General features: G+C 39.3%; 24 protein-coding genes, 5 long non-coding RNA genes, 1 other non-coding gene and 1 pseudogene across 62 annotated transcripts; 11 read left to right on the forward strand and 20 right to left on the reverse strand.

Annotated features, from left to right (window-relative positions):
• Positions 1-6,730: 6,730 nt before the first annotated feature.
• On the forward strand, positions 6,731-7,156 carry LOC135613805 (uncharacterized). Its single transcript, XR_010487380.1, has 3 exons — positions 6,731-6,843; positions 6,918-6,970; positions 7,048-7,156. It is a non-coding gene; the product is annotated as an uncharacterized LOC135613805 (long non-coding RNA).
• A 15,617-nt stretch (positions 7,157-22,773) lies between these two features.
• Positions 22,774-24,248, forward strand: LOC135613515 (uncharacterized). 4 transcript variants are annotated; one of them, XR_010487328.1, is made up of 3 exons: positions 22,774-23,487; positions 23,628-23,694; positions 23,772-24,248. It is a non-coding gene; the product is annotated as an uncharacterized LOC135613515 (long non-coding RNA). The 4 variants fall into 4 exon arrangements; XR_010487326.1 differs by having other exon boundaries at positions 22,774-23,473; XR_010487327.1 differs by having other exon boundaries at positions 23,628-24,248.
• Positions 24,249-24,313: 65 nt separating this feature from the next.
• On the reverse strand, positions 24,314-25,155 carry LOC103988066 (uncharacterized). The gene is made up of 3 exons (XM_009406576.3): positions 24,957-25,155; positions 24,807-24,869; positions 24,314-24,711 (listed from the first exon to the last, which is right to left on the reverse strand). The coding sequence occupies exons 1-3, from the start codon at positions 25,038-25,040 to the stop codon at positions 24,535-24,537; spliced, it is 324 nt and encodes a 107-aa protein (XP_009404851.1). The 5' UTR covers positions 25,041-25,155; the 3' UTR covers positions 24,314-24,534.
• Positions 25,156-26,245: 1,090 nt separating this feature from the next.
• LOC135584144 (mitogen-activated protein kinase kinase kinase 3-like) lies at positions 26,246-32,672 on the forward strand. Of its 2 annotated transcripts, none has more exons than XM_018827051.2 (11): positions 26,246-26,790; positions 26,965-27,453; positions 27,688-27,775; positions 27,891-27,953; positions 28,966-29,126; positions 29,219-29,294; positions 30,676-30,735; positions 30,838-30,945; positions 31,050-31,286; positions 31,702-31,817; positions 31,900-32,672. In XM_018827051.2, exons 1-11 carry the CDS (start codon positions 26,381-26,383, stop codon positions 32,165-32,167), a joined length of 2,076 nt encoding a protein of 691 aa, XP_018682596.2. In that variant the 5' UTR covers positions 26,246-26,380; the 3' UTR covers positions 32,168-32,672. The 2 variants fall into 2 exon arrangements, with proteins under 2 accessions (XP_018682596.2, XP_064969035.1); XM_065112963.1 differs by having other exon boundaries at positions 31,705-31,817.
• A 24-nt stretch (positions 32,673-32,696) lies between these two features.
• LOC135615013 (uncharacterized) lies at positions 32,697-33,928 on the reverse strand. The gene is made up of 2 exons (XR_010487804.1): positions 33,499-33,928; positions 32,697-32,941 (listed from the first exon to the last, which is right to left on the reverse strand). It is a non-coding gene; the product is annotated as an uncharacterized LOC135615013 (long non-coding RNA).
• A 1,987-nt stretch (positions 33,929-35,915) lies between these two features.
• LOC135613516 (transcription factor CSA-like) lies at positions 35,916-38,009 on the forward strand. Its single transcript, XM_065110548.1, has 2 exons — positions 35,916-36,672; positions 36,925-38,009. The coding sequence occupies exons 1-2, from the start codon at positions 36,516-36,518 to the stop codon at positions 37,557-37,559; spliced, it is 792 nt and encodes a 263-aa protein (XP_064966620.1). The 5' UTR covers positions 35,916-36,515; the 3' UTR covers positions 37,560-38,009.
• Positions 38,010-38,773: 764 nt separating this feature from the next.
• Positions 38,774-40,164, reverse strand: LOC135613872 (probable indole-3-pyruvate monooxygenase YUCCA10; annotated as a pseudogene).
• A 2,521-nt stretch (positions 40,165-42,685) lies between these two features.
• On the reverse strand, positions 42,686-43,895 carry LOC135613517 (NAC domain-containing protein 104-like). 2 transcript variants are annotated; one of them, XM_065110550.1, is made up of 3 exons: positions 43,370-43,895; positions 43,014-43,282; positions 42,686-42,944 (listed from the first exon to the last, which is right to left on the reverse strand). In XM_065110550.1, the coding sequence occupies exons 1-3, from the start codon at positions 43,530-43,532 to the stop codon at positions 42,795-42,797; spliced, it is 582 nt and encodes a 193-aa protein (XP_064966622.1). In that variant the 5' UTR covers positions 43,533-43,895; the 3' UTR covers positions 42,686-42,794. The 2 variants fall into 2 exon arrangements, with proteins under 2 accessions (XP_064966622.1, XP_064966621.1); XM_065110549.1 differs by having other exon boundaries at positions 42,686-43,282; positions 43,370-43,889.
• Positions 43,896-44,953: 1,058 nt separating this feature from the next.
• Positions 44,954-46,061, reverse strand: LOC135613572 (uncharacterized). The gene is made up of 2 exons (XR_010487339.1): positions 45,867-46,061; positions 44,954-45,792 (listed from the first exon to the last, which is right to left on the reverse strand). It is a non-coding gene; the product is annotated as an uncharacterized LOC135613572 (long non-coding RNA).
• A 741-nt stretch (positions 46,062-46,802) lies between these two features.
• On the forward strand, positions 46,803-56,522 carry LOC103988071 (TOM1-like protein 4). Its single transcript, XM_009406582.3, has 10 exons — positions 46,803-47,146; positions 47,348-47,465; positions 49,049-49,127; positions 49,801-49,899; positions 50,003-50,116; positions 50,778-50,929; positions 51,992-52,073; positions 53,340-53,425; positions 53,522-53,713; positions 55,652-56,522. The coding sequence occupies exons 2-10, from the start codon at positions 47,359-47,361 to the stop codon at positions 56,283-56,285; spliced, it is 1,545 nt and encodes a 514-aa protein (XP_009404857.2). The 5' UTR covers positions 46,803-47,146; positions 47,348-47,358; the 3' UTR covers positions 56,286-56,522.
• A 408-nt stretch (positions 56,523-56,930) lies between these two features.
• LOC103988072 (ultraviolet-B receptor UVR8) lies at positions 56,931-66,397 on the reverse strand. The gene is made up of 12 exons (XM_009406583.3): positions 65,983-66,397; positions 65,316-65,502; positions 64,045-64,191; positions 61,976-62,057; positions 60,998-61,153; positions 59,360-59,533; positions 59,040-59,111; positions 58,101-58,172; positions 57,764-57,882; positions 57,417-57,502; positions 57,251-57,303; positions 56,931-57,164 (listed from the first exon to the last, which is right to left on the reverse strand). The coding sequence occupies exons 1-12, from the start codon at positions 66,074-66,076 to the stop codon at positions 57,087-57,089; spliced, it is 1,320 nt and encodes a 439-aa protein (XP_009404858.2). The 5' UTR covers positions 66,077-66,397; the 3' UTR covers positions 56,931-57,086.
• An 18,659-nt stretch (positions 66,398-85,056) lies between these two features.
• Positions 85,057-90,220, reverse strand: LOC103988073 (aldehyde dehydrogenase family 3 member H1). Of its 2 annotated transcripts, none has more exons than XM_009406584.3 (10): positions 89,948-90,220; positions 88,980-89,048; positions 88,783-88,879; positions 87,733-87,939; positions 87,448-87,563; positions 87,249-87,353; positions 87,001-87,173; positions 86,841-86,931; positions 86,387-86,536; positions 85,057-85,477 (listed from the first exon to the last, which is right to left on the reverse strand). In XM_009406584.3, exons 1-10 carry the CDS (start codon positions 90,152-90,154, stop codon positions 85,229-85,231), a joined length of 1,464 nt encoding a protein of 487 aa, XP_009404859.2. In that variant the 5' UTR covers positions 90,155-90,220; the 3' UTR covers positions 85,057-85,228. The 2 variants fall into 2 exon arrangements, 1 of the variants encoding a protein (XP_009404859.2); XR_010487805.1 differs by having other exon boundaries at positions 85,338-85,477; positions 86,387-86,478.
• Positions 90,221-95,934: 5,714 nt separating this feature from the next.
• On the reverse strand, positions 95,935-102,785 carry LOC135586085 (uncharacterized). Of its 8 annotated transcripts, XR_010487807.1 has the most exons (9): positions 102,649-102,785; positions 102,427-102,559; positions 100,914-100,982; positions 100,244-100,300; positions 100,078-100,166; positions 99,097-99,539; positions 96,556-99,037; positions 96,315-96,411; positions 95,935-96,217 (listed from the first exon to the last, which is right to left on the reverse strand). XR_010487807.1 is itself a non-coding variant. In XM_065112970.1 (8 exons), the coding sequence occupies exons 5-8, from the start codon at positions 100,083-100,085 to the stop codon at positions 96,134-96,136; spliced, it is 297 nt and encodes a 98-aa protein (XP_064969042.1). In that variant the 5' UTR covers positions 100,086-100,166; positions 100,244-100,300; positions 100,914-100,982; positions 102,427-102,559; positions 102,649-102,785; the 3' UTR covers positions 95,935-96,133. The 8 variants fall into 8 exon arrangements, 5 of the variants coding, with proteins under 5 accessions (XP_064969042.1, XP_064969040.1, XP_064969039.1 ...); XM_065112970.1 differs by lacking the exon at positions 99,097-99,539 and having other exon boundaries at positions 95,935-96,255; positions 96,556-96,625; XM_065112968.1 differs by having other exon boundaries at positions 95,935-96,411; positions 96,556-96,625; positions 102,427-102,548; positions 102,649-102,770.
• On the forward strand, positions 98,481-99,733 carry LOC135615014 (NAC transcription factor 32-like). 2 transcript variants are annotated; one of them, XM_065112965.1, is made up of 3 exons: positions 98,481-98,643; positions 98,747-99,021; positions 99,132-99,733. In XM_065112965.1, exons 1-3 carry the CDS (start codon positions 98,481-98,483, stop codon positions 99,564-99,566), a joined length of 873 nt encoding a protein of 290 aa, XP_064969037.1. In that variant the 3' UTR covers positions 99,567-99,733. The 2 variants fall into 2 exon arrangements, with proteins under 2 accessions (XP_064969037.1, XP_064969038.1); XM_065112966.1 differs by having other exon boundaries at positions 98,487-98,620; positions 98,713-99,021.
• Positions 102,786-103,119: 334 nt separating the features above from the next.
• On the reverse strand, positions 103,120-105,656 carry LOC135615015 (aspartic proteinase Asp1-like). Its single transcript, XM_065112972.1, has 9 exons — positions 105,261-105,656; positions 105,074-105,191; positions 104,736-104,959; positions 104,420-104,653; positions 104,211-104,349; positions 103,924-104,118; positions 103,748-103,820; positions 103,573-103,660; positions 103,120-103,461 (listed from the first exon to the last, which is right to left on the reverse strand). The coding sequence occupies exons 1-9, from the start codon at positions 105,479-105,481 to the stop codon at positions 103,395-103,397; spliced, it is 1,359 nt and encodes a 452-aa protein (XP_064969044.1). The 5' UTR covers positions 105,482-105,656; the 3' UTR covers positions 103,120-103,394.
• A 695-nt stretch (positions 105,657-106,351) lies between these two features.
• On the reverse strand, positions 106,352-106,424 carry TRNAR-UCU (transfer RNA arginine (anticodon UCU)). The gene has a single exon. It is a non-coding gene; the product is annotated as a tRNA-Arg (tRNA).
• Positions 106,425-106,991: 567 nt separating this feature from the next.
• Positions 106,992-113,111, reverse strand: LOC135615016 (serine hydroxymethyltransferase 7-like). Its single transcript, XM_065112973.1, has 4 exons — positions 111,802-113,111; positions 110,697-111,102; positions 107,543-107,644; positions 106,992-107,443 (listed from the first exon to the last, which is right to left on the reverse strand). The coding sequence occupies exons 1-4, from the start codon at positions 112,858-112,860 to the stop codon at positions 107,220-107,222; spliced, it is 1,791 nt and encodes a 596-aa protein (XP_064969045.1). The 5' UTR covers positions 112,861-113,111; the 3' UTR covers positions 106,992-107,219.
• Positions 113,112-114,504: 1,393 nt separating this feature from the next.
• Positions 114,505-118,373, reverse strand: LOC103988079 (nifU-like protein 2, chloroplastic). The gene is made up of 4 exons (XM_009406589.3): positions 118,191-118,373; positions 117,990-118,092; positions 116,364-116,674; positions 114,505-114,840 (listed from the first exon to the last, which is right to left on the reverse strand). Exons 1-4 carry the CDS (start codon positions 118,290-118,292, stop codon positions 114,649-114,651), a joined length of 708 nt encoding a protein of 235 aa, XP_009404864.1. The 5' UTR covers positions 118,293-118,373; the 3' UTR covers positions 114,505-114,648.
• Positions 118,374-119,353: 980 nt separating this feature from the next.
• On the reverse strand, positions 119,354-127,305 carry LOC135615017 (MLO-like protein 4). Of its 3 annotated transcripts, XM_065112974.1 has the most exons (15): positions 126,927-127,296; positions 126,757-126,814; positions 126,410-126,642; positions 126,227-126,343; positions 126,082-126,142; positions 125,334-125,425; positions 124,075-124,149; positions 123,780-123,865; positions 122,791-122,840; positions 122,652-122,692; positions 122,392-122,562; positions 122,261-122,296; positions 121,889-121,956; positions 121,116-121,176; positions 119,354-119,979 (listed from the first exon to the last, which is right to left on the reverse strand). In XM_065112974.1, exons 1-15 carry the CDS (start codon positions 127,038-127,040, stop codon positions 119,698-119,700), a joined length of 1,545 nt encoding a protein of 514 aa, XP_064969046.1. In that variant the 5' UTR covers positions 127,041-127,296; the 3' UTR covers positions 119,354-119,697. The 3 variants fall into 3 exon arrangements, with proteins under 3 accessions (XP_064969046.1, XP_064969047.1, XP_064969048.1); XM_065112975.1 differs by lacking the exons at positions 119,354-119,979; positions 121,116-121,176 and having other exon boundaries at positions 121,885-121,956; positions 126,927-127,302; XM_065112976.1 differs by lacking the exons at positions 119,354-119,979; positions 121,116-121,176; positions 121,889-121,956; positions 122,392-122,562 and having other exon boundaries at positions 122,261-122,391; positions 126,927-127,305.
• Positions 127,306-127,917: 612 nt separating this feature from the next.
• Positions 127,918-141,749, forward strand: LOC103988081 (ATP-dependent DNA helicase Q-like 4A). Of its 3 annotated transcripts, none has more exons than XM_018828173.2 (26): positions 127,918-128,055; positions 130,560-130,755; positions 131,366-131,423; positions 131,711-131,870; positions 132,003-132,151; positions 132,254-132,427; positions 132,505-132,635; positions 132,717-133,083; positions 133,159-133,290; positions 133,681-133,767; positions 133,856-133,983; positions 135,104-135,224; positions 135,304-135,455; positions 135,520-135,655; positions 137,466-137,589; positions 137,678-137,748; positions 137,830-137,898; positions 137,991-138,119; positions 138,202-138,360; positions 138,446-138,526; positions 138,607-138,768; positions 138,929-138,984; positions 140,367-140,490; positions 140,578-140,672; positions 140,777-140,854; positions 140,926-141,749. In XM_018828173.2, exons 2-26 carry the CDS (start codon positions 130,568-130,570, stop codon positions 141,359-141,361), a joined length of 3,567 nt encoding a protein of 1,188 aa, XP_018683718.2. In that variant the 5' UTR covers positions 127,918-128,055; positions 130,560-130,567; the 3' UTR covers positions 141,362-141,749. The 3 variants fall into 3 exon arrangements, with proteins under 3 accessions (XP_018683718.2, XP_064969050.1, XP_064969049.1); XM_065112978.1 differs by having other exon boundaries at positions 132,009-132,151; XM_065112977.1 differs by having other exon boundaries at positions 127,928-128,055; positions 130,568-130,755.
• A 93-nt stretch (positions 141,750-141,842) lies between these two features.
• On the reverse strand, positions 141,843-142,676 carry LOC135615018 (dirigent protein 22-like). The gene has a single exon (XM_065112979.1). The coding sequence runs from the start codon at positions 142,669-142,671 to the stop codon at positions 142,066-142,068; it is 606 nt and encodes a 201-aa protein (XP_064969051.1). The 5' UTR covers positions 142,672-142,676; the 3' UTR covers positions 141,843-142,065.
• Positions 142,677-143,268: 592 nt separating this feature from the next.
• On the reverse strand, positions 143,269-144,510 carry LOC135613873 (pentatricopeptide repeat-containing protein At5g39710-like). The gene has a single exon (XM_065110886.1). It carries the CDS (start codon positions 144,508-144,510, stop codon positions 143,269-143,271), a length of 1,242 nt encoding a protein of 413 aa, XP_064966958.1.
• A 1,253-nt stretch (positions 144,511-145,763) lies between these two features.
• Positions 145,764-146,824, reverse strand: LOC135615019 (uncharacterized). The gene has a single exon (XM_065112980.1). The coding sequence runs from the start codon at positions 146,733-146,735 to the stop codon at positions 146,115-146,117; it is 621 nt and encodes a 206-aa protein (XP_064969052.1). The 5' UTR covers positions 146,736-146,824; the 3' UTR covers positions 145,764-146,114.
• Positions 146,825-155,674: 8,850 nt separating this feature from the next.
• On the forward strand, positions 155,675-158,422 carry LOC103988085 (uncharacterized). The gene is made up of 2 exons (XM_009406598.3): positions 155,675-155,835; positions 158,011-158,422. Exons 1-2 carry the CDS (start codon positions 155,763-155,765, stop codon positions 158,223-158,225), a joined length of 288 nt encoding a protein of 95 aa, XP_009404873.2. The 5' UTR covers positions 155,675-155,762; the 3' UTR covers positions 158,226-158,422.
• Positions 158,423-158,968: 546 nt separating this feature from the next.
• Positions 158,969-171,391, reverse strand: LOC103988086 (cleavage stimulating factor 64). Of its 4 annotated transcripts, XM_009406602.3 has the most exons (11): positions 171,034-171,391; positions 170,716-170,794; positions 165,032-165,206; positions 164,403-164,436; positions 164,051-164,289; positions 163,892-163,969; positions 162,179-162,214; positions 161,612-162,088; positions 160,556-160,709; positions 160,362-160,423; positions 158,969-159,349 (listed from the first exon to the last, which is right to left on the reverse strand). In XM_009406602.3, exons 1-11 carry the CDS (start codon positions 171,071-171,073, stop codon positions 159,212-159,214), a joined length of 1,512 nt encoding a protein of 503 aa, XP_009404877.2. In that variant the 5' UTR covers positions 171,074-171,391; the 3' UTR covers positions 158,969-159,211. The 4 variants fall into 4 exon arrangements, with proteins under 4 accessions (XP_009404877.2, XP_009404874.2, XP_009404875.2 ...); XM_009406599.3 differs by having other exon boundaries at positions 160,362-160,709; XM_009406600.3 differs by lacking the exon at positions 162,179-162,214 and having other exon boundaries at positions 160,362-160,709.
• Positions 171,392-172,044: 653 nt separating this feature from the next.
• LOC135584183 (protein TPLATE-like) lies at positions 172,045-183,706 on the reverse strand. Of its 3 annotated transcripts, none has more exons than XM_065112984.1 (7): positions 182,356-183,703; positions 180,652-181,248; positions 179,565-179,926; positions 176,571-176,874; positions 175,088-175,210; positions 173,452-173,907; positions 172,045-172,752 (listed from the first exon to the last, which is right to left on the reverse strand). In XM_065112984.1, exons 1-7 carry the CDS (start codon positions 183,493-183,495, stop codon positions 172,252-172,254), a joined length of 3,483 nt encoding a protein of 1,160 aa, XP_064969056.1. In that variant the 5' UTR covers positions 183,496-183,703; the 3' UTR covers positions 172,045-172,251. The 3 variants fall into 3 exon arrangements, 1 of the variants encoding a protein (XP_064969056.1); XR_010487809.1 differs by lacking the exon at positions 172,045-172,752 and adding an exon at positions 174,710-174,781 and having other exon boundaries at positions 173,768-173,907; positions 182,356-183,706; XR_010487810.1 differs by lacking the exon at positions 172,045-172,752 and adding an exon at positions 174,661-174,781 and having other exon boundaries at positions 173,792-173,907; positions 182,356-183,706.
• A 9,847-nt stretch (positions 183,707-193,553) lies between these two features.
• On the reverse strand, positions 193,554-201,084 carry LOC135615024 (uncharacterized). Its single transcript, XR_010487817.1, has 6 exons — positions 200,670-201,084; positions 200,313-200,575; positions 200,150-200,235; positions 199,406-199,957; positions 198,732-199,259; positions 193,554-195,831 (listed from the first exon to the last, which is right to left on the reverse strand). It is a non-coding gene; the product is annotated as an uncharacterized LOC135615024 (long non-coding RNA).
• Positions 196,104-198,529, forward strand: LOC103988088 (transcription factor TCP8-like). Its single transcript, XM_009406604.3, has one exon. The coding sequence runs from the start codon at positions 196,662-196,664 to the stop codon at positions 198,246-198,248; it is 1,587 nt and encodes a 528-aa protein (XP_009404879.2). The 5' UTR covers positions 196,104-196,661; the 3' UTR covers positions 198,249-198,529.
• A 264-nt stretch (positions 201,085-201,348) lies between the features above and the next one.
• LOC135615023 (tRNA nucleotidyltransferase cca2-like) lies at positions 201,349-213,926 on the reverse strand. The gene is made up of 15 exons (XM_065112989.1): positions 213,573-213,926; positions 210,478-210,608; positions 209,901-210,018; positions 208,114-208,166; positions 207,323-207,372; positions 207,127-207,225; positions 206,141-206,250; positions 205,696-205,823; positions 204,398-204,464; positions 203,733-203,816; positions 203,472-203,534; positions 203,190-203,334; positions 202,171-202,332; positions 201,839-201,936; positions 201,349-201,763 (listed from the first exon to the last, which is right to left on the reverse strand). Exons 1-15 carry the CDS (start codon positions 213,879-213,881, stop codon positions 201,650-201,652), a joined length of 1,731 nt encoding a protein of 576 aa, XP_064969061.1. The 5' UTR covers positions 213,882-213,926; the 3' UTR covers positions 201,349-201,649.
• A 167-nt stretch (positions 213,927-214,093) lies between these two features.
• LOC135615021 (DExH-box ATP-dependent RNA helicase DExH7, chloroplastic-like) lies at positions 214,094-251,316 on the forward strand. Of its 10 annotated transcripts, XR_010487811.1 has the most exons (35): positions 214,094-214,406; positions 215,521-215,626; positions 215,851-216,035; positions 217,233-217,323; positions 217,441-217,841; positions 218,084-218,302; positions 218,791-218,902; positions 218,997-219,197; positions 220,335-220,414; positions 220,731-220,853; positions 222,406-222,492; positions 223,418-223,518; positions 226,116-226,173; positions 227,257-227,322; positions 229,672-229,754; positions 229,848-230,031; positions 230,799-230,951; positions 231,033-231,134; positions 231,241-231,393; positions 233,302-233,406; positions 235,383-235,523; positions 237,418-237,507; positions 237,601-237,657; positions 237,829-237,912; positions 239,472-239,570; positions 239,664-239,804; positions 239,998-240,068; positions 240,379-240,448; positions 241,965-242,057; positions 242,768-242,983; positions 244,262-244,354; positions 245,675-245,797; positions 246,425-246,516; positions 248,230-248,402; positions 250,839-251,316. XR_010487811.1 is itself a non-coding variant. In XM_065112986.1 (34 exons), the coding sequence occupies exons 1-33, from the start codon at positions 214,110-214,112 to the stop codon at positions 246,503-246,505; spliced, it is 4,266 nt and encodes a 1,421-aa protein (XP_064969058.1). In that variant the 5' UTR covers positions 214,094-214,109; the 3' UTR covers positions 246,506-246,516; positions 250,839-251,316. The 10 variants fall into 10 exon arrangements, 4 of the variants coding, with proteins under 4 accessions (XP_064969058.1, XP_064969057.1, XP_064969059.1 ...); XM_065112986.1 differs by lacking the exon at positions 248,230-248,402; XM_065112985.1 differs by lacking the exon at positions 248,230-248,402 and having other exon boundaries at positions 246,425-246,512.
• Positions 251,317-252,018: 702 nt separating this feature from the next.
• Positions 252,019-254,342, forward strand: LOC135615025 (GRAS family protein RAM1-like). Its single transcript, XM_065112991.1, has 2 exons — positions 252,019-252,232; positions 252,317-254,342. Exon 2 carries the CDS (start codon positions 252,795-252,797, stop codon positions 254,133-254,135), a length of 1,341 nt encoding a protein of 446 aa, XP_064969063.1. The 5' UTR covers positions 252,019-252,232; positions 252,317-252,794; the 3' UTR covers positions 254,136-254,342.
• Positions 254,343-255,104: the final 762 nt, after the last annotated feature.

Consider the following 255,104-nt stretch of genomic DNA (forward strand, 5'->3'; position numbering starts at 1 on the left):
AAGCATCACACTCGTATGCGATCTAAATGGACAAATAAACATCCGATGTATCTAAATGTCTCTATCGTGCGTATGATAAATCAAAGTAGGATAAAAAAGTATTAAAGTAAATTGACATAGCCAAAGTATCCTCTTCTTACATATGATACATATAACATGGACTAGAGAAGTATCCAAATCACATGACATATCAAAAGTATGCACTTGCACGTCATACATCTATCCAAAATGATATGATTGACATGTCCCCTTATACATAATGTGTTCATCTAAGATAAAAAAATATTTGAAACATGTTATATGCCTAGAGCATCCTCTTAAGCATGATGTGTTTGCCTAAGAAAAAGTATACGAAACATCCAACATGATCAAAACGTCCTTTTGTGTGTAATATGCCAACCTAGTAAAAAAAAAAAGCATATATAACATTCAACGCATCCAAAACTTTCCTTACGTGTGATGTATCTATTTATAATGAAAAAGTATTTGAAGTATCCGACATGATCAAATCATTCCTTTATATATATTATATCAATCTAGAATAAAAAATATTCGTAACAATTAGTCCTTTATATACATTATAACAATCATTTCTTTATATAAAAAAAAAAATTGAAATCTCGTGCACTCAAGCCTAAGATGAAAAAATATCATGTATGCAATATCTATTGAAGTTCCAAGATAGAAATTATGCTTCAAAATAAATAAGCCCTTCAAAATTATGCAATATCTTTCGAGGTATATTTTTATTTTAAATTCACTTAACTAAACTTGAGCTATTATGAAAATGATTACAATATATTTTTAATCATTGAAGTGGTCTTACCAAATGTACTCTTAGTGTAATCTTTTACAAGAATGAGAGAAATTTTTATTTGATCAATCATGACTCCTCGAATGTGGAAACACTACAAAATGTCTTAGAGATTGATGAAATAATAATTATTTCATTAGAGGTCTTGCAAGTATTTGCAAATCTCAAAGAAAACTACACAAATAACAAGTGGTACCAAACATCATTTTTGATAGGGATTCTCTAATTTCCAGGAATAGTTAAAAGCAAATGGTTACTTTTAATTTTTTTCCTTAATTTTATTTATATCATTTTATTTTTTATTCGGCTCATTACACAAAATCGAATTAACGATAAAAAAATTAATTATATTTTATTCATAATGGGTTAATTTTGTCATTGTAATAGGAAAAAAGAAAAAAAAAAAAAGTTTTGCTTTACACAAAACCTTACAAAAACCATTTTGCTTTACACGTCTTGCTTTACACCAAACCTTTCAAAAACCGTTTTGCTTTACACGAATCACGTCTCCTCCACGCTTTACGCTTTATACCAAACCTTTCAAAAACCGTATGCTCTCTTTAACGTTTCCTCCACGCTTTACACCTTTCAAAAACCATTTGCTCTCCTCCACGCTTTACACCTTTTGCTTTCTCACCGTTTCACACACAAATAGTCAAATGGTGGGATGAATAGTGATAAGAGGGCTCGACGGGCTGTTGGGCATTGTCGCTATGGAACTTGACGCCCGACAAGGCTGTGCCATGAAGATGGCTGCCAAACCGGTGGCAAGTCATCCACGACAAAGGGGTGTCGGTCAAGGATTATTGACCATGAGATTGCATTGGTCACGTGCAATGGAAAAGTTGCAATGAGAGGAAATTGAGAGAAGGGGTATTTGGGGTGTTTGGGTGATAGGGATTTTGACTTTGGTCAAAATTAATTTTGATTAAACTTTATCCTTAATTAAATTATGATTATAGCCTATTTTTAGTTTTAATTTTTGTTGAATATCTAATTTTAATGATGAAATCAATTGATAAGTTTATGAGACTAATATGCTCTTGAGATAAGTGACATAAAAAAAAAAAAAAAACTTTGATTACATAATCAAGAAAACCATATTAGGTCGAAATAAAGCTCACATATCAAGAAAACCATTGGGTATGAAGTTGGGTTAATTGGACCCGTTAAAAGGCCAAACTAGTAACCTAAACCAGGCTTGGGTGGTGGTATCGTTAGGCTCAAGTGGTAGTACCGCTTACGTTAGTCAATAAATATAGTTTGTGCTTTGTTAACCTTTTCAGCGATGGTACTACCTATGGCAGTAATAGCTGTGCCAAGGGCAGCGATAGTACCACTCAAAATTTAAATTTTATGATGCTAGTACTATAAAAGTCTAGATTTGTGACATCAAAAGTTACGACAGTAGTGTCGCCTAGTGTTAGTGGTAGTATTGCTTGTATCTCAAAATTTTTAGGGATTTAATTTTTTTCGCTTCATTCTTGATACTTTTTAGGGCCTATAAATACCCAACTTAAGTTTGGTTGATGAAGGATATATTACTGAGCTACTAAAGTATTTTAAGCTCTCATTTTGAGTATAGTTTGAGTCTTCTATTCTTGAATTAAGTTGAAATTTTAAATTGTAAGAGGTTAGAGATCTTTTGTAGAAAGAGAGTTTAAAGGTTATCTTCTAAGCTTGAAAAAGAAAAAAGTTATAATAGGGATAGTTGATCTTCGTTCATTAGAAAGAAGATCGATAATGAAAACTGGTGGTCTCGATGGAAGAGGAATTGAGAGTGGACATAGGTCAAAAAGACCGAATCACTATAAATTGATTTGCTTCTCTTTACTTTTTCTTTACTTGTGACTTAATTTTATTATCTTTACTTACGACTTTAACTTAATCAATCGAGTTTCTAAAACATGTTGATTATCGAATAAAATTTAAAATCAATTAAAAATATTTTTACATAATTCACTCCCTCGACCCCCCTCTCTTAGTGACATGATGAAATTTGACCACTCTATTCTAATTTGGATTTTGATCTAATTATTATCTTAGGTCAATTGGATCTTAATTACAAATTGATTCGGGTGGTTGTTGGGTTCAATTTGAGCGGTTGGCTACTAAATCGTTATAGCTCAATTTTTGAATTGCCTAATTAAATAGAATTAATTAGCCTATTTATGTCCTTTACAGAATTATAAGTTATGAATTTTTATTATAGTTTCTCATATGACATATTAATGAAATTTTTTATTTCTTGTGGTATTTAAATTCTAATTATTATTATTGGATAATTAAATAATTATTCATATATATTAAATTATAAAATTATGTTTATTTTCACATAAAAATATATATTTTATCATGATTATTATCATCATATGAGTTTTTGTTTTGATTAAAAATTTAATTAATTATTATTATAATTATTTTTTATTGAGTAGCATTTCATAATTAGATTAAAAAATATTTAGTGAATATTATTTGTAACTTATATCTCTAAGTTTTATGTGATTAATAGTCTAAGATGATAGGCTTATAAAGTATAAATTATAATTAATAAATTTATATGATAATTAAAATATATTTTAGTTATTGTATTAGTTTTGTAGTTGCTAAAGTGGCATGGACTAATATATTTATAAAATTATAATAAAGATTAGTCTTAAATGATATTAAGAAAAATAATATTCATAATGATAAATATAATTAGAAAATTTAGATAATTTTAAAGAAAAATCTATTTCGAATAGTTATGTGATATGATTGGATAATACTATTTTAGATATCCTTATAGATAATACTATTCCATAAGAATAGTATGGTTGCCATCAAGGTTGCCAAAGTCGAGCCATAACTCAAACTCAGCCATCCCAATCTTTGTGAGCTACGTATTCTTCCTAGCTTAATTATCCTTGTGGTGCCTCTTGCGTGAAGGGTTAGTCATTACTCTGAATGCCAATCTCAGATGCTCGCTTTTTTGAGCGACTCATTTTCCCTACATCTCCATGCATGTTTCCCCCAAACAGTCGTGTGTGTTAGCTGCCCTCAACACAACCCTACTAGGTCCCCTACATTTACATGCCAAGTGTTTATTTGTATGCTTGTCCTACTCTGATACCATAATGTGACACACTTAGCTAGTTTTGCTTAAGACCCTTGTGTGTCCATCCATAAAAGCCAGTCTCCCCGAAACCTCCTAGGGTTCCTTATGACCTACAAAAGAGAAAACTAGTTAGAGAAAACATTTCACTAGGGATCCATAAGCAATCATTTCAGTAAACACAAAGAGAAAATGAACCTTAATCCTATCCAAAGGTGTGCACCTTTTGTTTTTGATCTTCGATACTTGATTTTAATACTAGCATAAAATTTAGCTAATTATAAAGATGTGCTACAATACCTTTGGTGTTGTGATTTTATTTTATTTTTCACAAAAGATAAATAACAAAAGTGGGATTTGAGCCTAGAACCTTGTGGTAAACCGTCAAAGTTGTTGCCGGCTAAACTAGCTAACACCTTATTGAATTAGACCTAACTGAATTAGACCTAACTCAATTGTCGATATAACTTGTGATTCATCTAACATCTTTGCGTAGACTTATAGAATAGGACCAATTCATCTTCTTCCTCTGCACATGTCTAAATAACTAAGATGAAGTGTGATGTATACTTCAAAGTTCATAATATATCTCTCTCGCGTTCCAACCGGAACACATACACACTCAAGAACTTAACCAAGCAATTGAAAGAACAAACACGGTGAAAGTTATTGGTCCTTGAAACGAATTGGATCTAAAAATATAAAGTTATAAAAAGGGTAAACGGAACCAACAAAAACCATACAAATGGACAAATAGTTTGTCGTGCAAGTTCTAAGAAACTGCGCATTGATCTCCAAACTAATCCATGGTTGTCATTGTCCATGCCAAATATAGGAAAAGAGGACAACAATTGTTTACTACCTTTCTCCTCTCCTCTACACTGACAAAAAAAAAAAAGGGTCCAAAGTGAATCAAGTATTACTGCAACCCTTTTTAGAAGAAATACTATGATGAGGGTAAGATTTTAAGAATTGTGGACTTTTACTACATTAGCTAAATGTCCATCATACATAAATTTGATGCATCACCTGAATCAGGTGCGTCTCAATGCAACGATGCATACGTTCGTGAGGTTACTCGTGTGGCAATCAACTATTGCATTCAGGTCTTTTTGATTGGGTTGAATCGGCTGAGATATGTTAGACCGGACTCGGGTGTCTGACCATATTTGCATGGCCTTATAAACGGGGCCAAATCATCTTCTTCCTCCGCACACAGACTAGCGAGGCGAAAGAGGAGAGATGTGGAGTCGAGCTTGCAGTTGCTTCGGAGGCCTGGTACCGGAGGGGAATTCGCCCGGAGGTGATGATAAAGGGCCTGATCGCAAAGGGAAGGTCATCTCACTCCCCTCAACTGATTATGCTGTGATTCTTGGCTCTTCATTACATGGATCTCGTGGAAGCTCTCTTGTTTTCTAGCCACTGTTCTTTGTGTTTGGATCATCTCATGAGTTGTGTCCCTTGAACTCACAACACTTGTTATTGCCTTTCTTTGAGTTCTTCCTCCAGTAAACTTGGAATCACAATTTCCAATCTGAGATTGGTGTGTAATTTCTTCTCTAACTTGTTTGATTTCTTTCTTGCACGTTGACTCTGCTCTTCTATGAAATGATGAGGTGGTTCTCAAATTCGTTTGTGGTGTTTACTCATATTGAATGGCCTGAATGAACGAATATTTTGAGTCTTAAATGCTACAATACCTTTTCTTTTGTTAACTTTCTTGAAGGCCAAGGTGGAGGAGACCGATGAGGAAGATCTGAAGATCGAACAAAAGGTTAGGAGCAGCATCCTCTCTTCGATTCTTGACATCCTTTGGGTTCTTCAAGTAGTTCTTAAATGATAGGCTTATTGTGATTTGCATTCATAATGTGTTTTCAACTTTCTTGCCTGCACACTGTTCTTTATGTTGGTTTGATCTCAACTCTTCCACTCCATCTCATGAGACTCGTTACTTGATTACATCGACATGGCTTATGTTTTCTGCCTGTGGCTTGTATATATAGTTCTCTTTCTGAGTTCTTTCTTGCACATGACCTTTGTCTTTCTTTAAAACCATCCAGTGGTTCTTGCTCAAATGCAATGAAACATCTGAGCTCTTCTTTTCTTATACTTCTTGAAGGCGGAGGTTGAGGAGAAGAATGAGGAGAAGCTGGCGTTCGGAGAAAAGGTAAGCAGCTCTCTTCAACTAGTTCTTGAACATGCATGCATCATGTTTCTGTTCTTTCAGTTACTTGGTTAAATTCTGGCAAGTGTATTTGTGTTACGGTTGTAATGAATGAAAGAGAGATTATTCTTAGAAGATATCCATATGTGAGAGAAGATTAAAAAAGAGAATTATCTCCTATTGGTAGTGAAAGATTGACGGAGACAATTGAATGACACATGAATTGGAGGAAACTTGTAGTGAAAGATACCACAACAAGGCCATATACCTTAAGCACTCTGTTGATTCTCTAATTGTACTGCAGGAAACTTTTCGCTCAATGGTAGCAGAATACTGCAGAAGTGAAAAAGTCCTGCGAAAAAAGATCCAGGTTTCATCTTCTGTTGCTCATCACCGTCTCTTCCTCTTTCTTCTCGTCGACTTTACCGTCGCATATAAGATGGGAAAGTTAGGATTAGCATGTTTTCCGACTTTCAGCTGCTTCATCGACTGTATGCTTTCTTTCGGAGGATACGAAACGATGGTGCTTCGTTATACCGAAGCTTTCTATTTGCCTATGTGGTAACCCATCACAACATCTTGAGAACTTGATGCAACTTAGTGGTTCTGCATCTTCTTATATGGTGTTTCTGTTTCTGCCGGAGTTAGTAGCACATTTGGGTTACACGAGACAACACCGAGGTCGATCATATCGGACAAAGTCTTACACTATGTCAGTGGACAAATGACATCCGCGGCAATATCTGTGCCAACTTTGAAGAGCTGAGAGAGGTAAGAATGCTTTCCAACTCTATCTGCTTGCGTATAAGTTCTCCTTTGGTCCTTATAAGTGAAATTGCCTTCAGATGTTCCTCCAGCTGCTGTACGAGCACATCAGAGAAGAATCGAGACCACGAAGGTGATTGCTTGAACTATAGTCTCTTCAAGAACTCTTCTACATAGCGATTGAAGTATTCTGTTGCTTTGCGAGCTCAGTCACAAGGAGTTTCTGTCGAGGAGCCTGAGACAGTGGGATTCAGCTTCAAGTGGGACGCTTTGCTCACCATTAAATTTCTTGTGTCTTCTCTTCGTTCAGTGTTCTCTAGTGTGTTTGCTCGGTCAGTCATTTCACTCTTAGGCTATGCTGCTTCAAATGAAATAGCCAGGCAAGCTGCTGAAATCCTGTTTGATCCAGACACAGACTACGACGAGGTAGGACGCTTTAATTGGCCATCATGCGTGCAGGCGCTGAAGATTCACGTACTTTTGCAGGTTCACAGCATTCTTGGCGATGGAGAAAACATCCCCTACCATAGGCAGCTCGCTGCTCTATCGGATGCAATGGGTGTGGCGGTGCGTGTTGTGTTCCTTGACACGAGACTGGATCAATTAGGGCGGCAGTCTCCGTTCCACCGTGACTTCAGCCCTACAACCCAATGGAAAATACCAAGATGGAGCAGAAAGACTTTCCCTCCTGACTCCATCTCGCTGGACGAGGTCCGATATACTCTGCATGCAGCCCGGCGTGTTGCAACGTCAAGCTCGTCCAGCCGCCGACTGCCCTTCGTAACCTTGTTGTATAGGCTCGGTGGCGCTGCAGAAGCCGATCACTATGACATCCTCTACCCGAAGCTGAACGCCATCACGGAAGCTCGCTAGGGCATGCAGACGTACGTTGATTCTTTTGTATGTTAATACGAGGACGTGAATAGTGGATTGTGAAGCCTGGAAGAACATTTTTTGTGATTTTCTGCTGGATTCTGTGGTCCTATCGCTTGTTTACATGGATCTTTGCTACTCCAGTTCTTGTCTCTTTTACCGGAAGGTAACAACACGACAGTGTTTGTGCGAATGCCTCTTCTTTTTCACTTACAATAGGATCACACTTTCTACAAGTTCTGAGTGCTGTGAACTGCTTGCACCGAAGTCTCCTTAATTAAATGTTAGTCTAGTTGGTTTAATAATTAGGTGGGGTCAAGTTGGGCTAACTAATACCGGACTCAACCGTCAAAACCTACAAGGAGGCTAGCTCGACTTTTTCCCACCCACGGGGGAGGAGCTAACGGGGAATCGCCTTTGTCTGCTGCTTGAGACCCAAAACCACAGAGGAGACTGGGCAGGGGCCTGATCTCAGAGGGAAGGTAAATCCTGAATCAGTTCCAAGTCCTTGCTTCTTGAAGAGTTGTCGATGATCACCTCCAAAATAAGTGCTTGGCCCTAGCATCACGTTGGTTTCTGTTAGAGTTAGTCCCAGGAAATTTACCAAAGGATAATTTTGACAACACAACAAAGACAATAAAGCGAAAAGAATAAAAGCGACAAGAACACCAGATTTACATGGTTCGATCAATTGACTTTGATCTATATTCACGGACGAAAGAGGAGCAAATCACTATTATAAAAAGAGGGACTATTACAAATGCCTTAGAAAGATGTTCCTAGGCCATAAAACACCCGAAATTACTGAACAAGAAAAGCTTAAAGCAACCAATTAAGTTTTCTTGTGGTGCCACTTGTGGTGTATCTGACTTCAAAGCACATGCCCTTATTTATAGTTCCAATAGGAGATAACAAGTCTGATTTTCCCGATGTGGGACTATGGGACTTGTCAAACTAACAAAGCTCCACCTTGGCATGTCCCAACAAAACTTGCTCCACCTTCTTCATAAAAGCCCCAACGAGCAATCACCAACAATGAACACCAACCAAGTCCAAGCACTGCTTGAACTTGTAAATCGGAAAAGACTTCGTAAGCATATCAGCTGGATTATCCTTCGTATGAATTTTCTGAACAAAGACCTTTCCCTCAGCAATAGTGTCCCATCTACATCCAACAATTTTCTTACTCGAAGGCGGCTTCACAAGATCCCAAGTTCTATTCCGATGGAGAGACTCAATTTCTTCATTCATCGCAATCAACCACTTAGCGGAATTATCACAAGAAACTGCATCTGAGTAGGAAGTAGGCTCACCAACTTCACTTGTCTCTTCTGCAATAGACAAAGCATATGCAACCAAATTTGCATATCTTTGTGGTGGTCGAATATCTCTCCGTGTTCTATCCTTGGCTATGGAATATTGTTCTTCCTCTGGATCATCTGCGTCAGTAGACTCGGGACCACCTACTGGCATTTTTTGAGTAAAAGAGTTCGACTTAAAAGAATCTAAACTATCAATCTCAAGCTCCACCTGCTTCTGCGCACTATCATTTGTACAACTAGTAGAATCCTCTTTGGAAGATAACATAAATAATTAATCAAAAGTAACATCTCTAATGATTATAAATTTTGGGGATTTGGGATCAGAACACCATAATCTGTATCCTTTCACCCCAGAAGCATACCTAAGGAAAATGTATTTTTTAGCTCGAGGCTTTAATTTTCCTTCATTTACATGCATGTATGTTGGACACCCAAAAAATTTTAAATCAGAGTAATCAGCAGGAGTACCTGACCAAACTTCCTCCGGAGTTTTAAAGTTAAGTGCTGCAGAAGGAGCACGGTTGACAACGTAACAGGCCATATTAATCGCCTCTGCCATAAAGTCCTTTGTCAACCTTGTATTTGAGATCATACACCTTGCTCTCTCCAAGAGTGTTCTGTTCATACGTTCCACTACACCATTTTGCTGAGGCGTCATCTTAACAGTGCGATGCCGAACGATTCCTTCATTTTTGTAGAATTCTTCAAAGTCACTTTCACAAAATTTCATGCCATTATCCGTTCGAAGCCGCTTAATCTGTTTACATGTTTGCTTCTCAATCAAAGCCTTCCATTGTTTAAATGTTAGAAAAATATCATTTTTATGCTTCAAAAAATAAACCCAAACTTTCTTGGAATAATCATCAATGAAAGTCAACATATACCTAGCACCACCCTTAGACTGAATATGAGCTGGACCCCAAAGGTCTGAATGAATATAATCAAGAGTACCTTTCGTTTTTTTAAACTACCGGAGAAGTGAAGCTGACTCTTTTCTACTTTCCAAAAATGTAGTGTTCACAAAAAAATCAAGTGGCCCAGTACTCTGTCCGCAAAGTAGACCCCTTTTGCTCAATATGCTCAAACCTTTTTCGCTCATATGACCCAAACGCATATGCCATAATTTGGTGATGTCAGAATCAGACAATGATAATGACGAAACTGCAACTGAACCTGTGACAGTAGTTCCCTGCAGAATATACAAGCTACTAGACCTACAAGCTTTCATAACAACAAGAGCACTTCTAGAAACTTTCATAACTCCACCTTCAGCTGTGTATTTACACCCAAGAGCCTCTAGGGTGCCTAAAGAGATGAGATTCTTTTTTAAATCAGGAACATGTCTAACATTAGTGAGCGTCCTCACAATATCATTATGCATTTTAATTTGGATTGTGCCTCTACCAACAACATCACATGCGGCATTATTGCCCATCAAAACAATTCCACTATTACAAGATTCATATGTGGAAAATAAATCCCTATTGGGACACATGTGATAAGAACAACCCGAATCTAAAATCCATTCATTTTTAGACATCGTCCTGTCATCAGTAGCAAAGAAAATATTTTCAACATTCTCATCAGATGCTACACTAGCTTCAGCGGACTCAGTAGTTTTCTCAATAAGTTTTCCCTTTTGCTTTAATTTATTTTTCAATTTAAAGCAATCAGTCTTAATGTGCCCTATTTTATGACAATATCTGCATTCCAAATTTCTATGTTTGGATTTAGATCTAGATTTAGATCTACTACTATCAAATTCTCTTTTATCCATTCTACCCCTGACAACCAGACCCTCAACCTGATTCTCTCTACTTTCCCCAGTGATATTCCTGTCTATCTGCTCCTTAGATTTCAGTGTAGATTTAATTTCTTGATACGAAACTGTTTCTTTTCCATAAATCAAAGTATCACGGAAATGCTTAAAAGATTGGGGAAGAGAACACAAGAGTAACAAAGCCTTATCCTCATCATCAATTTTTTCATCTATATTCTCCAAATCCATAACCAAAGAATCAAACTTATCAAGATATGAGAGTATAGATGTACCTTTAGTCATCCGAAGCATATATAGACTCTGCTTCAAGTAGAGACGATTCTCCACTGTCCTCTTCATGTACAAGGCTTTAAGCTTGTCCCACATGCTTGTAGTCACCATAGCTACCTCCCGTAAAACCTCGTTAAAGAGATTTAGAATGATGCTTGATCGAGCCTTCTTATCGATACCCGCAAGCTCTTCTTTTGACATATCATCTGGAATGCTTTCAGCTCCCTATAGTACCAAATCAACTCCGTCTTGAACCAGAATGGCCTCCATTTTGAGTTGTCACAAGCCGAAGTTGACATTTCTATCGAATTTCTCGACAACAATCTTTGTTATTGTCATCGTTGCCAAAAGATCCCAGAACCAGGCTCTGATACTAGTTTGTTAGAGCTAGCCCCAGGAAATTTACCAAAGGATAATTTTGGCAACACAACAAAGACAATAAAGCGAAAAGAATAAAAGCGACAAGAACACCAGATTTACGTGGTTCGGTCAATTGGCTTTGACATACATCCACGGACGAAACAGAAGCAAATCACTACTATAAAAAAAGGGACTATTACAAATGCCTTAGGAAGATGTTCATAGGCCATAAAACACCCAAAATTACTGAACAAGAAAAGCCTAAAGTAACCAATTAGGTTTTCTTGTGGTGCCACTTGTGGTGTATCTGGCTTCAAAGCCCAGGCCCTTATTTATAGTTCCAATAGGAGATAACAAACCTGATTTTCCCGATGTGGGACTATGGGACTTGCCAAACTAAGATGTCTGTATGCGTAGTTGTTCTACCCATTCTCAGAATATGTGGTCCTTTTATAATTGAATAAGATATATAATAGAATAACTAATTGGGTTCCGTTCTCCCAAAACCATCACTATCTGTGGGTCCTGTGAAAGGATAGGAAGAGAGGAGAAAGGATCTACTCCTTCTTGCACTCCTTGCAGACAGCGACGATGCCTGCAACTTTAGATCGGTGGCTGGCTGCCTGTAGCAATCTTGGATTAAAGACGGTGCTTAGCAGATTAACCGAGATCTCTGAAGAGATGACATCAAAAGGTAACGCATCGTAATTTGGTCTATACGGTGCTTAGCATATAAGTTATTTTCATATTTTAGATATAAATAATTATAGACTTTATGCTTACACCCATCACTGTGATTCTGTCTACGGATACACTCATAATCTGTTGTTACCTTATTTCTTTCTTTCTCGAGAAGGTTCAATCTCTTCAAGTGATTATTTGAATTATTTTTCTTGTGTGGAACAGAAAGCAGATTTCTGATGAAGGCATTATGCTGTTGTACTTGGTTTTGACATTGACCTGGGATGTGTTCTTGTTGCCTGGTACACTCTTCTTTTAGGATTGTTTGATCTCGGTGGTTACTCTGATCTCATGAAGGCATTATGCTGTTACACTTGTTGCTTCTCAACTCATGTGACATCCTTCTTTGTGTCGTCTCTTTGAACATCACTGTGTCTTTCTTAGAGATTAGTGAGCTTGCAGTGATCATCAAATACTATTTTGTTGTTCTGCTTAAAGCCAGTGACCTGATTGCATTATTGTTTTAGTATTAGCTGTTGCAATTAGCTATTATTTTTGCTGATTCTCCTTGAAGGGCGAGATGAACAAGAGGGATAGGATGAGGAATTCAGAATTGTTAAAAGTGGTAGAACCCTTCTAACACAAATTGATCGCTTGATAATTTTGTGATTAGTAAGACCTCAATCATCATAAACTTTGGGTTTGAAAATGATGTACCAACTGAAGTTTTGTATGGTTGGAAGAAGGGTGGGAGTTCCAAATAAGTTTCATGCTAAATGCATTATATGATTTAGAATTGAATCTGATATATTACAGTTGAACAATAGATAAGTAGAAATAGAGTTGAGAATTGTTTAATCGGTCTCATTTTTTTGGTTAAAAAAAATGAAGAGAAATGCCCTAAAGAAGGTACCTCATAGAATGCTTGATGGAAGGGGTGGAATGCTTTGAGAAGTATGGTTTGGATTTTTGGAGGTTAAAGTATAAAAAATGTTAAGTGCCTTGAGGACATTGGTGTAGGATTTTTTATTAGCACGAAAGGCTAGAAGTAGATCGTTGGTAAACATTAGGTGAGAAATGTTTACCCCTTTAAAGTTGAAAGGAGTGATCTGCATTCAGTCAACCATTTTAGAGGTTAGAGTTGATAAGACTTGTTAGGCAAGAATAAAGAGGTGTGGTGACAAGGGGGTCTTCTTACCTGATACTTTAGCTTTGAAACTATTAGAACATAAACCATAGGTTACACAAGAGAAGATCAAAGAAAATGTGCATGAATGGGTCCAATTGATGTCAATATCGTTAGCAAGAAAATTCATAGCTAAAAGAACCGGGTCCAATCGATGTCAATATAGATGGCAATCACGATGTTATCATTGTTAAGACTATATCGCCGTTCATAAACATAATGAATAAGTAAATCAATTTGTAATAGGAATGAAAAGCATAAAATAAATGTAAATCAGATTTATAGTGATTTAGTCATCGTGATCTATATCTACTCTCAATTCTTCTTCACTCGAGGCCATCGACTTCCACCACCAATCTTCTTTCAACGGGTAAAGATCAACTACCCTTATAACTCTTTCTCCTTTTCACAGGCCCAGGAGAGAACATTTTACACCTCATTTATCCCTTAGAAAACTTCTAACTCCAGGAGGAAGAGACTCTAAATCGTAAGAGAGTTTTTAATTTTTTTCTCAAGTATTCTTTCCCCCTTTTCTACTTAATTTTATAAACCTCAAATGACTTTAAAAATAGAGCTAAAAAAGGTCTTAAGTTTCTCGGGTCTTGGCGATACCATCGCTTGTAGCACTGATACTAGACGGTACCACTGCCCAGACTGGTAGTACCACCGCCTGACACAATTTAAGAGACTGTGTCTAGGTGGTACCATTGGTTGATATAGTCTAGGAGACTGTGTCCGGGGGATACTATTGCCTAGTCTAACGGTGCCATCGCTTGGGCCAATTATGGGTCACTAAACGAGCCTTCCACTTGGCCCAAAATAGTCCCAGGCTCAATTGGCCCCTAATTGAGTTGACATTATTTCACCTCAATACCAACTAAATTAGACCTAAACTAACTTGATCTAGACATAATTGATTACAAGCATGAATCCTATGTTATCCAGCATGTTATTGGTTCATCCGGTGTATCGTCCTCTTCTTCGACATATTGCCCAATCAGCATGTTGACTCCCGCAACTTCCGATCTCCTTGGCACAATGTCAGATCCTTCGACCTGATGTCCGAACTTATAGCACGAATGCCTTCTAGCGGTACATCGACTGATCTTTCAGCTTAATATCCAATCTCGAGACATGTTTCACTTCGGCCCAACGTATGATTCCTCCTGCTTTAATCGATTTGTATTTTCTGATTGAAGTTAGTCCTACGTTACTCAAAACATAGATTAGATCGTAAACTTATCAATTGATTTCATCATCAAAATATGAGATTCAACAAATATCGATATTTTTTCTGTCATCAAAGTTAACTATTAGCATGGACCACATTAAATAGAGCAATAGAGCAAGAGTCTAACAATATAAGGGTTCTTTTTTTTTTTCATAATAATGATTAGGTGGTCCTACCCCAACTAAGGGGCGAAGGTTAAGAATCTTAAAAAGAGAAGTTAAGAATAGGATTAAGTACTAAACAGAAAGCCCTAAGGAATTCTTTATTGAAACCATCGAGACCTGCGCTCATGCCCGGTCTCATTTGGTGAAGAGCAACTTCATCCTCTACCGGAAAGAAAGGTCTACAAAGGTTGTGATGAACCTCCAAAGGTATGGAAGGAAGAGGAGGGCACTGGGATCAATCAAGAGGATCTATGGTGTCTGAATTGTCCTATATCTGAGAAAACTAAAGGAAAAATGAGCTGAGGATCTGATTGGAATAATCAGACACAGAGCCATTCTCATTCATAATATAAAGAATTCTATTTTTGGAGTGCTTAAAGGAAGCTATTCTGTGAAAAAAAATTACGTTTATGTCCCCATGTTCAAGTCATTGAATCTTGGCCCTCGACTACTATTTTAAATGAAGTTGTCTATTGAGGGTTATGACTCTATTGTAGAGGGACTAAAGATCAGTAGACTCCTTATCTGAGAGATTACCATTGGCATCCTTTAGCTCAGGAACATAGAGCTCGACCATGCTATGTTAATAGAGTTCTCAAAATTCAATCCAATAGATTTCCTCCATTTGGATAGGGAGAAACTAAGAGTAGCAAGGCTCTATTGGAAAGCAACCATGGGATTTAGGAGTCTTAGATCAAATTGAGCAAAGGATTTGTTGGTTATATCATGGACCTGAGCATGTTCTAGCCAAAAGGTCTCAAAGCAAAAGGGTTAGAGAGTATTGTAAGAGATTGGGTAGTCATCTTAGCTAAAATGAGGGAGTAGTCTGAGTGAATTTTAGGAAAGTGGAGAATTGAAAACTCATGAAATAAAAAAAAAAAAAACCCAATGATAATTTGTGAGAAACCTATCCAATTGAGCAACAATCCCATCGTTAACAGAATGATTATTGATCATGTAAAACAAGTGCTAGGGAATCTAAGATTGATTAAAGTGGAGTGAAAGAGAAAATCCTTCGAATCCAGGACAGATTTAAAAAGTGAGAGGGGACGGCCTCTCACTTTGCACTTCGAAGATGAGATAGTATTTAGATTGCCACCTAAAGACAGGGAATATTCAATAAAAATTCAATGCGAAAGGAATTCGTCCCATAAAAGTTTACATAAAGATAGAAGAGTATTAGCATAAATGGTTGATAAGAGCCAAGAAGACGTACTTTCAACTGAACAACGAGATTAATGGTTTGAGGATTCTTACTAAGCAATTTTAAGTTTGCTTGATTTTCATAGAACTAGGATAACCCTTGATATTAAGATATAGTCATTCTAATATTTGTCATATTTCTTATAGACATACTTTCTTGACTGTTGAATATCGGATTCTCATAATGAAATCAATTAATTAATTAATAATTTAATTCATATATTGAGATAAGTGATACAAGATTAACTACGATCGTGAGATAGACAAAACGATTAAAGAAGAATTCAATGTTCGACCGAAGTCAATGATCGGGAATCGGACCGGATGAATCGGGTGATATATCAAAGGATCGGATGATGTAGTGAAAGCTCACTGAAAGTTCACTAGGAGTTCACCAAAAGCTCGCTGGAAATTCACTCGGAGTTCGTCGAAAGCTCATCGGAAGATCGCCAAGAGTTCGCCGAAGTTTACCAAGAGTTCGGTTGAACAATTGATATGCTAGAAAACTTAGATTTCTTGTATCGTAATTGTTTTAGTCTTAACTATCATAGTTAGGACTTTAATTTGAGTTAGTTTTAGGAGAAATCCTACTAACTCAATTAGGAGCCAATTAAGTCATAAACAAGACTGAATTGGTCTAGTTGGATGGCTCATTCAGTTACTTGGAGCCATATCAGGTGGTGGCACCGCTCAGATTGGGCGGTGAAACCACTTGAGGCTTAGCCTCTTAGATGGTCTAGGCGATGGTATTGTCGGCATTTAATACTACTATACGATGGTACCACCTAATTAGGTGGTGGTACCGTCAGAGCCCAATCTTCAAGGCTTTGTTAAGCGATCGTACCGCCCAAACTGGGTAGTGGTACCACCTAAAGTTAGTCTGCAAGCGGTGGTACCACCCAGTACTAGCGGTGGTACCGCTAGTATCCCGAAAACCCAAGATGAGATATTTTTTTGCTCTATTTTTGAAGTCATTGGAACCTATAAATACCTTACTCTTTCCTGCATGAAAAAGTACAAAAAGTATGAACAATACCTATCTAAGAGAGGTGTGAGGCTGGTAAAAGGTTGTCTCCTAAACCTGTAAAAAGGAGAAAGATGTTGAATCTCGGATTTTGATGATGAAGTCAATTATCATTTGTTATCTAATCTATATGTTGAGATAAGTGTGCATGATTAACTACGATGAAAGTAAGACATGTAGCAGGAGTTGCGCCGGAGTCAAGACTATGATCACGTTGGGGATTCGAGAGTTCGACGGAAGTCCGGACGGTCGTCGGAGGTTCTAAGGAAACAAATCCGAGAAGTCCAGGAGCTTGCCAAAGAAGCTCGTTGGAACTCGCCAAGTGGATCATCGCAAGTCCAGGAGTTTGCTGGAAGTCCACCGGAGCATCGTCGAGGGATCGTCGGATGGTCGCCGGAAGCTCGCCGGAAGAAGCGATTGATGAACGGAGCAAGCTATAGTATAATGTCTTAAAATATCGTAGTTAGCATGATGATTAAGTTAGAAATGAGAGGTGATCCCATTAACTTAATCTTAGGGCAATTTAGCCCTTGATAGATCCAAATTGGGCCGAATGGATAAGCCCATTCGGACCCAGATTTCTTGGCCGGCTGTGGCACTGCCTGGGTTGGCGGTGGCACTGCCTGGGTCGGCGGTGGCACCGCCTAGGGGCTCAGTCTCCGAGCGAGGCTGGGTGGTGGAACCGCCCCTGTCAAGCGGTGGTATCGCTTGAGCTTGGTCTCCGAGCTCTGCCAGGCAGTGGTACCGCCCATGTCAGGCGGTGGTATGGCCAGAGCTCGGTCTCCGAGCTTTGTCAGGCGGTGGTACCGCCCAATCTGACGGTAGTACCGCCAGGACCCCAGAAATCCGGGAGATGACATTTTTTAGCTCCAAATTCAAACCAGTTTGGGGCCTATATAAACCCCACCCTTTCCTGCATGAAAGGGCACTGAAATCTTGATCTTATTCTGTGATTTTTAGAGCTCAAAAGTATTGTAAAGGCCAAAAGTTCTTCTCCCTCTTTTCTTCCAAGTTTTGATCATTCAAGAGATGAGTGAAAAATCTATAAGGGTTGTCTCCTAAGCCCGTCAAAAGGAGTGAAACTGTAAAAGGGTAGTTGGCCTTCGTCTATTGAAGGAAGGCCTCTAGTGGACGTCGGTGACCTTGTCGGTGGAGGAAGCCAAAAGTAGATGTAGGTCAAGATTGACCGAACCACTCTAAATCTCGATTTGCATTTACATTCTGCTCTTTATCTTCACTACAAACTGCCTCCATTACTTTACGTCAACTATACTTCTATTTACTCTTAAGTTGAAGAACTTTTCAAAACGGTTTTTCATCGAAAACGCTTTTATCGTACGAACGTCGTTTTTAACCGACGAAAGTTTTCCGCTATACTAATTCAACCCCCCCCCCCCCTCTTAGTGCTCTTGATCCTAACAAAAGAGTTGTAAGAGGATAGTTGGTCTTTGCCTATTGAAGGAAGACCGATATTAGATGATGGTGGCCTCAATGAAGGAGGAATCAAGAGTGGATATAGGTCATGACGACCGAACCACTATAAAATTGGTGTGCACTTTCTTGTAGTTAAGCAGATACGTTTTTATCAAGTTGAAAGTTTCAAAATATTTTTTCGATAGCATTAATTCACACCCCCCCCCGCTTAGTGTCATTCACGATCCTAACAATTGGTATCAAAGCAAAGTTACTCTCTATTTGGTTTCAAACCCAAGAGAGATCGCCAACAATCAAGCGGGTCTTTCTATCACTCGTCCTCCTATGTTCAATAGGACGGATTATACGTATTGAAAAACTAGAATGAGAATTTTCTTGCTTTCTATGGATTTCGAATTGTGGGACATAGTTGAAAGTGGTTTTGAGAAGTCTTCCAAATCAATGAACAAATGAAATTATTTGAAAAAGAAAACTTTTTCTTTGAATGCTAAAGCGATGAACACTTTGTTTTGTGCCTTTGATAAAAATGAATTTAATCGGGTTTTCATATGCGAAACTGCACATGAGATTTGCCACACACTTGAAGTCACACACGAAGGCACAAGTAGGATTAAATAGTCAAAAATTAATCTTTTGGTTCATAGCTATAAGTTGTTTCGCATAAAACCAAGCAAGATCGTTGGAAACATGTACACTCATTTTACAGATGTCGTCAATGGTCTAAAAGCACTTGGTAAAAATTTTTTAAATTTTGAACTTGTTAATAAGATATTAAGATCTCTTTCAAAAAGTTGGGATCCTAAAGTAATAGCAATATAAGAAGCAAAAGACCTAAATAACTTTTCGCTTAAAGAATTTATCAGGTCCTTAATGACCTACGAACTGATGTGTATAACACATGATGAACTTGAGAACAATCTTCGAAAGAATAGGAAGAACATGACACTTAGAACCAAAGAAGGTCGCTTGGGTGAAAACTCTGGTGATGATGATGATGATTTAGCACTCCTTATAAGAAAGTTTAAAAAATTCATAAAAAGGAACAAAACAAAATAAGGCTTTAAGAATAAAAGTGAACTAAAAAAGGACCAAATAATTTGCATGAATGCAAGAAGTCGGGACACTTCAAAAATGAATGTCCCCAAGTGAAAAAGAAGCTACCAAAGAAAAAGAAGGCGCTCAAAGTAACTTAGGACGATTTGAGTACATCCGAAGATGAGGAGCCAATCAACAAAGACGAAGTTACAAATTATGCTCTAATGGCTCTCAATGATGAGGTAAGTGACTCAATCAAATCTTATTTAGCTTATGATGATTTATTTATTGTTTTCAATGATCTATACGATGAATGTAAGCTAGTTAGTAAAAAAATATAAGTTGTTAAAAAAGGAACATGCTTCTCTTGTTAGTATATTTGATAAATTAAAAAATGAGCATAGTGATAGTATGTTAGCTTCTTGCACTAAAGTATGATGAGACAGATTCACTTAAAAAAGAAAATATCTTATTACAAGAAATATTAAAAAATTTTAAAATAGGTAATAAATCTCTAAACATGATCCTTACTAATAAGGGCCATGTTCATAGAAAGGAAGGAATTAGCCTTATGAGTAACACTCAATAAAGGCCAACTATCTTCGTTAAAGAACCTACATTACATGTCTCACCTAAGAAAAATATATTTTTTGTGAAAAATATGGTCATTTTGCCTATAAATGTCTATTTAAAAGGTATAGTCCATACAAATTAGTTTCAGTTGCTAAAGGAACCATAAATCACTTAATGATAGGTAGATCTATTTATGAGGGACCCAAGGTTAAATTGGTACCTAAAAGAAAACCCCCTTTCTTATAGATATGTCTATAATCACAAGCTAGAAGCAAGAGATGATACCTTGATAGTAGATGCTCAAGGCACATGACTAGAGATCCAATACACTTGTCTAAGCTCACTAGCCAAGACGAAGGATTTGCCACATTCGGAGACAACAACAAAGGAAAAATTATTGGCAAAGGAAATATAGATAACAAATCAAACCTTTTGATTGAAAATATTTTATTAATAGATGGTTTAAAACATAACTTGCTAAGCATTAGTCAATTGTGTGATAAAGGTTATAACATCAAATTTGAATCTAATGCTTGCATTATATAAATACCACATATAAATAGATCTTTGATTACCTTAAAGATCAACAATGTCTATACTATTGATCTTGATAAGTTTTGTGATGAGACTTACTTTTCAGTTTTAAATGATGATGTATGGCTTTGGCATAAAAGATTAGGTCATGCAAATATGAAACTAATTTCATAAATTTCAACTAAAGAATTAGTAAGAGATATGCATGCGAACTAGGAAAATAAATAAATAAAATTTAAAATCAAAAAATCAAATAAGCACCTCTAGACCACTACAATTGATCCATATGGATTTATTTGGACCAATTGATATAACAAGGAGGTGGTAAATATGTCTTTGTAATTGTTAATAATTATAATGGATACACTTGGACATATTTCTTGGTACATAAAAGTGATTACTTTAAATATTTTTTAAAATTTTATAAAATTAGTTCAAAATAAAAAGGATTTTATGATTGCCTCTATTGGAAGTGATTATGGTTGTGAATTTCAAAACCATGATTTAAAAACATTTGTGATTTCAATAGGTATAACCATAACTTCTCCGCTCCAAGAAACCCTCAACAAAATGAAGTTGTTGAGAGAAAAAATATGAGTTTATAAGAAATGGCAAGAACCATTATTAATGAACATAGTGTATCTAAATATTTTTGGGCTGAAGCCGTTAACACAATATGTTATGTCATGAACATGGTTTTTGTAAGACTATTACTTTCCAAAACTCCCTATGAATTGTGGAACAATAAAAGATCTAATATTTTATATTTTAAAGTTTTCGGTTGTAAATATTTTATTTTAAATGAAAAAGATACCTTAGAAAAATTTGATGCAAAATCTGATGAAGATATTTTTCTTGGTTTCTCCTCTTTGTCTAAAGCTTTTCGTATATTTAATTAAAGAACTTTGGTTATACATAATGTGTTCATCTAAGATAAAAAAAATATTTGAAACATGTTATATGCCTGTAGCATCCTCTTAAGCATGATGTGTTTGCCTAAGAAAAAGTATATGAAGCATCCAACATGATCAAAGTATCCTTTTGTATGTAATATGCCAACCTAGTAAAAAAAACATGCATATATAACATTCGACGCATCCAAAACTTTCCTTACACGTGATGTATCTATTTATGATGAAAAAGTATTTGAAGTATCCGACATCATCAAATTATTTCTTTATATATATTATATCAATCCAGAACAAAAAATATTCGTAACAATTAGTCCTTTATATACATTATAACAATCATTTCTTTATATACATTTTATCCATCTGTTACACGTGTCTTTCTAAGTAAAAAAATATTTGATCAAAATAATCTCGTGCACTCAAGCCTAAGATGAAAAAACATCACGTATGCTCTATAGAAGTTCGAAGATAGAAATTATGCTTGGAAATAAATAAGCCCTTCAAAATTATGTAATATCTTTCGAGGTATATTTTTATTTTAAATTCACTTAACTAAACTTGAGCTATTATGAAAATGATTACAATATATTTTTAATCATTGAAGTGGTCTTACCAAATGTACTCTTAGTGTAAGCTTTTACAAGAATGAGATATGGGTAGCTTTTACCTAGACAGAAATTTTTATTTGATCAATCATGACTCCTCGAATGTGGAAACACTAAAAAATGTCTTAGAGATTGATGCTCAATGGAAATAATAATTATTTCATTAGAAGGCCTTGCAAGTATTTGCAAATCTCAAAGAAAACTACACAATAACAAGTGGTACCAAACATCATTTTTGATAGGGATTCTCTAATTTCTAGGAATAGTTAAAAGCAAATGGTTACTGCATCATCTACTATCAAACCTAAACATTCAATGATCCCTTTCACATATGGCAGCAGAAAGCTCTCTGAGGAGAGCTAACCTTTAGTGTCTTTGAGATACACAAATACACAAAATATTATTGGGGCGAATTTTCGGAAAAATCCTTTGATTTTTTTATTTTTTCCAAACAAATTCAATTTTATTTTTTTCTATAGACACCCCTGTTTTTCAATATTCTAATATTGTCCTTTTTTTCTTATTTTTATTTATATCATTTTATTTTTTATTCGGCTCATTACACAAAATCGAATTAAAGATAAAAAAAATAATTATATTTTATTCATAATGGGTTAATTTTCTCATTGTAATAAACAATAAAGAATACAAAAGAAAAGGCCAAATAAAATTATGCAGCTAATAGTAGTAGGGGAATAAAGGGCCCCACCATTTACCACCCACGTGTCCCTCTGTGGCTGCGACGAACCTTTCTCGAGGCGCAGCGAGAGCGATCGAGGTGGGTGTGAAGGAGAAGAAGAAGAAGAAGAAGAAGCGCCAGAGTTGGCCGATCGCGGGTTGTAGCATTGGGACGTGCCGGTGGGAATCCCACCGCCTCTGCCTCGTCTTGGACAAGGAGCGCAGCCCCGCCCCGCACGGTGGTCGCGGTGCCCTCCCCTCCGCCGGCGGCAGCCCCTCCGACATCCTCTTCCTCACCGGAGACGGCTGCTCCTCTCTTGCCTCCCTATCTTATCTTATCTTAGATTAGCCTTTTCCCCCTTCTTTGACTGGTTCACCTGAAAGGACAGATAGACAGAAAGAGATAAAGATGGTGACCATCAGGAGGGTTCCCACCGTGCTCTCTACCTGCCAGGAGGATTCCGGCCAGCCCGGGGGCTGCGGCCGAAACTGCCTCGGCAACTGCTGCTTGCCTGGTGACGCACAAAATCGCATCTTGATTTGTATTATTCCTCCAAGATTCTGTTTGTTTCTTGCTGTAGAATTGTTTACAGTATCCAAACTTCCCCTTTATGCCTTCGGCAGCGACGCAAGTCCGAAAGTTTCTCCCCCCGGTGTCGACGAACCACCGTCCGATTTCTTTCTCAAGACCCTTTTGCAGGGGCAGGTATTACCGTTCTTGCTGGCTCTTCATATGGCAGCAGAAGCAGCAAGGCCCTTACTTCAAGCTCGGGTACAATAGCTTAGGTGCCTTTGCCTCCATTAATCACCTGCACTTCCTCAGCCTCGCTGATTAATCTCTGTTTACGCCTACTGTTGGTTCACACAAGCCAATAGTCGGAGAATTAGTGACAAAAAAGCTTTAATTTTTAACATGCCCTTTCCAGTTGAGAGATCTCCCATGGAGAGGGTTCCAATTTGCTGAAGGAAGGTCTGTCCCAGAGCAGAGTGAAGGTCTCACAATTGCTTAATTAAAGACAATTCCATGGCATTATGCATGTTTTGCTGATTCCTAATAATTGGTTCTGAAGCAAAAAGAAAGTCTCTTTCTGAGGCAAGGTTTGAAGAAGTGAAAGCTTCAATCTTTTGAGGCCACAGGTGTAATGGAGTCCGAGGAGACTAAAGGAACACCATTGAAGTCCTCATCTTCCAGGGGGGTGTTGCTTAGTCCTACAATGAGCAAGATGGCCTGAGCTGTGCTTGTTGCTGCTGCTATTTGCTGCATTTGCTTAGTTGTTTCCGAGGGGAATAAGAAGCAGATACTCTTGTCTCTCCTCGACACTATCCGAACTATCTTCAGAATACTTTGCCTAAATTTGCAGGTTATTTGAATAAAGCAGATTGTCGATTTCATTGTAGGATTTTGTACCCATTGATAATTTAAGCTTCCATTATTAGCTGGGTTTCTCTTTGTGACGAACAGCAATGGCAGCTTTAATTCTGTCCTTACATTTGTATTCCGACTCTGTTATCTCTGAATGTTTGTGCTTTCTAGCTTCTCTCTTGCATCATCAGAGTATTAAATTGCAGCATTGGCAACACAGAATAATAATGATTCTCCAAAATTCTGGATGGAAACACCATTAACAATGATGTTAAATACAGTAGGAAAGATTACCAATCTATTAGGAAGACCAGATGCATGTTCGATACAATAAAGAATTGGACACTGTACATCATATACTCAGCAGAAATCATCTCTCTTCCTATCAGCATGTTCACACCTCTCGATAACTTTTAGCTCACCATGCCTCCAATATATGAAAAGGAACCCCGTGAAGCAAAAGTAAACAGCTAAAAGGAGGCATTCGCGACGTCGATTTGCAGACAGGTATGATACGATTGCTCCAATTCTACCCAATCCCTCATCTCATCTCCTTCTTCCTCCTCCTCCTCCGCCTCCTCCTCATACTCATCATCACAATCCTCGAAAAGGTCGTAGTCTCTTATGCTCGGCACTGGTTTTAGACCCTGGTGAGAAAACGGCAAGCAAACCACCATTACCGACTGAAGATTACAAAGTCTCAACTTATAGCATGAAAACTCACATCCGTAGGGTTTCTTACCTCGGTGAAGATCTTCCTGGCCTCCTCCATAAGATTGTTGTTCAGTATAAACATAGCGGCCTCCTGAAACAGCAAAGTTAAAAGAGAAACGACGTATCAGGAATCCACCAACACCTCCAAGCACAAAGAATAAAGGAGAATATTACATACCCTCGCGACCTGGAGCTCGGCCACTGTGAGTGTCCGAGGCTCTGCCTCTATGGAAGATTTCCTCTCCAGTCCGATGATCGCCATCTCTCCTCTCTCCCTCTCTCTCTTGGTAAGCTGCCACCACAAGAAGAAGCAGAAGAAACACGTAAATGGATTCACCTCGTGTGTGGTTTCTTATACAAGGGAGGGAGGCGGGAGAACGGAACACGTGCACGGCAAAGCATGACGGAGCGGGCGCACACCTGTGCATATATTTGTCGCGCATGATCGCAGGTGGCACGAGGTGGCCACCATGGCGGTGGCCGTCACATGATGCGTCGGAGGAGGACACGTTTTGCCCGCCGTGTCGGCTGCGCCCGCCGACTTCGCCCTCCTCGCCACCTTCTACGCGCACCCACAACATTCTAGATCAGAACACACAATTCCAGTACGCTTCACCGTAGCCATGCAGTCGTAGTAATCTGATCAGAGTCCACCAAGCAATAAACATGCACACAAATTACTCGTTCATGCACGACAGTCTCAACCCAAATGTGGGGCTTAGGCCCGTCAATTTCCCACGCTTGAACTGTTCGAACACGAAACAAGTCAAAGTCCCCAGGATTGACCGATTCATGTTGGTCAAATCTTCATCACACTTATCTTGACTCGTTAGCTCAACCACATCCATCCCATTTCTTGATATCCCGACACGAATTAGGTAGCTACGGACGGTGCGGTGTGCAACACGCAGAGCGCTGCCCCCTAACGTACGTGTCAATAAAACACATTTTATTATTTGATATATGTCGTCAGATGGATTTTAATGTCTTTGGATCCGCCGACATCGCGTGTGATAAATGCATCTAGAAACTGTAAATGAACAAATGGGGGCCACGACGTATCAAACCATCCCGGAGTTCGAATGGGTTGACCTGTCGAGTTGACTCGGATTTCTGTCCCTCGTTGAAGGAGAAGAGAACAGTGTTCTCTGGTACATGTCTTGCTCTCCGGGAAATGTTTGGTTTTGACGGCTTCTTCAACGGTTCCCTCCTCTCCTTCCGCTCACTTTCGTATTGCATTAGGATTCGTGTTTGTCCGGATCTCAAGCAGATCGAACGGACCATTACGTTTAACGCATCGTGTTTATTATGGGTCAATCCGTAGGTGAAAGCTCGCTCGTTGGCGCAGCGTTCTCCTCGTGGGACACGCAGAGAGAGTGCGCTTTAGGATGTGCGAATTATAGATCAGACGGTGGTAAGGGTTTCCCCGCATTGTATTAAGGTGGGGGTATTTGTTCCATTGTTTCTTCACGAATAGCCGCCGGCCTCCTGTTGTTTCCTTTGTAGCCCCTCGCTACCTCGCTTTTGGGGTCGATTCTGGTTGCTCTTTTTGAGCTCCAATCTCTTCCGTATTCTTTCACGATTCTCGCTCGGGTTTATGCCATGAAGATGCCAGCTTGGTGGGAGGGGAAGTCCAAGTCCAAGCCGAAGCCCAGTTCCAGTCGTCGGTCTGCGGCGGAGCAGGAGCAGTCGCACCCGGTGGCCAATGAGGACGTGACGCCGAAGCGCGGCAGCGGGCGCGGGAAGGTGAAAGGTAACATCTTTGACGGGATTCTTGGCTTCAGACGGAGCAAAGTTCCTTCCCCCATTTCCACCGGCGGCGGCTGTGGAGGTGGTGGCGGGAATGTTTCGGTGTTCGGTCAACCGCTTCCGCTGCCGAAGTCGGTCTCGTCGCCACTGCCGTCTTTGGCGTCTCACGAGCACCCGGCGGTCGCGGGGTCGGCGTCGGCGTCGACCTCCAGCGGCAGCTCCTCGGCGTCGTCGGATGAGACTCCTGATCTCGGGTTCTACAGGTATTTTCTTTTGGCTTCCCTTCCAATCGAGTCTTTTGGGGATGGTTATCATCACGTTTATTCGATCAGGACTAAATTCCAGTTCATGATGCGTCGACGTGAATCTGGCTCGAGGGTTCTCGGTCCAGATGCAAAATATGATCTTTAATCTCTCGATGTTGTTGGATCGATTAGGTATCCGGATACGATCAGCATGCCAAGGGGAAGAAATGTAGCACCTGACCTGCAATCGCCTCAGTATACAACTGAAGACCGGCAGCTCTTCTCCCGCATTGCAGCTTTGGAACATCCGAAATACTTTGAAAGCTCTGATACTCCAAGAAAAGAGTCACAATCACACGGATTCGATCCTTCCTCTAATGGTAGGACTGCCTACTCTCGTGTCCAATCTTCGGCTGAGACTTTATATGGTAGAAGAACTGCAATTTCTTCCCCTGGGCATCCTTTTCCTACCTCCCCTGTGCATTCCAAAGCATTTGGTTTATGTCCAGTCTCCCCAAGCCAACGACAGGATAATTTTAGGAGCCCACCTCATCCCTTACCTCTTCCTCCAAGCTCCCCTAGCTCTTCATCCTCTTCTTCACGTTCTCCAAGGCTGCAGTGGAAGAGGGGAAAATTGATAGGCAGGGGAACCTTTGGCCATGTCTATCTTGGATTCAACAGGTGCTTATTCCCTGCTCTCTTTCTGCATTGGTGTATGATGCACATTATCTTTGGAATTTTATAAGCATATAATATGATCCATGAAGATCAATCAAAGTGGTCTTGTGACGGGGTTTTGCATTTTCAATTGGAGATATCTGTTATTTATTTTCATTGATATGCACTATGGGCTACAGCTTTTTGGATTCCCATCTACTAAAATATACTAAATCTGACTTTTTATTCATCCTCCAGTGAGAGTGGGCAGATGTGTGCAATCAAAGAGGTCAAAGACATATTTGATGACAAAAATTCAAAAGAGTGTCTCAAGCAACTAAGCCAGGCAATTTCTAATTTTCTTTGACTTGGAGAACATCTATTCCTATATATGAGTTTCCTTTTTGTGCAATCTTCATCATATCGAGAAAGTTAATGTGAAATATGCTCTCTTCTGTCAGGAAATTGCTTTGCTCAGTCAGCTGTCCCATCTAAATATTGTGCAGTACTATGGCAGTGAGCTGGTAATCTGAAAACATTCAAGTAGTTCTTTTTTTTCATCTTTGCAAGAACCTCATCGCATATGCATCTTTCTAATTTGTAAATTAAAATATTTCCATTGTTAGGATGCTTGACAAGTTTTGGTTGTGCATTATGGACAAAATTAATGACATACGTGAAAGAGAGACATAAAAGTAAAGAAAATGAGCCACAGTTGTCTGACAAAAAAGTGCTTTAAGTTTGAGCAACCTAGTTATTAACAAACCAGGCCAGCCTAGATCATGGACATGACATATCTTGACACTTATGCACTCCCTGAACCCAACAAACTCAATCATTGCAGTTTGGTCTTATCAAATCAATTTAAAACTTAAAAGAAATATGAGCCAAAAATATCCTTTTTTCAACTGGTCTTCCAATGTGATATATGTTCTTCATGTTAGTCATGTAAGATTAATCCTATCCTATGTATGATAATAAGATTAAGCTAGTACTTTTTGTGCATATTCAGTGGTAATAATGATTCATGATGGCTATTTGAGTTTTCACTTAACTCGATGATGGAGTGGATAAGTCCAATAGTGTATTTGCCTTCGTCTTCCCTTCTTCTCATCCTGCTTGCAGGTCTCTGTATATCTGTGCAAATGCATGAACACACACATCTAACCTAATTCTTGCACAGTATCAACTGAGTAGACCAAGAATTCCCCATCCAACAGTGACCCTTAAAATGAGAGCAAAGTAGAATTCAGAGCTCTGCAGACTAATTGGGTTTCTGAATGCATTCGGCAAGAAGTTAGTTAGGTTTGTACATAGAAAATGAAGAAATTACTACTAGAGATATTCATTATTAACCTTGTGTTGATATTTGATAACTATATACATGTTTTACAAGAAAGGATAATAACTATTCTTTTCAAAAGTACTCTGACTTGATTTCCATTTGAAAATTACTCCCGAGAGTTCTTTTTTTGAAAAGTTGATTTGGTTATAAACATATTTCAGTAACTGATTAATTCAGAATTCCTTGTACAGGCTGAAGATACACTCTCAGTCTATCTGGAGTATATCTCTGGGGGTTCTATTCACAAGCTACTTCAGGAGTATGGTCCTTTTAGTGAACCTCTAATCCGGAACTATACTGCACAGATCCTTTCTGGGCTTTCATACTTGCATGAGAGGAATACTGTGCACAGGTACTGGCTGGTGCCTTTCCAAGTTATATATCCTTGCATTGGAAAAATTTTGTAACCAATGTGGTTATTGAAAGTGGATAGCTATTTTGCAGGGATATCAAAGGAGCAAATATACTTGTAGATCCTAATGGTAAAATCAAACTGGCTGATTTTGGAATGGCTAAACATGTAAGCTTCTTAAGTTTTTAAGCTTAAAATATTGTTAGCTGAATAATCTGGAAAAATGAAAGTTTCTAGCTGAGATCATAAGTCAGACAAACATTATTCGTGCTTGTGGACTTCTGCTGTATATGTATATATGTAGACATTATTTACATATTATGTATATATACATGTATATTGTTATGTATATATCTAAAAAGAGGGTACAACCTAAACAAAAGTAGTTAAGCTTTTTATATTGGTTCACCAAACAAACAATATTTCTGAGCACAACACTCTTAGCATTGATTAATAAAAAAAAAAAGAGCTTATTAGGTTATTGTCTAGTTTTTTTGTCAGAGTGACATTTAAAAAAAAAAATGTTAATGCAAACATCCATCATTTTCATTCCCAAGCTTATTAGGTTACATAGACTTATAAAGATCCAATGAGTGTACTAATATCAGTCTCAGCTTAAGCATTTTGACCAGTGATTTAAGTCATATGAAGTTGATGAGTTAGTTATAATGGCCACTATTTTCACTCCATAAGATGAACTAAATTGATAATCTCTAGTCAATTATTCATTATCATAGGCCTATGATTATCCAAAAAATCTCTTATTAAGTGTGTAAAAAATTTTCAGTCAACTTTTCAAGAAGGGTACCATATATCTTATGACTGTTTAAAAGACTCATTACAAGTTTTCATTAAAAATTTTTACATTTCTAGAAGTTTTACATATGTCGAGTGGTATATAATTTATAATACATCTTAAAAATATATGAAAGACATAATTAAGGTAAAAAAAATACAATAAAAAAAATGATCGCACTAGTTTGGTTGGCACTGGTAGGTATCATATGGTTGTACCAAAGACTAAAACTATAATATGATGATAATATAAAATAGGGTTACTTCTCTGTGTGATGTTATTTAATTCCATGAGTGTAGTGCTATTGACGGTGAGACAGATGGTAATATGGTAAAACTGGTTGCTTTTCTCCTTATGTAGGTACTTTCCACTTGATTTGAAAGTGGCATTTTCACTCAGATTTGGCTTATTGGATCTGGCATTCTGCATTCAATTACTGTAGCATGTAACTCAAGACAACTGTGGTGGGATATAGCATCATATTTAATCGCTGTATTAGAAGTCACATCTACAGGAATCATCATAAATTTATCAGTCAATTCCAAAAATACAAATTAGAGTTCACACTATCTATATGTGCTGAAAACAAGCATCACTTTTAGTGACTTTCTAATTTTCAGTAATCAGTTGCTTAGACATCCTACATGTGTCTGTTACCTGATGAAACATTTTGTACTTTACTAAACATAAGATTTTTCAGAAAATTGATTTCTCTGTATTGCCACTTATTTTTAACAACTCATCATGAAACAGATATCATCTTGCACTTCAATACGTTCATTTAAAGGAAGCCCTTACTGGATGGCTCCTGAGGTTTGTTAAATCTATAACAAATGTTGTAGTCTTAAGTCAACAAATTTACAATCTTAGATCAGTTTCCACTCTAAACTTTTGCGCAATTTGAACATTCTGCAGATTATCATGAATGGAAGTGGCTATAACCTCTCTGTAGATATATGGAGCCTGGGATGTACAGTTCTTGAGATGGCGTCTTCAAAGCCACCCTGGAGCCAGTATGAAGGGGTGCTGTATCCATCTTTTCCTGTTTTCTTTGAGAAACATAAACATCTCTGACATTGAGTGTCATTACTTGTGTAATTATAATTGTACTTTTTTTGAATTACTAGGTAGCTGCGATATTCAAAATTGGGAATAGCAAAGATATACCAGAAATCCCAGACCATCTTTCTTCTGAAGGAAAGGATTTTCTAAAGTTATGTTTGCAGCGTGATCCAATGGCTCGCCCTTCAGCTGCTCAACTGATGGAGCACCCTTTTGTTCGAGACCAAATAACAACAAATGCAGCAAAATTTAATGAAATCAGAGATACTCTGCCTTCTTCCGCTAATAGAAGTACTAGAATGGTATGAGTTAAATATTTATATGTGTTTGCATTTTTAGCTCCTAAAAATAGATGATTCTTGGATGTCCTGAAGCTTCTTTATACTTCCTGCCTTTCCTTGATTGCAACCTTCTTATCCCCCAGTAAACTATATAAAATTAGTTGAATTAACTGCTATAGTTTACCTATAAATTATCGGCTTTATTTTACTAAATGTGTACTTTATCTGTAAAACTTAACTTCAATGGTGCTTATTAATTCATGTTCCATAGTTTTTATTTTCTTTCTGAAATTCCTGCCAGACAACATCTCCCACACCTTTCTTTCAAATAATAAAATCAAATTTGTGGCGAAAGTTTATTTCTTTAGTTCTGGTGGTTACTGTAAATTGTTCATTCTTTCATTACCAAACCATTTATCATTTCTGATATATGCAGCAGTTGACTGTCGAGCTCTCTTCAAAAGAAAACACTTCTCTACATGATAGGGAATATGGCATATGTCAAACATCTGGATTTCTCTCAGAACTTCCTTCAGCATATAAGAATTCAAGGTATTGTAACTCCAAACTGGACTGACCAATTGGTTCCCTTTTCCTAAGCTCACAACAATTGCTTTTTTATTATTTTTTGCAGAAACTTAACTAGCTTGAGAGCAAACATGTCCCTACCTGTTTCTCCCTGTTCCAGTCCACTAAGGCAGTTCAGACAATTTAACAGAAGTTGCTTGCCTTCTCCTCCTCATCCATCTTATTCTTCCGGAGCAGATAACTATAGTCCAGTCAACAATATACTCTATCCAGCTAGATTAAGCAATAACATTTCAAATCCTTTCTCTGATATCGGCTTGCTAAAGGCCCGAACACCATCTGACTCTTCGAGAAGATTGAACCTCCGTTTGTAAACATGATAGTCAGAAACTGAATCCGTTCACTGCAATTGATGGTGGAAAGATTGGAATGGGATACTAAAAGTCCATCCTAGTCCGATGCAGTTGATGACTCAATGGGCAGCATTTGCAATTGATGGTGGAAAGTATTGCTTCGTGTGATATCATCTTCCATTCAGGATGGAAGATTTTGGCTAGTTTTGTCGGTTTTGTTCATAAAGTTGTTGAGAGTCAACATGATCAATGTCATGAATATCATATATTTATAGCTTGTACAGAGTATACGTGTTCACAACATATAATTGACCAGTAATTGAGGGTTTTGACCGTGGGAATGAAGACCTTGTTCTGGAGTTGTTTCAAGTTCAGCTTTTTGCTCTGTAGCATAATGATGTTAACAGAGTTGCAAATTCAAACACACACTGTTCAGTGGAAGCTTCAAAAGTCTTCATGATGGACCTTCTTTTTTGTTTGTGCGCGTGCCTTGATAGTCTTGATCTTACCTGAGTGAGTGCTCAAAGGTTTTTTTCAGCAAGCCTTGTGCATGTTTTTTTTTATTGCCTTTGAACATGTTACATATGTAGATCCCAATTATTTAGTTCACAGCTTGTCCATATTTCTACCTTTTATAGTTCATGGGACCTTGGTGGAGATTGGTAGCTTTCCTAGTATCTGCATGCTCCTTCCAAAAGATTAAGAAAACCTGGCTGAGTGCTTCTGCTTCATCATCATCTTCTTTATTTTGGTGCTAAGCTCACCATGCTGTGGGCAACTGGTGGGCTGGTTTGACTGCAAAATAAGCATGTTTAGTCAACCCCATGAGTCCCAGTATACTATTATTATTTGTGACAAACAAAATGAGTATGATTTGATATTGGACATGGATGGTCCTGTCTCTTGTATACCTACTACAACTGGCATCTAATTACCACACAAACAATAGCTTGTATTCATGAGTTTTATCCAGTGAAATGATGACTACTATTCAACTCCAAAACAGAGTTGGCCATCCAAGAATTTAAAGCAGTTTAACTGATCATCTTCAGCATCATGAACAGCAAATTTCATCCGCAAAGTCAACGAATGATCTCACTGAATGAGATGGACAAGTCAGTAAGAGCACAAGAACTGCAGCACAGAAGAGCAAACCCTTATTCTTCATTTGCAACATGTTGCCTCATCAGTGGCCATGTCAAACATGAAATTCCAGTGTTTTTTGTTTGAATTATCTCCAGTCTCATCATCTCTTATCCTCAGCATAGCTTGTGTTAATCAAACTATGCTTGGGAGTTAATGATTTGTGGCAGGGGAGATGAAGATGACAAGAAAAGCAAGGAACCACTCACCACAGGCCCTAGAAAGTTGCACTCAAGCTGCCACATGAAGCCTCCCGCATCAGGTGGCATTTCAAGGAAGATCAATCAATAACAAGAACGCTCCTCAGCTGTCTTCTGTGGAGAAGATGAACTGTCCTTCAGATATGCCAAAATCATAGACAAAGTGAAGCGTTCAACCCTACAACACCCTTTAGCAGCATGGACCATGGCAGAAACAATTTGGGGGAATCCAAAGGACAGCCACAACACAGAGAAAGTACATAAGCTGGCAATTAAAACCACCCATGTTCTGCATCTAATAAATGAAGGAAAAGTTACATGGCTGCTGTTTTCTGTAGTTTCAGTTGTTCATGCACTTGCCACTTTAGCTTGGATGGTTGTTGAGGGCTTTCCCAAGATAAAATTCCCTCCTCAAACTCTTCATGTTGGTTTCCTCTTATTTTCCAACTCTTCTTTAATGTCAAAGCCATGTAAGATGGGAAGAGATTGTCCAGCTTGAGATAGTGGAGCTTAAAGCAGATAAGAAGTCCCATCCTGTGCACAGATGTTAACTTCAAGATGGCCTTTTCTGTGGTTTTCTTAAGCAGCCAAGCTTGAGGACCAAGTGTATTCCTACACAAGTAAACCACAAACCATGTGTATTTGCTTGGTGAAAGCTACTCCCAACCTTTCCCACTTCATGACTTAATGGAGAGGGCAAGGTAGTGCATTGAAGGAAAGATGCAATGTAGATGTCCAAGTACAGGATGACAGAGATGTATACTCTCCTAAAAGCATGCCTCCCTTTTCCTCAAAATAAAATCAAAAAGAAAAAAGTACTTCTTTCAACAACTCTTCCTTCTTTTGTTTGATTAACAAGTGAGCTCTTCAAATATAGTTCATAAACAAGCTACTGATAATCTTTCCATAGAATCATCTGAAGCTAACAAATTAAAGTTTACAAGTGTTTGATCATGTACTCTACCTAATAAATGCTCACATATAACTTGTTGTAAGCATTTATTATGTTACATGTTGGAATGATGATGTCTCCAGAAAAGATATGGTCAGGTGTGATGCTTTTTAATGGCCAAGACAGATTCTGGCTTCTCCTCCTTCATGTAGCCATTAGTTGATGGATCTCATTAAATACTAAGTCAATCTTTGATAGCTTTAGAACCAAAGAGACCAGGCATTTCCTATTCCACAAGCATCCACAAATGCAATGGGGGGGGCCATTCTTCCTTCTTCCATATAAGGAAAACTTGATGCCATGCTTTTTGTGAATCCTTTGATCAGTGAGGTTGTAGGAACCTTTCTTGATGTGGTTTCCATCTTGCTATATTTTATGCATGGCAACAAAATAAATAAAAACTTAAGGATATCAATTCATGTATAGGAGGAGTACACTATATATTAATTGCTTTGAACCACATTAGGTATCTCAATACTATATGATTAATAGTGGTAGTTGCCACAGATACATCATATTACATTGACTAAGAGATTCTTAAACTACCTTGACCAAGAGATTATTAAAAAAACATGTTAGGTAATATTTTCATGTGTATATATAAAATAGTCGATGAAAAATTCAACAAGAAAATGGCTCAAAACATGAGACTCTTATTAATACGAGAACGATAGAGAATCAATTATATAATCTTGTTACGAAAATAGATAAATTTCTTTGTAACGTGGAATATGAAGTTAATCTTATAATAGCATCTAGGATCATCCCTAATAAAGGATTTGATCAAGTATTCAAGGGTTACAACATAACCTAATTGCAATATATATATATATATATATATATATATATATATATATATATATATATATATATATATATATATATATATATATATATTGCATGTTTAAATTAATTGACATGCCTAAGGGCTTTACTAGATGACAAATTGAATTGAGGCACTAAAAACTTGTGGTGATCATATTGCCATGTTAATTAACTCTGCTAATATAACACAGTTTAATTAGCCATATCCCTCTCTGCTACAGTTGACTAGGAAAAATATTATTGGACTTGGTTTTATGCTCCTCAAGAACATAATGTTCACGTAAGCCATAATCTACAGTGCATGTATATTACTGTCAATTGCAGGAATTGAAGATGTTCTTTTACCTGACATGAACAATTTCATGTCAAAATCTCGTTTAATTTTGACTTGCATGTCAAGACAGCTTTTTCCTAGTTTCTACTGAGCATGCTTCACGTAACATCACTGATTGGAGGTGGATATTTATGTGATGAATACTGTGTGCTAGTTGACTCTTGTCACTCCCTTTCCTTGTTTAGATCCGGAGGAACAATCTCTCATCTTAATTAGCTTCTGCAACCGAGGTCATGAAGCTTTCCTCCTCACCCCACCCCACCCCCCACACAGCTCTGCGAACCATGTGGAGGCCTTAAAAGCTTTCCTCCGCACAAAGGCAACCAAATTAGGGTTCTTCATCTTTCTATATTCCCCATCCCCTTATTCTATGTGTGGGTAGTCCAACCGACGGAGAAACCGCTTGCCATCTTTGAGAGGAGTAGATAACAAGTTCTTGAGGGGAGAGATAAGTAGCATCCCTAAGAACACGACATCGCTGATCCCTTCAAAGTCTTTAAATTATTGTCCACCATCTGATCTTTTATGATCATTTGTTGCCACTTATTCCTACCAAACAACGAGAGAGATCATTTCATTCTGCACCGTAGGTATTTCCAAGTCCATGCATTTGAAGCTGCAAGAATCATGATGTGGAAAGAGAGAGAGAGAGTATTGATAAGGAAGTTGTAGAACGGAATGTGTATATATTACTAGTAATAAAGATGGGATTGGTGCAAGTTTAGAGGGAGAAAGTGATGGGGGCAGTGGCCAAACACGCAACTGTAAGGGTGATCGGATAGTTCTTTCTACCTCTCCTTGTCGTGCAAAACGAACAAAAAGGACTTGCCATCCAAACCCTAACCCAACCCATCCCTTTTACTTCTCCTCTTCCTCCTCCTGCGCCCTCTTCTTCTCTTTCAGCAGGTAGGGCTGATGGGATCGACGTCGGCTTCGGCCGGATCTGGTGACGCCAAGGCTTGCCCTCGTGGTCACTGGAGGCCCGGCGAGGATGAGAGACTGCGGCAGCTGGTGCAACAGTTTGGTCCTCAGAACTGGAACTCCATTGCTGAGAAGCTGAAAGGAAGATCAGGTGTGTGTACGTGTGTGTGTGAGAGAGAGAGAGAGAGAGAGAGAAGAAAGATTGTGAGTCACAAATTCTTCTTTCCATGATGTATAGTTCACGAGAGGGAGAAGATTAGTAATCATTACTAGGCTTTTGCTAGTTTAGAGCTTGTTCTTCTTGATGTTGTCATGCTTCTTTCACCACCAGTCAGTTCTCTGTCCATAGATAGAGTCTGTTGCTTCCTAAGAGAAGGGTGCTATTGCTGTCATCTATTTGCAGGTAAGAGCTGTAGGCTGAGGTGGTTTAACCAACTTGACCCACGGATCAACAGAAGGCCATTCACAGAAGAAGAGGAAGAGAGGCTGCTGGCGGCGCAGCAAGTTCAGGGGAACAAGTGGGCGCTGATCGCGCGGCTCTTCCCGGGAAGGACGGACAACGCCGTGAAGAACCATTGGCATGTCATCATGGCCCGGCGGCACCGGGAGAGATCGAAGCTGTTTAGGAAGAGGGCCAGCTTCCCGGATCAGATCCATCCGGTCTCAGCTCCTCAGGAAGGAAGCCATCGACGGCATCTCCGATTTGGTTCTGATAGCGACTTCCGCGTCGTCTCACCCTCAGGCTTCATGCTTTGGCGAGCTTTCTCGGGATCAAGGGACTACCCTAGCACTCCCAAATGTAGTTCCGGTGTTCTCCTCGACAGCTCGCAGCTCCATGGCCGCTCGCTTCGCCCTCATCATCAAGCTTACAGAAGCCTCAGCGTAGATGCCAACTGTTCTGATTATGCAGTGAGTGCACGCGACATGGCTCGAGATGGAAGCGATTCAGCTAATAGTAGAGCTATCAGCGAGCAGATCAATGACAGAAGCAAGAAGGTTGCCTTCATAGATTTCTTGGGAGTTGGAATAGCTTCTTGAATCCAAGAACCTTTCGACTCCTCGGATTTAGGCTACAGATTGGGGTCCAAATTAGGAGAGACAACCGAGTCGGCCGGCCATTATTTTGCTTTGGGGTCTCTGACATATCAAAACATCATCCATTAATCTGACACAAGTCGTGGGAAGAAGTATTACTTCCCCACCATGGATTGCATCTGTTCTCGTTCCTTCCTTCCTCTGTGTTGTGGGCATGAAGATGTGCAGGGTAGACGATCGCATCGGATGGCGGCATATGCATGCATGCATGCATGCATCTCAGTTGTGATTGTTATCATCAGCATGTAATTTATGTAATCAAACTGTGACAGTGCAACCCTAACTATGAATTGCATGAACAGGTTCTGTAATTTGCATTCAGATTTAGCAACTAAGATGTAACCATTATCTCAAGGTGTTCAATGAATGTGCTGAAGGTGTAATGCTTCTTAAGATCTAAGAAATGACTAACCTCATTGCTGGTGGCAGATGTTATACTCTACCTATAACCTCGTTGTGTACTTTTGTGTCCCAACTCTTTCATATATTCTCAGTGCTTCTTATCCCATCATAAATCATCAATTAAGCTTGTATGTTATAATTAAGGATGATTCATTGGCTATAATTTGCAAAAAAACATGTTATGTCGTAATTGAAATATATTGATATTATGTGTTAATTTAGTTAATAATTACATTTATCTGGCTTCTACAGATTGCCAGAAATTTTGTTTATTAAGCTATGTAACGGTCTTCGTATCAACCCGTTATAAGGATTAGCGGCTGATATAACGGAGTTCAAATATCTTGGTGAGTTATAATCTCATCTTCGATCCACGTGTCAGAAAAGCGGACGACTGACCACCCTGCTTAAGTTCCTCCGCGGTTTACCGGAACGGAAATTAGAACTGATGTCACGTGCGCAAGCGACACCACTAAATCACCGTTCATATTCATCCAGATCGTCGTCATCGTGCTTTAAGATTCGCGCGTGGTGACAGGGGAAAGAACTCCCCTCCTCTTCTTTGTTCGCTATGCAGCAGACAGAAATGGCTGCCGTGAACTCCACTGTGTCGGCATGCTAATATGCGTTCCTCCGGTGCATTGTTTAGCAAAGAAGTGTATATACTGAGAGAATTCGTCAGTAGGATATCAGAGATACAAGTCAGAATTGAGGTCTTCTTTTTCTTTGTCAGTGCTAAACAATATCAAAAGCTCTCATTCTTGGTTACAGTTTTCTATCTTCGTATCGATGTCACCTGCAATATTTAGTGCATCCATTTTGATGCCGGGCAAGACCTTCTTGGAGAATCCTGAAAAGTAGTCTCCATTCTTCCCTTTCCAATGCTGAGGAAAACTTTGTCGTGGGAGTCCTTCCTGATTCGTAGCTCACCTTCGCCCTGCATGAACAATATGCTTGAGCTTAGAAACATGAGTGATCGGTCTGAGTTTTATGAAGGGGAAACAAAGGGTTGCACCAAATTCCTTTCCATTACCCAGTTGGTTGCTGAGCTTTTATAGCCCGTGGCAAAGATGATGGCATCAAAACACTGGGATTGACCATCAGCAAACACCACGGTCTTCCCTCTTATGCTTGTGATCGCGGGCACCACCTGTCATTCCAATTCAGTTCGTGAGAAGGAAATAAGACATGGCATCATATGCGAGCATAAACCAATGGCTTCAATATGATCACCTGAATCTGCTTTGACTTGATCTTTTCGATGGTGCCGATGTCGATGACCGGGGATCGTCCTTTTGTTTCCTTGGTGATGAAGGGACCTCTCTTTGGTCGAATGATGCCATGTTTTGATAGATCCCCCAACTTTAGTTTGGACAGGATGAGGATGATGACATCAACCATGAACATTGGAAGATACTTCAGGAGCACCATTCCCACATAAATCATCTCCTTGGTCACTACGTGGAATTGAACATCAGAAGAGACTGTGAAGAACACGTTGAAATGGCTTGACGTAGTTAGGAGATCGTGAGCAGTTCACGTACCGGACTCCGAATTGAGATGGACGCGTATACGCCGAATTCTGAGAGATCGTAAGCGATCTCCATTCGGGAGTTGCCGCAGCCGACGACCAGGACGCACTTCCCCGGGTACGCAGCCCCCGACTTGTAGCTCGACGAGTGGAAGACGTCGCCGGGGAAGCTGTCCAAACCAGGGAGGCGCGGAACGAAGCACTCGCCATTCTCCCCGGTGGCCACCACGAGAAACCTTCCCTTGTACAGCTTTTCCTCGCCGGTTACGGTGTCACGGGCTCCGTAACACCGGCGCGAGCGTCGTACTTGGCCACCTCGACTTGGGTACGTAACTCGGGGTTCAGCCGGAAGCGCGCCGCGTGGCCGTCGAGGTAACGAATGAACTGCTCCTTGGGGATGAACGTCGGCGTGGTCGCGGGGTGGGGCATGTGCGGCAGGGCGCAGTACTGCTTCGCCAGGTGGAGCTTCATCCGGTCGTACGACCGCTTCCGCCACAATGAAGCGACGCAGTCTTCCTTCTCAAGGATGACGAATGGGACGGAGAGAAGGAAGAGGCAAGCGGCGACTGCGAGACCGGATGGCCCTGCTCCCACGGTCACCACAAGGCTCTCCATCACTTCTGCTGCTGCTGTCTATTGCAGCATTTACATAAAAGGAGGCTGCATGCATATGAGCTTATCCAGACACCACAATCTCTTCTTGTCCTATTAGCTTCGGGTAGGAAGCGTTACACCTCTCCGAGCAGCGCGTGGAAAGGGCTTGGAGAGTCCTCACTCTGCTGGCTGTGGGCAGTTCTCAAGCTTCATACAAGCAGCTTGTCGAGTACTTCCGAATGCAGTATATGTTTCCACCTTTTTTAGTGAGAAGAAAGGAGGATTCGAATAGAATATTTGCGAGATTTAATTCGATATTCGAGTATATTGCATACTTCTTTAGATGGTGAATCGTAAACCATGTTTCTTGTTTTTGTCTTGCAGTACTGCAAATATCATGCGATTGGATTTCTGTGCAAGTTGCAAACGTTTGAGAGGTATTGACATCTAACAAAATTTTCGCTCTCAAGTGTTTTCAGACAGGTTTTTCTTGGTTCAATCAGTACCTTATAAAGCAAATGTTGTTGTAAAGCAAGTATTTCTAGAGGCTTGGAGAGCAATTGAAAGTGATAGAAGATAAAAATTATAGAAGAAGCTGTATATGTTCTCCCTATTTATACAGGTTAGGAGGAAGAATTTTTCTCAATACAGTAGCAAGATTTTCTCATACAGTAGGAAAAATCTTATATGCTATCATACCCCCGTAATATGATGCTCCTATCAAGAATGCCGATCTTGGACCGATGCAATATAAATAATTTATAAGCGAGAGACTTTGTGAATGAGTCTACTAGCCGTATGTATATGAGAAACACATAGTTGATGTCAGACAATTTGATCTCGCATGAAGTAGAAGTTAATAGCAATATGTTCATATGAGAGTAGAACACCGGAGTAGTGCATAGATAGATAGCTCCGATATTATCACAATATATTGTAGAAATAGGAGTCGAATTGATGTTGAGTTCCTTTAGCAGATTTGTGACCCAATTGAGTTATGCAGCGGTAAAGGCGATGATATAGTATTTAGTTTTAATTGTAGACTATGTAATTATCTTTTGCTTCTTAAAACTCTAACTGATTGGATTACTGTGCAAGGTATAAACGTTAGAGAGGTATTGACATATAACAAAAGTTTCGCTCTTAACTATTTTCAGACAAGTTTTTCTTGGTTCAATCAGCACCTTAGTATTTTTAGAGGCCTAATAAGAAATAAAATTACTTGGAGAGCAATTGAAAGAACTCCTCGAAATCTATAATTTGATTGTTCTATAAATAGTGTTGATGAGAGGGAGATGTAGTAACAATATATATATATATATATATATATATATATATATATATCTCAATGGTTTTTCTAATAGTAAATAATTCTTTATTTGTAGGGGTAAGATTTGTGATTTTAACAAAAGCAAACTCCCAACGACACATGTCAGTCACTTATTAGCTCAGTGTAGGGCTGATGTGGCAAATTGAGTCTCGTTTCTTAGAGCAACTACATATCAAGGAAAAGAGGTTTGTAACATTATGGGTAAATTAGGTGGGAATCCAAATCCACTTAGGAGTAACCCCCAACCTTTAATGATGAGCCTATCCATAGGATTCTTTTGAAGGAAGCTCATGCCTCCTTAACCCACATCATAAGCATCATCAGTTAGCTAAGCTCCAAAAGAGTAGAAGATGCATTTCTAAGACACTGGAAGAGCCCCACTTTGCTCATTATCAACCAATTGCTCCTCATGCACAATACAAAAAGATCAAAATACATACGTAAACAAACAAAGTGCATCAAGTTAGGACCATGTTTTTGTCGTGGCACAAAGCCTAACCACACCACAACTTAATGGGTTTCCAAGCAAAGTGGAAGATGACCTATCCATCCAACAAAAACAAGTGTTTCTACATGGCCACATGCCCAAATCTTCACATGCATCACTGACTTCTTTAGAGGAAGGTGAAGGTGGTGGTGGGGGGGGGGGAATGAGTGGTAGAGCTCAATTGTTACTCGATAATCAAGCAAAGATGACAGGGGCAGTTCATGAGAATGATATGAGTGCCAAAATTGTGGATCTTGGCACACATCTCTATCATTGAAGTGAACTCTGTGTCACTTTAGACACTATCGTAAACAATAAAATCTTCAAGAAAATATAGACATTATCAATGTATATATTAAGTTTCTTTTGCTTTTTATTCTCTTGATTAGATGTGAATTCTGTTGTAGGATATACTAAGATATATATGTTGAAGGAAGAAACTTTCTGTGAAGTCCTCACTAGAAAATGCAAATGCTTGGCAGGCAATAATTATTGGTTGGCAAGCAATTAAGTTGGCATTAAGGCTCCATCAATATCATATGGTATCAGACAGATGAAAACATCTCAATCATGCAAGCTTGGTGGTCCAAGCACCTAGCTGAGAATTTGAAGAGCTCAAGTAATCTCCACTTCCATCTACTATTTTAGGCTTATCCCATTGACGACACAGATGACCTAATGCTTGTGTATCCTCCACCCATCAAAGAAAGAAAAAGAGAAAGAGAGAACAAAAGCAAGCACCTTGCTTTGTGGCAGAACAAAGCCACTGAGATCATTATATACACGTTAAAGAAGGTGATCAAACAAATAGCTTCATAGAAGTATGACAAGTCCTCAGTTTGGCAAGCTTATCTCATCAATGTCATCCAAGGACAAGAACACCTCGTCCAGGCACGAGAGCTCCGAGTCGCCGTCGTCGTGGAAGCTCGACTGCGAGCCGCCAGTCGACTCGTAGACTCGGCACACGACCCATCTGTTTGATTCCTGCACGGCGATCGTCGTCGTTGAATGAACGAGACGCGGTTCTTGCATTGCCTGAGCTGAATCACTTACTTTCTTCCTTGTGCCGCCGTCGCCGGTGCTGTGAAGAACACCGTCATCCAGTAGATGGTACTCGTGCATCAACCAATTGGTTTTGACGCCCTCAGGTGCTTCGCCCAGGTAGTATCTGAGGGTCTTCTTCACCCCGACATCGACGCAACTGCTAGCTATCGTCTCGTGATCGGTGCCGACGGCGTTCCAGTAGCCAGTAGCCGTCGCTCTGCTCTGGGTTGTGTGGGTGAAGAAGTACCAGTGGCGGTTTCCTCCTTGAAGAGCTTTACCTTCGAAGACACAGTACATACGTCTTATATCGCATGCATGCAACAGCACGAAACGAAGCTAGTAAGTATACGGGCCAGGTTGCTGACTGCCGAGGTCCCACGGATCGCAGTGGTGGAGGTCGATGGTGGGGATGATGTCGGGATGGCACGGGAGCAGCGCGGCTTTGCGGTGGAGGAAGTGGAGGACGAGCTCTTCGTCGGAGGGGAAGAACTGGAAACCAGGTGGTAGGCTGCTGCTTCCTTCTCCCATGCTCTGGTAGAACAACAGCGTCAAGGGAGAAGACTGATCATCCGTGGAGTGGAAGCTCCATGTACATTTATAGTGCGAGAGACAGAGCGGTGGAGAGTGCTTCGAGGTGGCTGCTAATTAATAGATCTTGGTTTTCCTTTAGATAATAGCTATCGATGTGCTACGGAATATACATTAGTGTTCCACGAACGAGATCGCAACATCTTGTCAAATGGACTTTTCCTCTGAGAAAGGCACGCAAAGTGTCACTTGAAAACCATCGAGGGAGAGAGAGAGAGAAAGAGAGGAAAGTGATGTGATTGTGATCGAACAGTTCGTATTAACAAGAAAAAGGTGATGGAACCCAATGGATGATGATTGCAGTATGGGAACAAGAGGGGCTCCATTGATACTACAGTATGCTAAGCAATGATCTTACGTAGCAGTATATATATAGTATCCAATTGTTTAAGAGATATTAAGAAAGAAGACTCAAATAATTAATTTTTCATCAAACAGTCGAATGATATACACTTAAATCTACTTTATAATTTAATAATTTAATTTTGAATTAAATTAATGTCTAATCTGATATATATATATATATTATTAGTTTGACTCCGACTATAAGTGCTACGATTTGTAAGAAAGAAACTAGGGGAGTTAGAAAAAAAAAACTAAGGAGATTAAAATAAAGGATAATTATAAAAAAAATAAAAATAGTTAGTGAGGAGTCGGGCAACGAGCGAGAAGAGAGCTTGCTCAGACAAATGGCTCTGATACCATGTAAATAATTAAACGAAGAAGATAGAAAATAAAAATTATATAAGAAGCTATATTTCTCATTGAGATGTTACAGATTAGGAGGGAGGGGTTTTCCTCAACATAGCAATACCTTAATGAAATATTTTTAGGAGTTAGTAAAAAAATAAAATAAGAATATTGAAATAATAAGAAAAGAGGATAATTATAAAAAGAAAAAAGTTTTGAGTCAAGAAAAGATTAATAACTAAGTTAACAAAATTAATCCTATCAAATAGTCAAACTTATGATTGTGAATAAAGTTAATAGTACTCCTACTAAGCTAAGGTTGCTAATAGGGTTGATTTGACCGGACGAGAGGAAAATTATTGAGCCACACATAAATAAGAAAATATACATGTATAAAGAGAAATTAAAATAGGGGACCAAAAACATAAATCACATGTTAGTAAATATAGAGAAATTTTAAATTAAATTAAGACCTAACCTGATATATGTTATTATAATTAATCTATAATCGCTGAGATATGTTGGACTGCTGAGGCATCTATCTATCTGAGCGTGGTGGAGGCTCCAATCATGCTTTCCGTGTCTCTGAAGTCATCCTTCGGTGCATCGTATCGGAAAATGACGTGTTATGTTCTGAACGGTGGGGATGTCGTGTATATATACACATCTCAGACAACAAGCTGAGGTCGTGTCCCTTTTGTCATTTTCGAGAGCCTGCACGCTAAGAAGAACAGTATATATGTTGGCTCTCGAATGGATCGACGAGCTCACCTTTCTGATACACTGTAGATTTGAAATGCCACCCTATACAAGACCCGATCTGAGAAGATAGAAGACCGACATTGCCAGAGATCCAAGCAAACCGGTCGCTGTGATGCCAACCATAGCCAAGAAAAAGATGAGAGGTCTTTGACGAAGATAGAAGACTTGTTGGTCTTCGTTGGAGACAGAAGATTCTGCAATAATTCCACCCGTATTTGAATTTACTTAGCAGCCTTGACTTTCCAGCCAACCATCAACCCCACCTGACAGTAATCCAGGCAGCATGTGAATCACACACTGTAGCAGATTTTACACAAGCATTTGCTTCTCCACCTCTTCTCGTTCCTTTCCTGTCTCCCACAGTCATGATCACTGGCCAGTTCAGTTTTGATGATGCGAAGCACAGATCATGGCACCCAGAGCTGGGTATGGCGCATGGCATGGTGGAGTCTGCTTACGAACTCACGCCCTGGGACATGGTGGAGTCAGCGAGGCCAGAGATAGAGAAAGACCGGCGGTGGAGGGGAGATGAGCGGTAAGAAGAATAACAAGGCAAGGAGAAGGATGTCGAGGAGTGAGAGCATGCAGAGTGGGGGTTGCCTTCTTAAGATGTTCTTCCTCTTCTCTCCTGGAGATGCTGGCAGATGGAGAGTGGTGGAGAGGAACGAGCAAGCAAACTCCTTTCCCTGCAGCTGCATGACCTTATTGCATACAGAAAAGGGTTGCGGATTCACTGATGTAGAGTAATCTGCATATAACAAGAAAGATTAAGATCTAAAACTATATATAAGCATTCAATCTGTGATCAGCTGCTTCCCATACTCTTTAAACATGTTCCAACTTTTTGCAGGAGACCAACGAGCTGTTTCTTCCTTCAGCCATGGAAACCCATCTCCATCCCTGCTTTGAGTCTGGGATTGCTTGCTATTATTCTATGATCAGAGGATTGTTGCCAAAACATAGCAGCAGAATGCATCTTTGCCTCTGCATTTGTATCATTATCCGGCATGAGAACTGCGGCAGGTGTGCTTACAATTAAGTAGTGTTTAAGAAGAGGCAATTGTATGGGAGAGAGTGTATATATATATATATATATATATATATATATATATATATATATATATATATATATATATATATATATATATATATATATAATCTTTGGAAAAAATTCTTTTTGAAATTTTGCCCCCATTTCTAAAATTCCCTAACAACATTATTTTACTTAATATCTAAAATATTCCTAATTCACACTAGTCATATATGCTTATTTTCTCTATTTTTCTATGGATCGATTCAACTAATCCAATTATAATATTTTTACATTGTGTTATAATATTTTTAACGATACCAAAAACACACGGTAACATAGGACAAAAGCATGATAATAATTTTAATTAATTATAAAAAAATTATAAAACAGTATAAAGATGTTATAAAAAAAAATTAAGAAAGAGAGGAAAATATAGGATTCAAGATGATGACCTGATATATGTTAAAATTTTAATTAGATGATTACGAATCTCTAGAAACCTAAAATAACATGCAAGTGCCGAAATATATGATTTAACACTGACAAGAAAGCATAAGCTTCGCACGAGCCCTCAAATAGGTTTCTAGTTGCTCTAACAACACGCTTTCATGTGGGTAAAGTCAAAGTCAAAGTCAAAGTCATCGAAATTTATTTGGTTCAAAATATTTAAGCTCAAATTAATAATAGCATAATTCCTTAGTATCAAACTAGGGTTTCACGCATGCAATTAAGGTCGAATTGGGTCTTAGCAGTCGATCGCGCAATCAGAATTGGTGGCTTTGACCTTTTGCGCTGTGTGTGGACAGAACGACCACCAAGGCACTGCAGAATCAACAAACACGCAGAAGCTAAGCAATCAATCAAAGTCCGTGTTTGGGATCTTCTCTTCTACCCCGACGACTCCTTCCTTCCACTTCCACTTTATTTTTTTATTGAAGTCGGCTCCTTGATGGTCAAATCCTTCTCTCTCTCTGTTTTGTCTTTATAATTCCTCCCCAAGATAAGAATCCAAAAGACGGACCCTTCTTCGCCCTTCTCTCTTCCGGTCTTCCTCTCCTTCGGCGTCAAGGTAAACCCTTTGCCTCTGGGATCCTGTCTGTCTGTATCATTCTATCGATCCGTGGGTTCTTTAGATTTATGTCGGCTTTGATTGCGTCTATATGTTCTTGAAGGAAAAAAAAAAAGAGGATTTTGAGGGTTCTGGGTGCTCGATTTGGATATGATGGTAAAATTTGTGGTTCTCGGTGTTCATATTGGGTTCGATTTGCAGGCCTTTTCGTGATGGCTTCGTCTGCGGCGTGTGCGGAACGGGCGACGAGCGATATGTTGATCGCCCCGGATTGGGCGATCAACATCGAGTTGTGCGACATTATCAATATGGATCCTGGGTAAGGTTCTTGGCTTGTTCTTTCCCTTTGGTAGAACTAGCTTTTAGGGTGGTTTACATTGGTTGATTCGGCATAAAGTTTCAGTTTTTGTTGGGAGTAACCCAAGCTTTTTGTGATGGAACTGGCATGACCTCACCAGTATTGGGAGTCCGAATGCATTAGTTTATGGTCATATATTTCTCTTACATAAATTGCCTGAGCACACATTGGTTTTATTTGAAATGGACGTTTGACGTTATCTATCTGCTAATTCTGGATTGCTCTTATCTAAGTACCTTGAGTTCCAAGAAAAAAGAAAAAGTTTCACTCCTTATAGATGATGAATAATAAATATATAAGAGCAGATATATGAGCCTAATGGACATGATAATAAATATTAAATGTATACATCCAAATCAATGCCTGAATGCACTAGTTTTTGGACATATATTTCTCTTACATAAATTGCCTGAACGCACATTGGTTTTATTTGAAATGTACGTTTGACTTTTTCTATCTGCTAATTCTGGATTGCCCTTATCCAAGCACCTTGAGTTCTAAGAAAAAAAAAGTTTCACTCCTTATAGATGATAAATCATAAATATATAAAAGAAGATACATGAGCCTAATGGACATGATAATAAATATTAAATGTATACATCCAAATCAATGTCTGGACTTTAGATTGTACTCTATTTTCCCTCTAACATATAATTCCATCACCTCAATGACTTGATGAAGGCGTTGCATCCTGAAGGCTATAGATTTGTCACCATACTTATTGCTTTATCACTGCAAACAATGAGGCAACTGACCATTTCTACGATGCGAGTAACCTTCTTAGAGAGGCAGCCAATTCTGCTTAACCAATTTTTTAGAGAAATATCTTTTTTTAGTGTGCTTTATTTTTGTTGTCACGAGCTCTGGTCAAAATGTTTTAAGTTAAAGTTGATAGTAGTGCACTTATCAAATTTTTATAAGTCAATCTTAGTCTTTTTCACTTATGTGGGACTAATCAGGGTGTTATAATTTTTCCCACTTAGGGGTTTGACATCCTCATTAAGGCCTAGCATAACCCAAATTAAACTCTAGCATGGTGCATGTGAGACATAACTCAACGGTGACCTCATGTCGTGACTAGTCCTTTGACTCCATTCATGGATAGTCGTGTCATACTCGAGCTTCCTCACAATGCCCAAATATTAGGTCTGCTTTGATACCAAATGTTATGACCCGGGCTTGATGGGTTAACTGGCCCATTAACTTTGTTTGATTTAAATCACTGGTCAAAATGCTTAAGCTGAATTTGATAATAGTACACTTATTAGACCTTTATAAGTTAATCTTAGTCTTGTCCACTTCCGATGTGGGATTAATCGAGGTGTTACATTTGTTGTTCTAAAAAATGTTAGGATCATGCTAGTAAGTAACTGATATTTTCCTTTATAAAGATTCTTCTATGAATCTCCCTTCTGATGGTCTGTGGAGGTTTCTGATTTCAATGTGCTATACTTTTGTTGTTCTAAAGAATGTTAGTTGGTTCATACCTGTAAGTTACTGACATTACTAAAGCTTCTTCTATGAATCTGTCTTCTGATGAACAGACAAGCAAAGGATGCACTGAAAGTACTTAAGAAGCGTCTTGGAAGCAAGAACCCAAAAATTCAACTTCTAGCACTTTTTGTAAGTGCATATTCCCCTCCAGTTAGAAATTGTTATTTCTCAAAATGTTTAATATTCAATTGTTGATATTATGTTTAAGTATTTATTGAGTTCTGATTTATAATTATGATGGTTATTTTGATAGAAATATAGTAAAATTTTAATTTTTAACAATTTTCTTTTCTTCCTTAGAAGTAATGCATAAGTATTTTCGTATTCATATTATTTTGTTGCAGTAGCAGGCCTTAAATACTTCTAAGTTTTAAGTATATACACCAGGATGCTGTCAACTTCAACCTACAGAAATTAGTTTAAGTTTAAATGGACACTTGACCATGTGTATGCAATAAATACTCCTAGATCACATGAAGTTCTTTATTGTCCACAAATATGATTTTATACTCTAGTTATGCACTTAACATGCTTTTCTCTAGCAACACTGTGATAATGATGTCTAGTATATGTGTGTAATCTATATAAAGACAGATGGTAAAATGGATTCTGAAGTTTATATAAACAAGTGTTGTTGCTCATTCTACCTTACTGTCACAAATAACAGATTCAACTAAGCTATTTGAGAGATCGTTTTTCTTTTTTTGGTTTAGTTGGCTTTCTCCCAAAAAAGATATATCTATGTTTTAGTTGATATTCTGTCTCCAGTAGTAATCTTATTTTACTAAAAAATGCTAACTAGGTGCTAGAGACTCTAAGCAAAAATTGTGGAGACAATATTCACCATCAGATTGTTGAGCGGGATATTTTACATGAAATGGTTAAAATAGTGAAGAAAAAGGTAAGTACCAAATCTGTAGCACCTCTTATCAATTGTGTTTGACATCTCAATATTTGTTCCTTAACATCATGCATAATACCTGTCTCCTGAATCATGTTTGCAGCCAGATTTGAATGTGAGAGAAAAGATTTTAATTCTGATAGATGCTTGGCAAGATGCTTTTGGGAGAGCAGGAGGAAAACATCCCCAATATTATGCTGCATACCAAGAACTTAGGGTTTGCATCTTTTTGCTGTGCACCTGGTTATTTTTTTGCTTGTCCTAGTTAAAGTGGCAACCATTCCATATGCGGTTGTATGAGTTGTTTGTTATCCTTCGCTTTAATATCTCTTTCATTTGCCAAAGATCATGAGGGAATTAAGCAAAGTGCTAATCAAAACATCCAAATGATTTTTAATAATTCTCTGTTCTTTAACAATAAGATTGATTGCTAGTTCTTATCTTGATGTAATATATTACAATGGGATAAAACGATCATAAGGTTCTAATCCTTTTGTCCGTACCAGTTATCTGACATTTTACTGATGTGTTTTTCACCAACATAAAGAATGCATTTTTTGTGCTAATCTGGGCCACTAGAACTAATATATCGGTAAATGCACATGCTTAGCATGTTTCAGGCTTTCCGTATTATTAGGTCTGTTATTTCCTAGATTTCTTCTGTGTATTGACAACCCATATGTTTTTGCAATAAAAAAAATTACTGTTTCCTTTTATAGGCATCTTATTTATGCGTTTTGTCATCCCATTTGCTAGCAAATATTCATGTTAATCATGATTGGGTTATTTTGTGTTTTCTTCCTTGCATATTTACAGGGGCAGCTAAATCTTTTGGCCTTACAGTTATATTGGAAGAATTTGTTCATTTTGTTTTACAGGCTGCTGGAGTTGAGTTCCCACCCCGAACAGAAAACACTGTGCCACTATTTACCCCTCCACAAACTCATCCTATAGAATATCAGCCTGCCACATCAGCATATGAAGATGCTGCTTTAGAAGCTTCCCTTCAGTCTGATGTTTCTGCTCTCAGGTTACTACTTCAGATTTTTCTGTTATGCAAATATTAATGTTTGATCTGTTTAAATCTTATGCACCTCTTTGTTTTAGTGGTAATGACTTTGCTACGTTCATTTTGTCTTTTTCTTTTTGTCATTAATCTTTTATACCGTTTGGACGTGACAGGGATATTGCTAAACACTATTGACTTTAGAATTCATTGTCTCAAGTCTCAACCAAGGCATACAATACCGCCTGGTACAGTTTGGTACGGGCAATATTCACCACTCTGACAGCGACCGAGACTTAGAGTAGGGTATACCAGTCAATATAGGACCAGTATGCATGGTTGACTGGTACCAGGCGCTGTAGCATGTGGTAACCTTGGAAGTGATGCTACCCAACTAGCTATTTGATAGCTGTTAGAGGGCTTTTGGAAGCTTTATAAATAGACCCCAGAATCTTCAAATCAGCCCTCACTCTCTCACTTCCTCTCTTTCTCGATCTCATTTTGTCTCTGCTCTCTCTCAAATTTTATAAGTGAAGATCATTTATGATGGTTTGTAAATTGTATAAATATGACTTGTAAATGCTGACTAATTGTTCCAAGAGAGCTAGAGGAATATCTAAAAAAAATTGTCAGAAACAATTAAAGAAAGAATTTGAGGAGGCCATGGTTTGACTTATATTATTGTGGTAGAGCTCAATGGCTGGGAGGGAGAGATCCATGTAGTCATTCCCAAATGGTTAGGAATTATAGCTGTGTCGGTTTTGTTGTTGTTGGAATTAGGAGGAGGTAATATTAGTGAGATCTTTTTGTAAAAAGTAAGGTTCAGATTGTTGAATGCAAATACAAGGATATGTATGTGCTGGCTAATTAGATAATGAATTATACCTGCTGAAAATAGCTGAGACTGTGATGTTTTTATTAATTTTTTTTATTCTGCTTGAAACTTTGTGCATGAAGCATAAATAATTATGCATTAACCTTTAATACACAGGTATACTGAATACTTTTGATTACCTACCACATGTTTATAAACATAGAATTTTTGAGAAATTCACATTCTAAGAGCAATATATTGTCTTCATGCAGCTTGCAAGATATTCAGAGTGCTCGAGGGATAGTAGATGTGTTATCTGAGATTCTCAATGCATTGGATCCCAATAACAGAGAGGTAGAAACTTTCCAATATTGTTTTTGATAAAGGGTTTCATTCTCAACCGAACCATTTCCTATTTGTTTGGAACATGAAATGGCATAGACCCCTCCTACTTATGCACTTCTCGTATTGCAGAACTTGGAAGCTTAGTTCTACTTGTTCACTTACAATGCCATTGATCCTCATTTTTCTGCATTTCAGCATGTACGCTGTTAGATCATTCCTTTTTAATAAGAAACTCTGGGTTAAATTTGCATAACTGAGACTAGAAAGCCAAGAGACGGGTGAGTGGTGGATGGTTTGCAGTCATTTATTATGCTGAATGAATTATGGGAACTTTTAGAGTTAGTGAAGTTTCATTAATCTGTCCGGTGAAGAATTAGTGGAAAAGAGAATCTGCTGTGTTCGAGTGTCAGAAAAGTGAGTCCTTTCAAACTTTAATTGGAGCTATAGCAAGAGCATCTCTAATTCTTCTTGTCTGAGGAGTTAAGGCTACAGTTTGCAAATGGTTAAGGGAGCTTAGAATTATGTATGAGTATAGTAATTCAAACAATTCAAACAAAATTTAGAAAAGAACTGAATTTATATTGGATATGCTGTAGGCACTTCCATTTCCTGTCAAGTCTTTTGTAATTTTGGAAAAGGAAAGTGCTATTAGAAACTAGAAAACATGTTTATATTGGTTTGTAGGAATTGTTTATTAATATTTTTGGATGAATAGCTATTTCTGAAATGAGATTTTTATGTAGAATATCATGCATCTTTATTTCTTTTTTTAATGATTTTAATGAAGGTTCATTTCCCATGTTCTTTTCTATTTCAGTAGCAATACAGAATGTTGATTATTGGTTATGGTATATGATTGCCAAAAATGTTTTATCTTCATCACTAATTATCAAATAAGAAATGAAGATCCTCTATTATGTAATCGACCTCTGCACATAACAGACTTTTTGCAGCAAATTTGACAATCATGTTACACCACTTATGTAACTTCCTTGTAACTTAAGTTACAACTTCCTTTTCAAGTAAAATGAGTATTTTTCATCTTTGTTTTGAATTGTTGCATATCAAACATGTATCTGATGCTTCTAACATATAATTAACAGTGTCAGATAAGTTGTAGACTACAAGTGTCTTTCAAATATATCCTGCTTTTGTCATGACATCTTAATTTTTTGCCTCTACTACTAGGAGGTTTTCATACAAGGGCATTATAGATCAATACATCCTTGATTTAGACATTTTTCATATCTTAGCTAATTGTGCCTCACATGACAGGGCTTAAAGCAAGAAATTATTGTTGATCTGGTCGAGCAGTGCCATTCTTATAAAAAACGTGTCATGCATCTTGTAAATAATACTGGGTATGGTCTAGATTTCCAGTGTGCTGTAAAGTAACATGGAGTTGAAATCTTATATGCTGATTCTTTCTTTTTATTTTGCATTTTTCTTTGTAACAGAGATGAAGAGCTTCTTTGTCAGGGTCTAGCTTTGAATGATGACCTTCAGCACATACTGCAACGGCATGATGATATCTTAAAGGGAACTGCTCCAAGTGGTGGAGCCCCACTTGCTTCTGCTGCACCTATTGTTAATAATGTAAACCATGAAGATGATGAGCTTGAGGATGATTTATCCCATTTGTCTCTCAGGTACTTTATTTACATGAGGCTACATTTTCTTTTTATGCCTATTTTTCTGAGTAGTTTTATGCAAGATATGCAATTTCGAATAATACTGTCCGGTACGGACGGTGTGTACCGGTTCATCAGTTGACCGGTACATGGACCACCCGTTACCGGATGGAACGAAATAAAAAATAAAAAAATAAATATATATTTTTATTTATTTATATTTATATATAAATATTTTAAAAAAAGGTGACGTCGCGTTGCCTTTTTCGGCGACGTCGCCTTTTATAAGAATATATATATATATATATATATATATATATATCGAACGAATGTCGAAACTCTGGTACGGTACGATATTGCATACCTTGTTTTTATGTTAATTATGGAAGTAAAGCATAGTGTATGGGTGAGACACCTATGCTAAGAGGATATTATGTTTCTCTGATAGCTGTTAGTACTTAGTATACATGATTTATTTTGTCTCTTCAACTTTAGGAGTTAGTGTGAGAAGTTGGCTGAATATGTTTTTTCTTAATGTATTTTTCACTCATGATCCTTATTAGAAGATTTGTTGGAACTTTCATCTCAAGCCAAAGGACAGTCAAGTTGATCGACATAGACTGACACATGCCCACATCATAGGTCCAAATCTTGCCCTGTGCCAACTAACACAGAGGTGCACCCGCTGGCGTGGCTTTGGAGACTGATTGTGCTACAAAGCTTTGACATATCTCCATATTGCAAAAGCAAATCTTTGCAGGCCTATGATGATACTTGCTTAATTCTTGCATGTTGAGACTCATTCAAACTGTTTTCATGAGCCCAGTGATGGAAATGTAGTTGTTTCTTCAAGCAAATTGGATTAAATTTCTAGCTTGTGCATCTTAGTGTTTGTTGAAGATCTGCAAGGAAGTTCAAATTTTAAAGCAAAGCCAAATTAGCCAATGGTCAAATTCACAAAACTGCAACTTAATATAGACTTGTAAGATCTCACCTTAGTATCCCATTTTTATGTCTGGTCAACAACTTAATATCTCAATAGTAATCAAATTAAACAAACTCGAGGCTATCTGATCGCAAGTCATGAGCTTGAATGTTAATGAGATTATGAATTCATGACTTGTGGTTGGATTAAAATTGTGCCTAAAGAAAATATCTCTAATTGTGAATCACCAAAATTGGGATAAGCACTAGACCTTGTGAGGGCTTGAGACAACTTGTGTTTTACATTCTTTTGTGTTAAATGAACTGTGGCATTGGTGTTGCACCTTATATTATTTATACAAATACACCATGCTTTGCATCTTTGGAGTAAATATAGGTGAACTGGGATCGCTTGAGACAAACTGTTCTCTCCCACATTTTAGCATGAGTCACTTGTCAACTGCTTGTGATTAGGCAATGAGATTATCTACATGTTCCTGCAGTTGAGTTGAGCTATATAATCCTTTTAGGACAGGCATTTTAGTAACATATCTCTTCTGGACCAGATTTTAGTCTTTTCATATTATGTAGCCCATGTTAATGGTATTTGGCTTGTCATTAGTCTTTTAAAGAATGGAAATGCTATGCCAATTGTTCACATTTGTTGCTTTCAGTTTTTGGAAAATCTTCTGCCATAATAAGGAAGACAATTATGTCTTTTTTAAGTAGATGGATAAATGGATTTTGTTTCTCTCACACATGAAATGGATCTCTTAACTGCAATATTCGCTGCATCTAATATTATGGAGTCTTTTGTATTAGCTGCTTCTTAAAATCTCATTGGACAACCTTGGAAACATGTGCAGTTCATAGCATCAAAAATTCCCCAGCATTGCATTCTTTTGGTAGTGTTAGAACATTACTCGTTAGCAGAAGTATGTATAAGTTACCATTCTACGAATGGTAGTGAATTTGCTTCAAATGGGCATGCTTACGTAACTAAGATCATGTCATCTTTGGACATTGCTACAGGACCTCAAGGGATACTGCAACAGGGCAGAGCAGGAAGGCTTCTAATGTCAAAAACCCAAGCCCATTTCTTCCTCCACCCCCACCATCGAGGCCAATCAGTACAGAGGCAAACACAGTCGACTATCTAAGTGGTGATGTTTTCAGATCAGAACAACCACTGGATGCACCACTTGGCGCACCTCTGCCACCCACTCTTGCTCCACGCTCCCTTGGCTCTTCTGAATCAGCTCCAACATTGAAGTCATCTGGACCACCCAGGTACGATGAGCCTATTCAAGCAGCAAAATCCGGCGAAGAGCAGCCTCCAAAGGCTCCTTGGGAACTGCCGCAGCCTTCTGGTGTGATACCACCACCCCCATCAAAATACGGCCAAAGGCAGCAGTTTTTTGAGCAGCAGAAGCATGGTTATTCTGATGGAAACTCGATATCACCTTATGATGGATTTGTAGCTGAAGACCAGCAGGACTTCAATTACCTTCAACAACATGATCAGCAGCATTTGGGTGGTCTAGACTCTTCGCCATCAGCCCAGCAAGCCAAACCTGAGGACATGCTCTTCAAAGACTTGGTCGACTTTGCAAAGGCGAAATCATCTCCATCAACCAAGCTACCCAGCAGTCGAAGAACCCGCTAAGTGGTTTCCCTAGAGCAGGTTTGGCTAAAAGAGACTGGCAGGTGTGGAATAAAGGAAGACATTTATGGATTTGATTATTGTCCAAGCTGGTTATTCTGTGGTGTATATGTTGGAGAGAGTCGCTTTGTTGACAATTATATTCTGCTTACACAACATATCTTCTTAGGTTGTTTCTATGTAAAAAGAAATCATACTTGTTTTACTGATCGATTTCACGTGGACGTCTTTTTGTTGTTATTTTCGTGTGCTAGTAATGTTGCACATTTTCTCTCAACAACACATCAGCTTCCGTGAGCTTTTGCAGTGCGAGACGTCAAGAAAATATTAGAGCTCAGTAAGCTTGTGGATGTACTTTTTCCAATTTCAGTGATATGTCTACATATATTTGGTCTATAAATCTTTTGAGCTCTTTTATCATGTTCATGTCACAACCTACGTATATTCAATTTCATTTGATCTAAATCACTAACTAAAATAGATATAAGTCAATTTAGATACTTATTGGACTAATCATGTGGGTGAAAAAAAATTGAGGGCTGAGCTTCGGATGTTGGGGGGTGAATTATTTTAATTCATATCATAAGTTGAAGTTGGCAATCCAATGGACGAAACTAAACTGCTAAAAATACAAAAAAAGGCAACATATGAGAGAGAGACCGAATAATGCAATCATGTATGTATGGGCACACGATTTACATGTTCCTGAAATGAGAGTTTCATGCAAATAATATCCCAAGGAAAAAAAAAAGGAAGGGTGGTATGTATCGGAATAATAATTCACAGACCGAAAAGCTATGCTAGCTAGACTCGCATCCGCTTGACATCAGTCTCGGGTACACTCGTGTCGTTCCCGTTGCCCCTCGTTGAAGGCTTTGCAGCCTGTAAAGAAATCATAGCATCTTTAACTAACCAAATAAGAGTTTCTGAACAATGGCATATCTTTTAAAGATACGCTCCAAACTTACAGTCTCATCAGGAACAATGGCATATCTTTCAGATGGTGAAACCCAGATTTTGCCTGTGAAACACAAAGAAAGCACCGTGAACTTACTTCTGGCACTAGGATCATCCATACAAATCATCATGTACGAGAAGTGGCACTACATGAAGCCATCTATCTATCTATCTAACCTGATGAAGGTGCCACTTTGGAGGATTCTATCTGCTTGCAACCTAGTCCATCCTTGCTTATTACCTCCATCATCTTGGGAGTATTCCTTGAATAATTAGAACCCAAACTCAGAATGCCAGATTTCGTATGAATTGTGATCCGCTATCTTAGAATAAATAACTTTTTTGTACAATAATAAGTACGCAAATAATAAAAAGAAAATGAGCATCCTAGTCGAGCACATTGGTTGGCAATGCAGCAGAAGGTAAAATATTTTGGTCTGTTAAAGATTGGATATTATTAAGGAAAGACTAGCGATCAGCATTAACAGTTCCAAAATATTGGTGAGTCACAAAAATGCATTTACCGGTCAAGAATATCCCCGTGGCCAAGCTGCCCACTTGTGCCTCTGCCCCAAGAGAAAACATTTCCTCTTTCTGTAAGGGCAAGGGTGTGCCTCCATCCACAGGAGATTTGCTTCACTTTCTGCAAATAAATTGAAAAGAAATATTACATGACATGTTGCATAATTGCCTTCAAGCTGAAATTACAGCTTATGATTCCTATCCTGATTAAAAAGGAGCCAGCATCTTTTCTGCTACCATTTTGTTAAAACGTTGCAAAAGAAGGTGGAAACATATTTCAATAATGCATCAACCGTCAAGGTAAATTTAGCATGTCAAAATTATAAGATAGTGATGTACCTGTTCCTCTGGAAGTTTAACTTGCACAGGAGAGCAGTGATCATCATTATCACCAACACCAAGTTGTCCAAACTACATAAGAACCATTTTGTAAGTACAACAGCCGAAAACAAACAAAAAGGGCAATTTCTAAATGCACGCATCATGCCAGTCAGAACATAATTAAAGATTAGTCTAAGTTACAAGAACAGCTAACTATGGTACTCATCGTGTAGATACAAATTTTCTACAAGGGTTAATCTCACAGTACTTCGTGTCTCATTCTAGGAACCAAGAAACAAAGTCAAGCATTAAACTCCTGAATTTCTGATTGGTTTTATGCCATTCTTCCTAGTGCATGAATTCAAGGTTTGAACATACAGTCTCAATAAGATAAATGCGAAAAGTTTGGTATCAATTTAAGACATGCAGTGTGGCAAATGGCAATGATGCTGCACCTACCTTGATGAAGAGTATAAGCTATTTTAAGTGTTGGCAGCATTCAGTAATAGTGCTATTGATGTTTATGTCTTTCAATTTTGACTTTTCACTTTTATCCTGTGCTTGAGAATTTTATATCTTTGCAACATTTTTCACACTACCTGATATATCAGCATTTAAATGTGGCTCGCTAGTGCGTGCAACCAACCTATTGATTTTGCAGTGCAAAATTCTGGAAAAAGTGGCACAGGAAATTGCAGCTATAAACAGGATATTATATTCTCAAATTTTCAGAGATGGCATGGAAGATAACTCACGGTTATGCTACTGTGGTACTTACATGGAAGTACCAAAATGGAATGTCACGGAAACTTCTCTACTATGAGAGAGAGGGGTTCCAACACTTCGGTTCTAATTAGAGCAGTTGACTAATAAAAGCTAAAAATTAATGGATGACATATGAAGCAGCAGATAGTCAGACATATAGGTGGACTAAAGATTGACAATGAATTTATGAACCTTATTCCATCCCCAACCATATAGTCTTCCATCAGACGTGAGTGCCATAGTATGTCTCCAACCACCTGAAATCTGAAACAAAACAAAAATACATCCAAATTAGTAAGTGTAAGTAAGTTTGATTATCTTTGATTCTTAAAAAACAAATAAAAACTGCAGAAGTAGAAGGTAGAATGCTAAATGGATTGAGATTTCTGTGCAGTAAAACACAGTGTTAACATGCTGTATTTTGTGACAGAAAAGGAGTTACCAAGTTGTCAACTAATTAACAGAACATATGATCAAAGAGAATTGTATGCTGTTAGGAAAGAATTAAGAACCTGAGATATACAGCTATCTTTAAGTGCTTCCAACAAATGTGGACTGAGGTGATCCTCAAAATCTCCATGTCCTAGTTGACCATATTTGCTCCACCCGTAGGTGTACAGATTCCCAGAGGAGGAGACAGCGATAGTGTGACGCCATCCACATGCAACAAGAACCATGTTTTCCCCCTACACAAAGTCATTTAAGTCAATATCCTTTTGTTTGTTTAAACATGAGAGGGGCAAATGAAAGTGCAAATAGAAAGTAAAGAGTACCACAGAAGAAATAAGCTATTATTTATTAAAGACAAAATTATGTTCTGCTTAAGAACAAAATTTAAATTAGTTCTTCTAAAAATTATGCAGTTCACAAATTTAAATTGATTATGGTGAATTGTGTTAAAATATCTGCTTATTCTGCATGATCCAAAGAGAACTAGATGACATTATATGAGATAGGCATTTGGGAATAGGATAGGTAGCCACAGAAGGTGCTTTAAGAGAAGCATACAAATTTCAGAAATGCTTGCTACATAGAGAGGGAGGGCCTGGCATATCTCAAGACAACAAAAAGAGAACTAAAGAAGGAAATAAAGAATGCTGAAAGATTATAAGAAAAAATCAGAATTTACTAAAAATCTCCACTGAACAATTCCAAATCCCTCGCTGTCAGCTACTTGACAGCAACAATGGCTGGCTACTTATCCAAAGTGATGATTGACTATTATAAGAGTTTCTGCTTGCATCCATGGGACACTACGTTATCAGGTCACTCAGAACATCGACTTGTAGAGGACATGACTAGCATATGTATCCTAAATTAGAATGCCAAACTCTTCTCTCACTACAAAGCCACTCTCCAGGAAAGGCTTCTTTCTAAGACCTGAAGATTGTCAAAACCAATTAAATCTCTCAAATTCTGAGATCATTCACAGAAACTCTAAAGACTTGTATAAGGATTTTAGTTACTAACAATAAACCTAACTACTATCAGTTTTTAATCCCAATTAAGAAAAAGTTCAAAGTTGATTAATATTAGTAGGATTAGCAATGACCACCAATAGATTGAATTTGGCATACAAACAAGAACTCTAAATGACATTTAACTGTCTGAATGAATCATGCATGCTCTGCAACCTCTTCTCTTGAATTATTATTTTCAGCAAATAAATTTAATTTCAATCATATCAGTTGATAAAATACCGATCTGACCAAGGAAAGGTCATCACTTGCATATTGATAGTATACCAGTGTACCAGTCTATCCAGTTACTAAATCCAGTATCAAACTGAAATTTAAATACTTGATTTTGGGTGTTTTCGTAATACATTTATGGAGGGTGATGACTGTCTAAGTCATAGAAACAACCACTATACTCCAAATTTTCAATGTTGCTCCTAGTCCTTGAAACAACATCAATCATTCACGATAGCAGAAATTTCAGTCCATGACAACATATTATATTGCTTGCAAGCCTATCAGATTCCAGAATGGCGAAGTCCTAGGTGGCAAGTTCTCATTTGTGAAGTCAAACACTTAGTGCATGCAAGTCAAAGACACTTAGGGAAAGAAATTTTTGCATTAGATTGCAGAGTAATTCAATCAACCATTAAACTTGTACCTTGATGAACTACAAAAGAGCAAAAGTTGTACCTTGATGGAAGTAACCTTTTCTGGAGTAAGGCGATCATTACGGTCACCCAAGCCCAAATTACCATAACGACCCCAGCCCCATCCATAGAGGTCACCATCTTCTGTAACTGCTGCAGTATGTTCAGCACCCGCAGCAATCATTTTGACACAAATTCCCTGACAAGTACCCAAATAAAGTCACTTGAGAACAGAATATCCATAAAGGAACATCATCACCTCCAAGAACTTCGAATAAGAAACCACAATCCAGAAAAGTATTTTAACAATGACAGACAACGTGTGTATAATATAACATAGTGATATAGAAATATGTTGATGGTGGTTAAATTTAACTCCAAGGCACCAGAATGAAGCACAACATGAGGTATATCCACAACATGACAAAAATAATTGGAGGCTTTATCTATCATGCTACAAGAAAATAAAGAATTTGAGAATAGACATCAACCCTCCCTTAAGTTTTACTCAATCACAAAAGATCTAGATAACAAGAGAATTTTCCATGAACTAGCCTTTCAAGAAGACAACCTTATTGCCAACTCAGTTTATCTCCATGCAGCAAGCAAGTAGTTCCCAGGGTATCTAGATAGATGTATTCCAAACAGCAGCTCAATCGAGAACAACTAAAACATTATTCTTGAAAAGCTATCATGCAATGAAAATACATTTTTTAGTGAAAGAGGAAGTACATAATCACTCACATAACCCATAAATCTTCAGTTTTATTCACAGAAAATACATAAAATTGTGTTTCAAGGAAGTGGCTTGATAAAGTTATAATGAAGTTGTTAACAATAATCTTAAAAAGTGTCTAGAACATTTTCTGCCACTCTAACAACTTAAGTTTCAAAGAACATATTAAAGCTTCATGGACTGACTTGTCCCAGGAGAGAAAAGTGAGGCAATTTTTGCAGCTAAGATTCGAGCATGTAAACGTATTTACATCTTAAAATAAGAAGCACATATATCTTAATGTACCTGAAAAGCTTGAATCTTTTGTGGTACAAGAGAGTCATCTGTTGTGCCAAGACCTAGTTGTCCATTTTGATTACGTCCCCAACTGAAACAAAAACAGTTTATTATTCATATAAATAAAAAAAGAACAAAAATTTATCAAAAAGAGAGAGGTTGCCAAGGCATCAAGCAATTTGGTGGATGGGCGATTAAAATCCTGGTTTTCAGGCTTATCTAATTAAGGTTTGCATGGTAATTCTCAAATAGATTGATCATAGGGATGTTATTAGGCTTGATTAGTAACTCATTTATGAAAATATGACTTTGTTAGGAGAGTACACAAGACTGTAAAATTTAACGGTTGGCCAATAGGTATCATGAGATCATGTGACTGTTGATCTCTATGACCTTATAACTTATGCAATTTGGCCATTGCAATCACTTCTATGAATAGATTATTAGAGAAAAACCAAAAGTGTGACGTGTTTATGCTTCACTAGAAGAATCGAGTGTTATCCATTTGTCAATGACATATCGTATTGTGTGATCCAAGGATTAAAATATTATATCATACCGGAGTTTTAACATTCGCTCGATATGGTACAATACTACTGTATACCGAGCGGTATATATATATATAGTAAAAAAAATTCGACGTCGCCTCTCTTCTCCCTATGCGAGGCAACGTTGCCATTTTTTTTTACTTTATATATATATATATATATATATATATATATTTATATATATATATATATATATTTATATATGTTTATATATAAAAGTAAAAAAAATGGTGTGAGGCGACGTCACCTCTATATATATATATATATATATATATATATATATATATATATAGAGGCGACATCACACTTATATATATATAAAATATCGCCTGGTATCGGTAGTGGGCGGTCCGTGTGCCAGTCTCCTGACGAACTGGTATGTACCGCCCGGTACGAGCGATATTATTCAAAATTGAAGACCTTGGTGTGATCATTCCTTGATACCTCTGTAAATTGTTTGATTCAACATGAATTTTGTTGATCATGTAGTAAAAATGGGTTGGACTTTAAACTTTTGGCTTTATCTATCTCATATTTGAAGAAAGGTGTTAGAAACCATAAATACTTATGTCTCACTTTTTTTGCAAGCAATGAAAGCATGACCTATTAATTGTGAAAACTTTTAATGGAACATAAATTTTCATGTATGCAATCTACTAAATTTTTGTCTAATAATCTTGATATTTATTTCAGTTTCACTTCAAGAGAACAATTATTTTAAGAATCAGTTAATGTAGCCTTAATCGAGTCTTTTCTTTTCTTTCTCGAAAGATAAAATGTATAAGTTGAGTATTTTTAGCATGTGTAAAATTAATGTTTTAATCGATGCATGGGGCTAACCTGATATACGAAAGAGATAAAAAGAAGAGTATATTTTTGTGCCTAAAAGTTCTTTTACTTTTTGTGAACTTTATTTAATAAATGATGTGATCAGTTACCCTGTATCTAGTCAATTGGAATAAACCTGAAGACTTATAGTCAAAAGATGTGGCAGTAACAATTTTAACAAGAAAATTAGATGTCAATTTTCATGCACCTCGTAGGTTTCATCTCCATGCTTAGCTGGTTACTTGCATCCTAATATAAATTACATGATTTTAGATGCAACTTTTAACCAGACAATCTAACTCGCATGCATATATTTTGTACAGGCATAATAGATGTATTAGCATTCTGGTAAAAAAAAAAATTGTAAATAAATATATTCATTAGTTAACTACTATGTTGTTGGGGGCTCCTAGTTTAACAAAGGAAAAGTATTGTTGAGGACTGATTTGATTTTCTTATGTCACACTGCCACAGACAAGATAATCGGTTACCTTCCCCCCGTGGTCCTCCGAGATAATTCCAAGAATCTTGAAATTTTGCATAATCATTTTAAAAGAAACCAACAAGACAAAGGATAACAAATAGAATGCCAACAGTCAACATGTTGTAAATAGCCAAAGCTCAAAGAAGAGAAGAAATGATTAGTTTAACGAAACAAAATGCCACGAGACCCTCAAGATCAATTTAGCAACTAAGACTTGCCTTTGCACTTCCCCATTCATAGTCACAGCCAAGCAATGGCTATCCCCACAAGCAATTTGTTTAATCTTCAAGCGCTGCAGCGCCTTGATTGGCTGCGGAGTGAACACATCACTAGAGTTTCCATGGCCTAGCCTTCCAAAGTCACCCCTGTATTGTGAAGTCATTGATAATAATGTCATCATATAAGAATCACTGTTAATGGATCTGCATTGCCTCAAAAGCAGTTGAAATCAGATTGCAAAGCGATTTTCCAAGAACATATCATGACAAAAGCCAATGTTCCCTGGCTATGTTTAATATTGTCAATGAATGGTCTAACGCCAGCATGATGGTAAAAAAAAGCTTCTCTCTTATTCTCTGCTGGCAAATATCCAGTTTTATCTATTCAAGGAATCAGGTTCCAAAATCATTGCTATTTCATTTTTTTGTCATCAAACAACAAAACTTATATCAAAATATAGATTGGATCAAATCACTAGTACAAATTTCCACAACCAATGTAATCATGTTTTCAATTCAATTAAGAATTAGATAGCATCTTGACTTCAGAGCTAAATCTTTTATAACTATACATTGGACCATGGATAAGAATGTTGCTGGCAAAATCACCATAGGATTTTTCCAATACATATCATAAATAAGTTTGCAAAAACAACAAATATGCTCGGGCACACATCTAATAAACAAGGAAGGAACAAAGACATGAATCAAGTTCAGAGTCTTAAAATAAGTATGGTGATTAGCATGGGGAAAAAATAATTCATCAGCCATACAAACTTAAACCATAGCATATCTTTAAGATTGCACGATGCTAATACTTGCAGGATCTTTAGATGATTAGAATCATGCGCTTTGAATTTCTCCAAGGTATTGATCTTTCTTGACAAAAATCCTTGGTTGAAGAATAGCTTTTATAAATATTCGCTCACAAAACTGTTGCTAGAAATGGAATCACTCTTTCACTATCTAAATGCTCACTCAAGACTTTCAAATTTAAAGAAATTCAACGGATGCAGCCAAAATGTCACACCCTTTGGGTGTGGATGAAAATTTAATATTACACCCAGTATAGCATGCATATGGCATATTATGCATTTTCTGCAGATGGCACGCAGCTAACATTGCATTAGACAATTTACTCAAGTGACTATAGTTAGTTTGAGGAATATGGCAAGACTGAATAATTGGCATTGGAACAAAGGATAAAAAGACCCCATTCAGCAAACAAATGAAGAAGTGAAATGGCATAACCAGATGGGGAGAAAACATACCATCCCCAACTATACACTTGCTCGTCTGATTCAGAATAAGCTGTTGTATGGTCAGCTCCACAAGTAACAGAAACAATGCTTCGGCTGTCCAATGCACTTAGTAACGTCGGAAGAAGTCTGTCTTCAGCATCTCCATGGCCCAACTGCCCATCTTCACCCCTTCCCCAGGAGCAGATATCACTGCCAGCTGCAAGAAGCTAGCAAACAGTTAAGAGAGCATTACCGCCACTCTTACATCCAAATTACTGAGACATGGGAACTCCAGAATACTGCAAACTGATTTGTTGTCCAAACTGGCTATCCAACCGAAGCCGTAATGCCTATTGTTGGTATGCACAATGAAAGCTTGCTAGATTTATCAGTCATTTGCCGGAAACATGGAACTTTCAGGGATTTCAGTGGTACAACGGAGTGAATGGAGTAAAAATATTTAGTAATATATGCATAAGTTTCAAGTATTGAGAAAAAAGAAGATGATCAAGAAGAGGGTTTTGCCATCTACGCCAACGATTATAGTCTGCTATCAAAGAAGTGATCAAGAAGAGGGTTTGGCCAATTGAAGCGTCTCACTACATGCATTCGGTGGAGCCAAGCGATTCGATCGATCAAAAGGCAGAGTCTCTGAACGGCCCTTTATCCAGATCGAGAAACGAGATTTCTAACTCACAGAGCAGCGCAACGGAGTGGCTGGCGCCGGCAGAGATGAGGAGGACCTCGCGATCCGGCGCGGCGGCGTCTGCTCCGCTCCCTTCCTCCGCCATCAGCACTCCCTTGTCTCTACGTCGCCCTCTCGTTCTCACACTCCCGCCTTAAAAGAACATCTCGAAAAGATACGATAAAATAAGCTAACAATTTCTCTTTGTGCCGGGATTTGACCTTCCTCCCACCAACGTGTTCTTCAAAACAGGGGTATGGCTAGGATGGGTGAAGTACCACCGCCGCTCTCCTCCATCATCATCATCATAGTGATTGGTTGGCTGCATAGCCCAGCATTTAATATGGTGAGCCGACGGGTCTTTCCTTGCCGCCCACAAGTCCACGGGCGTCCCTCTCCTACACACCTCCGCCCCTCCCTCTCCCTCTCTAGTTGCGGTAAGAAAGTTGATTGGGTGAATGCCATAAACCCATTTCAGTCCACGAACGAATAGGATTTTGATTGATAATGTGACGTATCATGGACCAGTTTGATATCAAACTATGGTGATCCAGATACTAAGGTTTGAGCTGTCCTCTCCGGTCTTGATGACAATAAAGTGGTCGTTTTCATGTGTCTGTGCCATATTTGTCGCATTTAAATGCAGCCTCTAGTTTATTGTGGGTCCGAAGTGTGGTAAGCAGGAACATGTGGTCTCTCATTGATTGACATAATAGCCACCGCAAGTCTGCAATGAATGCCACTTTTAAATGATACGAAAAAAAGGTAAAAAAATCACGTTAATATGGGTAGTAAATTGTTGTGAGAAACAACTTTGAGTCGTGGCCTCGGGGCCGACGTGGCTCGGTTCAGATCCGGACGACGGGGATCTCCTTGGGGCGTTCCTCGAGCCCGCTGAGGCGGTCGGGTGCGGTGTCCGAGGGACGGTGTAGCCGTCTCCTCCGGGCAGGAACTCCTCGCCTGCGCGTCCAGAGGGGACTTTCGGCTGCGCACCTGCACAAAGGTCGGGCCGAGGCGCTCGGCCCGACCCCTCCGACGATCAAGTTAGCAGATGTGGAGGGGGTTTCAGATGAAGAAGTGTTTTTGTGTGTCTGTCCCTCTCCTCCATTTCTAATGAACGAGAGGGTATTTATAGGGAAGCATACTGCTTCCTGAGCTGCTCGTTTGCAGGGGGCAGGCTGGTAGCGTCTGACTTTGTGTTGGCGTGGCGTGAAGAATTGAGCTTTGGCAGGATGTTAATGCGTCTCGGTCGGCGTTCCGATCTGCATTGACTAGGTGCTGTTGCGTGAGGCGTCATCTGACGTCAGCCGAGTCTTATCATAATTATTATCCTCATCATATTTCCCCCCTGAAGGAAGTCATGCCGTAAAAGGGGGGGGTCCGAGGCATGGCTTCGACTTTGAGAAACTGTCCTAGCCGAGCGCCTTGCTGGAGGTGTGAGAATCGTGGAGTTTAGCAACTAAGAAGGGTTGGATGTGCAGCGGTGACCCAGGTAGCGTGCGGCCGACGAGCACACTTAGTAGGGCAGGCCGACGCATTGTAACGGACAAACTTCTAAACAAGATGTTGGATGTAATGCTTATGTCTGTCCGTTGTCTTTAGGCACGTTTATACCTTGTACAGCAGGTAGAGGGGCGGCCGAAGGCTAAATAGTCCCATGTTAGTTGGGTTGGTGGCCTCTTTAGGCTTGTAAATAAAGGTTGTCATGTAGACACGTGCGAGAGCTTTTCGGTATGTAATGGACCATTTTACCCTTTGTTGTGCAACTATTCAGAGCTTGTAAAGTCTGTTTGTAATTTGCATTGTCTATGAAGTGTTTTTCGGACATGTTTGCTTGTGGATCCCGATTAAGGCGTTCTCTTTAACCCGTTCTCTCTTTTGTTGGTCCTAAGGGACAATGGGAGGCTTCGGGGAGGCTGACCTTTGCGGACGGACGCGCGAGGGTGCCGCAAGCCTTAGGCAAAACCAGCTAAGGTCGTGACATTATGGTATCAGAGCGGGACAAGCACTCATAGAAACACTTGATATGCAAACGTGGGGGACCTAGTGGGGCTGCATGGAGGGCAGTCAGCAACGCGCGACCGTTTGAGGGAAAACGGGCATGGAGATGTAGGGAAAAGAGTCGCTCAGAGGAGCGGGCATCTGACATTGGCATTCAGAGGAATGGCCAACCCTTCGCGCGAGAGGCACCACGAGAACAGGCAAGCTTGGAAGAATGCGGAGCGCACAAAGGTTGGGATGGCTGAGTTTGAGCTACGGCTCAACGTTGACAACTTTACTTGATGGTGCTCAAGGCAAGCGAGGCGCTTGGCAAAAGGACGAGACCATGCAAAGTGGAATGAGTTGCTTAGCGACCGAAAGAGTTGTGCAAAGCTCACAGAGGTGAGGGGAATTGCTAACTCGAAGAATTCGGTACTCATGCATGGGCTTGTATGCGGACGATGGAATGTTCGTGGCCATCCCAAGGCAGTCGAGACTCGGCGCCATGGAGCATTGAAACTTTCTCTTCGGCATGCGAAGGATACGTCCGGAGGAGGCTGAAGTGTGCAACGAGTTCAGCATGTTGCTAGGCCTTGAGGGGTGCAGCGGTGGCTGTATTGACGTGGAGGCGCAATCTAGCAAGTGCGTTTGCAAGAGGCAGAACAATGCACAGTTTGTTCAGCAGATCGGAGTAGTCCAAGGGGATGGTGGTCTCCGAAACGAAGAGAGATGTTGCTCCAACGGGACAGTTATCCAGGAGGGATAAGTCTCGGCTCTCCAGAGGGAGAATCATGTGAGACGGACTTCACATGTTGAGGAGGAAGTACCTCATAAACAACAACTCCACGAAGCTCAATGGACCGAGCAAGCAGCGAGGAGTTGTCGCATGATCTCGCTCGAGAGAATGCATTGGTGGATGCATTGCGAGATCAAGTGGGGGAGCGACCCAAAGCAACTCAAGGGAGGGCTGACCCGTGGAATGGTGGGCGCGAGGGCCACCATCGACTCAATGCAAAAACGAGGAGCGGAGCAACTTGGGTGTAACTTGGCGAAGTACCCAAGCCGCATGAAGGGAGCCAGCATAGAAGTTGGAACATGGAGCAGAGGCACAGCGCTTTCCCTAGACAGAGGTCAAGGACATGAACTCTTGCAAAGGCAGGAGTAGAATCATGCTGTTCCCTGGGTCCTTCATTCTGACAGAGCGGACTCATCTTGCATGGTGCCAAAGACGAAGGGAGCTTCGGGGCACATGCACCTTATCTCGGAGGAGCATTCGATGGAGGAACTAAGGCGACTCAATTTGCAGAGGCGAAGTTGGGTACAGAAGGCCTTAGCAAGGGGCAAGAGGACGCAGAGGCAGGTACTCTTGAAGAATATGCCACAGTGTTGCCATTCGAGTTGCTATGAAGGAAGCGGTGTGCAGTGGAGATTGTGCTGGTAGGGGTAGAGGCCCAGGATCCAGACAATGGTGCACAAATTACAGTGAAGTCGGTGGACTTCGGGAGCTACTAGGCGACGGACTGTCCTAGAGCGGTGCTTCATCTAGGTGTGACCCAAGAGTGGGTGGATGAAGGTCGATTGCCAAAGGAGCGAACAAAATCGAAGGTGGAGGAGACCCTGCGATGTATTGGCAGAGGCCACACATGGAGGGTTCACAATTCGAGTTTATTCCACAAGGATCAGAATGCAATGGAGATGTCACCAGGAGGCGACATGGTGCAGCGGATCGTGGTGGAACAGTTCGTGGCAATGCGACACACACGACATAGTCCCGTGAGGAATGAGATCATATGGAGGTATGATCGGGAGCTACTGGGAGCTCCGCTTTGGTGAACAACACGACGGCAAGAAGGGCTATGGATTCAAGGAGTGAAGGCCATGGTACCGCAAAGGCGGGTCTTCCGGGCGTGCACCGAATTTTGCATCGGATGAAAACCTTGGTCATCAGCATATGGGGGCTGTGTTCCACCAAGGGAAAAGTTCGAATGCAAGTACCAGTGAGTTCCATGGGAGGGACTTGATCATACAGAAGTATGATCAAAGCAGCTGGAGAGTTGGACTGCTCCAGAGCTCATATTCGCTTAAGGGAGCCCGACAAGTCAGAGGACAAGGTCGAGTAAGCGAACGTTGCTACCAAGGAAGCTAAGGAGAACAGAATCGGTGCTAACTCTACAACGTGATGGCAGAGGCCATGCTTGGGAGTTGCAGTCTGTCTTTCCATCGACCAAACGGACTGCTTGGAGAACACAGTGGTGTTGAAGCAGGGGGTCGAAAGGGGCGAGGAAGCGACGACGAGTCCAGAGGGACTTAGCTACCCAAAATCAAGCATCAGTCAGAATGGAGGTGGACTCAGAGGAGTGCCACAGAGACATTTCTACTGATCATGCAGAAAAGGGATACAGAGGCGAGGCGACGGATAGTAGGGCCATGGGCATGCCAGCGCCATGGTACCGCAGAGGCGGGACTTCCGTGCAAGTCATTGATCCCTTGCTCTCATGGAGGGAGAGCGCTTGGTCGTGAAAGGGGCCGGGGAGGTGGAGCATGCAGAGGCAATCTCCAAGTACCGAGACAAGGCTGAAGGGCAGAGGCCAAGAAACTTCGTAAGACCGGTGTCAACAAGTTTCTCATCAAGATAGCCATAAGTGAAGGACTTCGGGTCATGCAAGAGTGCACGACCAAGGAACGAAGCAGGCAGTACGCGGTGCTGTACCTTTGCTACTCAGTGGAGTAGGCGGCAGGGTTGATGGAGAAGACGGTACAATCCCAAAGGCGACCTCATCTATCAGAGAATTACTCCAAGTTGGGGTGAAAACTTCCCGCATTCCAGAAGTTCGATGGCATTGAGAAGGTGAATCACAGTAGCCAACTCAACGCAAGGAGTGCAAACACTTCAAGTGCTTCAGAAGTGTGAGCAAAGAGCAGGCGAAGACTAGTAACCAGCTCGATGCATGAAGTACAACCTCGAGGAGGCGGGCGAAGTCAAAGTAACCTTTGCCTTCTCAACTCTTAAGAGAATGGGCGAAACCGAGTACCCCAGTTCTCTTATCTATCCAGCAGAGGAGCTCTGCACAAGTTCAAAGACCCTTCGAAGATAATGGAAGACAATAGTTGTCAAATCCTCACCAACGGTGATCAGTGCTACTGAGAGTAGATCGTCCGCTTCATTTCTCAACGAAATGCCAATCGAAAGCGGAAGTGATGCGAACCTACTTGGATGTGACAACTAACTGAAAGAAGAGTCAATGAGCAGATTTTGTGGAGGAAGGAACCAAAACTTCAGAAGTTTGCGAGGCGATGCTCGTTAAAGCTCCAACAAGCATCCACTCAGTTCAAGCAGCATGTGGAAATTTTGAGAGACTGGCGCAGAAAAGATGGTCTTTTCCTTCATTTGGTGGATCCGCAAGAATCGACAAGGATCAACACAACTCAGCCAACCCCACACCAGAGTCAGAGTCATTGGCGAGTTGAAGCAGCATGGCGGATCAAAGGTTCGACTACTCAGAAATAGCAGCGGAGAGCAGCTGGGAGCCAGGAGGCGCATTGCAGCTGGAGCAGAAGATTGAAGACTCAGCAAAGGAGAAGGGTTGCAGTGTTCACAAAGGCTTCGACGAGGACGTCGAAGGGATAAGTGGGGGAGAATGTAACGGACAAACTTCTAAACAAGATGTTGGATGTAATGCTTATGTCTGTCCGTTGTCTTTAGGCACGTTTATACCTTGTACAGCAGGTAGAGGGGCGGCCGAAGGCTAAATAGTCCCATGTTAGTTGGGTTGGTGGCCTCTTTAGGCTTGTAAATAAAGGTTGTCATGTAGACACGTGCGAGAGCTTTTCGGTCTGTAATGGACTATTTTACCCTTTGTTGTGCAACTATTCAGAGCTTGTAAAGTCTGTTTGTAATTTGCATTGTCTATGAAGTGTTTTTCGGACATGTTTGCTTGTGGATCCCGATTGAGGCGTTCTCTTTAACCCGTTCTCTCTTTTGTTGGTCCTAAGGGACAATGGGAGGCTTCGGGGAGGCTGACCTTTGCGGACGGACGCGCGAGGGTGCCGCATGCCTTAGGCAAAACCAGCTAAGGTCGTGACAGCATGGTGTGACCTCGGGGAGCATGGAGCCGAGGAGGACGACGCAGGCGAATTGGTCGCGCAGGTGTGGTCTCAGGGAGCATGGGGCCGAGGAGGACGACGCAGGCGGGCTGGCCGCGCAGGTGTGTCTCGGGAAGCATGGGGCCGAGGAGCACGACGCAGGCGGGCTGGCCGCGCAGGTGTGTCTCGGGGAGCATGGGGCCAAGGAGCTGAGGAGCCGAGGAGCACGACGCAGGCGGGATGGCCGCGCAGGTGTGTCTCGGGGAGCATGGGGCCGAGGAGCCGAGGAGCACGACGCAAGCGGGCTGGCCGCGTAGGTGTGTCTCGGGGAGCATGGGGCCGAGGAGCCGAGGAGCACGACGCAGGCGGGCTGGCCGCGCAGGTGCGTCTCGGGAAGCATGGGGTCGAGGAGCCGAGGAGCACGACGTAGGCGGGCTGGCCGCGCAGGTGTGTCTCGGGGAGCATGGAGCCGAGGAGCCGAGGAGCATGACGTAGGCAGGCTGGCCGCGCAGGTGTGTCTCGGGAAGCATGGGGCCGAGGAGCACGACGCAGGCTGGCTGGTCGCGCAGGTGTGTCTCGAGGAGCATGGGGCCGAGGAGCCAAGGAGCACGACGCGGGCGGGCTGGCCGCGTAGGTGTGTCTCGGGAAGCATGGGGTCGAGGAGCCGACGAGCACGACGCAAGCGGGTTGACCACGCAAGTGTGTCTCGGGAAGCATGGGGCCGAGGAGCCGAGGAGCATGATGCAGGCGGGCTAGCCGCACAGGTGTGTCTCGGGAAGCATGGGGCCGAGGAGCCGAGGAGCACGACGCAGACGGGCTAGCCGCGTAGGTGTGTCTCGGGAAGCATGGGGCCGAGGAGCACCGACGCAGGCGGGCTGGCCGCGCAGGTGTGTCTCGGGGAGCATGGGGCCGAGGAGCCGAGGAGCCGAGGAGCACGACACAGGCGGGCTGGCCGCGCAGGTGTGTCTCGGGAAGCATGGGGCCGAGGAGCCAAGGAGCACGACGCAGGCGGGCTGGCCGCGCAGGTGTGTCTCGGGAAGCATGGGGCCGAGGAGCCGAGGAGCACGACGTAGGCGGGCTGGCCGCGCAGGTGTGTCTCGGGGAGCATGGGGCCGAGGAGCCGAGGAGCACGATGCAGGCGGGCCGGCCGCGCAGGTGTGTCTCGGGAAGCATGGGGCCGAGGAGCCGAGGAGCACGACGCAGGTGGGCAGTCACCCATTATTCCGGCCCTCCTTCTAGCGCCAATCTGTTGTGGGAAACAACTTTGAGCCGTGGCCTCGGGGCCGACGCGGCTCGGTTCGGGTCCGGACGACGGGGATCTCCCTGGGGCGTTCCTCGAGCCCGCTGAGGCGGTCGGGTGCGGTGTCTGAGGGACGGTGTAGCCATCTCCTCCGGGCATAAACTCCTCGCCTGCGCGTCCGGAGGGGACCTTCGGCTGCGCACCTGCACAAAGGTCGGGCCGAGGCGCTCGGCCCGACCCCTCTGACGATCAAGTTAGCAGATGTGGAGGGGGTTTTAGATGAAGAAGTGTTTTTGTATGCCTGTCCCTCTCCTCCCTTTCTAATGAACGAGAGGGTATTTATAGGGAAGCATATTGCTTCCTGAGCTGCTCGCTTGCAGGGGGCAGGCTGGTAGCGTCTGACTTTGTGTTGGCGTGACGTGAAGAATTGAGCTTTGGCAGGATGTTAATGCGCCTCAGTCGGCGTTTCGGTCTGCATTGACAAGGTGCTGTTGCGTGAGGCGTCATCTGACGTCAACCGAGTCTTATCATAATTATTATCCTCATCATAAATAAATAAATAAAAACTAATTTTGCTGATAGAATGTTGTAGTAAATATTTGCGGATGGGGTCTGTTTCAAACCGTCGTCACATCGAATATTATGCATGCAGGCAGATCGTCCAGAAAGAAATATAGGGCCTACTGGGCCTTGAATCATATCCATGCAGAGAACAAGCACTTCGAGATTTGGAATAAGAGATTTGAATCATCCATGCAGTGAACAATCTACACTGGAAGGAAGAAAACAAGGCCGGAAAATAAAATACAAGGAACAATAGATGAAAGGTAATATAGATCTTGTCTCAAGAGAACGATCGGAAGAAAGGCCCAATAAGTCTCGTGAGATCAGACTTTCAAAGGTGGTGTCAGTGACATAACATGCGGGCATCCAAGCGCCCTAATGCCATCAGGCTTTTCGCTACCAAAGTAATTCAAGATAGAATAACTAATTGGGTTCCGTTGCGATATTTTAGCCAATATAGACTAAGTCCACTACGGAACGATTCCTCGAAGATATTCTTGATGGGAGGAAATCTTCTGAGATCTCATCTCATCGTAGACCCTCTGCTCTCGCCTATTAAAGGACAGGATCTCTAGGGGTTGAGGGTGTGTTAGTGTGTTAGAGCGTCATAACGTTGACACGTATAGACGCACCTCTCCGTTGAGGGATTAAGTTATTCTCCTCAACTCTCCCCCAAAACCCTCTCCCCAAATCCATCAATCTGTGTGATCCTGTGAAAGGATAGGAAGAGAGGAGAAAGGGTCTACTCTTCGCACTCCCTGCAGATTCCGCAACGCGATCGGATTAAAGACGGAGCCTGCAGCAATCTTGGATCACGGTGCTGAGCAAATTCAATACATAGATCTATACGATGCGTACCTTTTGATGCCATCCGTTCAAAGATCTTGTTTGATCTGCTCAGCACCGTGATCCAAGATTGCTGCAGGCTCCGTCTTTAATCCGATCGCGCTGCGGAATCTACAGGGAGTGCGAAGAGTAGACCCTTTCTCCTCTCTTCCTATCCTTTCACAGAATCACACAGATTGATGGATTTGGGGAGAGGGTTTTGGGGGAGAGTTGAGGAGAATAACTGAATCCCTCAACGGAGAGGTGCGTCTATACGTGTCAACGTTATGACGCTCTAACACACTAACACACCCTCAACCCCTAGAGATCCTGTCCTTTAATAGGCGAGAGCAGAGGGTCTACGATGAGATGAGATCTCAGAAGATTTCCTCCCATCAAGAATATCTCCGAGGAATCGTTCCGTAGTGGACTTAGTCTATATTGGCTAAAATATCGCAACAGAACCTAATTAGTTATTCTATCTTATTCAATTATAAAAAGGGCCACATATTCTAACATTCTCCCACTTGGCCCATTAATTGATAAGATATAAAAGAGATACAAAATCAAAACAAACAAAACAAAATTTGTTTGAAAACAATTTTACCTAATTGGATTCCAAAAAAAAAAATTTGAAAAGCATTTTATACATGGCCATGTTTTAAAATAAGCCAATAAGTCCAATAATCACAATAATACTATATTAAGTCCAACTATCAATGCGAGTCATAGCGGTTGTATTTCATCAATGTCATACTCTCTTTTATGTACCACAACATTGTTAGTCTTTCCTAACATAGTCCATAATGACCCCTGTAATTTGTCTTGTCAAGACAATCCTGCTATTACATTCAACCATAATATGCATAAACATAAATGTAAACAGGATAGCAGAAACAGATAACTTTAATTAAGTAAAATGTCAATAATAGCATCCACATAAACATGCATCACCATATCCTTTATGACTTGCTCACAAGCCCCATTCTAAGAACATGTTCTTTGAATATTTTGAACTGTAAGGCTTTTGTCAATGGATCAGCAATCATCATAGTGGTGCTCAAGTTCTCAATTGATACTTGCTGTTTCTGGACTCTTTCTCTAACCACCAAGTACTTTAACTCAATGAGCTTGGAACCACTAGAGTACTTGCCATTCTTAGAGAAGAAAACTGCTGCGGTGTTATCACAAAATATCTTCAGCGGCTTGGCAATTGAGTCGATCACACCAAGTCCTGAGATAAAATTTCGCAACCATAAAGCTTGATTTGTGGCCTCAAAGCATGCCACAAATTCAGCTTCCATTGTTGATGATGCAATAAGCGATTGCTTTGCACTTTTCCAAGAAATTGCCCCACCAGCTAATATAAATACAAATCCTGAAGTGGACTTCCTGCTGTCGAGGCAATTTGCAAAATCAGCATCTGAATATCCAGTTACTTCAAGCTGATCAGATCTCCTATATGTGAGCATATAATCTTTTGTCCCTTGTAGATATCTCATTACTTTCTTTGTAGCTTTCCAATGTTCCATTCTTGGGTTGCTTTGATATCTTCCCAGCATTGCAACTGCAAAACTGATATCTGGTCTTGTACAGGTTTGAGCATATAATAGACTTCCAACTGCGCATCCATAAGGAATATTCTTCATTTGATTCTTTTCTAAGTCATTTCTTGGGCACTGGTTTTGATTGAATTTTTCACCTTTAGTAATAGGCACATCATTGGTTGAGCAAAGCTGCATATTAAATCTCTCCAAGATACGATCAATATATCCTTTCTGAGACAATCCTAATAATCCTTGAGATCTATCTCTGAATATCTCAATGCCAATAACATAGGATGCCTCATTCATATCAACCATCTTAAAGTTCTTGTTGAGAAATATCTTGGTTTCGTGCAATAAACCAAGATCACTACTGGCAAGTAAAATATCATCCACATATAAGACCAATATAATAAACTTGCTCCCACTTACCTTCAGGTATATACACTGATCAACAGTGTTTTCCTTAAATCCGAAGGAAGTAATGGTATTATGAAACTTTATATACCATTGTCTGGAAGCTTATTTAAGGACATAAATGGATTTCTTAAGTTTACAAGCCCAACTTTCTTTTCCCTTTTCTATGAATCCTTCAGGTTGTTCCATATAGATTTCCTCATCTAGATCCCCATTCAAAAATGTCGTTTTCACATCCATCTGATGCAACTCAAGATCATAATGAGCTACTAATGCCATAACGATTCTCAATGAGTCCTTTTTAGAAACAGGAAAAAAAGTCTCATTATAGTCGATGCCTTCCTTCTGAGAAAAACCTTTGGCCACAAGTCTGGCTTTATATCGTTCGATATTGCCCGTTGAGTCACGTTTTGTCTTAAAGACCCATTTACAACCGACTCTTTTACAATCATTGGACAATTCAACGAGATCCCAGCCATCATTCTGTACCATTGATTTTAACTCTTCTTTCATTGCATCATACCATTTTTCAGAATCGTTACTTTCTATGGCTTGTGAAAACGATAAGGAGTCTCTTTTTATTCCTATATCATAATCTGATTCTTGTAGATATACAACATAATCATCAGAAATGGCATGTTTCCTTTTCCTTTGAGATCTTCTCAAATCTGCCAATTGTGATTGTTCTACAAGATCATCAGCGACGACATCAACATCATGTGAGAGTTCTTGGCTGTTATTTTCTTGTTCACCCTCATCAATACTCTCATTGATTTGAGGAACAACAATCTATCGGACAGGAGATGATATGGGAGAATTAACCTGAATCTCCTCAATATCAAAATTAATCCTTCGAGATTTTTCACTCCCACTGATTTCACCATTTTCTAGGAATTTTGCATTACCAGATTCTACTATTCTCATACTATGATTAGGGCAATAAAATCTGTATCCCTTGGATTTTTCTGGATAACCAATAAAATATCCTGAAATAGTTCTTGGATCCAATTTCTTTTCATGTGGATTGAATACTCTTATCTCTGCAGGACACCCCCATATATGTAGATGTCTCAGACTGGGCTTCCTACCAGTCCATAACTCAAATGGAGTCGATGAAACTGACTTGCTAGGAACCCTGTTCAAGATGTACACAGCTGTCCTAAGAGCTTCACCCCACATTGACTCAGGTACAGAGGAATAACTCATCATGCTCCTAACCATATCCATCAGAGTACGATTTCGCCTTTCAGCAATACCGTTCTGCTGTGGCACACTTGGTAATGCATATTGAGCACAAATACCCCGTTGTTCCAGGAATCTAGCAAAAGGACCAATATTCTGACTAGATCCATCATATCTGCCATAAAATTCACCACCTCTGTCAGATCTGACAATTTTAACTTTTCTATATAATTGTCTCTCAACCTTATTTATGTATACTTCAAGAGTATCAATGGCTTGAGACTTTTCATGTATTAGATAAACTTTGCCATATCTAGACAGATCATCTATAAATGTGATGAAATATTTTTCTCCACTAAAACAAGGAATATGGAGTGGTCCGCATATATCAGTATGAATAATCTCAAGGAGTTCTTTGCTTCTTGTGGCATTTTTCTTTATTTGTTTAATTTGCTTTCCCTTAATGCAATCTATACAAATATCAAAATCAGTGAAGTCTAAATGTTCCAAAATATTATCCTTCACTAATCTTTCAATTCTTTCCTTGGAGATATGCCCCAATCGTCTATGCCACAATATGGAAGATCTTTCATTATTGAAACTACGTTTCAATCCAACATTTGATTGCAAGGTCATTAGTGTCTTTGCAAACTCAAGATCCAAATTAATTCTGTACAAACCATCACACAGAATTCCAGAACCAACTTTTATTGAATCATAAAATATGCTGAGTTTGCCACTACCAAAAGAAATACAATATCCCAACTCATCAATTCTAGAAAGAGAAATCAAATTTCTAGAAATTGTAGGGACATAACATGTGTCAACAAGATCCATCAAGTGACCCGTCTCTAAGCGTAGACGATAAGTTTCCATTGATATCACTTTCGCTTTAAGACGATTTCCCATAATGATGAATCTTTCATGTTCTTTTGGTTTCCGAATTGAAAGGAATCCCTGCATGTTATTTGTAACATGAGTTGAAGCACCGGAATCAATCCACCAAATGTTAGAAGGAACTTCTGTAATGTTTGATTCGAAACATACAAAGGTCGAGTTAATACCTTTCTTTTCGAACCAAGTCTTGCATTTAATGCAATCCTTCTTCACATGTCCTTTCTTGCCACAAAAGAATCACTTTACAGTAAAGGCTTTCTTTTCATTAGTCTGTTTAACATTTCCAATATTAGCAAATCTCTTTGATGGATGATGCTTCAACTTTCTTTTCTTGTTACCACCTCCTTGAGTAGTCATCATGACATTATATGAATTTTCCTGCCTTAATCTCAATTCTTCCTGAACAAACATGCTAGTCAACTCATTCAAGTCCCACTTATCTTTATTTGTATTGTAGTGAATCTTGAATGGGCCAAACTGAGAAGGAAGAGAATTGAGAATAAATTGCACAAGGAAGGATTCATCAACATTCATGCCTAATGTTTTAAGTTTTGCAGCTTTGTCAGCCATATTGAGGATATGATCCTGAATTCCTCGAGTACCATCATATTGAGCTGTAGTCAGTTCTTTCATCAATGTGCCAGCCAATGACTTATCAGCAGATTTAAATCTGTCTTCAATAACCTTTAAATATTCCTTTGCGCTAGTTGCAATCGATAATGAAGTCTTTATATTATTTGCAATTGTCATTCTTATGAACATTAAACTAAGCCTATCAGATCTTTCTCAAGCCTTCATTTCATTAACTTGTTTTGCAGTACTTTCATCAGTCAAGTCTGTAGGCTTTTCAACAAGTAAAGCTAGATCAAGATCTAATACACCCAGTGTGAATTGTACATGCTCTAACCATTCTGAATAATTTGATCCAGAAAGTACAGGGACACTTGAAGCATATGAATGTATATGCAGAAGTACCACTGCAAAAAGATATATAACAACATTAATGCTTTGGGTTTGTCAAAAAATTGATGAACTATTGATATCATCTATATTACACCTTTGGGTGAAATATTGACATATCTAGTGTTCACTCAAGAATATTTTGGAGGACTGATACCATCCTTGAGGAATAGGTATTGTTACCTTTGGGTATACAACCCTAAACTGCAAGGATATCTAAAATAGTATCATCCTACCCCATCACATAATTATTTGAATTAGATTCTCCTTTGGGATTATCTAAATCTCATAATTATATGTGTCATTATGAATGTTATTTCTTTAATATCATTTAGGACTAATTCTTTAATATTATTTTATAAGTCATTAGTCCAGGTCACTTTGGTGGCTACAAGACTAATGCCATGATATAAAATAAAATGTCATATAAATGATAAAACTTTTATTGTAATTCATATCACAAAAGTCTATCATCCTAGGCCACTTTGACAGCTACTAGTCCGATAAAACTTAAGGAAATAAATTACAAATAATATTCATCAATATTTTTTAATTTTGCTAAACAGTTCAATAATAAAATAACAATAATAATTATTGAACATTTATGTAAAGCAATTCAATAATAAATAACCATAATAATTACTGAACATTAATGCAAAGCAATTCAATAATAAATAACAATAATAATTATTGAAATTTAATGCAAAACAATTCAATAATAAATAACCATAATAATTATTGAACAATAATGCAAAATAATTCAATAATAAAATAACAACTTTAATTATTGAACATAATGCAAAACCAATTCAATAATAAAATAACCATAATAATTATTGAATATTAATGCAAAACAGTTCAATAATAAATAACCATAATAATTATTGAACAATAATTTAAAACAGTTCAATAATAAAATAACAATAATAATTATTGAACATTAATAAAACTCATATGATAATTTCAAGCATATACATGTGAATAAATAAATAAAAATTCCAAAAAATAATAATTGGATTTTAATTTTATTTACCACATATATAATGAATAATTCATATGAGAAAACCATAAAATAAACCATAATTTATAGTTTTTTTTATCAAAATTAAATCCAATCAAATAATCAAAAAATATAATCATGATTAAAATTAATCATAATTATAATAAATGATATTTATCAATTTTATAATTGAGAATATAACCTAAATTTCTCAATTTCATAATGATAAAAAAAAACGGAAATATTTGATAGGATATAAATCGAAAATATGCGAATGGTAGAACTGTAATTTGGCAGAAATTAGACCCGAGGGTAAAACCGTAAATATGTTGACAGAACTAATTACGATATTTGCAAAGGGTAAAACTGTAATTTTTCAAAACCCTAGCCTCGATGGCAAAAACGTAAATATGCCAAAACCCTAATCTGCCATCGCCGCCGCCGCCGCCTGCGCGAGCGGCGCTGCCGCTGCTGCCTGCGGCCTGGCCGCCTGTACGCGGCTGCGGGCTGCCGCCTGTGCGCGGCTGCCAGCGGTAGTTCTAGCCTGTGCGCGGCCACTGCCGCCACGGCGCTGCCGCCGCGGGGCTGCTACTGCTCACGCACGGCCGCTGCCGCTGCGGCGGTTCCTGCCCGCGGGTGGCTGCTGCCAGCACGCGGCTGCCGCCTGTGCACGGCCAACTCACGCATGGTCGCCACCTGGGCTGTCTGCCTGCGTGCGGCCGACCGTCACATGGACGGATTCTGGCCGTGTGCGACCGGGGTTCTGTGATGCCGTCGCACGGACGGGGTTCGGTGATGCCGTCGCACGGACGGAGTTCTGTGATGTCGTCGCACGGACGGAGTTCTGTGATGTCGTCGCACGGACGGAGTTCTGTGATGTCGTCGCGTGGACGGGGTTCTGTGATGTCCACATATGGGACGAGTTCTGTGATGTCCGCATATGGGACGAGTTCTGTGATGTCCGCATATAGGATGAGTTCTGTAATGTCCGCATATGGGACGAGTTCTGTAATGTCCGCATATGGGACGAGTTCTGTAATGCGTACGCTACTCGGCGTAACCGCAGATTTCCAGCGAGGTCGACGGTGACCATTACTGCTTAGCAGTTCTTGGAAGATAAAGGTAATTATGCATCGTAAATTAATTTACAGATCTAATCCATGATTTCAAAAACCGGGCTCCCTCAACGGAGAGGTGCGTCTATACGTGTCAACGTTATGACGCTCTAACACACTAACACACCCTCAACCCCTAGAGATCCTGTCCTTTAATAGGCGAGAGCAGAGGGTCTACGATGAGATCTCAGAAGATTTCCTCCCATCAAGAATATCTCCGAGGAATCGTTCCGTAGTGGACTTAGTCTATATTGGCTAAAATATCGCAACGGAACCCAATTAGTTATTCTATCTTATTCAATTATAAAAAGGGCCACATATTCTAACAATTGGTACTCAAGAAAAGAACCAAAAAGCAACTGGGACCATCCCAAACTCTATGACCTTACTAATCTGAAATTGTTATAAAAAAAATCACGATCTCGTTATTTGTTGGTGAACCTTTACGTCGTGGCCGAGGTGTCAGCACAGCTCGATCCAATCCCCGATGTAAAAGGTCGTCCACGTGGATGCTCGAGTGGTGAGGGCGAGCATTGGGTCGAGTCGGGTTCGAGCCTCGTCCTCCGAGCACGATCTTCTCTCTTGACGAATGGCCTATTTCTTTGTCATCGGGCTCCTGCACACAGGTTGAGGTCGGGAGAGAGATTTTCCGACTCAACCCATCCGAAGCTCAAGTTAACAGTATGTATGAGAGAGTTAGAGTTTGAAATGTCCCCCTTCCTGATTAGGGAGGGTTAGCTTTTATACGAGAGTCAACTGTGGTCGACTCCTCGGGCAACCGACTTAAGCTTCTGTACGAGAGTCAACCGACCTGCACGGATCAGCACCACGCGACATCGCCCCGAGCTTTCCGGGGTGGTTGTACTGTGATGATGTCATTCATATGTGGCAAGCAGTTGCTTGCCACCTGTGTGTTATGGGCCACATCAAAGCATCCAAAGTTTGGATACCAAAGCGCTGTAATAAACATAAGCAAAGAAACAATGGGGTAGGAGCCCATCTCACCCTCATCACCACCCTAATCTTCATAAATCGTTGCAAAGAATCATGATCTTGGAATCCTTCCTGGACGAACAAGTGTTAGCCAGACAACCTAAATGTTGGTGAATAGATGTGTCGTAGCTAGTGAGTCAGCACGGCCTGGTTCACGAGCCGATGTCGAGAGTCTTCGGCCGATGAGCTGGTTGTCGAAGTCGGCCACGTCCTCAGGTTTGGGTGCTGGCAGTCATGCGCTAGCGTCTCTCGGTCGGGATGACGATGGTAGCCTGGTGACCTCCGCTTTCCTGCACAGAAGACCCTCGTCAGTTGGTTACTGACGTTGGCCCCTCCGACAATCAAGTCAGTGCTTGATGGGGGGTGTTTGTTTTTTGTCTCTTTCCCCTGGCCAGATGCTGACCAAGAGTTTTTATACCACTGCACGAGGGTTGGCTGTACGCAGGCTTGATGTGCCAACCGATCCTCGAGGGGCGCATTGGTACCTTTGTGCGACCGTCGCCTTGGGGCGCGCATGATGACGCCAGGCGACTGTCGCACGCAAGTTTGGCATGCCAGTTGATTCTCGAGGGGCATGTTGAGGAACGCCTTTGTACATATTTCGACTTGGCGCGTGGGAAGGGTATGCGTCGGTGGTGACGTGGTTGATGATGTGGTGATGATGTGGCTGGGACCAGAATATACCTTATCACTTCCCCCCGCCGAGGCGCACCGTGGGGTCCTTGCAAGAGGGCGAGGGGCGTGCCATTGTCGGAGTGTCACGCATGTTGGTTGTGGAGCTACAGGGCGGGCTAGGTTCCGTGCTAGAGAGAGTTGGAGCCGTCGGTCAGGAGGCCGGGCCTAGGCAGGATGGTACTAGCGAGTCGCAAGTCGGGGATCGATCTAGCACGACTCGGATGAAGACTAGGCCTGTGGGCCGAGGGACTGTGCTCGGGCTCAAGCAGGATGGTACTGACGAGTCACAAGTCGGAGACCGATTTAGCGTGACTCGGATGGAAACTAGGCCTGTGGGCCGAGGGACTGTTCTCGAACTCAAGCAGGATGGTACTGACGAGTCGTAAGTCGGGATCAATCTAGCGCGACTCGGATGGAAACTGGGCTTGTGGACCGAGGAATTGTGCTCGGGCTCAGGCATATGGACTGACGAGTCACGAGTTGGGGACCGATCTGGCGCGACTCAGACGAAGACCAAGCCTGTGGGCCGAGGGACTACGCTCGGGCTCAGACATATGGACCGACGAATCGTAAGTCGAGGACCGACCTGGCACGACTCGGACGAAGACCGGGCCTGTGGTGCTTTCGGCATCACAGAAATCAAAGAAATATGCGCCTCAAAGTACAAACCCACTTAAAAACCAGACAAATCACGCATCGACCATCAAGAAATCAAAGAAAGATGCATTCTATAAATTCGACGATAAAAAATAGTAGTTCCTCGAGGAGAAGGATCGAAGGTAAACCAAAGCTTGGAACTCAACACCCAAATCATTTGATCGACAACATGTGCTAACGATTCATGAACGCTTGGATGGGGCAAACGAAGAGCAACGGGAGAGGCGATTACCTCCTCCTCTCCAGGATCAGCCCCTCGCTCATTCTTCCTGCTTTGGCTCGCCACACCATTCCGTCGTCGTCGTCGCCGTCTTCTCTCGAGTTGCGCTATGCAATGCGAGGGAAGAGGAGGAGAGGACTCCTTTTATAGAGGGCAAGAGTCATCGGCCCAGAAACCGACCTAGTTGAACCCGGTTCAGTCCAACTCGACCCAACCGGAGTTATTATTTAGAAATATGGTGGGGTGGATTTATTAGCTTGTTTTAGTTATAAAATACATAAAATGAAGAAAAAAAAAACCCACCTAAAATGGTCTTTGTTTTTTTGCATCATAATAAAGAATTTTAATTTAAATTATAGTTTCAAGTAATAATTAATTTACAGTAGCTATTGAAGATTTCACTATACGCCATTCTTATGGTTTTGGAAGAATAAGTAGAGCCAATGTAGAGAGTAATTCTGCCCATAAAAATCCTATGGAAACTATGGATACCGAAGGCTTAAATATACAACAAATCAACTAAGAAGAAGCTTCTCCAACATAGTTAATAATAATATTCTAACAGAGATCAAATGGTCCTGTTTCGATTTTAAAGAGAGATATATGATGACATGAAGCAGAAAGAAAGAAAAGCTTGATTCGAAGGCATATGGAGAGATATAGAGACCAAACATCATCTCATGGCTTCTATAAAGCCATTAGTTTATCCAACAAGTAAATCAGGACACCCAACATTAATCCAGAACATAGAAGATATTGTATAGCTAAGATCAGGACACACAAATTTCAGTCAGCTTGATGTTCTTAGAAAGTTAAATTACATAAGAGCACAAGTACAATATATTACATCAAATCTAATAAAGACATATATAGTTAGTTCATAGATATATTGCATAATGTAGACAATTAAACTTTTTGATGCCCAGGCCACACAACAAGAGCATGAAGCAGCGGCAGGATGTTACCGGCGATCAGTCCCCTCAAAACCTTCTGCTTCAGTGGTGTATATGGTGGGTACCTCATCGGAATTTCCCCGGAGAAACCTCGGCTTAGTACTGCTTTTTTGTGACTAAATGCATCAAATGAGAATCTTCCATGGTAGGACCCCATTCCACTCTCTCCTACTCCACCAAATGGCAAATGAGGATTTGTAAACTGCAGAAAGTTAAAGACATTGTCACTTCAATTATTCACTTTTCTAATGAAGGTACCATTTCTCTTGAAAGCTTCAATTTTGCAATGAAGATTTAAAGATACAAATGCGCAAATGTGCATTCATTTAGGTTCGAATTGATTTGATGAAAGTGAGAATCTAAGATAGAGTTACTTCAGAAGTGATCTACTTCCATTTCTGACTTTCCATATGGTGTACTGAAATATCTAAAATTGACTTGCTCCAAAGTCAATTTTTGGATGTGGAAAAATGTTTTATAATTATAAATGCTGTATCAATATGGTTTTTAGTCAAATCAAGGTAGTTTGGATAAGTTACTTTAAATTACTCTACAGTAAACCAATACCTTAAATCCATTAATCATTAATGTTTTGCTAGTTTGTTTTCCTATTATTTTACTATTTAATTTGATTATAGTGCAACACTAATCATTAATGAATATTATAATTTTTTCATTAAATATGTTGCTAAACAATATTCTTTCAATAATTTATACATATAAATTCAGCTAAGATATATCTATCTCATGTTATACACATTAAACTTTGTTTACTATATTTATATATGATTATTTTTATAATATTATAGACAAAATCTAAATTACATTTTATAAATATAAACCTTAAGTAAAAAAAAGTATTAATACTAATCTGTCTGGTTGTTACAATTATTACATTATTAATGACATTTTTTTAATAATATGTTACTGTAATTAACTTCACATCTAATATTACACCTATGTAACTTAGGTAAGGTCAAATAAAGAATGCAACTTATTGGAACCTGAGTACTGAGAATTAGGTTTTCACACACAAATACTTGCACAAAACTTGAACTGCAAAAGGTACTCTTAGAGAAGTTACTTCTGCAATTTTAGAAGGAAAAGTTACTTGTAAGATCGCATCATTGATGAGCATTCCTCCGGCTGATACAGTCTTCACGAATTTTTTTTCTAATTTGTGGTCCTTGGTGAACAGATAAGCTGCAAGAGGCTTCGGTTTTGAGTTTATAACATCAAAGCTGTGTTCCAAATCATCAACCTTTGTAAATCAAAATAAGAATTCAAAAGAATTAGAAAGTATGTGCATTGCATGTGATAATATTGTCTATTCAAAAAACATATGCATGTAATGAAAGTGTATGTTATAACGAATATGTATGTGCACATGATAATACCTTGTTAAAAAAAATACTCATGATCTTATCTTAGGCAAGTCAAGAAGTTAATATATTGTAAAGTATGTGTGTGTAATAATAGTCTGTTAAAGAATATAAGTATCTTGATCTTATCCTAGACAATTGAGAAGTTAACATTCCAAATAATCATCGAGAATGATTTCTTACCGTTATAATTGGCAGTAAGGGACCAAATATTTCCTCCTTCATTATGGATGCATCACTGGGAACGTCTAATAAGAGCGTAGGAGCTATTTTTCTGCAATCACATTAAGATAATGTTACAAGAAAAAAAAATGTTACAAAAAAATATTTCCTAGATGCTTACAAATGCTTTTCATCTTCTTGGCCTCCATGGACAATTGTGCCAGAAACCTTTTCTTCATCCAAAAGATTTTTCAAGCGTGTGAAATGACTGGAGTTCACGATACGAGATAGATCTGTTGATCCCAATGGATTCTTCCCGTAAAATTTCTCCAAAGTTATTTTTAGAGCATCCACCTGCAAATGTTATCATCAAAAACACTACAAGAAGCAAGAGTAAGCCCTTCTCAAATTTCACTTCAAGAAGCCTACCAATTTTGGAGCAAATGCTTTTGTTGTAATGATGTAGTCTGGAGCGATACAAGCCTGTCCACTATTACACCCCCACTTGCCTACAACAATTCTCTTTGCCACAACCTTAAAAGAAAATTCTATATTAGCTTCATAATTAAAGTATAATCACTTCCAACAAAGAGAATCCAATATTTCTCTGCATTTGCAAATTGATTACTTTTATATCAACATTTGAATCAACAAGAACAGGACATTTTCCTCCAAGTTCCAGGACTAGCGGTGTCAGATGCTTTACTGCTGCAGCCATCACGACACGGCCTACTCTTGCACTGCCTGTAGATTCCGACAATGCTTTTACAATACCTTTTGCACGTACAAAGAGCAAACACCAGGAAATATGCATGTAGGAGCAAAACTAAGCAAGATGTTGAGTAGGAATGAGACTACAATGCACGTTTGTGTGTGATCATCTTTGGTGTGAGGCATGGATAGTAAGTCAAACCTGTATAGAATATCTTATCCCACTTTTGCTCCAGAAGTGCCGATGCTTCAGGAATAGATCCCTCAACTACTCTTATACAAGAGTTATCTACATACTGTGGTAGATTTTTTGCAAGAAATGATGATGTGGCTGTTGCAACTTCTGATGGCTTCAGAACAACAGTATTCCCAGCTGCAATGGCTCCAATTACTGGATCAATGGATAACACTGGCAAAGGAAGCAAAAAAAAAAGAGAGTCACTACTATCGCGAAGAAAACATGTCATGGATGCAATAGCAAGAATGTAAGCCATTTTCTTTAATATCTTCCCATCATTAAAACGCAGCATAGAGAACAAAGCCATGAGATCGAGCCCTTCTGATTGTATCAATGATATATACCAAGCAACGAGCAGGTGATTCAGGTAGATACCACCTCCAGGTCATCTCCTTCACTCACACAGGACAAAAAAATAATAATGATGTGACTGCAAGTATATATATCATCAGAGCTTGTAGTAATTTATGTGATGAGCATCTGCCAGTAGATTATTCAAAACCTATTATGCCCTTCTTTATCATTTCAAACCATTCATTTTTACTTTTTTTTAATTTCCCTCTCCCAGGGAATAAAGAGGGCCCATTAGAAATAACCATCTATATCCTTCCACAAGAGTTTACAGCAGAATTATGTGATGCAGCTCGCATTAAATAGAATTCAGACTGGTAATGCATTAAATGATGACAACAAATTCTGGGTGTCAAGGCCATTTTAACACTATACACATAAAAGATTATGCATGAAGATTTGATATTACTCCACAAAAATATGAAGTTACTGGTTTAAAATTTCAGCATGATGGTTCTCCACTTGTATCAGGTTGCTTTCATTGTACTAGTAATGCATTTAACAGGTCATCTGCATCTAGATAATAGTGTCTTAAAATTACTTTTGCATCTTCAAGCAATCACAGTAACAAACAGATTTCTACTCCTACAAGTACTTCCCATGTTCATTAAAGAACATCTAGCTTCAAAATGATCATAGTCACTAAATGGATTCTCGACTTACAAAATGGAAAGTTCCATGCCGAAATGACAAGTACAACACCAAAGGGCTCCGGCACAATTCTTGCAGATGATGGAAAAGTTATAATAGAAGTAGGAACCTGCATGGTTGGTGCAGATACTGATATTAGCGGTTAATTTTGAAGGGTTTCTTATTACAGATGTTTTAATATATGTGCATGGAGTTTGTGGTCTTAATACCTTCCGCGGTTTCATCCAGCGTTTCAATTTCTTTAGAGCAAACAGGCATGCTTCCTTTGCCAGTGAAATCTGCAACATAAACTATAGGTCATATATGCAAACAAACTTATTTGGTTCAGCTTAGAAGGAAAAAGGAAAGATAGATGGGAAGAGATATTAAAAGAAGGACACTGAAAATATTCATCCGAACTAAGTAAAGAAGCCAAAAGAAGAGAGTAGATTAATAAAATTGTTGACCACAGATGCTCACCTTTGAGAGTACATAAACATTCACCTTTGGGACAATAGCCTACTTGTCTCCATGGCTATAGAGCCAAGAAGACCATACGAGGAAGCCATTCTAACTATCTACATTGATAACTGGATGATGATCGAGCATGTAAGACTGTGAATTGAAAGAAATGGGAAGAAAACAGGATTATGTGGCAATCCCCTAAATGAAAATTATTCTGGTGATATGAGTTGATAGCTCTTCAAGGAAAGAAAATAATTATCTACAGATAATTGTACCAGCAAGAATAAATCAAGGAAAGACACTCCATCTAAAGAATGACCTTTTACATCATGACATAACTATATCAGTTCAATTAATCTTCAACCTCAATAAAAATGTCATACAAAATTCAATAAAAAAGGGGACGGATTTCTATCATCGAATAGAAATCCAACTTTCGAGTGCTGCTCCTCTTTGACTCTGTGGTCAATGCGAAACATCCAATCAGGCGTTCCACCGCAAGCAAAGCAGCGCAGAGGTTCTCGCGCTACGAATTGGTTAAGTACCAATGGGTTCTCATCAAGCTTCAGCTATAGGAACGAACAATCAGTCCCCAGCACTCAAGCTCCAAACGTTCTTCGAGAAACGAAAGATTGCAGCTACCTAACCTCTCACAGCAAGTACGAGACCATCGAAGAGACGAAAGCAACCAAACCGAGGGCAAAAAGAATTTAAGGGATGGAGCGCCAAGGACCTCGTGAAGGAAAGACTCCGTAGGAGGCTTGGCGAGGTCATGGTAGAGCGCCGCGGCGATGTCCGCCTCGTTCTCATCGATCATCCTGGCGAGGGCCTTCAGCTGCGCTGCCCTCCAACGCAAGCTCCTTGTCCTCCCGGACAGGAAGGTCTCCCTCAGCTCCGCCACCACCTCCGCCGCCCTCGCGCCGTCGAATCCTTTCCCCATAGCCGCCGCCTCTTCCTCCTCCGGAGTGCGATGCTCTTGGAGAGATCATATAAAGCCAAAGACGCAGAAGAGTAACGGCGAGTGAGGGGAAGATTTATAGGCATTGATGTGCGTATGCGTCCGATGATAGGAGCAAACAGTGGTATTTTAGTCTATTCACATTTACTGGAATTCCATTAAATAATATTAATAAAAAACGAATTTTCAAGGCGATATTATGACGTAATTTTTTTCTTCTTTTTTTCAGTAATACTGATAAATTACTATAACGTAATATAAAAATATTATACATATAATTTTCTTTTGTACTTTTTATAATATATATTTTTTATATTACCGAAAACGCTATAACGTAAAAAATTCATTCATTCAAAGATAAAAACATGTTGACTTGAAATTTTGGGCAAAGGAGTTGACTCACATGAAAGAGACCCGACAACGGAATCCCATCCAACTCGCCGTTTGATGCGAACAGGATGACAATAACGGGTCGGGTTTTTTTCATTATTTATCCGACTCATTTATATTATTAATCGTATACACATTTTAACTGAACCTAAAATTACTACTCTTAAACAAAAACAGACTTTATTTTTCGAATGATCGAAACTAAACATATTTATTTGTACCCAATCGAAGTATTATACTCTGGTCGGATTCCAGACATGTTTATACCCGAATTAGATCATACTTTTCATCGTGTACGGGTGAAACGTACGCGTGGTCGCTCCATCGTCAACGCAAGCCGGGAGGCAGCAGTTATGGCCGAGGTTGACGTGACCTCCGCTTGTGGGTCCCACGCCATGGGGGCGGGTGGATGGAAGGGTACCCGCACGGCGGGGGAAGGGAGGAACCATCAATCGCCCATGTCGACATGATGGGCGCTCCGAAGACATCCATCATCGTGAATTAATTAGAGGACGAGCATTTCTCTGTGCCCGCATTGATGACTCTGTACGCACTGCACGTTCTGCGATGACAGAAGGAGAGCAGCTCGGAGTCGATCCAATCCATCTCTCCTCCCATTGATGGTGGCGTTGACCGACACCAAACTCGCAACTATTCCCGCACGAGCGAGCGCACGCCGCCTGATGCTTCGATGCATGCGTCGATCGGCGGGCTTGCACTTATTGACGCTGCGCCATTGGACTGCTGAGCTTTTAATGGCATCGAATCCCAATTGTTCTCTCCCAGTAATCATGATTTAGAGGAACTGGAGATGTGTCATATATGCATTTTATGAAATGGAATGGGCAGAAGAAGAAATTAAATGAAGGGAATAAAGTGATGATGACAGGGAAGCAGTGATGCAGGTGGTGAGCAGTAGAGGAGGGTTTTATGTGTGAGTGAGTGCCGACTAAACATGCATAGTATCGATCTTTATTGAGAGCTGTGCCGGCATTACTCGGTTACAGTACGTCTGATCTCAAATAAATTAGCACATATGGAATGCCAAGAAGAGCTTCAAGGATTATTTTATTGTAATGCTATGCTACTTTGGGTAAGATGAGTACGAGCAAAGCAATAAGAGAGAGTCAAGAGAGAGAGAAGAGAGAGAGAGAGAGAGAGGCATTTAATGCACTTGTTGAACCCTATTAAGCATTATTGTTGTGTACATGGGAGTTTGAATACGAGGCATAATGTGGTTTGCTTAAGCCAAGTCAACTTGGGGTAATCAAAGCCGATTAGTGAAAGAAGCACAGCAATGATGATGTCGACCCCCTCGTAGAACCCCTCACAATTCAGCAATGATGTAAAATATAGTGCCAATTTAGTTTTAATTTAAGAGGGGATGGATGTTTTATGAATTTGGATTGGCAATTCCTTTTTTTTTTTTTTTTATGCAGATGGTGGATGGAGTTCTTGATCTGATATGCATGTCCATTTGTTTTAAATGATTGGGAGCAACATACAAGTAAATAAGTTGACCAAAATCACTTGAAGTATGATGCATCTAGAGAACATAAATTCAATAAAAAAAAGTTACTTGTAAGATTGTCATTGATGAGCATTTCCCCAGCGGATACAGTGATGAGAACCATCTAACAAATTGTAGCAAATCTTTCTGTGAATACAATGATTCTTCTGCCTATATAAAAATCGAATAACCAAGATAATAATTCCCCAATCGTATATATCGAAAGACTAAGAAGATGCTCAATGAATTTAATAAGGCTCGATTAACTTCTCGATCTCAATGGCTCATCGAAAATTTTCTGACATAATGTTAGGTAAACTAAGAAATTTTTTTTGTTTGATATCAAACCTTAATCCGTTAATAAATCTTCGGACGATGATTTGATACTCTTCTATTTCACACTTTAGTAAAAGTTCTTCGAATTGTGTCGTACTAGAATTCAAGATTTTACAATTGTTCAATTAATTGACTTCAAAAGTATGTTGGTAAATATTTTTTTAAAAGTTTTTATCTCATGACTTCCCATTAAGTAACGGGAGGAACTCAGATGGTGTTTTCTACTATGTTGGATATATATTGTCAATATTTCTTAACAGATCCTATCAGTTTCATTTTTGCAAATCATACACATTCAACATCAATCATTTCTTATCACTCAAAATAGTCCTTTATGCTCTCTAACCAATCAACAAACATATTTGGGTTAAACTTATCATCAAAATCTATCACATCCACTTTTACTCTTCGAGCTAGTTCCATTAGATTGTGAATTTCTAGTACATTTCTAAAAATTCATCATTAAGGTCAAAAGCTTGATTATGGTATCAGAACGTGACGAGCCCATAACCCATAGGTCCTAGAATTGGAACCATCAAGATTTATAAAGGATCCGAGGAAAATTTATTCTAGACAAAAAAAAGAAATCATCAATTAATTAGCCTATAAATTATAAAAGTTGTATTCAAAAATGAAAAGTCATCAATTAGTTAGTTGGTCTAGAAATTGAAAAATCTTTTGGTCTTTCTAGGGATTTCATTTCTATTAAGTGCACTTTTATATTAAGTGTGTACTTATTTACTATTTAGATATCTTCCATGTCACATTTTTTATTTTTAAAAGACATATACTAATTTCCAAGTAGATTAGGGTTGGGAATCATTATCTTCATTAATTATACCAAGACTTTTAAACCCCTATAAATAGTGGAGCTTATGAATGAATCAAACACATCAGAATTGAATAAAAAAGAATTACATCTTCTCTCTTTAGTCTCTTTCTATCCTCTAATATCTAATATTTAATCTCGTTCCTTTCTTTTTCTCCTCTTTAATCTCTCATCTCATACATCTTTTTCTTTCTCTTTCCCTCTCTTTTTCTTTACTTTTCCATGCTATTATTCTATATCAGTTTGGTATTAGAGCACATCAAGAAATATATCGCAACCAAAAAACACTTTAATCAATACTCAAGAATCCATGCACCTCCAACGCCAATCCCTTACCTATAGAGTTAGACTTTGGACAAATGTCCTTACAAAATTAATGGACCAATAGCTCTCGATATCGGGTAAATTTTTAAAAATTTTACTAATATTTTTTAGTAAAAAATAATATTTTTTACTAATATTTGGGCAAATATATTTTCATTGCTTTTCTTCTCCCACGTCGCCCCACATTTTCTTCTCTTTTTTTTACTATTTATTATCCTCTCTCTCCCCTTTAGCTACAAGTATAATACTACTAAAATTTAAACCATTAAAAATTATAAAAAAAACAAAAAAAAGGAAAAAATGAGAATCATTTGGAATATTATATTTCTACCTTGTACATTATAACAATTAACAATCTTATTATCAAGGGGTAATTTATTGGTAGCATTATAATCATGACTTGGTGAGGTAAAAATTAAATCCATCATGATGAATCCCCAAACCAATTGAGTGAGATAAAATACCCTTAAGACTAAGTTAGCAAATCATGACACAATGTTGAACCAGTCATGTGATCAAATGACCCAAGTCCTAAAAGCTCTTCAACACCTTCAAAAACAACATATCCATTCTCCACAATCTATAACTTTCTAAATAAAAAAATTTTACCTACTCCCAAGCGCCAATTCGAATAAATTGTAGGTCCATCATAGGGCACCTATTCATAATTATACTCCAATAATTCTTAATGATCAAATTTTCCTTAACGATAAATTCTTAGATACTACTAAAAATCCACAAACCCGAGTAATGGGCGAGCAAGTTCAGTTTGCTGATAATACGAGAAAAATAACTAAAAGAGCCAAAGTAGATATATTGAGCTTTTAATGGTAGGTTTGACCCAATGTGTTTGTTGACTAATTAGATAGCATGAAAGACTACTTTGAGTAGTATAAAATGATTGATATTGAAGAAAATGAAACTAGTAAGATCCACTAAGAAATATTGGTAACATGTCCAACATAGTTTCAAGCATCGTCAAAAGCCACCCATTGAAAGTCATGAAACAAAAATTTAAGAAAAAATATTTATCAACCTACTTTCAAAACCAACTAGTCAAACAATTATAAAACTTTAAATAGTTAAATTCTAGTGTGGTAAAGTATTTAACTCGATTTGAGAAACTTTTAATTAGATGTGAAACATAAAAGGACTAAATCATCAACGTTTGAAGATTTGTTAATGGGTTAAGGTATGATATTCAATGGATAGTCTTTGCTAATTTCCTCAACACCATGGAGGAAGCTTCCTGAGCCATTGAGATCAATAAGGATATCAAATCTTATCCAATTCGTCGACCATCTTCTTAGTCTTTTGATAATAAACTATTTCCCAATCCATCCCAAGTAGTGGTTCTATTAAGTCAAAAATTCTCATTAGTAGCATCAATCTTAGTCCAACCATAAATCGTCTAGATTATTCAATTATTGATTCTCAAACTATTTCGTCTTCAATCCAATATCATTATTGTTATAATAAAAATTACATTATCGCTCATTGTCCTCAATATACTCTTGCCTTAAAATAAGAATTAAATAGTTAAATTGAAGAAGTAGACTAAGTAGTTGAATCTGAGACCTACTTAGTGATGAGAACGAACTAGAATTTGAAGATGCCAATGATAATATTGTCTACATTATTCTCTCTACCATGTATCTTCTCTATTATTAGAAGCAAGAAAAAAACTTGTAAATTGGTTATAAATGAGAATAATAATATGAACATAGTTTTAAAATCTACCATAAAAGGACTAAACCTTGAGGTATAATTGATAGTGGTAATATGATAGTGGTAATAATGATGGGACGTGCGTTGACATCAGCTCTTCCAAGATAATGATCCACGCCTCGGTTTGACTTAATGCGCCTGACCGAGGCAGACCAAGATGATGATCGAGGCACGCCACGTCCTGCGCAAGCCCGGTCCTTCACGCCACACCAACAACGGTGTTAGACGTTACCAAGAGTACGATCCTGCTCCCTGCAAGCGGACACATCATGCAATGGTAACATTCCCTGTAAAAACCCTCGTGCTCAGAAAGAAAAGGGAGGGAGAAAAAGGTAAGAAAAACCCCCTAAGACTATCTACTGACTTGACCGTCAGAAGGGTCGGGTCGAGCCTCTCGACCCGACCTGTGTGCAGGTGCGAAGATGAAGCGCCTCCCACCGCGCGTTCAGGCGAGGAATCCCACCCCGGTGAAAACAACGGCTGTCCAACCGCGATCAGACTACTGCAGTCGGCCACCTCAGCAGTTTCAAGGGTCGTCCCAGGAAGATCCCCAATCATTCGGACCCGAACCCAATCGTGTCGGCCCCGAGGCCACGACTTAAAGTTATTGACACCAACAATAATCACATTTAACCCTACTGGAAGTAGAGGGTCAAAATTTCCTCTTTCATTATCGTGAAACATCCGAAACATCTAATAAGAGGAGCTATTCTTCTGCAATCACATTGGGATGATGTTACAAACATGTAACTTGAACCATCTCATTGAAAATGGTATTGCGTGTGATGCGTACCGGCAATCTTCATTCCGGTGTCCCGCGTAGACAATCGTGCCAGAAACCATTTCACCATCCAAAAGACTCATCGAGCTCGAGAAATGGTTGGAGTTCACAGTGCGAGATAGATCTGCTGATTCCGACGCATTCTTCCTGTATAATTTCTCTAAAGTTGATCTTAGAGCATCCACCTGCAATTATCATGGTCACTAATCGAGCAATAGATAAGCAGGATGAAATCGCTACCCACTTAGCAATTTTGGAGCAAATAATGTTGTTGTAATAATATAATCCGGTGAAATACAAGCTCGTCCAATGTCGCATCCCTTCTGTTTGCTTGCTGCAATCTGAGAAACAAAGACAAATTAGTTTCGCAAGTAAAGAATGAACACTACTATCCAACAAGGAGAATTCAATGTTTCTCCTTTAAGAATGATCAGTACACTTGTATCAACATTGGAATCAACAAGAACAAGAGACTTTACTCCAACCTCCGGAATTGCTTGTGTTGGATGCTTTGCAGCTGCAGTCATCAGGATATATGGCCTACTCTCGCATTGCCTGTAAAGTTTACATAGTAGTTCTGTTATTGTTCAATGTCACAGGTTTAAGTGCACAGAACCATCAGCCACTGCACATTGTTTAAATGGAAGAAATAGCTATATCAAAAAATCTTATATAAGTGGAGCATGTCACGTATAAAGAACACCAAGGCAGTCAATATTAGAAAAGAAAAATATTGAACAGGAGAAACACTTTTAGGTAGCAAGTAAAGACATGGATAGAGTATTTTATCAAACTTTTGTACCAAAAAAGTGCTGTTTTCTCAGGAATAGATCACTCAATCACTCTTATAAAAACCTCTGATGGTTTCAAAACAACAGCATTACCAGCTGCAGTGGCTCCAACTATGGGGTCAATGGATAACAATAACAAAGAGTAAAGATGAGAGTTCTTAACCTTACTATTTAAATGCATCATGGATGTGAAGAGTAAAAAAATGCATTTCATCAGATTCATCCTGTTGTTTTTCTAGAAGACTTAGCTATAAACAACATAAATTCCACAAAGGAGGAAACAGTAAAAACTATACTGAATGCCCTCATACTACCAAAGCCTGACGGATAGAATTTGTGGATCTCCTCCTAGACTCACTGATGCAAACCCACAGTGAAGTGAAGCAGCGAATCCGGAAGTGAAGAGACCAACCTACAGTGATGTCTCCCCATACCCCAACCTTTCGAGCTAGCGAGGGAAAAGGAAGACATATATAATTAACGAATGCTATCTGACTCCGCGTAATTAAACTACTGCAAACCAAGATGTGGTGATCCCAATGCTGATGTTAACGACGACTGCAGCACTGGTTGTTCTTTCTTTTTTTTTTGTGTTAAATAACGAAAAGATCAAATTGGAAGCCACCGCCGCATCTTCTACACGTAATCTGCTCGCCGCGGCGGTCTACCAAGGACCGACCCCACCTTCCTCCGTCCAATTAAAAGGACAACATTACCCATCAACATTGGGTATTAATCCCTTGTTCCTTACCTGCCTCGCGAATAATATAAAACTATTGGCCCAGAAGAAGATGTTGCTGCGGATCTCGTCTGTTGTCATGCCTGCGGGCCATGTCTCTTGTCACGACCGCGATTTAGGTGGACCGAACCATCCTGAAACTTTCCCGGGTGGTATCCTTTCACACACGATCCACCCATGAAAAATAATCCGCGACCCACATGCAGATCCTGAGACCGCACTTGCTCAAAGAATAGAAAACATCCACTTGGGAATCCTACGTGGAACCGTAGACCATCCTCCGATCGTTGACCTACACCAATCATTGTAGCTGCCTGCCACGTATAAATTCAATTTATTACTATCAACTTAACTCTCCGTCCGTTACTCTCAGATCCGGAATCCTGATGGGTGCAAAAACGGGTGGCCTTTTTCAAGTGTGGAATCATGGAATGGACATAACGGATAACATCTTGACCGTACGTTTCGCATCCACCTGGAATACCCGGTGCCACGACGCTGACAGGTAAACACTAATTAAGTGCCCCCTGTCCTAAATTGGAGTCCGACTCCGCCTCCATCTCGCCGCGTCTTCCACCGGTCGCTCCGCCGTCCCCATCTTCCGCCTCGCCCGCTGCCGTCCTCGGGCTGACGCCGTTCCTTCGCCCCCTCACAGGGACAACGCGGGCCCCGCAACCTACTACGTCAGCCGTGACAGAATCCGCGCACCCCAATCCCGTCCACGCTGCTGCTCCCCGCTCGATCTCCGCCACGTTTCGTAAATCCAGGCCACACTCCACGATATAAGTTCCCTACCCTCAACTCTCCCGAATTCCAAAGCGTTCTTCGCCTTCTTACGACAGCCGAGGCGAAGAGAACGACGACGGAAAGGGAGGCGACGATGAACGGCAGCGAATTGGCCCTACCCCCCGGGTTCCGCTTCCATCCGACGGACGAGGAACTGGTGATGCACTACCTATGCCGGCGGTGCGCGGCGATTCCCGTCCCCGTTCCCATCATCGCCGATGTCGACCTGTACAAGTACGACCCCTGGCAGCTCCCAGGTACACGTGCCTGTCCTCCCCCTCTCTCGCCCATTTCTCATCCCGTCCGATCATGATCACGCGGTGCAGATGGATCTTGAAGTCCTGATGATCTCCTCGGCAGGCATGGCACTGTACGGCGAGAAGGAGTGGTACTTCTTCTCGCCGCGGGACCGCAAGTACCCCAACGGGTCGCGGCCGAACCGGGCCGCCGGCTCGGGATACTGGAAGGCCACCGGGGCCGACAAGCCCGTCGGTTCGCCTCGCCCGGTCGCCATAAAAAAGGCGCTCGTGTTCTACTCCGGGAAGCCGCCCAAGGGGGAGAAGACCAACTGGATCATGCACGAGTACCGCCTCGCCGACGTCGATCGCTCCGCCCGCAAGAACCGCAGCCTCCGGGTACGCCAACATTGTCCTACACGTGCCCAACAATTAGATGAGGTTGTACGCTGCAACATACAGACCGCCATGTACCTGATCCGATTTCTCGCTGGCGTTTCGTAATGCAGCTTGATGACTGGGTGCTGTGCCGGATCTACCACAAGAAGGGGGAGGTGGGAAAGCAAGCCACCCCGGGCCGGAAGGCAGCCGGACCCAAGAAGACTCGGCCGGCCCAGCCGGACTCAAAACAGGGTGTCGTCTCGCACGTGCCGGCGCCGAGAAGTGCAATGATCTGCTTCGACTCGCCCGAGTCACTGCCGCCTCTGACGGGGGAGTCGACCGGCTCGGAGCACGTGCTGTCGTCGTCGGAGTTCGCCTGCGAGCGGGAGGTCGAGAGCCACGCCCACGACTACGACGACTGGGACATGGAGCTCGGCGTCGGGCTCATCGACGAGGAGGACGCCACGGGAGTTGGTGGGCTGCCGGCCGTCTCGCCGGCCTTCTTCCACGACCCCTTCCCTGATCTCCTCGTTCACCTGCAAAGGCCCTTTTGGGAGATTTAGCAAATGACTGTAAATGAACGTTCGATAACTTTTGCCCGCTATTGCTGGTTACTGCGGACCTGCAGAACGACACCAGCAATAACCCGGCAAACACGATTGGGTGGGGTGTATGATCACAATGAATCCAACTTGAATCGGCAAACTGTTGCTGATGACTGTTCAGTGGATGGATGATGATGACTCCAGTTCTAGACTTCAGATTACTGCAAGTGCTCATTCATTGGGATGTAATATATTGATATCTAACATGTCCTTTTCACTATAAACGCTTAAAGTCCTACAACAAACCAAGAATTAAATAGTATAAAAGTGAGCCAGGCATAAACCATTGTTTGCTATCTTCTTACAATAATTTTAGTGCAATTTTGCTTACCTTAAAATATGCCAATTGTTCATATTTTATTTTAATAAGAAGTAGCTCCTCATATGGGGGCACTATTAAAAATATAAAATATTTTAAACAGTATGAAGGCCTACATGCAAATATAAAAATGATTCATTGGCACTTTACCTCAGCATCCTCGAGGAGTTGTGCTGCTTTAACCACTCGGATGAAGCTTACTGCATCCTCCTTGCTGTTCCACCCGACCAAACCATTGCCTGCACAGATTGATTTACATTGGACGGGAAGAACGATGAGACTTCCAAATATGATGCAAAAAATTTTAATGTATTACCAGCAGATGTAGGCATGTGCTATGTTATTTGCCAACACCATATTCTGCCAAAATGTCCTGATGATCAAAAACTTCAACCATAACATTCTTGGAAGTATAAAAAAAGAGATAAATCATAAGTTCCAGACAAATAGAGATACCTACAGACTGTTGACCCTGAAACAATTTAACATGTTTCGTATTCCTTCTTAGAAGTTGTAACTTGCAAGTTATTGTTACTATGCAAAGAGTAATGATCCCCTTTTGTGACATCACACCATTACATAGGTATCATTTCAAATAGGCCATCATAAAAAAGATCTCACCAGGCGATCAAACCAAAAAATCTTTCTATATTAGCACAAACCAATTATTAGCCTTACAGCAGAGATTGTCATAAAAAGTGTTTGAGGGAATGTCCACTGCATCAAGAAACCAAGGGGAAAATGGAGACCACCACATTTAAGTGTTCTTTTAGCATATGCCTTCCTAAAAAACTCTTTTACAACAAATGCAAGAAGGATCATCATTCTTGGAAATCCATGGAAGCATAAAAAATCTAATGAAGTGACAGTAACCTTGATGAATCTTACTGTTTTACAAGAAGCTACCATTTGATGTCAAACATCAGAACTCCAAATCACTGACTAAACTTACTTTAAAGAATGCTTTTTTGGGGGTTCAAACTTACGTTGCCGATAACATCACTAGCTTCATCAGACAGAGAGTGGAAGGGAACGTTATGTCAACTTTCATTATCCTGGATCAGAAAAATCTACTCAGCATAATAATGAAGCAAACACAAGGAGCAGTATGGGGGAATTAAATATAAATGTGCCATACTAGTATTCAGCCTTATATGGGGGAACACCAAAAAGGAACTCATAGCAAATAATGCCTAAAGTCCAATTATCAACTGCATAATCATGTTCCTTCTTCTCTACCATTTCTGGTGCTAGACAATCAACAATACCACACAGTGTCTCTTAGCATTTGACTGCACAGCCCATCCAAAATCTGCTATTTTAAGTCATCTCAGCAAAGTAGAAAATCAGACATGTCATTGATCTAAATATGGATTTCATTACATGTACAGAATAGAGTGACTGCCCTAAATTCTCGCTGCTACATGAACAAACTTCATTTAGTTGATGGCAATAAAACCAAAAAAAAAATTGATGCTTTATAAAAGTGGCAATACTTTATGCCAAGTATAGGTTTCTTGGATGGATTTGGTAGCTACAGAGACCTACTGAATTCCTGACTGCCACTGTGTTGGTGGGCTGTTGGGTTTCTTTGGTAGCCTGGGTGATGAAGAATTTTGGAATTCACACAATCCGAAAAAACCTTCAAAAATTTATTGGAGCTTTGGCTTCAGCTTTCCTGTAAAACCAGGATTACATGAATTCTGGATTTCTTTTTCTCTGAATTGGACAGATTTTGGACTTTTCCTCAACCCAGTGTACTACTTTTGGTTTTATGAGCTGTATGAACATGTGCATGCCACTTCCACTGTAACTAGCAGTGTTAACTACATTAAGTTGATGGATAAGAGGGTTTGTTATCTGAAATGGAATGATGCTTATTAAGACCTTGGGGAAAACATAACTTGTACATAAGACATGTTTAGAGAGTCATCAAAAAGACAAAATCAAATCATAATTCAAGACGATTATGTTGAAACCAGAGTCATCATATAGATAACGCCATCTAAGGGCCAGTCCAGCCAAAGTCAAGTACCAAGACTTTGAGAACTCATGTTCTTGAGTTCAGCAACATTTTGGAACAAGGAAGGGATCATTTCCCATCAAACTCCACTCGTAGGTCTTCACTTTCGAGTTTCAACAAAACAAACACACTTCAAATTATTAAAATGAGGTTGAAAAGTTCTAAAACACTTTATGACAAGTGAAAGATATTAACACAGGTTTTTGCCATAGAAATGATGTTATAACATTTTTTGCCACCATTGAATCCCTCATGATGATAATTGACAAGATGAACTACATCAGAAACATGGTAGATCGCACAAATATGCTACAACTGTGATCATGGGCAAAAAGATGGGAGCATCACGACTAAGATCAAGTAATTAGGAATCCCTCAATATCCAGCAACAGGTTCACAAGGTGCTTGATGTCCCTATGGATAACATGATTATGGGCGTCCAGCCAAGCCAAGAATCACAGGCTTGTAAAGCTCACCTGAACCGCGAACTCGAGGTCCAAGTAGACGCCGGTCTCATCATGGAACCAAGCCAAGAAACGGAAGACGTTCGGTTGGCTCCGACAGTGCTGGATCTCGATCTGCAGCCTCGCAGATCACCCTGAACACGCACTTCAACGCGAGAAGCATCACGGTGAGAACGAACAATAGATCATTCACAAGATATAGAGGATTGTACGAGGGTAGAGTAGCACGCCTACTTCTCTCTGGCGGGATAGGCCTTGCCGTACCTCTTCCTTCTTCATCGCATGATCGATCGATCCATCTGTAGAAGAGGCCAGCGAGGGTTTTGGAATCGAGAGGGAGTGGGAAGCGGAGGAGATTTGGGGGCAATTAAGAGGGCGGGGGGGAGAGCGAACGCTTAAAAGACCGCCATCCAGAACGGATCTAGCCAAATCCGGATCCGATCCGAACTCAAGAATAACCGATCCGATCACATTAAAATGGGCAACCATCAGTGAATCTAAATCTCGAGTCATGTTTGGTCTAACCAGACCAAATCGGATCCCATTACGAACCCGTAGTCCACTCCCATGTATGAGTGTTGGACTCATTAACAAACTCAATTCAGATTAAAGTCAAAATTTACACTAAACATGCTGTTTCAGCAGCAGCTGTACTTTCCACCTGCACAGAAGAGAGCTGATCCAAAAAGAATCATGAGAAGATGCTTAAAGGCTACAAACACACTCTGTTTGTACATTCAAAGTAGATGATCCAAAGAGAGACATGATTTTGATCCATGAACTGTCCCAGTGCTGCTGTATATGACTTTTATTTTGTCTTACTATGATTACATCCAAAGAAATAGGAAAATACAACCCCCTATCATCATACATATCTGAGCTGCAACAAAAAGCGTCATACATATCTGAGGGGGCAGGGCATTACTTGTATCAGAAATCACACTGTTTACTGTTTTCCAGTGGTAGTATGAAGGCCTTTCTCATTTTAGGACACCCATGCTGGCATATTGAGACAGATCACCATCCTCAAGGCCATGGTCATCAGCACTGTTTGAAGACACAGAAAAGAGTTGCAGTATGAGAACCCCCGCCCACCCCTTTGCATGCACACCCACGTAAAAGGAAGTAGTAAATCATCAGAGAGAGGAAGTTCCAGACTTGGGGAGCCTATTGCATGCCGCACGAACCCATCCAATGTGCTGCTTCTCATTGTCATAGACAACCATGTGGTCTTGCAGAGATATGTCTGAAAACACCAACAATCCAACCAAAGTTTGATCAACAACAACAACAACGAGGAGCTTTTCCTATTCAGTCTCTACGGGCCGTTTACCTCCAATTACATTGAGGTTTCTGAGTCCAGCTTCACTGCCATTGAGGATTCCCAAGCATGCATTGCCATGTTTCTGCAATCAAAGATCCTTAGTTTTCTTTTCTTTTGTTCAGTAAGATTGACAGCGAGAGAGAGAGAGAGAGAGAGAGAGAGAGAGAGATGTTGTAAATGCTTACTGTGATGACGAGGTAGTTTTCCGGAGATAGTTCAAGCAATGCTCTCTTTCCTTTCACAAAGTCGAGAGCTAAGGTCTTGAAGTACTTCTTGACATCACTCACAGACTTGAATGGCTTCTGCCCCTTCCAGCACACCGGAAGGGCCGAATCATCGAACTCCTCAATCAGCGGTGTCTTCGACAGATCACTCTTCACCTGCAATGTCTCAAGCTCCCATACATCAAATCCCCTGCTTTGAACAAATTCCAGAACAACTGAATCCAAAGAGCGAGCGAGCTCATACTTACAGCTGAGAGGAATGCTTGGTAGGGATGAGACTCAAAGTAACTGAAGGTGCTCCCGGTATCGAGAACCACTTCTATTTGCTTCGCTCCCAGAGACTGTGTCCCCCAGTAGAGTTTTGCTGGCCCAGGCGAGTAGTAGTTCCTGATGCAATTCAAAGTCATCAGGATTCTCACCGCGAACTCGATCAGAGTCGCAGCAAAAGCCACCTCACCGGAATCCAATACGAGACATGGGCGCCCAAGTCATTCGAGAGCTGGGGACCAAATCGTCTCCAAAGAAAAGATAGCCTCCTCCCTTCCCGCTGAGGCAGTGGCCGACGACGTTCTTGGTCACCCCTTGATTGCTCAGCTGCGATAGAACGCTAACCTTCCCAGTGCCAAGCCCGAGAACACCGTCGGTCGGCGCAGAGGCGTCCTGGACCGCGGACTGCTGATCGTACCCACACCTGCACGTACCAACTGCATTGTATATGGGTCGCAAAGATGGAATTTTTGGAGAAGGTGAAGTGCTGGAGATCGGATGCTGACCCAAAGGCGAGGATGGGGCTGGCGCGGGTGCTGTTGGTGAGGCGGAGAGAGAAGGCGTCGTAGAGTAGGACGCCGAGGGAGGAGCCGCGGTCTTCATACTGGATCTCGTAGTCGCATTGACCGCTGTTCTCGCCCTGGGCGATGCCCGAGTGAAGGGCGGCGCAGAGGGGGTCTCCACTGGGCACCAGCTTGCTCTTCTTCGGCCGGTACCACGGGTGAGGCCCCTGAAGTCACCAAATCCAAAGGAAAGGTGCAACTTTTACTTGAATCTTGAGATAATACTTGGAATTATGTTGAAATTTCAATTGGAATGGAAGGGGATGAGGATGAGATCCGACCTTGGAGCAGCTGACGCAGGGGGCGTCGCACTGGAGCCAGGTGAGGTCGCTGCCGGTGTCGACGTCCAAGAAGTAGGGCTTTGACGGATCGCCAATGTTCATCACTACATAGTAAAGCCTGCGAATTCGATCAAGATTCAAATATTTGAGACCATAAATCGACCAAAGCCCAAATCTCGATGCGCACCCGTGGGGGTAGACGTCGCCGTAGATGGGGAAGACAACGGAGGACGGGACCAGGCGACCAGCGTGGACCGGAAGCTCCGACAACAGCTCCGGAGGGCTCGACGCCTTCGCTTTCTTCGGAAGAGTGGTGGCGGCCGCGGAGGAGGCGGGCGGGATCGCCGCGGCGGCGACCAACAAGGCGATTAAGAGCCGCCCTCTTCTGACGGCCTCCCAAGTTCCCATCCTCCTCCGATTGAGATCGAAGAAGCAAGCGGAGGCGGAGCTCTTATCCTCAAAGGAGCCGTCGACCGCGATCTGTATCCGGCACCCGGTCACAGGGCTCGTCCTTCCCCGCCGGCTCGGAAGCGGAAGAAGGAAGACGGAGAGCGGGTGAGATGGACTGGCGACGTCTCAGCTACAGCTTTGGGGCCTTATTTATCCACCAATCTAACCCATTGTTACCCCAAACCATTGGCACCAACGTCCCTACCAAGTCGGGACCGCTTCTTGGGCCCCATAGATTGGTGAGTGACTGAGTGAGTGAGTGACAGTTTCGGGGGACAGCAATGGGGACAAAAATATTTCATGAGAAATTTACATGGGAGGAGGGAGATGAGCCGATAAACTCGGAAAAGAGGATGACGATGATGAAACAATAAGATGATAAGAAAATGAAAGGCTCTATACGCCTCATTATTGTGATTAAACTCCGTGCGATTGAAGGGAATCAAAAGGCAGTGCCTTGGTTTACTCGTCAAGTTGATGCAGCCATTTCAGAAACCAGCATTAATTCCATGCTGAAGCTGTGGAATTTTGGGAGCTAAAGAGGAGTGTATTTGTTGACTTTTCAGTGAGAGAGAGAGAGAGACAGAGAGAGCATTTGGAATGAATCCATGTCACAGTTACAGTGGCAAACTTAGGCAGCAAGTTTCGCTGGAATTTTTTTTTTTTTTTTACGTTGAATTTGTATTTCTCATTTTATTAGTCATGTTTTCAGGAAAAGAAAACAGATGGGGACTCTTCTAACCCACAATAAGAAATATGATTTAGAAAAATAAAATAAAATAAAGATGATTGTTGTGAAAAAACGAAACGGAGAAATAATAAAAAAAACACGCCCGGTGGGACTCGAACCCACAATCGCCTGATTAGAAGTCAGACGCCTTATCCATTAGGCCACGGGCGCTTGTTGTATTCATTGTCAATAAATCTTAATATCTGATGAAACGATATTTATTTCGACGCTTGATTTCCTAAGATCAGTGTTCGTGCGCCGTCCGACCACAGTTTGTCATAATCGGCAAGTACTGCATCCGAACAACTTTAATCGGTATGGAGTAGAGGAGGGCAATCTCCACGAATCCACTGAAGGAAAATCCCTTGTGATTTGCCCTTGAGACTAGAAATGTGGAATGATAGAGCAGCAACGTGTCACACTCCGATTCCATAAATTTATGAAAGGCTCGTATCTCATCGCAACATCAAAGAGTGAGCAGATATTTGCTTTGCCCATCTTGATTCGGAGCGACACAAATTTACTATAGCAATCCCTAGCCTCACTTATCACAACTTTGAACTCCAAAACAAATAAAGCCCATGGATAACAACAAAATGACAAACGAAACAATGTTTCTCTCAATTAACTTACAACTATATATATATATATATATATATATATATAAGGATATTAGAGCTCATAAGCTAGCTGCTCTCAAGTCGAGTATTTGATGTACAAATAGCATGAACATTCCAATTATAGGACCAGAAACAAAAAGGGTGGGTAATATGGCAAGGTTCTGACTTTTACAAAACAATATGCATCTATGTCCAAATCAACTCAAAATGGTACTTTCGTTTTGTACAGTAAGGTAAGCAAACAATGGAAAGCAATTAAAGACTGTCACCATGTTTTTGCAGTATAACATGTATTTAAGACAGTTACCATGTTATGGAGAATAGCAAGATCTCTGGAAGTCCCCCCTTAAACATCATATCCTGGCATTGCATACTGTGAAGCAAAGGACTCCACACGGTTGCGAAGCTCAGCAACATCCCTACTGCTTTCGAGGCCCTTCAGAAACTCCTTTTGTATCTTCCCATGTTCCTTCTGTATGGTACTTGCTATTTGTGCGGCCCTCAGAAGAAACTCGGCAATCATTTCAAAATCTCCCTCTAAACAACCTCTGGTTGTCATAGCAGGAGTTCCTACACATGCAAAACCCGTACAAGTTGCTTAAAATCCTTCCAACATACAGAACCTGCATGTTTGATATTGAAAATATATATGGGCATGAGAGAGGTCACCTATTCTCACACCCCCTGGAGAGATGGCACCATTGTCACCAAAAATTGGGGTTTTGTTCAGAGAAATGTGGCATGCCTCACAGACCTTTTCGAAGTTCTTACCTGTTTCAGGATTACCATCAGTAAAGAGTCATGTCTATAATAAGAAAATTTCTAAAGATTATAATTATAACCTGCACACAAGTTGCATTGATTAAGCACAGCTAAGTTGATAAAAGAAATGTTCTCCAAAAGTGGCTCTTGATAAGTTGCCTATTTTAACATAAATCATATACTTTTGGAAGGTGGTTAATCTTGTATTCATTGACATGCAATGAATATACAGAAATGAAGGGTCCTGTTTTGTAGGAAAGAAATTCTACTTCCTTTAATTAGTTAGCAGACATGAGAAGCATCTCATCTCATTTGCCATCAATATTTTTTACAAGAAAAATTCAAAGAATTTTATGGAGATTTATTACTTACAAGCATATTGAATTGCTTGCCCTATATTGAATCACATATAAGATACCAGACACATGTCAAATGCCTCCTCGAAGTATCCAAAATTTTAAATAATTATAAAAAAGATAGGGTACTTTCAGGATAGTTCTTGGATACTTCACTTTAGTTATCAAAGTTCTTTCTATCTCATCTATATTCTTCATATGGTACGTTCTGAAAATAATATCTTAAAAGATGAATTATAGATGCTTGCATATTACTTGTAAATCTATTATAAATCATTCTAACACCATAGGTGTCAAACTTTATCCTGTAGTATTATATATTTATATACATCTTAAGTTATTAATTGTTTCCCTCATTTGTGTATCCATTCTACAATGCATCTGATTTTTCAAGTTTTGGAGTTTAAATATATCCATGTTCTATTGAAACAGTGTCCTGTATCTGCGTTGATACTTCAAAGATCATAGTCATAATGAAATTTGTTGCTAAAGAGGATATCAACATTACAACAAAATCAGAATACTAAGTATAACTGACCATGCAAGAATGGTCTATGTTTCATAAATATTACCAAGTTTTGATAACTAAGTTTGAAGTTATATCTTAAAAAACTGGTGCCAAAACCAAGCACTTGGGTAATTCTAAAAAACATTGTTATTTATGCGAACATGCACCAACCAAAAGTCCAACCGGAGCTAATAATATCCATATAACATTCATAAAATCACCAAAAACGTCTGATATTAGCTCTCTAAATTGGTGACCAATCACCTAACAAAACTGATTTGATTGAAAAAGTGGCTACCTATAAATTTCTCCTGTAAATTTCTCCTAAACACTAAAGGAACTTAATATACGGGGAAAAGACACTGGATTACTAAGTGAAAGAACATCAATAAGCTAGACATAGATGTAATTTAAACTATAATTATAATTTAAACTATAATTTAAACTATAATTATAAGTCATAAGTCCAATTATAATTTAAACTATATGATCAACCACAAGCAAAGCATCATAACTCAAATTATAATTTAAACTTTGAACGACATATTAGTTTTGATTGCTAAATTTATAAATTTTATAATTAGCGTACAAATTCATGTTTATTTCTTTAAAAAGCAGAAAGATGTCAGCAACCAAATTATCTTGACACTGTATTTCACTTTCTACATTTTTGTCCCTCAGTTCCTGAAGTTTTACATTCCAATTACTCTTTTTTGCATTTTCAAGAAAGCCAAGAATACATATGCCAAGTTTAGTAAATATCTAAAGCATTTTTCTTACATCAACATACTTGTTGGATCTGACTCTTGTCATACTTATAGAGGACACAATAATGAACTAAGCTCCATTATTGCTATCAAGAATTTAAAAAGTTCACTTGTGATCCCCCATGGTTTTCTACAAATTGCATTTCATCCAGCCTAAATATCTAAAGCCAAGTTTAGTAAATATCTAAAGCATTTTTCTTACATCAACATACTTGTTGGATCTGACTCTTGTCGTACTTATAGAGGACACAATAATGAACTAAGCTCCATTATTGCTATCAAGAATTTAAAAAGTTCACCTGTGATCCCCCATGGTTTTCTACAAATTGCATTTCATCCAGCCTAAAGCTCTGCAATCTCAAAACCCTTTTATTTCAATTTCCCTCCCAAAAAATAACAGTTTCAGATGTGATTTGTCTAATCATGTTATCCTTAGTGAAAATTTATTCTCAAGGTTTGACTATATCATGTTTGTTGCATACACACCCTCTCAAACAAGTATCATGTGTACCAAATACCAATAACAAGATGCTACTTCCAATACAAAAGGCCACATATCAGTCCGTCACCATTATTACTTGCAGTTGACACCATGTTTCAACAAATGTAAACTAGTAATCCTGGCCAATAACAATAAGGTTCAAAGAAGCCCATGAAAGTGATTGTATTTCATAAGCAAACCCAACCAGATATATTTGCATGTTAAAACACACGAGTGAAAGAATAGTTCAATAAGAGTTTAAAAGAGCTACATGACAATAACAAAGGGCAGCACATGTTGGAGAAAACCTATATTATCATCATGGCATTTCCATCATAAAAGGCAACAGCAAGATTCATATTTTGAAAACAGATGACGATGCTAAATTGGATGCCACCAGCAAATCTGTAGTATACAAGTCACTTATTTCCTTTTTAAGAACTAATGTTCTTACAACCTTCAATCAACACACACACACACACACACACACACACACACACAATTGTACTAGTAGACCTAAGATCACAAGAGAAGCTACACTGCCAAATCAGTGGACAGCACAAAAAAAAAGAAAGAGTCAAGCCTCAAAGATTTCCCATCCCATTGATTCAAGTTATGTTTATTTGTTAAAAATCATCGTAGCTTTAGTAAATTAACAGTAGTTGTAATTTAATAGACAAGGAGGATGTAATAACCTACAGCCCAGAGGAAAAAACTGAAGATACAGAGCACATGCAAAATAACAGAAAAAGCACATACAGGTAAAAGTAAATTCCTTGCAAATTTAAAGAAGCAACTCTGTTCTTTGTTGTGCAATTTGAGAAGTTAAAGGCTGTTCCCATAAATCATTTCTTAGTTCCATGGACCTTTTCTTTTTTGCAAAGACTGGCATATCTAAGAAACATTTTTCGTGCTTGATAATTTTAAGAATATTGATCTTCATGAGTACCTGTTAAACCGAAGGTTCTGAGATCCCAAAGTAACAAATGGTTGTCTGTGCCCCCAGTGACCAGTCTGCAATTTCTTCTCAGTAAAGCAGATGCCAATGCTTGAGCATTTCTCTTGACCTGTTGAATGTATGCTTTGTATTCAGGTGTAGCCACCTGCTTTAGAGCTATTGCTAAAGCAGCTATATGATTATCATGAGGACCGCCTTGAAGTGATGGGAAAACAGCAAAGTTTATCCTCTCCTCGAAATCATATCTATCATTTTCATCTGTTTGACCAAGGCAAAACCCCTGCCTTTTCTGTTTCTTCCCTTTCCTGAAGAAAATTATACCACCCCTAGGTCCTCGAAGGCTTTTGTGAGTTGTTGAAGTAACAATATCACAATAATCAAAGGGGCTCAGGGATTCCTGCAAATGGTTAAACTGGTAGTGAGTAAAGTCCATTTATTCATCAATAGAAACTAAAGAGAGAAGTTGCATTACATAGCTACCAAGAATTCCATAAACAGTTCTATGAAACATAATTCACTAGCACAAAATCAGACAATAAAGTCGGGTGTCAGAATCAGGAGGGAGTGTTGGTAGCCACTCTCTTAATGTGTGAACTTCAAAAGAAGAACCGCCTTCACTCACTTAAATTTGAGTAACTAAAAGATAATCATTTTTTATTGCAACCATATTGCGTTCCAGCATGACTAGCTCATAGTTAACTCATTTAAGAGTATACAACTGATAACATGATGAAACTTTTTAATATATTGTTATGACTTAAATCAATTAGATTACTGATTTAGCTAAAGGAATGAGAAACATCAATGCCAACAATGAATATCTATGTCAGTACAGCTTTTATAGAACAAAAGACATAAAAGTAAACTTACACTATTAACAAGAGACGAAAAAGAGTCAACTCGTTTTCATTGGTCTGCCTTAAATACATATAATTTTTTCAAGTGGCATTCTTCTTTACTGCAACTAGATAGAAGGATAACAGTGTCCTCACGTAGTCACAGTAGAGACAAATGATGGGTAGTTCATATTCACACTGAGGTAACAGACTAAAAGGTAAGAAAAATCTTTAACCAAAAGAGGATAAGGGAATTCAACCTTGGCAGCCACAAGCCCGCTAATGTGAGCCATATCACACATCAACACTGCTCCACACTTATCTGCAATCTGCCTAACTCGAGCATAATCCCACTCTCGTGGATACGTGCTCCCACCACAGATCAGTATCTTTGGTCGATAATCCATCGCCTTTTCCTCAAGCTTATCATAGTCAATGTAACCTGTGAGCGGATTCACTTTATATGATAAGCTCTCAAAGAAAATGGAAGCTGCAGATATTTTCTTTCCGCTGGGCGTGTAATAACCATGACTAACATGCCCGCCTGAAGGTGAATCCAGCCCCATGATTCGATCCTTTGGGAGCAATAAGCCTGTGTACACCGCGAAATTGGCTGAGGTGCACGAGTAAGGCTGAACGTTCACACCCCAGCACTCAGGATCGAGACCAAACGCTGCAAGGGCACGGTCATGGCATAGCCGCTCGATCTGGTCAATGTACTGGTTCCCACCATAGTATCGGGCACCCGGATATCCCTCAGAATACTTGTTTGTCAAATGGCTACCGAGGGCATCGAGCACGCCACGGCACACAAAGTTCTCCGAAGCGATGAGCTCAATTCCCAGTACCTGCCGCTGCTTCTCCTTGTCCATGATCTCAAAGATCTCAGGGTCGGCTGCAGATAAGGGCTGGTTTCCCCAGGACCGGACAGCGTCCCTCCGCGTCTCGAGATCAGGCTCCACCCTGGCCCTCTTCGAGAGTAGCATGGATGACGACGAGCAAGAGGAGGACGAATCCCCTCTCCTCTGCCTCTTGATGCACATCGAGTACCCTAAAATCCTGACTTCTTCCTCCTTCTGATCCTCCTCATCGGACTCCTCGCCATCGTTCGCCCCCACGGATCCATCGCGGGCGCTGTCCGGCTGTTGGTCGAAAAACTGCAGAGGGATCGGCCGAGGGTTGTGGGACGGGTCCCGAAGGCCCGGATCGATCTGGAGCGAGATCGAGTCGTCCGCGATGGGGGCACGAGACGTCAGCGGAGGTAGAGGAACGGCATGGAACCCCAGGGACAGGTTCGACTGGTGATGAGTGTGATCCATTTCAAATCAAAGACTGGAATCAAACGACGATTCCAAACTCTACAGATGGTAGCAACAGAAACAGCGGCAGCAACAACAAGAACACGAACGGAAACAGCAGCGGTGAAGGGAGGCGGAGGGCGAGGCAGAGAGGCTGCTAGCTTCCATCAAAGGCGAAGAGAGGGAGGCAGATAGAGAGAGAGAGAGAGAGAGAGAGAGAGAGAGAGAACGAAGGAAACCCTAGCCTCAGAAAAGGGCAGAGGAAGACGGTATAAGAGAGAGGGAAGGGACCGGCATTAGCCCGTTTAAGAATGGGAATATCTGGAGGAGTGGGAGCGAACCTGGACGGGATCGCGGGCAAAGACGCGCTTGTCGTCAACTTGAACAGCAGGTCACCATCCCCATCACGACCCCTCGCTTCGGTAAGTCGCGACCACGCACGGGAGTTACTTAGACGTTCACGCGTCTTATCCGATTGATGCCGATTGGACGGTGGATTTAATTCCTCTATTATTCTCGTGGTTTACTGCGGGAGGATCAGCTGCAAGATTCGAATTTGGGTGAATCACAGCCGAACACGTATAAGGGGCATAATCGAGTATATTTTGCGATAAGCTTAATAATTATTTTCATGTATATCATCAAAAGAACACATGATCGAGCAAATTGTGGGATTTTCTTGTTATTAGGAATAGACTATTTCTAGTATGCTAAAAAGGATTAATTTGTTAGAATCAATTAAACTTGGATTCCCTATTACTTGGTTTGATCTTAATTATTGCTTCACTACGTGCACAAATGTTAGAATCAAGATGGAGAAACACTCGATGATATATATGAATATAATTCTTTTTTTTCTTTACTAAATACTTTCATACTAATATATGGAGCATAAAAATTTTATCAACTAAAATAGTTAGCACATTTATGATTTTATCCTGATATATTAATTTTTGATAAGAAAACCTCTTATTTATAGATAAGATTATATACTTTTTTTCCCCTCTAAGATAAGTGATGAAAGCGCACATTTACAATATTAAATATATTATTAAATTTATATAAAAAATTTATATATTAAAATTAAAATCTATTAAAAAAGTATAAATGACATATTTACAATATTAAATAAATTATTAAATTTATATAAAAAATATTTGTATATTAAAATTAAAATCTATTAAAAAATTATAAATGACATATTTACAATGTTAAATATATTATTTAATTTATATAAAAAAATTATATATTAAAATTAAAATCTATTAAAAAATTATAAATGAATACCTACATCAGAGTTTAGGTTAAGTTTTGGAAATCTTGATATTAAGTTTGATTTTTTTTTTTTTTCTAGTGTTGTCCATAGACAAAAATTTATAGTCTCATTCCCTAATTATTGTAGAAGATTTACTTTCTAGAAAAATCATAAAGTCTTCCCCCTGTGAAAAAAAATTGACATTGTATTTACTGGATGCATCATACTTCATACATATTATAGTTTAATAATTCTATTGTAAGAGAAAGAAACCCAAATTTTGCCATGGTTCATGTGGACTATCATGACCATATATATATATCGTGCTGGATGTAAAGTTATAATTTGCACAACATATTCTAGACATTGTTTATCTCTGAAGTTACACAACATGAGAGATGCAATCAAAATCACCTCAAATCAATCACAAAGGCTTCGATTTTGAAAAGATGATGAGTCTCTTGAGCTTTTTGTATCAAGCAAAATTATTGACTATACAACGTCTTACAACATCATAGTGTAAGAATAAGTATAAAAATAAGTCTTCGGCCGACCTACGATAAAAGCTGAACAGCCGCAATGGCAGGTATCTTTTCTCGCAGCTTCTGAGTTACTGCCACTCGAACAGTCATCACACCGGCGGCTTGCCCTGTTAGCCGAACCTTAACAATGGGCTCCTCGATTTTGACTAGCTCAAGCTCACCACCACCAGTTCCTGCAAGGTATGGCCTTATCTCATCAAGTACCTAACATGGAAAAAGAGGCAGAGTATCAGGCTTCTCATTCTGGCATCTGCTTGTTTATGTAATCACACAAAGAAATGGTAATATCAAGGCAGCCAAGATTTCAAAACAATTCAGTACAATGTTGGCAGCAGAAAAACACCACAAGAAAGAAGTTGAACCACAAAGGATAAGTTAAGAATTCTTGCAAAAAAATGTCCTCCTTCCAGTCCAAGAAATATTGCCATCAAGCACGGAAATCAATATCATTCTTAGTGATTCCAAGCTTCAGCTGGAAATAAATCGCTAGAGGGTTTTGGTCACAAACTTCCATTTCTTGAACAGCAATCAAATCCACAAGGACTCCAAAATGAGATCTAACTTAGCTCTTCTCAGCAATAGCACGAGTGAATGGTGCAATATTCAAGCTGGAATCATGAGAATTATAAACAAGTGTTATCAACCAAGGGCATCAAGACATGAAAAAAGTAGTTTACCAAAGTCACCTCACACTGGGAAAATGCTTTATTGAGTTCATATATCAATACAATTTGGTATGAAATTTTTCATTATCATTTTCTCTCATCAAGAGCTACACTTTAGCAATAGCAAGATTTAACTTCTTGTTTTTAACTTCAAAGGAACATAAGGCCTAAATAGATAAAACTCGCTGTTCTGAAAGTGTTCCAGACAGTGTTACATTGGAAGTTGCTCAAATACAATGCAACGAGAGGCTCATGTGTAATTAAACTTACATCTTTAAACCCTGTTAAATATATACTCGTAATAGCCTAAATGGGCGATCAACTGTTCCACAACGAACCATTGAATCACACCACAACATTTTTACAAGCCATGTCAGGATGCAATGCAACAGTCCAGTTAATGGGACATGATAAGTTGGAGACATAGCAAACTTTTGCTAACCGCCAAGATTGAGATCTTATATAACATGCATAAATGTTTCAATTGTAAAAAAATTGACAAAACAAAAAGATATACAAAGGATGTCCAGACAGGTCGCTGTTCAGACCTTATGGAGACTACATTCATAGTTGGGTTTGAGCTCAGTTTGGTAAAGATGATTAAAGAATTAGACGCTTAGCATGAGAGTTGGAACCCACACCGTATTTCATCTGAATTAAAATATACTCACCTAACAGCTAAACAGATGGAACAAAGACAAGGAAAGGTAGAGGTAGCAATGTTTTATGTTTGATCAATTCTGTTTTCATGGTGGCAACTCGTAGATACCTTAACTTTCTATAATCGATAATCCTTGAAGAAACGTACACGAGAAATATGAAATGCACAAACACTAGAACATTTATAATAAAAAAGTAAAAAATAATGTGAACTAGCACCCCTAAAATATGGAAGGTAATTAGTTCAATTTAAAGACTAAAAATCTTCAAAAATCATGGACCTAAAATAACACTTTTGCGGTCACAATCACGACAAAAAAGAACATAGGACACATTCAGCATCCCAAATTTCCAATGGAGAAAACCACATGTTAACATAATTATTAATATGCTATTTGTTACCTTCTCTATATTTTCTTCATTCAGCTGAAGACCAGTCTCCTCATCAGTGATTGGTTCGACAGCAACTATATCTGGAATTTTTTCCATTAAGCGACGCTCGATGCCCATCTTCATCGTCATTACAGAACTTGGACAAGAACCACATGCTCCTTGTAATTTTAATCTTACAATGTTTCCATCTATCTCATGAAGTACTACATTTCCTCCATCTGCTATAAGATATGGTCGCACTTCATCCAACACCGACTCAACATTTTCAGCAGTTAGAGGTAACTCTACTAATGGATCAGGAGTAGCAACTGATTTAACCACTGTAGCAAAAAGAAAGAATGATTAAGCTAACATAGACCCATAAAGACAGAGGAAAGAAGAGGAGCATAGCATCCTATAGTTTTGGTTTTCTAAAAACAAAAAAAACGGTCAACCAAGTTAAAATGGCTTTTATACTGTGCTAAGAAATAGATAACCCTCATGCTAAACACCTTATAGGAAGACAGTGGTGCAACTTCAGACACAATGCATATACTTTGGAAAATATGATTTCAAGAAAATGAGCTTAAGACTAAAAGATACTTATTGTATGTCAATGTAGTCAATTGTATTATGCAATATGAGTATTTTTGGGTTTCAAAAATTATGTGAAAAAACAACTGATAGCACCATTCATCTTGTTCTTTGCAGTCCAACTTCTTTGCCTTTGACGAAGTGAAGTAACTTTGCTGGAGTTCTTACAACTCTACTGTTCTGCTTGTTTTTTTTTTCTTTTATCATTCATGACATCACAATCTTCTCTCCTATCAACTTCCTTAATTCAGTTTCCAACTTAATGTTCCTCATTGTCCATTTGTCTACATTTCTCCAGGCACTAGCTAAAAATTTACATTCAGTTGGTAATCATGAATTGAATTAAAAGCGCAAGTAATGTACTTCGTATCAGGTACTCCAGATAACAGAATCAGAATGAACTCAGATTAGTTGTGTTTTTTTCGCTGCTTATTATTCTTCTCTTATTTAGCATCCTTTGACCTTGGAGTGTAGCATCAGTTACATGACTAGTAATGTGGTATCTTCTTCTGACTAATGTCTCAGATGCACACATTGTTTTCTATAATATGAAGTACAAAAGTTTATCTATTTCATTCTGAGACTTAAATACGGACTTGTGTAAATCATACAAACATTCACGACATTAAATTAGTTTTTCTAATAACTCTTTGATTAATCACTTCCCTGCAGCAACTTTATTCACTTCCGATATCAACAATTAATGTAAAAGACAGCGACAAAATATGCATAAAAATAATACTTATGGAGGATTGAAAGCCTCAATTAGCTTATATTCCCATTCCTTTATGGAGCTTCATAATTATGGCATGAAGAGCAACCCAAGGGACACTGAAAAATCCAAATCTCCTGATAATTCAATCCCTTCTCCTTTTGACAGAGGACCTCTAATTGCCTTAAAACTATATGATCTCATATGGCGGTCATCAAGGGGGCACTTCATCCGGGGAAAAAAACGAACTTTGGTGATTGATTCATCAAGCGTAATATAAATAAAACCAGAATTAACAACGAAAAAGCATCGGCCAAACCAAACGATATTGAGACCATCGAGAGGCTCACCGGCCGGCCTCCTAAATCTGGGAATCGACCGAAGAGCGTAACCCCTATGCGAGCGAAACCCGCGCGTCAAGATCGAAATCCTGGTTCCCCGGACGCCCGAATCCTGTCGTTTACACAGCGATACCTTGTGATCCCCGGGGGACCGGAAACCACCCCAATTCAAACCAAAAAGGAAGGGAGAAAAGAATAGCGGAGACAGACCTTGAAGCGGAGAGGACGGAAAGGCAAGAAGGCTGCGGCGGCTGAAGAGGAGGTGGCTTCGGTACAAGACGAGGGATTCGACACCACCGAAGTTTGCATCATAGCCTCCTCTCTCTCTCTCTCTCTCTCTCGAACAGGATGAACAGGAGGACGCCGGACGCGACGGCTGTCGAAATAGGAAACGACCGCGTGTCCACCACAACCTAACGAGTGGAGCAACGGACCCGAGCCGATGCTAATTGGAGTCATGCTAATTAGCACGGCCAGGCGGCGAGCGGATGGCCAATTTCCACGTGGCAACTATTGTCTTTTTAACATGGTTTGACCAGCCATGCGAGTAAAAATTTTGACCGCCATCGCCAAATCTGTGTGAAGTCGCGACGTGCCTTCTTTCACGTGTATCTCAGTCGCGCTGTCTTGGCATGGTTCGTGGCAAATATAACAGTTGTAACCGAAGCCGGTGGCTATCGGAGTCGGAATCATGTATTCTCTCATGGTCAATTTCCGGGCCAACAAATCATGCTTATTTTAACGATTTTACCCTTATCTTTGTTACTAGAACCTTCGATTCCCAAATTATTACAACATTTGGGGTGAATAAACACAACAAATTTGGATAGCCTATTAATCTCAATTTTTTTTTTTTTGTAGATCTCTTATTTCAACAAACAATTTATGATATACTTATATAAACTTCACTTGGGAATTTGTTTTATCATTGATGAAGCTTAAAATTAAATCATATTAATCAACTAAGTCAATCCATTCCAAACACCAAGTTCACAATTTTTCTTAGTAATTTACATTTATGTTATCCAAAAATATTACAACAATCATATTGTGATATTTTTTGTGTTTTTGTTTGCTTTCTTGTCTATTGCACATGTTTTTGCTTAAGGCATTTACCCTCCCAACCCTTTTAAGTCATTTCTGGAATCTGATTCTTAGGACATGAATATATATATATATATATATATATATATATATATATATATTTGAAGAATTTAAGAAATTTGCATATTGAAGAAATTAATATATATATATATATATATATATATATATATATATATTCATAGGTATTTTACTCATAGTGACAGGTAATTAAGAAATTTGCATATTGAAGAACAAAAATAGAAAGGAAAAGGACAAAAAATAAAACAATAGTAACAAATATAGTCTTTCTTCTGAAAGAAAGATGAAATCTAAATATTAATTCCAAAGGGAACATTTTGTTCATTACAGGCAGTGCTGTGTTCCCTGCAAACAGTACACAACTTCATTTCAAACATGCAATGCATATCACAAGAAACTGAAAATAGTAGACACCCTACAAGAACTGCTGCCATGGTTGCTCGCATCGTTGTTTCTCATCATTTCTCTGCTTTCAGTCGTGTGGAATGCTCGCGATCCTATCAACAATCTGCTTCATGGTTTTCCGTACTGGGAAAATGAAACCTGCTTGGAAGTAGTGATGAATTGGGTGTTATCTTCAATCAATCTGTTCCAACTAAAGATGAGGGGTTTTGTTCTCCTGCACGTCTGAAGTATCAGCAGCAAGTTCTTCCAAAGAGGCTCTTGACGAGCACCGGGACAATGTGCCTGATCCAATTGTGTTCGTCTCATCTGTCTCATCAACAGTTGATTCCAATGAGCAAGTTGATGTAGTAGTAGTTCCAAGTCGTGAAAGAACAGGGTCACGTTTAGATTTCTCTTTGACTCTTCTGCACCAACTATGAAGCGACTCCCTCACGCTCTCAGCTATCAGAGATTTTTTAAATTTGGACCCCATCTACATTTTGTTACAGGAACAAAAGTTAAGACAATGACATTAGGATATTACAAACAATAGATAAATGGCTTCCTAGCAAGCACAAATTTTTTTGTGTGGGTGCCCATAATAGTACAGAGCCTCTTTGACATATGTAGGAAAAATAAAAGGAACCTAACCAAGCTGCAAGCGTAGTTAATGCACATCAATTATTTTGGAGCATTAACTCTGTGCTAAACAAGTACGATCATAGCTACAGAGAGGAATCGACAAGTTACAGACATCCATTTTGAAGAATGGTGATTCAGACTATTGACCAATAGATAGCTAAACCAATGCGACTCCAAGGGCCTGATGAAAAATTGATGGACTCTGGTTGTCGCAAACAAACCGGTGGGCATATGTTTTCCAAGTGAGGAGAACCTTTAATTCTTTCCTTGTGACTTATTGTGGTCTTCTTGAGGCCTCTTCTCGCCAGTGCTTATGTGCGCAAGCATGTTGTTGATCAACTTTGTAGAATTTTAAATGGTTTACAATTTACATAAGAGCCTTTGTGATGTATATAGACCGCATTATAGGGTTCCTCTGGATACTCATTCTACAATGTTTTACATTATTATAAGCCTCATTAAATTAAACAAATGCCTGATATAGTATTAGGGAGGTTTTGATATAATGTAGATTCCTTATCAGCTTGATGACTTAGTGTATGCACTAGTCACAGCACTTGCTCCCCAAGTTTCAGATTCAACCAACAAGTACTGAAGCAAACTGACAATTATGGAATTGCTCAATGAAATTTATTGGAAAAATAGAAGCACCATAAGTGAAATACGGAGGATAAGGTTCACTTCTTTTTTCTCTGAATAGGAAACCTGGACTTATATTGATTAGATGAAACTTGTAGAATATCTCACACACAAAGAAGCTTGAAATAGCATTAAATTGCACTGGTCTAAAATTTTCCAGAAAAGCATATTTTTTATTACATTCTTGCAATTTCCAAGGGGTGCTACTATCAAACACATGCAAATAGAGACTATTATATTCATATACGAAAACATGACTATCTGACCCAGAAGTGTGTATTAAAATGCTAAAGAATGTCATGCTGATTAAAGGAAGAAGAAACAGTTTAATTTGAAGTTTAACCTAACCTGAGAAATTATCACATTCAGGGGTAACGTGCTGTAGCTGCACCAAAACTGAACTAGTAGCCTGCAACATATAAGAAACCAACTCAAGTCTATGAATGACATTTTCTTAAGTGTAGTGTATGAAAATTGCATCAAAATAAATACATGAGATTCAACCTAGACGACTTGAAAGATGCCAGATGCATTCATCTTATTCTAATGGAACACAACATACATACACTTCTTTTTTGTATCTGTAAAGCCACTGATGATTCCCTGTAAAATAATCAAATTGCATCACATAATTGGTAATCATGTTCCACGCTGATGATCACTGCACTATCTTCTTTGTCTTCTGGGTGATGACACTCAGCTCTTTCATTGTACTCGGTCCTAAACTCCTAATTCGTAATCACCCTCCTGAACTATCAACCCAAGCCTACAAATCCGTTAGCTACAATTTGTGTTCCTAAGATTTTAATTATTTAACTCTCCACATGTTTTGTGTAATCTCAAGTCTCTCTACCTCTCGTGGCACCCCAAGTCAGAACTACCTCGATTGGAAAATTTCAAAGTCCAAACTAATTAAATTATTCTAAAGTAACAATGATCTAGACTCTAGAGGATGATAAATTAGCTACACCTTCAAAATAACGGATTTGATTACAAAATAGACCAACATATATCAATAACATGAGCATAACAGGGCATTAGATCAACTGCTAAAAGTCATAGATCTGCAAAATCTATCATTTAAAATTAGAAGCATGTAACACGACTATAGACAAACTTACCCGGAAACCAAGCGAGTGGCAACCATAAAATGATTCTTCATGAAACATGATTGAGAACTTAAATCCCACTGTAAAAAGAGATTATATGTTAAAAATACAATAAAAGAAAAGACATTTAATGTAAAATCAAGAGAGTTTCATGTGTACATTCAACTTATCAGTATAATAAATAAAGTGTTCTCTCTGCACAAATAATTGCTTTCAACAAGTATTTGCAAACACAAAGAACCTACTCATGAGCAAAATTGCTTTAATAAGAGAAATACAGAACCAAGCAGATAGCTTAGCAACAAATTATTCAAGAATGTCTGGAGAAGACCAAATACATTTTTAAGCAAGAGTGCAGAAGAAATATAGTGAATGCCATCTTACCAAGGACCAAATGAATGTTGCCATCTCAAAAGCATTCTGAATGTATAAAAGGAATGTCAGAACACAATAGCAACAAACTATTATGTAATGACAGGTATAGAACTATTATGCAGTAATTTTATCATCATCACCTGAAAGGAAATAAATTGTATCAACCACAATAAGATTTCTGGTTTTCCAAACCAAAACAGATCATCACGTGGCTTTAGTTGTGTCCCAACACATGGATCTGTTGCCCCAACAACTTCTAGAGCTAACTGAGCAATGACATGTTCAAGCTTGGTCCCCACCAGCATGACCAACTTTTTTGTACGTTCATGGAAAATATAAAAAATATGCTTTTGAGGAGAGTAGCCCATATTTTGGAAGAAAAGGTGATGGAAAAGCTTACAATGGCAGGGACAAAGGATAACCAGAAGTATATATTAAGCCCTGCAAAGATGAAGAAGGATAAGATGATTGGATGAAGAAAAGAACTGGCCATGAATCAATTACAGAAAAGAAACAATAGTGAAAGAAAGATGACTTGCCATGAATGTTCACAAATATACACATTATTGCATACACCCAAAGTGGCCAGCTGCAACATCAATGAAGGAAGCATATTGAAACAGCAAATCATTATAAATTTAATCTTGTTAAAATTGGAGGAAAATGCTACTGCTATTCATAGGAACACCAAGCATGACTGGGATCAAAATGTCAAAAGAAGGAATTGGGGAAGCAAGATTCATCAAAATTATATATGAAAGTTAAAATATGATTCCAGATGATACAGTAGGCAAGTAAGAATATCAAAAGAATAATTAAAGATATTTGGTTAGTAAACTGCAAGAAAATAAAGGACTGTAGCTTTAAAGCAGTATATGGCCTACTTATATGAGTGATTAGTAAGTATTAAGTCTGTACTTCCAGTACCAGATATTTATGACAACCCTTGGTTATGGTTCTTCTCTTACGAGATACTATTGTTGGTGAATACAGACTTCTTACAGGTGAGGCTAGAAAAGAACTAGATATACTTGTATCAAAAGATCCAAAGAGTTCATATAATGTACTGAACGAACCAAATACTTCATGGCACTTATTTTAAGAGGCATAATTTTTCTCTTTGTAACTGAAAGATCAAATGAACCCATTATAGTCTACACTCAAACATCTACATTCACTAAATATAGCTGAATAGCTGACCTAGCAATTAATCTGTCCATATAACTAAGAACTATGTTAAGAAACCTAGAATTAAATTATAAATTTAATTCTCTCACTTTACACAATTCCACCCAAAGTGCCCCTATAAATGAACTCTTAAATCTAGTATTTTTAACAGTATATGAATAGAAGAAACATATCAAAATATATTCAGAAAACAAGCATTACAAGTCTAAGTACTGCTAGGACTTAACGTGTCCATGCATCTCAACACTTGTAAGATGGCACATGGAAAAAGCATCACTAAATGATTATGTCCAAAAATAATTAAAGTTTCACCCTTGATCAAATTGCTTATTTTGTGTACCTGATGCCAACACTTCCATGAAACTCATCTTCCATGCTCCGCACCATATATTTGTGAAAATTATAAGAAAGTGGCAATTTGTGATTCTGAAATGAAAGCATAATTCAAGTACACCAACAAAACAACTTAAACACCTAATGCCGCTGCATGACAATCTAAACCTTACGGCCATGGGATGGCTAAGAGTAATTGCCTAGAGAAAGAAAATGTTAATGTAACAATTATGTAAGAAAGCTTCATGAGAAGGGTGTAAAAATCAGGTAGCATTAGAAGCAATTTGAACTGAGATACTCACAGTGATGAAACCTAAACGCAATGCCATATAATCTGACTTGGCTATAGATCCCTTGAATTGGCGGAAGAAACAGAGCTACATAGAGTTTGAGAGCCAATGTCAGAAATCAGAAGCATATTGATACTGATTGATGGCAAGATCATCACTGATATTTTGTCATCTTACCAGATGAATGATTGAATAGTTGCTTAAAAAAAATAGAAAAAGATCATCCCTGGTGCCTAACTGATTAATTGAACAGCATTCAAGATTATTGCTAAGTTTATGAGCAAATAAAATAGTACATATATTCCAATGTCATTCCTAGCAGAATGGAAAAGCTGCTCTGGACATCAAAGGTACTAGTCATGGAATCAACCTTTTTGCTTGCTGGGGTAAGGTTATGTACAGTGACTCCCTGCATTGCAGAGTCTTGTTTACTTGGTCAGCTTTTTTTTTTCTTTCTTTCTCTCTTTTTAGAAGGAACAAGATACAGAAGTAAATTTGATCACTTCAGTAACTGTCACTTGAGAAGCTTTTACCATTTTTCACTCATCTACAAAATCCAAATATGTACATTAAATTTTAGTGAGAAAAATAAAATATGAATGAGTCATAGATGCTGCTTGAGAAAAGCATTCATAATTCAACTTTCAAGACTTCGTTTCCCATAAAATCATATTCTAATATTCTTAAAATTAAAAGGTTGTAGAAGCTTAACCAGCAAAGTTTCAATTTAAGTCTAATTACTTTTTGAGTATATCTTTTGGAAGAGTTAGGAGACACTCAATAAGCATAAAGTAATATTTTGTGAACCTCGCCACAAATATTTTATTATTTCGTCATCGAAACTGCCATAACTTTCCAAAATAAAATTAAGCATGGAAAATAATAGCACATCAAAAATATCCTAACAAATAAAACATCACACCTTAATAACATATTCTTGCAGGATTATAATTTTTATCACGGATATCTATAGAGTCTATACTAGGAATTAACATGACCTCAAGTCAATAGTATCTCAAAACCAAATCACAAAATTCATTATTTAAAAGGAGAGGAAATAATTAAATATTTGATAATTAATCAACACAAGATACCTATAACAAAAGAAAGATTTTCCAAGTTTTTCATTTGTCAAATTCACATTGTCTTTGTTACAACTTCACAGAGGTTCATTTGAGAACATCAAGTAGTAAATTTTTAAAACAAATTGTTCCTATGTATCACAAAACCGTAGGATAAAGCCCGAACTACACATCTTATCTAAATCTCACCATCCAAATAAGAATCTTGTTCTTGCTCCATGGATGAGATGCATGATGAAAAACAAAGGTAGACTGTCTCTTCATCATCCGATTCCTCCTTGCTTCAACAAAAACAAACAACGTCAAGTCATCCGGCTAAACAATCACAGAACTCCAATCAAATGAAAGAAGCATGACAGTGCAATAGCAGAAAGCAATGCTATAAACAAAATTCTTCCAAAAGTCTTCTTAGAGCAAGGAATTTCACATGCTAAAATGTCGTTCCATAATTCTATTGGCTACAACATCATTCTTTCCAAAGATGCTCTTTTAGAAATCATTTTCACCAAGCTTCTCATTGCAGAATTTCCCATAACCGAAACATTTGTAGACTAACTTGAGAGATGTGTGTGTGTGTGTGTATTTTAAGGGAAAGCAGTTATAAATGAAGGTTAATCAAGTTAGCTTTCTGAGCCAATAGAAATAAATCAGCATCTAATTTCCAAGTCAATGCAAAATCCAATCAAGTCTCTCTAAGAAAGAACTTTAGACGGATTCAACCCACCAAATTGCCTTTAGTAGCTTGTTGTCGTTCCATCAGCTGATACTAACAATTCTATTAAAATAAGCAATGAGTTGACATTCACCCAACCAAAGCACCTCTATTCACAAGCCATTCTGGAATATTCCGATGGCTCATGTAACGTGTACTTGTCGATTAAGAAGAATTCCTGAACAAAGATATGGGATATGCTTGGCTCTCCCATCATGATTTTACCTTGCAAGTCCTCACTGGACATTGGATATGCTTGGCTCTCCCATTTCCTCCAGCTGTAAATCTTCGTGGCAATCAAGAAAACAATTTGATGACCAACACAGAAAACCAGCCTCCATATGCCCAAAGGCTACTCAAACCATGTTACCTTAGTCATGGACAGAACGACAGTGACGAAGCTGTACGCCACATGTGTGATCCCAAGAATGAACAGGAAGCGGTGGAGCTGCTCCAATCCTTCGAACGGGACGAAGGGTTCATAGCCCTGAACACGAAGATCCATCAACCAAATTCTCAGCAGCCGAGCAAATTCGATAAGGGAGTCGCCCACCTCTGGACAATGATTCGCAGACAATCCAAGCAGCTCCTTCGCAGTCTCCACAGCCGCCGAACGATTCGAAGCCGACATCGGCCCCGAGTCCCCGCCGGCGAACAGATCCTCGAAGTCGCTCTCGGAGCAGACGTAGAAGCGGCTGCTAAAGAGCGAAGAAGGGACGCAGATCTCGGAGATCCACCTCGCCGTCTGGCTCAGCATCAACGAGATGAGACCCAGCAACATGAGCTCTTTACGTGTCAAAGAAAAACCACCACCGCCACCACCGAGAAAACACCATCAAGATCCGCCGTTTCTTGCAGAAGCAAAAGAAGGGAGCCGAAATGGATCAAGCGAGTCGTCACCTTCGCGAATCTTCTCGAGGGCGGCGAGCATGGCCTTGCGCTTGGTCTTCTTCAGCCACTGCCGCGTTCAAGAACTCGGAAGGAGTGGGTTTGGGGATGAAAGGAGACATTTTTATCTTCTTTTCTCTTCTTGGCGAGTGGAGAGAGAGAGAGAGAGAGAGAAGCTTTACCTTTCCGAAGCGGTAGATGGAACGCTCGACGAGGAAGCAGACGGCGACCATCGCGGTGGTAACGGTGGCGACGGACCACGTCGGCGTCTCCGCAAGAGACCTCCCTTCGCCCATGTTTCCTCCTCCTCCTTCCTCCGGCGCTTTGCTCGCACAGTATCGGCGAGCAAGAGGGACGAGGGAGCAGGTGAGATGAGAGTAGTGTGTGCGCCATAATTTGAGGGCGGGCGTGAGATGCGAGGAGGAACGAGGGTTTCTTTTCCCCTCCCTTTCTTTACTGCGCGCGGAAGGAGAAGCGAAGCCGCCGACGTCCACATGATCGCCGGGTAGACGCAAAAAAGGCGGGCCCCGTGGCACGTTCTCAGACTGACACGGCAGAGAAGAAGTCTTCGGGGATGTTTCATCGGGGTAGCGGACGCGAGCTACGTTTTTAAAGGCCTTCAATGGAGGGAACCGTCGTGGGATGGGAGAAACGTTGGTCCCTGTCTCCGACATGACAGGCGAGCCCCGTCCGAATCATGAAGCGTGAAGTGTCAAGTTCGCAGGGACAAGGTGGGGAAGGACATCTCGTGATGGCACGTGGCGTCGTGCAGCCTCATTTCTCTTCGCTGTTGCTTATTATTGTTTCTTTTTCTATCATTTGTAAAAATTATTATTATATATATTATATATATAATATAATAATTGGTCCAATTGACTGCCAATTGGGTCCGGTGAGAAGTCAAAATTGGACGAGCTTAATAACCGTTTCAGTACCCAAAAATGGGTAAACGAAGTGAAGTGCATTACATACGTCAATCACTGAGTCATTGGTAATCGCAACGACAAGTCAAATCAATCGATCAACATATTTATGATTCTGGATTCTGAGATCTCACGGGCCTAAATAGGTGGGATATTTGGGCCGGATGGACCAATTCGGCCCACATTCCTTTCGTCAGTGAGTTTGTACGGTCGTGATAGAAGCCCTCCCTCGACATCACCCCGCGCTAGTTTTGAAGGGAAAAGGCAAAAAGGAGTGCGAAACCAGTCTCCCTCTCTCTCTCTACGCCAAACAGAAGCCCTTCCCTCACCTTCGCCCTGGAACGATCGAGGCCCCTCGTTCACTCTTTCGAATTTCTGGAGATATCAGGTAATGACTCTTGTTTCCCTCACATTTTTTTGAGTTTTTTTTTTCTTTTGGGTTCAGGTTAGGATTGGTGAAGTTGCGATTGTTAGGGCGTTCGCCGTGTTTTTTGTCGATTGGACTGTTTTTTCGGGTAGATTTGGGTCGGATTTGATCCGAGGGCTCTGTAGATGATTTATGGAAGGCACTTTCGTCAGCAAACGGCTATGATGTAGAAATTTCTGATTTTCTTTTGGTTGAATGGAACGGTAGAACTAGAAATTTGGTCGGGGAAAAGAAAGGGCATCAGTTTTGAGTGAGAACCGGGAATCACTGTTGATTCTAGCGTGTACACGTTGAGGATTGGGGTTTGCTTCTTGAAATTTGGTTGGGGAAAAGAAAGGGCATCAGTTTTGAGTGAGAACCGGGAATCACTGTTGATTCTAGCGTGTACACGTTGAGGATTGTGGTTTGCTTCTTGTTGTTAAGATCACCAAGTTGAGTAGTTCATCGTGTTTTAGGGGGAATCGACTTTTTGGGGGTTTGCTTCTTGTTGTCTCCCGTCTCTTCTAATTCCTTCTCCCCTCTCCTTCTCCCGCGTCTCCTCTTTCTCTCCTGTTCTCTCCTCCCATCCCAAACTGTGGATGCCTGTCTCCAGGGAACTTCGGTATTTGCTGTCACAGCACTGCTCGGACAGCAAGCTTTAAATATTTGTTGGATGATGCACCAAATGAAAAGATGACATGGATGCTATAACTATATATGTTGGTCTTCTGTATAGCACTATAGCTTTTGATGTTAATAATACATCGGCCTATTAATGCTGTTACAGTTTTTGATCTTTTAGTATATGTTGGTTGTGCAGTTAAGCAGATTTTAAAGTAAATATTGCAAGTGTAAATCATCCACTGGTATTTGGAGAGAAAAAAAAAAGTGTACAAGTACCTAGTTAGATGTATCCATCATCTTTGAAATTCTCCAAACAATTTATCGTCAACCTGATTCCTCAACCTCAAGTGCTTATCTTGTTCAGCACACTTTATGCATTCACAAATTCTTGATAGATTAGCACTGGACAGTGATTGAAAATGAGGAACTGAAGTGCTTAATAATGTCTTGCATGTATGTGTAGTTTTGTGTTTGCCTTGACTTTTTTGCAGTAAGCGTTGCTTCTAATGCCAAAGAGTTATTGTATGCCTTTTTCCGGTCATGAAATAGGAAGTGTGCATTTGGGCAAGGTCACAACTCAAAAATTACAATATCTCTGAAACAAAGATAGTAAAAGCAAAGTTTTATCACAATACAAATAACAATAGGAAGTATGCATATATGTTACCAAGGTTGCTTCTTCTGCTAAAATATGAGATGTTGTAGTATTTTGGGTTACTCTGCTCGGTGCACGGCAAGTTCCATTGAACTACTGTGTTATTGTTTCAATGTACAGCTATAGCTAGTCACTGCAATATTCCATCGAGGAAAAGTGACTGCTAGTGCAAGTTTCTGGGATGAACATTCTTCATGTTGCAGCTTTTGCATGCAATAATCAAGACATTGTTGTTTAAGTTCTATTCAAATGTCAACCCAAAGTGATACATCATGTATAATTTATGTTTGGTTTGGAAGACTTCCAAATGGCGGTTTCGGGTATTTATAATTTAATAAAATGATAAACATAAAAAAAGAGCTTGTTATTATCCCAGGATGTTGTTTGTCTTCTGCCTATGTAATTGAATGTTTAACGTTTCACTTCTGCTCTGCAGATTTTACTATGAGGTAATCATAATAACAAAGGCAAGCTGATGTAGGATGAGAGTGGCAGAATATTTTTTTGATAATAGATGAACATAACAGGGAGGAATAGAAGATAGTAACTGAAAGATAATAGGAAAACAAATGGGTAATTACTAGACTCGCTCAGGCTCAAGGCGAACATTCCTAGGATGAAGGCCTCGCACCACCCACAAACAAGGTGGGAAAGAACTCAATTCATCTTTTTTCATTGATCCATTACATGTTCTAGCCCGTTTTATAGGCTCAAGTACAAAGATTAAAAGGAAATTACAGAAATAAGAAAAATTACAATCACATCAAATCAAATATACAATCTATTCTTTCCTTCGAAGAAGATAATATTCTTGAGGGACAACCTTCCATTCTTGATGATATTATTGATTGATAGACTTTCATCTTTGTAGAAATGAATATTTAAGATCTCCAATTAAGATTTGCAATCTTCAATCAATAATGAATTTGATTTCTTCTACTTTTCCTGTATTTATTTCCTTTTTCTTTTCCTTGCATAGATGTTGCCATATGACAATTTATGACAAATGCAAAATATCTCAAAACTAATAAAATTTATTCAAATAACATATAAACCAAATTGCTCCTGCATCACATGCTAACTGATGACTCTTCAACTTCAAGGCATGTCTACTGATAAATAAAATTCTGCTTGATATATTTATTCTAGTTCTTTTCATGTCTACATAATTTGCTTTTGCTTGGTCTTCTACCTAATAAAATTTCAGGCCCTTAGATGCATAACAGAACTAAGTTGAAGTCTGCTAATGAAGACAAATCTCCTAAGGTCAACTGGTGCAATCATGCATCTGCTTTTGAGGATTTTTCCTGTCAAGACAAATTTTTGAGCTCAGGTTTTTTGTTCTCTTTACCGACACAAAAACCTCAAACCCAGAAAAATGTTGATCAGATGTTGTGTACAAGGTATGACTGTTCTAAAAGATTTTGCTGCTTTTCTGTTTGACTTGTCTGCAGAACATATATCTTTTTGCTCAATATCTTAAAGATGCTTGAAAAGACATCATATATGAATGTGTGATGGCAATAACAGATTTTTCAGAAGGTGCCTTTAACCAATGATTTCAGGGTCGAAAAGTCAGAAAAAGGTAAAATAAAAAGAAAATATCCTTTCAATGGCTCATACTAGATTGCTTTCATACTGAAGCAAATAGACTTCTCAGGCTGTCTCTGTAGATCATATTTTGCCTGTCAGAAACAAAAAGATACTGCTATGTATTGAAATTGATGGAAAATTGGATCCTTTCAGGCTCCATGAATCACTTTGATTGCACTGAAAATCTACTCTAGTAAGTGCTAAAAACATGTACTAGTAGTTGTAGGCCAGGTTCTTTCAGTCTATTTAATCGTCTTCTTTCATTTTTCTCGAACTTCTATTAAATTGTTATGATAAAAATCAGAGATAAAAAAATCTATGTAGGCATAGTTTGCTAGATCATTTTATGTGCTTTCTGTTAGCAACACGAAACATGTACTCATTCTGACTGGATTTTTATTCTTAAATATGAACTATCAGGTCTATTGCTTGTGAAGTTCATGGAAGCGAGAGGCTACAATTGTTACAAGTTGAGAAGGTATGCTTGAGTATGATGATTAGAGAGGTTTCTTCTTCTGAGTATGAATAATCAGTTTGAATTGTTGAAGTTGAACCGATTCTTCTGCTTTACACTTAAAATTTGTTACCATTTGAGCTTAAACTAGGACAAAGGATAGATGAATAAATGGTAGTGGTTTGTCCTAGAATTAGCTTGTATGTTCTTTCTTTTATGTTATTCTGATATGTTGGTCAGTTTTCTTATGCTGGAAAGTGTGGCAACTGGATGTACTATTCTTTTGATCTGTGAATTGAATCATTTGTCAGGCCTGGAAAGCTCTTTCGAGCATGCAACTGGCTTGCAGGAATTACTTGATACCTGGTTTAACTGCTCCAGTACAGAACCATAACAAAGATCATCTTCGAGCTCCATTTACTGACTCATCCAACACTGTTAAGAATGTGGATACTTCCCAAGTATTTAAAGGTCCATTCCATGAAAATATGCCTTCTCATGTCAATTACAGTTCACATTCTAGATCATACCCTCAATATGATTCACCACATTATGCAACAGACTCATTGCTAAAAAGTACTTACGATAAGAACAATAATGTAGCTTCAGAAATGGCACAAGAAACTGGAGCACAAATGCAGAGCTCTGCCACTCATCGGGTTATTGATGACCATGAGCTTGTGTGTACTGCTGCTGATAATCTTGCTGATGACAAGTTTTTAGATGCTCTTGATGATGATGAAATATTGGAGGTAGGATTTATGATTGTTGTTGTTCAGGCGGTTCTTGCCTAAAATCAATTTACATATGGTTGTTGGCATGAAACTTACATTTCATTAGATTATGTAACACAGAGTATTGATGTTGACCAAATAGTTATGGAACACTATCAAGTAACTGCCACACCAGAAGGATTTATGTCTAAACAAACACCTTTTACCCCAGTTTCCAGTAGAAGTTGTACGGTAATCCCTGATGAAAACATGTTGCCACCAGAACTACATGAATCATGTATTCATGGCTCCAAGGTATGCTTTTCAATGTTATTTATTTATTTATTTTGCTAGCAATCACCACATTCTTCATGGTATAGCCAAACGTGCAGCTAGCTCTGTGTCCAGAAGCTGCAATTCATCTGCAAGAGATGAAGGATCAGCTCATTGCTGTATCAAATGAACTTCTTGATAATGCTACTGAGCTCAGTCCTCAGGACTGTGAAAATCTTCGTCAAAAGCGGTTTGTCCTTGTATGAGTGTTGTTCTATCACTTTGTTATGTGAGAAGTCTTTTCTCACAAGTCAATAAATTTTTATGTCAGGTTATATCTGAATAAGAAGATCCAGCTGCTTGAGAAGTACCTTTGCAGTCTAAATCAAGATGAAGAAAGACAGAGATCACATTCTATGGCATCATCAACTACTGCAAGGGGTTTTGGACCTGAGAACCCCACAAACAAATATATGATAGATCCTATTAGGTTTAACACCCAGGTTCATCTAAGAAATGAAACAGGGAACTGTATGATGTGGAGCTCACCTGCCCCATCCCACTATACAGATAGGTTTGATGCTGCACCCTTGGAAAGAGAAGTGTTTGCTCCAAAGCTTCAGAACATTAATTACGTTGAAGGATCTGGAGATATAAAGTGGAAAAGTTTAGATTTTCCATGGACCAAGAAACTCGAGGTGATTTCTGTTGCCTGATATGGCCTTTCATCTTCATTTCTTTTTGGTTAATAGTAATTTATTACTTCTTTCCAGGCCAACAACAGAAAAGTTTTTGGAAATCACTCATTTCGTCCTAATCAAAGAGAGGTGATTAATGCAACAATGAGTGGATGTGATGTCTTTGTTTTAATGCCAACTGGTGGTGGGAAGAGCCTGACGTACCAGGTACACGTTCCATTGAGGACTTTATCTACTTCATTTTGAAGGTGGTGTTTCCCCTGTTTAGCATATTCAAACATTCAGTTCATTTTTTTTAACCTTCATCTTTGTGGCAATGATCATTTAAGCAAGCAATACACATTTGCAGTTTTACTGTTTACAGTCCCTTATGTCTTGAACCATCAAACACATAAATGAGTATTATTTTGGCAATTTTATTAGAGGTACTGGATAGTTGAATTTTAGAGACATCCTAAATGTCATTTCCGAAAGAAACATTCTAAATGTCATTTTCCAAAAGAAAGGCAAAACGTCTTTATAGAAGCTCATATATAGCATAGAGAGCAAGAACACTATCAGCTGTTTTGAATATTACTTACAGAAGTTTTCTTGCAGCTTCCTGCTCTCATCAGCCCTGGAATAACATTAGTAGTTTCACCGCTTGTCTCACTCATCCAAGATCAGATTATGCATTTGTTGCAGGTTCTATAAACAATTTGGATTTTTTTTTCTTCTCAAGGAAATACCATAGGGTATCAACTGAGTTGTTCCACATTTCCATTTTGATCAGGCAAACATTCCCGCTACTTATCTTAGTGCCAGTATGGAATGGGTTGAACAACAGGAGATTTTTCGAGAATTGATGTCTGGTTCTTGCAGATACAAGCTGCTGTATGTCACTCCAGAAAAAATTGCTAAGTGAGTCTTTTCTGCGCATGACTAGGATTATCATACAAATATCATATGTTATAATATTATTCAACTGTTGCATGGTCTTTAGTTCAGGTAAGACTACCAATGGCATTTCTACTTGAATGCTTTTATGTCCAGCATCATGGCATCCAACTAAGAAAATTACAAATGATAAGAAGAAATTTGACTTGTGATTTTGTCCTCAATGGAGTTCAAAGGTGGAAAAAATTTCATTCAGCTGACCACAAATATTTGGGACGTTACATCTTGTTGAATGAATGACGAAAATACAGTTGTTCTTGAAGTCATTTGACATCCAAGACTTGTTCTTGAATTTTCATCCCAACAAAAGGCCTGAGGTGAAGCTGGTACTAACCTGTAAGGGCCTGAAAATCAAGATAATGAAAAGACATTCTGATCAAACAAATAAATTCTAGGAGATGCAAATATACAAGTTTGTTTCCAACACGTCAAGCTGCATGTGGACCGTGGATTCAAAGCTCATATGTGATTTGACAATGCAGAATCGAATTGATGTAGCATGAATGTCAATTATTCTTATATTAGGTCTAATCTGAAGCCAGGTCTATTAACATGTATTTTTTTCATTCTTTTAGCATTTTAAAGTTTATTCTGTATGGACAATAGTTTGGAGTGTTTTGAGTTATTTTTCATGTAATCTTTCTTTAACAAAGTTCAGAGGAGGTGCCTATGAATTGCATTTAAGTTAATAGCATGTCCTGTTGTTTTGATACATTTTATTCTTCCTGTTTTTCTTTGTTCTTTCTGCTTTTTTGTCTACCCATGTTCTACCTGCTATCAATGGGGCTTTCCCCCGCGTGCAATATGGTTGTCTTTTGATGCTACAAGGTTTTCTTAAGTTGCATAGATTAAATAGCCTACTAATACTGAAGCTATTTCATCAAGTTCTGTGTTTGTCGAAAACAAAATTTTGCTTATTTGGGTAAGATGCTTTATCTTTAGAAAATCACATGGTAGATGTGAGATATAGTTAGGAGGTGTAAAACTGTAAATAATCCTAGGATTCAATTTGAAACTAATTGACTTGTACTTGCCAGTTCTCTTGGTTAGATAATTTTATGATATGAAATATGTTTAATCTCAGGAGTGATGTTTTATTGAGACACCTGGATTCTCTACATTCTCGGGGTTCACTTGCTAGAATTGTTATTGATGAAGCTCATTGTATAAGCCAGTGGGGGCATGATTTTAGGCCCGATTATCAGGTTGTGCAAAGAATCCTTATTTCAACATCTTTTTAACTCGTTCACTTGGTTTAGTCTGATTTCATTGTTCATTTGCCAGGGTCTTGGAATTTTGAAGCAGAAGTTTCCAAAAGTCCCAGTGCTAGCTTTGACTGCTACAGCAACTGTCAGTGTAAAGGAAGATGTTGTACAAGCTCTTGGGCTTGTGAACTGCATTGTTTTTCGACAGAGTTTCAATCGTCCAAACTTGTGGTCAGTGCCACTGAACTACATATCAATTGTGACTTTGATTTGGCTCATCTGTTTCATTTTGCAGGTACTGTGTAATACCCAAGACAAAGAAGTGTTTGGAGGACATTGACAAATTCATCAAAGAAAATCATTTTGATGATTGTGGCATCATCTACTGTCTCTCAAGAATGGACTGTGAAAAAGTGGCTGAAAAGCTACAGGTTTTTCTTTTGAATTATATGCTATGACATTCTAGAAATTTTGTCATGGGAAAACCAAATCTTCTCTGATTTGTTGACACTTTTGTTCTTTTTTCTATTGTTTGACTACTTTGTGTATTCACACCAACTTCTTTTGTCAAAAATCAAATCACATATATGCAATTTTATTGCTTTTATTTGGGTCCCAATGCTTCTTGAATACCATTGTCTTGGACTTTGTTTTTCTTTTAAAATCCACAAACCAGTTATTCTCCAGCAATGAAACTTTGGAGTTTGGATCACATCTTCTAAATGCAAGTTGCATTTTCAGTCTAATCCTTGTAATATACTTTTCTAATGGGATTTGAGTAGATGTCGGTATCAAAACATTTAAATTGCTATCAGGAAATGGGATATGGTTGTGTACCATATATATCCAACCAGATAGCAAGGAATAGAACTTGTGGGTCTCTTAGAATAATGTCAAGAGATGGAAAAAAATGCTAGTACACATAATGATGTTTAAGGTTATGTGAAAGAAGTTGTCTAAGTTTTGGGCATAGAAGTTCATGCATTTTGTCAGAAAATATGTATGCTATTAATGATGCATTAACCATATAGAGGATGAATTTTATTAAGAGGAGCCTATTTATGAGAACATTCAGTCTCTAGTGGATGCTGCGTGACTAATGTACTAAGCATTGGTCTTCCGTGAATGCCACTATGTTCAAATTTATCCTGGATTTTGCTGAAGACATGAATTTTAAATGTATATTAACTTTTCATTACAAATTTTATTTTCTAAATTCAATCTTATCGGTCCTCATCCTTGTGCACATGTCTGTTTGCAAGTTTTGAAATTACTGCTTTATTGATCAGTGTCAACTTTCACCAATATCTGCACTTGCACAAACTAATACATATGCTTGTAGAATGCAGAAAAATATAAGCATCTCGTGTTTGACATCAACTAGAACAAGCTTATGTCCCAAATATTTGGTTTGGGTTACATGGATGTTCTCCTGTCATTGAGGCCTTTGTAATCTAGAAAATATTTGTCTGACTTAATCCCCTGTATAGTTAATTGATTCATTAATATTAAATTACAACAATAATGCTAAATTGGTGAAACTTCAAAAGCCTCCTTGAATTTTTATAAAATTATAATGGGAAATATTTACCGCTATGATTATGGTTCTCTGTTAACCCTTCTTTGCCGTTAAATGACCCCAAAGTTTGAAAAGATGGAACATTTTTCCTTTATTTTAAAAAAAATTATAAAATTTTATGCTTTCTAAACAAGTTATGAGTTTATACTTGTTTTACCATTTGATTGTGCTTAGTGAACCCTGCCTATCATACAATTTCTTCTGAATATAATTGTTTTTGAACAAGCTTGTCTGTGATGAACTATTTCGTGGTAAACTCAGCAATCTTGTGATAATCTAATCAACCATCTACTATTTTAGAATTTCTGGCAAGTGGCAACTAGATGTTTATCATGTCAGAATGCTGACATTTCCTGATCCAGAAATTTAGGAAGAAGTCTATTTAGTCTTTGTTGAAGTTGCATCAATCTTTCATCATCTGTGATTTGAATATCTTTTTAGTTTCCCCTATTGATATTTTTGGATATTTTAAACATTCTCGTCTTTTTGTGGAGGGAGTACATATTGCATCCATTGGATGTAGTTTTTTCCTTTGTTATTCTTTAATGAGAGGGCCTTGTTAAGAATGTTACTTGGTAGTGCTAATAATTTTGGATATGCTTGTTTTCTGTCTGTCACCATTATGCTAAGAAATTTTTAGTTTCTCATTTAACATTTTCCAGGAATTTGGACATAAAGCAGCATTTTACCATGGGACCATGGACCCTCTTCAAAGATCATATGTGCAGAAGCAGTGGAGTAAAGATGAGATCAACATAATTTGTGCCACTGTGGCATTTGGAATGGGTATTTCTCACTTATATGTATCTGAATTTTGTCTGTAAATAAATTATTGCATTTATTGAAATATATTAATGATACATGAAAATTTTAGGTATCAACAAACCTGACGTTCGTTTTGTTATTCATCATTCTCTTCCAAAATCTATTGAAGGTTATCATCAGGTAACTCCTAATATGCCTCTGTTGAGCCAGAGCAGGTTAGGCTTTGACTGCAAAACATTTTTTTTCTTTTTGACTTTTTAGGAATGTGGACGTGCTGGTAGAGATGGTTTACGATCATCTTGTGTACTGTACTACAACTATAGTGATTATGTAAGTCAATATATGGATGTTTTTCAGCGTACCTCTTTATAACTGTAGGTATTGAGTAACATGAACCCCTTTTCTTTTTATCTTGGGAACAGATTCGTGTCAAGCACATGCTTACCCAAGGCATGATTGAGCAAAGTCCCTTGGCATCTGTATCAAGACGCAATTCGTTTGTCAGCAATGATAGAGTGTTTGAAACAAATATTGAGAACCTTTCACGCATGGTACATCAACTAAGTTGATGCTTTTCATTTTCAGCAATGGTTAGCACATATGTAGAATCTGATAATTTTACTTCTATTGCAGGTTAGCTATTGTGAGAATGAAACAGATTGCAGACGTTTACTACAACTGATTCATTTTGGTGAAAAGTTCAATCCAGACAACTGTAAAAGAACCTGTGATAATTGTTCAAAACTGTTGACTTGGGTTGAGAAGGATGTGACTGATATAGCAAAGCAAATGGTTAGTGTTGATCAATTTCTATGTCATAGTATAATGGCTTCATCTGGCAACTGACACATTTTACTTGCATTATATTTGTTCGTAGGTTGAATTAGTAATATCAACTGGAAAGCAGTATTCAACATCTCATGTTCTGGAAGTATACAGGGGTTCCCTGAGCCAAAATGTACACAAATTCGTGTGTGAAATCCTTCCTCTCTGATGGTAGTAAACTGGGCTTGAGCACTTATGTACTTTTTGCTGCAGGTTAAGAAACATAGACATGACAATTTGGGCCTTCATGGAGCTGGAAAGCATCTGCCAAAAGGTGAAGCATCAAGAGTTATTCGTCATTTAGTTGTTGAAGATATACTTGTGGAAGATGTCAGGAAAAGTGATATTTATGGATCCATTTCTTCTGTTTTAAAGGTATATATATATATCAGAGATATCTTTACCTTCTACTCTGCAAGTGTTTTTTTCTTTGTGATTCTATTAACATGGCTTCCATTTGTTCCATGTGGTGTGCTCTCAGTTCGATCTGAAATTGAATATCAATATCTATGCGAGACTGATTTTGATTCTGCAGGTAAACGAGTCTAAGGTGCAAAAACTTCTCTCTGGAAAACAAAGGATCATATTGAGGTTTCCACCTTTTCCTTGCTCTCTTCAACTAGTCTTGTTTCTTTTTCTTGTTCTTAGACAACTATGACTGGAGGATTCGCCTAAAGAATTTGCAGGAGCCTTCCGTATGATAAACAATTGTTGACTACACTTTTTTCTCTGCTCTAGGAACTTTAGTTGCTAAGTCCTCGGGGAGTTACAACAGGTGGACCATAATGATTTCATACTCAGTTATGGTATTACCTTGATATGGTATGGTTCTTTGGCTTTCCAGACTAAACTACTAGATCAACTAGGTAATGAGGGTATGACACGGAATACTCAATGAAACTACTAGATCAACAGGTGGACCACCACATGAAATGAAGACATTTTATCGGATCTATTCTCAAGGAGGAATATTTGGTTCATTTAAGACTGAGATATAAGTCTAACTTCTATCTGCCTCTGATGATGATTTCTTCAGATGTATTAGCAGAACTAGTTTAGCATGTTGAATCTTAGAGGGCTCTAGGTTGGACTGGATGTTGAACCATGGAATGCTTAATAAAAACTTGTTATGAAAAATATTCTTGTTGAAGGGTGGCAACTGACACATCATAAATACAATTGATTGATATGTAAATGTAGTATGACAATTGGAACTTATCATAGATGTACCATGTCATCTATGACGTAGCTATTAAAAATCCTGTGTGGTCCTGACCGATTGCCATTGAAGGCCCTTGTGATTTTGATCACTGGATGGTAGGTTTTTTACAATGCCAGGTGCAAGCAACTGATTGAGCAGGCAGAAAGGCTCATTTTTAATTTACTTAATCGACAATGTTAAATGTAGAACAGGATACTGTTTCTGAGACACTAGGAAATATATATCACTGGTGTAGAGTCATACAGTGTCGAGATTTCTGCAATGTGGAGGGCATACTGTCAGAAGTCATCTTCTTTGATTTCCCTGCTTCTTAGTTATTAGATCAAGTAGCTTTCTAGTTCAAGATTTATATTTCATAAGTTTTCCCTCTAATCTACTATACATGGGAGATCATGTGAGTTTTGTGATATTGCCTTCGAAGCTATATATTCCCTATGTCACTCACCTATGCAAGTTGGCTTGTATTTATTCGTGGTAATAATTTCTCATAATCCGCATAATACTATGATGTTTTGAGGTAGAGTTTGTATGCATGCCTATGTTAGTGTTCATTGTGTTCTTTATCCTATTACTGGCCGTCTGATTCCAGGTTAACCAAACTTTTTAAAATAATGACAAGGTAGAGGTTGTCTTTTGCTATGATTACAATCTGCAATTGCTGGTGCTATAATATTCAAAATACTATATCAGAATTTCAGATTAATGTTGAAATTTGATAACGTTGATGTCATAAACTTTTGCTGTTATGCAGGTTTCCTGCTCCTGCAAAGGCATCTAAAATGAACAAACCTGAAGGGACACCAGCAAAGGGTTCATTGCCAATGAACACAATGACATTTGACATGGGCGCTCAATCAACAAATGAAATCGACCTGGTAAAATTCATATCCACTGTCTTAATGTGCCTATCATATAGCACCTCCTGGAGAACTATGTTCAAATATTATTCTATCTAATTGCAGAATCTTTCTGTCAAACTTTATGCTGCTTTACGTATGCTGCGAACAGCTCTTGTAAAAGAAGCTGGTGAGGGGGTCATGACATATCACATATTTGGGTAAGCTCTGTTTTTCAAATTCTTCATCACATATGCACAAATTAATGCACTTACCTTTAATTCCTTTCATGCTGATGCTTGATGAATTCCCATTCCTACATCAGAAATGCCACATTGCAGCAGATTAGCAAGAGAATACCAAGAACCAAAGAAGAACTTCTCGAGATCACTGGCATTGGAAAGTAAGAATTTGTTACATCTACACCATTAATCAAGTGCTAAATATGTTGACTAATTTGAGTGCTTAATCTAGGGCAAAGGTCCATAAGTACGGGGATCGTGTGTTGGAAACTATAGAAACTACAATCAGAGAGTACCGTAAAACGAGTAGGAATAGCAGCAGTAGCAGCAATGATAATGCTGATGGAACAAAGAAGCGGAGGGGCTCAGCAGGCAGCGAACCAGGTGCTAATGATGATGACTTTGCCGAAAGCACCGTGCAGTCAAAAAAACGAGTAGCAAAACTAGTAAACAGCCAAAATGGTCCAGCAGACACCACAAGCATGTCAGCTTATAATGGTCGGTGTATAGATATCGATCTTGATGGTTATGAGATGGAGAGTGAGGATTCAGTTCCTCCTACGAGGCAGGGACCCCCTGGTCGAGTTCTGCCTCAATGGTTAACTCCAGCAAACCAAATCAACAGCCGCATAGGTGGCCTTTTTAAGGAATATGCATTCAAGAAATAGTTGGATAAGCGTGATGGTTGCCCTTTCTGGTTCCTCCTGGTGATTTGCTTCCAGTCTACAAGGTCATCCATTCTGTACATCACATCCACTTTGCCGGCTGCTAACTTCAATTCTGCTGCTGGAAAATGTCTTTTGGGTGCAAGGTCGATTTTGATGTCTGGTTAAAAGTCTAGTTAGGGTGGGTGGGAGGTGCAAAGAGTTTGGAGGAAACGTGACCAAATTTTTGAAGCCATGTTAATAGTTATGCAAGGCACAAGTAGTGATGTATACTTAGCTGCGCGATGCAAGTGCAATTTTGATATACTTTTTTGAGAATTTGTAGGGCAATTGCGTTATTGTAAATTCCTGTCTACTACACCAAGCCAAGGTTCAGATTGTCTTTATGGAATGGGAGGGTGCCCAAATTTCTGGTTTTCTGGCCAAAAATCTCTTGATACTTCAGATGATTGAATTGGTGCCATTTTGGTTTCCCTTCGGATGATTGAACAGTCTATTTATGTTTCAGATATATCAATAATTTCTTAGATGACTTGTAGTCACATACAAGAGGCAAATTTAAATGCACTGTTGTGTTGTTGATAATGACTGACACCCACTTTATTTGGTGAATGTGCTGTAGCAGTCGAAATGATAACCGAAGCAGACAGAAGAATCATGACTCGACGATCGCCAACACAAACGAAACATGATGACGCCGTGGTTGCTCAGTAATGCATGACGTAGACGTCGTATTCGACGATGGCGTTCCCGGTGCTCATGTCGAGCCTGTGGGTGCGGGCGACGGCGTAACCGCGGGCGAAGCGGAACAGCCCGCTGCCGCCCACCACCGGCATCTCCCGCACGGCGTGGAACGGCGCGTTGCGGCCGAGGACGGTGAGCACGCTGCCGTCGTACTTGCCGCCCACGAACACCAGGTTCATGGCCTGGAGGAAGCCCGTCTCCTGGAGCCCGGCGGCCGCGTACAGCCCCTGCGCCCGCCCGACCGGCCTCGACGTGGGCTCCGGCCCCTCCGTGAGCAGGTCGTCCATGACCGTGACCACCCCGAATAAGGTCGGCGGCTGCGCATTCGGTGGCCTCGCCACAGCCACCGCCGTCACGTTGCTTCCACTGACGACGTCGTGGAAGTAGAAGTGGAGGTGGCTCACCTTCTCCTTCAGCTTAGCGTGTACTCCTTTGGAGAAGCTGGTGGTCTCAATGCGGCCACAGGAGGAGGGGAGGAGGAAGGACGAGAGGAGGACGACGAGAACCAGGAATGCCTTGCCCACAGCGTCCGCCATTTTGGTACCATGCCATGCTTGTATCGCATCCATACATATAACAGAGCAAAGCAAAGCAAAGCGATCTCCCCCACGCCACCATGGAGTGGCTGCAGAAAGTGAAACGGCTCATGGAAGCATCATCATACCGCACAAATATTAAAGCGATTCAATCAAATCCCTGGCCATAAAAATAAATAATAAAAAAACCAAAAAAAGGCTTCTATTTCTGCATTTAACTTTACTTTGACTTGAAGAGTTCGACAACATCGTAGTAAGATAATAAATACTTTGCTTCATAATGCGTGTCGGTCATCAAGATTCTTTCCTCCTCCCAATCTAGCTTGGATTGGACGCCAAGTAGCGTGACACAATCCTACTCTCCTTTCTTCCTTGGGGTACAACACATGATCTCCATCATTCTTTTGAGATCTTTAAAGCAGCTTGAGTATACCGTGCAGAATGTGCCCCTCGTATGGCAGGAAACATGACAGATTACAAAACATGAGCTCAACGATGGAGTGTTGTATCGCTTACACTCCATCGTTCATCCTCCTCCTTTCCAAAGCATCTACGAGCATCCTTTCCGCTGCATGTGGCACTGCATCTTCCACTAGAGATCCGTGCAGATCACCATCAATTGTACTAAAGCTACAATCCCATCACCTTCTTTTCTATCTTCCATCTCTTTCCTGTCCTCAGTGCCGCCATCGCTTCCTCATTCACTTTGATCCACAGTAGCACTGCAGAGGCATCATCGCTCATGGCGTTGCTTCTGTACACACTCAGTAGAATCTTGTAACAGGCAATGTCCGGTGGAATTCCCAGCCTCACCATCTTTCCCAAGAGAGTGTTGCATTCCCACACCCTCCCTGCCCTTCCCAATCCACCGATGAGCATCGAGAATGTGACCACGTCCGGCGAGACCCCCTTCTCCATCATGCGACGGAAAGCCAAGATGCCATCTTGGACCATCTGACGGTGAGGGATGGCCGAAATGAGGGCATTGTAGGTACCGGCATCGGTGGCCGCCGCCCCGCCGCCCTTGCGCTCCATCTCCGCCACTACCCCCTCTGCCCTGCCCCACTGACCGGCCTTCGCACAACCGTGCACGAGCGTGTTCCATATCACCACGTCCGGCTCCCGCCCGTTTCGCTTCATCTGGTCCACCACCTCGAAAGCGGCATCCACCGCGTCGCTGCCGCCGGCGCGGCAGATGTCGCGGATCAACGATCCGTAGAAGAACACATCGGGGACGGACCCTCTCGTCGCCAGCAGATCCAGAAACTCGATCGCCGACCAGACGGCGCCGCGGTCGCAGTGGGCTCTGACGAGACCGGAGTAGTGCCGGGACTTCAGTGGAAACCCTAGATTAGCGCCGGAGAGGAGGAGAGACCCGGCGATATCGATGTCATCAGAGCGGAGGAGATCTTGGATGAGGGCGGAGAAGAGCCGGTCGCTCAGCGGCGAGGGGCAGGAGCGGAGGAGCGCGTCAGGGGGTCGTCCAGCAGCGGAGTACGCGCGGAGGAGGGGGAGGACCAGGGCGGGACCGGGGCGGAGGCCGTCGCGGGGCATGCGGGCGAGTAGGAGCTCCACGGCGCGAAACCGGCGGCGGAGGGCGAGGGCGTATGTCAGGGCCTGGTAAGTGGGGAGGTCGTGGCGGAAGCCAGGCTGTCGGGCAGCGGCCGAATAGACGGAGAGGATCTGCCGAGGGGTGGCACCTGCGGCCTTGACGGCGCGGAGGACGGCGGCGTTGGACAGGAAATGTGAGGGCTTGTCGGCGGCGCCCGGAGAGCGCGGGTTCCGGCGGGACGAGGTAGGGAGCCACGGGAGATCGATACGCGAGGCGGAGGCGGTGGGCGGGGGTCGGCGAAGGAGTTCGAACGATCGCATGGTGAGCGCTTGGAGACGGACCGCCGTTTGACTTGGACTGGCCGGCCCTCTAAATACTGCATAATGGGCCTTTATACGGCCCTCATTGGCCTAATTAGTAGACCCAACAATTTGATTTGGCTCACGGAAACTAGAAACCATATATATATATATATATATAATAACATATTTTAGTGATGTATCGCCTATAATAACGCCAGCTGACAACACGGAGTCACAGCCGGGTTGTCTTCCCCACCACGAAGACTTCCGCCACCACTGCTTCTTCCCCATCAACCTCTGTCACCGCTTGTTATTATACGTACGAAAAGAAGCATCTCATGGGGGTGAGTCATGGAGGTGTGTCTTCACTGGGAGGCACGCACTGACATCTTCCATATGACTACCCCGCAGCTCGTTCTCTCTCTCTCTCTCTCTCTCTCTCTCTCACACACACACATCTCAGCTCATCCAGCTTGCGTGCGAGTGGTACACCATCATCCAAGATCCAGATGCAAGACTGCAGTCTGAGCTACAGATAGCCTGATAATAATGACTCCTCTTTCTCCTACTCTGTCATCACCTCATCAACCAATCAACCCTAAGCCAAGTTGAAGTTTTCTTTGTTGCATAGATCAGAAATCTACTGTTGACATAAAGGTTGAGCAGCTTATGAACCCTAAGAAATTGGATGGATTTGTCAACCACCTAACTTGTAGGGTGATGCGCACTACACATTATAGTGACACTTCTCCTTGCCTACACATGCACGTCCATCGTTCTCGCACTGTAGTGCTGTCAAACTGGCGCTTCAAGCTTGGAGAATAGAGAAAAAGATCCAACTATTACCCAAACAAAAGAGTCAAAAGCTACAGGGATGAATCTTAATATTGTATCATCTTCGTCAAGGAAACAGCACGAGAATGACAGCAATAATTGACAGACACATCTGGTTGTCTTCTTCGTTACTGTACGCTATCCCATGATAGTGTTGGGACCAGAACTCCTCCTTCCTTTGAGAGCTGAGATGCATTCATTTCGGTATGAAAACTTGCATGACCTACACTGAGGAATCATTTCGATATCAAAGAGCATGGCCAGATGCGTACGTTTTATTATGTCAAGAAAGCTTAATGACATGCTACAGGATCCATTTTTGGTCCTTCCAAATCAACACAGGAAGTCGACTAGAAGAAGAAAAGGAATGCTAGAGTTATCGGCAAGTAGCTCATTTCTCTTCCCGTTTCCTTTTCCCTGATTCATTGAAGTTAGTCTGGGGAAGGAACTGTTAGGAACTTAGATCTGCAAACATGTACATACTTGAAAAGCACAGTTTGACCTCCATCCACCAACTTGCTCCACTTTAGAAGCATGACACCATGTTGAAGGAAGAAAAAGAAAGAGAAGTGGAGCCGACCACTTCCTGCTGTCACAAAGCAGCTGAAGAGGGACTTGAGATGGTGTACATGTAGCGACCACTCAACAAGTACATCATTTAACATGCTTTTAAGGACCTTCGTTCTAATGGAAACCAATACAAGCAACGAGAAAGACGCAGTCTGAGTGATTTAACGTCTAATATGGGAATAGTTTATGTACTTATCAACGACGGGACGAGTGCGGGCTCAGATGTCTCCTGCACCGGGCCGGCGGCTTAGCAAACCCAACGGTCCTGTGCGAGGGAGGCGGACCGTGGCGTCTATGACGGAGCACGTCGCCTTGCAGGAACCGTAGAGGTCGAAGAGCCGGAACCGGTCGGCGATGGTGGTTACCCTCCGTGGAGAGGCATCGGGCACCCCCCAGAGCTCCTCCAGGTCGCCACCGGCGTCGGGGAAGTCCTTGGCGCATAGGGCGAGCGCCGCCGCGAACGGGTCGGCGGCGGCTAACCGCGCCGCGGAGCGCTTCTTTCGCGGGATGGGGAGGTCGGAGTGGGAGCGGACCGGGGGAGGGAGCGGGAGGAGGCGGTGGGCGGCGGCGTCCTCGTCTGCGGCGGCCGGGGAGAGGGCTTTGGGGATGCCGGGCCGCTGCTCCCAGGAGAATGGGACGGCGGAGAAGCGAGGGGAGGTGGAGGCGGAGCTGGAGAAGGAACGGGACCGGGAACTGGTCCGGGCGCGGGGTTCCTCCGGGGATCCAGCCGCGGAGTCGGTGGGGATCTTCGGTGACGGCAGTGTTTCCTCCATCGTCGACTCCCACTCCCCAGAAGATAAGACGGCAGGCGAAGAGAGGAGAGACGAAAGGTTCGTCATCGTGCTCTTCTGCCGCGATCCGACTGCTCTCTCTCTCTCTCTCTCTCTCTCCCTCGTGTGACCGTGTTCTCAACGACGTCTAAATAATGGACTTGGAACGGAGGAACTCAATTCGATTGGCGAGTAGAGAGGACGCATCAGCACCGTCGGATTACGTCAAGATAGAATCATAAAGCGGGAGGGGTATTGGCGCGCGTGGCGAGTGGTGGTATCATTATTTGGAACGCGACATGACAACGGAAGAGAGGGAGTGGAGACTGGCAGCGTGTCACTCTCATTCTTCTATTCATAAGAGACCACTGTTCTCTCTCTACATGTTTGGCAGAAGGACAGCACAATTCATGCTTCAGTCTTTACAAAATACTTGTCTTTCCCCCCAAAAAATTTGTCTATAGATTATATGAATGCATGATTCATATGATTAATCATGTCGGCATGTTTCCCCTTTATTAGAATGTACATGATGTCCACGGTATGATGATTCATATATTCTCCTAGAAATCTATGAATCGTCACATAAGATTGTCAAAAGATACACTCAATCCATGAAATTTAGGCCAAAGATGTTGACAATTTGACATGACACCACATTCTCTCTTTGATCAATACCAACCAAAGGTATCCAAGTGGCAAATCACTTCCTTCTGTGCCACAGCAGACGAATCAAACCCCCGTCGACGATATCAGACGTCAAAAACAGAAGCATGAAGGAACAGACAAAGACATACTGGCTCAAGAACACTCCAATTCACCTTTCTCCTTTGATTCTATGAATACGAAGCCATCTTTGTTGACCACCATTGCATGCATCAGCTACTTGGCAGCCTGAGTTGCACTAGAGTGCAGGAACTCATGATCCTCTTCATGCGTGGGGTTTTACAACAATATCTGCTTCTAGTTTCCTGTGGCTGTGGGAACTTTAAGGTCCACCACCGCAGTCAAGTAATGATTTCTGGCTGCAGGCAGCTCTTGGTTGCTGCAATCGGTAGTGAAGCAGCGGTCACAGGCTTTGAGAGCCCCAGCACGTCTCATGCATGAGAGACGATGGTTTTCTTGCTCTTGCTTGAGCTCTCTCTTCTTATAATTTGACGTATATGAGCATGAAAAGCTCAAAAATCATTTAAAGAAAACAAATAACAGAATATAAGATACAATGCTATACCAAAATTGCTGCAAAGGATCAATCTCCACTTGAACAGTAGAAGGATAAGATGGGCTCACATCTGGAACAGTCATCTAAGCCTCAGTTGAGAAAGGATAAGTGGTCCTTTTAATACTGTTGTTAATGTCATCTATTCATTGCTTGAATTCTCGTATTGCCTAAAGTATGTTCAACCAAATCGATTAGACTCTTAGAGTTTTCTTTTTTTTTATTTGTTAACATTGGAAAGGAAAAAATTAGTCTTAAGCTTCTTAATTGGGATTGCATTACTAGCCCTAAGGTGGAGGGGGGCTGTGGTATCCACAACTCTCATTCTTATCAAAATGATCCTTTTTATCCTTAACAGATCTAATCTTTTATGGGAGAATAATATCATTCAAAGGAATTGATATTGGGAACCCAACATACACTCAGTTATTTTTTGGTCTTGGAAATGTGTTTCTAATATATGGTAACTTTAGAAAATTTATAGTAAATAAGACACAAATAGATACATGACATGATCCCTCCATCTTGATATATCCTTGAGAGATAGTCTACTTTCTTTAACATTCATGAAAGAAGACAGTGTGATAGGGTTTTAAATTTTAATGTATCACCCGACTTTATTGGCTTGGATCTGGACTTTGTTAGTATAAAATAAGAATCATACTATTATGTAAAATAAATTTAACATCAAAATTTGAAATCAACTAACTATATATCAAAATTAGGATACATAAATTTTGATAATATTCAGAATACCTTTATTTGATTCATAAAACACATTCTATAGTTCGATATGTAAAATGCAATAATAATAATTTATAAAAAGAACTAAGCTCTCGTTCTCTTCTCTTTTTATCTTTTATAAGACCATTATGGGTGATGAAATAGGGTCTAAAGAGAGACAAAAATAGATATATGATCTCGTGTCATATTATATTGTATATTGTGTATAGTCCTTAGGAGATTCTAAAGAACTAAACTGTTCAAGACTCAATCAATATATCATTTCTGAGGTACTCATAGCAATTCTTAAGATTAATAGCCAATAACATAAATTGTCTTATTCATATTAACTATCTTAAAATTTATAATAAAAAATATCTTTGCTTTATGCGATAAATCAATATCACTACTAACAACTAAAATATCATCCACGTATGAAACCAATATAATAAACTTGTTCTAACTAATTTTGAAATATACACATTGATTAATAATATTTTTTGAATTTCTAAGAAAGTAATAATATTATAAAATTTTATATATCACTATTTAGAAGCTTGTTTAAGGTTATAAACAGACTTTCTAAGTTTGTAAACCCAACTTTCTTTCTTTTCTCTATGTTATTGAGATATATTATTTGTTCATTCATTTGATCTAATTCAAAATAATAATAAGCTACTAATATTATGATCGATCCCTAATGAGTCCCTTTTAGAAATATAAGAAAATTTCTCATTATAATTGATTATCTTTTAGAATCATTGCTTTACTTATAAAAATGATAAAGGGTCTATTTTGATTTCTATATTATACTTTGGTTTTTATCGATGTACCATATAATCATCACAATTGGTAGGTCTCCTTTCTCTTTAAGATTTTTTTCAGAATTATTGATTATGATTGTTTTATAAGATTATCAATAACAATATCATATAGGGGTTCATCAATACTATTTTGTTATTCAATGATTTGATAAACAATAATCTCTCGAATAAAAAATGATAATGGAGTATCAACTTGTATCACCTTTATATCAATATTAATATTTCAAGATTTTTCATTCCTACTAATTTTGTCATATTCTAATAATCTTTCATTACTATATCTACTATTTATATGCTCGGCAATAAAATTTATATCATTTGGATTTTTCTAGATAACAAATAAAATACCTAGAAGATTCATTTTTTTCATATATATTGAAGACTATTATCTTTGTAAAACAACTTTGTAGATATCTCAAATTAGATTTTATATGAGTTTATAATTCAAATGGAGTTGATGAGACTAACTTATTAGAATCCATGTTTAAGATATATATAATTGTTTAAGAACTTCACCCTACATCAACTCAAATATAGAGAAATAATTCATCATGCTCCTAATCATGTCCATAATGGTATGATCTTATCTTTCAGTAATGTTATTCTTTTGTAGCATATTTGATAAAGTATATTAAGTATAAATACCTCACTTTTCTATGAATCTAACAAATGGATCAGGATTCTTTATCGTACCTACTATAAAATTGATCACTCATGTCAGATCATAATTTTAACTAATCTATCTAATTATGTCTCAACTTTGTTTATGTACACATCGAGTTTTAATAGCTTAAGATTTTTTATATATTAGATACACATACTCATATCTTGATAGATTATTTATAAATATGATAAAATATTTCTTGTCACTAAAACAAGAAATATGAATTGGTTCACAGATATCAATATAAATAATTTAAAGGAGATTCTTATTTTTTGTGATATTTTCCTTTTATATTTAGTTTGATTTCCTTTAATGCAACCTATCCTAGCATCAAAATCAATAAAGTCTAAATTTTCTAAAATATTATTTTTCATTAATATTTCAATTCTTTTATTGGAGATATGTCCCAAACGTTTGTAATATTTCATAAGATAGAAGATTTCTTATTATTAAAAATATATTTCAATCTAACATTTGATTGCAGATATACCATATCTTTGCAAACTCAAGATTTAAATTAATTTTGTATAAACAATTATATAGGATTCCAGAACTAATTTTTTTTGAATCATAAAATATAATGAGATTATCATCACTAAAAGAAAGACAATATCTTAATATATCAATTTTAGAAACTAAATTTCTAGAAATAATAAGAACATAGCATGTATCTGTAAGATCCATTAGATGACTCATCTTTTAGTATATGTGATAAGTTTTCACTATTATAAATTTTATTTTGAGATGATTTTCTATAACGATGAATCTTTCATATTCTTTTATGTTTCAAGTTAAAAAACATCCTTACATATTATTGATAATATAAGTTATAGCATTAGAATTAGAAGGAACTTCTATGTTGGATTGGAAATATACAAAGTTTAAGTTTAGAATTTTAGTTTTGAATTAAGCCTTTGTGTTGAATGTAGTTATTTTTTATGTCCTTTTTTGCTATAAAAAAACATTTCACTATAAAGATTTTTTTTCACTAGTTTGTTTAGTATTTTTAGACTTGACAAATTTATTTAGTAGACGACGGTTCAACTTTTTTTTTTTTACTATCTTATTGAGTAGAAGTTAAAACATTATGAGATCTTTTTTGACTTAATATTAATTCTTTCTAAGGACATATTAGTCAGCTCATTCAAATCTCATCTATCCTTACTTGTATTGTAGTGAATCTTGAATGAGTCAAATTAAGGAAGAGAATTAATAATGAATTATACGAGAAAAAACTCATCTATATTCATGTATAATAGTTTAAGTTTTACAACTTTATTAGTCATATTAAGGATATGATCTTGAATCCCTCGAGTGCCATCATAGTAAACCATAGTCAGTTCTTTCAGTAATGTATCATGACTTATCAGTAGATTTAAATCGATCTTTAATAGCTCTCAAATAATCACAAAGCTTTTTAAATCTTTTCTAACCATTTATTTCATTATTTTTTTTATAGAGTTTTTATCAGTCAAGTCTATAAGTTTTTTGACAAATAAGACTAAGTTAAAATCTAATACATCAGAGAGTATAGGGATACTAAAAGCATGAGAATGTATGGAAAAAAGTATCATTATAAAATATAAAATATCATTAATATTTTAAGTTTTTAAAATATGATGAAGTATTAATACCATCCATATTTCACCTTCGGGTAAACTTTTGATATATCTAATATTTACTAAAAATTATATATGAAAGATTAATATGTAGAATAGTATTGTTATCTTTAGATATATAATTCTTAACCATAAAGATATTCAAAATAGTATTATCCTATCTCATAACATAATTATTTGAAGTAAAATTTTCTTTAAGATTATCTAAATCTCCTAATTATATGTGTCATTATAAATATTATTTTTCTTAATATTATTTAATAATAATATTTTATATAATTTTATAAATCATTAATCCAAATCACTTTGGTAGCTAGACTAATATACTAATATAAAATATATTTTAAAATATTTTATAAATAATAAAATATTTATTATAATTCACAATGCATAAGTCTATCATCTTTAGCCATTTTAGCAACTATTAGTTAGATAAAACTTATAGATATAAATTATAAATAATATTTACTAAATTTTTATTAATATAATTTATATGAAAATAGTTTATTAATAATAAAATAATAAATATAATAATTATTATATTTATCAATATAAAAGAAAACTCATATGATGACTATAATCATGATAAAATATAAATAATTATTTTATATAAAAATAAATATATTTCATAATTTTCTTTCATGGTCATGTATTTAAGAGTCACATAAATATCTAAAACAATAATTAAAATTTCTTAATAGCACAACTAGTTAATCTTAACAATAATAAATTATGTCACATGGATAGAAATAAAATATCTATAATTTATTTTTTTATTTAATTCTGATAAAAATATTTATCAAGTTTTATGACATAATTTTATTATTATTAAATTATGACTACTGAGATAATATTATCAAATCAAAAGGATAAAATGGTAGGCAACGGATATCAATAAAAAATAATCAATTTAATAAGGGTCAAATAGAAATTTTGTGACTAAGTGCATAAGTAAAAAATACTTGATTTTCAAAGAGTAAAAATGTTAGGGATATCGACTAAAATTAATAACTTTCATAAGGCTAAAATTAAGCTTCATTAGGTGAAAATACTAAAACCCTAAAACCCTCTCATAGTGGTCGCCATAGTTATACTATGTTTCCCATAGACATATGACTTAGTTGACCGATGATTCTTCATCCTGACACCCATGTTCATGGTTACTACGCACTAACATAGTGTCACCATTGCATGTCATGCGTTATCATTCGCCATTACACATCTTTCGACCATCGCCAAAACCATAGCCAGTTCATTACCTATAGTGTTGTGTATTGCCATAATACCTTCGTCCATCGCTCACAAGCAGTGGTGCACTCGGGTAGGGCCAATGATCGTTAGAGGTTATCACTTGTCATTAGGCTATTACATACAATAGTCACTGCTGCCACGCTTTTGCTATTGCTGCCATTGCCTATCATCGACCATCGTTACTACACACTAGTTGGGCTAACAACCAGACCTTCACTCGTCGCCAAGCCTACCGCATAGAGCAAATGCCCATAATATGGTTGTTGCCATGCTTTTGTTGTGCTTCTTATGCCATGGTCGGCAATCATAGTAAGCTATCGCCCTCCGTTAGATTATCTCATATGATAGCGATGACTTCACAACACATAGTAGCACCGTCGCATCCTAGTAGGTCGAGCAACCACAATAAACCATCGACCAATCGCCGCACCTCTGATGATAATATGCTATTATCCATGGCAATGTCGATAATATCCCTATCATGGAATGCAAGCTGCCCACGACCGTCAACAAGAAACCTCCATCTTCTGCAAGTAGGTGATTAGAGTAAATATGATAAACAAATAGATTGATGACGTCCTTTTATAAGCGAATGGTACTCACAAACATATCAAAATATAAATTAAATCTATATAATTTTATGATCAAAGGTATTTGATTTCAAACATGGCTTTGATACCAATTATTAGCATAAAATTAAAATGATACTATTATGCATAATAAATTTAATCTCAGAATTTAAAATCAAATAAACATCAATCAAGATTAGGATACATACTTTTCGATGCCTTTCAAATTATCTTTATTTGATTCTTACAATACTCTTTGTAGTTCGATTCGTAAAACACAATAACAACAATATGCAAAGAGAACTAAAGTCTCCTCCTCTCTTCCTATCTTTCATAAGATAACCATGAGTAATGAAATAAGAGCTAAAAAAAGATAATAATATATCTATAAACTTGTCATATTGTATCATATATTTTGTATAGCCCTTAGACAAGACAATATTATATATAGTAAGAGAGAACAGAAGGTCTAACATAAATAATTATGAGAGTTTCTCATATTAAAAGCCTTCTCCTAAATAATCATATTATAAGTGAACTTTTTTCTATTGATCGATAAACATAAACAGAATCTAATTAAAATTATAATATATCTTATCTAATTAAATATAACTATAGGTCAAAAATATCTATACTTTTCATAATTGGGAGAGGAACCATTCCACAGACAATACAGTGCGTTGAAAGGTACTAGAGTTTATGGATGACTCATGGGGTGAAAGTCTTCATTTGGAAGCTCCTATTGGTTAGAGAATCAATATTTGCTTGGATCTGTGGCTTCTCTAAGTTTGCTGTTTCACCATGTCCTGTTTATAACTAAGGACACATTGTGCAAAGCAAAATTTATCTTCGTTTCTCATTCTTCGACTCTTAGAACTTTGGTAATTGATTGTGTGAGGGATAGAATTTTGATAGAACTTAAAGAAAAACTCTTCTTAATATTGATTATTAATTCTCTTTAGATTCTCTGAAACCACCGTACAGTTCTTATTGTGCAAAGCTGTTGTGCGAACACCCATGCTATGTGAGGTGCGGAGGGTGACGAGCAACAATCGATTCTTTGATGCTTTTGCTATTGTTCCTTCGGCTTTCACTTATGTGCTCGAATGCAATGCTTCTTTCTCCTCCTCTGCTGAAGCTATAGGTTTAGGTTTCATCCTCAAAAGACAGGGAAGAAAACATCCTCGAAGTGGCAACTCTTACTCTACTACTGCCCAAAGTATTATGCAAGCTGAATGTAAAGCTATACCAGAAGGAATCAAATACATTACTTCAGAAGGCATTGATTCGGTTCAAATACTAATCACTACTCTGTTTTAATTTATAGCAAGTTAGCAATGATAGCGAATATACAATTAGTCGGTCATTACCTATCATGTAAGCGTTAGACGACCCAACACTCGCTTACCCGCATGGATAGAAGTCCAAGTGGTAACTCGGATCGATTACAAATTACCTCCCTAACGGAATATTCATAGAAATATTTTCATGAGTCCATGAGCAACTCGAGTCAGTTACAAACCGTCTCCTTTATGAAATATTCAAATGAATATTTTCTTGAGCTCAGAGATAACTCGGGTCGGTTACAAACCGTCTTTCTTAGTGAAATTTTTATGTAATATTTGATCTCTTCAAGGTTGAGTATAAAAATCCACCCTCAATTAATCATATACTTTGTATTATTGTGATGAGAACTTCTGTGATTTGAGGGAATTATAGCTGGAAAGTCTCGGCGCAGTATGGAATTGGAGATTAATAACGTGTATTCCTCTTTAGTACGAGTACGGGTTGGGATTTTTCTTATTGGATCGCACCCAAAAGTTTGGGTTCGACTAAATCCGAGTTTGGTCAAATTAGGAGTGTGTCGGATCGGAATCCGATTGCGTTGCGTTGGGTCATAAATACGGTCCAATTAAAATCTATCTCACGTTATCGGATCGGAGTCTTATAGGGTTGTCGCTCCAATTAAATTCTCTCTCACGTTATCGGATCGGATCCGGGTCTGTGTAGAGGATCGGTTTTGCTGGTCCGATTACGCACGGATCTCAAAGCAAATCCAACGATGCTCTGCGTAAGCTCAGCTATGATATGGTATGCATAAATGCATATATACATCCATACATACGGCATACATGTTCTATATGTATAGGTTTGTCATAGGAGAACGAGCGCCGCCGGAAGTCTCCAGGAGAGGAGTCGTCTATCGGGAGTTCCTCGAGAGCCAGACATGGCGTTGAGCCGCGGCATCCGATCCGGGTTGAAGCTTTTGTCGCACTCCGAAGCCGCCCTTCCCAGATCAGGCGGGTCTATTCTCCCCCCTCTGAATCTTCTTGGTTGGTTCGCTTGATTTAGGGCTTAAATTCCATCGATCTGTTCGGAATCCTGATGTGATGTGGGGTTCTCCGCGGTTCAACCTAGTCGTGGTGCCTTATATGTTCCTATCCTTTGATCGGTTGCTTATTATCTTATTATTCTTTTCGATCTACGTTACGGAAAGAATCTGATGATCGAAAGGTGGCCTATTGCTGCTCTTGATCGCCTGCGGTGGCGTGATTGTTTTGATCCCCATTCGTGCCCTTTATTTGGTTACTTTGCGAAAGATAACATAGTTTTGTTGGTTCACAAGTCGAAGGTAGGGAAGAGGCTGGAACTTAGAAACCATGAGTGTGTTATATGCTTTTTGATGTTAATTTTTGGATCTAAATGTTGTAAACTCATTCGATGGTATCATCCAGCTAGGGAAATAATTCAATATTGCTTCATGTTATGCTGAACTGATCACAGAGATTAAAATTGAAGCGAACTCAGTAGCGCTTTTGATGAAATCAATTGTATTTGGGATGTGTTGAACTTGATCTAGATCTCACAGTATTTGAAACGTTCAATCTTCTTCTAGTGATTACTTTTACCATCTTTCTTGAGAGGGTTGATGAACTAGGTTTGTAGTGCCTATACTTATTTTAGTCGTCCGGGACTGGCTTTATGGAGAATTCTTGTGCATGCCTTGATGACGGGCACTTTAGGAATAAGTTATTACTTAGACCTGAACTTGCTCCTTTTTGAGTCATGGAAACGATCTTTCTACATTTAGGGGAGAGGCTGTGTATGTTGATCCTAGTGGTCAATTAAAATAAGTGATGCTTATGGTTGGAAATTGAGAAAACGGAGTCACATATATGTAAAGAAAAGAAAATATTGGAAGCATCAGATTCATCTTCTCTTGGGTACAGACATGTTTATCATCTGATCCTTTGCTAAAAAGTTCTGTCAGTTTTTTTTATTTTTTGTTTTGAATGCATGTATCTTCAAAGGCACTTACTTGGATATGGTTCATATATATTTTGGACAATACGTGAAGGAACACTGCACATTGACTTTCTCTGTGCTTTGTTGCAAGCAATAGTAGAGGAAATAGGAAATTATTGGTAATACGTAGAAACACTGACATAAGAAACTTGCAGCATGCTGTTGTCCTTTTCATTCTTCTCAATTAGCCAGTAGTGATATTGATTTACAACTATATTATCTTTTTATTGTTTCTACTCTGCATGTCAATAGTGTTTTGAGATGGATTGAAATTGCATCTCTGTGCCTTTTTCCCTCTCTTTTCTGTGTTTTAGTCTGTATTTTGTCTTAATGAGTAGTAGGAAAGCTCCATATAAAATGCATTTTTAATATGACATCCTAGTTTAGTTTCACAGTCGAATCGAAAGAAATTTTGAGTTGTTTGTAGAGTTAGATAAGTTTATATTATTAACCTGGACTTGAATTTTTCTTTCCATGTGGTTTCAGTTAATAAACCGGTTTTCATCAGATCGAGTTGTGATAATCGGTACCAGGGTGGACATAGTACTTGGTTTGTTGAGGAGCCCAACTAGAAAAGGGTTATTAGTGGACGGGACAAAAATATGTCACAATGAAAAACCATCAATGGGTTCGACCACCAACCAATTATGTTTTCATCCCAAGTTGGGACTTGGATTTTGACAAGAACATTAAGCCTTAAATGAAGGAAATCATGACACATTCCATATTGGATGTAGGAGGAGAATTGACTTGGTTTATATAACTAAATGGATATAATTGGGTTTAATTATTTTTGGCCTTGTGGTCTCAAACCCATCAAGCTAATGAGTTACACTGTCGGGTCGGACTGTGACATAAAACGTAATGATTTATTAAAAAAAAGATAGAAAATTTATGTTGAGTCTCAACATGTTGAAAATTCATGTTACTCAAATCCCTCCTTTAGAGGGTTTGACATGATGATAGTCTGCTTCAACCAAATGCTGAGTTGCCGAACCCTTTAAATGATATGTTTGTTTGGTAAGTCGTGTTTTCTCATCTATTCTAATTTTGAGTCGTCAAACTGGTTTTTTGCATTGCCTCTTTTTATCTTTTATTGTTTGCATTGCCACTTTTTATCTTTTATTTACTTCTATTTACTGATAAAAAGTTGTTTGACCTGATGGCAGTGACCCATGAATTCCATGCGACGAGCATGAAGAGAATGGGAGGGCATGGCCATGATGAGCCCTTCTACATTCATGCTAAACACATGTATAACCTGGATCGCATGAAGCATCAGAAGCTAAAGGTGACTCTGGGTGTGCTATCTGCATTCAGCATCGGTGTGGTAGTTCCGATTTATGCAGTTATTTTCCAGCAGAAGAAAGCTGCCTCTGGATGAGATTTGCATGCAACCTAGGAAAAATAATGACTTTTGCTTGATTTCCTCTAGTATTTGTTTGCTGGAGACATTTGCCTTTCCATCGATTTCTCTTATGTTCTTCTCTAAAAATTGAAAACAGATTCCCATAGTCTATTGCGACTTGGTGATTGTTTGCTTTTTTCTTCTTTGATAAGGAAGGTTGGGTTTGTCTTTCATCAGTTTGATGCTTGTGATGAATGGAGGCATCTGATGCTTTCATCTTAGCGACGACTTTGTCATTTAGGAGACTTGCAATTGTTATCCCAGTGTTGCTTTACTAAGTATTCAGTTAATTGTGTGTTTTAATGCATAGTTGATGGATTGGTTAATGCTATTGTAGGCAGTCATTGCAGTTTACTGTGCCAGTTATCAAATCCACACAGATTGATACAAGCAAAATACTCTGCGAAAATAACTACTGCTTGTGTGCTTCACTGCAATTGTTATTGATGCTGATTGCAAATTGCCTAATCAGGATTAATGCCTATTGGTGCGTGCACACAAATGCTGACTGCTAATGTTCATTCTCTACCGACAAACATTGACCATTTGCAAAATTCCAACTCAAGAAAATGCAACCTAACGAGTTCATGTTGGCTTGAAGCAATGAAATGGCAAGGTGATGATTGACCAATAAACGAGTCAAAGGTCAAGCAGAGCAACAGAACTCGATTCGAATGACCACACTGTGAATGAGCACAGAAAACAAATTGCAGATGGAATAACATTAATAGTGGCAAACTGCATTTCCCATTGTGAAAGAAGATTATCATTGCACTATTTTTCAAACATCAAATGAATTTTTGACACTTGATTTGAAGCAAAAAAAATCAAAGGCTATAGATTATCGTCTACTGTTACATGGAAAAAGGAAGCGAAATCTCGCATCGTCCGTGGTTGGTGATAGACCCTTATGCTTTTGTCGGCACCATTACCTAAATCAAAGAAAGATCAGCCGAACCAAACTACACTATTTTGCCAGCTGACAACATCTGTTGGAGCCGAAGCACTTGCTGTTGCTGTTCTTGAGGCAATGAGCTCAACTGTTCTGGAGTCAGGCTAAGTACTTGCTGCAATAGAGCTGACTCTACTTCAGGTGAAAGCTGCAGAGAGAAAATAAAATAAACTAAAATATGATTTGCGGTGAAAGATAAAAGCATGAGACTGCACATTAGGCTTACATGATCACAGAGCAAATTAGTATAATACATGATGGGAGTCATATTATGGAAAAATTCAAATGCTCAAATCAACGAACATGGTTGTTACGAACTATCAGTCGATTCCGTGGTAACTCGTGTAAGAAAAGCAAGCAAATTGTGATGTTGGGGTTTCGAATGCTGATTTGCTCAAAACTCGATTCACAACTCAATCAGATCCTAAATGTACATGCAACAACAATACCAAGTTCGTGCGGTTATGGATTGAACTCTTATAAACACCCAACTCTTTTTTGGACACTAGACGGACAGAAAGGATATAAATGTTTGACATAAGACTACCTTAAAATCCTACAAAACACATGTATTGTTTGATCTGTGAAACGTGCTTTATGAGATGATAATATATCAGCATTTTTATATAAGTTAGCTGATCATCGCCTTTCTCTTGCTAAAACATATATTGGAAACATACTTCAAGGTAATTTATCCCAAGTTCCAAAATTTTCTTTCTCGCATTGGACATAATATAAGCTGATTACTATGTTGTCACGGACAGAAGATTTAGTAAGTCAAGGTCAGAAAAAGTTACAACCTTATGGTTACTTTTCATAAGCCTTAACACAAAAGTTCCTTAATCAATATTTACAATATAGTTAATACATGACGAAAGAAACCAGGAAAAAATGAACTTGAAGTGATAACATAACAACAAAGAATTAAGATCATAATTAGTTGGAGGTGTTGCTTGGTTGATAATATGGGCTTTCCAAGACACTGCATACATATTGCAACTATTCAATTTGAAAAGAAATAAGATTTTACCATTAAATATCAGAATTAAAGTATGAAATTCCTATGAGAACATATGAAAACAAGAGGTGAATTACAAATAAAGGTGGTGAGATGACTAAAAATATTATATCTATTTCTAAGACATCCAGGAAAATAGTACCTGAGGCATCTGCTTCTTAGAATGTTGAACTGCATCTCCCACGACCATTTGGCTCCCAGCAACTATGCCAGTGCCAAGTGCTTGAAGTGAGGAATTATTAATGCCAGAATTGCCATTCACTATTTGGGCAACACCACTTCCATCTTCTAATCTTTGTAATTTTGAATGATAATTCGACTGTTCCGATACATTACCTGTTAATCTGGTTTGATCTGCTAATCCCACACCTAAATTTTGTGTCCTAAATCTGGAATGCCAGGTTAAATCTTCAATCGCAGAAGATGTTGAAACTCGTTTTGGAAGTGTCTCCAGTCCAGCTGACAGCAGTGGGTCATTTGATGAGCCAGTCTATCAGGAAAACAGTAATTGTCAGTATAACAGTAGAACAAACCCACACAAACATAGCACATTCCCCTACTGATATATGAAACTTCAAAAGGTTATAATGTTATATGAACAAATGCGTAATCCAAACACACTAAATAAGGAAAGAAGGATACAAATGCATTTTCCTGTTGCTTTTACCCCAGAAAAATCAAACATATGAAAAATTAGATCATCACTATCAAACCATGAGAAACCCAAACATACCAAGTGAAACAAGGATTCAAATGCATTTTCCTGTTGTTTTTAACCCAGTAAAAGTCAAATTCATGAAGAATTGAATCACCGCCCTGAAACTACTATAAGTTTCATTCAGCAACCCTACTCCATAATTAAAACGTCATGTGATTAAAGAGAAATTTTTAATGCTTTCAAAAGGACCAACAACAAATACTGCATATTAACCAAGTGTAGCAAGCATCTGCGTCTTTTCCAAAATAAGGAACCTACAAAATGCCTTGAGGTTAAAATATTCTCCCCAGGATTAACAGACTTTAACAATGTTTTCAACTTAACTTCAAGCCTCCCATGATTTCAATTTCCTGACAAAGCAGTTAGACCAGGAAGGGAGTTTCAGGAAAACCTCAGAATAAATTTTGTCTAAGGTTCTGCAATAAACAAGCGGGCATCCAAATTTCAGCTCACTGTCACAGCAGATTAAAAGCGAAAAAGAGGAAATGAATTAGGAAAAGGTGAGAATTTTCCCTGGCATCATACCTCGACTAACACAGCCATGAGGCTGCATGCAGGAACAGCAAGACAGACCTTCCTAATCTAATAGATAAAATTTGTTGATTCTGCCTGATAGAACTCAAGAGCTGAGAATCTAGATAATAAACATTAAATTACTTAATGAGAAGTCTTACCTGAGAAGTAAGTGAATGCGGCAAAATTGACTGTTGCAGAGCTGTATTTGGAAGGGATAACTGAGGATGATGTGCTAAACTTGCAATAGCAGTTGATAAAGGTTGCTGCGGAAGCGGGGGTTCACTCTCTGATATCAGCCCTTTGGATGTTGATAAAAGAGAAGGCTGATGTGGAACGCCGCCAATTGATTGAGGCCATCTTGATGGTATTGTAGCAACTCCAGATTTCTCCGCCAGAGTTCCTTGTGATACCTGACCTTGTGGAAGTAACGGGAGTTGATATTGTGGTTGAACAAGGACTTGTTGAAGAGGTAATGTCGCCTGGTGTAGGATTCCAAGGCTTTGTGATGTAACTGCAATGTGACTCTCGGGTGGCCGGGGGAACTTTCCACCTAGTGTTTGTGAAGATGTCAGCCCGACATTAGATGAATTCTGAGGGTTTGAAATTGATGATTGGCCACTATTTGCAATCTGCATCTGCAGTCAAGATCAGTTACAAGCATTTGATGTTAGCATAAGCTCCACAAATTGCCATTATGTATTAGACTTCAGATAACCAAGACAGACCACTGGCTGTGCAGCCATGCCAACCATTATCTGCACCTGCACCAGGAACACAGTACAAAATCCAGTTTCAGATTATCTCATCATGTGATACAACAAACCTGTAATGGAAAACAACTTTAACAAGGCAGGAGAATCTCCACAGGAGTGTAGCCATCATTGCTTTACATTCTTATTGAAAATGACTCGTAACAAATAAGGCACCAACGGCAATCCAACAATATCTTGCGAAGTCCAGCCTCCAAAAAGTTTGCTAATAAACTCCTAGCTGATACCAAGACAAGAAAAACTTGACCAAACACCAAAAGACTAGTAGGTTGGCAAAAATCTCTAACTTGGTAGTCGCAGTTTAAACTCATGTACTCAGAACAACACTCAAGATTCTTGAAGATTTGAAGAGATTAAGGAAAATCAATGGGCTTCACTAAAAAAAGAAAATTTCATTCAGCTGGCACAAATAAGCCAATGATTAAACATACCACCTAATTTATGTTAAGTTAAACTTTATAAATATAAATTACAAGCAACATAATGATGTAAAGTGATTACCATTCCATTGTCAACAGATACGATGCTGGCACAACCCTTCTAGGATGGCTGATTAATGATCTAGATTACTTGAGGCATCGCCTTTGAATGGAAAAAAGAGAAATTAAAGGTATTGGTTAGCTGGTAAATGTTTGCAGGAGAAGGATCAAGAAGGTTAATTGCTGTAATTCTACAAGTACTTCCAGAAGACTTGAAAATTAAAGTTAAACAGGGTGACTTCTCCACCAGTTTGGAGAGGCACTCTGATATCAGGTTCTTAAAAGACTCATGGATGTTAGTTTCCTACCTCTTTGGCAATGTTTGTTCATTCGATTATGAAGGTCTCAGTTTTATGGTTAATGAGCATAGAAAATCTGAATGGAAGAGTCAGCCAAGCAACTATTTTACTCCCTAGTTAGTTCCTATGACAGACAAAAGATACAGGAATACACAGTGTTCACATTACCCGATAAAGTTACTTAATAATTAACCTGTTATTAACAATCTTGCTTAAGTGTTACAGTGTTAGGTCAAGAAATGCACAATCACTGTCAATCAGCAGAAGCTGTGTCTGCTAGTTGTCATAAATGTCTGCCAGGGAAAAGAGGTAATCTTGAGATGGATTTGTTAGTATGTTATGTTAATTCTTTTGGAAGGAGAAGAATCGATGAATATCTTTCATTGTTTAGACTTTCGAGATTATATTTAACAAAATTTCCCTTTTGCTGCCCAAAAATTTTATTTGTCAGAGATGCATCCGCCAACATAGTAGGATTTACAATTTGCAAATTCTCTTTTGTTGTCTCATCCCATCATCAAGAGGATTCCACTGTTATTAATTTTATTTTTCTTTCTTCTTGTATTTAATTCATTAACTTATGAAATAAGCTGGCAGTTTTCTGTCTCTGCCTAAAAAGAAAGGACCTTTACAACATCCACTGATCCCCTCCCCCGCTACTGGCAAACAAATACACAAAAAAAAAAAAGAACATAGAAATTCAACACAAGTATACAAAAGAAAGAAACAGATCTTTGCCAAGTCATAAGATCAAAATAGACAAGCTTTAATTGCAACATTTCCTGAAAATTCAAGTTTGTGTTTGGATTTATAAGTACATTCTCTGCAGATAACAAACAAAGATCATCCTATAGATCTAGAAACAGAGTCATCAGCGAGTTTAACATCACCTGAAAGAGGGCTTTTGCCAGCTGTGGACTTGCTTGCATAAGTTGTCTAGCTAGTGCCTTGTTCTGAGTAGCAAGGGCCTATCATCAAATTAAGACAAACTTCATGTCATGCAAAAATTATTAGTAGGAAAAGAAGGGAGCAAAAAGAAAAGAATTGACCTTCATCTCGGATAAAATTTCATGCAATTGGTGTCTAGATATTCTGGACAGATAGTGAGTCAAGGGATCACTTCCTGTTCCTGACTGGCCCGGTAAAACACTTTGTGCATTGGAAATCTGAGCCCCACCCAAGGCTCCAGCCATGACAGATGCAGCTGTTGCAGCTAAGGGGAGACCTACTGGCTGATGAAGAGTGGAGTCACCCAAAACAGGGGCACCACTAAATTGTTTTTGAACATCTGTTATATATGAAAAAGCATGTTAACAAAGACTGTGAATTAATAATGGAAGAAATGGAATAAAAGAAAACATGAAAAACCAAATTTGACGTTGAGAAATTGAGAAAGGGAACCTGCACTTGGTGCCAATCCTGGTCCACCATGGCCCTGTAAAGGTAATACTAATTAGAGTACAAAATATCTACTTCATGAGTTTCATCTTATAGTATAGTTCAATATATTGAATGCACCAACCTTCTAGGAAAAAAGATGACTGATAAAATTTCCAGTCAAATGCACATTAGTGTAGAACTATAAGGCACATATGCAGACAACCGAGAATTCAGATACTTCAGAGAATATATTTATGTGAACATTCATCTTCTGCCTAATTAGTAATGACTTGATCAATAATAACAAATGCATCATCATGGCCTTTAGAAGTTCCTTGTCAAAATATATTCTTTTGCGGATACAAAGATATATTTTCCTGGTTAGGTAAAAAGAAGAGTAAGTTTAGATGATATTAACAAAGAGAGAGGACCTAGTGATGAGGAAAAATATGCCAAAACTGGCTTGCTAATACTTTTATTAAGAACAATTGGCACAATAACATCATCTGACAGCAAGAAACTTTTTGAGTGAGTTATGCCAATATCATTGTTAAGGTAAGAATATTTTATACCCAAGGCCATACAAAAGAAGGGTTACTCCCAGAATAATTAAAACACTCCTATGAAGTCGACAGCTAAAGGATGATGACCTGCTCCCTGTTGCGATCAGAATTTTTATCATTTTCAGCAAAATCAACTCGTAATTGTCGCCCATTTATTTCATAGCCCTGAAGGTTGCGGCGAGCACTCAGAGCAGTCTCTTCATCTTTGTATTCACAAAATCCATAACCTTTGGGCTTTCCAGTTTCTCTATCATAAACCAACCTGCATCAACTTTATGCAGTACCATTAAGAAGAATACACAAAGGAAGATATAAACAGATATTCCCATGTAGAAATGTTCCTAGAGTTCCCTATACATGCCTATAGAAAACCATGCATCATTAAGAGCTTTAGAGATGGAACTTTAAATTTTGTACATTGGTTACTGTCATATATATATACATATATATATATATATATACATATATATATACATATATACATATATGCATATATATATACATATATACATATATATATATATACATATATATATATATACATATACATATACATATATGTATATACACACATACATATACATATATATATAAACACACACACGCACACATATATAATTGTGCTATTTAACATATATTGAGTCTATAAACAATGAATAAAGTTTTAGAGCATACATACCTGTTCTAGATATAACATACCCTTCGGGTAGGGCATATGAAAAGTTTTAGAGCATACATACCTGTTCTAGATATAACATACTCTTCGGGTAGGGCATATGAAAAGTATAGTCAAATGATGTAGGATCACTCATCAACTCATGTTTACGAATAACTAGTAGCTAATAAGTGCTTCACTAGCCGACAGTATAATCATATAAAGAAAGTTGGGGGCCTGAACCATGAGACAATACCTGCAATCAAATGCAAGGCTTGCTTTACAATCATGTTTCAGATTGAAAGATGTGAAAAATGCTTAGGTTGATGAAATGATCTAGGGTTTACACATACGTTTGTTTCTCAATTTTTGTTAGAGTAGAAACTTAGAGATTATAAGGATACAAATATAGGACTTGCCATTTGTTAAGCTATTTCTCGAGAATGAAGAGTAACTAGAAAGTAGATTCTGTATCATAGTTTAAGAAAAAGAAACGAAAAAGGCACAAAATAGAATGTAAAAGAAAAAGGTTCAGGATCACAAGATATACCAATGAAAGAAATTATAAATCAAGTCAAAATCAAAGTGAATTAACTTTATGAGTTGATAACTCAAAACAAGGTAAAGTATCACATGATTGATGGCAAAGATTTAGGTCGTGGATGTCCGTCAGCAAATCTGAGAAACAACTAAAATGTGAAGGTACATATTGTGGATTGCACCACTGTGAAGGTACATAGTGTGGATGTCCCTATGCATTCTCCACCTTCTCGGCACCATGCACGACCAAGCACTTTCCTTTAATGACAGCAAGGGATCGATGACTCTACGGAAGTCCTTCCTCTGCGGTACCATGGCATTGCCATGCCAATGACCCTACTATCCCTCGTCTCACATCTGCGCCCCTTTCTTCGTGATAGGTCGATTCGCCTCTGCGGCACTATAGTACTCTTCCAAGTCCACCTCTATTCTAACCGACGCTTGGTTTTGTGTAACCGAGTCCCTCTGGACTCATCGTCGCTTCCTTGCCCCTTTCGACCATCTGTTTTAACACCTCTGTGTTCTCCAAATAATTCCCTTTGGTCAATGGAAAGACAAACTGCAACTCCCATACGTAGCCTCTGCCATCATGTTGTTGGGCAGCTTGGGCTCATGCCGATTCTATTCTCCTTTGTGTCCTTGATAGCAATGTTCGCTTACTCGGCCTTGTCCTCTGACTTGCGGATCTCCCTTAAATGATTATGAATTCTAGAGTAGTCCAACTCTCTAGTCGTTCCAATCATACCTCTATATAGTGATTTCAATAGGCGCTTGGGCGCTCGCCTAGGCGCTCGGGCGCTCGCCTAGGCGAGGCGAGGCTCGAGCGCCTCGCTTCATGTCCAAGCGCCTCGCTTCAACGAGGCGCCGCCTAGGTGCTCGCCCGAGCCCAGGCGCCGGGCGAGCGCCCGGGTTAAACCAGGCGACCGAACTAGTGTTTTACGTCTGGTTCGGTCTCCGGTGCTTTAGTTGGTTCAATCGAACCAACTAAATCACCGATAGGCTCCCTCTCACAATTTCTCCGACTTCCCCAACCCTAACACTCGCGATTTTGCTGTCGAGATTTCTTCTCCGTTGTCGTTGCTCTCTGCTGCCACTGCCACTGTCGCCACTCGCCACTGCCACAATCGTTGCTCATCATTGTTGTCGCCGCTTGCCGCTCGCAGCTCCCGCTCCCACTTCCACACCCGCTATCGCTCGTAGCTCCCACTCACGCTATCGCTCGTAGCTCCCACTCACGCTATCGCTCGCCGCTCCCGCTCCCGCTGTCGTTGCCTTAGCAACCTCGGTCTTCTCACACTCTTCTCACTATATTGTTAACAGTATATTAACAGTTAACTGTATACTAATAATAGTATTTTTATTTATTAGATTAATAATATATTATTTTGATTTTAATACTATTAATTTTTATTTATTTAAAATTATTGTTAAGTTTCAAAATAAATGGCAAGTGTACAGAGCAACTCAATAGATTTGATGTAAAATTTTATTATTTTAATTTTTGAGACTTTTTATTAATATGACATTGTGATTTTATATTCGATTTTTTAATTTAATAGCATATTTTTTATTTAAATAATTATATTAATTATATTATATATTTTTATATTTTAGCGCCTCGTTTCGCTCGGGCGAGCGCCTAGCGCCTCGGGCGTTTTTGGACCTTGGCACCTAGCGCTTTTTAAATCACCGCCTCTATATGATCAAGTCCCCTCATAGGACTCATTGGTACTTGCACTCGGAATTTTCTCTCGATGGTACACAACCCCCATATGCTGATGACAAAGGTTTTCATCTAATGTAAAATTCGATACATACATGAAAGACTCGCCTCTACGATACCATGGCATTCACTCCTTAAATTCATAGCCCTTCTTGTCATCGTGTTACTCACCAAAGTGGGGCTCCTAGTAGCTCCTAATCATACCTTTGTATGATCAAGAACCTCACGGAACTTCTCCCGTGTGTGTCGCATTGCCTCAAACTGTTCCACCATGATTCGCTGCACTATGTCGCATCCTGATGATGTCTCCATTGCATTTTGATATTTGTGGGATGAACTTAGACTGCAATCTCTCTATGTGTGACCTCTACCAACACATCGCAGGGTCTCCGCCACCTCCGATTGTACTCGCTCCTTTGGCAATCGACCTTCGTCCACCCGCTCTTGGGTCACAATTGGACGAAGCATAGCTCTAGGATAATCCATCGCCTAGCAGTTCTCGAAGTCCACTAACTTCGCTAAAATTGGTGCGTTATTATCTGGATTCTAGGTTTCTACCCCCCAGCACAATTTTTGTCGTGCACCACTTCCTTCGCGACAACTCGAATGACAGCACTGTGACATATTCTTCAAGAGTACCCGCCTTCGCGTTCTCTTGCCCCGTGCCAAGGCCTTATGACCCTAACTTTTCCTCTGCAAGTTAAATCACTTTAGTTCCCCCGTCAAATGCTTCGTTGAGATAAAATGCATGTGTCTCAAAGCTCCCTTTGACTTTGGCACCATATAGGTTGAGTCCACACCATCAGAATAAGGGACCCATAGAACGATATGATCCCGCTCCTGCCTTTGCAAGAGTTCATGTCCTTGACCTCTGTCCAATGAAAGCTTCGTGGCTCCGCTCCATGTTCCGTCTTCTATGTTGACTCCCTTCGTGCGGCTTGGCACTTCACTAAGTTCCACCTAAATTGCTCTGCTCCTTGATTTGCATTGAGTTGATGGTGGCCCTCATGCCTACCATTCCACGGATCAGCCCTTGTTAAGTCTGATCTCCACATCGACTCTAAGTGTACCTTTGTTTAATGTTGCCTTGGGTTGCTCCCCTACTTGATCTTATAATGTGTCCACCAACGCATTAATTTATGCGAGACCATGCGATGACTCCTCACCGCTTGCTCGGTTCGTTAAGCTTTGTGGAGTTGTTGTCTTGAGGTATCCCTCCTCAATATGTGCAATCTATTGCACATGATTTTCCCTTTGGAGAACCGGGACTTATCCCTCTTAGATATTTGTCCCGTTTGAGCAACTTTTCTTTTCACATCATTCCCTCTGAAATTTTCGAAAACCACCATCGCCTTAGACTACTTCGCTTTGTTGAACGAATTGCGCACTGTTCTGCTCCCGCGAACACACTTGCTAGATTATGACTCTTTGCCAATACAACCCCTTTGCGTCCTTCAAGGCCTAGCAATATGTTGAACTTATTACATACTTCTGTCTCCTACGAACGTATCCTTCTCATACCGAAGAGAATGTTTCAATGCTCCATGGCGCCGAGTTTCGGTCGCCTTGGGATGGTCACGGATAGTCCATTATCCGCATACAAACTCTTGCATGAGTACCAAATTCTTCGAGTTAATAATTCCCCTCACCTCTGTGAGCCTTGCATAACTCTTTCGATAGCTAAGCAACCCATCCCACCTTGCACGGTCTCATCTTTTGCCAAGCGACCCAATTGCCTTGAGCACTATCAAATTTGGTAACCAACGTCAAGTCGTAGCTCGAACTCAACCATCACAACCTTTATGCACCACGCGTTCTACCCAGCTCGCTTGTCCTCGTAGTGCCTCTCGCGTGAAGGGTTGGTCATTCATCTGAATGTTAATCTCGGATGCCCGTTAGATCCCTAAATTTACATGCTAAGTGTTTCTAAGTGTGCTTGTCCTGCTCTGATACCATCTGTCACAAACTTAATTGATTTTGCCTAAGTCGTGCGACACCCTTACATATTTGTCCGCAAAGAGTCAACCTACCTCTTACGGTCCCTTAAGAACCTGCAAAAGAGAAGACAGGTTAAAGGAAGCATCTAGCTCGAGATCCAACAAACAACCATTTCAGCAAACACCGAATAGGCAATACAAATTACAAACATAGACTTCTTAAGCTCTGAATGGTCGCACGACAAAGGGTCCAAGGTAATCCACCGCAACCAAAAGTGCTCACATGACACTATTGCGTAATGAGGCAACGAACTAACCCTAGACACTATCCCAAAGGCCCATCCAGTCATGTGTCACCCGAGTAGCTTCTGGGTGTTGTGCTGATTGACACTCCGCACTACTCTGCGGGGTTAGAAAATCCCCAAAATGACTGCCTGAATGGTCTGTTTCTGGGTAGTTTTGTCTCTATATAACGACTGCACACAACTTACATTTACAAGCCTGAAACGATTATAAAAACCAACTAAAATAAGGTTGTTAAGCCTATTGTAAGCTTTCTACGTGCTGTGCAAAGCATGAACAAAACCAAAAGACATAGACATACACAAGCATTACGTCGAACATCCAATTTACACCTTTATCCCTGACACCATATACGACTAGATAAAAGGATGGTGTCACCAAAAGTCCTTTTTTATTTATAATAACTTAAATAAGGTATACCATCAAAGAAAAGATGTTCAATCAGATCCAAGCTGCAACAATTCAAAGACCATCAGTTCTTCATAGTCAGTAAAGTAATCAAATATCCGCATACAAAGTAACAAAAGTAGTACAGAAACCATTACACATTTTCGCTGTAAACTGAAAATCGATTCCAACATATCAAGATTCTAGGGTTCTCAAGAACGCTGACCTGAAGGACACCACAGGGCCAACTTCCTCACATAACTGTTTAAGCTGATCTTCCGTCGCATCGTACGGTATGTTCCCGACTGCCATAAATCACGAAACTTAACATAAGAAAAGCAGTAACACTCGAATAACCCAACTTGCAAGCGAATCGAAGACGAAAAGCAGCTAAAATGGCGATTTTCTTTTTGGAAGAAGCATCAAGGGCACAGAGCAAACGAAAAGAAGCAGCAACAGCAGCCCAGAAAACAAAGTTTGGGGAAGGATGAAGACCACAAACAGGCAAAAGAATCGATGCACAATGAGACGGCAATCAACCGACCAAAGACGCAGCGGTGCTGAGAGCCAGAGGAGGCGGCCATGTCATAGCGAGGAGCCAACGCTTTCTGAATGCGCCGCCGGCGCCTCTCCTCTTCGACCGCCGCCGGAGAGGCGACCGCGATCCATGTACCAATCCAATCGAGGAGAAATGTTGAAAGTCCGGCGCTCGCGAGAGGCGGCACGGGAGATCTCAAGGAGGGTTTGTTCGTTCGACTATTTGGGGACTTAAAAAGGCGGGCGCGAGGTGAGATGGGGAGGCGGCGGCGCGTCAAGGCAGGAGGGAAGGAAAGAAAGGAATCTATCCGAACCGTGGTCGGCGTCGGGCTTGTGGTTTAGGCGACGACGACTTACGCATTGAGCGAGGCTTCAATAACGGCAGCGTCGAATTTTACTTCTAAATACCGAAAAAAGGGAAAACATTTTCCCAATTAATGAAAATAATAGACAAAAAAAAACTACTATGATCAATTTTGATCTTAGATTCATGAAATTGATCTGACACGATGAAAAATACTGTAAGAGACCAAAATCACAATACGACGAGGAAGAATTTTTCTTGGGAGTCAATAAGGATTTATATCTTATTTCACTCAATTCCGTACACACACACACACACAAACACAAAATTACACATTCGATATAGAGAAATCCGTTTTATACCATATGTTATATATGTGCCTTTGCCCCCTTAAACGTCATGCTTAGAGAAGTTCCTTCTATAGCATTTATATGTCCTCTTTACATATCATACTTTCCTAGCATGTCCAATTGACGTATTGCCTATCCGAATTGGCTATAAGATGGACAGGAGGTCAGTCTTCGATATTAAAATTATTAATGTCTAGTAGCAAAAAAAATCTAAAATTGATATCAAATATGACTACAACCCAATTCTTGATCTCTTTTAACTCTAGAGATCAAAAATAACAACAGTTTTCTTTTTTGTTCAAGGTGATGATATGTATGATTGTAAAAGAACAAGTCACTTTATTTTTCATCCCGTACACTCTGATTCAAGGAAACCGGGGAATAACTCCCCTCGGTTTATGTATAAACCGGACAAGACAGAGATCAATCTAGATCACAGATATTAACAAGGCTGACTTGCCATGTGCACGCAGAAAAGAATTTTGCAATCAACAAAAAAATGAATTATCAAAAAACAAAAGAATTATGAGGTAGAATGAATGGCCAAAATTTTGAAGGTGAAAACCAAAACTCACTGAACTTTGACGGCTTTTTCTTTGCATAACATATGCCACTCCTGTAGAACTGCCGACTGAAGAGCACGATGTTCCACTTCCTCTGCTGTCAGAGTCGATAAGGTGGAAGGTTCTTTAGGGTTACCGTTCTCATCCACATTCTCTTTGTTTTTCTCATCTTCCTCCTTTTTCTCTTCAGCCTTTGGACGCTGTGGTGGGGGTTTGGCTGCCTTGAACAGGGCTATCTTTTCCATAGAAATCCTTAGCCTCTCTTTAGCCGCAATCTTAACCTCTTCTTCGGGCATGTACTCCACGCCCCCGTCTGTGATATCATCTAACCAGCCTTGTAGATCTGATCCTATTTCCTTTGTGATTGATGCATCAGAAGCACGGACGACAAACTTACACATCATCGTTGTTGTCTCATCTCCTAGATCAACATTTCTGCTCACCTCACTGGCACCGAAGATCATCATACCCACAAAACCACCAAACCAAGTTTTTGCAGCATAGCACAACTGTCGAGAAGAATCAGAATTTGAGACGTCAGTGATGCACAAGTAACTACTGTTATAATCAGCACAACAATCCAAACATCCACTAACTATGAAAATGCTACAAAACGGTTTTTGGTAAAACAGGATATGTGATCGCAGATCTTAATGTAGTATTTATTATATTACAATTAATTTATAAAACCACTGTAAGATCAGTTATGCCACATGGGTCAAAATGTCAGATATTTAGAGAACACAATTATTGTTGTTTAGATGAAATATTAAGATAGGTGCATACGGTTGATAGAAATAATAAAAAAGAAATGTTTATACTAATTAGTTATAACTCTGACGGAAGATAAAATGTGGAAAATTGTTTAAATGATATCAACATATCCAAAGGAGACTATTAGTGCTCCACAAGGTATGTTAACCAGGATTTTGATGACAGCTGGAGGAAGACCTCAGAAAAAATTTTAGAAACAATGATAAAAAGAGATAAGTGCTCTTGGTTTGGCTAGCAAGTGATACCGCCCTAAAGAGCACCCCATGGTCAGAAAAGATTAATATAGCCACATCCATGGGCCATTATAACTTCTTGTTTTTGTTTTATATTCGAAATTAGAAAGTATAAATCCACATAGAAGAAACAGAATGCAGTTCAGTAGGGATAGCAGTTCGAATTTCGACACTTCTATGCATATATAACTATCCACTTACCTGAAAACCTGCTACCGTGCGGATAAAGTGTGAGCAGACTTGATGGAATGGCTTAGATGAGAGTGATTTCAATCCACTGAGAAATGGAGAAGCCTCATACTGCTGTGCAGCAGTGGCTTTGAAACCACTGCCTTCGTAAGTATATGCACCTGTGTACTCCAATATAGCAGGTAAACTTGGCCACAAGCGAAAATATTCAACGGGAGAACATTTATGTGGTAAGAGAAGCTCGGTTAGTGGGATCTTGTAAGGCTGGCACCTTAAAATCATGGGCTCTCCAAGCTCTGGTTTTAAAACACGCCTTTGTCGCATGACCTGAGAATCCTCTTCTGCATAGTCTCCTTCATAATCTCCAGAAACACCACTTCCATAGAAAGGGTAATACAAAACTTGAACCCAAAAAGCACATCTCTCAAAGTGTGAAACACCAACAGTGACACTGCTGAGGACCGGATCCTAGGATAAACAAATTTAAGTCATGCTACAAAGCTAGTACAGATTCCATCATGAATATTGTAGATAAACCATGGTCTGCAGTACCGGACCATACCGCCCGGTATGGGCGGTACATACCGGTCCGACAGACTTCCGGTACGCGGACCATATGTTACCGGTCCGACGCTGTAGCAACACTGTAGCAGTGCTACAGTGCTTGACACGCCTAAATATACCGAGCGGTACACCTGGGTGTACCACTCGGTATACCGTATCATACCGGTACCGAGCCCAGATCGAAACTCCGGTACGGTACGGTATTGCGGACCTTGAGATAAACGATGTCTTATATATGCAGCAAAAAATATTCCACGTGATTCACATTCTAACAGAAAAAACAGTCAAATTTAAACAACTGCCATATAACATATACCAGTCAATCAAAATAAGCATTGGGACTCCAGACGAGACAAGAAGTTGCTTCAAAATGCCCAAACCTACATGTAGACATTTTTGTGATATGATGCTGGAATTCAACAGCCAAATAATTATTTTGACATATCAAGTAGGTCATTCATCCATTTTGATATCATTGCAGTTCTTTAATGTAATAGCTCTTCACAATTTGATGATGGGAATAAATGAGAAAATTGGAACTTATCATGCAATAATATCTAAAACATAAAAAATTAATTTTATAGCTCAAGAGTTCAAAGGAAATACTGCAGAGTCCAGACTAATGTCTTCCACAAAATGACTTTCCACTTAACGTACTCTGATAATTTGGAAAACTTAAAAGTGCACTCCTGCTCTATAGGCTTACAAGTGCTGATTTGTTCAGGCTGGAAGGAATTTGGAAGATACAATCAACCACCTATAACTGACAAGTCTTCTTCTGTTTAAAGATGAACAAAAGAATTGTTTCAGATTTATCATGCAGCATCCGCTAATGAACATAGATTCATGAATATAGAGAGGCACTTTTTTGTATATATAGCATATGATTGCAGTATGTATGCATGTGCAAGTGCGAACAAATGACAATAAAGTTATTTTCTTAAATGTGTCTGCATGTTATAAACACACATCAATGAGTGATAGCAAGGCAAAAGCAAATTGGAAAGCCAAAAGGCCTACAATCATTAAGTAGCAATTACAGAAGCAAAATCCAAGAAAATTAGCAGAGAATCCTGAAAGAAACCTGTGAGACAAGATTTCTTAGCTGTCGAACTGCTTGAAGTGACCCATCCATAAAGTACAGTGCTCCAGAGAGGCCAACCCGGATATCCACCCTATTAAGCTCTAGTTCAGTCAAGTTTAAGATCTGAAATTATTGATTTGATCAGAATGGTTAATATGTCTTGATGGCATAGTTTAAATAATACTCAACTACAAATGCAGTTAAATAAATCAGTACATATAATGAGTTGAAATCATGACAAACTAAAACAAAAAAGGTATTTTAGCTTGAAAGTGAGAAAGAAATACCAAATTTTTGCATATAAACTAGTGCAAACCAGTGGTACATGGAATCATATTTCCAAACTCACAAGCCTTGACAAATAACTATTTGCTTGCCCTTCACTCGGACACTTGTCTAACTGTAAGTATATTGTTTCATTATCAGTTAATATAGTAATAATAAGAAGTGATTTTTGTGATTCTAATTTGATGATACTAGGCTTTCTAAATTATATAAAGTCAACATCCAATACTTCACTTAACAAGCCTAAGAGATAAATGTCACTTTTTCCTTTTAAGTTATACTTCAACTTTCCTGTAACTCTATTTTTTTATCCATGACAAACAAAAAAATTAAATACACATTAGTAAGATATGTCAGACCAGCTTAGATGACTTGTCATGTTATTCTTAATTTTTCTACCTACAACGTATGAGGAACAAAATTATCATACAAGAGATTGTCAAGAAACCTAATAAAGGCATTGGTCGGAGGAAATGCACCCAACCAACAGGATATGCTAGAATTCTTGTCAGTTTCCTTTTCAGAAAAGATAACCTCCAGCTCTACGTTAAAAAAACTAGCTAGCTATATCTCAGGCTCAAACAATCTTGATCTTTGACTTGAGTGGTACACACCAAAATAAACAACGCAAAGTGAGTCATGCCACACTTAAGCTGCAGATGAAAAAAAATCTGCTGAACCAGGTCATTTTTGTAAGTGATTCAAATTTAAACGACAATGAACAAGACTATCCTCAATAAGTGCAATCATCTGCATTTCCTTTTTTATCTTTCTCTTTAGACGCAAACATCCATTCCAACATTTTCATAGCTGCAACACAAAATTTCCATATGCATTGATTCCAGATTATCAAATATTCTCACCATGAACATGCTTTTTGTCATTGCTTTCTCATAAGTTTGCCTCTTGCACATGAGAGTTATACAACAACTGAATAAGCTCCATACAATCATCATGCTATACAACTTGATTTCCTATCTGATTTCCCCTTCTTGTTTTAGTACCAAAATCTCCTACATTCTGCTAATTCTTGGAAATACTTCTAAAATGTTTATGTTCCTTCACTTCTTAATTTGAAATATTAAGACAATACAAAAATTATAGATGCTAATATATGCAAAAGTTGGTTGCAAGCAGAAATAACCATCTGAAATCAAGAAACATACACAAATATCAACAAAGTATATAAGTGTGATACCTTCAAGTGAAGGGTGATCCTCCCATCCATCGAATCTGCCAGATGATATGCTTCAACATAGCAAGGATCACTACTACCTGTTAGAGAATGTGCTTTTGGAGGTACTTTATGCTTACTAGAGTCGACACCTTTGGTTAACAAAAGTCTCAATTCACTGGGGTCAGGCCTCCAGAGCTCTTGAATGGCCTTATGAACCAATCCTTCCAATTTTCTGTCTTGGGCTGCAGATGTCTCAAAGAACTGAACTGTGAGTTTATGGTGGCTAAAAGGATAATCTCCCATAGTGTCACTAATTCCTACCCATCTGAAAATTATTACATGTCAGTCATTCTTCAAAGCATCAAATAGTTTACAGCATTCGTTGCTACAAAGATCAAAAAAGAAGTCCAAGCTTCAAACAACACAGAACTGCAGTTGAGTCAGATGATCGAACTATGAAAGACATTAGCACAGGAGCAAACCTGTATATTGTTTTTATCAATCTTTCATAACAAAATACATACATATAGAAATGCAATTACTAATTACTTCATGCTCTTCCCATGTTTTAGCAACACCACAAATTTTTTATTCATGGATCTGAATAGCCTCTTGGATCCATGCTTTAGAGTAATGATTTACTATTGTACCCCAAGAGTTGAGTTCCACAAGATGGAAGTATAAGAAAAAAATCCACAATGGCACTGTGGTGTCACGAACGGTCGTCGCGCACCCACAACAACTCCGTTCAACGAACCGTTCGTCGCTCTAATCTACATGTACAGCTGCTTGGCAGCATGTTTTGGCTTTGTTTTAAGTCCTTTTGCTTGTAAAAATGTAAGTTCGAACAAGTTGCAACGCTACAATGCGACCACTCACCGAACCGAGCAAAACAACCCCAAAACAGCTCCGTTTTCACGTGCCATGGGCTGATTTCTGCAGCCCGCTACTGCACGCAAAACGTCAGCTATCTCAGCACCCTGGAACCACCCGGGTGGCACAAGGCTGGATGGAGCTTCGGTATAGTGTCGAGCGTTGAACACTCTTTCGTAAGTTCGCACGTTACCTTAACGGGAACTTGTTGTCGTGCCCGGCACTCGGTGAGCAGTTGTTTGTGGACTTGCAGCTGTTCATTCAACCTTCTAAAGTCCTTGTTTTCCCCCTCTCCCTCTTTTCTCTGGTGCACGCAAGGTGCTCGCTGAATTGCTTGTAAAGCTTCCCCTTTTCGCGAGACGTCGGGACTTGTCCGTCGCTCGTTCTTCGAACTAATCAACTTTCTCTTTTTACAGGTCCTTCGGGACCTGCGAGACGTTGCAAGTGGGCTGATCTTTGCGGACGTAAATCGCAAGGGCGAAGCGTGACTTAGGCAACGCAAGCTAAGTTCGCGTCTTTGCCGCAATGGTCCTTACACCTTAGGCAATTCCAGCTAAGGCCGTGACAGTGGAGTAGTACTTAATGCAGTATCACTTAATTTGGTATGCCCCAGTGTAAATATGTCGTGCACCTAAGTGGCCATATAAGAATAAAGGTTCATGATAAGCTTGAAAAAATTTAAAGGATTTTAAAAAAATATATACTGGAGATATTTAAATCTACTTTTGAAGTGCATATCCATTGTTTCAAAAAAGGGTCAGGAATGTTTTCTATAAATATCTACCCTTTGGCAATTCATTTTTAGTGTCACAGGATTCATCAGAATTGTTGGAACTGCAACAGCCTTCCTCACCCACCAACCATCAAAATATGTGACTGTTCATTCTCGTATACTGCCCATGTAACCTCCAATCTCCAATCCTATCTCTTCTCTTGTACCCTGTCTCATTCGCTTCATATGCCTTAAGAGTGAATGATGAACATGGAAAAAATATCAGCTAAAAGTACTGAACATGCAATAAACGTGTCCAGCAAGAAACAGATTTCTTTCTCCACCTCTACTTATAATTCCACAATCCTCTTGTCCACTTACTCTCCTTTTTCTTATTTCCTCCTCTATGTAGTCCTCTCTGCTGAAGTTGGTCACTTACTGCTACATTCCATCTAAAATCAGCCAATCCAAACATATTCAGGCAGAATCAACTGCAGAATTAGATTGAGGGATAATCATCAATTAGATAAAAGTTAGGACCAAAGCTGGACTACATCAGATTATGATTGGCCAATTCCCAAAACCTTGGTAATAAGCATATTAGTGCTCCAAAATTCTTTCTGTAGCCAAGTTCTACAATAATTAGGCTAGGAGAACAAAATCATACTTGTCCTGATAAAAATATCATCTGCAAGTTTGTTTTTATTGACTACTGTAGTGCATTCTACACAACTAAAAGAAACAATTTTTGCATTATATGAAACATCAATTTTCTAAAAATCATGTCAGAAGCTAGAAAAAACAAGATTATCAGTATATGGTTTATTCCATGAGGATGTTTAATGACTTAATCTATTAGTTATATGAACATGTTGTGGCTTTCCGAAGAAAATATGCTGCCTCATTGATAGGAGATCTAAGTAACAGTTAACAGTCTTTAATAACATTAATAGACTCCGATCTGTCAAATATCTACCTAAGATGTAAAGTTACAAGCATTAGACAGTAGACACTCTTCCGAGCTAGCAGCACATGTTTATCAACTTATCTTTATTTCTCTCAGTTTGAGAACCCATCAACTTAACCAAAGAAAAGTGTATATTTAGTTAAAAAATACCCTTGCCTTGGTAAATACAGTTACAACAACATGACCAGTGTTTATTGCCCTATCAAGAGAACAATTCTTGGAGTCAACAACAACACAAACATATAAGACAAATGCATTACCAAAATGGACTTAACTGAAGCATTTCTCAATCATTTTTAAGCTTTTTGGTAAATGCTATAATCAACAACTGAAACACATTTCTTAGTTTCAGTATCTAATTGATTAAAATGCAAATCTAATCAGATAATTCCACACAATAATAAACTCAATCAACTGATGAAAAACACACTTGCTGAACTTGTAACGTGCACAAAGGACTGACCTGCTTTCTGGATGACTTGTAACAAATTTTAACATCTGCAATATAAAGCGACTTTGATGCTTGTTTACAGAGTCAGCCATGGAACCACCTTTAAAATCTTCAAGTTCTTTACTCAACAGTTGTCCTGCTCTGGGATTCCGTGAACCTAGACGTTGTGCACAAATAAGGACTGCTTGCACATCTTGAAGCTTGTTTGAAGTAGTTGCAGAGGAATCAGTATTAAACAACACATTGTGTATATTGGATATAAATATGTTCAATGGATCTTCCGGATCATCAGCTAGTAGTGGATCAAGACCCTCCATATCAAAGTGTTCAGCAATGGCCCAAATCAAGCGTGCAGATATTCTCGGTGTATGCACCTTGCAGAGCAAAATAGATCTTACTTTAACATGATAAGTAGGCAGGCGAGGACAATATTGTGTTTGTATAAACAAAATAGATAAAGCATGTAAGAAGAAGAATGAGAGTCAATAGAACGACATGCAATTGCTATTTTACAATTGACGGCTAAGGCACATATGATATTGTTAAAGAGGACAGTTGGCTGTTTTAACGAGAAAGGAGCCTTGGCAACTTCAAATATTTCTGAAAGGGTTAAGCCACTGTCAAATTTTCATCCTGAATAAAGCAAATGAACTGATATGTACAAAAGTCTCTTTTGATAGTTATTTTTTATATGATTATCATAGTCTCATACTATTACAGCCTCACAGGAATATTAATTTACCAATTCAAAACAGATGCATAAAAAGAGCATGATAAACAATTACATCTAGCTGATAATCTCCTAAGCACCCGACGGTAAAAGCATTCAGCCAAATTTAAGAAAAAAAATGAATACGAGAGAAAAAAAGAGGCATTTATGCAAAAATAAATTGGTTGTTTCATTGCAATCTTGAAAAGTACTGAACTTAATGCAGAAAATGGCAATTTACTAGTGTATTTTATCTCTATTATTTCATGCTTGCTCACTACAAATTTGCAAGTTCCTGCAAATGTGCAATGCCTTAGCATTTCTTCACAATCATTTTCCACAAGAAAAAGATGTATCAGATTTGATTGTGACAAAAATAATGATACTAACCTCACGAAGATCTTTGATAAGTTGTAATTGCAAGTTGCGCAACCTAGTCTCATACAAAATCTGCTCCTGAGAAGCACCATCTTTGATCCTTTTCACGCCTCCTCTTGTATCATAAATGTGACAGAGCCTGACGAGCAACTTCAGGTAACAATCAATGGCATAAGTTCGTCCATCACAGTCCCACAAAACACATGGTCGACACACTTCCACAACCTCTAAAGCTGATTCTGTCCAATTCAGTGCACCATAACCAGTTCCATAGGCTAAAGCACCAATGACTCTGCCCTCCGTTCCAGAATTTTTCTGCTCAGGCAACGGAAGAGATAACTGAAAGCAGCTTTCCACTAGTGAAGCAACTAATTCCTCTCTGAACAAACTTTTACTTATTACGCTGTTCAAATCATCTTTTATTCTTACATCCTCAAAAAGTGAGGTAATGTCTGTTCCAGGGAGAGGCTTCTGTCCTCTTCGCACACTTTCTTTTGCAAAAAGATCGACACAAAGGGCTGTACGGCAAATACATGCCAGAGCATACATACGATCTGATTCTGCCCTCAGGTTTCTCACCATCAGAAGCAGCCTCTTAAACAAAGAAACCTGAAATAAGGAGGAATGAGAAAAAAAAAAATTAACCCTACAAAACTCCATCAAAGTAAAGAATACCTACACTTACCCCTCTGAATTATCAGAAAAAAAAAACTTTGTAATTAAAGTACAGTATCAGGCAAATCTTGCAGCACTCTTACCATTTCTTATATTGTGTGTTCTGAAAAATCATATCTTTGAATAGGATCAGCACCTAGTGCTTTAGTCTTCTATTGTTTATTAAAGAACATTACTAGAAAGTAAGTTAACATCACTAATCTAGTCTAAAAATGAAAAAGCCAAACAAACAACAAGGTGTTTGGGTTTGTGTACATACATCATGTACATACATATATATACATGTGTATATATACATGTACATACATATACATACATGTACATACATACATATATACAAGGTTCGTCGTACCGCTCCGTACCAACATTTCGATCCGAGCTCGGTATGGTACGGTATCGGTGTACCGGGCGGTACATCAGGGCATACCGAGTGGTACACCCTGGTGTACCGAACAATTTTATACTTTTTTTTTCATACTATAGCAGTGCTACAGTATAGTATTGTAGCACTGTAGCAATGCTATAGTATAGTACTGTAACACTGTAGCGGTACCGGGTGATCCACGTACCGATAACCTATCGGATCGGTACGTACCATCCGGTACGAACGGCACGCTTCGGTATAACAGACCTTGCATATATATATATATATATATATATATATATATATATATATATATATATATATATATATATACATGTATATATTAATATATATACATGTATATATTAATATATATACATGTATATATATATATATACATGTACATATATATACACATGTATATATATATATAGGTTGTGTTTGGATTTGTATTCTTGATATTTACTAAGTTAGAGCTTGCATATGCAATAAAAATCTGGTGGCGGCATTTGGTTAGTTAGAATTGGTAAAGTCCTGCCTGCCTTTTTTGCATATGTAGTTGCTCAATTAAGTTCTTTAGCATGTAAAAGATCAGCTCGTCATCTTTGGCTATTGAGACCACCAACAGATAAGTAAATAAAAGACCACTACGTAGACAAAATGGACTCGCGGTGCACCTGCATGCTGAGATCGAGAAGGTGGAGATTCGTGACGACAGCCCTCACAATGCTTTCTCTAGCAGAAGAGAACTCCTGCCTATCCCAGAGCGTGAGAATGGCAATGATTGACGCTGAAGCCCACTCTGGCTTCCCTCCCGGAACATCAGCCAGCGAGAGCATATTGATCCCGACCTCAAATATCAGAGGCGGATCCAACGAGCTCAAGAATGGAAGGAGATGGGAGACCACATCCGAGACCCCCACGTGTTTCTCAGCGCTCGTCGAGGAGTCCGTTGCGGCAGAAGCGCTCCTGTCGTTGCTGCTCCCTCCCAGCCTGGAGATCTTCCGGAATACCTCAACCGAGCCAGATGCCACGGCCTTGGTAGCAAAGACGAGTGGGAACACGGTGACACGGAAGCTCTCAATGGGAAGGACCAGGGAGCGGGCTATGAGGGCGTTGCGCTTCTTCCAGACGAGGTCGATGGCAGCGACGACCCAGTTGGAGCGGATGGCGAAGGAGTTCTCGCCGTCGATGAGCTTGTCCCCCGCAAGGCGGCTCATGCGCTTGGTTTCGAACTCCTGGAAGAGACGGCCGACGGCCTCAAAGGCGGCACGGGAAACGGCGTCGGAGCGGTCGAGGGTGCCTTGGTTGATACGGGCCCACCAGGCGGAAGCGCGGTCGAGAAGGCCCGGGGCGGTGTGGCAGAGGAGAACGAGGTCGTCGCGGGCAAGGACGCATCCGAGGGTCTCGGTGGCGGCGAGGCGAAGGGTGTCGCTAGGGGAGTCGAAGAAGGCAGCGATTTCGCGGTGGGCGTCGGCGACGAGCCGGGGGAGGCGGTGGGAGGGGAGGGCGGAGAGGATGGAGACGGCGGCAGCGGCGACGTCGGGGTCTGGGAAGTCGAGGTCGGAGCGGACGGCGGAGCAGACGGTGTCCCACAGGTCGGGGGTGAGGCGAGTGGAGCGAATGAGGTCGAAGGCGAGCTTCTTGGAGACAGCGGAGGCCGGGGATGCGAGAATCTCCTCGCAGGTAGAGCGGGCGACGGCCGACACGTCCCGCCCCGCCGCCGACTGCTGCAGCGCCTGCAGTAGCGCCCCCGACTGCCGCAGCGCGTCGTTCGACCGCAGGTCCGCCTGGATCTGCGCGATCAAGATGTCCATCCCTCGCTCGCAATTCCTGTCTTTCCCCTCAAGAACAAGGAGACTGAGGCGGGACGTGGTGATGGGATTGGGTCGGATCGGGATCTCTATCCTCGGGTAGAAAGGGGAGAGAGGGGAACGGGACCTCTCATGGCAGTTGGGATCAACAGGGAGGTGGCGGAAGAGACTTGTATTACGGCTGATGAGCTGCAACAATCAAAGCCCAAGGCGTAGTAATGAAGAAACGGCATTTGGGCCTTCGATGACACCTATCTCTCTTCTTTCTATTTTTAAGAAGGGCTTTCAACATAGTTTCTAATTAGTGTATATATATATATATATATATATATATATATATATATATATATATATATATATATATATATATATATATATATATATATATATATATATATATATATATATATATATATATATATATATATATATATATATATATATATATATATATATAATTTAATTGATCTAATAAATTTAATTCAATAACTACAAATCATGATTACTATTAAGTTTTTCAGAAAAACAAATTTAAATATATAAATACTCTTTAATACTTTTATTGAAAATTTAATTTTTAAGATATAAATACAGGAATTGCAAATTGTAGAAATATAGATAATATATCTCTAAAGGGAATTAGATATTATTTATGCACATTTTTAGTATTAAAAAAATAAATACATGAAACATAAATTAGAGGGCTATATATCATTAATTTTGCTTGATGTCTTCATTTTCCTTAAAAGTAGTATAGTATGCAATTTAACCCTAAATTCTTATTGTTTTCATATCGTAAACGATAAATTTTACCAACTAAAAAACTAGCTGATATGTTCGCATTCGATGACATAAAATTAAAAACATGGGCCTAATTAATGCCATCTTCAATTTGGGACTTTTGTTGAATGAAAAACACCAATCCAAGAACTTATTGAAAATGTCTAATTTTTCATGGTTTTTTACTTCAATTATTTGTGATATATATAATATATAAATATTTATTGAAAATGTCCAGTGAAAATGATGTACAAATCAAAGAAAGAATTCCAAAGGAGAGACACCACTGACTCATAAATATGATCATTCTGTACATTAATTAATCCCTTTTGATGATTCACATGAATGCCAAACATATCAAGTTGAACAAACAAGTGCCTATCATCTAAGCTTTGGCAAAAAGATAGTAACACATATTATGAACAACTATATAGATATTTCTAGTATCATTAATATTATTTATTTTATATTTTTAATTATAATATATATAATATATAGGTTTTTTTAGCATGATCAACTACTACTATTATAGCAACTACATGGATATACTAAGTTTTTCTCTCTGTCTCCTCCTACCATTTATTAATTATAATATATATTATATATAGATGTTGTGGTAAATAACATGGAGTCGTGGCCTCGGGTCGACACGGCTCGGTTCGGGTCCGGAAGGCGAGATCTCCCCGGTGCGGCCCTCGGGTTCGCTGAGGGGGTCGGTCGCGGCGGTCCGATGGGGACGGGGTCAACCGACTCCGCCGGAGGGGGCTCCTCGACTGGGCGCGCTCCGTCTGCAGTCCTGCACACAAGTCGGGTCGGGAGACGCGACCCGACCCCTCCGACGATCGAGTCAGTAGATGATGGAGGGCGTAGAAAGAAAAAGAGTTTGAGGTGTCTCCCTCATGTGTTCTTTTCTCCTTCGTTCTTCCCCGCTTTGCTCGTTGAGAGCGCGAGGGTATTTGTAGGGAAGCTTGCTGTGGTCTGATATGCCCGCTTGCCGAGGCAAATGGTAGCGTCTGACACAGGCGTTGCGTGGCGTGAAGAGCCGAGCCTGCGCGGGTGTTAATGCGCCTCGGGCTGTGTTTTGACCGGGTACCGTCGCGCCGACCGAGGTGTGAGGCGCGGTTGACGTCAGCCGAGTCTTATCGTAATTACTATCCTCATCATATTCCTCCCCGGAAAGAAGCTATGCGTCGGTCGTTGTAACGAGAGTCCGGGGCATGGCTTTAGCTTTCCGACGGGCTGGCCGCGTAGGCGCGGTCTCGGGGGCATGAAGCCGAGGACATGATCCGAGGAGCATGACGCAAGCGGGCTGGCCGCGCAGGCGTGTCTCGAGAGGCATGGGGCCGAGAAGCACGACGCAGGCGGGCTAGCCGCGCAGGCATGCTCCGGGGGCATGAAGCCGAGGAGCACGACGTAGGCGGGCTGGCCGCGCAGGTGTGTCTCAGGCATCATGCGGCCGAGTAGCACGACGCAGGCGGGCAGGCCGCGCAGGTGTGTCTCGGGAAGCATAGAGCCGAGGAGCACGACGCAGGTGGGCTGGCCGCGCAGGTGTGTCTCGGGAGCGTGAAGCCGAGGAGCACAACGCAGGCGGGCTGGCCGCGCAGGTGTGTCTCGGGAGGGATGGAGCCGAGGAGCACGACGCCGGCGGGCTAGCCGCGCAGGTGTGTCTCGGGAGCGTGAAGCCGAGGAGCACGACGCAGGCGGGCTGGCCGCGCAGGTGTGTCTCGGGGGCATGAAGCCGAGGAGCACGACGTAAGCGGGTTGGCCGCGCAGGTGTGTCTCGGGGGCATGAAGCCGAGGAGCACGACGCAAGCGGGCTGGCCGCGCAGGTGTGTCTCGGGCATCATGCGGCCGAGTAGCACGACGCAGGCGGGCAGGCCACACAGGTGTGGTCTCGGGCAACACGCGGCCGAGTGGCATGACGCAGGCGGGCAGGTCGCGTAAGCGCGCACTCGGCAGTCTATGGCCGAGGGATGCAACTCAGGTGGGCAAGCCGTCCTGAGGTTTGCTCGGCAGACTGTGGCCGAGGAGCTCGGCGCAGGCGGGCTGCGGCCGAGAGATGCAATTCAGGTGGGCAAGCCGCCCTGAGGTGGGCTCGACAGTCTGTGGCCGAGGAGCTCGGCACAGGCGGGCTGCGGCCGAGGGATGCAACTCAGGTAGGCAAGCCGCCCTGAGGTGGGCTCGGCAGTCTGTGGCCGAGGGATGCAACTCAGGTGGGCAAGCCGTCCTGAGGTTTGCTCGGCAGACTATGGCCGAGGAGCTCGGCGCAGGCGGGCTGCGGCCGAGAGATGCAACTCAAGTGGGCAAGCCGCCCTGAGGTGGGCTCGGCAGTCTGTGGCTGAGGAGCTCGGCGCAGGCGGGCTGTAGCCGAGGGATGCAACTCAGGTGGGCAAGTCGCCCTGAGGTGGGCTCGGCAGTCTGTGGTCGAGGAGCTCGGCGCAGGCGAGCTGCGGCCGAGAGATGCAACTCAAGTGGGCAAGCCGCCCTGAGGTGGGCTCGGTAGTCTGTGGCCGAGGAGCTCGGCGCAGGCGGGCTGCAGCCGAGGGATGCAACTCAGGTGGGCAAGCCGCCCTGAGGTGGGCTCGGCAGTCTGTGGCCGAGGAGCTCGGTGCAGGCGGGCTGCGGCTGAGGGATGCAACTCAGGTGGGCAAGCCGCCCTGAGGTTTGCTCAGCAGTCTGTGGCCGAGGAGCTCGGCGCAGGCGGGCTGCGGTCGAGAGATGCAACTCAGGTGGGCAAGCCGCCCTGAGGTGGGCTCGGCAGTTTGTGGCCAAGGAGCTCTGCGCAGGCGGGCTGCGGTCGAGGGATGCAACTCAGGTGGGCAAGCCGCCCTGAGGTGGGCTCGGCAGTCTGTGGCCGAGGAGCTCGGCGTAGGCGGGCTGCGGCCGAGGGATGCAACTCAGGTGGGCAAGCCGCCCTGAGGTTTGCTCGGCAGTCTGTGGCCGAGGAGCTCGGCGCAGGCGGGCTGCGGCCGAGGCGTGTAGATTCAGAAGATTTTAAGCCACGAGCCGAGAGGGGGTCGGGTAGATACTGGACCTTGGCTCGATAAAGGCTGAGGTAGGGCTTGGATTTCTTTTCATGAGGACTACATGGGGTAGCCACCGCGGGTGCTTGACCTCTGTTATCGAGTCCGCGGTCGGGGGTCGTCCCTTCTCCTCACGGTCGCCCAGGCCTCCGCAGCGATGTACTGGTTAGCACGTTGGAGTATCTCTGGCACCGTGGTGGGAGGCTGCTCCGCGAGGGACCAGAGGAATCTGGAAGGTCGCAGGCCTGTCATGAACGCCTGCACTAACAGAGAGGGGTGAGTGTCCAGCTGGCCCCGGATTTGCGTGGCAAAGCGATCCACAAAATGGGAGAGGGGCTCGTCCTCCCCTTGTTTGAGTCGGAAGAGCAGTGCCGCGGGAGGCTTCGGCCGTGCATAAGCCACAAAGTGGAGCTCGAAGTCCTTGACGAGCTGGTCGAAGGAAGCTATTGCTCCGGTCTTCAAGCCGCCATACCACGAGTGGGCAGGCCCTCTCAGGGTGGTAGGGAACGCTTTGCACAGCAAGGCATCAGAGGTTCCGCATAGCGCCATTTGAGCGCGAAAAGTAGCTGCATGGTCCGCCGGGTCGGCGGAGCCATCGTAAGCGTCCAGAGAGGGGAGCTGGAAGTCCGAGGGGACTATCTGATCCCGTATCTCGGGCGTGAAGGGAGACCCTTTGTTTGCGTCCTCCCTTAGCTCTCCCTTGGACTTGCGGACCTCTTTCTGCACCTCGTCGAGTCGCTGACTGACGAAGCGCAATTGGGCCCGCAGGGAGTTCGAAGAGAGTGCCTCGGTCTCCGAGCGGCCGCTCGGGTTTGCCATCACTGGATCCCCGAGTGGGGCCGGTCCGACCCGAGGCGAAGTGGGGAACTCCGGAAGTGTTGAGTGGGCCCGAACGGGCGGTTAGTATTGTCGCAGTGGTTGGACTGCAGGCGGGTGTGCCGGATGAGGAACGAGCGGGATGATGGTTTGCACCACATCCATCAGAGCTCGGCCTTGACATACGAGGTCCTAGAAGGCCTCGGGTGACACGGGCGTCGAGTCGACGGGAGCGCCGTTGGGAGGCGACAAACCCGGGTCGTTGAATATTTGTCAGTATCGTTCGGAGGTCGTGGCGGGGTGTTCGTCACGATGGCCTCCGTGCGGGGGATGGTCCCCCGAGGCTTCGGTAGGGAGCGACCTGTCAGCCGTGGGCTCGTCTGAGCCGCTCGGGTGATGACCCGACATTCCGGGCCCTCCTTCTAGCGCCAATCTGTTGTGGTAAACAACCTGGAGCCGTGGCCTTGGGGCCGACGCGGCTCGGTTCGGGTCCGGAAGGCGGGATCTCCCCGGTGCGGCCCTCGAGTTCGCCGAGGGGGTCGGCCGCGACGGTCCGATGGGGACGGGGTCAGCCGACTCCGCCGGAGGGGGCTCCTCGGCTGGGCGCGCTCCGTCTGCAGTCCTGCACACAGGTCGGGTCGGGAGACGCGACTCGACCCCTCCGACGATCGAGTCAGTAGATGGTGGAGGGGGTAGAAAGAAGAAGAGTTTGAGGTGTCTCCCTGGTGTGTTCTTTTCTCTTCCGTTCTTCCCCGCTTTGCTCGTTGAGAGCGCGAGGGTATTTGTAGGGAAGCTTACTGTGGTCTGATGTGCCCGCTTGCTGGGGCAAATGGTAGCGGACATAGGCGTTGCGTGGCGTGAAGAGCCGAGCCTACGCGGGTGTTAATGCGCCTTGGGCTGTATTTTAATCGGGTACCGTCACGTCGACCGAGGTGTGAGGCGCGACTGACGTCAGCCGAGTCTTATCGTAATTACTATCCTCATCAATAGATTTTTTTAATATGGATGGATAGCTTAAGATTTTCTTTATATCTTCTAGTTATCACTAATATTAATTAATTAATTATTTAATATATTTAATTATAATATATATGATATACATAGGTGTTTTTAGGACATGATCATGCTCTCCTAAGCTATTCTCTCCAATTTTACATGTATTAGAGCAATTAAATAAAAATAATTTTCTTTCAATCTTATCCACCTCAATATTTTCATATTAATGACACAAATTATAAGTACATTATGCATGAACAACAAAAAGAGTCATAAATTGTCTATTGAGGAAAACTCAATATAAATAAGCTGCAGTGAATCACTGCAGTTGTGCTCATCCCATGACTCTGATGTATCTCTTCCACCGAAAAAGAAGAAGGAATCCTTAATGATTTCATGAGCCGGCCATGAAGAAAGTTTCTTTACTATGTCACCAAAGTCAACATGACAATGACTTGCATCGAAGGCACTGTTGCAGAAGACTTGGTAGCGAAGCATTCATTGCTAATGAGGTCATTTGGACAATGTTAGATGGGAGTCTCAAACACATGCAACTCGATACGACCCTTAAATCCTCTCTACGATCACCCAAAGAAGCTTTCTTGAACACACACCGACCAAAGGAATCATTAAGAGAGACATCAAGCGTTTATTTGAGCCCTAGAAATCCAACGAAGCCCAACTAGCAATTCACGATCACACAATCCGACATCGAGGATCAAGATGGGAACTTGCAGATTAGATAGCAGCTCCGAAGGCATAAATGATTGATTTCACATAGAGAATACCCGAATCTCTAATGATCGAAGCAGAATCGAGCAAAAATACCGAGAGATTGAGAGGAAAAAAAAGTGCTCTTTCGGTGGCCGAGCGGGAGATGAAACCTACCGGAGAAAGACGGCGAAAGGCATTTCTATCTGGCAGCCGGGGGCGAGGAAGAGACGCGGCGACATGGGCGGCGGCGTACACCCTCGCCGTTTCTCGGCTGCTATTTGGTACATGTGACAAGCGTCGGGCCGATCGCATCTGCCTGCATATTTCGAGCCTACCACGTAAAAGAATATTTTGTTTTATGAATTTTTTGTTAAATAAAAGTAATTAAAAATCTGTTGATTTTTTTTTGAGTAATTAGAAATTTTCGAATAACCGTTTTATTATTTTCCATATGTTATGAGAAAATAGGAATGTGGGTTTGTAATAATATTATTTAAAATTCAAAAAATTACCCTCTTTTTATTTTTAATTATATTAAATATATTATAAATAAATAAATATTCTCGAGTCACATTTAAGATATCAATTATCTTGGCTAATATAGAGTTTAACGATCGATGATGATGATCGATAACAACATCCTACGATCGAAATCTACTTCCATCATTTATCTTTTATTAAATAAAATAAAATATATATTTCTACATTTGATTTTAATTATTTTTATATTTTTTAACTATTTGATTGGATAATAAAAACTTTTAAAATTTTAATTTTTTCTCGATATATACTTTTACATTTTTAATAATAAGTAAATCGATTCAAACCTAAGATATGAACAAAATCCGAGTGTATGATGTAATCCGATACGTCGAAAAAAGGATTTTTTTTATTTGCTAATTAAAACTATCGAAAACTTAAATCGTTAAGAAAGGATCTAATATATACTTTTAACACTATATATATAAACCCCTAGAAAACTATAAACAGTATATGCAGGAGGAGGAGAAGAGTGTTTTTTTTGTGTGTAGAAGAAGCTCTACCGAAATATTGTAGTATCAGATTCTACTTGAGGTGTCTGTGGTCTTCCTTCCGATGTCATCTTCGATCATCTAATCTAACAGCAGCTTCGCAGTGGCATTTACTTGGAAGAAAAAGGATATTATGTTGTCACAGGTCAACTTCAGCGATGCAATCCCGGTTTGCTTTCCTGTGATGTTATGTGCCACACCACATGATGCTTATCACCGCACTGGTGCAGTCCAGGGAGGCAGGTCTCCTCCACAAACCACACCGAAGGCCGTGCAGGTGTGTGGCATTCTCAGCATGGCGTCGACATCACCTTCTTGCCTTTCCTCTCAGCACTGTTGGTGGCTTAAGATGTCCACGGATCTGTTCGGCGGAGCAATCTCCTCCCTGTAGCCATCGCCTGGTGGATTCTGCACTTTGTGCTGTCAAGAAACAGCAGCCGTGCCCATCATCTGCATGGCGAAATGATGCAGCCAAATGAGCAGTTCCTCCGCCGTATGCCTCACCATCTTCCCCAATCATTCTTCTTCTTCTTCTTCTTCCAGTCTCTTATTGATCATACATGGTTTCTGTCCATCGAATCCCATACCACCCCACCCTATACTTCCCTTACACAAAAGAGAAGCGAAAGAACTGTATCAGTCAACAATTTGAACTTCCATTACTAATAATGGATCCAAATTCTTATGATGTATTTTGTATTGTAATATGATGAACCTTATTTTACTATAAATCTTAAATCACAATGTTTAATTTATTATTTCAACATAATGAATCCAATTTCCTATATGAGCTTTTTATTTCACTAACCATAAAGTTTAATTTAATAATATTACAAGAAAATGAACCTTAATTTTTACTAAAACTATTATATTGATTTCTTATATAATTATAAAGTTTAATTTAATATTTCAACAAAATGAATCATATCTCATTAGGCTCTCTTTTCCTTTTTTTTTTTTTTGTCTTTTGCCTCAATAAATCTATTCTTATGTGAAAATACTAAATGTAAAATCTTTGAGAAGAAGATTAAAGACACTAATAACAAGAAAAGCACACACAGTGAAACTTTGAACTATTATTGCCTGTTGTTTCACTACACCTCCAATAATAATTAAAAGGACATGCACTGTCAAAGGAGGCCATCATGCAATGATTTCCAATAATTTCCATGTTGCCTTGATGGATGCTTGCACCATTAAATGCTATTCTAGCTCAATCAATCCTAGTCTTTTTCTCATTCTTGCCAACTTGATGGCTCGGTATGTGGAAAAAGAGTTCCTGATGTTTGTTCTCTGGATCTTGAAAAGGAGACATGCCAAGCTTGCATCCATGAGTCTAATATTTGAATAAGTTGGGGAAGAATCATGATTGGAATATTACAACTTGCAAGATTAATGGCTGAAGGTGTCAAATCAGCTTGACCTAAAGTCATCCTAGCCTTTTCCTTCCCACTGGTTCAGATTGAGATCTGGTCCTGCTACCCAATCTTTTAAGAAAGGAATCAAATATGGTGGTGTAGGTCCTCTACAACTTTGGCCGTAGAAAGTGACTACCAAAGGCCACCTAAAATGATGAATTGTCTACTTGGCTGTAATTTTATCTTTGATTCAAATGTTAAGTTGTGGAATAGATTTATAAGCCGAAAGTGGAATAGAATTATAATTTCATCTAGGATTTGGTTTAAACAGAGATGATAAAAAAAAAAAAAAAAAGACTCGGATCAAATCAATTAGAGTTTTATCGATAGAAAATACGATACGATACCTCAAGCGAGAAGGAGAGTCGATCCATCTTCATCCATTTTAATTTGCGGATTGTTTGGTTGCTTAGAAATTTTTTTTTTCTCTAGATGTATGTACTTTGATTTTGATTAGTTATTTTTTAATATTTTTATATCAATTAAAATAATTATTTCATAAATATTAATTTTATTTAAAAATACATAAAATTCAAACTCATTAAATAGTTTTGTATGAATGATCACTTATCTCAAAAGCTTAAACCCATAGGAAAGTACTCGATTAATCTTAAACATCCATAATCCAATACCTTAAGTTTAAGAATGTAATAATAATAAGAAAGAGTCAACATCTTTATTATATTAAAATCATCATTTCATATTTTAGGATTCCTTGAAGCCAATATTCTAGAAGGATAAAAAAAAAATCTAAATACACACAATTAAGATTCGATTCCCTTATAAATATTTTATATATATTTTTAAGTTTTGATGAAAAGATAGAAATATGTAATGAGTATTTTATGTGTTATGAGTTTCTCTAGAATTTAAGTTCCTCGAGGTCTACATGAGACCTTGTGATTAATATGACACGATGAAAATTTTAATTTTTCTTTGCTAATATAAGTAAAAGTTATCAAATTATGTTAAATCTTATGATATATTTTTAATTATTGTTCTATTTTAATTTTTCAAGTTATCTCCTCTCCCTATCCAACAAACTGTCACGGACTTAGCTGGTTTTGCCTAAGCCGTGCGGCACCCTTGCGTATCCGTCCACAAAGGTCAGCCTCTCATGTCCCTTAAGACCCACAAAAGAGAGGACGGGTTAGAAAAAACGTCTTATTTTGGATCCACAAGCAAACATTTCCGAAAAACACTTTATAGACAATGCAAATTACAAACAGACTTTACAAGCTCTGAACAGTTGCACAACAAAGGGTAAAATGGTCCATTATAGATCAAAAATCTCTCACACGTGTCCACACGACATAACATTTATTTACAAACCTAAAGCGGCCACCAACCTAAGTAAAATGAGACTATTAAACCTTCGGTTGTCCCTCTACATGTTGTACAAAGTATGAACATATCAAAAGACACGGACATACATAATCATTACATCAAACATCCTATTTAGAAGTTTGTCCGTGATAAAATGGTGATATCTCGATGCAAATGATAGGCTATCATGTCAAATATATGGTCTCTCGTCTGATTATTTGAATCATATGGATGTAGTGGTAATCATAAAAATAAATCTGGTCTGAGATGAGATGAGAATTGAAGTGGAGCTGCAGAAGCCCTACTTAGCTCCATCCCACTCACTAAGCTCTCCTAAGAACCCCCATCGCATCGCAGAAGTGCAACTAATGCAATGCTGCTTCTCCATCTACTAACTCGCCTCCTAATCTCATCTCGTCCTGCTTCTTTTGCGCTCAGTGTGGAGACTGATTGATTAATGGATGTTAGCTGGGGTACCAAGATTGGATGGTACGGGTGAGATCAAGCCTTGCCTGTGTCAATCAATGCAGGAAAGAGGGATGCCAGAAGGCAGGCATGTGAAGAGATGATGGAGTCGGGATGATGGTTTTAGCAAGCTCCAACATGAAGTTGTCTACCTGTGACTGTTCGAGCTTGAAATGTGGAAAGAGTTGCAGCTCGAGGACCCACCTCATTACCATCCCCACCTGCATCAGGAAACCCTCCATTAAATGTCAGTGATAGATTTGGCTACGCCGCACTCTCATACCAAAAGTGCTACACTCCTCTTCTGCACAACCATCATCTCTTATGTTTCGCGAGGAAGACAGGCACAGGACCATTGCTGAGATCTCAGTTGGCGTCATTCGCACTCGTGTTAATCTCAAACACAAGCTGACCAGCTCAAGAGAATCCACTAAGCTTATGTAGAGAGAGAGAGAGAGAGACCGTACGAGCAGGACGGTGAAATGGAAAGGAGAGCATGCAGTTCTACGGCTCACAATAATTGATCGATCACCGTCCTCCTCCTCCTCCTCCTCCTTTGCGTCTCTTTTTACCGCAGTAACTATGAACGCACGCACGCACGCACGCGCCATTCCGCAGGCGAAAGCAGAGCTGAAGCCATGCAGTCGCTGTACTTGCTGGCTTTCGCCTTCCACCTCCCCTGCTTCACCCGTCTCCCTCACAATAGGAAAGCCCCTGGCGCGGCTTTCACTCCCAACAGTGGAAGCTTGGCCGGTGAAGAACCCAAAACCAGCTCAAATCTGATACGCTTCTGTGGAATGAAGCCACGGAGACGGACGCGGACGGAGCGGCGTTGCTTCAAATTATGGCATCGGTGAGTGGGATGGGATGGGGTGGGGACGCGGGAGGGGTCACCGTCAGGAATTCACATACGGAGTAGCCAACAAAGGTGGGGGTGATGCAGGAACAGCGATGCTGCTGTGTCTGGTGACCAGAGGCCGCCATATAATACACCATTACTCCTCCGTGTATTTGAATCCGCACCTCGCTTTCCTTGCCTCTCCTGCCCCCCTCTCCAACTTGCTCTGCAACTTGGCAGGGCGCAGGGCAGGCCACCGAGCGCACGTGGGTCAGGTGGTGGCTCGATGCTCGAGCCGGGTCCTGACACCCAGTCGCGTGTGGTGCAGCAACCCATTGACATGGTGATCCACCTGGGAGTCAACAAAAGGAAGGCTTCCCCAGGCTTTGATCGGCGCCATGAAAGACCACATATCAAAAGAAGAGAAAAGAAGGAGACACATCGGATCGCTACCGGCCTCCTAACCATCTCCTCTCCGCGAGTTGGTGCACCAGAGGCCGGTCGAGAGAGAGAGAGAGGCGGGCAGGCCGAGATGGAGTAAAATAATCAAACACATTGTGATCATAATGTAAGCGGGGGATAAAGTTGGGGATGTCCGTGCTGCTGTATCTATCCATCAAAGGAGGGGGGGAGGTGGGGCAACCTGGAGTTGACTGGCAGATGAGTATTCTACTGCTACTGCTGGATCATCTTACGAGGGTAGGAAGGAGTCTGCTGCATCGACTGGAGGGGTCAGTGTGCAAAGGTTTTTTCTTTTGGAAAGGAAATTTCTTGAAAAGAAGAGATGGTTGTGTTGGGATGAGCTGTCATCAGCATTAGATGCTTTATCTGACGCCCACCTGCGATGTCTGGCTGCTGCTCCTGCTGCTGCTGCTCCTGCTGCTGCTGCTCCATATTACCGCAGGGGAGCAGTAATAATCATAGACTGAATCCTGCATCAACCAAGTATGAAGTGAGATTAGCATTGGGCAGTGATGGAATGAAGTGAAAGAGACATGGGTTTGCTAGGTTTTTAACTGCATCTTTCTAAACCAGCAGTCTATATTCATTATTCTGTTCGAGGCCCCACGAGTGGTTCTCAGACTCGAAGCAGTGACAGAGAAAGGAAGAGAGGGAGAGAGAGGAATCATAAGAAAGAGAGAGAGAGAGAGAGGTGAGGGAAAAGAGAAGAGAAGAGAAGAGAAGGGGGAAAAAAAGCTGAGGCCTGAGGGAATTAGGGTTTAGGATCTAAATCTCCGCGACCCTCCTTTGCTTTCCGCTCCTCTCAACACATCGCCTTCTTTGTGTTCGTATTTTATTGGTAGTCTCTCTCGCTCACTCACACACACACACACACACACACACTCTCTCTCGGTCTCGCTTCTGTGTCTGTGCGTTTAAACGATCTAAAGTTGCGTCTTCCCCACCTCCCATCCGCTCTCCCTTTCTCTCTTGCTCGCGTGCGTTCGTTCTTCTTTCTTCCATTCTCGCCCACACTGACGCGCGCGCACAGGGGACGACAGTGAATCAAGAGAGGAGAGAGCCCCACGCCAGTCTTCCAGCCAAGTATGCAGCGGCCCCCTGCACGTGTTCCCCCTCGCAAACCCTAACTAGGTTCTCTCTCTCTCTCTTCCTCTTATTATTTCTTCGGATTTTTTTTTACGAAAAATCTCATAAAGAAATATATAGAGTTCGAGAGGAAAAGAGAGAGAGAGGAAAAAAAAGGAAAAGGAAATAATTGCTGTGGATTTATAGGGGAGATTAGAGAACAGTAAAGGAAGATATGGAAAAAAGTGAGCATGGTAGGCATGGAGGTGGAGGAGGAGGAGGAGGAGGAGGAGGTAGAGGGGGAAGAGTTCCAACAAATAGCAACAGCAGCAGTGGAACCAGCAGCAGTAGAAGCACTTCGGAACACCACCAGCAACAGCACTACTTTGGCCACCATCACCAACAGCAGCAGCAAGGAAGCAACAGCAGGCCGTCGACGCTCGACAAGGTCGCCTTCGAGAGCCGCGGCTCCGTAGCCCCCTTCATGGGCTCCATCATCCACCACGGTGCGTCTGGCCGAGGCGTCGTCGACGCCTCCCTGGCCATCTCCACCGCCAAACCTGACCCCGGCGGGGCCGTTGGCCCCTCCTCCTCCTCCCCCGCTGCCGAGGCGTCCAAGAAGCTCGCAGTCGCTGGCACCCCGGCCAAAAGATCCTCCAAGGACCGTCACACTAAGGTCGACGGCCGCGGCCGCCGGATCCGCATGCCGGCTATCTGCGCCGCGCGTGTGTTTCAGCTGACGCGGGAGCTCGGGCACAAGACCGACGGCGAGACCATCGAGTGGCTGCTGCAGCAGGCCGAGCCGGCAATCATAGCTGCCACTGGTACCGGTACGATCCCAGCCAACTTCTCCACGCTCAACATCTCGCTGAGGAGTAGCGGCTCCTCCTTCTCCGCCCCGGCCTCCAAGTCCGCCCCGCTCTCCTTTCACGCGCTCGCCCTCGCCCACCACCGCCCCGACTTCGAGCTGGTGACAGACCCTGGTGCTGCCGCAATGCTCGGCTTCCACCAGCTCCACCATCATCCCCACCAGCACCAGCTCCTGTCCGCCGACCAGATCGGGGAAGGCTTACAAGGCGGAGTCGGCAGTGGCGGTGGCGACTCCACCGACACCTATTTGAGGAAACGATTTAGAGAGGATCTCTTCAAAGACGAGCAACAGACTCCTCCCCAGCAGCAGGAAGGAGGCGGAGGGGCCGGCCCCTCGTCGCCGTCGTCGGTCTCCAAGTCCGTGAGGGCGGGCAGCGGGCTCCAATTGCAGCAGCGATCACAGCAACAAGACGCAACAGCTGCAGGACTGACGAGGTCGCCAGGGATCCTCCCTGCGGCGGCAATGTGGGCAGTTGCCCCGAACAGCGCAGCTGGCGGAGCGTTCTGGATGCTTCCCATGTCCGCAGGGTCAGCCGCGCCGGCAGTGGCCGCGGCCACCGGGTCCTCAGAGCCGTCCATCTGGACGTTCCCGGCCATGGCCGGGCAGTACCGCGGCGGGATCAGCGGCGGCAACACCATCCAAGCGCCACTCCAATTCATGTCACGAGTAAACTTACCTGGTGCCGCCGACTTCCAAGGTGGCCGTGCTCTGCCGCTGGGATCGATGGTGCTGCAGCAGCCCACGAGCGGCGTGGCGGCTCAGCATCTCGGGCTGGGAACGTCCGAGACTAACCTGGGCATGCTTGCGGCGCTCAACGCGTATAATAGAGGAGGTGGCCTGAGCATGAATTCTGAGCACCACCACCCAATGGATCACCATCACCAAGCCCACACCCATCAGCAACAGCAAAGCGCAGACAGTGACGAGGACAACCACACCAGTTCACAGTAGAGGCGAGGAGAATTCACATTTGGGTCATCCCACCGTGTTCAGTAAGATCCTAAGCATGCATGGTAGAAACAAACAATCCAATTGGAGCTTCGAATCCAGGAAACGGAGACTGTCCCTCCCCCTTTTCCTTCTTGTTCTTCTTCTTCTTCTTCTTATTCTTCTTCTTCTTCTCTTTTGACTTGCAGAAGGTGAGCTTGGCGTGCAAAAAAGAACCCTTTAAATTAATGGACAGTGTTCTTTCAGCTTGTGAAAGAATACTTCCATCGCTTCTCTTTCTTTTATTTTTGTTCTATTCTGCTTGAGTGTTGTGATTTTAAGAACCTGATTTGTGGGTCCAAATGGGCCGCAAGAGTGGGGAACAAAGATTTGTATAGGGATCCAATTCGTCTCTGTAGTATAATTCTTTGTTTGTTCAAGGAGAGAGAGAGAGAGAGAGAGAGAGAGAGAGAGAGAGAGAGTAGCTTTTGATGGCTAAGTACTCACAATCTTTCCTTCACCTGCCAAACCTTTTGCCCGGGTGCATCTTCCTCCTCGGTTTCATGTAATCTCTGATCTAGACTTCTGCAATGGCTCTTCTTTCTATTTTCACGTTCATGGGGGTTCTCTATCTCCGGTTGTCTTTGATGTGTGTCGTCGGAAGAGCCACCGAGCGATAATAAAAATGAAGGGCTTTCGCTGTCACAGCCAAAACTAGGCAAACATCCTCATCTCCACGGGGAGCGAGCTGCAAAGGCTAATCCCAAATGACCAAGTCCTAAATGGCCATTTATTAAGGGGATGGCTTTTTGTACCGTGCTCCGACGCGTTGTGGCCTCGAGATCTGTGGATTCCAGTCGTGAGACGTCCGTGTCCTAAGCCACCAACAGGAGATGCACGCACCCCGACACAGACAGAGATAGAGCCAGCAATGACGGTGGGAAGAATTCCTGCGTCACCTTTACAAGAATTGGAGCTTAAATCTCTTCGCCGGCTGTGTCATGATAGATATACAATTCCTCGTACGTCTGCCCCCTAAAAAGAAGTAATGAAGCGTTATAAACACAGTATCGGAGCTGGCGTGCCTCGAAGTGCAGGAAAGGTGTTTGTGATAATGCCAAAGATATTGTGTAACCCTGTAACAGCCGTTATTTAAAAGGGTGGGGGGAGGAGTCACTCACAGTGGGTTACACAAGACGGCGATCGATGATGACGGCTTCTGTGTGGTCACGGAGGTAACAGGACAGGCACATCAAAGTCTGGGAACGCTGTAACGGAGGAGGAGGAAAGAGGACAGTACACCGTGTACCGTTGCTCGCCCATCAAAGCTATCAGTGGCCGTACATTTCTAATCAGGATCGTACGAGGCCGGACACGTGGGGAGGGGCCGTGCTCCTCTGACCCCTCTCATCATGTTGTCTCCGCCCGGCGATGAGATTCGACTCACTTTCCCGCTCTGCTTTTATTGTCGTTGGTGCAGTGAAAGTGTTTGTCCCCGTACCTATATAATGTTATTATTTTCATGATTTGATGGGCTCAAACATGAACCCTAATTGCTCTGTTTTAGTGATTAGACTGGAACTGGTTGCCTCAGGAGAAGCACGGCCCTGCCTTACCTTCTCCATCGCCTCTTTGTAATGTCGATAGTGATGCTGCATACGAGATGCACTCGCATCTCGCACCTGATGCTGACTGCCATCAACTGAACGTTTGCGGCTCAGCTCACCAGTGCTCTGTAGCAACAGGTTTGCCTCGATTTAGTGGTCCATCACAAACAACGTATTAATTGCCATGGAAAGTATAATCAATACCAGACTAAATACAACCCAAAGCAATGAACATAGTCGCTGCAATGTTGCTCCACAAACCTGTATGTTAGCAACCCAAAGCATAGTCACCGTAATAAGAGAGAAGGATCCACTAACCCTTTCAGTTTACGACAGATAGCTTGGCGAAGCTTCAAAGTTCCAGCATTAGGCGTGTACCCTTCCCGAATAGGGTTCATCCCCGCCTAAAATGAACCGAAACCAGATGACGATAGGAGTTGGGAAACTAATCGTAGAACCCAAGTTGCAAGGAAGGACCTACCCGGCGATGGCGGCGGGAGTCGGGGTGGCCGGTAGCAAGACCGATGACAGGAAAACCAGAGAGCGGTGGCGTGATCGGTGAGTGGCCATAGTCTTGGATGGCTTCAGGGGTTGAACCCTGGGGGGCTCACCGTGGTATCCACCGGCATCGGCATCGGCATCGGCATCGTGTCCGCCATCAGATATTCTCCTGCCGCAGCTGCTTTCACGATTGGTTTGGCCCAAAGACCGCGACTCTTGGTCCTGATACTACCGTCTTGACTCCTACATGCACAACAGATCAAATCACAAAGTATCATTACGAAAAATTGCAGAAAAAAAGAAGGAAGAAAATGAAGGATGGGATAGAGATCGTAACTGGGAGGAGAAAGATCGAGGGGGATGTGGAGGGAGCGGAGAGATCGAAGAGAGAAGGGGGATCTTCTGGGAAAGAGAGGCGGTGGTGGTGGCGACGGAATATGTGAGATGCCGATCAGACAGATGGGTTTATATATTGGGTGCTCTGAATTCCAAGCGACAGCTTGCCGCTCGAAGGAATTATCCAAATCACTCTCTTTGTTGCTTGCTTCACCGACTTCTACCAAAGGAAAGAATGGAGATGGAGGAGACGCGTCTTCTTTGAAACGATCATGCGCCATTGGATGTGAAGATTGGTGAGGAACAAACGGGAGGAAGAGCGAACCGGTGGCCATGAAAACGTGAGGCGGACAGAACACCCCTGAAAAATAGCTCTGATGAGTGAGACACATGCAAGTCATCACCTGGGCATAACGCCCTCGAAAGAACCAAGACTGCTGAACGGAACAGTATGCGATGGCTGGATGAGCGTGTGGGATTACCTGATGTTGGCACTTCACGACCATCGAGGCTTGGCTCTGGTCACCCACGGTAGACGTGATGCACGACCGAGCTCGTGCTTTCCCTGAAAAGAAAACTGCAACATTCTTGCTGACAACACGAGAAAAGAAAGACCAGCTGACTCGGTCGTACATCGTGCGAAATTTTCTCCTCAAATGTACCGAAATTTACACGAGGTATACAAATGTCAAAATGGCCTGTTAAAATGGACATAACATTAAATATTTAGTATTCTACATCAGACTCGGTTTTGCGAGTCCAAACCAAAAAGGAGAGAAAAGAGAAGTCAGCTGATACAAAACTTGTTGGCCACAGTAAAACGAGTTCAAAGATAACTGTCCTCGACCCACACCGACGACCATAGAAAGTACTGGCGCAACCTATCAGCAGCAGCACAAGAACTTGTCTTGTAATTGCATCAACATTCCTCCTGAACATGGAAAACTGTAAGTGCAATGGCAGACTAATGGACTGTGTGAGTCAAGTGCAGCAGTCAAGTTTTGCCCGTTTTGCTTGAAATTGCTTCATCCAATCTTGACACTCCTCTGCGGTTCCTTCAGGATGAGCAAGTTGCCACTTTAGCAGCTTTTGTTGCTGTCAAGAAGGGATTTGTTCATAAGCATTCCGAGTGTGAGAATTAGTGCTGGGAGTGAAATCATATTATCTTACCCATTCCCTGACCAGCGGACCACCTGTCTTTAGTTGTAGAAAATTCATGATTGCCTTTCCATCAAGCAATGGTTTCACTTCCCACACCTGATCAAGACCTGCCGAGACACTTGGCCGTCAGAATCTGACTCTTGCAATTAATTGAAAGCAGCAGTAGAGCAACAAACAATATGAAAATACACAAGGAAACAGCTTGGAAAGAATAAATAGTTCATGGTAAGCAGATGTAGCAAGAAGTTAAAACTAATATATGCTGAAATAAAATATCTTAAGTCTTGTTAATAACCATATTTATGCAAGAATCAGAATTATAAGTAGGGGTAATTTCTTACCTAATTCAGTTACAATACTCTGAACTTTTGAAAACATTTTCCTTCTTTCTGATTCTAACTGTCCGCTTGAAGGGTCATCATTGTGGTCAACTCTGCAGTATAATAGAGTTGATGCTAGCAAAGAAACACGCCAAAAATCTTTAATTTGTCGCAGAAGAAGTCCTGAGCATTTGTAAAAGCCAAAATTGGTTAAGAATCCACATCGAGTTCTGAGAGTCTCAATTCTCAGGATGTTAAAATCAGAAGAGAAAGAAAAACAATATTGCAAAATTAAAGCTCAAAAATATGCTACAATGTTGGTTGTTGAAATGAAAGCTTCAGAATCGAAGTTCCTGGTGATTTCTAAAAGATGATTTCCTAGTGCTGCAGTGCCAATATGCTACTATTTGTCAAATTGTTCAGGTAGTTGTCAATCACGCCTCTAGATATGATGTATATCCTAGTTAAAGACAGAACACAAATCTTCAACATCCTAATCATTGCAGAACCGAAGCATCTATGATGCCAGATCAAACAGAATGTCAAGGAGCTGGCATGCAACATGTATTAATGCACATAGTAAGCCAAGACATTAACTGATCTGAGCTGTAAATGTTCACATTTACTCCATGTGTCATGAAAATAAGCCTATTCCATGGCTAATCCTAAGCTTTCCAATTTTTCCTTTCCTTGACAAGCCAAATACTGTTCAAGTTCAGCTGCTCATATATGAGCTTAAATGAGTCATTTAATGGGGGCAGAAGGATCAGCCAACCCCAACACGTTTGATAATCATGTGCCATATCATCCTAAACGTTCTAGTTTACTTTATATTTGGGGTGCGATGAATCCACTAACCTAACATGCTTAATTACCATGTCAATATCCTTGTCTCAAGTCTAACCCTCTGAATATGGAACAACCTATTTAGCCTTCATCACCGGTTTTGTATAGTTGGATTCCAACATGATGCTTTGGTATGGAAGCTATAAATAATGCAAGGAAATACCACAAGTATATAAAATGCAGCATTTCTTAACCTGCCAAAACCCTTCTTTTTGAAGTCAGAGGTATGTCAAGGAATTCATCAGCAAGCTCTGCATCAACAAATTCTGAATCTTCGTTCGACTCCAGTAAAGGAATTAAGTAAACGAACCTCTCAGATGCAACATGCAAATTCATCACCTAGAAGTTGAATTTTGTAACATATTGAAGATGGCAAGTAGAAATAGGCTATCTTACAAAAAGATAAATGATTGTGGAACACTAAAATTTGCAACTGAACATGAGATGTAGCTTGTTAATGGGGTAAGAATTCTGACCATCTCAGCATCACTAGCCTTCAACTTAAGGGAATCCCGAAAGATAAAGCTGGTGACAGGTACCTGATAATTAGATCACTCAGATAAATTTAGAAAGAGTATGAAAAATAAGCTGGTGACTGAGTAAGCAATTAGGATTAAGGCGTAAAAAGCAAACATTATTGAAGAATGAACAAGTCCTTGCACTCAAGACAAAGTCTGACTCTTCCCTAATCAATGTACACCTTTTAGATATAGCATAAGCAAGTTAAATCTACTCACCATTTTAGATTTTCTATCCATGTACACCATACTTCTAAATGGAAGAAACAATGCCGCATATAAGTAGAGCCTTCGGTGTTCATCCTGAAATTTGTATTGCAACTACTTATACCAATTACACAAATAAAAGACCAAATGACTGTTTAATATAAGAATGCTTTTAAAAATTAGAAGTCAAATATTTATCATGAAGTCAAATACATACTGGAAAGGATGACTTAGCATGTAATTTCATCCCAAAAGAGGAAAAAGTAGTCCATATATTCATATGTGGTTTCTTATTATGAGGCAGAAATTGGACAGTATGCACATTAACAATAAAAGAAGCAACACAATGCATCAACGGAAACCTTTATATTACATGAAGAAAAAGATCTCACATAGGGCAAGACTTTTGCATGTTGAGCTCAAGGGTCACCCCTGTGATGCATTGATCTTACTCCTTTTGTGCGAGGAATTCCAGGATTAAACATCAATTAGAGGCCAAGAAACTACAGTAAATAATTCAATGTGTGGAACAGTACAAGCATGTAAAGGAGTTAAACTGTCATGCTGTTAAGGTCAAACAACTGCATTAGGCATGGTTGCAACCAGATCTGTCAAAGTAGCAAAAGGTTCTGCATATGAAACAAAAATATAGCATACTCTCAAAATAATTAACTCACACTAAATATTGAGTGGCCAACACACTGCAGAAGATTCCATGCTGCATCCAAATACGAAACACAAATCCTGCTCAGTAGTAGGACCAGAAATGATCAACAAGGGTTTTACATTGTAATGTGACAAAAAATCAATAAAAGAACTCAAAAATGATATAAATGCTGGGACTCAGGAAGCTTGACAGACTTCACAAGAAGAATTTGCTAACTATTTTCCAAAAGGCAAACAAGTTACTACTGGTAATAAGTTGTTAATAAGATGCCAGGATAAAGAAAAATCACATTTGCATTCAAAAGAAAGTGAGGTGTTTTTCTTTTCTTTTCTACTTTTCTTTGATTTTTTCGTTCCTTTTTTCATGGGGTTGGTTGAGTCTGTTGCATGTGTTTGTGTGTGTGTGTGAGAGAAAGAGAGCAAGGAGAGAGATAACGTAGACCAGATTGAACAACCAAGTCATATAATCGTTAATTCCAAACATGTAAATCAAGTCAAGAAAGAGACTTAATGAGACACAACCTCATAGGCTGTTTTAAACTGTGATCAAGTATTGGGGAATAGAGATAGCAACCATGACAGTATTCATAGTGGAAATAGAGTTAATGAAACTCGATGAACAAAGTGGACACCAATTCTCAAATTCCTCCAAGCAAACATGTCTTCAGGAAGCCAGTCCATTAGCACGAGTTTGTGCATAAGTATCATGAAGTTCATGAACATTTAAAAACACTAGAGGTTTTAGGCATCAATTCACGAAGTTATCAAACAGAAAAACATTCTTAACAGGTAAATAGATCTCCCATGTGATAACAACAGAAACAAAATCTGGCAGATTACCACATTTTAATCAAGATAATAATTGATTAAAAAAAATCAAACCAATGCGAATTCATGTCAACTAAAGATACTGACAAAACGGACCAAAGTTTTAAAGGTGTACAGTTGCAGCAAGGAAGAAAAGAAGGAAAATTTAAACTTCTCTGCTAACAAAACAATAGTGAAAATTCCATCTGCACATTATGTGATTTGAGCAAAATGTGAAATACAACTATTGCCAATTGATGATGACATGTCCACTCCACATCTAATTTCCTTAATTAATGTTATCTTCATAGTAGTCATTCCATGATATTGAAGACATAAAAGAGTCATTGTATAAATGTATACTACATCATCCATGAAGATAAACTCCAAGGTCTAGCTGAAACAGCAGCATGTCAAAGAAATGGTACCACTGATGGTTTTGTTGAATGCTTAGATGAGTTTCAGAAGAAAATAGAATAACTATATTTGGACAAACACAAACCTATCAATTCCTTCAATTACTGCAGGTTTAGGATTTGCAGGTAAGGTGAAGACAACATAAAATAGTTGTAGATCAACAATGTATGAAATTGCTTTCACTGGTTGCTTGTCAGACATCATCAGATCAATCTGAAAAAAAAAAAAGAAAATGGATAACTAGTAGAAACTAATTTTGATATATAAAAGTCAGAAATTTAGAGAAAGGAATTGTTTAAAAGCCCACACATGAAAACTAGGATCAACCTTAGCTAGCACCAGAACTACCATCAAAAGAAATCAGCTGGATTGGTCAAAAGCACTGAGAAATTGACAATATGCTGGAACCAAAACCAGCTGAAATCTGACCAATCCAACTCTACCCTTCAAACATAAGGACAATGTTTCACTCATGAGGAGCCGTCCCTAAAGAGAAAGAGCAACATTTGATAACAAAAGAAAATTCATACCTCATGACCAATACGCTCTCTGCTAATTTTTCCTGCAATTGCTGCTTTTACTTCGTCATCACAGGCAGCTTTCTTTAATTCTTCATCCAATGCAAATCCAAATCTAGCACCTGGTATTGCAAAAAAGGATGATTTAATATTCTATTATACTCAAGTTACTTCTAAAAGAGGAGTACTGACAAGATGAAGAAGGTTGCATTTTTCAATAGTATATTGAATAGTAATATCTGTAACGGTATATTTATGTCACTAAAGATGAATTTGTGCAATTTCTTCACACTTCAAATTCTATCATAATATTGCAATTCCGCATTGATAATGATAATTTAGTTGAAATACCTGACAACAATTCACTGTAAGCATTTAATTGAAATAACCTAACTTGACATGCAAACAATCAAAAGTTATAGAATAAATGTCTGAAGTGTCTAAAGCAATCCAGCTTAAACATACATCTTTGCAGTTTAGTGCAGTTGTAAAGTAATAAGGTATAGCTATTTAACTACCCCCTCAGAAAAAGTTCTTTCTGCATTATCATATCTCACAAGTCACAACAATCTAAAATAACTTCTTTTAATCTTTCTAAATTACTGAGTTTGTATGTTTGATGGTCATGGTTTTGTGTGCTGCTCAATCAGCAAGACATACATGAATGCTCCTGCATGGCCTTGGCCAACAATACTTGGCAAGTGTATCTGAAACACTCTCTCTCAGAAAGAGAACTATCGGAAGAAGGAAAGCAGATTACTGATATGGCAAACATCACTAAAATTTTACATTTTTACATAGCAAACACAGAGAAAAAATGCTTTACAGATTAAAAATAAACAAATAAAATTTTATATATTAAAGTTTACATAACAAAATCTATCAATTTACTGTAACAATAAAACCAAGTTACCCACATGTAATACAATTTCCTAAAAGAAAAAGAAGCATAAATTGTTGGAAATTTACTTTACAAACGGTTCCATGTTTGTCATTACCAAAGCGAATTGCTCGAAGAACTCGGAGTGGATCATCAAGAAAGGTAGCCTTAGGAGGTAATGGAGTAACAATATATCCATTCTTTAGATCTTGAACACCTGAACAGAAAGATTATGTTAATCAGGATTACCAGGAGTGTCAGACCAATAATGAAGATATCATGGTAGATTGATGAAAAACAAACTAAAACAGAACCTCTTCCAGTTATATCTTCAACAGTGCTAGTGTTAATATTGTAGAATAAGCTGTCAAAAAAAAAAAAGTAGTCATAGTAATATAAAAAAGATGTCATAATTAAATAATTGCAGAAATCATGTTGGACTAAACAAACAGTTTTGAACTCAGAATTATCTTAAGTTTATAGTCTTGTGTATGAGAGTGGTTGAGTGCAATGCATGTTTGAAATTCTTCACTAGTCTTTTCCAGTTCTTCCGATTAGTACACAGCAACACAGTTTTAACAGGAGACCACAATATATAGAGAATTTGATAAGGATAAGGCTGCAAATGTTACTTCCGAAAGAGTATCAAAAGATACAATCATCTGTAATTTGTTACTGGCTCTAAAAAAAAGAAAAAAAGAAAAAAATAGATTCATGATGAAAGGGCATTCAATATTCCATCTTATATGCAATTGAAATTAGTCTATTTCCAATTGACCGAAAATTAGGTTAAATAAATTATATTATAAGTGATCAATTTTCATCTAAATGTTCAACAGCACAAAGGTCACTTATCAGGAACATAAACATTTTCTCAACAAGTTAAAACGACCATAGCTCTAAGTGGCTTAGTGTATCCACAAAGCATCAACTACGTGGATTAGTTTGAGGATTCTCATAGTATGTAGTATGTACAATGCTAATCTGGTCTATAATAATAACAACAAAGGGAAGAAACTCTGGTTTGGACATAAACAAGAAGCACAGGAACAAATGTCACCATTTGAAACATGAGAAAAAAGAGCAGAAAAAAATGACATTATACCTGTTAATTGTTAAATCCCTCCTGTAGGCATCTTCTTCAGCTGTTCCAAACTTCTGAACACAATTAGAATTTAAGACTGTCACAATATATACATCCATGCAGACACAATCTACGACTCTTAAATAAACAATTACCAGTTATGCACTTGACATGAGCATGACTTATTTATTGAGTAATGCAGCTGAATAAATAATTCAAAACACAAACTACTGAAGTATAACTTCTGAGTTACTTTAAGAATTTCTCCAAGTTTTAGTAAATACCACAAATATTAACCAAGCAATACAAGTAATCTTGAATAATAAAGCAAGAGAAAAGGAATTTTGGGTAATAAATTATAGAAACAATTCCGAAACATTTCCAAAGCTAGAAAGACAAATACTTTGGTCAAGATAGAGATGGAAAGGACCATTTTGTAATCCACATAACTAGAACAAAAGAAAAATAGACAAAGATGATGCATTCGGAGATGAAAATATTGCCTTCTCCCCATTTGCAACCAGTGACCTACCTTTCACCATTCACCGCCAGTCAACCAACTGTAGCAATTTCAACCTTGAAGGTGCTATGTCTACAGCTTTCTCTACTTTTGTATTGTTACCTTAGTTTGCAATATGCAAACAATCGTACTAGAGATCTCTTACATGAGTGTTGGCTGGTTTTCTTTTTGTAATGGACACTTAATCCAGTCTGACCAACCTGAGCTGAACTCAACCCTATACAGTCTGACTTCAAACCCAAAATATGAAACATATACTACAGTTGGGTTCAATTTTTGGAACAAAAATGGGTTGGGTTGGACATCAGGCAGGATCATTTTGGTCAGATCATGCCTTAATGTATTGGACCCCAGATCATAGCTTGCAAGCTATATATATGGAGGCCTTGCATATATCTTATCCTTATGCATTGCTAGTTTTCCCATTTATATAATCTATTTCATATATCTTTTTTGCTTTGTTTTACGAGCAACAATACCTAGCATAGAACAACCTTAGTTGAGGAAGTAATCCCAAATTGATTCAGTTTCAAATATATACAAATCAAACTAATGCCTATATATATTTGAAATATATCGTAATTCAATATAACATGCCTCAAAAGACCAAACCCACCTTAAAAGGACAACAATCTGATAAAGCTAAACAAAGATCAAGTAAAATCTCCTTCATGAGTTCATATATTACGACCAATATAGGTTTTCATTGGCTAATATATTTCAGACATCAAGTGGTAAATAAGTTCAGTATAGACTGGTAAACCAGCTAATGCTGCAGAGGGATCAGGTGATGAAAAATAAAGGTGCCACAAGTGGGGGAGCAATATCAGACAGTATTTCATTGGAATCAGTAAATTGAGAGTCTGAGACTATATTATAAAGACCATAAAATATCAAGAGATGATGTCTTTAATAGATAAAGAGGATTAAAACAGATTCACAAGAACCATCCAGATCATAAGGCGAATGAAACATGTTATATTCCTGAAGAATATAGATCTTCTTCATGGATGTAGGGCACTATTCTAAGCCAAATCATGAAGGTCAGAACATTTACATCCCAATACAGCCCATACCATGAAACTTATAACTAATGCACTGACACAAAGAAGAAAAAAAGATGACTCCTCTGCAGCTGACCCAAATGTACATGAGTAAAATATCATGGTTAGCACTTTCTTTGTCAATGTTATCAGTACAATAACCACTTACATAAATAGCAACAAAGACTCCACATAACATTTAAGGATTCAGTAGTTAGATATAGTATTAAAAGAACTGGAAGTACCATTGTGGGGATTCGGCTGTTCTCAGCATAGGTTTCAGATCGCAAGTTAACAAAATCAATCCAAGTATCATAAATTCTCATCCTTGCAGTTTCCAAATGTTTAGATTGGTCAGGGTTGCTGCATAAACATGTGTCTCATCAGTATATATATCAAAATGAGAAAAGAATGAGCCAATACAAGATCAATCAAATATTCACAAGAAACTATTGTTATTAGCACCTTAACAGTTTAACCTCCATAAGTCACCTTAACCATATTACCTAAAATAGTCAGAAGGACCTATGTTCACTGTGATTTGATAATAACTATAAATTAACAGACACAAATGAATTGATATATTATAATTTACAAGCACTAAATGGGAAACAAGTATATTCTTTAGTCTGGTTCAACTTTGGCACTGATAAATCTCAACTCCAATGGAATACAATGTTTGCCATTGGATCAACTACATGATAGATAAGAGCACTTCCAGGTTCCAACAATTCAAAAGTTGACTTTCTCAAACCAAATAGTAAATAAATCATTGAACACAAGTAACATCTATTTCCAGAAACCAAAGGAAGGAAAACTTACCACTGGATAACACCTATTCCTTGTTGTTCTTCACCTGTAAACTGGAGAAACTCGTTGACCTTCTCACAGAACTCTCGACCCAACATGTTGTCCAATGCAATATCAATATCATAACAATCTTTACCCAATAGCTGTTTAATTTGAACAATAAACATTTTTCATAATGAAACCAAGAATAATTTTTTTGAACCAAAGTAACAGCAATATGCTTACATGAGAGTTACTATAAATCTGCCCTTGAAATTTCGTACATTACTTGTATTCTAACTTTGAGAAGAAAAAAATTTCAGAAGCACATATATAGAAAATCAAGTTCAACAAAAAGCATAATGAACATAGAAAACCACAAAGTATTGTTCAAGTACCACAAATGTTTCGTACAATTTTTGTTAACATATGCATACAAATCCATCACCTCATTTACAGAAAATTCCTCTATCTGAACTACAGATTAAGGGGTCCAAACTGACAAATTAGCCCCATGAAGCAAGAGTGGTCTTTCTTCAAAGAGAGACACTGCCATGTCTCGAGCAGAATCTTATTACAACAAATTCTTGAGAAGGCAGTGTAAGAAGTTTGATCCCAATTAATAATATCTAAAAAGCACAAATTGCCACCGGTTGGTGCAGATACACCATAGAGCTGATGAAACAATTATTAAAAATATATTTTTATAGAAGATTCTTGGACTACTACTCATAACTACAACATGTATTTCATGAAAACTAGTAGCGTGGCCAGTAAGAATTTCATCCCCATCAAAATAAAGGAAACTGAAAACGTAAAAGCCATAAAACCTTGTTGGCATATACCAAAAGAAGCTTCTATTAGAACCCAGAGTAGGAATCTAGGAACCAGTACAGATAGTTCTACTCAAAAAATAACATTTTTTCCCAATTTATTCACTGCTTGAGCAACTCAAGCAAAATTTTTATTTTAGTTTCATTCCCCTCACTCCCCCACAAAAAGAAAACAAAAAGAACACACATATGGTTTTTATTTCACTATTGTTGTCATTTTATACATTTTCAATAATTTCAATCATTTTGAGGGCCAGCCATGCTACAATGGTAAGATTGCTCCTTTGCGACCTGAGAGACCAGGATTCAAGTTACGGAAACAACCTCTTTAAATATTTAAAGGTAAGACTATGTATATTGACCCTCCCAGGTCCTCATGCACTGGGTACGCTCTTTTTAGTAATTTCAGTCATTTTGCATTAAGTTTCTAACTTTTGAGTTTTAACCAACATGGATAGGGATTTGTATTTTGTAGCTTTTAAAAAATAAACATTTGCTGAAGATAGATACAAGCAGCTTCAGTAATACTGGAATCAGATTGGCTTCTGGTAATCATAAAGTGCTTAACCCAATCAGGAGAAAGATTAGCAGGAGTACTAAACTGTTATCAGAAACAGCAGCCAGCATCCAAGTCATTTGGTTGAAATGGTACAGTTCAATTATCTTTTAAAGCCTTCTGTACATTAACTTTACGTCTCAAAACTACAAAAGTTCCATTCAATACTTCCATTGTCATCATATGGTAAAACCGTAAAGAAACTTTGCCCATTGATGAGTCTAACTATGGAGAATGACTATAAGTTGCAAAAGATATGAAACGACTCACCATATGATTATAGGGACTACTGACCTCATGTCAACTCCAAACAAGCAATATTCAGTTATTGACTATCACAATTCCAATGACCTAAGTGTTGGCAGGAAATGCTTACTGTCAAAAGCACAAGCAACCACACAGAAATCTGAGAAATTCTTCGAGTAATGAAATGCCATATGAACACCAAAAAGGAAAGACATAATTGCAAGAACTAACAACAGAAATGTTTGATGCTTTACCAGTTTTTCTATTGAATGCTCCACATTTGTATAAGACCTTAAGCATAAAATTTTATTTTATTTCAAACCTCTAACATTACATGATCCTGGGTCTTTTAAGCTATCCCAAGAAACACAATATAATCAGATATTGCATACAGCAAATTGTTCTGCCAGGAACAAATTAGTGACTACCTTAAGATAAGATGAGCTTTAGAATGAAATCATAGTATCCCAGTTTAGTTTCCCATTTTATGGGATTCAGGCCTGCAGGACCAATATAACTGTATAACTTGGGATTGGGAACAGGTTAGATTGGACAAATGATGTCAAACCAAGTCATGAGTCTGAATCATGTATCTGCCCCACTTTTCTGTGTTTAATTAAAAATATTTTGTAGTATTCATTCTTCATTTGAGTTTCCATCATACATTTCGGTTGCGTTCACACATCAAGTCTAAACCGGCATACCCGTGAAAGGGGATGTATCTGCCCCACTTTTCTGTGTTTAATTAAATATATTTTGTAGTATTCATTCTTCATTTGAGTTTCCATCATACATTTCGGTTGCGTTCACACATCAAGTCTAAATCGGAATTTGTGATCACTCAATCAAATATTAGGACCCAATAATATTTTAAATAAGAATCTTAAAAACCAAGGGCATCTCATCATACTGAAATTTTAATATTTTAAACAATGTCCAGATCACTTCTATCCTTTCCATGTAAAACCCTTTTATTAGTATATCACCAATCTCTAAGAAATTGTGGTCACTATAATGGTTAAGCTTCTCAGTTCTATAAACCCTACTGTGATTTGAGAAACTGTATCCAAAGCAACAACATGGTCCTTTATCCAATAGTAAAGACAAAGATCTCAAGTTTCATGAAGCACGAGAGTTACCTCGATTATCGGTCACAAAACTTAGATACAAGATACTGAGCATTCAGCATCGCATACTACGTTATCTTTAATAAACATTTCTCAGAAGATAAGGCATAGCCCATCGTCAGTATATTCATTCAGTTCTTGTCAGCATTAAAGAGTTCGTCCGAGGACGACAATGAGAAATTGACCTTTGTTCAAATAGCATGTAGTCAATCGCAATTCAGAGTACAGGTACCACACAATCAAAGTCTTAGCAACTGTGATTCAGTTGTTACAGATTCTGATTCGATTTAATTCTCGAGTAACCTCGACTAATCTGGATACAGACAAGATAATCGAAACAAGAAGAGGAACGGAACAAGAGCAAACCTTATCGCGGACCCAACCACCGGCGACTCGGAGCTGCGTCTCCAACTTGAAGTGACGGATAACATCGAGCAATCGCTGGAAGATCTTCTCCTCCTTTTTCGTCAGATCAATCCTCTCCTTCACCGTGAACGGCGCCTCCATTACTCTCCTGTCTGTAGCGCTGCCGCCACCGCTACAGAGTCCACGGAGACGAAACCCTAGTCGCCTACTCGGGGGAGGGCGAAGGATTTGCGAGAGGGGAAGACGTAGAGGCGGGAATCGAAGGGGGTGGAACGCTATAAAGCGAGCAGGGTTGAGATGGAGAGCCATTAGAATTGGGTCTTTATAGGCCGTCCTTTCCCCATATAACCCGTTTGCTCTCCATCGCTTGGCTTGGTGGGTTTGATTTGGTAGTGCGGGTTTGCTCATCCGAAAATATTCTCTCCACCCGCCCGCATACCCGGCGATTGAGCCTGTGGCCCACATACAGATACGGTTCTATAATAAATAAAAGAAAATTAGAGAGAAAGAAAGAACTCATTTGCACCGTTTCCCCTCATGGCTCCGAAAAAGAAGCAACAGAGGGCGAGCAACAAGGCGGCGTCCAAAGCGAAGCTTCAATCGGCCGACGCCAAGCCCGCTCCCAAGCTTCAGATCTCCGCAGAGAATGAGCGCCGTCTCCGACGCCTCCTTTTGAACACCGAGAGGCCGGCAGCTGCGGAGGGGCCGTCCCTGGCCGCCGCAGATGCTGCTTCAAGGACGCAGAAGGCGAAGAGGCTTCGCGGTGTCTATGATAAGCTATCTCTAGAGGGATTCTCCGCGGATCAAATCGAACAGGCTCTCTCCGCCCTCGGAGTTCGTTTCCATTTCTCCTGTCCTTTAAATTTTCTTCTCCTGTCCCTTCGATGATAAGTTTTTGATTCTTGATAAGGTTTTCGTATCTGAAATATATGGTAGCGAAACATGCGATGGCTTCTGACTTTTTTGAACTCTTAATCCTTTAATTAGGAGACACGAAGGAAGTTGCTCGACTTTTAATCAAAGTGAAAGAGTAAAAATCGGTCTAGAAAATGTATGTCCATGAAACATGAAATGGAACTGAATTCTCCGTCATCAGACTTTGGTGCTATTGATCCTCTTTCAATCTGGGTTTCTTCTGCTGTTTCCGTGATGAAGAGTTTTTTATTCTTGATTAGGATTTCACTTCTCAGATCGAGAGCAAAAAAGTATGGATGGATTCTGGTCTTTCTTGAACTACTAAACCATTAAACTACCATCCTCATAGTTTAGTAGAGGAAAATCTGTCTAGGAAAGAAAAGGTCAAGACACTGATGACTTTTTTGAACGATTAGTACATTGTTGTAATCAACATTGTTCGTAGGAGGAAAATCGATCTAGAAAATCTATGGACATGAAGCATGAGATGGAATCTGAGTTCTCCACCCCAAAGTTTGATTTTGTTATATTTTAATTTATTTTTCTTCTATTTTTGTGTTGAGAAGTTTCTAATTCTTGCTTAGGGTTTCGATTCTGAAATCTAGGGCAAAGAAACATTCAATGCTTTCTGAACTTTCTTGAACTCTTGATCTTTAAATCAATGTCAACATTTTTTATAAAAGTCCAAGCTAGGAGATATACTGGTTAATAAACTTTTTAATCCATTATTCAATCATGGCAATCAACATTGTTTGTAGAGATTTTCAAATCCATTATTCCATTATCATAATCAAGATTGTTTGTGAGTGGAAATGTCTAACTAGGAAATCTAAGGCCATGAAAATTTAGACTACTGGAAGTTTTTGAGATTTTCATTTTTAAATGCAACAAGTGTTATTTATTAGAGGAAAAATTACATCTGGATTTTCTTTAGTTTTAATCCTTGAATTGGTGCCAAACTATCAACAAACTTGATAAGAAGAAAATTTTAACTTCGATGGAGACTGAAATACCATATGTTGATGAATTTTAGGAGGGAGCAACATTTGAGGGTGCTTTGGATTGGTTATGTTTTAATCTTCCTGGAAATCAGCTTCCAATGAAATTCTCCAGTGGTGCCTCTACATCTAATCTTGAAGGTAGATTCTTGCATGCTACAATGCCATTTTACCTTTTACTCTTCAATTTTTGACTGCCATCAAATCTGCCAGAGAGTATTGTGATGTCAATTTTCTTACTTTATTGATAATTAGGATATGTCCTCAACTTTTGGTATGACATAGCTTTCATCACTATGATATACGCGTTCCTTATGTTTAAAATTTTCAGTAGGTTTTTCATGTGTGGTAATATTTTTGTGAAGGGACAGAAAGGTCGGTGAAGATAATATCTGCAGCTCGGGAAGATTGGGTTCCACAGCAACGTCAGCCAGAAAGTATACCTAAATCTTTACTTGAAATTAAGGTGAAGCGGGATGAGTTATCTCTTGATATAGGAAAATCTTCGCATAAGGAATGGATACAACAGTACTTGGAGCGAGAAGAAGAGGTGCATGGATTTCTCAGTTCTTGTTTTATTTCTGGATCTAGATGTGTTTTTGAACTATTTTAATATTTGTCATGAATTTCACTTTAGTTTTATTTATTTGACATTTCATATCTGAGTTAAGATATTATTACATGAAGAATCTTTCCTAATTAATTTTAGAGGATACAACTGAATGTATTTGCTTAGTAAATAAGTAAAGCTCAAAGATGATGCATATGATGATACTTTGCTTTTGTACTTTTTTGGTTTAGGACAAGTCCTTCAGCAAAATGATTTAGTAGCTTAGGACCATGTAAAAGAAAAAAAGGGACAGTAAGTATATCACTGACTCATATGCAAAAATTCATGGAAGAGTTCATAGGATATAGTGAGTTTGATGGTTGTCAATATTAAATTGTTAAATTCCTGAAAAAGGATACTGTAGTAGTAAATTTTGAACTGATCAGCATGGTACTTGACCATTCTGGTTTCTTATGGTATGCCTAAAGGTTTCACTAGGATCATGCTTGAGGCTGGATCTTGGAGACCATGGACTGACAAGATTGGCTAGATTTGATTCCTGGACCCAGTTTATTTGAAGAATATAATTATAATATTAAAATAAATTATAACTAAAAAATGAGTATGTGGTATTAGCTTGTTTTCTCATCTTGATTAACAAGTTGCCTCTCTCTAGACCACAATGCTGACCTTCTTTAATTTTTTCAGTCATTCTGTTTCGCACCATATAATTGAAGTTCCCCTTAGGCACACTTGACCACATAAGTCAGGTTGATTGTTTGAAGGGCAGCCTTCAGTCTTCTGTCTGTGACCTTTTAATGCATACTTCACTTGGCTTAGGTGTATAACTCTATTGACAGATTTCTGATATGCTTTTTGTCTTTCCTTGCCACCATGTTCACCATTGAAGCTTTTCATTGATGTATCTAGATGCATAATCAAAGAGGCATAACTAGTGTCTACTTGTTCAAAAAATTTTATACATTAAACTATTGTAGTTGAACTTCAGTTCATTATATTTATGAATCTCTCCTAGTTTCAGGCCTAGTCAATGCATAGCAATGTTTGTGTATCAGTGTATCAACATAGGTAAAGGGAGAATTATATGTTGCTACCTAATTGATAGACAGCTGATGCATTGATTTAAACGAGCAAGATTCAGAATAACTCAAAACATTTATTGGCTTCTGATTCCAGGAGGATGAGCCAAACTCTCAACCAGCCTCTATTGAGTATCATCAGGCTGGGTTGGGAGATGTAGAAGCAAAGCAGAAAGGAGATGAGAAAAGTGAGGACCATTCTGGCATTATTGTGAACAATTTTAAGCAAGAGTTATCTGTGCTAGGTTCTACACACCTGGATAAATTTTCTTATCATCCTTGTTATTGCTGCTGTTCTTGTGCAGGCTTCCATGATGAGATTTTGTTGTCTGGCTTACAAGAAGAATCTACTACTAAAATGACAGAGGAGATTGCATGTAATTCTGCAGTTACCATATCTTTAGAGTTGAAAGCATCAGATGATCAACAGAATCCAGGGCAGAGCAAGGTAGTTAATTTAGAGGCAGATGAAGCTGATCACTTTAAAGCAGTTGATTCTTCTGTTAGTCTTTTGGAAGGCCATGTGAATGAAACTGATAAAAAAACCGAGGAAGTAGAAGAATTGGAACTTGATAATCTCTTTTCTGAAGATTGTTCTTCTAGCATTACGTTACCTGCAGAAATATCGACACAAAAAAATAAAAAGAGTTTGTCACAATTTGCATTCAGGTATAATCTTGGAAGCATTGATGACATATGGATGAAGGTAAGTTAATCTTGTCATATTGTCTCGTTAATTTTGCATTTACTCATTATTTTTTCACCTTTAAATGGTAACATGCCGTATACTTGTTTTTAAATAATTATCTTGATTGATGGTTGCTGGAACTTGGATGTGTTTGCATAATGATGTTTACATAACCATAGCTTTTGTCTTTGAACTGTCGATAGTATTCTGATTCTTTGGACAATGTGCTCACATGTTATGCAACACTCTCTTGTTCACAGGGAGACACTGGGAAAATCCCAAAGGCTGTTTTACAGAAGCTGTGCCAGAAACTAGGTTGGGAACCGCCCAAATACAGTAAATTGTCTGGAAAAGAAGATAAGTTCCTGTATGCTGTGAGTATCTTACGTTCGGCAAGTGGCCGAGGTAAGAGCCGGAATGCTGGAGGCTTGATTTCTATTCAGTTACCCAATGGTGGCGAATCTTTCAAATCTGTTGAGGTGCCAAATTTGAAAATCGACAGTTTAGCTAGGTTCCATACATCAGTTTATACTTTTGAGTAGAAAATTTATCTTAATTGTGGACTTTTTGTATTGCTAGAGAGATTATATCCGCTTATTCTCATCCTTTCTTAGAGCCATCACTGGTATTATGCTTTTGTTTATGTTTCTATTGTTCATTGGTAGTATAAAATGACATACTAGAAGTGTCCTATGCATCATGTAAAGAGGGAAGACATGCTTTCTTAATTTATATACAACGTCTACAATTTTACATCATTTATATTATGACTGTTATAAGTCCTACCTATGGCTGATGACAAAGTAATTGATTACTAATATAGATTTGAACACCGCTCTAATTTTATGATCACTAAAATTACTAATATAGATTTGTTATTGTTCTTGGCATCAATTTTATGATCACTAAAATTACTCGGAAATAAAATTCTTTTATGACTTTTTCTACTCGCAATTCTTACTTGTAGGATGCGCAAAATAAAGTAGCATCGTATGCCCTTTGTCAACTTTTTCCTGAACTTCCACTTTGCCAAATGCTCATGGAACCATACTCTTCGTTTGTTTCAATGTGGCACAATGGTATGGAATATGTCATGAGATATTCTTTTTTTTCATATTTATAGAACATTCTTTCAATGTTTTTCATGCTTACCTTTTGAGTTTGAATCTGTAGATGAACTTCCAGCCAACCTAGTTGAGAACGAGGATGCCCGTCGAGCAGGCTTTGTGGATTCATTGTTGAATGCAGATTCTTCGCTACCAATGTCTTCTGTTGATGCCAAAAGAATTTCTGGTGGTGAAAAGTTAGTAAAAGCGGAAAATCTAGAAGTAACTATTGACTGTCCTATTGAAACTGCAAAAGTAATACCATCAGGTATGTACTCTTGGTGAAAGGGTTGGTTTTGTATTTTGCATCATGGTCAAAAGCAAAATGACATTTTGAACAATTATGTAAACTTATGCACATAATTGAGTTTAGTTTTAAGAAAAACAAATGAATTTAGTTTCTGTTGAACACTACCGTTAGTTTTGTGTTTATTTTCAGAAGCCTTTTCATGAGTCTTTTTCTGGATTTTGATTTTAGCCCATTTTGTTTATAGCCTTTTACCAAAGGAGTTTTGACAAGTTCAAAATCTTTTCTCTTTTCATAACTCGCTGATATAGTTAGCGTATATCTATGTAGTAGATGCAACTAAAGCTAGAAGTCAAATGGTTTTGTTTGAGCCATCCTAAGTCCTGGTTATAGTTTATCCTTTTTTTTGTTATTTATGTAAAACGGATTCCTGATTTCAATCTTATAAGGGAAGGGTAAGCATGGCCTGAGTATATTTTGGTTTGGAATTTTGGCGAACCTGTCAAAGCCTAGATTTTTATAGCCATCGCAATGAGTTTTGGCTTACAAGAAGTCTCTCACCTTAGAGTGCAGATGTTGTGAGTCTCCTACTTATGCAAATGAATTTCAGTTGTGAAATTCCTTTCAAGTTTCAACTAATGCAAATCTAAATCCTAGTAATCGATGGTGGCTCAGGTTACTATGCCTCTGGTATGTGACTTGATAAGATACATAGCTGGTGATCAGAAGTTTCTTGATTATTAAAGTTAGGTAGGTGGTGCATTTTTACTATCATTGAGATTGTGAATTCATAATATGATTACGATATTGCATCAGGTGAAAACTTGTGTAAAAATATAATGTTGAACTTGAGACAATGTATGATGCCAGTAAGTGTTAGTCATAATGTGTGATATTTAAACAAAACCACTTATGTACAGGTTTCATAAAATTTTTATCTTAATCTTTGTCCTTATTCTTTGTTAATTTTGTGTAGCAATGACAACAAGTTATAATGACCCAATTTTATTTTACTGAAAGTATGAATATTTATTAGCACATTTGCTACGTTTCTTTAACTTGTATATTGCCTCCTTGTCTATACGGAGGTTGCTTGAAAACTTCAATTTCAGTTTCTGGAGACTCCATTTTCTTCTTTGACTTTCTTTTCCTTTACAGGAGCTAGTTATCCTGAACAACTGGAAAGCATCTTTTTGAAAAAAGAACTTGAGAATAAAATGAAGCAACCCGAGTACATGGTAATCACCTTATCATGCAATTTTCTTATAGCTACACTATGAGCCATCTCTCACTTCTACTAAATATTTCTTTTTTTTCCATCATATTTGATAATGATGACATCCAAAATTTACAATTTTTTTTTGCACGCTGTGTGCCTAAATACCGTACATGAAACATGTACTTTGCATTGAGAACATCATGGTACATTTTTCATACAATATTATTACCTGGGTCTATGATTTACATGTAGATTCAAATTTGTTATTATATTGACCTGATATTTGCTCTTATGCATACATAACACTTAATTTGCATTTCATGTTTTTAACACAGAAAATTCTGGAAGCTAGAGATTCTTTACCTATATCTAAGCTGAAGAGTAATATTCTACAATTGCTAGTTGAGAATGATGTGATTGTTGTTTGTGGGGAAACAGGTTGTGGAAAAACAACACAGGTACTTCATAAATTTTTGTAAATATATATGCTATTCCTTGTCATTGTTCCTATATGTATTACATATATTTCATCTTGATAGTTGGTATGATTTACCTGCCTAACAAAATAATTTTACTCCGGTACCAGTGCTACAGTATAATACTGTAGCACTGTAGCGGTACTGGGTGGTCCGCGTACCGGTAACCTATCGGATCGGTACACACCGCCCGGTATAGGCGGTACGCTTCAGTATGGCAGACCTTGTTGCAAACTACCCCTTTTGATAAAAAAGAAATGTGAAACTGGTATTTCTGTTATGTTTATTGAACTTTCCTTCCCTTTTTTCTGTTAGTGTATTCTTCTGAAAATTGTAACTTCTATTCAAAAAAGTAATTTTTTGGTTTAAACTGTTTCACTTTGCAAAAACTCATGGTTCATGACTTCATGCTACAACCCCACATTGTTTCTTGTGATTATATTTCATACAAGTGTGATAATCTGCCAAAGAAAGTGTGTTAATCATGCTACAACTCATGGTTCATGCTACAACCATAAAAGTGTGATAATCTGCCAAAGAAAGTTCTTTATGTAAATTGCTTTGTATGAGTAGATCAGTCATTTATCCTTGGGATCTGACATACTGGACACTTCCAACATGAATTGATTCATTTTGGGTCAAAAGTGATTCTTCATTTTTTTTTATAGGTGCATATGTTACTTATTTCCTTATTTAATAACTTTAGTTTATGATTTGAGCTATTGTGAATAAGAATGTATCTATTGATCTTTATAGTTATGAATTATATTTTATGTGTTATGCTTTGCTGTTATTTCTCAAACACTAGCATGGTTTATGACAGCGGATTTGAAAATAGGTATTATGTAGGCTATGTCTATAGCTGGTTTTATGTAGTGGCACGACCCATGCTCCTCTGACTTGGTATGGTATATACAACATGCATGGCAGAAATGTATTTGTAACTTTGCTTAAGAGGTCCTAAACCTATTTTTTCTTTATCACATGTTTATGACTTTTTTTTATATATTTTCCCAGAGGTAGTACCATGTGATAGGGTTCATGATGAAATGAAACTTTTTATCCATAAAGTAAAATTGCTGCTCGTGTCACATATATCACATTGTATCTTGAGTGTCACGTTGGATGGGGCAAGCTACTAATAACAAGTTTTGAAGTTATGGTGGTCTAGGGGGTTCAATTGGGTGCTAAAATGGTTCAGGCTGGTGCATTATGCCACCAATTTATGCATAAAATGATGAGGAAAATATTTATTTGAAAAGAAAATTTCGTACCTGAGATTGTTAGTATTTATTTGTGTTTGGCATTTAACTTTGCCTCTTCGGCCTCCCATGAAGTGGACACTCCTAGGGTTCCACTGCAATGAGTTGGCTTTTCCATTCTTTTCTTATTTCTATAATTAGGAAGCATTTTGTTTCATTAGGGATCTGAGTCTCCACTTAATTTCTTCATCAACATATGAATTTTCTTTCTCATTCTTATTCTTTAACAAAATATTGCAGCATCTTTTATCTGACTATGTAACCTTTTGTAGGTTCCTCAATTCATTTTGGATGACATGATCCAATCAGGTCTCGGTGGATACTGTAACATAGTGTGCACACAACCCAGAAGATTAGCGGTATGAATATTCATAATTCTTGTTTTCTGGAAAAGATACTTATTTATGAGAATTAGAAGTGATGATCACACCATGTTATACACTGTATCACTGAGAGGTGTACCTTCAATTTTATCTCATAGGTACCTGAGTTAAAATTCTGGCTCAATCACTATATGACTTGTACCTTTCCAGCTTGTGCTAAATATACAATTTGGTGTGCACAATTATAATCCCTATTTTTCTCTTGTATCACACATCCATATACTTCTTCTATGGTCCAAATCCTCTGCCTTTGTTTTCTATTTCCGTGCTTGATCTTTTGAAGATCAATCCTATGAAATCAGATTGATCTGGGCTGATATTACTACTGGTTAGGTGAACATGTGCTGTAATTGACTGATACACTGAACTATGATTAACAAGATTCGTTGTCAACTATGAAAATGTGGACCCACAATCTTCTTTCTGGTTCTTAATGCAGAAGGGAGGTTCTTTTATGATTGTAGTTAACAATTGAAAATTGAATTATGACTTTGATAAATGGGATATCATTGATAAGGTCTTGATCTTCATGGAGATTCTTGCCATAGTTTGCTTCATCATTTAGATGAATGGACCTTTGGTAAACAGGCCAGGATCTACTAAAATTCGATTTTAAATGATAATCTATGGTATGGAGTGGACATACTTTTATTTGGGTCCAAATGCTAGAAATTTTCTGGTGATCTTGAGTCTTGACATTATGTGTTGCATGCCATGTTTGTTGGCTTGTAAGTGGCTTGAAGAAGGGGTATACAGAGGATAGATATTGATTTTCACCTTTTTTTTGAGCCAAACATTGCTGTTAGCCGCTTACATTGGATTGAAATGTTTCTGTTTTGTTCTTGTAGTATTTATAGTGTTCCCTTGTATGAACATCAGAAACTAAGGTTTACGTATGCAGGCTATCTCTGTGGCAGAAAGAGTGTCGGATGAGCGATGTGCGCCTTCACCTGGTAGTGACGGTTCATTGGTTGGTTATCAAGTACGCCTTGACGTTGCAAGGTGCTATACTTTATTAGTCTTTGTCATTTTGGTCTATAATCTTCACTAGTGTGGATCACTAAAAGATCTTTGTCCTTTCATCAAATATTTGGCTAGGTCTTGCCGTGAATAATGTCTGTGATTTTGTATGCATTTGTCTATATTTTAGTGATAACACACTTCATGGTAATGTGGAATTCATTATTTGGTTACAATGGCATTTTGGCACTAGGTAGTTGGATTCTTTGTTTGCATTACAACCATACTTTACTTTCTACTTCTACTCTTTGACTCATACATCTTGGCTGTACAGTCAATGCCATTGAATTTCAAATAGTTTGCATCATATTTTATGTGACACTCAAACAAACCGAGCAACTTTATGTTCCTACAGTATCCCAGCCAAAATTTGATTAGCTGTTCTAAAAAAAAAAATCACTCTTTAGTAGTGATAGTTCTAGAAGTGGAGATTGCCAATACTTGTAGTTAGTGATGTTGAACAAGAGGAACTTTGTATTTATTTCGGTCATGATCATGATGAGGTCTGAGAATGATTGACTGACTTGCTTTATTTTATTTCGGATTTAAGTGTGTGCAAAAGAATTCCCTTGACATGGTTCCAACTTCCAAGAAGCAATTGATGTGGATAGGGGCACATGTATGCATCAATAATTTAATGTTTTATTTATTAACTTAAAACGAAAACTTATGTTCAATTATTAACAAGTTTCAGGGTATGCAAGATTTTAGAGTTTGGTTTTAATAATAGATCAAATGAATCATGAATCTCAGTCTGGTGCTGATATTGATGGCGGTCGAGTATGTACATGCCTGTACGGATTGATGTGATGAGACTCGGTTTGAGTTGGTATTACCTGGACCACAGAGAAAGAATGAAAAAGAGGGGAGAAGAAGAGGAAACAAGGTAAAAGATCATAAAAAGAAGAGGTTACAATGCCTGCCAAAGGAGTTGACGACAGTGAAGCGAGGAGGTGGCAACAGCAGAGGAGGTGGATGCAATGACGGGGGTGAAGGTAGAGAGACATATGCGATGGAGGCAGAGAAGATGGAGGGGAGTGAGAGGAGAGAAAGCTGTTGTATGACGTTCTAGTTTAGTTTCAAAATTGAGTTGGTTTACAGGACTATATGAGTTTGCTAAAATCTTAAGTGTTTTGGGTTAGTGGTTTAGACTAAGTTAGTTATGTTATCTCATCAGATTGTTATATGTTGAGACTGATTGATAGCTGCTGAAAGCTATCAACACCTCCCCTCGAGCCGATATTTAAAAATAAAAATTATAAAATTTAACACAGTTTGGTAGTAGTTATCTTACAGTCTTACTATATGGTGTGCTCAATAAGGTAACCTTACAGGACGATCGACCCAAACTGAACTGACTGAAATTGCTTTTTTCATGTATTGGTTAGTTGTCAAACCAGTAAATATGGATTTGTACTATTTGGTACAGTTGATATTTAAATCTTGGACTGAGGCTTAAAATATTAGTTTGATATTGGACTGATATGGTACCAGTATGTTGGGTGATTTACTGACTTTTAGCAAGGTGCAAAATACGTAGTTTGTAGTTTGTACTTAGTATTGGAGTCCAAATAAGCCATAGGTTTGAGATGGGGACTGACAGATTGGCAAATCCTTTCTCCTTAATTTACTTTATTGATCTTGCCTGTAATTTGATCCTGTTTTAATAATAACGTCATCACCTTGTGCCTCTGGATAAAACAAACAATAAGTTGACCATGGCATGATTTTAAATGTCTGTTAGGCCAATACATACAAACTAGGATTGTTAGTAGTTATTGGTCCGACCAAGAACACGGCTTGATATCGGTTGATATTAATTTACTTTATTTTTAAAATGATACTAGATGGACAATACAAATGAGATATTGCACTATATCTATTAACCTTTTGGTCAATGTAGACTGGATAGAAGTCTCCAATCTAGGTTTATCGACCTCCATGCCTTTGAACTGTATGGATATCTGAGTTTCATTAATTAGATACATAGATCCCCAAATCTGTAAACTTGATTTAAGAAACTCCAAATCATTAAATTGAGGTAGATGAATCTCTATGTCCATGAATGATTAGACTCTCTTCATTTCATCCCTGAATAGAGGTAGCTAAAGAAAACTTTCTTCAGAATCACAAATGTGTGAAATTTAATATTAGATATTTGATCTCTATGTTGATATTCATTATACCTTGGTTAAGTAATTTGCTGAGATGTTGAGGAAGCAATACGTAGATTTTAATACTCCAATTTTTGTTCTGGGTTAATGATCAGAGTGTGCACCTGCAGAAGCATCAGTCTAATGCATAAAAAGGGAGGAAGAAGGGCCATATTCCAGGTGGATGTTTGATCTGTGTAAATCAAAGATGCTTTCATTTGTGTACTGTTTGTGGTGATACATTGATGTCTACTGAATTAATGCTTTGTTGAGTATAAAGCTTTAACAGATTTTGATTTATTGAAATGGTGACTAATTTATTGCATTTATATTTAATTTTTACCGCTTTGTTACTTTGGAGAATTTTACTTTTATTGTTGTGCAAAATAGTACAATTTCTTAAGTCTTATGGATGTACTTTTCCAGGAATGAGAAGACAAAACTTTTGTTTTGTACAACAGGAATCCTTCTCAGGAAGCTGGCTGTAAGATTTGCTCCTTTGACTTCAATTGCATCCATCATACATACACAATGTCTATATGTATTTGGCATTGATCATAACTTTGTCCTGATCCTAATTGGACTTATGGTTGACCATTCAACAATAACATATCGTATGGAACTTTGTACGGTCAATAGTTGGATAGTATTGAATTGGAGCCCTTGGTGATAATAGTCCCAAATAGAAGAAAAAAAATTTCTTAATGTATACATGTTATATGTTTTGGATGACATCCAAAACTGGGAAGGAGTGTGGAGTTGTTTGGGCCATCTTATCCCACTAATGTATATACTCAATGAGGAAGTGAATTTGGATATCATAATTTGTGAATCGAAATTGAGATTATGATTTGAGTTGATAGAATCCTGTGATAAGGTCGGAGTTTATAGTTTTTTGCTTCTAAAAGAATAATAATTTTGAAGGATGATTCCTGTCCCCAATAAGTCTATCACTACTGTTGAAAACGAGCAGAAATTAAAAATTACTGGTGTACATCTTTAAAACTCATAAGATAAGTGACTTCATCAGAGAGAGTTTGGAAAGTATTACATGAACAGGGAACATTAAATTGTATCTTCAAGGGATTATTCAGTCTGCTTGAAGGCTGCACTACTGATCAAACACCTGAGATTCTTGCTTTCCAAACCTTAATTCTTCTCATCATACACAGTAATTAATTATTCATGTATTTTGCTGAAATCTTCAGACTCTTATTTGTGGTATTGTCTTATGGCAAGCTATATTTGTGGGCTGTGGCCATCTTCTTTCTTTTTCAATGTCCTTGTTATAAGACATCCTCATAAACTTCGCACCTGCTTAATCCAGTCTTTTCTGTTTGTTATGTCTTATCTTTAAGAGGATGGAGGTGTCACATGACTTGTGCAAAATCTCTTAAAGGGATAAATAACAGAGAAAATTAGTATCAGTCTTATGATACTATGATGAAGATTAGTGTACCTACCCAATCATTCATATGCCGTTGTCCTTTATATTAATTCCTATATACAAGAAAAGCATGTGTATTTTATGCCAATTTGGTTAGTCATCATCATGTGGTTCTTACAGGTAAATAAAGACTTGGCTGGTATCACACATGTGATAGTTGATGAAGTTCATGAACGATCACTTTTGGTATGATTCTTGTGATCTTCTATTATGTTATTTTTTTGTCCTTGATGTTTTATAACCTAATTATGTGTTTATGTTCTTATGCTGTGTGCCATCCCCCCTCACCTTCTCTTTTTTTTGACTTGTTACCCATATAAAAGAAAGTGGTGAGAGACGAGGCTTTCAAAGTTCATATGGGTAGACTACACGAACCAAATAATCCAAGTATCAGAGTGTTTGATGCATCAGGTAGCTGAGAGTGTGATAGGAGGAAACATAGGGGAGCACTAGTAGAAGTAGATTGCACTGAAACATGAGATTGGAAATCTACAAGTTGGGACTTCTAAAGTTATTGGCTAACCAAAATGGTCAAATAATCTCACTTGGTATGTGATAAGCCTCACGATATTATACTTGAAAGAACAAGGATAGAAATTGGCTTCAAATTTTGGTTTGAAATCTGTGTTCTTTTGTAATGACCACAAGAAAATACTTAAAAAAAAATATAAATATGAAAAAGAGAAAGACTACATATGCTAAAAATAAATTTTATATATATATATATATATATATATATATATATATATATATATATATATAAAATAGTGATATGATGTGAGATTATCATAATCCTATAAAATATTGAAAACTATATGTAAACACAATTATATAATAGCTATGGAAAAGAGAATTTGGGTTTGTTATCTGTGATTTTCATAATGGCCACTAGTTAATACTAAAAAGAGAATTTGAGTTTGTTATCTGTGATTTGCCCATGGGTGGCCGTGGCTTGGCATGACCTGCTTCAAGTCAGGTGCATCTTTCCTGCTACAATGTCATGTTGAGACTATCCCCAGGGTCCAACATCAGCTCTGCTAGGCTAAGGGTTGGCTGGCCTGGCTTGGGCATGTGAGAGGGGGCTTTTCCTAGTATGTGACCCACCATGTGTTTGGCACAAATTTCAATTGACACGACTCAACTGAGCTCTCACCATCACATTGCTCCAAAGCCACTGCTTAGCCTTACCCTTCTCTGTTCTATCTTGGTCCTCATAGTCCACCCCTTACTCTTCTCGGCCCTCCCCCTCCTCTGGCCTCCTGATTGAATCACCCTCTCCCTATCACTTCTTCCGACTCTGGTTTTCTACCTTCTCCTGTACCCACTTTATCATCACTGTGCTGTCACACCCACTATCAAAGAGGGTGTCCAGGTGAACATGCATAGGTGAGGGCCTAACAATCTTGTGAATGTCTATATGGTTTAAGCTGAGTGATCATTATGTGGACTGATCATTATGGGCGCTGCACAGCTAGTCATTCTAGCATGCCTTGCTACAAGGCTGTCATAAACCTGATAGGTACTGGTCATGGTGTTCCAATTACACCTGTATAACCATGGATCAATGTGTTGTTTTTTGTCATCAACATGAACTGAAGCTAACTATTTTGACAAGAAATGATATAGTCCAATTTGCTCTTCCCTACTCTTTTCTTAATCAAATTTTTTTAGAAAAGGGAACGAAAATTTAAATCTATCGAAAAATAAGAAATAGCAAGGTAAAGTTACCATCTTCAATGGCTATAATATTTTTCAACACTTCCTCATTACATTTGTGATCGAGAGGGTAATTTCAACTCTTTATTAGATGCTTGACCCATCTCCAGCCATTAAAACTAACTATCAAAATGCACTGTATAGCCATGTTTTGATTATGTTTTTATGTTCTCTCCTTTTTTTTCTATTCCCCCCTCTCTTTTTCCCTCTTCCTTTCTTTCTTTCTTCAATCAATAATAGTAGCATGTCCATGACATGATGTGTGGAACTTTTGGATGCCACCTGTGGGTTATCATTGGGTGTCTGGGTTGCACTTGACTCCTTTCTTATAATAGTGAATCATTTGGCCAATAGATTCATCCTTGTAAAAATGTAATTGCATATTTGCTGAATGCAATATTTTTGTATATACTATATACACAAATATGTGTGTAAATTTTATATGGATACATATATTAGTTTCTTCCTTTCAATTTGCTAAAGCCTTCCACTTTTAAAATATTTTTCTTTTCTAATCTTTTGTTTTATGGTTATATTGTTCTTGACTTCTTTCGTTGTGTTGATATATTTACTTATGTGATATGACTTATTGGTTTGTTTATATGTTTATAATGGTATTGTTCTTGTTCACTTTGCCTAAGCTTCCTTTATTATCAATCCTATACATGAAATGTTGTTATACATTGTCTTGATTTTATCGTTCTTAAAACTTAATAAATGTTATATTGTTTAATGGAATAAGGAGCTTAGATAAGTATTGAGTGAAAGATTGCATATTTTTTTCGCATGAAATTTACTAGTTCCTTGTACTTCTTTCAGGGTGACTTTTTACTCATTGTTCTCAAAAACCTGATTGAGAAGCAATCTGATACTGCCAGGCAAAAGTTAAAAGTGGTTCTCATGTACGTTTTACTCAATGACATTGATTTTGAATTTGTTATCTATTCTTAAGTACTAATAGCACTTATAATCTTCTCAATTTACCTTTTACCCAGGTCTGCAACAGTTGATTCAAGTTTGTTCTCAAGGTACTTCGGGAATTGCCCTGTGATTAGTGCAGAAGGAAGAACACATCCAGTATCAACATACTTTCTTGAGGATGTTTACGAAAGGCTTGACTATTGTCTTGCTTTGGATGCTGCAGCATCAGGAACATCCATGACTGGATATAGAGGAAAAGTCCGTTTTTCTCTCTTTGTTACTAAAAACATCGAACATCTTATGAGATACATCTATTATTGTAAATGAATATTTACTTCATGTATATCTGTTTCACCTGTGATGGGACATTTACACGGTCCACAATCCACATATTGATCATCTCCACATTGAATTTATCCTTTAATAAAGATCTTTCCTTTTAGCTTTCAAATCATGCTTTCTCTTATTGACTGTTAAGATGCTTCATCAGTCCTCCTCTCTCAGTTGTTCTATCAATCATTAGCCTTTTTAAATTGATCAATTTTCCCCTATTAGGTGGTGGATAGCAATAGTCAAATATAGCTTAACACAACCATTTTTTAATTTTCTGATTCTGCATCTTTTTTTCTTTTTAAAATTACAACTTGGTGATATGGTGTTACTACTTGCTAGTTCATGTAAGTCTCTGTTTATGAAAAATTAACCAGGATTGTTGATTCATGTTTAGGAAGCAATTAAAGATTTGAGTGGTATTGGCAAAATGCGATGTATATTTATTATAAAGGTAATATGCAAATGTATAACATTTCTGGTGATTTTCAGCAGGGATTGCAATTTCATACCGGTATACTTTTGGACATTCACTAATTTTGGAATCAGTTCTATTTCTAGGCTTTTACTGATATCACATTTGTTTGTTGTAGCAATTTGACATCATTGCCACATTACTATGATTGTTCATTATGTCAAAAATGTCGATACAATATTTAATCTCTAGATTTTGCTTAGTGCTTTTTGTTTAACAGCTTAAGGGCAGTATTGTGGATAATCACAGAGGAAAGAAGAATATAGTTTTATCTTCATGGGGTGACGAGTCACTACTTTCTGAAGACTATGTTAATCCCCATTATATCCCAGATCGATATGCGTCATACAGTGACCGAACACGGCAAAATCTGGTAAACACCTATTTGATGGTTGGATAACCAGGTAATTGTTTACATAACTAACATTGTGGCTGTCATAAATACTGTGTGCAGAAGCGTTTAAATGAGGATGTGATTGACTTTGACCTTCTTGAAGATTTGATATGCTTTATTGATGAAAATTATCCACCGGGTGCTATTCTTGTCTTTCTTCCAGTAGGTCCTTGTGACTGTCCATCAATATACTACATTAATTAACTATATTGTCTATGAATGTTTGTTTCTTGTGCCTTGCTTACCTGTCATCAAACGGTTACTACAGGGAGTTGCAGAAATTGACTTGCTAGTTGACAAGTTAACTGCTTCCTATCAATTTGGAGGAATATTATTGGATTGGATTCTTCCTCTGCATTCATCTCTTTCGGCTTTTGAACAAAAAAAGGTGTTTTTGACCTCACCTCAGAATATCCGCAAGGTATTTGTTAATGAACTTATGTATCAAGCTGCAATTTTGTTATTCTCCTGTAACTTCAAATCCTGTGTGTTATTTTTAGTTTTTGCTGGCAGTCATCACTACTCTTGTTGATAGTTTATGACAGGTTATTTAACCCCTTGATTAAATGGAAATACCTATATAGAAAAAATGAAGTCAATGGTTGCTACTTTTAACAAATTGATGCTTCATATTGTTCAGTTTTTTCTTTGTTTCGATCTTATTTTCCCAAATTCTTCTTTGTATTTTTTTATTTTTTGATCAAAACACTGAAGTATGCATCCTCATGTAATGTTTGCAGATCTCTGTGATGCATGCAAAATAATTGAAATGCATTACCATGTTCATGCTTGTTCTTTTGTTTCTATTAGGCATGGTTGGATTTCTATGGTTCATTAGAATAAAAGTACTATGGTGCAAGGTATGCAATACCGTATCGTATCGGTGTGGCTCGGTATGGTATGGTACCAGCATACAGAGCGGTACACCAGGGTTTACCAAACGATTTCTTCTTATTGTAGCACTGTAGCACTGCTACAGTGTATTACTGTAGCACGGTCCTTCCGGTAGCGGGCGGTCCACGTACCGGTATGCCGTCGGACCTGTATGTAATGCCCGTACCGGGCGGTACCATTCGAAATTGCATACCATGCTATGGTGAATCTCTTCTGTGCAATATGTTTTTTCTTCTTTCTTTTCATCTGTCAGTAATGTGGATTGCTTGCGCTGGTTGTGCTGATGTCCACATATTAAATGTAACAGATATATGACTAGTACTAGCATTACTCGATGCTCATATAGTCAATAAATGATTGCCATGAAGGTGATGAAGTGCTTTATTAACATTATTTTGTCATAATGCTATTGCTAAGTTGGAATATTATTTTTTTAAAATATGAATCTAGGGCCAAAGTTACAATTGTGGTCTTTGAACTTTGTTACTTAAACCTTCATGGTTGCTAACATCTTCCTTAATCTTGGTTGCTTTTGGAAGGGAAACTAAAAAATAATTCTTGTTGCTACCAAAGATCTCAATTTCGGTTTGTACTGGTACATCGAGCCCTGCTCGGTACGATACGTATTGGGGTGTACCAATGGCACACTGGGGCATATTGGTGGTACACCCAAAAAGAGTTGAAAAATCTGCAAAAATACCTGGAGGCAACGGTCCAAAGATATTGGGGCGTATTGTCTGGTATACCTCGGTAACGATCGAAATTCGCTTGGTAACGGTCGGATTTCAACCATTATCGCTCGATACGAGGTCAAAACATTGGTCCTACCCGGTAGATGGCGGTTTGCGTACCAGTATCCTTTCGGACCGGTACATATCTCCCGTATCGGGTGGTACACATCAAAGTTAATGCGACCGTTACCGCTTGATATGAGGTCAAAACACTGGTCCTACCCGGTAGATAGCGGTCTGTGTACCGGTATCCTCTCGGACCGGTACATATCGCTCGTATTGGGTGGTACACATCAAAATTGAGAACCTTGGTCTCTACAATATGTTGAAAAGCAAGGATGATGTCTACTTCACAAACTATCAAATGGGTTATTACTCAATATGAGAACATTGTATTGTATTGGAGAGTTTCATGCCTATAGTAGGATGGAAGAAATCAACTGAGAAGTTCTTCCCAGATTTATAGTTTGAAGGATAGTTATGCATTTAACAGTGTACCTAAAAAACCATTTGTTGTACATATATTATTTTAGGTCTGAAGGTTCTTATCATGAGGAATTGGGTGGTATCTTTTCATGTACATGAAGATAGACTAAATATGTACTTTTGGTTTTCAGTTACATATTTCATATTGTTCATCGACTAAGTGGGTTGATAATCTCTTCTTGTATGCTAATTTTATTGATGATTGTTCATTTCCCCAGGTCATTGTTGCTACAGATATTGCGGAGACCAGTATAACAATTGATGACGTGATTTATGTGGTTGATGCTGGAAAGCACAAAGAGAAACGTTACAATGCTCAAAAGGTTTAAGGTCAAGCTTGTTTATTCATGATAGTAAAAGAAAATATTTTACGATGACCATTAAAAGTGGAATTCTAATTTATGTTTACCTCATCTTGTTTTGTTTGTATGGTCACAATTAGTTACTTTGAGTTGAACCCAAGTTTAAACAAAGTTCATTGTCCTTATTTCAAATGGGTGAAGGCTGAAGTGGTTGTGATGTAGTTTCCAAAACATAATATGGACAATAACAATCATGGAAAGAACATGGATCTTCATGCCTCATGAAAATATTCGATCTCAATTCTCATGTATGTGGATCTTAATCATCTTTAGCAGAAAACCCGTTTTTAGAATAGAACTCTTGTCACATGAAAGTGACGCAAGGTACCTGGCCCATCATATTGGTCCTCAGATGTGGTGCAAAATAGATGAGTTCTCAAATTGTTTTGGACTGAAACTTGGTGTACAGGAACACCTTCAAGAATATGACTAGTATTGGTAGATACAATGATTTGATGGAGAATTAATATAATTTCTTTACAGGAGGCCAAGTGGGTAGGGCAAAAATTTTGGATCTTTGCAGTTGGGTTTGGCCAAAATCTGATCAAATACAAACCATTTAGAGTCTTTCAATGGTTTAGGATGCACGATAATCCTATCAATATAGGTCTAGCAAATTCTTTCTATCACTTAGAAAATTGACCCCTACTCAATAATTCAATGCAAACTAAATGTTGTTTCTTTCCTGGGCATCCTAACCTAGTAATACCATAAAGAATAAACTTATAAGAATAAAGTTGTAATAATTGTTATCTTACCAGGGACATTCTGTGTCAAAATCTTTTTTTTAAGGCCTGCTAACAAGTTCAATTTCTAGACATGCTGTGTTTGTCACTATAGATCTAACAAAGATATCTTTTTCTGGTCAGTTTTGGATGCTATGTTGGTTTGGTACCTGATTATAACTCAAGTTCAAGTTCTTGCAAGCAGTTTCACCTATGCCATGAGGCCATTTTTATGAAGCAAGGATTACTTTACTATTATGATACGGATACCCTTTGAATCACAATTTGTTTGTTTACCTAAAGTTCTTGTAAGCAGTTTTGGCTATGCCAAGGCCATATATGTGAAGCAAGGATGCTTTGAATCATGGTTCGCCTTACCGGTTTGTACCTGTGTATTGACCGGCCATCGGTATGGTACATACTAAGCCTTACCGATGTATCGACACACGGTATGGTGGAGCATACCGATGTACTGATATATACTGCCCGTACCAGTACATACTATCCGTATCGAGCAGTATGTTGCGGTATGATGAACCTTGCTTTGAATTACTTTTTGTATCCATATTAGATATTTACTGGATAGGATACTTGTAGGTGTGGTATTCAATTATATATATATGGTAAAAAATTGGATGGTTTTACTTGAATACTTCATGGATACTTCTCGAGATTTTTTTTCTACTTGAATGTCTGTTTTGTTAACCTAGTGATGAATAATGATTACGTAGTATGTTCATATCTTGTTTGTATTTAGCATTAGTGGGTAGTGAGATTAATTTTATAGTCTTAATTATCATAAATTCGTGCTATATTTGGCATGCTATGTTGCTGAAAATATTTTTCATGATGAATAGGATAGATATCATGATTAGTTACTTATCATTAATCATGATTCACTATATGATATATAATTAGCTATTCTGACACTGATTATTGTCAAATGCTCATATTCATAAAATATTCTTTGTTGGTATATCCTTTCTACTTTTTCAAAATGTATTTTGACACATATGTATTGTGTCTTATTCTTATCTTGTATTTGTATCCAAAGTTCATGGGACCATATCTGTTGGCAGATCTGAGTTATAGGCATCTGAAACTAATTTATTATGCTCTTCAAATTCCCAGTTTGATAATGTTTTAGCAAGCCTTTCTAGTAGGTTTAATAAGCGGGGTCAGATTTATCATACTTCTTATTACTTGTTGCAGAAAATGTCAAGCATGGTAGAGGATTGGATATCTAAGGCTAATGCAAAGCAACGTCGAGGGAGAGCTGGACGTGTGAAACCTGGTATCTGTTTCTGCTTGTACACATGCCATAGATATGAAGTGCTCATGCGGCCATTTCAGGTTTGTCCTGTATCATTATGTTGAAGATTTTTCCCCCCTTAAGTTCTTGTTCACTTTGGTTTCATGGTTATCATTTTGTAAAGTTTAAGAACAAATGTTTGACTGTATATTCGGCTTGTGTGGAAGAGTTGTATGTCTGTTCATGATATTCTGAAGTTGCCAATTCCAGGTCATTTATAGCTTTATTTGGCCAATAAAAGATCATGCCTGTACTTTTAGGCTGTTGTTCAACGAAACGAGGCGCCCTCGAATATTAAAATTTTAAAAATATATTATGATTGATAAATATGATCAGAATGTGGTGAACTTAGAAGTTAGAAAGTTCTAACACATAATAGAGTAATAGTGTACCACCTCAATATAGTGCAGCAAGTTACTCCACGAAAGTATTACTTATAAAATGAGAAGAGGGAGAAGTAATTGGCGACCATGGAGGAAGGTGGAAACCAACGACGGACGAAGCTGCAACGGCGGACGAAATGGGTGAGGTTATCGACGATGGCGGGCGAAGCTACAGCAGCGGACGAAGCAAATGAGGTTGTCGACAGCGGTGGACAGAGCTGTAGTGGCAGACGGCACATAAAAAGGCAATGGACGAGCAGTAGGTTTTCACTTCTGGTTTCTTTCACTAGGTCAGTGTTAGGATAAGTGCCCTTACAGCCTACATTAGTTGGTTCGATTGAACCAACTTACTCACCAAGTCAACCCAATTTGGCTCGGGCTTCGGTGCACACCCAGGCAGTGCTTCATTGAAACGCCTTGACCGAGTGCCTAGGCAAGGCACCTTTTGAAAACACTGTTGTTGTTTACCTTCTGAGTGACCAGTCAAGGCTCAGTTAACCAAAATTTATTTTAAGCAAAGCAATAAAGTTTAAGTCTTACTTTATAAAGTAGATGAATTTCAAACAGAATAAAGAAAACAGAGAAGGAAACAAAAGAAAAGAAGTAATAGAATGTTTGTGTGTGTGAGAAAGAGAGAGGAATAAAATGTACAAGAGGCTATCTAGTACTGGTGTATACCGAAGAGAGAAGAGGAAGGAGAAGGAGAAGGAGAAGAATGAAGAAGAGGAAACGGTGAAGGAAGAGGAAGGAGGAGGAAGAAGTAAGGAAGAACAGGAGGCGTTGGAAGAAGAGAAAGGAAAAAGAGGTGAAGAGGGCTTAGCAATGGAGGAAGAGGAGGCGGTTAAGTATCGCAGTGGATGGCTGGTGGTGAGCAGCAAGTAACGAGCGACAGTGGCTGCAGGCCTCATCACCAAGCATGAGAAATCACACATCACTAGTCCATAACCCAAAGAGAAAAAAATAATGATCGGACCGAACCGAATTACTCAGTTTGAGTTGGTCTGTGTACCTGTAGACAGTTGGACCTATATATACCGGTCGAATCGCGCTAGACTTGTTGAGATTTCAGTCCTTGTTTGACCCTAGGGATGCATAGTACTCCCAATTTTAAGATGGGCTAGGATATCCCTACAAGATTAAGGAACCTATATAGTGATGGGACTGAGAACATGTTTAGATGTCTCCATGATAGGGTATCAGGAACTCGTTAAGAATCACTTTGTCAAGTCTTTGAGACGGAAGAGAGGAAGCACCCTTCGGCCAAACTAAAAGATCCAACATATTTTCTTTGTAACTGTGCATCTCTCAAGAGATAGGGGGAGGATCCTGCTGCTTCTCCAGCTCTATGTTTGAATGCTAGTTTGGAGTATAGGATGCCTCTCTGTACAACAGAGAGGAGCTTGTATTGTCCCAGAGGGCCCCATTTTCTGACAGCATGTTATCAGTCAAATTTTACTCCATTATAACCTACTTCAAAAAGAATTCCTTTTAAATCCTATAATATTCTAATTGTTCTTTTATCGAAATGGAATCTGAAACCTATTTTCGATAGGTACCTGAGATGGTGAGGATGCCATTGACAGAATTATGTCTCCAAATAAAATCCCTTTCACTGGGAGATACAAAATCCTTCTTATTGCAGGTATTTTCTGTCCTCATACTCATGTTTGCCTCTTTTTTTTTTCTCGAAATATCTTATGTTCGAAATCTAAGGGCGTAATTTGTTTACTTACAGGCTATAGAACCTCCACGTGAAGATGTAATTTCTTCTGCAATTGATTTGCTGTATAAGGTGCTGTTTTGGTACACTATAACTGTTTTTATATTGTCACCAATTATGGCTTAATAACATTATAGTAGTTGCCTAATACTCAAAGTCCATGATATGTATGTATTATTTATACATTCATACTGTCCCAAAATGTGGAGAGTTGATAACTTATTTCTTCCTGGACTGGTTTAGGTTGGAGCCTTAGATGGAAATGAGGAATTGTCACCTCTTGGATATCATTTGGCAAAGTTACCCGTGGATGTGTTGATCGGAAAGGTGTGTTTACACGCATGTTGAACATGGATTTGTGTCTCATGCTGGCCATATGCTGGTCAACAGGCATTTATCGTCCCTTAATCTGTTATTGGATTGGGATGCTCCAATTTTTTTCAGTCAAGCTCTTTCTATTTTGATATGATGTTCTTACATACATGCATAATAACGACACTGTGCAGCTTGTTTGAACATTATGCTGTTCAAGTTTTATCTATAAGTGTGGCAATGTTCTTCCAACTCCTTTAGGTCTGTAGAGTTTTTTGTCTTTGATATTTTTTCATTTTTTTCTTTGTTCATTTCAACATAACTAGAGTATCTGTCTATCATGTCTATGAGAAACTTGCATGCTGTAGTTAAAATTTCTTTCTTTTATGAATAAAATTAACTTTTGCTCATTTTGCTCTTAAAAGATTTTCATAAGTCTAGTTGTCTACCTATGTTGAAACAAACCATAATACTATACTATAAAACATCAGCTTGTTATGGTTGATCTTTGTGTTTTCTAAAGTGGTATTTGACAATTTACCCTTCTGATATGAAAACCCTAAGAATTCTACTAAATTCGTTGCTCCAAAAGAACATTCATATTACTAGGGATTCGAATCTCAAATCGTACCGCCCGATACGGGCGTTACATACCAGTCTGCTAGCTGACTGGCACGCGGATCACCTGTTATCCGATAGTATCAGTTGGCGGACAACACAAGGAGCATGACGGCGAGGAAGACAAGGCTGTGGCACTCATTGGACGGAGAAGGCATAACAAAGAAGAGAGCTAGACGTGGCGGGACACGAAGAAGCGCTCCGTCGAGCAGAACGCTATAGGGGGCGGGTCCTCGCTATGTCGGGCAAAACGCGGTAGGGGGCAGAGGGATCATGGCCGCTGTGGTCGAGGAGGTCACAGTCAACGGTGAAGGGATCCTGGCCCAGGTTGGACTGCTACTTCCCCTTCTCGCTCTTGCCGTCATCTTGGTCTTCTTCCTTACAATCGCTGAGGGTGGCAGTGGCGGGGGAGCGGGAGCGGGAGATGAGCTTGCCTTGGGCTGGATCCCCACCGGATCCGACTGTCACGGGAGCATTGTGGAGTGTCTTGCCAAGGGTGAGTTCGAGCTGGGGACGGAGGCGACCCATCACATCCTCGCCCGCTCCACCATCACCCCCTTTCGGTCTTTCGAGATGAAAAGGGTGTGATGGTTTCTTCTTAAAAGAAGAAGAAACCATCGTTGCCTACTCCGTCGATTGGTTTCTTCTTCTTTTAAGAAGAAACCATCCTTGCCCACATGCGAGATGGTTTCTTCTTAAAAGAAGGGTGTACCGCTCAATACACCCTAGCGTATCGCTCGATATGCTGTACCATACTGTACCAAACAAAGCTCGGTACACCGATATGGTATGAAATTAAAAAACTTGCATATTACAATTGTTAATCTCCAGTTTTTAGTTGCAAATGTTTAATTTTTCCACCTTGATGTTGTCCAGACATCAGCATATGCTATGCAATAGTTAAGAATAATTTGTAATATGCATAACATTAGTGTTGGTATTCTTTCTTTTTGCAGATGATGTTATATGGTGCAATATTTGGTTGTTTATCACCAATTCTTTCACTTGCAGCATTTTTAAGTTATAAGTTTCCATTTGTGTATCCGAAAGATGAGGTATATTGCTAAACTATATATGGTAATATGTTGTTTTTAATTTCTGGATTCATATTTATAACTTATCTTGAAGTTTAATACTTTATGATGCAGAAACAAAATGTAGAGAGAGCAAAATCAGCATTATTAGGTAATAGCCTGAATAATGAATCTGCTTACGAGGAAAGTTATAAACAATCAGATCACCTCTTGATGGTTGTTGCCTATAACAAGTGGGCCAGAATTTTGCATCAGGTTTTTAGTTTTTTTTTTCTTTTATGTTCCAATTAATTCCATTTTCCTATGCTGAATTCTCTTTAATCATATTGCTATTAGCAATCATGATTTTTTTGGTTTGCCTCGACCGTGATATTGGTGTTGAATGACATATGTTATATTTCAATGACAAGTTGTTTACAATACTTGCTAAAGGTTCACATCATTGCAGGATGGCACAAGATCTGCTCAACAATTTTGTCGTTCTTTTTTCTTGAACAGTTCAGTAATGTACACGATAAGGTTAGAACTTGTTGAGGAATTTATTACATTGACAATGCTCCGGACTCTTTCTGCACTGTTGTTTGACTTACTCTACTTTTGGCCTTCTATGGTGACGGAGACAGAAGTTCTGTTTTATGGTTCTTCACATCTTCTGGCTACATCTCGACTCTTCTCATCTTTATGATAATTGTCTTGGTTTATGTCTTCATATAGGAGAATATCATATAATAATAGCTATTCAGTTAGGCATACTTTTCTTATTTATTCAAGTAGCATGAGTGAACTGGATTATGTTATATATGTTATACTATCAGAATTGACTTGGCAGGGACATGCGTGTACAATTTGGAGGTCTGTTAGCAGACATTGGACTTGTTGATCTGCCAAAGCATCTCCTGGTAATATTCTGGTAACATATTTCGGACTATGCTAAAGCTTATTATTCTATCAAACGACATCTTTTTTCATCGGGAAAGGTCATGTTTTGTCAATATTACTGTTTGCTTTCTTTTACATGATATGAAGATCAAAATAGCGTAGTCTCTTTTGGACAACAACATGGGAATTTGACACTCTTTTTTTAATCTTAAGGTTGATATTTTAAAATAGAAGATGTCTGGTCATAAGCGGTGACTCTGTGAATCTTTGTTTTACACACCAGTAGGGCTCTTAGTGAAATTAAATTGGAGAACCAATTAGTGAGACAGGAAAATTTGGCAGAAAACGAGCCTTTCTTGCTAAGCAAGAAGGGGTTATTGGAGAGGAGAAATGAGTCTCAGTGACTGATCAATTGATCTCATATGCATCATTTTTGTGTGTATGCATGCATATGAAATTCAGATTGATAATTAGGTAGAGCACTTGGCCAGCCCACCATTTCTTTTGCTCGTCTTCAGTCCATCACGACTTCTAAATGCTTTTCTCATCATGGAAACAGAAATATAACATCACTATGCATATGATTCATTCGAGAGTAAACAAATGCTACCTATCTAAAATTCATTGAGGGTTGTTCTTTCTGAAGTTACATGATTAAAAGTATTTCTCATAATATATAAAAGCTGAAGTGATTAGGATATTGAACTTGCCTAAATGTTCAACTTCACTTGTAGATGTGGATTTTTTTTTTATGCCAATTCAAACCATGGTTCCTTATTGTCTGAGGTTGGCATGTGCTATGACAAGGGCCTCCATGAATATGCTGGTTGTATATCATCTCGAGTAGCATATAGAGTAAGCAAGACATTTTGCATAGTGCCGAACACCAATAACCTATCAAGCCAGTGAACCCCAGCTAGCATGGACCACAATCATTTTGGTGAAGTGCAACTGAAAAGGTTGACTTTTGGTTTAGAAATAGGCAAACTATGTCATTTACATATACTTCAGATTTTCTAACATAGAAAAATATTTCTTGATTGACCATTGTGTTTTGCATCTTTACTAAGTTAACATAGCAGGGGTGTGGGCTTTATAATTATGCATTAAGCAACAGTGCTTCAGCTTTTCTGATTTCTGTTAGCACCTTTTATGATTGACTAAAAGTTTCATTTTGTTTGTGGCTTTATCTTTTTGTTAATGTACTCATGAAAACCATTAATCAGATAGATAAGAAGGGTATATGTTCGTCCATCATCACATCTTGTACCTCTCTCTTGTTTCTATTTTTTTTATTATGTGGATTTCGAACTGTGCACATAGGCCAAACTGGTCATGCTGATCTTAACCTTAATATTTCTTGACTGAGCTTCATGCAAATAATCCATCAACGTGTCTGGGGCTTACTACTGTTTAATCATGTTACATGACTTTGACTCAGATCATTGGTTTACTACATTTATATGACATTTAATATTGCATCAAATTCTTTAGATTTTCTTTTTGAATTTGCTAAGGGGCCTCTTGTTTCAGTAGAGTTATGAAAGAAGGAAAGACAAACTTGACAGTTGGTTTTCTGACATGTCTCAACCATTCAACCTGAATGCAAATCATCCATCAATAATTAAGGTGAATATCTTTTCGTTCCCTGGTACATGTGAACATGGTTATTACAGAATTTTTGTTCTTTTGCCAATTTTATGCAGTTTATTTGTCAACTGGTGTTTGAAGTTCTCAGTATGTTTTGTCCTTTTCAGTTGTGTAAACAGTTTGTTATGTTATCCAGTGGTGTATACGATGCAGACCTTGATGTCCGAAGTTCTTCTTCTAGATAGGCTATATATTCATCTTTCTCACTACTATGTTTTTAAGATGCAAGTATTGTTATGTTATAGCATCGGAAGTCCTCAGTTCCACAAGTTTATTGATTCTGCAATAATCCTTGGTATATTACACTGTCATCTTATAGATCTTTTCTGCTGGTAACTTGGACTTGTTTGTAATAATGTAGTTAAGAAAATATGATACTTTTAGATTCTGAAGTTTTAAAACCAGAACTTATCAGAATATGAAAATCATATTGCCAAATCATTTTCTCTCCTGTTTCTTTTTTTTATGCAAATTCATTGCTATTATATTTTTATTAATTTGTTAATTTTCACTTCTGTGGAAGATAATATCGCATGGTTCTGTTCCAGTAATAATATGTGCAGGTCTTTATCATAGTGCCTAATTTTTCCCCTTTTTTTATTAAGGCAAATTAATTCCTATTAGTTTTTTATTGGACTATTGATTTTTACTTATCTGGAAGAGAAAGATATCTCATGGTTCTGTTGCAGTCAATAATATGTGCAGGTCTATATCCAAATGTTGCTGCAACCACAGAAGGTATTGTTAATTCAGCTTTAGCGGGGACTACATTACTAGCCAGTGGCCTTCCTCTGAAGGATCAAACAGTATTATATGATGGAAAGAGAGAAGTTCACATACATCCTTCTTCTGTGAACCACAACGTGAAACATTTTAGATATCCATTTCTTGTCTTCCTTGAAAAGGTGCACTTGAATATGTTTCTTATGAAGTTTCTCTTTTTCTATGTTAGTCATCATGTTAATGTTGGTTTCGGTGCCCCCACATGATGATGGGATTTCTTGATCAAAGATTTTTGTTAGTTAATTGTTTCTTGAGTGTGTTCAACACTAATAAAATGATCCATCATGCAGTATTAATGATAATTCAGAACTTTCTAGAGCTTATTGGTTTTCCAGATCTCAAAGCAAGGCCATTATGCCTTACCTGATTAAATAATGAGAGCACTATGTATTCAATTTAATCAATTTAACAGTCTTCTCTTAAATTTGTCCTGAGATTGCTGCCTCATCCAATATGCCCGAAATTTGGTAGCTTGGTCTTTTACAAACTTATAGTAATTACTTTGGTCATGCTGCATGGTATATTAGCATTTTTTTGTCTAATTTCTTGCATAGCTAAGAAGTACCCCAAGTTCCAAGGTCGTCCTTTCTTCAAGGCCAAGGTTGTAGAGGTTGATTGCATGCACTACTTTGTGGCTGTTAAAAATGTGTATACTCCTAGGCCGATCGAACAAATTCTATGATTCAATTTTCAATATGTATACCTCTAAGCTGACAGAAGAGATTCTATGATTCAATTTTTAACTTACATGTTAAAAACATGTAGATCTATATCTGTGATGAATTCCTTGTTGCATGCCTATCCTGACATGAAGAGTGTTGAGTTTCATGATCCTTTGGCGAAGCAAATCAGCCTTTACTGATAACTGTTTATCTCCAATCTATCCATTTTAGGAAGGTTTTGGGTGGGTAGGTCTTTATTAGATGCTTTTAAATATTTTTGGTTGGAGATTTAATAATCTAGATATAAGGAGTTAAGGACACTATCTAGATGATCCATTCCTAAACATAGTGTGATCAGTTTTTTATGTTATTACATAATTTGATTGTTTGTTGATGGTAACATGAGAATAACTCACACCACCTGTTGAAGTTTTAGCTTGAAAGAAACTAAGATAAAGATACATCTTGGATCACAATTAATGTTTTGCAGGAAATCTCTTAGTAGTATACTATCTGTATGCCTTATGTTCTTTGTCATTGTGATGTTGCCATTAAGATTAAAAGTTGGGTCTGATCTTGTGTGTTTTAATTGTTAACAAATGGGATTTTATATAAGTTATATCAGTTGGAGACAATAGAGATACTCAGTATATATTTTACAGACTAGTTTTTATATAGGAGATGCAGTGAATTGGAAATAGTGATAGTTTCAGCACTAATTTTGCTATTCTTTTATAGGTTGAGACCAGCAAGGTTTTTCTACGTGACAGTAGCATCATCTCTCCATACTCTCTTTTTTTATTTGGGGGCTCCATGTCTATCCAGCATCAGGTAAACTTCACATATTGCAGTTAACTTTGTGCATGTTCATTGCTGCTTGTGTAGTTTACATTAGTTGTTGTTGTTTCTCTCACCAGACTAGCTTTTGACACACAAGTGTCCTGTATCGTTGATGATCTTCATCAATGCATCCAACAGTAATGTTGATAGGACAGATCTCCTATCAGGGTGCAACTCTTATTTGAAGAAACATAATGCCTCCAAGAGAATAAGAGGGAAGAAGAGATCATAATGTAAGCTTAATTGCAAATAAACAGAATATCAATCTACTACACTTCTTGAAGTTACAATCTCACTTGTCTGCATGTCATTCCACCACTAAAATGGCCTTGTAGATCTCAAGATATGAATCCTAATAGCTAAACAACTTATCTAACCTAAGTGTAATCATACCAAGACTCTTAGTCAGCAAGTACACTAGAGTTGCAAAACACCTTCTAGAATATAAAAGAAGTGCATGAGGAAGCTTGGGTCAATCCCCTAATTTCCTGTATCGACTAGGGTTGGGTTAGGAGTCTTTTTTTTGGGCTTGCTTTAATTAGGAATCAATGTTTGCAAGATCAGCATCTAGTTAGAAATTGGTTATGATGAAAATCATATTTTCTTGGGCTTACACTAATCTTGGGATCAGAAGGATCAATTAAATTAGATTGACATGAATGGGATCCACTGAGAAAATACTTTAAAATAAAAAATAATATTATCAAAATAACAAAAATATTATATTATATCATTTTAATAAATACCTATTATTTATATGTTATACAAAAAATGCAAAACTTTGCAGTTTTGAAGATGGTGGTTGGTCCTATGACCCAATGTTTCACTGATCATAATGCACGTGTTGTTTGGAGCAATTCAAATGCAAATAAAAAACTTTATCTAATAACACATGGGATTTGGGAAATTTTGAATCTAATGGCATTTTCGTTCTCTGTAAAGCATTCATATTTTCTCAAAAGTTCTCTATCCTCTTTGTTATCTTTACCTCTCTGTCTTATATATGGTGGACCATGGTTTAGAAATTTAGGCAGATTCGTATGTACCACTGTGTACCACCTGGTATTTACCAGTCCACCCTAAAGCAACATGTAGACTAAGCTGAACCACCTGGTCTGGTGGAATATTAGGGCTTTCGTCCACTATGGTTTTTTTTATCATTACAGGGCTTGAACCGGGTAATAAGGTCACTGCTCAATTTTGGATCCCAAGAGATCCACTAATCTCTTAACTTTTTTCCTTGTTTCATTTCAATGCTGGTTAATCTCTTTATGCAACAATAAGTATGATGCATTTGCTTTGCTACTGCAGGCAGGGTTGATCACTATAGATGGCTGGTTAAAATTGACTGCTCCTGCACAGACGGCTGTTCTGTTTAAGGAACTACGCTTAACACTTCATGCTGTTTTGAAGGAACTTATCAGAAAACCAGAGGTATATGAGACTTTCCAACTTCTTAGTTGTGACATCTTATTTATTCCCTGCTGAAGTCACAAAATGCACCATCAGAAGCAATTTTTTTTTATCCTTCTTAGGTCTTTGTCGAACATTTTTTTTCTATATTGTGATGTTCATGCTTGTTTGGTTTAGTAGAAACTTTGCAATGTGCATATTACTAAAATAAGTTAATCTTGTTAATCATTGAAAAACAGAATTTACCAATTACCTGGAAATATTACTGTTATATTCCATGATTTTCCATTTTTTCTCATTCAAGATATATTAATCTTGCACCATAAGATACTGGTTATTCTTGCTTGGTTTCCACCATTCTTTTGCTATATATACTGAATGAACCATAATTTAATACACACATTGCTCAAATAATCCTCTCTCAATTTGTCACTTAAGATAGCAAACATAAAGCATTTCTGTTCTGATCTATGAATCGAGAACAGTTCTCATATTGACTGAAATTATAATGCCTACTCTTTGCTTATGCTATTGACTACTTGTTATCAAATTTCATGATTGTACAATTTTTTGATTGGTAATTGTTTTCTATTGTTTTCTTGAATTTCACATTTATGGCCTAACACAGTTGATAAAACTTATTTCCAGACAGCTACATTCTCAAAAAATGAAGTGGTGAAATCAATTGTTCAGTTGTTGCTGGAGGAAGATAAAGACCAAACGTCTTAAAAATGAGGCATGTATGTTGAGTCCCTTTTATATGCACTGCCAATCATGGTGTATGAATGAATTTGCATATCAATTTTTCTAAGAGTAAAATTTTGCAAGGGCAATTATGTCATAGACTTTTATTTGAGCATCCATATTCCTGCCATAATTAATGCTTTAGGAAGTCAGAAACCAAATTATATTGCATTCTGTTATATGTCTTTGATATTTGGAACAAGTTGATGACTGCATCAGGTTGTGACAGCTTTTATTCATTGGTCTTGACCTCAGTTAACCCACCATAAGTTGAAATGTAGTGTAGGATTCTTTCCCCAAAGAATATATATTTGTTGTTGGAAAGCTTGTCATACATGCCATTTTATTGAACCCATCTACATTCTTAAAATGAAAGACTTCAAATTGAAGCATAAAATTAAACAACCAAGAAGGAAGGCTTGAATGGCATGCTAATTTGTTGAGAGTGAGGGCACCAGGCGTGGATTTATGCCGGTCCATGGCTGGACCGATATGGGTCCGGTCCATTGTTGGCATATCGTGTGTCAGTAAGTTGGACCATACCGAAACTGTTCAGAGAGGGAGAGGAGGGTTGGAAGAAGGAAGAGAAGAAGGAAGAGGAAGTAGAAGAAGGAAAAGAGGAAGAAGTGAAAGAAGAAGAGTAGGAGGAGGAGGGAGATGGAAGAAGAGGCTGAGGAAGTAGAAGAAGGAAAAGTGGAAGAAGTGAAAGAAGAAGAGTAGGAGGAGGAGGGAGATGGAAGAAGAGGATGAGGAAGTGAAGACAAGGAAGAGTGCCTGAAACCATGTCAGCGGTGTACGTTGGGTGGCTGAGAGGCAGACGGCCTAACATTCTGCCTGTGGAGAGGGAAAAATGACAAGCCTTAATCGTGACGTCTCACTTCCCTTTAAACAATTTTTTTAATTGACTGGACCGGACTGCCCGAAATCGGGGCACTGCATATCTCATTTCGGGCTCGAACTGGTAAATTTCGGCAAGTATGAGCCAAACTAGAAGAAATGTCCATGACTGGAAGGTGTCATAAACTGAGGTTTTAAAACACTAACAAAAAACCAAAGGAGATAGAGGGATAATATTGGAGTGATGGCAAAGATGTCCCACTTGAAGGCATTATTAATGCCAAATAAGAGGGAGTGGAGTTGCTTCAAGTTATTCTTGATCTCCTAGCACCTTGTTGTTTTTTGAATGGCTATACTATTGCATGGCACACAATGGAAAGCTCTGCCAAGTGTGGTGGTGAAGGCATAAACCTGGTTGTGCCCTGATGCCAGAAGACTGATGTCTTCAAAGTGTGATTGGTTGGGAATGAAACAATTGGGACACAACTATGGTGGAATCCTGAGAACATTGATCTCATTGTTGGTGGCAAATTTCTTAATTGGCGACAAGGCCCTCAATTTTGGAGTATTCAAAACTTAAAACATAGGCTTTCTTCGTCTTTTGCCTTGCATAATAAATCACTCTGGTTCTTTCAGTAAAAAAGATAGTCTCAATTATTTGATTGCCTGATGCAATTGCATAACTGATCAACTGGACATTTGACAAGGTTGGGTTCTCAATTTTTCCATTTGGATAGAAGTCTAATTTTGGTACATATTCTGATAACCAAGTGTAGACCCTCAATGCCCTTGAAAAATCTTCAAGTTTTATCTTCTTTAAATTCACCAACTTTTATCAAAAAGACCATCCAAGCACGCCTTTTTTTTGTCAGCATAAGAACTTTCACCATTGGATATAATCTGCAACACCGAGCTCAGTAGATGGAGAAATCCAATACTTGCCAGCACAAGGTGCACCATCAATATAAATCCAATACTTGCCAGCACAAGGACACTGGAGAAAATTGTGGTCAACAGAATCAACAATGATGGCACATGGAGCAAGGTGCACCATCGATCCATCTTTTCTTTTAGATAACCTCTTTGTGGTGAACTTTGGTTTTGAAGGTCAACCACATTAAAGACTTGATCTTGGGATGCAAGTATATCTCCCAATCAATTTAGAGAAACTGCAAAAAGGACCATCAAGTTTTAGAGATTTCTGTAGTTGTTCATCTCTGGAAAAGGAGTCTATCAGATGAAGGACAAATTTCATATTCCATGAATCGATACAAAAGGTAGATCTTGGGTGGAGCCAGGAGAGTCCAAAAGTGAAGAAAACAGAATAATAGTTTTTATCAGGAAGCAATGTTCTGAATGGGTAGAACCAATAGTCTGTCGAGCATAATTGGAATTCATAAAGGTCTGAAGGAAGGTCAGTTCCACTATCCAAGCTAGGTATCCTTCCAGAGTTTATTCAGCTTCTGTTACCATAAAGTTTGAGCTCGATTTAAAGACCCATTTATATATGAGGATGCCATTCTAAATAGGGGAAAAGATTGATTTTCTCAAGTGTGATGCAAAAGGATCTTTACTCCTCACTTCTTTTCTCTTCCTTACTTTCCGTCTCACATGCCCTCTCTCACTCGTTCTCAGTCCCTTTAAATCTCCCCCGAATCTCTCTGAACCTTCTACCAAAAGAACAAACAAGAATATCTATAGAGGGCTATATACTCAAGATTAAGATCCAAGTCCAAAACCTGGTTCGATTTCTTTTCAAATTAAGAAAAATTTAAACATAATCTCTAATATAATTTCATGTGACGATGTTAGGGTTCAGTCTCTCTTCCAACTTTAGCCTAGATCTCTTCCCTTTAGACGTCAAGCCTTGATTTTTGTACATTTCAGCTTGATCAGTTTGAATGTAGGCTGGATCCACTCATATCTAGGCCTCGATCCTTGAAGATCTGGCCTAGATATATGTTTTGATTTAATTTATTGTTTTTTAGATTTAAATCACTTTTATCGTTATCAATGTTGATTGTATATGCTAAGAAAAGATGAGAAAGAATCCTAAATTAGGTTTTTTTTGGTGGCCAATTTTTTTGGCTATATATTATTTGTATATGCTGTTATTTAACAAATCTATGTTGTTCCAAGCCTGGACCAGTATAGGCCCAATAAATGAAATTGAATTCGTTGCTCTCAACAACAGATAAAATGATATCTTTCACCTACCATGGTGGAGCTATGTTTCCATTAATAAGAAATTATCAAGTACTCTTGATAAGATCCTTAGATTCAGAGTTGGTTCTTCTGAAGAACACAAGTTTATTGCTTCCATAGCTTCCAACTGAATGGTATTATAGAATAATCCAAGATATGAAAGTAGATCACCAATCTCTCCAAAATCTTCTGAGAAGGAAACCGTGGTAATTTTAACAGCCTAGCAGCCAGCATATGTACTTCAGAGATCTTTTTCAACTTTATATGAATATGATCCTTATCTATAGGGTTCCCTGGTCTTAAGCCCTGTTGTATATTTTGTTCATTTGGCACTATTGGGTATGTTTGTTCGGTGGCTTGCAGTAATCCTAATTACTAAAAATGCTTGTTAGATGTACTGGTTTTTTTTTCTGTACTTGTAGAGTTGACTTTCTTTTGCTTTAAGAAGTTGTATATATTGGGAAGTGGCAAAAATATGCAATGTAAAGGATATTGGAGTTAAATTTTGAGAATTTCATCACAAAGACTGCATTATTCAGCAGCTTCTTTGGTGTTTAATGTGTTCATGCTTGGTATGGTCCAATAGACCTGGGTCATACCTGTGGTGTTGTGTTTCATGTTAATGATTCAATATTTAATAATATTCTAGAATCTAGACATTTAAAGTCGTTTTGGAATGGTGTAACTTCCTGGTTTCATGCAGTTGCAAGGGAAATTAGTTTGCATTTTGTCAGTCAATAGCCAATATTTTCAATTTTGCATTCATGAATAGCAACATGTACAATTGTGGGACAGGTATAGGTTGTCAGGAAGCTTGTTTCTTTTTTGATGGTTCAAGATGCACAGGAAATATAGACCTTACCCTCACAATGAATTTGGTCTCTGACTCGCTGTAGTTGATGCCTTTATTGTAATAATAGTAGTATCTTGGTCTGGAACTTTAGCCATGGACTCGGTCCATGCTAGAAGAAGAAAAGAATTTTGCTCGACTTGTCATCTTTGGCAATCTAGGATTTAATCACCATTGTCCACATTTTCTGTGACCAAATTTCGACTTGTTCTTTTGCCACGTCTGGTTATTTGAATGTCCTTAAGAACTACTCATTCCGATGAAATACTTTTGAGGCTTAATACTACTTTCATTGCTTTTTTGCTTGAAGCTCAATATAATCTCCTTGTAAGGGAGATTGGGAGAGTTCATGTTGATTAGCTGTAGTACATCCTACATTGTAATATGGTTTTCATAACTTTATTGAACACTAAGCAACCTATGCAGGTTTCTGAGGGACATTCCTGGTAAAAGTGGGCATGCCAATACTGGCATCGGATGATAAACAAGTGGTGGAACAATGAAACCTGGGCAAGACTCAAGGAACTTGACTCAGGCTACTCATTTCAACGGCTAGAGTTCAGGATCAAACATATTACACAGCTAACAATCTAAAGAAGCTAGCTCCCTTGGCTTTCTTGGCAAGCTTATTATGGAAGACATCCGGATTATATGGTGAACAACTTCAACATGTGGCCTAGTTCAACATTTGCCATAGAACAGGCTCTCTTATTACACATGTAGAACCTGTGCTATTCGATACATTTTCTCCTATTAAGTTGAACCTTGCTGTGCGTCTTTCTCAAGTTCTGAAAACTGCTATAAATTGTTGGTTAGCACAATTTGTGGATTACTAACCACAACAAATGCTTGAACTACTATTCACAATATAGATTTTCAGTTGAATTTTCTGGTTCAGCATTCACATGCCTTTTGTGCTATCTTTTCACCCTCCAATGTCAGATAAAAGAGGGTTGCAGTAAAACCATACTGTATCTTGTAGTTACTGGTCCCTGGGGTTTTATGGATTCAGAATCATGTTTTCTTTAGAAAATATAATATGGCAGATTTAATAAAAGAAAAAGATGTTTAATCATTCAAGATCCATGTTATGATATGAAATCGAATGCAATGTTAGGACATGGAGTGTCTAGCAAATTTTCTATAAGCAGGCAGAATCAAATTTTTAGGCATTTTCCCTTTTAGTCTGTTGATGAATGGATTTGCCAAGTATATTCATGGTAGAATTCCTTTGTGCACAATGTATGTTGATATTATTTTAATTGATATGTACATTTGGGATGAGGTTCAAGCATGAAGCATAGAGAAAGTATAGGTTGTTGAGTTAGTAGAATTAACATCAAATGTATGAAGTGCATGAGATGGTTACAATAGATTAAAAGAAATTGTTGAGAGGAGACAGGACACATATGCTTTACAAATTAGAATATAAGAAAGGTTAATTAGTATACATGTGTAATTCGATAGTCAGATCAGCAGCTAGTGGTCTCAATTTCCTCATTCTACTTTGGTCCATTGCTTTATCGTGGTTGTGAATCTATTGCTACAGCCTTCAATTATCAATGGTATATATAACCTTCATTCTTGCAGTTGTAGTAGCCCCGCATCGAAAATTTCATGATCAAGGACACATGTCTCCCAGATGCAACACATGATACAGGGAAGCATCAGGGCCATGTTGGTCTCATGCCTGGCACACATCATCATCATCATCATCATCGATCTCATTTCTGCTTCCCACTCCATGACTGGAAGAGCTGTCCCAGCAAAGTGACATCCCTTGATCAAGTCTACCAACATTTATCGTCTTAATTTGATAGGTATAGATAGAATTATAAGAGTCAAAAAAATAGTTAAGATCCTCTCCCATTTGCAGCTGACCAAACCTCCTTTTTTGTTGTCAGGTTGGAAAAGGTCGGCAGCCGAGACCGAGAGGGGATCTGCTTCCAGGAAACGGGACAAGACGACAAGCCGTGTCAAACCAAAGTGATGATTCCGCGCTGCTTCGCCACCTCTCTCCCCTTTGTCGACTGTCGCATGGCATCTTTTGAACCGTTCCATTCTTTCCACCCGCAATTCCTCCGACCCACCGTGGAGAAAAAGAAAAGATGGCTGCCAACAGCAGGGAATGAAGCAGCCCACCGTCTCGACCTGGGAATCCGAGACACGATAACTCCGACTCCACGAAAACCAAAAAGGATAATGACATGAGAAGAAGAAGATACCTCTTCCTCCTCCTCCTCCTCCTCTCCTCTGCCGTCAAACGAGACGCACACCCCCACTCCCTTCTTCTCCCTTTCTCATTCGATCACACGCAACAGGTTCCCCATGAAACTCCCTCCCAACTTCTCCTAAAGCTTCGCCTTTTTCCCTCGAGATACGATGGAAGAGGAAGGCCAAGGCATCGGAGAGGAGCTCCTCAGCTTGGGCCTCGGCGTCGGCAGCACTCGGCGCTCTAATGCCGCCGTCGGGAAGAGGAAGGCGAAAGACGCGGAGGAGAGGAAGCTGTTGGGTTTGCTCCAGGCCAGAGAAGACATGCTGAGAGTAGACGCCAGGAGAAGCAGCCCGGAGGACAAGAGGGACCAGCGCTTGGTCCACCTGCTTCTCGCTGCCGCCGCCGCCGTCGACGCCGGTCGCGCCAGCGCCGCGATGGACGCCCTGGTCGAGCTGTACCGGCACGCTTCCCTGCACGGCGACCCGATGCAGCGAGTCATGGCCTACTTCGCCGACGGCCTGGCCGCCCGGAACCTGCCGGAAGCCTCCCCGCTCTACCAGTCCGTCATGGCGCCTCCGACTGCCGAAGAGGAATTCGCGGCCTTCACCGACCTCTACCGGGCTTCCCCTTACTTCCAGTTCGCTCATTTCACCGCCAACCAGACCATAATGGAGGCCTTCGAGGCGGAGCAGCAGCACAACGGCGGAAGACTCCACGTGATAGACTTCGACGTGTCCTACGGCTTCCAGTGGCCCTCCCTGATCCAATCCCTCTGCGATAAGGCCACGACGAGCAGCCCGATCTCCCTGCGCTTGACAGGGTTCGGCGGGAGCACGGAGGAGCTGGAGGAAACCGAGACGAGGCTCGTCGGTTTCTGCAAGGGCTGCAGCAATCTGGAGTTCGTGTTCCAAGGGCTTCTGAGAGGCTCGACCGCTAATGATCTCAAGATCGACAAGGACGCCACTCTCGCCGTGAACTTGGTCTTCTACCTGCAGACCCTGAAGAGCTCGTCGGAGATGCTTGCGACCTTGATGTCCATCCGCTCGCTGAATCCACGAGCCGTGGTGGTCTTGGTGGAGAAGGAAGACAGCCGAGGCCCTGCAAGCTTCTTGGCGAGGATGGTGGACTCTCTGAACTACTTCGCGGCCATGTTCCACTCGCTGCACGACTGCCTCCCCGCGGAGAGCACGGAGAGGCTGAGCATCGAGAAGAACCATCTGGGGAGAGAGATCAAGGCCGCCATGGGGAAGAGCTCGCACCAGGAGAAGGTGGGGGATCCTACGTGGAAGGGGAGGATGGGGAGCGTTGGGTATCGAGGAATGAAGCTGAGTTCGAGGTCGGTGAGCCAGGCGAAGCTTCTGCTGAAGATTAGGAGCCATTTCTCGAGCATCGAGCATGTCAGCAACAGCGGGTTTGGGATCGCGGAGGGAGACGACGGGAGGACAATATCTTTGTGCTGGCAAGACCGGAATCTAATCACCGTCTCTGCATGGCGATGCTCGACGTGACGAAGTCGGCGCGGCAGCCAAAGCTCCTTCGGCCACGCGAGAGTTGGTGTTCTTGATGGCAGCCGTACTTTTGTATGCAAATGTCACTGCATTCTTTGGTTGTTTTCTTTTCCTATGAATCTCGATACATTCACATCCACCTTTTCTTTCTCATATCAATACACCCATACTAATAAAATTGAAGTCTTAAAAAGATATTCTATTCCATATTATGCGTCAATTATATATATATATATATATATATATATATATATATATATATATATATATATATATATATATATATATATATATATATATATATATATATATATATATATATTAGGATCACTTGTTTCAGAAGCTTTGATCTTTACCAATTAGGCAAAAAAAGATTAATCATTATAATGTAATGGAATGAATCCTTCTGATCGATAAAATTGAAACATATAATATATTATTTGTTGGGAGAAAATATCGTTGACGTCTTTATCAGTCTAATCCTAAACCTAAACTAAGATCGAAATTGAAAAAGATTTTTTGATCCCTCTAACGCTCTAGTTAATCCCGAGATCAATTTTTGTGGATCTATATTTTTAATTTCAACACCTCTCTTTGAGGGTATGTATGTTATATCTAATATTGGAGAAATAAAATATTTCTATGAAGATTCTATAGGGAATGTGATTTATAATCATCCTAAACGACTTTTGGACTCCTATCCGAATGGATAAATCTATGATAAGTCGTATGAGTATTTTTCTCCTTATGAATCTTATGTTGCGCTTGCATGATAGGCGATGGCTATCTATCATGAGCTAAATTATATATAAATATATATATATAATTTATTTTATTTATTAGAATCACTTGTTTTAGAAGCTTTGATCTTTACCGATTAGGCAAAAAAAGATTAATCATTATAATGTGATGAAATGAATCCTTCTGATCGTATATTATGTGTTGGGAGAAAATATCATTCATGTCCTT

This window comes from Musa acuminata, chromosome BXJ2-6, assembly GCF_036884655.1.
Source record: "Musa acuminata AAA Group cultivar baxijiao chromosome BXJ2-6, Cavendish_Baxijiao_AAA, whole genome shotgun sequence".
In the NCBI taxonomy this organism is placed as follows: Eukaryota; Viridiplantae; Streptophyta; class Magnoliopsida; order Zingiberales; family Musaceae; genus Musa; species Musa acuminata.

Coding starts and splice junctions, on each gene's coding strand:
- LOC103988073 (XM_009406584.3), bottom strand. CDS start 90,154: ATGGGGAAAGGATTCGACGGCGCGAGGGCGGCGGAGGTGGTGGCGGAG. Junction 88,880..88,979: donor GCTGGATGAAACCGCGGAAG/GTATTAAGACCA, acceptor CCAACCATGCAG/GTTCCTACTTCTATTATAAC. Junction 87,174..87,248: donor AAGCATTTGCTCCAAAATTG/GTAGGCTTCTTG, acceptor TAACATTTGCAG/GTGGATGCTCTAAAAATAAC.
- LOC135613516 (XM_065110548.1), top strand. CDS start 36,516: ATGGGATCGACGTCGGCTTCGGCCGGATCTGGTGACGCCAAGGCTTGC. Junction 36,673..36,924: donor GAAGCTGAAAGGAAGATCAG/GTGTGTGTACGT, acceptor ATCTATTTGCAG/GTAAGAGCTGTAGGCTGAGG.
- LOC135584183 (XM_065112984.1), bottom strand. CDS start 183,495: ATGGACATCTTGATCGCGCAGATCCAGGCGGACCTGCGGTCGAACGAC. Junction 176,875..179,564: donor ACAAGTCATCCAGAAAGCAG/GTCAGTCCTTTG, acceptor AATAATTTTCAG/ATGGGTAGGAATTAGTGACA. Junction 175,211..176,570: donor GGATCACCCTTCACTTGAAG/GTATCACACTTA, acceptor CAATAATTTCAG/ATCTTAAACTTGACTGAACT.
- LOC135615021 (XM_065112986.1), top strand. CDS start 214,110: ATGGCTCCGAAAAAGAAGCAACAGAGGGCGAGCAACAAGGCGGCGTCC. Junction 220,415..220,730: donor TGAAGCAACCCGAGTACATG/GTAATCACCTTA, acceptor TTTTTAACACAG/AAAATTCTGGAAGCTAGAGA. Junction 230,952..231,032: donor ACCGAACACGGCAAAATCTG/GTAAACACCTAT, acceptor TACTGTGTGCAG/AAGCGTTTAAATGAGGATGT.
- LOC135615017 (XM_065112974.1), bottom strand. CDS start 127,040: ATGGGCGAAGGGAGGTCTCTTGCGGAGACGCCGACGTGGTCCGTCGCC. Junction 126,344..126,409: donor CTGCGAATCATTGTCCAGAG/GTGGGCGACTCC, acceptor CTTCGTGTTCAG/GGCTATGAACCCTTCGTCCC. Junction 124,150..125,333: donor ACAAGATTCTTATTTGGATG/GTGAGATTTAGA, acceptor AACTCTATGTAG/CTCTGTTTCTTCCGCCAATT.
- LOC135615025 (XM_065112991.1), top strand. CDS start 252,795: ATGGAAGAGGAAGGCCAAGGCATCGGAGAGGAGCTCCTCAGCTTGGGC.
- LOC103988071 (XM_009406582.3), top strand. CDS start 47,359: ATGGCTTCGTCTGCGGCGTGTGCGGAACGGGCGACGAGCGATATGTTG. Junction 49,900..50,002: donor TTAAAATAGTGAAGAAAAAG/GTAAGTACCAAA, acceptor TCATGTTTGCAG/CCAGATTTGAATGTGAGAGA. Junction 53,426..53,521: donor CATCTTGTAAATAATACTGG/GTATGGTCTAGA, acceptor TCTTTGTAACAG/AGATGAAGAGCTTCTTTGTC.
- LOC103988079 (XM_009406589.3), bottom strand. CDS start 118,292: ATGATGCAAACTTCGGTGGTGTCGAATCCCTCGTCTTGTACCGAAGCC. Junction 118,093..118,190: donor TCCGTCCTCTCCGCTTCAAG/GTCTGTCTCCGC, acceptor TGTAAACGACAG/GATTCGGGCGTCCGGGGAAC. Junction 116,675..117,989: donor CAGATTTAGGAGGCCGGCCG/GTGAGCCTCTCG, acceptor TTTTTGCTACAG/TGGTTAAATCAGTTGCTACT.
- LOC135615023 (XM_065112989.1), bottom strand. CDS start 213,881: ATGGCTCTCCATCTCAACCCTGCTCGCTTTATAGCGTTCCACCCCCTT. Junction 203,817..204,397: donor TTGGCCACTCAATATTTAGT/GTGAGTTAATTA, acceptor TACAAATTTCAG/GATGAACACCGAAGGCTCTA. Junction 203,535..203,732: donor TGGATAGAAAATCTAAAATG/GTGAGTAGATTT, acceptor TCTAATTATCAG/GTACCTGTCACCAGCTTTAT.
- LOC103988088 (XM_009406604.3), top strand. CDS start 196,662: ATGGAAAAAAGTGAGCATGGTAGGCATGGAGGTGGAGGAGGAGGAGGA.
- LOC135615014 (XM_065112965.1), top strand. CDS start 98,481: ATGAACGGCAGCGAATTGGCCCTACCCCCCGGGTTCCGCTTCCATCCG. Junction 98,644..98,746: donor CGACCCCTGGCAGCTCCCAG/GTACACGTGCCT, acceptor TCTCCTCGGCAG/GCATGGCACTGTACGGCGAG. Junction 99,022..99,131: donor GCAAGAACCGCAGCCTCCGG/GTACGCCAACAT, acceptor TTCGTAATGCAG/CTTGATGACTGGGTGCTGTG.
- LOC135615016 (XM_065112973.1), bottom strand. CDS start 112,860: ATGGATCACACTCATCACCAGTCGAACCTGTCCCTGGGGTTCCATGCC. Junction 111,103..111,801: donor GCGGGCTTGTGGCTGCCAAG/GTTGAATTCCCT, acceptor AACCATTTGCAG/GAATCCCTGAGCCCCTTTGA. Junction 107,645..110,696: donor CAGAACCTTCGGTTTAACAG/GTACTCATGAAG, acceptor ATCCTGAAACAG/GTAAGAACTTCGAAAAGGTC.
- LOC103988066 (XM_009406576.3), bottom strand. CDS start 25,040: ATGGCGATCATCGGACTGGAGAGGAAATCTTCCATAGAGGCAGAGCCT. Junction 24,870..24,956: donor CCGAGCTCCAGGTCGCGAGG/GTATGTAATATT, acceptor TTGCTGTTTCAG/GAGGCCGCTATGTTTATACT. Junction 24,712..24,806: donor CCAGGAAGATCTTCACCGAG/GTAAGAAACCCT, acceptor TTTTCTCACCAG/GGTCTAAAACCAGTGCCGAG.
- LOC135615019 (XM_065112980.1), bottom strand. CDS start 146,735: ATGACGAACCTTTCGTCTCTCCTCTCTTCGCCTGCCGTCTTATCTTCT.
- LOC135586085 (XM_065112969.1), bottom strand. CDS start 102,693: ATGAAGAAGGAAGAGGTACGGCAAGGCCTATCCCGCCAGAGAGAA. Junction 102,549..102,648: donor GCCTATCCCGCCAGAGAGAA/GTAGGCGTGCTA, acceptor GTGCGTGTTCAG/GGTGATCTGCGAGGCTGCAG. Junction 100,167..100,243: donor GCACATGCCTACATCTGCTG/GTAATACATTAA, acceptor CAATCTGTGCAG/GCAATGGTTTGGTCGGGTGG.
- LOC103988086 (XM_009406599.3), bottom strand. CDS start 171,073: ATGGCCGCCTCCTCTGGCTCTCAGCACCGCTGCGTCTTTG. Junction 170,795..171,033: donor TCAGCACCGCTGCGTCTTTG/GTCGGTTGATTG, acceptor GATTTATGGCAG/TCGGGAACATACCGTACGAT. Junction 160,710..161,611: donor CGCATTCACTTACTTCTCAG/GTAAGACTTCTC, acceptor TTTTCCTGATAG/ACTGGCTCATCAAATGACCC.
- LOC135613517 (XM_065110549.1), bottom strand. CDS start 43,532: ATGGGAGAAGGAAGCAGCAGCCTACCACCTGGTTTCCAGTTCTTCCCC. Junction 43,283..43,369: donor CGATCCGTGGGACCTCGGCA/GTCAGCAACCTG, acceptor GTGTCTTCGAAG/GTAAAGCTCTTCAAGGAGGA.
- LOC103988085 (XM_009406598.3), top strand. CDS start 155,763: ATGGCGTTGAGCCGCGGCATCCGATCCGGGTTGAAGCTTTTGTCGCAC. Junction 155,836..158,010: donor AGCCGCCCTTCCCAGATCAG/GCGGGTCTATTC, acceptor ACCTGATGGCAG/TGACCCATGAATTCCATGCG.
- LOC103988072 (XM_009406583.3), bottom strand. CDS start 66,076: ATGGCGGAGGAAGGGAGCGGAGCAGACGCCGCCGCGCCGGATCGCGAG. Junction 59,534..60,997: donor AAAAGGTTACTTCCATCAAG/GTACAACTTTTG, acceptor GACTTTGTGTAG/GGGGAAAACATGGTTCTTGT. Junction 57,503..57,763: donor CACGGGGATATTCTTGACCG/GTAAATGCATTT, acceptor TAATTATTCAAG/GAATACTCCCAAGATGATGG.
- LOC135584144 (XM_018827051.2), top strand. CDS start 26,381: ATGAAGATGCCAGCTTGGTGGGAGGGGAAGTCCAAGTCCAAGCCGAAG. Junction 27,776..27,890: donor GTCTCAAGCAACTAAGCCAG/GCAATTTCTAAT, acceptor CTCTTCTGTCAG/GAAATTGCTTTGCTCAGTCA. Junction 30,736..30,837: donor CTTACTGGATGGCTCCTGAG/GTTTGTTAAATC, acceptor AACATTCTGCAG/ATTATCATGAATGGAAGTGG.
- LOC135615018 (XM_065112979.1), bottom strand. CDS start 142,671: ATGGATGCGATACAAGCATGGCATGGTACCAAAATGGCGGACGCTGTG.
- LOC103988081 (XM_018828173.2), top strand. CDS start 130,568: ATGCATAACAGAACTAAGTTGAAGTCTGCTAATGAAGACAAATCTCCT. Junction 133,768..133,855: donor AGATTATGCATTTGTTGCAG/GTTCTATAAACA, acceptor CATTTTGATCAG/GCAAACATTCCCGCTACTTA. Junction 138,361..138,445: donor CTGATATAGCAAAGCAAATG/GTTAGTGTTGAT, acceptor ATTTGTTCGTAG/GTTGAATTAGTAATATCAAC.
- LOC135615015 (XM_065112972.1), bottom strand. CDS start 105,481: ATGGGAACTTGGGAGGCCGTCAGAAGAGGGCGGCTCTTAATCGCCTTG. Junction 104,654..104,735: donor AGCCCCATCCTCGCCTTTGG/GTCAGCATCCGA, acceptor TGGTACGTGCAG/GTGTGGGTACGATCAGCAGT. Junction 104,119..104,210: donor ACCAAGCATTCCTCTCAGCT/GTAAGTATGAGC, acceptor GAGACATTGCAG/GTGAAGAGTGATCTGTCGAA.
- LOC135613873 (XM_065110886.1), bottom strand. CDS start 144,510: ATGCGATCGTTCGAACTCCTTCGCCGACCCCCGCCCACCGCCTCCGCC.